A 256,786-nucleotide genomic window follows, 5' to 3' on the forward strand; every position below is an offset into this window, starting at 1 on the left:
TGCATCAGCAGGAACGCATGAGGCTCGAAGAGAAACCACGGCCGGCCCCTGGATAAGGTAAGTAACGCTACAGGACCGTAGCCGTCACCATGCCGCAGATATTGGCCTTCTGATTGGAGTTGGATATACCGCTCCAGCAGGGACCGGGATAACCCCCGCCGGTCCAAAGTGGGGATGGGGGGAGACCCGCAGCCATCGCCTCCAATGTGCCAGAAATCAGCAGACGGGAGAAAGATAAGGAGGCAGCCATCCACCTCACCCCTCGCTCTGCTAGGCCGCAAACCTCGAGTGGTTTCAAAGTTGACCGGAGCTTCAAAGCTTCTGCAGCTGGGTTATTTAGTGTTCCCAGCAGCATAGTGTACCTTAAGGCATAGCTTTTAGCGTCAAAGATGTATATTAATCGATTCATAAAGCCATAGACCTCAGGAGCACAGCAAACATGCTGCTTCTCGGCATGGCGGTCCGGCCCCGCCCCCACCTGCCATGGTATTTTAAATAAATATGTATTTTTATTACTAATATTAATTTGCCATTTCCACCTGGGGTAAACAATAGTGATTCTTTAGTAGTAGTGCTATCCCCTAAGCTACATACTTTAAGTGGGCCCGCTAAGCTTCTGGTCAGCCTGATGTGCATGTATGTTAGACAGACATGTGCTCATTTTGGGTGATACCTTTCCCTTTTTCGTGCAAGCTCACTATCACCAGTGGTATGCACAGAGTCACTCACTGGCACATTTCCAACTGTCTAGTACAGGGTAGTCAACCTTTTAATACCTACCGCCCACTTTTGTATTTTTGTTGATGGTAACATTTCCTTACCGCCCACCCTAGTGGGTAAAATTTTCTTTACTGCCCCAGTAACTAATTTTATAGCGCAAGAGCAATTTTAAACAAATGTCTTTTTTTTTTTTAAATGAGGGTTTTCTTTAAAATAAAACTTACATTTATCTCTTTTTCCCCCTTTTTTTATTCTCCTTTTTTTTTATATGTGTGTCTGTGAGGTGCTGTGTGCGTGAATGGTGCTGTGTGTGTGTGTGTGAGTTTATGTGTGAAGGGTGTAGTGTGTGTGTGAGAGAGGGGCCGTGTGTGAGTATGTGGGTGATGGGTGCAGTATGTGTGTGTGAAGGGTGCAGTGTGTGTGAAGGGTGCAGTGCATAGGCGTGCGCACGGGGTGTGCCGGGTGTGCCTGGGCACACCCTAATCCCCGCGGCACGCCTATGGATTGAGTCCTGCAGGAACGGAGTTCCTGCACTTTTTATGAGCAGGAACACCGTTCCTGCAGGCACTCGGCACCCCCAAATGTCCCCCTTCCTCCCCCCGGTCGGGCGCCTGTCTTCATCTCAGCCGCGGCGAGGGAGCTGTGTGCTCTCTGCTCCCTCTCGCCGCGCGCCGTTTGCTGATGCCGGAGCCGGAATATGACAGCCCGCGCGGTGAGAGGGAGCAGAGAGCACACAGCTCCCTCGCCGCGGCTGACATGAAGACAGGCGCCCGACCCACTGGACCCCAGGGACAAGTCCACGCCAGCACTCCAGGTAGGGAGGCTGGGTGGACATTTTTGAATTAAAACATAATAATTTGTGTGTATGTGTGTCTGTGAATGTGTGTGTCTGTGAATGTGTGTCTGTGAATGTGAATGTGTATGTGTGTATGTGTGTCTGTGAATGTATGAGTGTGTGTGTCTGAATGTATGAGTGTGTGTGTCTGAATGTGTGTGTCTGTGAGTGTATGTGTGTGTGTCTGAGTATGCGTGTCAGTGTGTGTGTGTGCACAAATATATATATATATATATATATATATACACACACACACACACACACATTGGAGTGTATATTGTTTTTTTTTTTGGGGGGGGGGGGGGAGAATCTTGGGAGAGTTCCCACACTTTATTCCCCAGGACTTTATTCTCCCCTGTCGGCTCATGCAGAACCGGCGCTATCTGAGTGCCGGCTCTGCTCTAAGCCTCCATGGGCCGGCGGGGAGATCAAAGATCTACCCTACCGGCCCACAGCAGCATGGAGGGAGGCAGGAGAGGACCCGGGGAACTCTAGACAGCAGCTCCGCCAGGTTCCTCTCGCGATATCTTAGCGTTGCCGTGGCAATGCTCAGATCTCGCGAGAGTTAACTCTCCACTGGACCACCAGGGATGGCACATGGCAGCAAGGATCCCCCCTCCCTACATAAGGTAAGAAGGGAGGGGGGATATTTACTAATCTGCCCCACCTCCACAATCCCTCCAAACATACAGAACACACACACATACAGCACCCACACACAAACAGCACCTACAGACACACACCACCCTCACACAAACAGCATACACACAGCACCCACACACATACAGTACACATACAGCACCCACACACACAGTACACTAACCACACTCTCACATACACACAACACCCTCACACACAGCACACTAACAGCACCCTCACAAATACACGACACCCACACACATCACACAAACAGCACCATCACACAAACAGCACCCTTACACACACAGCACACTAACAGGACCCTAACACACAAACAGCACCCTCACCCACATAGCACACTACCAGCATCCTCACACACACTTCACACTAACAGCACCCTCACACATACACACACACAGCAGCACCCTTACACACAGCACACTAACAGCACACACACACACACACAGCAGTGTATGTATGTGTGTGTATATATATATATATATATATACACATACACATGCGGCGTGTGTTTGTGCTTTAGGGTGCACACCCTAATGCAATAGGCTGCGCACGCCTATGGTGCAGTGTGTGTGTGAGACGCTGTGCGTGTGTGAGAGGAGCAGTACATGTGTGAAGGGGGCTGTGTGTGTGTGAGGGGGCACTGTGCGTGTGAGGGGGCAGTAAATGTGAGGGGTGGAGTGTGTGTGAGAAGAGTGTAGTGTGTGTGTGAGAGGGCAGACTGTGTGTGAGGGGGCAGTCTGTGTGAGGGGGCACTGTGCGTGTGAGGAGAGCAGTAAATGTGAGGAGGCAGTCTTTGTGTGTGAGTGAGGGGTGTAGTGTGTGTCTGAGAGGGCAGACTGCGTGTGAGGGGGACAGTCTCTGTGAAGGGGCAGTGTGTGTGAGGAGGACATTGTGTGTAAGGGGTGTGTGAAGGGGTAAGGGGTGTGTGTGAAGGGTGCATAAGGTCTATGCTTTGTGTGGGTGTGTAAGATGTAAAATATATATTAATGTCTCCTCCTCCCTTATTCTTACCTTTTACCAGGGAGGGAGGACATAATGCTGCAAGCCCTGGTGGTCTAGTGGTGGCATGTTCACTTTAGCCAGTCAAGCTTTATTACTTTATAAACGACAGTTCCCTTGGCCATATGCTACAATTCCCAGTTTAATAAATGTGACAGAAAACACTAAAAAATGATTCACAAATCCAGGAATTGGAGAACCAGAAGAACTGACTATGGAACTGGAAACATTTCCACTATATTTCCATCGTGGCTGTTTTAGGTTAAAAAGTGCAATCCTCTGATCATTTTTTGATAATGGTTTTAACATTTTAAGTCATAAAATGTTAAAAAGACTTTCCCTCCTCACATGTATTTACAAATGTGTTTTGAACGGTGGCAGAGGCCCTGCAGAACAGCAGTGAGTTGGAGTAATTTCTAAAGAGATGGCTCGTTAGCATCACTGTGTGGTCTGACATAAAAATCCTGCTGCAGTTAGGTATGAAAATAAACACAACGCAACCACGGAATGGCTAGCTGTCAGATTCCTTGGCAAAGTATAAGGCACAGAACCAAACAATATGAGCCAAGGTACCCAGCATATTTTCACATCTATCTGATATGTTTATAGCAAGGCTGACCATACTGTCTCTCTAAAGCAGCGGGCGTCACGTCTACCAGAAGGGATCTAATCACGGCATGGATTTTATTTAGAAGTAAGACAACTTTTTCATGAAAGGGGTTTATTCATTGTACTGGGAATCATAGAGAAATTCACAATGAAACTGCAAAGTTAAAGAGACACTCCACTGCTCAAATGTAAAAATTAAAAATAGAAATCACTATTTAGTACATGTACTCTTATATAAAAAAAATGCATCTATTAAACCATTAATTTTTTCAATGGGGGTATATCTAAACACAACTTGCAAAAACTGCAGTTATATTGCCTGCTGCCTTTACAAGCCCTCCCCTTCTTGCCCCGCCCAGACCTTCTGTGACTGTCCAATTACAGACGTCCCAATGTAACTCAATGAGAAGTCTTTGCAAGTCTTTTAGCCTCACTGAGCTAAACAGCTAGAAAGTAACAGGGCTGGTTGTCTGATGTAATAAGGTTAATTTATCAAAGTGCCAATTTCTATTAAAATCTGCACTTTTTGTAAAATGAAAAACAGGACACTCCACACATAAAGCACTTAAGCAAGGTCCTGTAGTTGTTTGGAGTGTTCCTTTAAGACTGTACAGCAGAGCTGGAAAGATTATACAGCTTTTACTAATTCCACTATTTTAGCTTACAATTTGCAATTTCCTTTTCAGTTCTTAGCAATTCTCAGTTTAAAGAACTTCCTTTGACAGTCTGATGACTACTGTTTTGGAAATCTGCCCTGAGTTACACTGGGAAATGTATTTATACGCAGCGGCGTACTAAGGGGGGGAGGGGCGGTCCGCCCAGGTCCCAATCAGTAGGGGGGTACCCGGGGCGCACTTAGACAGGTGCGGCTTTTTGCGCCCCTGTGTCTGAAGTAAGACACCTGTGCTGCCTATTTGTGGAACCCAGGAGTCTCTGTGTTCAATCTATATCAGCTGCTCCTCTCGCATCCCGGTTGCTATGGCAAAGACCCCCAGGGCGCAACGCATGGCGGAGCGTTGCCATAGCAGCAATGCTCTCACAGGATGCGAGAGGAGCTGCTGCTGATATCAATTGAACACGGAAACTCCTGGCAGGGCCCCTCTTCAGAATCGAGTCTGCTGTGCCACCGGACCACTAGGAAAATGTAATGTCGCCCCTTTCTGACCCTCAGGTAAGAAACATGGTGGGTGGATGGGTGGGATAAGTCACTTTTTAAAAACGGTTCATCAAACCTGGTTACCCCAACAACCCCCTGTCACCTTTCTACACCCTTTCTCCTCCATACCCTGCACCACATACAGTCACCCCCAAACCCTACCCCCTCCACACTGTTACCTTCCTGACCACCATACTGTCACCCCAAACCCTGCCCCCTCCACACTGTCACCTTCCCCTCCACACTGTCACCCCCAAACCCTGTCCCACCACACTGTCATCACCAAACCCTGCCCCTTCCACACTGTCACATTCCTGCCTCCCCACACTGTCACCCCCAAACCATGTCACCCCCAAACCCTGTCACCCCCAAACTCTGCCAGGATGCTCCCTGGTGGGCTGCCTGCCCCTGTCTGGGTCCACAGCGCTCGAGCCACCCTCCCACAGCTCCGGGCCGACCCTGAAGCCGCCCAAAAGTGGGGGCGCTGAGAGCATCCCTGTCACAGGGGGGGCAAGGAGGTGGCCATCTGGCCACCTAAGGTCACCCCCGAAGCTGTGCATTAGGTAAGGCCCCCCTGGGCCCTGCCCCTCCCAATTACACCTAACCTGCAATCACACTGACAGACATACTGACACATACACACACAGACACAAATATATACTGGCAGACATATTGACACACATTCAGACATACTGACACAAACAGAGACACACATACATACACACACAGACACATACGCTGACAGACGTATTAACACACACACAGTCATACTGACATACACATACACAGACATACTGACACACACACAGACATACTGACACACACACACAGACATACTGACACACACAGACATACTGACAGGCATACTGACATACACAGACACACAGATATACCGACATACACACACACACACACACACACAGACATACTGACACACACACACACATTTAGCCACCCTCCGGGTTCTTACCTTTTTCTGGAGGGTGGTTTCCCTGGAGTCCAGTGGCAGGAATGCATGTTTGTGTTCCTGACCCTATAGTGTTCCTTTAAGGCCTTAAATGTGGAATTCACTGTGATTTCACTATGAATTCTAACTTTAGCAGATAAACATGTTATTTCCCATGGGATTGTGGGATTTGTGAACCATCATTGTTGACATGTACATTACATGGTAGTCATCTTGAAAGCGAAGTAAGAAATCCACTGGCAATGTAAACATTACATATAAATATCGCTAGGAGAGTTGACCATGTCATATACATGCTTGCTTTGTGGGTAGCACATCTATTATGAAATCTGAATGATGATGACAAAAGAAACTCAGACATTGTAGTCAATAAATTCCTAGTAATAACTGTATTATTTTTATTATCATTAATAAAGAATTAATATCTTTCTTTTTTATTTAAGTTTGCTTATTGAGGTTTTTGTTTGTGTCTTTCAAATATGCAATTCTTCTTGGAAATGCAAAAGCATCCTGTTTCCTACAAGACAATGAATCATACATTAATATTTTTATTTGCAGTTATCATTGTTTTATTGTCTTGGTTTTAATAACTTTCTTATTGTTTTTTCCATTCCAGACAATGTTTCAAGATTGCCAGAAAGACAAATACCACTTTAGGTAACAAGATCGACACATGTCTGGCTGTACTGAGTAAAAGTTGCCCAACATATCCAAATATTCCAGAAAATCTTGTATTAATCTTGATGTAAATCTCATTAGTCTTGATAGAAATTCCATCTGGTAGAGTATTAAGCCACCCTGTGGAAATACTGTGTTATCCTATCCAGAAAAAAAATAAACCCTGACCAGTTAGCAGTTACATCCATAATTCTGCTTTATTGTCCCCAGGGAGGAAAAGCAGTTGTGTGTGGCTGAGTGGTTTATTAATCAAGCTATCCCTTCAATCCATGGTCGTTAGCGAGATCCAAAAACAGAATATGGAAAACCAAAAAGTGTTTTTTTGGAGCATATTCTTGAAAAACAACTTTGGATCCAGCGGATTTCTGCTCTTTTTACCATATATTTCTAGCTACATGTCTTCATTATTTCACCTGATAATATTTTATGTCAGAAGTTTAAGTATTGTAGAATCACACACAAAAGGAGTTTCTTGTCTATGCAATGAGTGGTGTCGAGTTAACTTGAGAGCAAAATTGGGTTACAAACTTTAGGTCAAAATTGTCAAGCTTGAAAAATGGTTAATTTGAGGAATGATTGACAACTGACCTACTTTATCCAAAACTGGCAACTAATAAGTCAGTTCTTTAGTTAACAGTCCTCTATGTTTTACTAACCATTGTTGTTGCTTGATGTGGGTATTCCTTGCATATGGTATTTAAAAACAATTATTGATCTTTCAGCCATGGACATTGATCTCCGGGCTCATCCGTTTGACCACCAGGAAGTTGCACACGCAATTCAGCACCTACCAAAAATAAAACACCGGGGCCGGACGGCTTCACAAATGCCTACTATCAGGTATATATCGTGACACAATCCTCAAGTTGTTTAACAACTGCTATTCCAAAGAAGCAGTACCCCCAGAAATGCTCATAGCCCACATTTCCATACTACCCAAACCTGGGAAACCCCCAGATACATGCAAAAAGTTCCGACCAATCTCTCTTTTAAACTGTGACACAAAATTATATGCTAAACTCATCGCCAATAGATTCTAAATAGACAATACAATCCTACCTAGGATCATTCACAATGACCAGTTAGGGTTAGTGCGCACAAAACAGGGATCAGATAACACAAGGAAAGTTCTTAACACGATGCACATATAGCAAAGTGTCCTATTATAAACTTAACCACAATAAAACTCAAGCACTGCCGATCCACTTGCCTGCCGCCACAGTACACCAACTGCAACAAATGCACAACTTTGATTGGAGAATGACAAATATTACTTACCTAAGGATTAAAATTGCACTCTCCTTCAATACTATACATAATTGCACACCACTGCTACAAATATGCAAACAAGATTTCCAGAAAACACTGTAAAAATGGTGACACTGCCGAAGATACTCTATGTATTAAGGATGTTACCTATCCAGATTCCATCTGCCCTTCGTAAACAATTGCAATCAGTAATTTCCGCTTTTGTCTGAGACGCACGTAGAGCTAGGCTCTCTCACTGCTTCAAAGATCCACAGCCAGAGGAGGGAAGACTAGGTCTTCCTAATATTCATACTTTCATACTTACCATAAAGCTGCCATTCTAGACACAGTGGTTAAACTACACACTACGAGAGGCAAGCTACAATGGGTAGACATGGAGAATGATCACATCCCATATGGGAACCTGCAAGAGCTGTTTTGGACCCCTATCACTTATAGAAATAAATACTTCACCCTTCCACCCACCACCACCCTGTCTCTAAAAATGTAGGACCAATTTCGGAAAAGATTAGGGATCACACAGACGTTTTACCCACTAACAACAATAACTGCGCTGAGGCACATGTCACCCTGGTTGTCCCTTCAGGACTGGGCCAAACGTGGTATCCATACCGTAGAGGACGCATGCCAGAACGGGACTTTGATGCCCTTTTCAGACCTACAAACTAAATATGGCCTGCCAAACTCGTATGTGTTTCAATATCTTCAAATTAAGAGTGTCATTACAAAGGTGGTATACAGTAGTCAGGATCTTGATATCCCCAAAGGAGGACCTCCCCACCTGGTGCTTGAAAGAAGCAGATCTGCCCCTGACAAACCTAAAACTATCGATGTGCTATAGAGCCTTAATCAACTTAGCCCCTTTACAAACCCCTTGGCTTTGAAAAACAGTGGGAGGAAGACGGAGGGGGAGGCATCCGTGAGAAGAAATGGGTTCTCATCCTAAATACACTGCAAAACGTGACAAAATGTTACTCCCATCTAGAAGCACACCAGAAAATAATATATCAGTGGTAATTCACACCCAGTAAGCTACACAAGGCATACTCCAATGTCTCGGCACAATTCTGGAGATGAGACAGCACGGAGGGCACCTTGACGCATGTGTGGTGAGAATTTCTGGAAATTAAGCCACTATGGGATAGAATAGGGGTGCTTCTTGAGAAGCTCCACATAATAAATGTACCCATCAATCACACAACCTGCTTATTCCTCAAATTTCCTATCACTATCCCTACGCCAGTGAAACAAAGAAAGACCTTGATCATTTTAGCGGCTAGAAAATCGGAAATTGCAGCACTGGAAACAAACTAAATGACCCTCTCTGCCACAGTTATATGAAAAAATCAACAATACTACAGATATGAAATACTGACTGCAAACACAGGGCAAGACAGATTCTCCCTAGTAGATAATGGGAAGCCATAGGCACTATACTTTAATAACTTCCTGAACACTACTAGCAATGCTGATAGCAAAGGTGATGAGGAGTAGAGTACTTTACAATGATACAACACTGGATGTGCACGGGCTTACCCCCCTTCGCCCTCTTTCTTCTCCCTTTAGCACCCTTGATATCACTTCACAGAATGGATATGGGAAAAAAAAATAATAATAATACTTTAAAAAAAAAATCTAGATATACACATCTTACTCGACATCCAAACAGAACACATTGAGATTTAAGACTTCATCCCCATAAAGGGTTCAGGTGGCTGGAGTCTTTCTTTCGACCCCTCGGAAAAGTTGGGAACATACCTGGGCATATAGGTAATGAAATACTGTAAAATGTGATATTTTTGTTATTTTTATCATACTGTATAAGACTGGAAACTTGATTGTGATGTCATTGTACTATATTGTGCAATCCTGTAAACCCTCATTACCCCCCTTCTTCTTTTCTGTACCCCATCTTACGTTATATGAAAACAATAAAATACGAATGATGGAAAAAAAAGTAACAAAATAAAATAAAAAATTAATTATTGGAACTTGCATTTTACAAAACCCAATTACAACCAACATATCTCTCAAGGGATGTAAAGGGGTTGGGCCAGTCAAACAATTGGCCATTGGCTCCACAACAAAGAGGTCCACCTAGAAAGTTATTGGATCTGCCTGAATTACTGGCAGGTCAGTCTGTCAATCGGGAGCACTGTTTCCTAATGCCCTGAAGATATTGCAAGTGCATCAAATGGTGTGCTTGCGCTATGCTTGTTGGGAGCTGTTCCCTGGGGTCCCCAAAAGCGGGACAGCAAGGAATTAAGTCGGGATGGCTGGAAAGGAACCAAAAATTGGAAATGTCATGACAAAATCGGAACAGTTAGGAGACCTGAATGAATTCTACAACACACAATGCTAGGTAACATGAAAATAATGTAGCCATTTTTTAAGTTGGAGTAGTGGCATTAATTTGGCTCTTGCAGTGATTCAAGGCCATAGCAATGTGTGGAGTAATAGCAGCCCTTGTGGTGTCTGCCACTCACACACAATAAGTGCCATTTCCCACCCATGAGTCTACCAGTAAAGGTATATTACAATGTAATATAGATTATAAATGTAGGATACACTGAGGTCATTGTGAGAGTATACCATTGCTAATTTAGGAGTGATAGTGACCCCTGGTGGAGTTGTAGCCATTGAAGTGCTGTGGGCTATTGAGGTGGTGGCATGGTGCAGAGAAAGAATAAGTTCCCACAAATCCATAGGCAGATTACTTGTTCTGGCCCCTTCATTTTTCACAGGGGAATAGTTAGTATGGAAAGCAAATACATGGTTCTGTCTAACTTCTGACCCTAGGTGGCTGCCTACGTCCTGCTTTGCATGTTAGGTAGAGAGGGAAGAAGATATGCCTATTAATGAGGTAGCAGGTTAGAAATTATGTTTGTTTTGCTGACGAAGATAATGACGTGGGGAATTGTTTATACCCCCAAAAATGCACCATCTATTAATCATTTGGGGATCTACATTTTGGACCTACTTGTATACAGTATATCTTGTCATGTGATGTAATTCCAGTAAAATACAAGTTTAGCAGGCTAAGATTGCCACAAGGCATATGTATGTATATGTGTTTGTAGTATCAGGTAGTTAATTACACGTAGCTAAGATACTGTCATCACTGTACTGACCAGGTGCAGGAATGTAAGAACTGGAATTACGCGTCCCTCTCCTTTGTATCAGATGAGCCACGTGGTTAGACCGGATGGATGAGTTTAGACTCTATTCATTAAATAGGTTAAGGGTATGTGTGGGTGTAGTTAATTGTGGGAGGAGCTACAGTGCTATATAAGGAATGTACTCTATGTATTCAGTACTCAGACTTTGCTGTATTTTGGTGACGCTAGTCCCTCTGAGTCCCGATCGGTGATCCAATAAAGAATCTCTTCCTTCCTGAAGAAACCTGTGTCCATCTCTCTGTGCTTGGCTTCCGTCAGTTTCTCCGGTATCATTTGGTGCATTGGCCGGGAAGCTCATCGTTCAACGGTAGCTGAGAGGCAGAGGCGTGAGACGGTCTATCTTTGCCCACGTTCTCTACGGCTGCACCCCTGAACTTCTGCGTGGACCTCCCTTCGTCTCGGCGCCACTGGTCTGTTGTCCAGGAGATCATCGGCCTCTATGTAAGAAGTGCTGGGGTGTCCCCGTCGATGAGTGTGAACTCAGGTTCAGGAACGAGGAGGTAAGATAACTGCTGTTTTAGACGGCAGGACCCGCTAGGGGTATACCGATTGTGCGGTAGGCCCAAAGGGGTTTTTGAATCTGTATCTGCCCCCTCTGTCGGAGGGAAGGAGCGAAGGCGCACCGCTCGATCGAACGCTCTTTAGTCAGACCGTTTGATTTGGTTAGTCAGGCGGGGTCCTGGTGTAAGATAGCCCTAGCCGGACACCGGTGTCTTGTCTAGACTAGCGTTCTAGGGTGTATATTACGTTCGCTAGGTCGGAGGGACCGGGAGACTAAGCGGCGCCTGTGTAAATTCGGTTCGCTAGTTCTCATCCTATCTGGGCTAAGTGGGAAGGCGTGTAAATTTGGAACCCACTAGACTTTTGATAGTGCGACTAAGAGGCGCCTGTGTAAATTCGGATCTCTAGCTCGCTATGTATATGTGGTGATTGGGCAGTGTGGCTAACCAAAACGGGTGTATATAGTTTTAGGTAGTCCATTCAAGGTACTGGCCAATAGTTTAGTTGGGAATTGTAAATGTGTTAACGATTGTTTTAGTAAAGTGTATATCTTGTTAGATAGCGCGAGCTCAGCCGTCTAGCGAGAGTGTTAATAGTGTGTTGCTGTATTATAGTGCACGGTACCATAACCCTGTATATTTACTGACATTATATAATAAGTACTAATCATTGTCGTCCATTGCATGTTTAACACCATAACCACTAATAATTGTATTGTGACCTTAACTTGTGCTTTGACCTATGCTAACCGTACTGTAACCGCTATTTGTAAAAGACGATGTTACTGGGGTGTGTTATAGACGGGTAATTCGTATATAGAGAATTATAGCGTGGGTGACTGTGTAGTTACGCCAAAGGGCATAATATTGATTATATAGTGACTGGTGTAGCAGCTGTGTGTGTACGGGAATTCCCTGAGTGTTTATTGTTATTGTGTACGTTTCACTTGGTAACCGTACCACGTGGTGCTGTTGCCAGAGGAAACGGGTGTGACTGTTGAATAGTACGCGTGTATAGTAATCGTTGTCGACGACGTTCCACTGTTAAATATGGGTGCGTCGCAGTCAACGATTCCGGATCCCTTAGGATGTATGGTTAAGAATTTTAAAAAGGGATTCAAAGTTTGTGATTTTGGGGTTAAGATGTCCCCTGTACGTTTGGTCACTTTGTGCACTAGGGAGTGGCCTACTTTGGTTGCGGCATGGCCGCCACGTGGCAGTTTGGATCCAACTCTGGTACAGCGCTTACACGTGGCTGTATCAGGTAGGCCTGAACTTTACGGCCAGTTTCCTTATATTGATTGTTGGAGACAGGCCGTAAATGACTCGCCAAAATGGCTCCGGACATGCCACGAGGAGCAGTGTCGCCTCATGGTAGCTAGGACTTGTTCGTCCACTAGGACTGGTGTTAGGCCCATTTTGGACACGCCCCCTGAGTCCGAGATCCCTTTGCCGCCCCCTTACTTTCCGTTAAGAAGAAGTGACGCAAACGCAGGAAGTCCTGTAACCCTTCCCTCACTACCCCCATCCACTTCCGCTTCCTCCTCCAGTGCAGGATCCCCCCCCCCTCGTACTAAATCCCCCCTTCCGGAACCAGATAGACCAACCTCCATTAAAAATGAATATCCTGATTTGGCGCCACTTCAGACTTCCGGTCAAGCTTCATCTAGCTCGGCCCGAAGTGTTCTATTCACTACCTTTTCCCAAAACCAACCTCCCACATCCCCATACCCTATCTCTCCCCGACCGGAACCCATGACTGACGCTTCCCTACGTAGCCCCATCCAAACCTGACAGTTGACTGGTGCCCAACAATTAAAGCACTATCAGATGCCTCTTCGCTTAAATCCCGGGTCAGCTTATATCGATGCCGCAGGTCAAATGGCACACGCTGACCCTGTCTTCGTATATGTCCCTTTCACCACTACCGACCTTTTAAACTGGAAGACCCATAATTCCTCGTATACTGAGAAACCACAAGCCATGACTGATCTGTTCACCTCAATAGTACAGACGCATAATCCGACATGGGCTGATTGCCAGCAGTTACTAATGACTTTATTTAACAATGAGGAAAGGACAAGAATAAATCAAGCAGCCATTAAAGCATTAGAAGATAGAGCCCGTGCTTTGAACCAAGCTAATCCAGCAGCATGGGCCGCAACACATTATCCCAACACTGATCCCGATTGGAACGTAAATGGTGCTGATATGGTTCAACTCAGAGCCTATAGAGACGCTATAATTGCTGGCATGAAAGCCGGAGGAAAGAAGGCTATTAATATGTCAAAGACAGTTGAGGTGATTCAGAAAAGCGATGAAGCGCCCAGTGTCTTTTATGACCGATTATTGGAGGCGTACCGCTTGTACACCCCCTTTAATCCGGAAGACGCAGACAATTCCCGAATGGTGAATTCCGCCTTTGTCAGCCAAGCTTACGGAGATATTAAGCGCAAGCTACAAAAGCTAGAAGGGTTTGCAGGTATGTCAATCACCCAACTAATGGAGGTAGCTAATAAGGTGTAAATGAATAGGGAAACAGAAAGCAAGAAAGAGGAGGAGCGCAAGATGCGTAAAAAGGCTGATATGCTAGCGGTAGCGATCGCAGGCGTAGATAAACGGGGCCCAGATAGAGGCAATAATAGATGGAGTAGGGAGCCTTTGAGTAGGGATCAGTGCGCGTATTGCAAGGAAGAAGGGCATTGGAGGAACGAATGTCCGCAAAGAGAGCAGTACGAGAGGGTCCTACCCAGGGCAGGCTACGGAAACTTTAGAGGCAGAGCGAGAGGTAGAGGAGGTCCCGGAGGGAGTAATGGTTATAGAGGGAGTAATGGGAACAGAGGAAGTGTTAGGGAAGACAGGTATATTCCAGCAGCGCAAAGGTCTCGCGATAGAGAAGGTAGGGACTTTGTAGGATTGGCTGACACGGTCATGGAGGACTATTGATACCGACCGGGCTCCATCCCCCTTGGTCGAGCGGAGCCTATGGTCGATGTATCAATAGGGGGGAAAAGGAGTGCGTTCATGATCGACACTGGTGCTGAACATTCAGTGGTGACTAATCTAGTTGCTCCTCCATCTGGAAGGACTATTACTGTGATAGGAGCAACTGGAAGAAGTGCTGAAAGACCGGTTCTTAAAAGTCGACTCTGTACATTGGGAGGCCACGTAGTAAAACACCAATTCCTTTATATGCCTGAATGTCCAGTCCAATTGCTGGGACGTGATATGCTATCCAAATTACAAGCGCAGATTACGTTCCTACCAGATGGAACAACATCTTTAAAGTTTAATGGACCTTCAGGTATTATGACTTTATCCGTACCAAAGGAAGAAGAGTGGCGACTTTATACAGTGTTGACTAGCCAAAACCCTAGGAGTGATGAGACATTGTTTAACATACCAGGAGTTTGGGCAGAGAACAACCCACCAGGACTGGCCCGCAATATTCCACCTATAAAAATTGAACTTAAACATGGGGTTTATCCAGTGAGCCTGAGACAATATCACATCCCGCAGAAGGCTAAGAAGAACATACAATCCTATCTGGATAAGTTCATACGGTATGGTATCCTAAAATTCTGTACTTCCCCCTGGAACACCCCATTGCTGCCTGTTCAAAAGCCCGGCACAGATGAGTATCGACCTGTGCAGGACTTAAGAGCAGTCAATGATGCGGTTGTTAGTATACATCCAGTTGTACCCAATCCATATAACCTGCTTGCTTTAATTCCGGGCGGGGCTACTTACTTCACAGTCTTAGATCTCAAAGATGCCTTCTTTTGCCTCCGAATTGCCGCAGAAAGTCAATGTATTTTCGCTTTCCAATGGGAGAACGCTGTAACGGGCTCAAAACGCCAAATGACTTGGACAAGACTGCCCCAAGGGTTTAAAAAATTCACCTACCCTATTTGGTTCAGCCCTAAGTCAAGATCTATTGGATTTCGAGTCCATCCCAGGAGAGTGTGTATTGTTACAATATGTAGATGACTTGTTGATAGCAGCAGTTACAAAAGAAATCTGTCAGCAAGCAACGCACGATCTACTACACATTCTCTGGAAGGCAGGATACAAGGTGTCTAGAAAGAAGGCTCAGTTGTGTTTGCCAACTGTCAAGTATCTAGGATTCCATATCTCTGAAGGTCAAAGAATTATGGGGCCAGAGAGAAAAGAAGCTGTCTGCCAAATACCAATACCCAAGAATAGAAGACAAGTGCGAGAATTCTTGGGGGCAGCAGGCTTCTGTAGGATATGGATTCCCAGTTATGCGATACTAGCAAAACCTCTGTACGCAGCTATCAAAGGTACAGAGCACGACCCCTTCCTATGGACCCAAGAACAGCAAACGGCATTTGAAGATGTGAAGAAGGCTTTGATGAGTGCCCCAGCATTAGGTCTACCTGATCACACACGACCATTCTACCTGTATGTACACGAGCAAAGAAGAATGGCTGTGGGAGTATTGACACAGTACTTGGGATCATGGCAAAGACCTGTTGCCTACATGTCTAAACAATTGGATGCAGTGGCCAGCGGACTTCCACCTTGTCTAAGAGCCGTAGCTGCAGCCGCCCTGCTAGTAGCTGAAGCCGATAAACTCACTCTGGGTCAAGAACTTTATGTACGAGTCCCACATGCAGTACAGACGTTGTTGGATTACAAAGGAAATCATTGGTTTAGTAATAGCCGTATGACCAAGTATCAAGCAATGTTGTGTGAAAACCCAAGAGTGCATTTAGAGACTGTAAACACCTTAAATCCAGCTACCCTTTTGCCACAACCTACTGAAAGTCAACATGATTGTTTGGAAGTAATGGATGAAGTATTCTCAAGTAGACCAGATCTTCGTGATTTTCCCATCCAGAACCCCGATGTTCAATATTACACCGACGGCAGTAGTTATGTGAAAGAAGGGATCCGCTATGCAGGATATGCAGTGACAACAATAGACAAGGTGATAGAAGCTCGGCCACTGGCGAAAGGAACATCAGCACAAAAGGCAGAATTAATAGCACTAACACGAGCGTTACAATTGGCTGAAGGTTTAAGAGTAAATATCTATACGGACTCTAAGTATGCGTTTTTAACCACTCATGCCCACGGAGCTTTGTATAAAGAAAGAGGACTACTGAATTCAGAAGGCAAAGAAATCAAGTACGCAGCTGAAATCCTACAACTATTGGAAGCAGTGTGGGAGCCGAAAGAAGTCGGTATTATTCATTGTCGAGCACATCTGAGAGGTGATGGTGATGTAACCAAGGGAAATCGGATGGCAGATAGTGCAGCTAAGCGTGCTGCTGAATCAGGAAGACAGGAGTATGTGGGGCATATAGCTGCTCTTATACCAACTCCACTGTCCCAATGGACTCCAGTTTATACAGCTCAAGAAGAGGAGTGGTTAAAGACTGAACCGGGAAAGTATCTGGAGAACAAGTGGTATCAGCTAGAAGATGGAAGAATAGTTATACCAGCATCGCTAGCGGTAGAAATTGTCCAAAATTATCACAACGGGACACATTCTGGGAGAGACAGTACTGAAGAATCTCTTAGAAAACATTTCTACATACCAAGATTGTCCAACTTGACTCAGGCCATTGTACGCAGATGTGTAACGTGTGCTAAGAATAATGCAAGACAAGGACCAGTAAAGCCACCAGGAGTTCAGTTTATGGGGGGACTCCCCATGTCCGATCTACAAATAGACTTTACAGTGATGCCTAAATCGGGTGGACATCGTTACCTGCTGGTAATTGTGTGCACCTATTCAGGCTGGGTAGAAGCATGTCCTACTCGTACAGAGAAAGCAGGAGAAGTTGTGAGATTCCTGCTACGAGAAATAATACCCCGATATGGACTACCCTGTTCTATAGGATCGGACAATGGTCCAGCTTTTGTTCACCAGTGCCTACAACAACTGACTCATATGCTTGGTATAAAGTGGAGGCTTCATACTGCATATAGACCCCAGAGTTCTGGTAAGGTAGAGAGAATGAATAGAACTATAAAGAACCAGTTGGCTAAAATGTGTCAGGAAACCCAACTTAAGTGGAACGTTCTCTTACCCATAGCTTTATTGCGAATCCGCAGTACCCCTACCAGAAGGATGGGCCTCTCTCCTTTTGAAATCATGTATGGGCGACCACCTCCCGTACTTGGTAACTTAAGGGGGGACTTGAGTCAGTTGGGAGAAGGAATTACTCGGCAGCAGGTTGTAGAGTTGGGTAAAACTATGGAGGAGGTACAGAAATGGGTACAAGATAGATTACCTGTGAATATTTATCCCCCTGTTCATAGTTACCATCCAGGAGACCAAGTGTGGATTAAAGAGTGGAATACTGTACCGTTAGGGCCCAAGTGGAGAGGTCCTTATGTTGTTCTTTTGTCTACCCCTACAGCAATAAAAGTAGCAGAAGTGACTCCGTGGATACATCACTCCAGGGTTAAACCAGCAGCAGTCGATTCTTGGCAAGTTACAGCAGATCCAGAGAATCCCTGCAAGATCCGGTTAAAACGCACTACTCAGTCGGAGTAACGAGGAATTATTGTGGATTACAAATTTTATTGTTACAGGTGTGAGTGAGAAGGCCATAATAAAGCCTGTCCGCTTACCATCACATAGTGTATAAGCCAGGAAAGTCTCGAAGGGACACCTGTGAAGACGAGCAGAACTCCATTCCCTGCAGCCCTCACATCCTGGAAGCTGAGGTTCCATCGCACGGACGAAGACTGAGGATGACGGCGAAAGATGTGCTTTTGATTGTGTTTATTTATATGTGTTTTTATATTCAGGAAGGTAGAGGTACCGACACTCCTAGCTGTGAGGTATGCATTAAGACTACGAGAACAGGTAACCATATTTCCCAAACCCTAATTTGGCATTCACAATACGAATGTAAAGGAGATGTATCGAGATGTAGATACTTAAATATAGATTATAGTGTGTGCCATTTAGGAGTAGGAGAACCTAAGTGCTTCAGTCCGGAGTATCAGCCTCGTACAATTTGGTTGACTCTCAGGAATGGAGATCCTCAGGGGACCCTAATTAATAAAACGGTGTTAGAATCCGTACATTCTTCGGGTGTTCTGCTATTTGATGCGTGTAAAGCGATATCGAGTGGTAGAAAGCCGTGGAATGTATGTGGGGATCTTAGATGGGAGAGGACGTATGGGTCTAACGATAAATATATTTGTCCCAGTAGCAAAAATAAATATGTAAGTCCTAGATGCCCAAATAGAGATTATAACTTTTGCCCATATTGGTCTTGTGTGGGGTGGGCGACTTGGGGACAGACAGTAGACAAAGACATGATTGTTACTAAGTTGCCTACCAATCCATACTGTAAGTCTATGGAATGCAATCCAGTCCATATTCTTATAAATAACCCCGACAAGTTCTTAGATAAATATGGTAATTTATTTGGGTTTCAAATATACGGGACGGGTTTAGACCCTGGGACAATATTATTTATAGGGATAGAGACTGATACGGTATCCTCCCAGACTCATCAAGTATACCATTCCTTTTACGAAGAGATGAGTATAGATAATAAGATCCCCCATAATGCTAAAAACCTGTTCATTGATCTAGCTGAAAGTATTGCCGGTAGTCTTAATGTTACCAACTGCTATGTGTGTGGAGGTACTAACATGGGAGACCAATGGCCTTAGGAAGCAAAGGAGGTAATGTCCGGTTCTGAGGCAGTTCAACAATTAATATCTTCACAAGCCGATTATCAGATGAATGTTAGAGGTAAATCTGAGTGGAGATTAAAGACCTCCATCATAGGTTATGTTTGCATAGCAAGGAAAGGAATGATGCATAATACTTCTGTAGGAGAATTAACTTGTCTAGGGCAAAAAGCTTATGATGATGATACAAAGAATACAACTTGGTGGTCGGCTTCAAATGTCTCAGAACCATCTAACCCGTTTGCTAGATATGCCAATTTAAAGGACGTGTGGTTTGATCTATCCATCACATCTACCTGGAGAGCCCCAGCAAATTTGTACTGGATCTGTGGTAAGAAAGCCTATTCGGAGTTGCCACAGGACTGGGAAGGGGCATGTGTGTTAGGTATGCTCAAACCATCCTTCTTCTTGTTACCGATTGAAACAGGTGAGACTTTAGGTGTTAAAGTGTATGATGTGAATCATAGGAAGAAAAGGGGACCCATAGAGATAGGCACCTGGGAAGATAATGAATGGCCTCCCCAGCGTATCATAGATTATTATGGGCCAGCCACGTGGGCTGAGGATGGTACCTTTGGTTATAGAACCCCTATTTATATGCTCAACCGTATTATAAGATTACAGGCGGTGGTTGAGATTATCACAAATGAGACATCACAAGCGCTCAATCTTCTAGCGAAGCATAACACCAGGATGAGGACAGCAGTCTACCAAAATAGATTAGCCTTGGATTACCTTTTGGCAGTAGAGGGAGGTGTATGTGGGAAGTTTAACCTAAGCAATTGCTGTCTTCAAATAGATGACGAAGGGCAAGCAATAGCTGAGCTTACTAGCCATATGGTTAAACTAGCGCATGTGCCTACTCAGGTATGGAAAGGGTATAATCCAAGTAGTTGGTTTGGTAGCTGGTATGAGTGGTTTGGAGGGCTTAAGGCAGTGGTAGGTGGAGTCCTACTAATTTTAATGTTGTGTCTACTCCTGCCGTGTCTTATACCCTTAGTAGTTAGGTCTGTGCAAAGCCTGATAGGAACTATAGCAGAGAGGAAGGCTGCTGCACAGATAATGGCCATATATAAGTATAAGGCTTTAGATCAGGGAGAAACTATGCAGGAAGATGAGTGTTGAAAAGATTCACATCATAAGAAAAGTCTGGTCTGGTTCATGGTAACCTGAGGTATATGCAAACCAAGGTTAAGTGATGCCTCAAGTAATTGTGAAATATCAGAGGCATCAAAGGGGGGAATGTGATGTAATTCCAGTAAAATACAAGTTTAGCAGGCTAAGATTGCCACAAGGCATATGTATGTATATGTGTTTGTAGTATCAGGTAGTTAATTACACGTAGCTAAGATACTGTCATCACTGTACTGACCAGGTGCAGGAATGTAAGAACTGGAATTACGCGTCCCTCTCCTTTGTATCAGATGAGCCACGTGGTTAGACCGGATGGATGAGTTTAGACTCTATTCATTAAATAGGTTAAGGGTATGTGTGGGTGTAGTTAATTGTGGGAGGAGCTACAGTGCTATATAAGGAATGTACTCTATGTATTCAGTACTCAGACTTTGCTGTATTTTGGTGACGCTAGTCCCTCTGAGTCCCGATCGGTGATCCAATAAAGAATCTCTTCCTTCCTGAAGAAACCTGTGTCCATCTCTCTGTGCTTGGCTTCCGTCAGTTTCTCCGGTATCAGTCACACATATATCATTTTGTAAAAAAAGAATGCATTGACATGATAGCAAGTTTCAGTAATTAATTTCATTGTAACTTGCTTGTATCCAGTACATAATAGTTATTGACTTCAATAAGTAATGTTGAGGATTATGTGTCACTTTTAATTCCACAAAGTGTCTCCTGGACCTGGGTCTTCAACACAGGTACTGGGGGATGGAATGGAGGAATCAAAAAGCAAGACTGAGACGGACAGAGAAGCTATGTGCATTGGCCTCAGCTCAGCATCGTGTCTCCAACAAGGCTGATTTATGAGCCCAGACATCAAAGCTATGCATTAGCAAACATCAGTACCAGAACTGCAAGCCAGGAGTTTGAAGTCGGGATGTTTACTGTCAGACATTTACACTCCTCTAATTCCTGCACTTCGATTGCAATAAAAAGAGATTATTTTCTAAGCCAGCCCTTCTCGCTTTAGCTTTCAGTTACAAGAGTTCCACTGGGAAGATGTGTTTCGATCTGATAAAGGATTCCTAAAAGTCAACACAAGGCAATGTCACATTAAATGCATAAAGATCTGTTCTCTAAAGATGGAGTCGTAGGGAGTTCTCGACCATGTATTACACAAGTTCAGCTAAAATACGGTAGGCAAAACGGTGAAAAATATCCACATTTACAATCCAGTAAATGCAGCTTAGCTGAAATTTCTCTGAAAATTCAAACGCAATTCCTAATGTCATCATGATGTGTGCTATGGTGCCATATGCATTTCTCATTTCATTTTTATTTTACAGAATCATCGATTTCAGGTGTTATTTAGACTTTTTTTGTGATAAGTATGAAAGTATGGCTCCTTCAGCAGAAGGAGCAGAGATGGCAGTAATTGACTGGAGTAAGTAAAACCAAAAAACTAAAACAAGGGTAGGTACAGGCACGGATAAGCCAAAGACAGGGTCAAAAGAAGCAATATGCTCAGTCTAGGCAGCACAGGTTCTTGAGCAATGTATGCAGTATGTATTCGAGAGGTCGCATAGTACTACAATTGGAGATATGAGTTTAGATATGCAGAACAGGCTGGGACCATAACGTTTTGGATGGACATGTCAATTTGAGATATTTTATGGATAACCAGAGCGGTTGGCCTTTGGTATAGGTAGAGACTAGATTTCGTTTAGGGTATGCATACTTTTTCCAGAAACGTTGCCTTTCTTGTGATCTGTTGTGAACTCATTTAAATCCTCCAGAAAGTAAATGCAAACGAGTTTAAATCCTCTAGAAAATAATTGCAAATGAGTGGTGACAATGGGACTGGAGTAAGTGTGGGCAAACAGGGGAAGTCAGCTACTTTAAAGTTGTGAGTGAATTCAGTGCTAGCAAATTTCCAATCTGATTGCAGATAAGTCTCGATAGATAGACATATAGATGATAGATAGATAGATTAGAGATATTAGAGATATATTAGAGAGATAGATTAGATGTAGATTAGAGAGTCAGACATATAGATGATAGATAGATAGGTAGATAGATAGATAGATAGCTCCTGAAGGAAATATTTTTTAGTGTAAAATGAAAAGAAAATTGTGGTATTATGCACATAAGGGAAAAAAATGTGCCAAATATCTGTTTGAGTTTTCTCTAAATATTTGGTAAGCTTTCAAATTATCCTGGATAGGCCGACCAAACTGAGAAGTATCACGTGTTGTGACAAGGTACAAGATATTTTTTTTCTAGTTTTACCTATTGATATAATATTTCATCTTATTTTGGTTGATAGCATCATATTGTTTTAGCCTATTTTTCTTTTCTTCTTGTGATCTATAAACATACCGTTAACGTGTCAATGGACCATATTTATGAAGTGAAACCTGGACAGATTCTGAGGCAAATTGCGAAATACAATGCAGTTAGCAGAAATATTTAAATCGTTTCTATGGTGATTGCACGTTATCAAGCTTCTTTTCCTTTTTAAAAATATTTCTTTGCTAGAGATTTTTAGACATATCAAAGTAGAGCTACAAAGGATTCTGGGATTTAAAAGAATACTTCATGTTCTTCATACTAACAAGGTAAGGTGACCTTTTTTGGAATATAAATCAGTATTATTTTAAGAAGTTGGATCTGTGTAATATAGCAGATGTTATGCCCTACAAACACATTTCATGCTTGCATGCTCATGAATTAAATGTGTCATATTGTTCAAATTTGACATTCCAAGGTCATCTTAAAAAACATAAATAAACTGGTGGATAGTTGTACTTATTGATAGCTTTTGATCAACCACTGCCACTTTAAAGCAATAAATATACCACTACGTCCGATACCTACTATCTTTTTTAACTGAATTACTAATCAGTATAAATAATGTGAACTTTCTTGTTGGTTATAGAATTTAATAGAAAAGATTTGAGGGGGAGGGGGGAAGTTTTTTTGTTTTTTTTTATCAGCAGACCTTCTAAAAGGGTCACCCTACCCTAAGGATGCCCCTTAAATTGTGTTATGGAAACAGAATACACAGAGAAAAAATAATATATTAAGATTATGTAGATTAATATAAACAAGGTTCCAAATGCATTAAAACTAAGGATTATTGAAGGCAGAGTATAGAAATATGGGAACAGATGTGGAATATAAGAGATAATACTCTCTAATGGAAATCAATGAGGGTGCCTGTGTACTATCTTGTGAAAACATAACTTCACTCTGATGTCATCAAATAAAAAGTGATGTCATAGCTGAAGTTGTATTTTTGTTGTCAAATATTGCATGTATCAGGCTCAGAATGCAGAGAGGCATTGATAAGAAAACGTATTGTACCTTAACCTATGCAATAAATATAGAATATCTGGTAATTGTTGTGTCCATTTTACGGAAAACAAAGTTTTATTGAGTAAAACATGCAGGTATAATTCAAGTCAAAATACGTCACAATATGAATGAGGCTCGCAGGTCTCGAAGCTAAATAACAGTAACGTGGCCGTGCAAGGCTCAACAAATATAATGTAGTGCAATATAGACGCGTTTGCATGACCGAGTAACAATGAGTGGGTATGAGCCGTTTGGTGATTCATATGAAGCGGAGGTATGTGGTACTTCGAAAGATGGTGGTAAGGGTGGGAGGAGAAAAGTGATAGAGGGACGGTGTCTTGTCCATTTAATTATTATTTCAGACTCATCTGATTTAAGACGGATTTGGTTTTACAGCTTGCAAAGGATGTGTCGAGGGGTAACACTGGCATTAGGAGGAGGTGAGGTCCTTAGAAGACATTGTAGGCTAAGAAGCAATTTGAAATGTTTATACGGTAGCACGACCTCTGCACATAAACAATATGTTATGTATATACAATAGATATGTGCAACCTCGGAAATTAAGAATACATATAATACAGTAAATGCAGCAATCTTTATTCATGCAGTAGGTGTTATATAATTAATCCTGTTAGTAAAAGTTCAACAAAATAATAAACATCCATGGTTTCTATACATCCACCGAGCAAGATTCAAATTAGAATATGTTTTGGCGTAGGTAGGTTTACGTCAAAATCTGTCTTTTTTTTATTATTGTAGAATGTTAAATCTACCAAAACAAAAGAAAGAAGCATTTTTATAAACAATTTCTCCTCGAAATCAGTTGAATTTTGTTCATGAATCGATAGTTTTTTGTCAGTTCTTGTTCTGGTTAAATTTCTCTCCACGCTTCATGACTTCCTCATGAGGTCTGCAAAGGCTGAAAATCATCTCTGCTTTTATTTTTCTTTTGTTCATAGATTTTTTGACTTGAGTTTATAGAAAGAGCAGGTCCTCACATCCATTGAGCTCTCCGACTCATTTAATACTCCATACAGCAGTCCTTTTGCCATCTGCTGCAACGGAGTCAAAGAAACCGGCTGACCTTATCTGTCAAATCTAGTATCATGTCTGCTGCTCTCTCCTTCCCAGGGCTGATAAGTAAAGATTATGAGGCAAAAAGGGCACATATTTAGGGACGTGGATTTAAAATATAAAAAGGCTCTCCTCGACAAAGTTAATGTATTTGCGGTTTCCATCGCCTTTATCATTACCAGCTTGGCGTACAAATGTGACCCTGAAAAGTGTTTTATGACCTCCCAGCTTGGCTTAAACACCCATATGTTCCATCATATCATATCACTATAGTAACACAGTCTTGCTCCTCAAATTAAACGAGCTGGGCAAAACAGTTTTGAGTTTTTAAAAAGATATATATTAAATATATATTTTTAATTAAAGGGCTACTCCAAGCACCATGACCACTTCAGTGATTTAAAGTAGTCATGGTGCCTGGAGTCTGCATAAGTATTCTTTCGCTGTAAACAGCTGTAAATACAGAGATTGACTGATCACTTAGATGTCATAGTTGTAACAAAATTACAATTCTGTGCAAAGTTTGCGATGGGCGCATCAAAGCCAATGCCGGCATCCCCCTTATCTATGCCGCCCGTGTCCTCTCCTCAGCCCATCCTCACAGACTTCCTCCCCCTCAGTTGACAGGGAGTGATGTAAGCAAAGGAAGATCAGGCTTCATGGAGACCTTGGACATGACGTTTCAGTGTTTCTGTATTTTGTTTTGGAGAGGACCACCTCAGAAAGTCCAACTTTTTATGAAACTGGTTGGAGTAACCCTCTAAGTAACTAGCATTGTGCTACCCTTTAAGTTACCAGCAGAGTGTTGAAGATAGAACATTTCACAGTGAAAACTCATGACTATCTCATTTAAATTTGTCCAGATTTTGGGAGATCGGCAGGTCGTCTGAATTCTGTAACTCGATGTGGACAAATCACAAACAAGTCAATCGAACAACGGACAAGCGGTTTAGTTTGTTCTTTTATTCAGAGTTCCATTTCTGGCAACAAGAAAAAAGATGATTCACCGGAAAAAGTATTAATGATGGTTAGAGGACAGCCATTATATTAATAAATACCATTACAGTGACATATAGAGGGGGAAAAAGGGGTAGCAATAAAAAAAAAAAACAACACTAAATCTAAATTCATATTGTATATTTAATAAATAAATTAAATATATAAATATGTTTTACTGCTCCTTCTTTTCCCTCTATTTGTCATTTCTTCTCATTTGAAAATGTACAGCAAAACATAGATAATATGTGGACAATTTTTACCTCCTTTTGGTTAGTCCGCATAGATTTCCAAATTATTTGCATGATGGATGAAAACCATCCGAGCCAAACTGCCACATGGCTGAATTTTAGACTAGCCATCTAATTATTTTTGGTAGAAAATTCGGCAAAACCAAATTTTTGCCTTTATTTTGCCTTTTAAAAGAAATAATATTAAATTGATTGAAAGCAGTTGTGGGACTAAAATCCACATTTTACAGTGCAGGTTATTGCCTACCTGACATGCTGAAATGACACGATTAACACATTAACTCAGACTGCTACCATTAGCAGAACCATCCAATGTAGGCAGGACTCGGAGAGATGGCAGAAACGTTTTCCTTCACTGAATTTGTTAAAGTGGCAGCAGTGTCTGGGTGCCATCTTACCACCGGATCCAAACAATTTAAACTTTGAACATTCTTAGAACACCATGGATAGTCAGAGATATCAAACCCACCTGGTTGAAATTTATGTCAGTAAAAGGAAAATATAATTTTAGATGATTATTTTTGTTAGTTTGCTAGGCTGGTTTTTTATAATGGTTTTAAAATGGGTAAAAAAAACAATCTGTTTTAGGATGCCCCTATAAAAGTTTTGTCAAACTATCATTTGATTTATGTTGGTTACTTTCAAAGGTGTACCTGATGTTTTGTGCGGCTTGTGGTGAGCATCTACAGAGACATCCCTTCTTGTGCAATAACACTCGGATACAAGGAAGTCACTTAGCAGATTTCAGGTGGTTAGCTCCGTTGATATATTCTTCTTGTACAAAGCCAATCATTGTTATCATGGCACTTGCACTGTCATGGGCCTTCAATGCTGAATATTTCCTGACAGAGAAAGAAGTTTTGATTTAGTTACTATGAGAGGCACTGCTTGCTAGAAAGATTACTAAACATGATGCTTGATCCTTTTAAGTAGATCTGTATATGGGCATGATGGCCATTGAAATTCATGTTTCTAAACTTGCACTAAGATTTTTCCAAGAATCTTGCATAATCAGTGCCAGAAATTCATGCACGTGCAAGATTTTGAAGCCAAAAAACGCGTGCCTCATTACTCACTCAATGTACGTGGTGACAGCTATGAATGCTGCGGCACCATTCTCAATGTGGCTGGAGGGTAGATGTTTAAAGTTCTGCTCCACAGACAACAATCATTTTGTCTTGAACGCAGAGAAAATACAAATATTTTGTACACAATACAGTCAGAACAATTAATTGTGTAGATAAAGCAACCCTGTTCCTTCTGACAAAACCCAGCAGTAGAGTTCAGAGCGCTTTGGCAAATAAAGAGTAAATGGAGTCATATTACCTTCCAAAGAAAGTGCATGCTGATACAGCCAGGAGATAAAATGATAAGATCTTTGTGCTCACAACATATGGTTTATGTATACAACAGCTGTGCACGTGATCGTTGTGTATTTGGGCTTGTACAAACACCTGAGGACGCAACGTTCATGATTATATAGAGGGCCCAAAATCATAATTTCAAGCCAGCCACTTCATTGGGTAGAAGTCCTCAAATGTGCAGTTTCTGATCAATTATCCTGATTGGCTCACAACATGCATAAAGCACAGTATTCATTTTAGATATGCATTTTATGTCCAGTCAGATGTTTCTTTTGCTTGTTGTAACAATAAATGCCTGTTCACCATTCTAAATCCTTATTCACAAAATAAACATGCTCAGTTAAAGTTCAACGCCACCCGCATGCACGGCGAGCGCATTAGGCCCTTCTAATGGGAAAGCATTGCTGCAATGCTTTCCTATGAAGATTTATCTGCCTTTGGATGTCCTCATGCAGATCGTGAGGGGTGGAAAAGGAAGAGGTGCTGGGAGAGGAGACACAGATGGGCTTGGAAGGAGGAAGAAGAGACACACAAAGGGGCTGAAAGACACAAACAAAGGAGTTGGGAGGAGTAAAAGACACACAAAGTGGGCAAGGAAAACAAGAGATACACCAGGCTTCCCAACTGTTCCAATTATAGAACAGTCACTAGTTTAGGGTTCTGTCCCGACTTTGTTCCCTGGTGCCCTGCTTTTGGGAATAGAGACATTTTCCTTTCACAATAGACACATTGGCACAGGAATTTTGGCTCTAGACTTTACCTACCTGCCTGTTCATTCAGACACAAAGCTGGAGTTCAATTTCCGAACAAGGACTTTGGCTGATCTTCAAGGATGGAATGCATTCTAAGTGAATAATCCTCTTTTTAATGAAAAGAAAACAATTGCAAATCATCAAACAGCTTCCAAATATTTCAGCACTTCTACATCTGTACGTCAGGTCGTGGGAGATATGCAGCATATCTCTCCACCTCATACTCGTACCCTAAACTAGTACAAGAACAGCACTCTGTATTGTTGTTCTAACTTATCCTTTCTTTTAGGCACGCTGAATTTCTCTGATAGTCTAACCATGTTCCCATGGACATATATCATCACTAGGATGACGGGCAAAGCATGAAAAGTGATGCCCTTAAGTATGTAGCATTTATATGAGGGAATCAGTTAATCAAGTTGTCGTCAGTCGTCACCATTACTAGGAGCGTAAGATGGAGACTCAAATAGGTCCCGGGATGACTCCTATGTTTAAGTTACTCTGTGTCCATTATAGGAGGTTGTGTGCAATGTACTTGTTTAGTGTTAAATGTTGTGTGTGCTCTCCTGTCCTGCTCTTCTGATCCACCAGGTTGATTTGGTTGTGAAGCCTGTACAGTGCCATCTGTTGGTTGTATGGATTCTGAAACTGCTATATGCATTAACTTAATAGCAAGGCTTGTTAATATACATATTCAGGTAGATTTGCACATTATGAATTCAGCAAGCAGGGGAGATGTTTCTTGTTAGTTGTTATCTTCCCAACACCTTTATTAATACGTTACTATGCTATTATAAGTTCCCCATATGATTTGGTTATTTGTTATATATTGACGTTGTCGCAGTAAGTTTATGGAATGCGTGTATGGACTATTCCTGAGAAAAAAATAAAGCTTTGTTAATTACTTTTGATACTGTGTGTCCTGGTTGGTTTATTTGCCCATCCTAGTACCAGAGTCTTCAGACCTGTTGGCTGGCTGCTTGGTTCCTGGATCCTGGGAAAAGTTAAAGGGTGTTAGGCCTAAGGGCCTTTGTAAAGGCAGTAGCTGGTCACAGCATAGGCAGAGGTGTTAATACCTGCCTGAGAAACAAGCTGAATAGCCAAAGGCACAGGGGACAATACCTGCCTGAAAGAAGAGAGCTGCAGCCTTGTCGGGTGGAAAAGTTCCTGAGAGAGAAAGGTTCAAGCTTCGGTGACTGTGGCTGAAACGTTCCAGGGTCCCAGAACATGTCTGGTAAGTGGACTGGGCAGAGGTACTCATTCAGAGTACGTTAGCTCTATCACACAAGCCTATTGGAATGAATCCCTTAATTAATCAATTAATTAAACTGATTTGATACTCTTGGCATCTAAATAATATATATCGCATGGCAGCATTTTGCCAGACCTGCACAGAAGCCTGAAGATGCTAGAATGTACGCTTTTTTGAGCTTACATTGATCCTCACAACTCTCTGCTCCTACACATCCAACTCGTCTTGTTGCAATTATTCGATTGTTAGTCTGCGTGTTATACAACATTGTGGAATGTGTGCACTTTACGAACAATATGCCACGCAATGTGTCAGGATCTCCCAACCAGGGCTGGTGTAAGGATTTTTGCCACCCCATTCGCTCCACCCATGGTGTGACATCATCATGCCCAACCCATATGATCCTCTCATGTCATCACATTACATAGAATTGTCAGGAATTCTCAATTAATTTTATATTTAAGTAAAAATAGCCAAACTGCAAACATAGCGGAGTTATATATTATAATATTTTATAATATTCTCCCACAAGTGCCACTAGAGTCATCCAGTCCACTTCATCTCAATGAAGTGTTCTTGATGTAGTTGTACTGTGGGTTAAAACATACAAGGTGAAACATTGCCGTTTTGCAGAAACGGCACTGTTTACCTTAAAGGCACCTTCGCTGCAATGCCATGTTTAACTATGAGAAGCATTGGATGTGCATAGCCCTTGCCACACATGCACATCAGGTGTCCATTGCTCTTTTATGAGGAACATTGGTTTGAACCAGCATTTCCCATTGGTGATATTGTAGAAGGTAGGGAGACAAGCAGTGCAAATGAAGTCTTGGTGCTTGAAAAATAAATAAAACCATCCTTGTTTTATTTTATTTATGTTTTTAAACCCTTTTTTTGTGGGAGGGACCTAGAATCTATGTACAGGTTTATATTCCTAACACTATAGTGTGCCTTTAAAATAACAGATTTTTTTAATTTTATTGATAAAACTGGCCTTTGCGGACAAATGCAATCACTGACACATACATATACACACATTCACTCACATTTAATGGTCCACAAACTCACAATCACTGCACACACAAACTCACAATCACCAATGCACACACAAACGCACTACACAAACTTACAATCACCAATGCACACACAAACGCACTGACTCATGCAGACTGACTAATCCAAGCAGACGGACACACACACACTGACCCATGCAGAATGACACACATGCACTGACTCATGCAAACGGACCCATGTGTTCTAAAAACCAACACTGATCCATTCAGACACACACACACTGACCCATGCAGACTGACACATACATACACAAACACACACAGACCCATGCAGATTGCCACACACACACAGATCTATGCAGATTGCCACACACACAGATCCATGCAAACTGCCACACACAAACCCATGCAGACTGACACTGACACACACACTGACCCATGCAGACTGACACTGACACACACATAGACCCATGCAGACTGACACTGACACACACATGCAGACAGACACATTCTCTGAAACACACACTTACCTTAATTTCATGTTTCAGTTTGCTGCCTGGCATCCTGTTACTCCCTGTTTCAGCCCCACTTCCTGCTGTGCAAGTAAAATGTGTACCCGGTGAAGGGCATCCAGGGATGGATACTCTCTGCCTCCCTGTCCCACTTCCTTTCTCTGACATGTCCCCACACACACGCTAGGGGGCAGGAGTGCACAGACGCTGCGCCCGCGCGAAGTGCAGCCAGGCGCCGGTCAGAAGGTAGTGGGGCACTGTGTGAGTAATGGCAGCTCTGCTGGTGTCTGGCTGCCATCCTGAATTTTTTCATGCGTTACTGGGTCTGCCTGAGCCGTCCAGTCGCCCGGACAGACCCAGACACAATTATAGCTGCAGGGTTGCCAGAGGCGCCCCCAGGGAACTGGCGTCCTAGGCCACTGCCTAGGTAACCTAATAGAAGCACTGGTCCTGCTCCCAACACTGGTCACAAATACATTGCCACACATTACCAATCCTATACATGTTCACACAGACAAAAATGATCTTGCAGAGATTGTTGGTGAGTTTATTCACTAAAATGGAATTGCCATTTTTGGACCTAACAGCTGAGCTCTAGAATGTTTGCAATTTTTTTGTTATGTACTCGTGTTGGCAATTCCCATGTCAATTTCATATAATAATTTGTTTTTGTGAATAAACCACAGACAGGGTTATTTATCATCAAGCACGTTGTTGGGGATACAAAGTGAATTATTATTTATTATTATTATTTATAAAGCACCAATAAATTCTGCAGCGCTGTACAATAGGTGGATTGACAGACATGTAAACGCACAGAAACAGAGGGTGTTGAGGGCCCTGCTCAAACAAGCTGAATGAACCATATACTTTCCTGCTTAGCATATTTGAAATTCACTTTGAAGGATATCATGGCATTTTATATTAATCTAAATGTTTTAGGAGTTGTGTGCAATATGTAAAAATACTGCATTTGCTAATCCTTAAGTTTAGGTAAAAAATAATTGTTCCAGTCTTGCCCTGTTGCTAGGCTTCAAGCAGAAAGGCTACACCTACAGATCCCTTACTGCATGGCTAATAGCAGAAGTGGTCATGGAGGTTGGAGTAACCCTTTAAGAAATGTATGTTTCAATATTTGGAATCTGGACACTATACAGGGAGTGCAGAATTATTAGGCAAATGAGTATTTTGACCACATCATCCTCTTTATGCATGTTGTCTTACTCCAAGCTGTATAGGCTTGAAAGCCTACTACCAATTAAGCATATTAGGCGATGTGCATCTCTGTAATGAGAAGGGGTGTGGTCTAATGACATCAACACCCTATATCAGGTGTGCATAATTATTAGGCAACTTCCTTTTCTTTGGCAAAATGGGTCAAAAGAAGGACTTGACAAGCTCAGAAAAGTCAAAAATAGTGAGATATCTTGCAGAGGGATGCAGCACTCTTAAAATTGCAAAGCTTCTGAAGCGTGATCATCGAACAATCAAGCGCTTCATTCAAAATAGTCAACAGGGTCGCAAGAAGCGTGTGGAGAAACCAAGGCGCAAAATAACTGCCCATGAACTGAGAAAAGTCAAGCGTGCAGCTACCAAGATGCCACTTGCCACCAGTTTGGCCATATTTCAGAGCTGCAACATCACTGGAGTGCCCAAAAGCACAAGGTGTGCAATACTCAGAGACATGGCCAAGGTAAGAAAGGCTGAAAGACGACCACCACTGAACAAGACACACAAGCTGAAACGTCAAGACTGGGCCAAGAAATATCTCAAGACTGATTTTTCTAAGGTTTTATGGACTGATGAAATGAGAGTGAGTCTTGATGGGCCAGATGGATGGGCCCGTGGCTGGATTGGTAAAGGGCAGAGAGCTCCAGTCCGACTCAGACGCCAGCAAGGTGGAGGTGGAGTACTGGTTTACGCTGGTATCATCAAAGATGAGCTTGTGGGGCCTTTTCGGGTTGAGGATGGAGTCAAGCTCAACTCCCAGTCCTACTGCCAGTTTCTGGAAGACACCTTCTTCAAGCAGTGGTACAGGAAGAAGTCTGCATCCTTCAAGAAAAACATGATTTTCATGCAGGACAATGCTCCATCACACGCGTCCAAGTACTCCACAGCGTGGCTGGCAAGAAAGGGTATAAAAGAAGAAAATCTAATGACATGGCCTCCTTGTTCACCTGATCTGAACCCCATTGAGAACCTGTGGTCCATCATCAAATGTGAGATTTACAAGGAGGGAAAACAGTACACCTCTCTGAACAGTGTCTGGGAGGCTGTGGTTGCTGCTGCACGCAATGTTGATGGTGAACAGATCAAAACACTGACAGAATCCATGGATGGCAGGCTTTTGAGTGTCCTTGCAAAGAAAGGTGGCTATATTGGTCACTGATTTGTTTTTGTTTTGTTTTTGAATGTCAGAAATGTATATTTGTGAATGTTGAGATGTTATATTGGTTTCACTGGTAAAAATAAATAATTGAAATGGGTATATATTTGTTTTTTGTTAAGTTGCCTAATAATTATGCACAGTAATAGTCACCTGCACACACAGATATCCCCCTAAAATAGCTATAACTAAAAACAAACTAAAAACTACTTCCAAAAATATTCAGCTTTGATATTAATGAGTTTTTGGGGTTCATTGAGAACATGGTTGTTGTTCAATAATAAAATTAATCCTCAAAAATACAACTTGCCTAATAATTCTGCACTCCCTGTAGTCACCAAAACAACTTTAGCTTAAAGGATCACTATAGTGTCAGGAACACAAACATGTATTCCTGACCCTATAGTGTTAAAACCACCATCTAGCCCCTTTGGGCCCCTCATGCCTCCATAAATATGTTACTGTATTGAAGCCTGAAGCTGTAGATCTGCATGCTGTTTGCCTCAGAAAAACAAGCTGTCTGCTGACATCATCACAAGTGGTGGCCTACTCCAATCACAATGCTTCTCCATAGGATTGGCTGAAACTGACAGAGGCAGATCAGGGGCAGAGCCAGCATGATTCAAACACAGCCGTGGCCAATCAACATCTCCTCATAGAGATGAATTGAATCAATGAATCTCTATGAGGAAAGTTAAGTGTCTGCATGCGGAGAGAGGAGATACTGAATGTTTGGATGCATTTTAGGCAGCCATGACCTAGGCTCTAATGTAAACACTGCATTTTCTCTGAAAAGACAGTGTTTACAGCAAAAAGCCTGAAGGTAATGATTCTACTCACTAGAATAAATTCAATACGCTGTAGTTGCTCTGATGACTATAGTGTCCCTTTAACCCCTTAAGGACACATGACATGTGTGACATGTCATGATTTCCTATTATTCCAGAAGTTTGGTCCTTAAGGGGTTAATAAGGCAGTATTTGTGTGTAGATCATGCCCCTACAGTCTCACAGCTCAATACCTGCCATTAAGGAGTTAAATTGCCTTTGTTTCTGTTTATGCAGCCCTAGCCACACCTCCCCTGGCTGTGACTGACACAGCCTGCATAGAAAAAAAAGTTTCATTTTCAATCATATGTTAGCTTACTTCAGAAGTTTTTTTTTTCCATCTCCTGTTCTGTAAATTGTCCTTTAAATCACACACAGTAGGCTCCTACAAGGTCTAGCAAGCTATTAACAGAGAAGGATTTAAGCAATTTTAAATTAAATGGAAATTGCAATAAAGGAAGTGTAAACATTAGATGACTCTTTACAGGAGGTGTTTAGGAAGGATGTGTAAGTCACATGCAGGGAGGTGTAACTGGGGTGCACAAGCAAAGTGATTTAAATCCTAAATGGCATAAAATTGAGCAGTGCAACTGCGGAGGCATGATCTATACACCAAAACTGCTTCATTAAGCTAAAGTTGTTTTGGTGACTATAGTGTCCCTTTAAGTACCCTGACACATCAATCCTAGTGCCCCTTCGAAAGTAACCATAGTAAAGCATAAAGCACTTCATGATGCACGGTGTACAATGTTCTCATGTGTAGTTTTCGAACTGTTGCAGAACTACAACTTCCATGATGCTTTGCCAGGCTGTCGTAAAGGCTATTTATACAGATTTTGCCTTTTCCTATGTATATAAGATTTCAAAGCAAGTTATCTTAGAATGATATACCGCTTTTTTTAAACATCATGCGATAACATGAGAGAATGGAGTTAACATATGAAAGCTTTCAGAAATTTTAATTTAACATTAAAAATAAAATAAAATAAAGTGAATCTACAATCCCTAAAAATGCAATTTCCTCCTGCACCCCTGCCAGGAGTCTGTGGAATGGAGTGTGCTGATGTTTACGTATAAATTATTCCCATGCCAGCGTCCCACAGAGGAACAAAGTCTGGAAATAGCTGAAGAGAATTCCTGAGTGCTCTGCAAACATACAACTCAGTGCGAGCTGTCAGAGAGCCCTTATAACACCGTGTCTGGAACCCTAGCAAGTTTGCAGCTGCAAAGGGTTCTGGGATGAAAGCTGCTGCCAACCAAGATCAAAAGAAAGTGGTTACCAAGTTACAGAGTCAAAAATAATCCAACATAATAATTATTAACACGAAAGAAATGAACACTGAAAGAAACCCCAACTTTTTCATATTAACATTGTTTTCCTTCACAAATGTTAATAGTTTTAAAATCATGCTTGAATACAGGTGACTCAGCGCAGCGGTAATATCTAAAAACTGACAAATCAGATTTCCATATAAATGGGAATCAGAACTATTTGTTACCATGGCTGATTAAATGTCCGCCCGCACCTCCCACACCTCCCCCTTCTGTCAGTCCCTACATTGGCTTCCTGTAAGATATAGGGCTCAATTTAAAATTCTGGTTCTTGCAAATCTCTACATAATGCTGCTCCCAGCTATCTATCCTCCCTAATACACAAGTATGTCCCATCTAGGCCCCTACGCTCTGCTGAAGACTTATGTCTATCTTCTGTCCGTACTCCCACCGCTGATGCTCGCCTTCAAGACTTCAAGGGCTGCACCATTCCTGTGGAACTCCCTTCCGTTCTCCATTAGATGCTCACCCAGTCTCCACTCCTTCAAAAATCATTAAAAAGTCACTTTTTTTTTGTGCAGATAGGTACATAACGTTTTCAATCGCCCCTTAAAAATCCACTTCTTCATAAAAGTGTATCAATTAAACTGTTAATAGCTCCAGACTGATTCCTCTCTTGCACCTGTCACTAGTCTAATACTATCCTTACCTTTTTGTTTCACTTTACCCCACTCCCTCTAACATGTAAGCTCATTGACCACTACCCTCAACCCCTCTGTTCCTGTGTGTCCAACTTGTCTGGTTACAACTACATGTTTATTCGTCCACCCATTGCACAGCTTTGCGGAATTTGTTGGCGCTATTTAAATAACATAACATAAATGCTACATTATTATTTAATTTATAATATTAGCATTAACATTGGTGTTGCTCTTCTAATGGGTTAATATTTTAAAAGGTTTACGGGCTCTCTTAATTAAAAGGTTCCCAGACATGAATACAGCACAAGGGGTCCAGATGTATAACAATGCACAGAAACTAGGTATGTGGTTATTAACCCCTTAAGGACCAAACTTCTGGAATAAAAGGGATTCATGACATGTCATACATGTCATGTGTCCTTAAGGGGTTAAAGTGCTTTTGGTTTGCTTTAAGATACAGAACAGCTACTGATAATACTCTATTTAATGCTGCAAAGAGTTATAGAGTTGTGGCTCCATCTGTTGGTAAGAGAAATCAATGCCGCATTTCTTTTATTCGTCAGCATAGATTTTTGCGAATTCACAAAGTACAATAAGATGTCCTTGGAATGTTATTGGTGAGTATTTGATTTGCTAAAGTAAGATAAGATCATGATTTTAATACCTTTAACGGTTTGTCCGTCCATCTGATATATTTACACAGACTCATCAGGTGCAGAGGGCGGTTATCTGTGCAGTTTATCTACCTTTTTGAAAAGGGTTTGAATGAAGTAAATTATATTATGTATAAAGAATAAAATTGTGGTTACCCCCCCCCCCCCCCCCCAAAGATTAGGAAAAAAAATGGTTTCTATCACCCACAAAAATGTGGCCACCTAAAATTTGCTACATCAGCCGCCATCTACAAGCAGGCTTGCAAATTCAACTGAAGTAAAAAAAATCTCTGGAGGCCTAGATTTCCCAGTCAGAATCATTAGGGAATTGGTAATTAAAGGAACACTATAGTATAGGGTCAGGAACACAACCATGACCCTAAAGTGCAAAACCCACCATTAAGGTGTCTCACCCCCCTAAAAGCATGAAAAACTCAACTTATTTCCAGCGCACTGGCCCCGCCCCTTGGTGACATAATCAGAATTGAATCAATGCATCTCAATTAGGAAAATTCTGCATTTCAATGCAGAGAGTAGGGACACTGAACGGCACCGCTGCCTACTGTGCAGCAATGAGCAAGGAAGCACCTTCAGTGACCATCTGAGACGTGGCCACTTGGAAGTGTCCCTAGGGGCAATGTAAACACTGCCTTATCACTGAAAAGGCAGTGTTTATATTTAAATATATAAAGAATAAGGGATGAAGGCGAAACCACCTCGTACCAAGACGGGTCGTTCCCCTTCAAACCACCCCAAAATAAACGTCTATAGAAAATAAATACATTTTATTAAGAGTAACAGTATAAAAAACCAAATAGCCTAAGGACTCATCAGGAAAATCTGGCCTATTATCTGCAGAGTGTATCGGTCAACAATAGATATTACAATATAGACTTAGGCGGAGTTAATGCCAAAAGTGGTAAAAGTAGTATAGACCACTATTAAGTGTGGCACTCTAAACTTAAATTAAGTAAAGCTAAATGCTAAGAATGATAGTTGTAATGTGGACTCGACTTTGCAGGAGGCCAGGGATTACAAGATTACTAGCCTAAAATAAAAGTCAAAAGAGGGGGGGGTGGGCGGGGGAGAGGTTATGGGTTTTGTATGAATCAATCACTTAAGACCTATGTAGAGTTACTGCTAGATGTGATAGTTATAATAACATATCGCTGTTTAGATGTAGCAGTTTAAATAAATAGATACTTCAGAGTGATGGTTACAGTACCGACCAAACCTTGTATGTGGTCAGAAAGTGCCAAATGGCTAACACATAATAGAAATCGAAAGGATAGAGGAGATTATGTAGTAGAAGAGGAAAATATAGGTTAGAAATAAATCCAAATACACAGGGACTAAATAAATCTACCTACTAATACCTCTATATCAAAAGCTCAACTATCCCAACGTAATGCCAAACACAGTTACCTCAAATCACCCCAAAAAGATCACCCCAAAAGAAAAAAAGGCTGTAATCAACTGGAGAGTTCTATAGTACTAATGGTAAAGTAAAATCAAGTCAAAGTATGAAGATTACATCGGGTAAGAAAGCCCGACGCGCGTTTTGGCGGACTGACCGCCTTTCTCAAGGGCTAGATGGGATGTATCAATTGGATCAGTCCCCCTCCCTCCATTTAAATACCTCTCGTGATTCCTATCAGCTGTAGCTGATTGCTGTCCGTAATTCGCGCATGTGCGCCAGCTGGAAATGACGTCCGTGCATGCGCGCGAACTTGGAGTGTAGAAATACTCCAACGGTGGAGTTCACGCATGCGTGTAGACTTGGCATCCGCACATGCGCACGGACTTAAGTATGGAGATCATCTCTCCATTACGCTTGTCTCATCGCCTTGTTCGCACATGCGCGCGGACTAGGAGTAACGTCTGCGCATGTGCGTGGACTTAGAATATCAGTGTTCCAAAAGACGCCGTATGTGCATGCGCACGGACTTTAAAATTTACAAAATTGCAAACTAGTCGTCCGCGCATGCGTACAGACTTTAAAGTGTATAAACACTTTACAATATGTGCGCGCATGTCGGGAGCAAGAGAGACAGCGCAAAAAAGTAAAGTGGTGCCGGACAGTGCATCGAGCGGCATAATATAGAGTGGCAAATATATAAAGGTACAGTGGCACAAAGCAGCACATAAAGTGGCATGGAGTAGTACATATAGTAAAAGATGCATTGGTACCATAGACTTTATACATATGGGTTGACAGTCCCCCCCCCCCCCTCAAATCCTTGGTATATCTGGTCAGAGGAGATCAGGGTGTCAAAGTGCCCTCGTATAACATGGATAGAAGAAGAAAGGAGGGGTAGAGAGAGGGGGAGAGGGAAAGTTGTTTTAGATTATATTTAAACCATATACATAACTAAAAAACAATAAAGTATATAAATTATAGACAAAACAAGAGTGGTAAATGGTAGAAACTTTTCAATGGTGCTGGTGATGACACACTATGTACAGTGAGAATGCTGAGGGAAAACCGAGATGTTATATTAATTTATATGTTGCTCAGTGCCATTGGTTGGTTATATGAAGGGGGCAAAAGAAAAGCCCTCGTTCAAACCCAGAGGTTGAAGCGTTTTGAGTTCATATATCCATCTCGATTCCCTCTGTCTGAGTGTTTTATCAAAGTCTCCACGTCTGGGAGTCCTTTTTACTAGTTCCAGTCCGCAAAACCTAAGGTTATTAGGGTCCGCCTGGTGAGATTCCCTCAGGTGTCTCGAGATAGGCGTCTCGAGACGATTCCTAGGGGATCTCACATGTTCCATGATCCTGTCTTTGAATGCCCTAAATGTTTTCCCCACATACTTCTGTCCGCATGTACACGAAAGCAGGTACACCAGGCCCTTTGTATTACAGTTGAAAAAACTTTTCACTTTAAAGGAGCCCAGTCCTTGGCTATCGCTGACAGTCTTAGAGTTTTTGAGGATAAACTTACAGGCAACACATTTGCCACAGCCATATGTGCCCGTCGGGGAAGTGCCCAACCAGGTGGCCCGTGGTTGTGGTTTGACAGAGAAATGGCTAGGTACCAGCAAGTCACGAATATTCTTTCCCCTCCCAGCTGTGATATCTACATGTGGGCTGAGAGCCCCCTTTAGATGTGTATCATTTAGTAGGATAGGCCAGAACCTCTCGAGTGACTTTCGTACTTCTGGCCACCCCAAATCGAATGTAGCGATCATCCGGATGTTTCCTGCGTTTCTAGTCACATAGTAGATCCCCCCTCTCAGTTTGTAGTGCCCTCTTATAGGCTCTTTTTAAACAACGGTTCAGATAACCCTTCTCCTTAAAATATATATGTATGCCTGAAGGGAGCTATTATATTTAAATGCCTGAAGGGAGCTATTATACTCACCAGAACAACTACATTAAGCTCTAGTTGTTCTGGTGACTATAGTGTCCCTTTAAGTGGAAAGTAGGCTGATGTGAACTCTGTTGGTAAGGGGAGCAAGTGTTGAGGTCAGATGGCTAGGACTGGAATGGATTAGTGTGCAGGTAATTTTGGCCTCCGTATAGAGGGTCACGGAGGGCACTAGTGATCTCAACAGTTTTCTGGATTTTCTGAAAAGTCATGATATAGCTGCCTGAGTAGGTCTGATGAAGGTTTTGTTTTAACCGGTAAGAGGCCAAGAGCCAGACTGAGTAAAATTGATAAGTATTAACTATAATATAAGGTTTGCTTGGTTAGGGAGTAGAATGAAGAGAGCAAGTGAGGTTCAAGATGTATTTGTATGCATGATACATTAATTTTAAACCAGAGAACTCATAGATTGTTAGCCAGTGGAGATTTATGCAGACCGAACAACTCAATCTGGAGTATACAAGTGCATCATTTTAGTTGTTTTAGTGACATAAAGGAGTATTAAGGAAGGCCAAGGAGGAGAAACTGCAGAAGTCTGTGAAAGATGGTAGAGTAGATAAGGAGCTTTAAAAAGGGTGATGAGAATTTTTTTTTTTTTATATATTTAAAAAATTACTTCTAGTTGTGACCTTTTGTGGTTGGTAACCGGTGAGGAATGGAAAAAAGTTGGAGATAAAATGATAACTAATAAAGAATGGTGATTGGGAGAAAAGTACTGCAATATTGAATGGGGCCAAAAGACAGGAGATATCACAGGTGAAGGAAGATCTAGATGTAATTTGCAAATTCATATGTATCGAAGCCAAAAGAGGTCAGTATAGAAGCAAAAAGACTGCACTGTGCACTCCAAACTGTGCAATTTTGCATTCTGAAAATTAAAGGCAACTGCATACAAGGAGACCGTGATAGAAATCTTCTTTGCACTATAATTTATATAATAACCATAAGTTTTCGTGGTGCTTCATGCGTCCCTTTAATTAGTGTATCCAAACGTCATCAGTACTTTTTATAATTGGATTATCATGTTTTAGCTGCAGGAACCAAAATTGGAACGAAGACAAACAACAAAAATATAGGTCAGTTCTACAAAATCTGTTCACACGGCCTGAACTGACCGCTTTCCTTTTAGAAGATTGTTAGTAATTAACGTTCTTGCCTCCAGGAAGGACAGATGAATTAGAGGTTGATGGAAGAAGGACGATTAAACGGTCCTACTTCTGGAAGAGAAACAAAAACCAGCAACATATTCCTTTTCCAAACACCAAGATGTTGGTGTCCTCACAGATAATACTAGGTATACACCAACATATCTGGATTTATCAAAATAGGACTTTTTTTCCATTATTAATTTGGATTAGTACAAAGATGGAATGGAACAGCCACTAGTGGTCCCCAGTTGCTGTATCAAGTCCAGGCTAGTTATAGTTCCTCCTACTGCACATATCCCTCCCCTTCACCCTTATCATGCCACTGAGCATACTTGTTGAAGGTTCCACAAGGTTAGTGTCAGGAATGTTCCTTTAATATAAAGCTTTACAGAGTTCTTAGTAATGTGGGTGGAAGGCCATCTTCTATAGTGGGATAAGGATGCGGTTTGTGACATCTACACTGTAGTGCCACAGCCCTGCACTTTTTTCCACAATGAATAATATTGGAATCAATAGTAAGGTACTTACAAGAGAAGTGATGAAATAGATGAAACATGATGCTGGAGCAAGGAATAATGAGATGGGGTGAAAGTAAATAATGTAATATAACAGAGAGAGGCAAGGCAAAGCAGAAGTGCTGGACTGAATTAAAGAGAGAGATGGCATGAAAGGCAATCACTGGGTAATTGAAGAGAAGGGGTGAAAGGAGCTAAATGAATCATTGGGGAGAAGGTGGTGCTGGAGTGTATAGGGTAGAAATGAAGGAGATAGTGGAAAGAAGATTGGAGAGATTTAGTGGAAGATGTTGGACTGTAGAAGGAAGAAATGGAGATGTTGGTGTGAAGAAAAAAAGAATGGGTGAAAGAGAGTGGTGAATGACGCTTGCTGGAATGAAGATGGGAAATGTGTTTGGGAGAGCTGAGATAATTAAATGAAATAGAGTAAAACAAAATGGAGGGAGACTATAGAGTGTGTCTAAGCGTAAATTGGGAAATATCAAGGCACACAAATGTGCTAATTTGGGGCAAACCGCTAAATAAGAGCAATAACTGTGGAAACCATTAGGTTGTCTCTCGACATTTAGCACTTTGCACCCAAAATATCCCCTTTTTTACCTTGAAAAATCTCCATAGTAATGAAAAATGAAGAGTAAGTAAATGAGGAGTCAGTGCTATTTCACCCTGAGACTTTTCCACTGTCTTAGGAACCCAGAGAATCAATCCACTGATCCTGAGTAAATGGGAACCATTTTGAGGACTCAAATTGAGCGAGTAGAGTCTCCATGTGAAAGGGCAAATTTTAAGGATACTTAAAGAAATAGAAACATTTTCTTGGTACTTTGATGTATTTGTACATTTTAAAGTTTGCTGGTGATTGACACTTCGATAAGACGCTGAAAGAGTTTTTAATAATACTCATGAAAACATCACAGAACATCCTAAAAAAGTTCACAATTTATTTAATATTCCAGTCAACGTATTTATTCTACATGGGCGTCATTAGCATATATTAGCATATCAGATCAAACACACAGCCTGATCAGTGTTTCCATACACAACATTGACAATATTCAGAGGTGGAAGTCATTATGCAGGGACAGCCGATCAGCAGTTTCTCTAATGTTACCTGGCAACATGAAATAAATAGAAACAGCCAGAGGTGGCTGTACAACATGTGCTTTTCTTGGTTAGACCCACGTGGAGTTATATGGGCCTGAGAGGTCTGTACAGCTGCAGGATGGGCCAGAGAGTTGACTAAGGAAGCATCACATAGCATGGGCAAGAGTATATTATCAAAGAAGCAGAGGCATTACCTGGAGGTTATGTACACACATTTAAAGAATACTAGAGTACAAAATCCAGAAAGCATCGCAGACAGCAGGTCATACCTTTTGGGAGCTACTGGAAAGGATTATGTCATATATAATAGAAAAACAGTTTTAAGCAAACATTGGCTGGATAACATGAAAGACATATTCAGCTCTCATTACTATATCTAAATTTAAAAGGGATATGATCCTTTTTTCGATTCCATGCCATAAAACAAATGTACAGCAATACAAATTAGTATTGTGAGAATAACAAGTTTGGATACATCCAATTTCATTATATTCTATATTATAGAACTGAACTGGTTTGAGTGCTGAACGTGGCAAGCTTTAAAACAGAGAAATTCTACACTAGTTAAAATGGGCTAGCTACAATAGACCATCGTTATTTTTTTTGTTAACAGTTATAAGATTAGCTCACTCACTAACTAGGTGGAAGATGAGGCTTGCCAGAAACATTTTGTTTTTTTTTGCTCATTATTATTACAATGCACTCATAAATCTAAGTGGCACTGTCATCAGATATTTTTGTTTGTACCATCAGAATAATACTGCCTAGACTGTGTCATTAAATTTAATAAAAATGGTGAATCAAATATTTATAGTGAAACTCTTCACTCTATTGATGATGATGCATGCCTACCATGCACAAAGGAAACAACAAACATTTCATTATTCTGCACAACTTGCCGTTCCTGATTGGATGATGCCATTTAAAAAAGTGTCAGATCTTTAAGAACGGTCTGGTTAGTTCAAAATGATAATGGTGCCTTTAAAGTGACCGTACAACCTGGAAATCCTTTGCCATCAATTTACTAAAATTTTGCAAATAGATGGATGTTTTCATCTTACCAATTTATTGTAATCTTAGATGGAACTACCATTTGTATTCATTTGTCACTATGGAGGTGGCCATCTTGGAATTGTATCACAGTTTTTAGACCTCCAAAGAGAGATATTGAAAGAAAAAAACGATTGCAGTGGAATGGGATTTGCAGATTAGATCTGAGCATTCCACTGAGTAGAACACTAAATTATTATTTTACCTCTTTGATGACACCATGTTAAAAACTCAAGGTTTAGATGGAAACGTTTTATTCTTTGTTAATAAAAACTGTTAAATAGATTTACAAATAATCAACACAAGGTATAGACAGTTTTTTAGATGCTATATGATGGTACAATGACTGGTTCTGACGACAGAGCCACTGGAAATTGACTTATATACAGATAGTGTTAGAGACACTTTGGGAGATGCCATTTTTTTCACAATAGCAAATACATGGGGTTATATAACCTATAACCATTGACAAAGTGCATTTGTTGGTCCCAACTATCTACTGAAATGGCTGTTACTATTAAGTGAAACACATAAAGCAGACACATATAGATACCATCATTTAGCTTAGTTGTAATAAACCATTTTGTTTCAATATTACATTAATGTTGTTAACAAAATTGGGCAACTTAAAAAAAATAGGAGCCATGGGATACTTATATAGGGTACAGTCAGTAATGCATCTATTATCTGAAGGACAGGAAAATACTGCAAGGTGGATTTAGAGCAAGGAAAATCCTTTGTTGTTGGCTCTTGAGAATGGAGATTGCAGTCTAGTGTTGGATAGCTATGGTTTGACACCCCTGATTTAGAAGGAGCTGTATCTAATGAACAATAATTTGTGCATTCAAGTGGTTACAGAGTGTATAATCATTAGTCAGTAGGTCATTTTAAGTAGTACAATGAAGTGCAAAAAATCACACGGCACACTTCATAGAGAAGAAAATTTAAATCTACACATTGTGAAATTGCTACCAACATTGCAATTGAATCTACCCATTTCTCACCAAGCCTTCACCTTATGCCACAATGGGTGAGAGCTAAATGATGAGTGTGGCATTCCATAATACAGGTGCACAATAAGCATTGGGACATACTGCAAGTATCAAGTGTGGGTTTATAGGTTTCCATTTTTACTTAAAATAATTACAATGGTCATCATGGAGGAGGCAGAATCAATCCTTAGATAGATCCAAGTACTTGAGGCCAATTTCATGTGAAATCCCTGATCCATATTTAATTTTTAATATATTCAGATTTTAAAATCAGAATCACCATACTCTAAACGTAAGGGGTTGCAGTCTAGGGCTGGGTTGAAGGCAGTCAATTGTTTTCATTAAGTTTTTGTTAATAATAAATACCATAGAACTCTATGGAGATTCGCATTGCATACATTTCTTTACCTGAAAATGACCCAAAATCATTATTATGTATGAACACAATACAATTTTGTGCTAGTGAGTGAATGTATAAAATGTATGTATTTATCTATACGTGTCTTATACATATATCTAAGCACCTTTTTTCATAGATTTTGTGCAAACACCGAATGTACAATATAGGTAAAACCCTGGTTTCTGATCATGGGTCATAACATATTCATGAATAAAAACATACAAATGGGAGATTCACAGTATCTGACCGTCTTTTGACGTGGACTGGATAACTGTAATCAGAGCTGATACTCCACAAACATGCGATGTGGACATGGACAGTATTCAACACAAGCAGCACAAACAACAATGCTTAACTCACTTTTTCTTCACTGGATTTGGAATTGGCATGTGCAAGTAAGGCCCTAATTCGATCGCCTGCCAAGAGCCCTATGTTGTATTAGTCCAATGACACTGTGCAGTCTAAGCTAGTAGCCAAAGAATTGGAGCACCAAGTCAGCCACCCACAGGTTTTATGGGACAGCATTGTGCTTTGGGGTGCAGATAGTAGCCCACTCATTAGAAGAACCCATAGGCTTCCTACAAGCCTTTACATTTTTGCATGAGCAATTTGTATTTATGTAGCTGAATCTGGATTAGAATGTTTGCGATGTAACCATGAAAGGATTCTTATTGAATTTGGTTGTGGTAATGTGCATCTAGAAGGTGAGATTGAGAAACTTTAACTAAATAATGCTTACAGTATAAATGTACACCATTAAAGGGATACTATACTGCCAGGAATACAAAGCTGTATTCCCGGCACTATCGCTCCCCCTGCCTCACCCCACCCTCATGCTCTCCCTCTGCATTAAATAAAGGGTTAAACGCCCTTTATTTACTTACCGTTTCACATCGCCAATGTCGCTTGGCTTTGGGTTAATGCGCCGCCCCCTCCAAAGTCCCACATTGAGCGGGCGCTAATGAGCATGGGCGGAAAATGCCGCGTGCGCATTAGATTTTACCAATAAATCAATGATTTCCTATGGGGAAAAACATCTTACGATGTCCTTGTGCAAGGTCCGCATGAACCGAATGGAAGCACCTCTAGGAGACCGCCACTAAAGGCAAACTTAGTGCTGCAATGTAAACATTGCAGTTTCTTTGGACTGACATTGCAGCACTAAGTGCAAAAGGGACACTGCACCCAGACCACTTCAATTAGCTGAAGTGGTCTGGGTGCCTATAGTGTTCCTTTAAAGAGTGAGTTGTAAGGAATTGAAAGTGAATTTTAAAATTTAGGTGAAAATAGTCAAATTAGAAAAAAACTCTCCAAGTCAATTCTGATTACAGTTTGGCAAAGTTGGCTTAACATTTGAAATTCACTTTGTATCCATTTTGAATTCCTGGCAATTCACACTTTAGTGAAATATAAGTATAAGAGTGGTGGCTTACTTTGACACTGCAGAGGTCCGTGACATACATTTCCTACATTGTGTAGCCAATCTTTGAGTATTGTAAGTCCACATTAGAAGGAAGAGGGGGTGAATAGTGTTGGGATTGTCTCTTTCGTGACATGACCATAGTGTTGGGATTGTCTCTTTCGTGACATGACCATATGGCCTAATAAACAGTTTCATTACTACAATAGAAAGCAAGTAATCGGGGGCGGAGCCTGGCCGGCGACCTAAGCAGACGCAGGGGACTCGAGCTCCTGCTTCCCGGGCAGGAAAACCGGCATAATCGAGGGCTGAATAGCCCAAGGACCCACCAGGGTGCGACAGCCAAGTCGGGGGTGCACCTCTGAGCACACCGAGACCCTTTCTGTGCCTGTGGGAGCCGGGAAACCGGAACGGCAAACGCGGCCTACAGAGACCGGAGCTGGGGAGAGGCGGCCGCTCTCTCCGACACCGGATCCCTTCAACGTCAAAGCAGAGCTCCAGCCCCCCCCCCCCTGGACCGGTGGGGGATATCCCGGTCCTACTAGCTGGACGGACCAGACAGGCTGCCCAGACTCGAGCACACACTACCTGGAGAAGCAAGCAGGAGTCAGGCGGAGCGTGTCCAAGATGGCCGCCCGCCATGATTCACAGAGGGGAGCCACGAGCAAAGGTGTGCAGCCCTCCTCCCTCGAGGCCCTCGACAGGCTCTGCTCGGCCTTCTACAAACTACACTGTAGCAGGGGCATGCCCAGTCTCCAAGCAGCGCGGGCAGTGGCCATGTGGATTCGACCGCTGACCCGCCGACGCTATTACGGTGCCCCACTACAAGCACTCCAAGCGGGCGTTCGCCCACACAAGCACAGACAAGCACCTAAAACAGCGACAGTTCACACCAACCTGGCATTCAAATGGCAGCATAAAGAAGCTAAACCCATGTCACCTCCACCTCAGATGAAAGGTGAGCGGAATCATGCGAAGCGGGAGGCAAGGGGGACACCCTTGGGCACACATACGCCTCACCAACCCACCCACGCACAATCTAACCCACCCGGGCAGCAGGCCATAGGGCGAAGAGCCCGCAAGCATCGTCCACATTGGCGGAGGAAGAAGCAACGCAAGCGTCAGACAACGACCTACTCTTCCGTCCCTCCCATAAGTGGAGTAAACCCGGACCCCAGCGGCAACCGAGTTTGTGGCAAGAAGATGCAGGCCTGCACACAAGCCTGGAGCTGGGGAACCACCCTCGCCACCCGCACCGCAGTGGGGCACAAACGCCCAGCAACAGATGCGCACCGCATACACACCTACAGAATGGCACCGAAAATCTGCAAGCCAAGAATCGGCACGGGCTGAGGAGGTCTGGTTTGCGGACACATGATATTCTTTATCTCTACCCCCCTTTTTTATTTTTGCTTTTTACCTTTTAGCTTGAAATCCTTGGTGTAGAGGACTGCCTGTATTTTTGCCCTGCAATGCTAGGACTCTCTCCAATTCACACTACTGTTATGCCATACATCTCTGATAATGAAGGGACTATATCAAGAAGCCTGTTACCTATTATGTAGCCCTACTTAATGGTAGATATAGTGCACTACACGCCACAGTTAGCTACCTAGACTAACTTAGGCTCAACTATATACATGTACCTATCTTAAATGTCTTAAAGGAATGCTTGCAGGTACCCGGCGAATACCACACGTTGTTTTTTTTTTTTTCTGCTGTGACCTAGCATTTAACTTATTTGCAGTGTACCTAAGTTTTGCATAGTTTTGCATCAATCTCCTATATTAGCACTCTATATCTGCCCTATAGCAACTGTTATGCTTCACCTGCCAAACTATCCATACTTATGTTTAGTCAAAGCTCTCAATTTCATGTTTTACGCTTGATTGTATAATATAGAGCGAGGCTGTTAACTATGAAAAATTTAAAAAACGAAGCATCGCTATCCTAGAAATGTAATAGTTTAAAGCTGATAATGTTTTAACCCACTACTGTATTCAAACTATACGTTTCCCTCCTTCTCTTCTGTACCCCATTAAAATGCTTCAATAAAAGAAAGATTGACAAAAAGAAAGCAAGTAATCTGGATACAGGAGAGCAGAGGAAAAATCATTCAATCAGCTTTTCCACTTGAGCTCTACAATTCCTTGGCAGTCTGTTAGCATAATGTAAACGCTGTGTTGGTGTGATTCACAGTCCTGTTTGAATCACTATTTCGATAACAGGTTCCCATAAATTCAGGTATACGTGAGTAGTATGTGAACACAATAAGTAGATAAAGGAATGTGTAGGTCCACTTTTAAGGAAGATTTAATACTCTTAAGTGGCCTTTACCGTTACTTTGAAGCTGGGCCAGGCACACTGACTGTTTCCATGCCAGATTCAGTGACTGATTACATAAAAGGGCACTTTAGGCACCACAACCTCTATCGCCTACCGTAGTGCTTATGGTGTCAGGAGTTCCCTTTATGCTGTCCCACTCAGAGTCAAATAGTTTTCGAACCCGTGTGCCCACAGTCCAAACTCTGCTCACAGATAACGCTAAAGCAAGACTTCTCCTTCAGCTTGAATTCTGTGTATCTTTGGGCAGTTTTCATGGACCAAGAGCATCTGCGGACACTCAGTCAACGGATGAAGAAATTGAAATATCTAATGCAGAAGGAGAACTTCCACTTTAGTGATATCGATGAAGGACAGACCACTGGCCCAGTGGATTCAGGAGAGTGTCAAACCATAACATGGTTTGACTTTTAACCTGGCCTGGTACTGTTAACAGTAAACTGCACCTTTAACATCCCCAAATAGTTGTGCTCAGTGGAAAATAAAATACTCTGCCTTGTACACACACCAAATGAACAGTAAAAGACACAGCCTGAAAAGCAGCAATATGACATGTAACAGCCACACAATAACACAAGCCAGACACGACACAATGCATAGTGTAACAATGTGACTAATGGGAGACATACCATAGCATTACAGAGTCCTCTACTGCAGACACTATGCAAAATGTAACAATGTGATCTACGGCAGAATAACAATGCACAATTTCAACAATGTGATCTGAGGCAGACACTTTGTTTAACTTGTAGTAACAGTTTGCAGGTTTTGGCAGACCATACAATACAAAGTATAACAATGTGATACATGACAAACATACACGGCTCAGTGTCACCTATACCAGACATACAATACACAGTTTAAAATATGTACATGTAACAGGCAGGTAACTCACAGTATAACGTGGCATTGTTTCTAGAACAATATATCTAGCAGAACTGCAGTACATGTACAGTGTGCCAGAGTCTCCAATGGCAAGCAGCGGAGACACAATGTGACATAAAGCATACATACAAAGCATGGGGTAAAAATGTGACAAACCACATACATACAAAGCATGGGGTATAAATGTGACAAACAGCATACATACAAAGCATGGGGTAAAAATGTGACAAACAGCATACATACAAAGCATGGGGTATAAATGTGACAAACAGCATACATACAGAGCATGGGGTATAAATGTGACAAACAGCATACATACAAAGCATGGGGTATAAATGTGACAAACAGCATACATACAGAGCATGGGGTATAAATGTGACAAACAGCATACATACAAAGCATGGGGTAAAAATGTGACAAACAGCATACACACAAAGCATGGGGTATAAATGTGACAAACAGCATACATACAAAGCATGGGGTATAAATGTGACAAACAGCATACACACAAAGCATGGGGTATAAATGTGACAAACAGCATACATACAAAGCATGGGGTATAAATGTGACAAACAGCATACATACAAAGCATGGGGTATAAATGTGACAAACAGCATACACACAAAGCATGGGGTATAAATGTGACAAACAGCATACATACAAAGCATGGGGTAAAAATGTGACAAACAGCATACATACAAAGCATGGGGTATAAATGTGACAAACAGCATACATACAAAGCATGGGGTAAAAATGTGACAAACAGCATACATACAAAGCATGGGGTAAAAATGTGACAAACAGCATACATACAAAGCATGGGGTATAAATGTGACAAACAGCATACATACAAAGCATGGGGTAAAAATGTGACAAACAGCATACACACAAAGCATGGGGTATAAATGTGACAAACAGCATACATACAAAGCATGGGGTATAAATGTGACAAACAGCATACATACAAAGCATGGGGTATAAATGTGACAAACAGCATACATACAGAGCATGGGGTATAAATGTGACAAACAGCATACATACAAAGCATGGGGTATAAATGTGACAAACAGCATACATACAAAGCATGGGGTATAAATGTGACAAACAGCATACATACAAAGCATGGGGTATAAATGTGACAAACAGCATACATACAAAGCATGGGGTAAAAATGTGACAAACAGCATACATACAAAGCATGGGGTAAAAATGTGACAAACAGCATACACACAAAGCATGGGGTATAAATGTGACAAACAGCATACATACAAAGCATGGGGTATAAATGTGACAAACAGCATACATACAAAGCATGGGGTATAAATGTGACAAACAGCATACATACAAAGCATGGGGTATAAATGTGACAAACAGCATACATACAAAGCATGGGGTATAAATGTGACAAACAGCATACATACAAAGCATGGGGTATAAATGTGACAAACAGCATACATACAAAGCATGGGGTAAAAATGTGACAAACAGCATACATACAAAGCATGGGGTAAAAATCTGACAAACAGCATACATACAGAGCATGGGGTAAAAATGTGACCTATTTCAGGCATATGATGTACATTATAACATTTTGACCTATAACAGACACACAATGCACAGAGTAACATTGTGACCAGCGGCAGACATACAAGGCACAGTACAGATGTTTGTCAAAACCTTGTGAGTGGGTCAAGGACACCTTACCTTTTTTTTCTGCTCCAGCTCTGCCTGTTTAGAAATCTCTGCCTGTACATTGATGTTTATAATTCAGCATATGTATGAGTGAGAAGTAATACAAATGATAATTTATAGCCTCTTTGTGTATTATTTTGAAATGAAAAATACAAGTAAATACTTATTTTCTTTGATTCTTCCTTATTCGACCAGAGAACCCATTCCATTTGATGGCAACTAAAATCATGAACATGCACTGCCTCTGGTTATTGCTCATTGGTTAGAAATGTTCTGCTTCTGACAAAGACTTAAAGATGGCTGCCCCCACAGAGCAAGAATAAGACAGGAATGACAATGAAAAGGCATGGGTATTTACTATGTATGTATTACAAAATCATACACACAGAGGCTCGATCACATGCACTCATTTTAAATTTCAAAAGTAATATAAAATGATTACAGTTTATTTCAAGGGAACGTCTATTTGCATTATTTTCATGTGTGTAATAATGGACTCTACTCAACAAAGAAGCCTTTGGGATTATTCTAGAATCTAGACCATGTGTAGCTATTTGTACAGTTCATCTTTGATGGAATATGAGAACATGTTCCTTTTAAACACCCCACATAATGGATTTATTTAGGGTATATTCAACTGTTACCACGGTGGCACATTAACTGCTCAGGCTCCTGTTACATTGTTGATGGACCACATAGTATAAAACCAATAAACATTGTAAAGACGACCCACTTGCCCAATAGCACAGCTTGTTTAGAAGGCTGAATACATAATCCCCACTGTTAATTCAGCTCATTCTCAGCTCCTTATTCACCACATCTTAGCCGGAAATGTAATTTATGTGCTTTAGCACTGTTTGGGCATGGTATCTTACATATATATATTCTTATTTTTATTCTCGTTTGGCTATCACAAATGTGCGATACTCCTAACATGTTTAAACGTAACCTAACACGCTGCCTGTAATAAGCAATACCACTGACATGTTAATATGTACCTTTAAGATGTATTTACGCCTGCCTTATTTGACTTGCCACTTTTATCACCCGCCTACGACCAAGCGAAGTCTAGCAACTTCCCAGTTAATCAAAACATATCCTGTCTAGCCTGTACTCTAACATGATATACAATTTAAAAATGTGCAACTTATGCGAATGCCATAATTCAGTCAAATACGTATTATGTTTCTGTTTGCTGCAGCTGTTGTGGCGCATCAAGCAATGTTATTCCTTTGCACGTTATAGATAAAGAATGATAAAAAAAAAAAAAAAAAACATTGTAAAGACAGTATATCATCAAGTATAGCTACTCACACTGAGCTGAATTTGTGACTAGAAGAATTTAAATCCCAGCCCATAAAGACACACACACAATATGCCTGTTACTTCAATGGGCAGATTGTGTTTTCCACAAGAACAGTACTGCATGATGATGTGGCACTGTGAAACACGGGGACCATCAATCTCACTGCAGCATTGGGACATAAATGTCATTGGCTGCCTAAGCATGACGGGACTCATACTCCTGCAAAAGCCAAGAATCACAGCTGTGTTCATTACTTTTGGCCCCATCCTGTGTGAATTAAAAAAGAAGCAACTATGTGTATATATGTATCTGTGTGAACAATCTCTGTCATTCTAGTGGTTGAGCAAAAACAATAAAACAAATAATAATCATGTAATATAAAATTGTTTAGTGTTTGTTAGAGGATAATAATGTCATATCAAGCTCTGGCTACACTTATGCGGTATCCAGAACCACTTCAATGCAGAGCAGGGTTAGCCATAAGGCAACCTTACACAGGTGACGTCAGATGGGACCTAGAGCCATGAATTTGTTTGGCCTTTTGTATATAAAGAATATAGATGGATCCCAAGCCATTAATCTGCTAGTGCCCTGTGATATCTTAATCCACTCTTATTTAATGGCATTATTTTCTCACATACACAATTCACAGTTACGGTTTTACACAAACACACACAATTCCATTCCAGTGACAGGGATGACAGTGCAAACACCCTTTTCAGAAGTTGAAATGTTATTTACATTATCCACTATGGGTTCAACTACTATATAACACACAAGTAACCGTGTATGCCCATATATATAATATATATATATATATATATATATACATACATACACACACACACAGGCTTCTGGTCTACACAGGGTTAACATGAATAATGCTGTACAAAATTACATATTCCCGTTGGAATGAGAAACAGAAAGCATCCCTCAGCCCTCCCTTGATATTGATACTCTGCTCAATGTTGTATTTATGGGCAAATACGTTAGAAACGTAAATATTTTTCTTGATGCAAGGTCTAGGGAAGTCACTTCACTATCACCCCTGGTTCAGCAGCTGCACACGACTAGCACAGAAGAACGAACTATACTTCTTTTCAAAAAAGACCTCTAGCCCTGCTCCATTCACTGGCATTCTTGATACTGCAGAGCTGTCTAGAAAGATTGCATGGGTATCAGTGACGGTCATCACCTCCGAATGTTCCATATAGGGAGACCCAGGTTTAGGTTCATTGACGGAAAATAAAAAATAAAAGTCAAAACCTGAAACATTGCACTAGATCTAGATTAATTGGTTCAGAGTCTCAGTGCACTTTAAGGCCAAATGAAGAGCAGACGTGATGTCTCCGAGATCACATGTTCCACAGCACAGTGATCCCACATGAGAAGTCTGCATAGAGTAGCAAGTTGTGAGATCACATATGCAACGGATGGACAGGATGGAGATCTCAAGAAATGTGTGAAAGAATTGTGAAGCCATAATGCCAAAAAAATAATTCTGGTGTAAGCAGTTTGCCTTTGAAGGAAACGTGGTATGAGAAGATTTCCCATATAAATACAATACGGCGGAGGGATGCATGCTAGATCTTTGTACATGCCAATGACTGGCGTGAGAACTTTGCCTACGTCAAGAACCTTTTAAGGGAATTTCTCAACGTTATACTCCATTTTAAGATGTTTGCATGTGGAATGGAATATTTGCCTTTGATGAGAACAGGTAAGTTTGCTTATTGAGATGAGAACATTTTAGATACAAGGATATCCAGTGTACTAGGCTTGTCACCAGGGAGAGCCAGTAAAGATGTCAGACTGTGAACATATCCAGTGAAACATTTTTACTTTAAGATCTAGTTTGAGATGTCAATCAGCAGGGAGATCTTTCTGGCAATGTGGTAATGTGTGATAAATAGGAAGTCTAACGATCAGATAACGTTTCAGAGAAAACCATTAAGCTGGAGCATACTTTCTCACCATAGAAGAGTCCAGCTTGCAATATCCCAATATATCACCTAATTGTAGTATGCTTTGCTAATGTGCAGCAACTCTGATATGTTTTCTATGATTTGCTGTAAGAGCTCAGTTTAAGAAGATCCAGTTGTCTATGGGTAGATCTGTCTATGGGTAGATCCAGTTTGAGATGTCTATCTACAGGTTTACAGGCAGATCAAGTGTGAGATGTTTCCTAGAAAAAGAAATCAGTTGTGACATTTTTTAGGAGATCTGATGTGACATATCGGGAAGAGATCTCTAGTTAAGACAAGATTAAGGGGACATTAACATTTATGGCACAGGCTCTTTAGTGTAAACACTGGAGGCTCTCCTAGTAAAAGGTTGGATCCTAAGTCAGCTTTCAGCTGCTGTGCATACACTATACTTGCACCATGATAAACTGAGAACTGGGCAAAGTGTGGAGTCTGAAGCAGTTACATGGTCCCTGACTTTTCTGAAGGGTTACTAGGGAACACTTTCTCAGTTGGAGTAAGTGCTGGGCTTCCTACACCAGAGCTGCTGCTACTACTAGATCTGTGCTGGACCATGGGTCTGGCTGGTCTTACAGGTGGTGGTCTTAGTTGAGCTCCTGCAAGACGAGCAGACAGGGCAGGTTTAAAGGTGGTCATCATCTCAGTGTTTGACGAATTACTTCTCCTCATGGCTGCATCAGGGTCCCGTATCATAATGGTGTGCAGAGGGCTGACTGGCTCAGAATTTGCTGACCCAAGAACAGGGTTCTTCATGGGCTCTAATGTATCCAGCACCACATCGGGGGCTTGCTTGGCCGTATTCTGTCTCTCAAGTTCTCGCAGTTCATTTAGGGCTGTGTTCATAGTCTTCTCAATATCCTGAACAATAAATAATATGTAACAATTAATTTCAGAGAACAGTAGAACTTTTGATTTAGGAAATCTTCTTGTTTACCTATGAAGATAAAAGATTAATTTCGGTTTGTTGTTGTCTACTTCATTCCTGATTTTTGATACTTTAGTTAGTAAAGTGGATATATAACGGAGTTTAGGGATTGATATATTAGTTCAGCACTACACATAAGACTGTACCAATACTCGCCCCTATAGTATTCTCGTAAGTAAGTTTTTATACTCTCTGAAAGTTTTATACTGATATGGGCATGACCTTACACAGCTTGCCTTCTTCAATGTGTCAACATCTTGAAATTGTAATTTATAGATTCAGAAAGCAAATACATTATAAAATCGGAACTAAATTATACATATCCTTTTATTTTTTTTAACACTAGGTACATACATAGACGTACATATTTTGAACACTTGGTGGTTAAGGCATATTGTTAGAGTACCTGATAATATATATATATATATATATATATATATATTATAAGCAACTGTATCTTGCACTCAGACTCCAATTTCCAAACCGGGTGCACTACCAGGGCTCCAAACATAAAAATGGTTGTAATAGAAGGCTGTACTCACGGATTCCATAAAATGTTTTTTTTAATCAGTCTTGTTTAAAAAAAATCAATCAACGTTTCAGTCCTACTTGAGGACTTTCATCAAGATAAATAAGTAGGACTGAAACGTTGATTGATTTTTTAAATAAGACTGATTAAAAGTTAAATTTTATGGAATCCGTGAGTGAAGCCTTCTATTACAACCATATGTATATATATTTTATAAACAATATTCTACAATCACATGTGGTAAGAGGATACCAGCAGTGAGGGAAAACAGATATGGTGTAAAGACTGTAACAACAAGATGGTGGCGGGAGGTGAGGGAGGTGTAGTGGGGAGTATGAACATGGAACTGTGACTTGAAATGGTGAGAAATATACAGTTAAAATAGGAAGGTATAGTAAGTCAATGGTACAACATATATGCCAGGTGGTAGTTTCAAAAACTTTGAATGCAAAATTTAGAAGATGGATCTTGAGTGTTTTTTTAAAGGGCTCTATATATCATGAGTTTTTTTTTTACCTTAATCTCTGTGTGAGCTATGTGTCCAACCATTCTGAAAGGAATTTTTAAAAAAACACTTGTAACAGTGGTGTGGTGGGGGTAATGTAAGCATGAAGAATTGTTTTTTCCTAGCAACTGGACAGAATTATAAGTAGTTTATCTATCACTTACAGATTGTTATACATGTTCCTCAACCAAAACAAAAATAAAATTTGAATTTAACAAAAGCAATGTATACAGTTTGTAATATTTTTGAGTTTGTTGTTTACAGTCGGGTCACTTTAGGACTTATATTTATTTCTGCTATTGCCATTAAGCATGGAGTGGTTTAGTGGAAATGTCATACCTCGGCCAAAGCTTCTGTTTCGAGAGATTTGTGGTCTCCCAGACTGCTATGCCTGGTGCCTCCAGTCACAGAACGCAGGGACATGCAATCATTAAGACCCTTCCTCTCTGGGTAATTGATGCTTCCTGCACTTCCAAACGTCGCCATCCTGCGCTTCTCAGGACTGTCCACCCGCCCTCTGCTCAAGGATAGCTTGTGAGGACTGCTGGGACAGGCAGCAGCCCGAGGAGGCGTATCAATGCAGGGACCTAAGGGTCGAGGTGGACTGTGGTTGTCCCCCCCACTCCTTCTGCGGGGAATAGCTGCTCCGTCGGATCTCAGTCTCACCCTAAATAAGAAAGGTCAATGAAATTAAGAAATGTAAACTTAGAGGATGATTGGTGTGGAACCCATAGACATTTAAAATCAAAGAGATAACTTGGACGGTAAAATGTAAATAAATAAAGTGATATTTTTCCATGGAGGTTTATGGTATTTCTGTTTTAAAACAATTGGCTCAGTCAATCTGATGGACCTAAATTCATCACTAATTAATTAATTCCTGAAACAACAGCCAGCAGAGGTCCTGGAATTGACCATCAGGAATAACAAAGGCTAGTAATTTTCAGGACCCCATCTATCATCTTGTCTTGTGGAATTTATTTTCTTATAATAAAAGTATACCTTGGTCTCTTTTGATAGTTTTACAGCTGACATGTCCCCTTTCTTGTAATGAAACAAGTTTGAAGTTTCCCAACTGAGCTTGGAAATAGCAGAGTGTCATCAGAACGTAATCAATATTCAGTGTAACTCAACATATGTATGTTTGGGAATAGACCCACAGCAGACAGTAATAAGATACAATTTGAACATGTTTTCAAAGTAGACAAAGAAATTAGAAATCTAATAACAACAACAACAAAAAAATCAAAAAGTTATTTTTCCAGAATGTAATATTTATATTTGAAAAAAATTAATTTACAAAATAAAAACAAATGCTGCATTAAACCTATAAACACAAACTTTTTTTTAAAAAAGCAAACAAGTAAATAATAAACAAACAAATACAAAAAAATAATTGAATAAAATAAAAATAAAGGTCTCACAAACAAACACTACATAAAGATTAGGATTACCCTCTATCTAGCATCACAATATTGCCTACAGACCTTTCTCAATATATCCTGTCTCTTTACCCATCACACCCATCTGTTACCTGCCCAGAACTCCAGAGAAACTGTACTCATGCAGGTGTTCTGTGGGGGACTGGATATCATTTTTGGAGGAGGCTTTATCATCCAGTAGAGGCCCACTACTAGCTTCACTGTCTGCCTTTTGGCTAAGGCTGTCTGAGAATGCATCATCCCTAAGGAAAAAGGCAAAAGGTCAGGGCCAAAAAAAGAGACCCTGTCAAACATAAAAGATATATAGCCACCAGATGGAATGATCATGTGATGAGAATGGATGGGTCAGGTGATCATGGAGATGGCATCACTTTGGTGTAAATGAGGAGATTAATGATGCCGGGACATGCGGTCATAATGTAGGGGCCACACGACCACAGCACACACTGATAAGAGTTTGAATGTCCAAATGACTCACAAATCCTGCACTACAATGTACTGATGTGGTATCAATCCATCTACTCCATTGTGGCGTCCTTCCCACCAGTCTTCAGATGCCCGGTGATATAAAAGTAGTGAAGCCCCTTTCTTAAAGGACAGCTCACGAGGTGTCCGTCCCATGTAATCAAACTTAGCAATGGCTTCAATCTGCTCCACCTCTATAAACAGGAGAAATGAAAACATCATAATTAACTGTTTGTGCAAACTGATGCAGCTATTAGCCAAAGTCCGAAGGATGACAGCGGCAGTGGAGTTCTTTGAACCATAACATATGCAAAAAAATGTTAAAGTTGTTTTTGTGCTTCAAAAGTCCACTGTCCTAGCACAGACAGATGGACTACTCAGTCTCTGGTTCTGAATGTGCTACTGTCTGTCTGCAAACTTCCAAAACACACACTTTTCTCTGTGGTATACATTAAAAAACAGATTAGACCATATTAAAAAGTTATATTTTCTATACTCACGACCTATTACCTGTTAATAACATTTTATTGACTTTGTAACAATACAATTTGTACGTAATTATTATAGGAATATTTACAATGTTCATCGTATTGCTTTGAATATAGGTTTTTTGTTTTTTAACCCATTTCCTTTCTGTACCCCTTATATCCCATTTAATACTGTTTATTATAAAATATCTTAAATTTTCCAATAGTAATTATATCAGAAAAAAATAAAAAAGAGCAACACAAGTTAAACATTATGGGATTATACAAACATATGGTGGCTATGCCCACTGTAATTACTAACCTTCATCACTCGTGTGAGGCTCAGTCCCATTGTCATGGTCAACTTCATCGATAGCGCCTGGTTCACTGTGAGGGCTATCACTATAATGAAAATAAAAGGACAAATTAGTGTCATAACCACTGCTTGCAAAACTGCTGCTTCCATATTGAAAAAAGGGTTTTCATTCAGCCCATTCATGAAAAAAGCAATCATTACATTTTCTATATTTAGTCACGGAAAGCTAAGCTTCAGCTGACGTGTGTCAGAACTACGTTTCCCATGATGCTGGGTCCCCGAATTTGTCATTGAACAGAAATGCAGGAATTGATTGTCTGAACCAGAGACTAATCTAATGTATATTCACTTAACAATGTATTATGGTGAACTGATACATGTAGGCTACATTTGTATATTATCTTATTATGCCAATTATATATTTTGACCTAGATATGGATTTTTTTTTTAACTAATCAATTTGACACAGGATTAGTAAAAACAATTAACAAACTAAAATTATTATGATTATAAGAGTAATAGGAGTCGTTTGCCAACGACTCTTATCCTTCGCCCACACTGGAGAACAAAGGTCTCAAACTCACCACCCTCATCTTACACTCCAGGGCCATCAGGACGTCGAGACACTGAGTAAGGCCGGCAAAACTTTTAATTATCAAAGCCAGGGGGAGCTATCCATTTGTGTACTGAATAATTTTATTTTGCTAACGATTTTTACTATCTACTATTAATATAATACATTTTGATTACCATCAATATATTTGGTTTCCTGTTTTTTTTTTCTTCTTCTTTCTTTTTTCTATGTGTCTGGTTTCACTGGAGAGCTTTTGAACAAAACAGCTACACACAGAGACCCCAGACTGACACTTCAGTACTGGACTTCTAAAAACTCCAAGAGCTACACACATATTAACTCTCAGCTGGGAAGTTAAAGACTTTGTGGATATTGATATCTGCTTTAGCAGATACTTCGTATTACACCTGTTTGGACTAACTCATTTTTGTCAATACTTTCTACCTTCATTGAAATATATTATTGTGTGTACCTCCTAGCACTATTAGATACTGGTCACTGACAACAATTCATTATATTTTTTAAAGTAGGGCACAAGGTGGATTGGTGGAGGGTAAAGCAATGATTGAGAAGGAGTCCACAGCAGACAGAGTGGTATCTACTACACTTAATTTTAGTTTTCACATTTTACAAATGCATATTTGTTAAATATAGGAGCAAATTAAATAATATTGAAAATCCTGGAAAGTTGCAATTCACATTTCCGATAGGAAACTTTCCCTTACAAGTCTATAAAATAAATGATAACACAGCCTTTTCGCAGAAGGAAATTCTATATATAAATATATTCATGCTTATCTCTGTTTCTTATTTGCTTTATAGGAAAGTATGAATGAAATGAATTTGAATGTACACAAATAGATGTTCTAAAAAAAAGAGAAACTGTAAAAAAACAAAAAAAAAACAAACAGACATATTGCTTTTGACATATGCTTTCAGAGCCAATGAGCACGGTAACGATAGTTTGCTTGGGGGTATAGTAATCACAATAGAATAAAAATGCACGACCAAAATAAATTAAGCAAAGGAAAGGACAATTGTTAGCTGTAATCGGAGAAATCAGAAACAAACAAAAAACATATAAATTAGCTGTTTCCTAGAGATTGCAGAAGGTTCCATTTATCATTCTGTTTTTTAGGTCAATCAGAAACTAGGAAGCCCAATACATTATAAATAGACACTGGAATATATTTAGAGGTGATACATCATTAAAGGAATTCCTATCAGATAAAGGGAAGATTTATTTGGCAAACGTTTCCAGTTTACATATTTATTAATCACACTTCAAAAATTGAGTACTTTGGTTAACCATTTAGTTTTAGATACATCTAGTTTTATATTTACCAGTACTCCTCGCCTCCAGTCATACACTTCTCGTAGACCGGACCATCCAGCTCACGATGTGTAGGGAAGATGGCTTCATGGTTCACGATGATACTCTTGATGACCTCGTTGACATGAGCCTGGCAGGACACGGGATCCTGTCCGTCTGGTATAGGCATCAACGTTGGACCAAAACATATAGCCAAATTGTAAGGATCCATCATGTTTTCATCACTATATTGGGACAAACTGCAACACACCATACTGAGTTAGTGTTCAATGACAAATATTAAAATTAACACTTAATATGAAGGACAAGCTTTGGTAAAAGTTTATTTCTTTTGTGCTTTTTGTGTAAAATAACATTTTACAAAACACATATGACTTGCATAATCTTATCAGTAAGTGGTAGATTGTATGAAACACTTAGGTTGCTAAAACAGACTCGACACCGACTATTTCCCATGATTCTTTTAAATGTTTTTATAAATGTATAAAAAGCCAAGCAACACATTTGTAGCCAAGAGGTTACAAGAGCCAAGAGGTATCATCTTAGACCACGAAATCACCTGGCTTAAATTAAAAAAATATTTTAGATTTAATCACAGTATATGATCATATATTGCATAAGACTACCACAACGCCAATGTACACCAATTTTGAAACTTGTGTTGTGGCAGACTTATGCAATGTATGACCGTACACTAACAAAATCACCATTATTTTTACTTAAATCAGCTGTTTTTCAAAACCATGTGGGCTATAACATTCATTTCAAATGAAGTGCAGTGAATTTTGTATGCTTTATCTACTATAAAAGCATGCTTGTCTAGGTGTGTGCTGCCTTTTATAGTGTGCAGACACATGTGCATACATCATTATAACCTTTATTTTTTAAAAGGGACACTGTAGACACAACACAATTTCCTCTTATTGAATTGGTTATAGTGCCTGGAGTCTTCTGGAACTGTCCCTTCATTCAGTGTGAAACAATGTTCAAGCAGGTTAGCACTAAATAATGGTCACTGGCCCCTACCGGAGGGATGGCTCAAGCAGATATTACACAATACCATCCAGCAATATCAATACATATCAGGAATAAGCACTGTGATAGGCTTAATTCAGTCAATTTGTCTACAGAAGAACCCTTTGCAACGTTTTGATTTATTTTCTTTTACATGGTTAATTAGTCTTTTTCACTAATTGGTGTTATTTCACTAACACGATCATTTAACAATCAGTTCAAGCCTATGCAATCGCTTGTTCCACTATGTTGTGATATCTGTGCTCTGAATTGTGCCTCTGTATTCTTGTTTTGCATGTTTGTTTTATTTGCTATCATGCGGTTTTCATACAGATCGTCTAAATACTGCACCTAGTGCAATGACTGCTACAGGTTTTCCTACGCTTTCTTAAAACGTGGAGTTACATCTTCTTGAGATTGTCGGTCTTTATTTCATTTCAAAGAGGCTTGAATACCCTTTAGCGCCCTTTTGTCACCTAGCATTAAACACATTTTATTATGTGTTAGCGAAGCTATTTTCAGTGAATATGTTGTGTTTATGTTTTACCATATTGCTTCTCTGCCACTATTACAAAAACAGTGTCTGTTATAAAAGTGCCTCAATAAAAATAGATTGACTAAAAAAATTTAAAAATTCATGATTCACCTGCAACTGCAGGATGAATAGTAAAATACACCAGCAGTAAAGACCATTTCCCTCGCTTGCAGCTGTGTAAATAGTGAGAATTCTAGGATGGAAAAAAATAATAAGGTGCAATTACTGCAGTTTTATTCCCCCCCCGGCTGGAAAAATAATTGGGAATAATAATTGGTTGGAAAGCAAAGATATACATGCAGGATTATTCACTTAAATGCGAATTGTAAGGCTTTCAGCATTGAATAAGCATAATAAAGTATAATCCTTACTGGAAATGATCATGCTGATTTGTAGTACTAATGCAGGGATTTTAATGACTACATATTGGTAAAAACAACAGTATGGATTATCACTAAATCAGCATAGAATGCGAAAGTTTTTTTTTTTTTAAAAATTTTTTATTGAGGCACAAAAGATAATACGTTTCAATAAGATCATGTATACAGCAGAACAATATGTCAGCCATAGCAAGTAACCCATAGCAAATTATACTGCATACAAATGGACACTGCCTAAATCATATTATGTAAACTGTCGAGTTAAATGTTTCAAAAGCAAGAGCCATGTGAGAATAAACTATTACTTCTGCGTAAACACACATGGTAATATATGAGATTCATAGAGGCACTACTCTAGTAGACATAGGCAGAATTTAGTAGGGTATTTAGTGAGAGCTGGATTACCAAACTATCAGGAGAAAATTGCCGTGGGTAGCAAGAGTAAATTACAGCATATATTCTATGTGAGCGTATTAATAAAAAAAAATATATATATATATATATATAATTAACTAATCAAACTAAGCATTGCTGTAGAGAGGGTTTATTTTCTTTTACATGGTTAATTAGTCTTTTTCACTAATTGGTGTTATTTCACTAACACGATCATTTAACAATCAGTTCAAGCCTATGCAATCGCTTGTTCCACTATGTTGTGATATCTGTGCTCTGAATTGTGCCTCTGTATTCTTGTTTTGCATGTTTGTTTTATTTGCTATCATGCGGTTTTCATACAGATCGTCTAAATACTGCACCTAGTGCAATGACTGCTACAGGTTTTCCTACGCTTTCTTAAAACGTGGAGTTACATCTTCTTGAGATTGTCGGTCTTTATTTCATTTCAAAGAGGCTTGAATACCCTTTAGCGCCCTTTTGTCACCTAGCATTAAACACATTTTATTATGTGTTAGCGAAGCTATTTTCAGTGAATATGTTGTGTTTATGTTTTACCATATTGCTTCTCTGCCACTATTACAAAAACAGTGTCTGTTATAAAAGTGCCTCAATAAAAATAGATTGACTAAAAAAATTTAAAAATTCATGATTCACCTGCAACTGCAGGATGAATAGTAAAATACACCAGCAGTAAAGACCATTTCCCTCGCTTGCAGCTGTGTAAATAGTGAGAATTCTAGGATGGAAAAAAATAATAAGGTGCAATTACTGCAGTTTTATTCCCCCCCCGGCTGGAAAAATAATTGGGAATAATAATTGGTTGGAAAGCAAAGATATACATGCAGGATTATTCACTTAAATGCGAATTGTAAGGCTTTCAGCATTGAATAAGCATAATAAAGTATAATCCTTACTGGAAATGATCATGCTGATTTGTAGTACTAATGCAGGGATTTTAATGACTACATATTGGTAAAAACAACAGTATGGATTATCACTAAATCAGCATAGAATGCGAAAGTTTTTTTTTTTTTTTAAATTTTTTATTGAGGCACAAAAGATAATACGTTTCAATAAGATCATGTATACAGCAGAACAATATGTCAGCCATAGCAAGTAACCCATAGCAAATTATACTGCATACAAATGGACACTGCCTAAATCATATTATGTAAACTGTCGAGTTAAATGTTTCAAAAGCAAGAGCCATGTGAGAATAAACTATTACTTCTGCGTAAACACACATGGTAATATATGAGATTCATAGAGGCACTACTCTAGTAGACATAGGCAGAATTTAGTAGGGTATTTAGTGAGAGCTGGATTACCAAACTATCAGGAGAAAATTGCCGTGGGTAGCAAGAGTAAATTACAGCATATATTCTATGTGAGCGTATTAATAAAAAAAAAAATATATATATATATATATATAATTAACTAATCAAACTAAGCATTGCTGTAGAGAGGGTTTATTTTCTTTTACATGGTTAATTAGTCTTTTTCACTAATTGGTGTTATTTCACTAACACGATCATTTAACAATCAGTTCAAGCCTATGCAATCGCTTGTTCCACTATGTTGTGATATCTGTGCTCTGAATTGTGCCTCTGTATTCTTGTTTTGCATGTTTGTTTTATTTGCTATCATGCGGTTTTCATACAGATCGTCTAAATACTGCACCTAGTGCAATGACTGCTACAGGTTTTCCTACGCTTTCTTAAAACGTGGAGTTACATCTTCTTGAGATTGTCGGTCTTTATTTCATTTCAAAGAGGCTTGAATACCCTTTAGCGCCCTTTTGTCACCTAGCATTAAACACATTTTATTATGTGTTAGCGAAGCTATTTTCAGTGAATATGTTGTGTTTATGTTTTACCATATTGCTTCTCTGCCACTATTACAAAAACAGTGTCTGTTATAAAAGTGCCTCAATAAAAATAGATTGACTAAAAAAATGTAAAAATTCATGATTCACCTGCAACTGCAGGATGAATAGTAAAATACACCAGCAGTAAAGACCATTTCCCTCGCTTGCAGCTGTGTAAATAGTGAGAATTCTAGGATGGAAAAAAATAATAAGGTGCAATTACTGCAGTTTTATTCCCCCCCCGGCTGGAAAAATAATTGGGAATAATAATTGGTTGGAAAGCAAAGATATACATGCAGGATTATTCACTTAAATGCGAATTGTAAGGCTTTCAGCATTGAATAAGCATAATAAAGTATAATCCTTACTGGAAATGATCATGCTGATTTGTAGTACTAATGCAGGGATTTTAATGACTACATATTGGTAAAAACAACAGTATGGATTATCACTAAATCAGCATAGAATGCGAAAGTTTTTTTTTTTTTAAAAATTTTTTATTGAGGCACAAAAGATAATACGTTTCAATAAGATCATGTATACAGCAGAACAATATGTCAGCCATAGCAAGTAACCCATAGCAAATTATACTGCATACAAATGGACACTGCCTAAATCATATTATGTAAACTGTCGAGTTAAATGTTTCAAAAGCAAGAGCCATGTGAGAATAAACTATTACTTCTGCGTAAACACACATGGTAATATATGAGATTCATAGAGGCACTACTCTAGTAGACATAGGCAGAATTTAGTAGGGTATTTAGTGAGAGCTGGATTACCAAACTATCAGGAGAAAATTGCCGTGGGTAGCAAGAGTAAATTACAGCATATATTCTATGTGAGCGTATTAATAAAAAAATATATATATATATATATATATATATAATTAACTAATCAAACTAAGCATTGCTGTAGAGAGGGTTTGTGGCCCACTGAGCCGATGCCTGCAGAGGGAGAGCCACTGCCACTAGAAAACTGGAGTACAGCCAATCTGAGGGAGTCGTGCTACTGGCCCCAAGATTTAATACAATCCAGCACAATGCTCCCTGGAATCCAATAGTGACCAGCGTCTGGACCTGGTACTTGAGATCCTCTTTTCTTATGCACCCAGCAATGCAGCGCTGGAACCCTCTGACTGGGATAGCTGTGCATGGGGATATGGCCCCAGTTCGTTTGCAGCTTGGCAAATTGAGGCAAGGCTTGAATCTGCACCTTTGGCGATTATGTGCAGGCTGTGCCGTCCACTTGCATCTCCTCCCTCGCACTGTACTGCGGAGGATGTATGGAAAAAATGCTGCCATGCGTCGTCGACCAGCAGACCGGATCTGAGAGACCTTGGCTCAGGATATGCGTGAAGTATTAATTACTCAAGATATTAACTTCGCCCATCTAGAGGAGTTGGCCTCAATTCTCCAAATTGCTTGTAATTGCAAAAGCCTCTTAGAGTAGGCCATAAGAGTTCACCAGTGTGGACCGAGATATCCCCGCCGGTCCAAACCAGGCAGAGGATCAGCCGTCTACCCTGTCTCAAGTATTTACTTAGTCCAAAGAGAAATCTAGCATGGGCAATGCCTGCTTGATCTCGTTTAATGCAGACCAAACACTTGACAGTGTGTTTCTCAGGAGAATTATAAGAGTTTTTCCCAAAAAATAAAATAGTTTTGTTCATTATTAGGCTTAGTGATAGGTTTTCTCCGGGGAGCTCAAGCCCTGCCCTCTTGAAAGAACTATTTTCATGATGTTTGAATTATGATTATCGTTCAAGAAGGTCCTCTCTCACTGTGTGTGTTCACAGTGGTTCACAAAAACAGTGAGAAGAAAGAAGTTCCTGGTTGGTAGCAGACTATGGATGCAAAATGTCACTTGCGTGCATAATTTTTACATTGTCTATGACCAAATTCTTAACTAATCAGGTTATCCATTTCGGTACTTATTGGCGATATCGTTTACATACATGGAAACATACACTAATGATATCACAATTGTGGCACTTTTCTCATGGAAACGCTTGTACAACTAACCCTAAAGAATAAAATAGTGGTGGCCAAAAGGTAGATCCACAGCTGTTGCAACACTACCGTTCCCATGATGCTTTGTCAGTCTTGAAGCAGCACCCTAGCCCAACATGATAACAAATAAATGACATTTAACACTTACTGGTTCAGAAATGCAAAGAGGTATCTCATGACAACCAGGACAGATCTGGGCAAGGTGATGAGGATCTGACGTAGCTGATGGACCCTCTCAGTAGAACTCTCTATCTCTGGAACAAAATGAACAGAGAAAAACGTTCACACTCATGTTGTTAACACCCTAAACCAGAACTGACCAACTTCTGTCTTCGGGGATCACAGACATGCTAGATACCCATAGTAACGATTCACTTACTTACAGAAACAAAAAAAAGTTTATTACCCTCCAAAAAAAAAAAAGAGTTGTGTAGGACAGATCTAGATATTCATTGGAATGCTGGGAAGTATACATACTACCCCTAGTAATACTCACTGATTGTAGAAATCAAGTCTAGAAACCTTTCCTTGGGAAAGAGTGGATTCTCCAGTCCTCGGAAATACAGTTTCAACACACCAGCCACGGAATTAATATCCCGCTCAGTATGATCCTCCACTAAGGGGTCCTCTCCTGATTTAATGACAGCAGGAAAGGGGGTTAGGAATACCGATCAGATAGACAGAAAAGGGAGAAAACATTTATTTGCAATTATTGATTTTTATTCTATATTTAATCTATGGGAAACACTCTATTCTGGATTGAAGCTTCCCCTTTAAATACGTTTCACTAAATGCTGAATCCACCCTGCTGTGCTCATCATTAAGATTAGGGTTATTAACAGCATTTCTAGAAACAAGTACCCACTTTGTTCTACAGTGTCTAAAAATGAAACACATTCATTACAAATCACTTGTTTGTCACAGGAGGCATATAGCTGTCTAATCAATCATTCAGCCTAATATTACCATACTTCATGTTAAGCTATTGCATGGTATAATTGATGGGATATTAGTCGAGATGGGAAAAACAAGCACGGTTATTCACTGAAGTAAGAATTCTGAGTGAATTCAACGAGAATTTCTAAGTTTAGGCCAAAGTAGCAGAACTGAAAGCAGAACTGACTTAGAGAACGTTTCCACTTCAGCTATTTTGGCCTTAAATCTACTTTGATATCACTTTGAATTCTCACTTTATGAATTACCCTTAGATGTAATGATATTTGAATGGAGGTTCATGCCATTTTGAAGTAAGCCTTGGAATGATGTACATTAGTGATGGCTAACTTTGGCACTACATATGTTTGAGAACTACATTTCCCACAATGCTCAACCTGCCTGAAGATTTGAAAGTCATGTTATAGAATCTTGCTCCAGACCAGAGGCTCTCAAAGTTGAGACAAATGTACCTCTTGTTTAATTAAATAGCTATTGTGCCATGAGTATCAGCAGGAGAACTTGTAATCAGTTACCAAACCAAAGTTCATCTTTGGTAACAGTATCCAATTGTTAGAAAGTTAAATCAGATGTCATTTACCTCGTTCAAAAGAATTCTTAATATCGTTGACTTCCACTTGGGAGCCTGGAACTCTAAATATCCCCTGTTGCTGTAGACCTGTAAACAGACAAAGAGGATCAGCATGCAGCAAAATGCTGTACAGAGGTACAGTGAGCTCACATTAAAAACAAATACCATTCTACCCTAGTGTCTGAATATATTGAGAGTCAGTCACAATTCCTCACAGCCCTGCCAATTTAACAAACTTTAATAATATAATAATAAAATACTGATAAATTATATGTGCATGATGTCATCCCTAGGATAAAAATCTTACATCTCCAAAAAAAAATATTTTTAAATTGATTATTCAACAAAATGGGAATTGTGGGAAATTAAGGGAACTTGAAAGATGAAGGGCAAGGCAAAATAGCCAGTGAACTATGGTAAAATAAAAAAATCGAACTGAAAAAGCTGCTAGACAGTAGCATGGAAAAGAAACTGAATTGAAGATTTTAAAAACATTTATTTTTTTTTCCAAATCACCTTTTTTGGCATAAATTGTGCAATCCACCACAATACACTGGGATATGATGGACCTTATTTGGTCAATTCTTTATTTTGTAACTTCCACAGATGAATAAAATAAGTACCTATTATAAATTAATGATAATTATGGTATACAGTATATATATTTACTTTTAAAGTCGGCTTTCTTTGTAATACTTAGAAACCCATGATTTTGCTTCAATGATACTGACAGCAAGGAACATGTTTGTGGTTAATGCATCCTGACAATGGCCCAGTTTCTGTTTTTGCAGTAGAATTTCTGTCATTGTCGTCCACTTGCAGAGCCATTTTTGGTTTTTTTATTTTCTTCTTTTCTCTCCTGATTTAAATAAGGCGTGACACCGTCCCAGCCGCAGGAGATGTAACTCAAATACGAAATGCATCAAATTGTGCAGGATTCAAATCAATCCTCATTTACTCAAAGGGATACTCTACTGCCCAAATACAATACAAATCCCTGTTTAGTAGATATACCCCTTACAAAAACACATGCATTTTATTGTCTAAAAACAACTTTAAAAAAACCTGCAGTTCTCTTGTCTGCTACCTTTGCAAACCCTTCCTTCTATCCCTGCCCAGACATTCTGTGGCTGTCCAATCACAGACTTCACAGAGCAGCACAATGAGACGTCTTTGCTAGACAGGTGCTCTGAACAATTGCTGCCTCTGGAATTTAGCTCCACTGAGCTCAACAACCAGGACGTAAGGGGACCTGTTCTCTGCTTGGAAGCAAGGGTGGATTTAACCAGGTTAATTTAGAAAAGTGTTAATTTCAATTGAAAGCTGCATTTTTTTATGAATCATAAAAGAAAACCTAAACCTTTTCATCAACCTATCCCAATTACCTTTGGATTTGGAGTGTCCCTTTAACAGTATGTTGGTGTGCATTGACTACAATGTTTCAACAAATTGCTTCCCCCCCCCCCCCCACATCAAAATATCTATTTAGTGCTAAATCTTTCCACTTAATTCAGTTTAATGGAAATACCCTATGACATTAAACCAGTCACTCACCATATAAGTTAATGTATCTGATGCAGCTCTCTACCACCAGTGGGATGGCCTGTCCGGAGTCCTGAAAGTTAAGATACATAATGATCAGGTCAGCTCCATCACTTTCCTGTTTATGACATGTTAGCTACTCAGTATGTTTTTGCTTTTTATTTGTGTTCATGTACAAATGTATTTAGTTTTATTTGTGTTTAAGTATTGTATAATTATTTGAACCTTTACATGTAGAAGCCCTGTCCTGATTTAACTACTTCTTTAAATCAAGTATTTACAAAAGATGTCATATATGTTGGCTATTAATAAAAGTAGTAAATTGTTAAATGATTATTTTATTTGAAGAGCATGGTCAATTTTTTTTTTTTTTTAAAGGTATGTAGAAGATGATAGCACTTAGAAAATAATGGCGTTGGGTATCTTATGATTCACCAAGTATTTTTAGCTCACAGCTAACATCTTCCACAGGCAGCCATAGCTCAAAAGTATTAATTTAACCACTACTAAACCAACGAAAGGAACTCTTCCACTATGGTTTTGTATGTGACGTCTATAAAAAGGGCTGTGATGGTCAACCTCTCGCACAGCAGCTGCTGTGACGGCATCTCCCATGAGATATTATGGGAAGTGAAGTCATGACAGCTACACTTCCACAGGTTCACCATCACCAAGTGTCGTGTCATGTAATGCAGAATGTTTGCAGTAACCGTGACATTCCAGAGAATGAGTGGTCCTTTACAGTAAATCAATTATCTCTGGGTGCGGTGCGGCCCCTGCTGTAGTGTGATGGTGTTCCCAAAGGGTGGATGTATTAATACCTGCATTCTGCTTCGTGCATTTCGTCTTCCTCTGATGTGAGCAACAAAACACACACATGCAGCAGCAGCAGCAGCACAGAGACATAGAGAGGAAAGGAAGCAAGAGTCAGCAGAGATTACCAAGCAACAGAGAGGGAGATAGTGGACAGCAGTACTGAGAGATCTCACCCATTAATGTGGGTAACTCTGCCATGGCTGGCCTTGTGTGGAGTAACAGGGTGTGACACAAGGGGTTGAACTGTACCTTCCAGGATGGTTAAACTGTCTACTAAGAGCACATCAATCAGAGAATAAAATCTGGCCTGTATCGGGTTATTTAAACAAGCCGGAACTCCAGCTACTACAACTCTTAAAAGTCTGGGTGAGCCAAAACACAGGCAAAATTCATGAACAGTTGATGTTTTTTTAATCTAAAAGAAAGTGTCCAGTTATAGTTCGGCTGCTTAAATATTGTAATAATGGTCATATTGAACTTACCGGTTTGTTGTGCGTATAATACACTACCCACCCCAGCATACACCTGATTGGCTGATAAACTTACATCTTTATAAATCTCAAACTTTAAAACGTATTTATGCACAGTTATTAAACAGGTAAAGTGTGCCTTTATGCCTTTGCTTTAAAAAAAAAAATATAAATAAAAAGGTTTATACACATGGACCCTTTTTATGCTTTTGATTATTGCAAAATGTTCTTCTGTGCTCAAGTGGTAAATCAACACGAAGTACCAGAGTAACAGTATATAATGTATGGGGAAATAGTAATTACAATACTAGATCTAGATTAGCTCTGGGAAGACAGGGACTATCTTTAGATTTGTCAGAAAGCGCTAGCTAGCCCGAGACCATCCAAACACCATCTGTACCGGTTAGGATAACCTATGGCACTCCATTTACTTAGATACTTATTTATTAAGAGCTTTAATATTCTGAGCACAAAGGCAGTCTGTTCTGTCCTGTAAAGTGGAGCACACTGGCAGGTGTTCAATAGAGTGTTACCCCCAAATGTTAAGGACTATGGCCTCAATTTAATATTGTTGGATAAGCTTTTCAAATGATTTTATATTTTTGAATAAACTTATTTTTTTCATCATATTACATTATCAAAAAATACATCATATTTAAAAAAAAATGTATAAAAAAATATATCAAAATGCTATTATTTTTTTTTTAATGTTACATTATTTTGAAAGTGTATCCTAAAAATATAAAATCATTTGAAAAGTCTATCCAACAATATTAATTTGAGGCCTAGGTTTGATATCGAATGAACAATTCAGGAAACTAGCCCCGTTTTATTTGGTGTGCTAAAAGTTCGCTTCATTTTGATGCTGCATAAAATATCAGTGAGGTTTTAAGTGCATTGCAAGCATTGTATGCATTAATGTTACTTTAACTTAAAAATACAGCGAGCCTCAAAGCAGTTTGTGGGACAATAAAAATTTAGAAAAATACACCTGCTTGTTTGCAGTCTAAAAGCAGATCTATAATTTTTGCATAAGAAAATCACCCAAATTCTGTCTACATGCTATGATGATGTGTGTAATTTACAACGTGTTAAATGTATGTATTAATTTATTTCATGGGCTTTCCTTTTTCGTGCCTATTAAGGCTTAAACACAGCAGCTAACTAACAATTTGATGTTATTGATTGCCGGAAGAGAAGCCAATGAGAAAAATCAATCATTAAGTTTACAAAAAATAACTTGCAAACACATATCAGACTAAGAAACAACATGGATAGAAGTGGAATGATCTTATTATGCAGAAAAATATGTCTCCGATCATCTTTGAGTATGTGGTTTTGCTTCTATTTAAAGCATTCCCATGACCCATTTTCAATAAGCAATGATCATATATTCTGTACTCTACTTACACGTCCTCTTTACAATTAGGTGGAAACCATTTCACAACTGGAGGAGCCAGTGTCAGAGTGCATAACATATACATGTATGTGAGGGTCTCTAGGACCCTACTCAAACTCCAGAAAAAAGAGAAAAAAAATGAAAGTGGCTTCTAGTAAAATAGCATAACTATATAGAAGGACAGGTACAACACAGATGCTCGGTGTGTTTTGTACCAACCGAAGGGCTTAATCATAATACAGCTCTTTAAAGTGGAAATGGTAAATGTACCTAACAGGTAGGTTTATAACATGTTCTCTACAATTGTGCTAGATAGCTTCATTTAAAAGCACATATTCAACGTTTTCTTATAACTAGCCCACATGGCTCTTACACTAAGAGTCTTGTTGGAGCTCTCAAGGTATGTGGCTCAGAATGTGAAGGGTGTAGGAAGAAGCAGGAAGTGAGTTTTGTGCACAGAGCCTGTAGTGAGAAGGAGCGGTGCAGAGAGAGTCTAGAGGCAGCATAGCAGACTCAGCCACCACACAGCACCCACTACTGGTACCTTGATAAACAGTTCCAAGTTCCCATTAAAGAGCTTATGATTATAGAGGGAGCGAGGTCGGGGTTTCCTCATTTTCTGGGGTTTAGGAGGAAGAGTCGGGGGCCTAAGGGAAATGGAATAATGTATCAAACAGACAGAAATGTAATGTAGAATGGCTGACGTCACAAAGGTAACACTGGTGTAAAGTGCCACTAGTGCCAGCTCCCAAATTGCTTGAGAAACATTTCCCATCCAGAACATAGCACAGCTGGGAAAATAGGTGCCAAGGAAGAATAAAAATATCTTTGGCCAAACCAGACTTCGATGCTAGTGAATGAAAATATTTACAATAGACAATAATGTTTAATGAAAGAGAAGATGTGCATGGCATTAATTAGACTGCATTACCCTGTGTGCCCTGTTATAAATATTCCAAATTCATTACCATAAATATTCCAAATTCATTACCCATTTACCCAATATGCACATTTATCAAAGTCAGCATAACTCTTCTGCCCTACAATAGGTTGGTACTATGGGCAGAGATCAGCATACGTTAAACACCAATGCTAAGTGATCGATGCCCTAGGCTTATACCCAGTAATACTCTGGCAACTTCGCTAACATGATAAATCTCACACTAACACGGGCTTACCTGGTGGTACCGTAGTCAGCTCTTTCACCTGGATGAGTTACAAAAAAGAAAGATTTTACAAACACAAGATGTAACAACTGGACAGCATAAAGACAATTCATTATTTATTCCTGGTGCCATATAGAAACATATTAATGTTAAAAGTACACACGACATGGAATACCGTAGGTAGCATGGTTATCTTCTTAGGTGACGCTAAATTAAATGCTTATGGTTACTTATGGAATCTTCAATAGGTCCCTATTTTGTACAATTAGTGAATATAGTGATATGGATCCTTGCACAATTAGTGAATATAGTGATATGGATCCTTGCACAATTAGTGAATATAGTGATATGGATCCTTGCACAATTAGTGAATATAGTGATATGGATCCTTGCACAATTAGTGAATATAGTGATATGGATCCTTGCACAATTAGTGAATATAGTGATATGGATCCTTGCACAATTAGTGAATATAGTGATATGGATCCTTGCACAATTAGTGAATATAGTGATATGGATCCTTGCACAATTAGTGAATATAGTGATATGGATCCTTGCAGGGGACACAAATAAGAATTGAAGATAAGGTTGAAAAGATAATTGCAACACCAAGATTCAGCTGAGTGGATCTACTTTTATATAAATATATCTTCCCCCTTTCTGTAGACACAACCATGTAAATAGACAAGTCTACTCAGGGCTCTTTACAAAAAATAGAAAGACACCAAAGGTGACAGTTCCACTTTATTAACACCCCTAATACAGAGTAACATAACAATATTAATGTCAGATGAAACATTATGTAATTGTATTTCTCTTTATATTCCAAATGTGTCAATGTCATTAAATGATATATAGATTCAGCTTGGCTAGCGTTCCATAAGTGCGCACCCATGTATATTTAAGTTATTTACTATTGGCAAGTCATGCCTACTGGGTTGGTTCCCTGGTTCTAGCAGACAGGGATTTGCATAGGAAACATGTATATGAACACACAGCTTTTGTTACGGACTGTTTAGGTTCATTTACCTATTAAACCTGTTTCACTGTGCAAAAAAAGGAATACTAAAATATTTTCTGACTGTCCAATATAAACAAGACAAAAAAAACAAAAACAACAGTTTGCTGCCTACCCATTTAACTATGCACTATAATAGATAAATAAAATCTTTCATTAAAATCCAGACACATCAAAAAAGGACATCTTAAAAAGGCAGTTTGCACACAACATATGTTGGAAAAGTGTGTAGATTTTAACCCATGTCCACAATTTCCATAAGACAACAACATTTTGACCTGGAAACATGAAAATATCCCTTGCATGGTCAAAAAGTTGGGGATCACTCAGGGATACTGAATAAAGGTATTCGATCTAGGAGTAGGAGTTGATCTAATCTACCTTTGAATCCTGGGCAAGCTAATTTGGGAACGGACAAAAATATCCAGAGAATAATTTGAACAAATGTAAATTACCTTCTCCGAGGGTTTGTTTGAGGAGATCATGTTTGGCCTGAAGTTTCGTAATGAGGTTACTTCCATTTAAATATTCCTTGAACTTCTAGAAATGCGGGAACAGAGAATGAATTGTTTAAGCTGTTTAACATAATTTTTAACAAGTATTTTTAAAGTGTAGTGCCAAAGGTAACTTATGCCATGTGGCCATTTTTATAGCCAAAAAGCGATATAGGTCCATCTATATTTATACGGGGCTCACAATTTCCACTAGTCACTGGACACTGTCAAGTAAAAATTCTACCCTGGCAAGTAGAAATTCACCCTTGATGAGGGGATGGCGAGTAATTCTTAGGACCTGGCTAGTCTGTGTGCTGTGATCCTTTTGCACCTACTGCTGCAAAGTAAAACATTGCAGTTCAAGGGAACTGCAATGTTTACATTGCAGCTCTAAGCCTGCCCTCTGTGGCTGTCTAACAGATGCTTTCCTATGTGGAGGTCTAATGCGCGCGGTCATTGCCGTGCATGCGCATTAGGTATCCCCCGCCGGCTGATGTCAGCGGGGGAGGAGTGTGGGTGGAGCCTGACCCAGCGATGAGGGACATCGGCGCTGGATTCAGGCAAGTGGCTGAAGGGGGGCACCTATTAACCCTCTAGTGCCAGAAAAACGGCGTTGTTTTCCCGGCACTATAGGATCCCTTTAACCCCTTAAGGACACATGACGTGCCTGACATGTCATGATTCCCTTTTATTCCAGAAGTTTGGTCCTTAAGGGGTTAAGACCTGATGTACGTATAGTTCAAATTACATGGCTTCTTTACCAACATAGGTTTTACAAAACAAGGAATTTTATTAACATTTAGAAATAAGAAAACGTTAACACATATTATAGATCGAAAAATATGAACAAATATTACATAAGCAAAGTTTAATTTTCATTTGCATGCTGCTTAATTTCTTGACAGTACAACATTTGTCTAATGCTTAAAGGGACACTATAACCACTCAGGCCACTTCATCTCATCAAAGTGGTCTGGGTGCAATATCACTGACTTCCCTTAGTCCTGCAATTGAAAATTGCAGTTTTTGAGAAAGTGCAATTTTTAAATTAAAGTACCAAGATAGCCTTTAGTGGCTGTCTACCAGGAGCTTACCGGACTCTGTGTCGCCTAAATTATACTGGACATCCTCACGCTCTGCATGAGGACGTTGAAAATCAGTAAAATCCACATAGGGAAGCATTGATTTAATGCTTTCCTATTGGGAGGGCCTAGTGCACTCGCCACACATGTGCATTAGGTCCCCTCATCAGATGATGTTGCAAGTGGCAGAGGCGCTGTTAACAGGTATGTAAATAAAGATTTTTTTTATTTTTTTTTCAATTCTTTATTTTTGCAGTGCATTCGATAACAGTAATGCAATTTGGCCAAGCAAAGGTAAACAGAAATAATTGTAAAGCATTAGGTTACAGGTGCTTGGCTTTTGCGAACAGCGCACTTTTTTTTTTTATAAAACAATCCTAACAGACATGTCAGTGGTGCGTGTTTGTGGGCATACATGTGAGGGTTGTAGGACTTGACATGTGGCTTGGAGTAATGTGCTTAGTGCAGCAGGAGGTTGGGGGGCCTGTGTGACCCGAATGTGTCAGGAGGGTTCGTGTCAGTCATTCCGGGTTCTTTATGACACCGGTTATTGTGGGCGTCGTGCCCGTCTAACATGGGTGTCTAAGCTTGCGCCGGGGCTTAATTTGTGTGCTAGTTACATGTGATATGTACAGATAGTGGGTACCCCTAACCAAGGGGGCTGCGGGGGGGGGAGGGGGGGGAGTGGACTCATGGCGTACCGTCACTCTGGTTTGCTGTTGTAGCTGTGTAAGAGCTGGTGTGCCATCTCCCAGGGGAGCTGCCTTCTGTTGGGCTTACCCATTAATGTGCCGCAATGTCTATGGGCATTTGTGCGCAGTGTTTAAAATTAGGAGGAGAAACTAGAACGATAACTTATTGGAGAGGAAAATAAAACATTTGTTGCATAGGACGAACTTGGTGTGGAAACAGTATTAGGGAACGTGAGAGCCTCTGTCAGCTGTTACAGTTCAGGTCACGTGAGAGTTCGAGGTGCCTGCTCTTGGGGTGAATGGTTTAACCGTCGCCGGGTCCCAAGTTGTCGTGCCAGTTGCGCCTGGTTGATCTGGTGTCTGCGATGTGAGGTCCATGGTTGTCAATATTGCAGGGATTTCTTCTTGGGATCGTATTACATGGTTCGTCCCGTTCCTGGTTATTTGCAGGGTGCCCAGGGGTCCCCATCTATAGGGTATTGCGGCAGTTCGTAGTTGAGTTGTAAGGGGAGTCATGGTCTTGCGCCACTGCAGTGTAGCTTTAGATAAATCTTGGTAAAACGAGAGGTGGGAGTTCTCAAATTGTACCGGAGCTTTTCCCAGCAGGGTTGACAGAATGCGGTTCCGGTCTCCGTATGATATGCATTTCACGATGACATCCCGTGGCGTCACATTGGTACTTTGTGGGCTGCTGGCAATTCGGTAGACCCCATCTAGAGTCATCTTCTTGGCGGTCCCGGGTGGCAGTATGGTTGCCAATAGCCTCCGGATATAATGGGGCAATTCCTCCGCGGTTATCTCTGCGGGTACTCCACGGACTTTAACGTGGGTGCGGCGGTGGCGGTCCTCCAGTGCTGTCAGTTGCATGAGCATAGAGTGCTGAGTACTTTGGAGCTGGTGGACCGTGTCTCTAAGCGTAGTGAACGCTGCTTGTACCTCAAGTATAGTGCCTTCTGTGGCCTGTACCCTGGTGGCGACTGACTGGATCTCCCTTTGTGCTGGGGCCCTGTCAGCTGCTATCATGCTGTGCAGGTCTGTTAATAAGGCCTTGAGGTCGTCCTTTGTGGCTGGTATTGATCCTCCTGTGAGCACCTGGGAAGGCTGTGTTATAGCCTCAGGTGTCTGGTTGGGCTTGGTTCCCTGGGCCTCCTGTGGTTGCTGGGATGAGGCTGCGTCTGGACTGCTTTGCCTTGTTGGGGTTTTTGGAGCATAGCTCCGATGTCCCTACCTTCAGGCTTTTGGGAACGTCGGCCCATAGTGTATTCTGAAGGTGGAGGAGGTGAGTTTGGGGTATTCCCGGGTGTTCTGTATGCTAGTGGGCTGCCCAGGAGTGTCTCCAGGGAGAAGAGTGGCGGCTGAAGGAAGGCCGCAGCCTTGCGTTTCGGCGTGGGTCACCCTGTGGGATACCGGAACGGCATCAATCGGTGCAGCGTTTCACCCTGGGTGGGATGGCGAGGTGCTCGTTATTGTGCGGCGTTGGTTTTGTACGGTATGTGCCGTTTAAGTTATTAGATGTCGGGAGCTGACAGATATGGCGTCCGTCTCGTCATAAAGATTTGTTTTTAACCTTTACATACTGGGGTAGGTGGGATGGCAACAATGGATGGGGGACCAGAATGCACTAAAGTGTTATAAATACAACTTTGTATTCTTAACACTATAGAATCCATTTAGACATCTGACAATGTAGCTATGGTTTCTCATTGCTGTAACATGAGAAACTATTGGTTTCACTCTCAGCCGATTACAGGAGAGCATACCTACAGAATTTAATAAAACATATCTTGCAGAGAATCATGTAATGCCTTACAAAAAGCTAATATTTTTCACATTTCCCTTGGTTATTTCATCCTTCTGGACATACACTGGGACAATGTAATAGTGCAGCCAGTCAGGATGTATTTTCTCATCCCAGTTTTACATGAAACCCAGCCTGTGAGAAGCACTGAATTCACAGTGTTGTTGAAATGAGAGGGCAGATATTAGCTACTGTAGCTCATTTTATTCTACAGAAACAGAAGAGGAAGAAAGCATTGAACATAATTGTGACTTCACCCACCTGCGCTGTTATCTGTTATATTCTGTTACACTAGTATTATGTGAAGAGAGCTGTATTGTATTACACCTGTCCATGCTGTGCTTTGTTTACTGTATTCCCTTACATTTGTCTGTATTGTATTATGTGTCCTATACTGTGTTACTCCAAGCAGTAACGCACTAGGGTTTGTGTATTGTGTTACATGTTCGTTTCACAGGAGTTTCAGATGAGGGCTCTAATTCATCAATCAGGGAACAACACCCTCAATACTTTTTTTTATTTTATTTTTTTTAACAAACACACGCACGCACACAAAACCCCTCACCCCAAAAAAACAACCCAAAGCAAGTTACACAATTAATTCTTTGTGGGCCAAAATCATTCTAAGTTGTCCATAGAATCTGGTCCTTGCACACCTAATGCATTAGGGAATGTCCTGCTTATTTAGCATCAGCTAAGGGTGTCAGAGTGGGGGCCTTTTTTGCCTCTGGTTCCTAAGGGGGCTAAATTAATCCTGATGTGGGCCATTATCAGTTTTTTAAAGAAACAGCATAAGGGATTATGTCATATAAAATGTCTCCTTGAAATGTGATTATTGCAAAGTACAGCATTCTCATTCCGTGATACAGGAGTAATCTATAACCTCCGAAGGTTTCTCTGACTGAGTAACAGATTGATGTATGTTATACATACACAGTCTCAGAACAAGTGATGTGCATGAGGTATCTCTAAGATGCTTTTCATAACCAACTAAATGATGTGTTTGTTATGACAGGAATCCTCTTACCGAGAAGTAAAAACTTTCAGTCTCTTGCTGGTTGGACCTCCTCTTGGAGATGTTGAGTTTGCTCATGTAGGTCTCCGAGGCAGCGGATTTTATGGACTCGGTAGAACGGCTGTGCTGGAAGGCATCAGACACATCGAAATCCTCGACTGTCAGCATGTCCTGCAATGTCTGCATGGTGGCATCCAAAGTCTTTCTCACCTATCCAATCAGTATAAACACTGTGTTAGCGAGAGCCATTCTGAGTGTTAACAGCAGCCACGCAAATAACATGATATACATTCTCTGTATCAGTAAAACATGATACAAAGAAAGTGTTCAGGTTAGGAAGCAGACCCACCTCTTCATTTTCTATTTTCAGAGTGGTGAGACGAGACTGCAGTTGGTGGTACCTCATAAGGAGCTCCATTTGCACTGGCTGCTGGGCACTTACTTGGCAAACCTATAATGGAGACATCAGACAGTGCCACATTATGGTAAAAGAAAAAGGAATTAGGCATTTATGTCAACCTGTGGAAACTACTGATAAGCTAGACCATATAATGCTATAAGGAACTCTAAGTGGAAACTGTGTGCTCTAATGTTCGTGTTCAACATTTATGCCACTCAATATAAATAACCCATTATTTCAATATACATCACTAAAGTATTTAAAAATATCTTACTAGGTTCAAATTGAGGTAGCGGGCTCTAAACCCATCTTTCATTTATAGAATGTGCTTTATATTTTTCTTCCACCGTAGGATTGTCAGAGATACAGCAGAGAAAACAAGTAAAGAGAACTCTTTCGGACATACCTCATCCCCCATGTGAGGCTGATAGTCAAATTTAAGTGGGGGGCAGAAGACCTGGTTGTATAGATCCATTATTTTGTGCTTGTCACTTCGAGCATCCAGGTTATCCACTGCATTCTCGATAATGTCCAGACCCTCGTGTCGTGATGTCTCCAAGTTGTACTCTGCCGACAGGTAGGTGCGGAAAGTGCGGGCAAGGCTGGCATGGAAGCCCAGGTCACAGCACTGCACAGAGGCAAAAGATCATTATGAGCTAGCCTTCTATTTACTTCTGGGTGTGCTCCCCCCAATAATTGACATGTGAAAACAAACATAATTGCAAACACTACACATGAACCCTTTAAATCCCAATGGGTGATGAGCCTGACAAAATCACTGTTTGAGTGCCAAAGGAGTGAGAGTGTCACCTTTCGTGTAGTTATATACAGCATACAAAATGGCATAGGTATTATCACTCACACTATAAAAGTGACCTACTTGACTAACCAGATGTTCAGCTTTATATATATATATACACACCTACATACAACAATTAGTCTTGGCACTCACCCTCGTTGATATATATAACAAAAAATCTTGCCTTGGTGCTCCCTTAGCGTGGAGATATATATCAATTAGAAGTAAGGAGCACTCAAAAGGTCTCCAAATTCTTCAAACTTTTTTATTTGTGTATCATGTCAAAATTTGTCACATCAACGTTTCGACCCAAAAAGGGTCTTTTTCAAGATCAAACTATACAGTGTAAAGTGCATATTTATACAAAATATTAAATATTACCTTACCAATGTGAAGTGAGAGACCGTCATCTAGCTGTCCGAACCCGGAGGTGCCTCGGAGGAAAACGTGACCCCATGTGATGTCGTCAAACCAACGTAAGCGTTACTTAGCAACGGTAGTATACAGTGAATCACATACTTCCCAAGCACGTTGGTTTGATGGCATCACGTGGGGTCATGTGTTCCTCCGAGGCACCTCCGGGTTCGGACGGCTAGGTGACGGTCTCTCACTTCACATTGGTAAGGTAATATTTGATATTTTGTATATATATGCACTTTTTATTTGTGTGTCATTTTGACACACAAATAAAAAAAGTTTGAAGAATTTGGAGACCTTTTGAGTGCCCCTTACTTCTAATTGAGATATATATATATATATACACATCGCCCACGTATGAATATTACGGCTGTCAGCCTATCCTGACAGCAGTGGAGTAGACAAAATGCCCTGTCAGGTTCACGTCTGCTGTGTTTTTTCTGATCTTGAACAATGGCCCTGTGGCGCTCAATAAGCAGCTATTGGGATCACATGGGAATAAGCTGAACACCTGGGGTCCCAGTCCTCACTGCTTATATTCTCAGTTTAAATTGTCAGAGAGTTGAGATAATTAGAGCATTCAAGGGCAGCAGAATGAGTCCTTGTCAGCAATCAGAATGTTGGCAAATTAAGCTTCACCCCGACAGGGAAGAAAGAGAATATAACACTGGGACAGAAGAGTAGGGCAATCCTTTAAAAGAGAAAATGTCACTTTTCCAATGAAAACATGCTACTAAAATAGTCAGTGAGAGGTGCGGCAATGACAAATATACACTTGCTTTTGCAGCACTGTCAAGAGACAAACGCAGCCATAATTTTCCCATGATTCCCTTTGTGCAATCACTGGCTATGCTCAATGAGTCATAGGAAAGCTAGAATTTGGGATATTAATTTTAATAGTCTCAATTAGAGTTAGGCAACAAATCGCAATATAGACGCTTGGCAGTAAGTCCGACTCCCACATTCAAAAAAAAGTTATGTTACTGTATGGATTCTTTAGTGAATAGGATTTAAAATCGTATTTTCTTACTGGATATACTCACATCTATGAGATCGGACACATCATGGATGTAATATTTGCTGATGCTCCCGTTAGTAGCAGCTAAGTTCAGTAGATATTCATTCCTTGCCTTCGTGCATTTCAGCTTGTTCTCCGAGTATTTGGCTTGTCTCTGAGACCAAAAAAAAAAGGTAGACGTGTTACCTATAAGAGGAGACACCCACTTGCACAGCCCCTGACCAACAATATACTAACATTTACAAATCATTCCAAGAGAAATGTAACAGTTTTAAGACATAGTGTTGCCAGATCCAATATGTTTTCCTGAACAAATATCACTTCGCCATCCTGATGGACAGCATGTAAAAAGTGTGGAAATGTAAAATTCATATGTAGCTGGAAGATAATCAATTAACAAAGAGGAAACCCAAAGACTTGGCCGTGCTCAGGTAAATTAATTCCTTCCTGCGCCATATGCTACAAATTATCAATGTGCTGCCCAAAAGCATGAAAAGTGATACATGCCCAAGAGAATGTGATGGATCCAACAACGGAAAAGTGACAACAATGTCCAAGCCAATCTCTTCTTTCAGCCATACTTTTAAAGTGAAAATATTTCTGTCCTACAACATGCTGCCTTACCTTTTCCTTCATTTTTTCAATTTTTTTGACAGAACTGCGTCTCTGCGATCTCTCCTCGTAGCGCAGAGCGTTGGAGCTGAGCTCCACAGATTTACTAAACTGTTTTTCTTCCTGCTTTTCGGCATCCTTAAGCTTGCTCTCAGCACTTATACTCTCTGCATGGTACATGTGATAGGTCTTCATCACCTGCGCGACAGTGAGTCAGTAAGCAAAGGGTTAATGCTGTGAATGACCGAACAGAACACCTTGTATTGTTCATCTGGATTTTAAATAAGTGGGATAAATGTCTAGCACAGGATATTGATAGAGTTATTAGGCTAGATTGTTAGTCAATGTCCATGGGGTTTTTTTTTTAACCAAAAAGCTCATCTGCGAAGCATGATCTGCATGTCAGAGAATTTTGGGAAATACATGCCAACAATATTAAATGGGCTGCAGTTATACATCCCTGATAAAAATTCTGTCATTTTGCATCCCATCTTGACTATGAGATTTATTCATTAAGTTTGCAATGTGAAACCAATTGAACTATTTGCGAAAGGCAAATTCGGGTATTTCAGCCACTTTTGCACTTCAGTTCAGATGATGATCGGATTTTAAAATCTGCTCAATCTCTATATGTTTACTAAATTGGTATTCACAAACAGTCTATTTGCGACAGAATTCCGCTCATTTAATTGATCCAGTTCCCATCACACAGATCAGAGGAACAGCAGTGTAACCCTAAACCTCTGAAGGTCTAACTGACTGTAACTCAGCATTCCGCTGCAGTTTGGTTACAATCGGGGTAAAATTTGACTTGATCTATTTTCAAACAAGCCTCACTTTTTCAGTAAAATTAAAATAACTGAGATGCTCTTGTTACATTTCAATTCAGTTAATAATGTATCTCAGAAGGATTTCTTAAGCCATACCAAAGAGAATTTAAGGAAATGGACAAAATTTGGTGATCTCCCCTTTTGTATTTACCAACTAATCATATTGCAGCTAGGCCTAGATGAACTTTCCAAAGGTGATGAGGATGCTCGGGGGGCAGATGAACTGTAAATGAAGTACTTACTGTATATAACTCATTAGTGACCTTTGCCAATTCCTCATGCATCTGCAGGCCAATTTCTTTACTCTGTCACCAATAAAGAAAAATAGGTTCAAAATTTTGTTTTCCACTTAACTGTTGGATGTGTAGAATTCCCAAAAGTGATTTCATATTTTAGATCAAAAACAGGGGGGGGGAAGGAACAAAACAATTTGGCCTAAGATTGCAATTTGAGAACTTAGTAAAGACCATCGCTAGGAATTGAAAGAAACGTTCTGTATTCCCTTGCTGTGAGTCAATAGAAATAAATCTTTAATCAAGCTACAACATGAAAGTATGGAAAGGAAATTGAATACTTGAAACTATGGTTTGTAGAAGGAGTACAGATACACATAACCTGAAATAATATAGCTGATAACCAATATTTATCTCTTTGGTTATGTCTCGCTTTGAGACTCTTTGTGTATCTTGGATACCTGGGAAGATTAAAGGGACACTCAGACCTCTAAAGCACTTCAGTGCTTTATGTGAGAAGAGTGTGTCCTCTTTATTGAAATTTGCACTTTTTTGTAAAACAAAAACAATAAATTAACCTTGTTACACTCCCTGGCTGTCAGACATCTGGTCCTGTTACTTCCTGGGGATTTTTCTTTTATTGCTCAGTGGATCTAAACTCAAGAGACAGCAATTGGCCAGAGCACCTGTCTTGTAAAGACCTCTCATTGAGCTGTATTGAGAAGTCTGTGATTGGACAGTCACATGAAGTCTGGATGGGGTTAGAAGGGGAGGGCTTGCAAAGACCGTAGACAAGAGATTGGTAGCTTTTGCATGATGTTTTAAGATATACCGTACCCTAATGAAAAAATGCATAATTAAGTGCATGCCTGTTTACATTGGGCGTATATGTACTACAGGGTAATTTATATTTATTTTATTTTTGGGCACTGGAGTTTCCCTTTGAGGCTGGCTTCATAACATGATAAATGTAGCTCTGAAACATCTTAATCTAATCTCATTAATCTACGTGCAAGGGTTGACCAGTAATCACACACACCTTCTTGAAGAGGCGAATCACATCCTCACTGATATGCGACAGCCTCACAATGACATTATTAAGGAAAAGGTCATTAAGTGTAGCATGGTCCTTGCTTTCACGTCTCGTCTGGGACAGAACCAGATACCAGCAATTCACTGGAGACAGGAGATGTTGATCCTTCCTGTGCAGCAACAACAAAAATGGAACCATTAATATTCACTACAGTCTGTAATTATCCAATACTTTTGAGCACCATGTATCAAAATTCTATATGGCAGCATTATTGTGTGTGCAGTGAATAACAGTAGGAATTTGAAGTGAGGGATTTTTAAAAGCAGATAGGGCAGCTACCGAAAGATGAGGTTGGTAGATTACAATAGATTAGCATGGAGAACTGGGGGTGGAGCACTTAGGACTAATTACATAAATGGGCAACTTTGTTTATTTTTCTCTATTTAGATAGGATCTATTTTGGACCACAGCATCATAAATCACCATTCAATAGCCCTTCATTTTTCCAAAATTAAAAGGTATTTAAATTTACAGGGAGTGCAGAATTATTAGGCAAGTTGTATTTTTGAGGATTAATTTTATTATTGAACAACAACCATGTTCTCAATGAACCCAAAAAACTCATTAATATCAAAGCTGAATATTTTTGGAAGTAGTTTTTAGTTTGTTTTTAGTTTTAGCTTTTTTAGGGGGATATCTGTGTGTGCAGGTGACTATTACTGTGCATAATTATTAGGCAACTTAACAAAAAACAAATATATACCCATTTCAATTATTTATTTTTACCAGTGAAACCAATATCACATCTCCACATTCACAAATATACATTTCTGACATTCAAAAACAAAACAAAAACAAATCAGTGACCAATATAGCCACCTTTCTTTGCAAGGACACTCAAAAGCCTGCCATCCATGGATTCTGTCAGTGTTTTGATCTGTTCACCATCAACATTGCATGCAGCAGCAACCACAGCCTCCCAGACACTGTTCAGAGAGGTGTACTGTTTTCCCTCCTTGTAAATCTCTAATCTAAATTTGATGATGGACCACAGGTTCTCAATGGAGTTCAGATCAGGTGAACAAGGAGGCCATGTCATTAGATTTTCTTCTTTTATACCCTTTCTTGCCAGCCACGCTGTGGAGTACTTGGACGCGTGTGATGGAGCATTGTCCTGCATGAAAATCATGTTTTTCTTGAAGGATGCAGACTTCTTCCTGTACCACTGCTTGAAGAAGGTGTCTTCCAGAAACTGGCAGTAGGACTGGGAGTTGAGCTTGACTCCATCCTCAACCTGAAAAGGCCCCACAAGCTCATCTTTGATGATACCAGCCCAAACCAGTACTCCACCTCCACCTTGCTGGCGTCTGAGTCGGACTGGAGCTCTCTGCCCTTTACCAATCCAGCCACGGGCCCATCCATCTGGCCCATCAAGACTCACTCTAATTTCATCAGTCCATAAAACCTTAGAAAAATCAGTCTTGAGATATTTCTTGGCCCAGTCTTGACGTTTCAGCTTGTGTGTCTTGTTCAGTGGTGGTCGTCTTTCAGCCTTTCTTACCTTGGCCATGTCTCTGAGTATTGCACACCTTGTGCTTTTGGGCACTCCAGTGATGTTGCAGCTCTGAAATATGGCCAAACTGGTGGCAAGTGGCATCTTGGCAGCTGCACGCTTGACTTTTCTCAGTTCATGGGCAGTTATTTTGCGCCTTGATCTTTCCACACGCTTCTTGAGACCCTGTTGACTATTTTGAATGAAACGCTTGATTGTTCGATGATCACGCTTCAGAAGCTTTGCAATTTTAAGAGTGCTGCATCCCTCTGCAAGATATCTCACTATTTTTGACTTTTCTGAGCCTGTCAAGTCATTCTTTTGACCCATTTTGCCAAAGGAAAGGAAGTTGCCTAATAATTATGCACACCTGATATAGGGTGTTGATGTCATTAGACCACACCCCTTCTCATTACAGAGATGCACATCACCTAATATGCTTAATTGGTAGTAGGCTTTCAAGCCTATACAGCTTGGAGTAAGACAACATGCATAAAGAGGATGATGTGGTCAAAATACTAATTTGCCTAATAATTCTGCACTCCCTGTATGTAGGGATTAGGGGGACAAGATAAATGTGTTCAGAACATTTTCTAAGTTTGAGCTACAGCCACGGAAGACTAACAAAAGGTCATTCACACAAAAAATTAGATACCTCAGTTGCCACTTATCAAGGACACAAACATATGTCTCTGTACAGGAAGACAGAGGGAAGGAGTGAATAGCCAAGGTGTTTAATTAGAGCAATGGGGCACTTATACAACAGTACTCTGGATAATGAGGACATTTTAACAGTCTGCCTGTACATATTAACTGTCACTTTCCAGAGTATGTCCATTTTCATACTGCATGACTCCCGGAGATAGAGTCTCTTACTTGAAGTGATGCTGCTCCCTTGTGCTGCGGACTTTAGAAGAGAACCTCTCAGCCAGTTTCTCCAGACTGCGGGAATATTCCAGTTCGATCTCTGCCTTCCTGCGGAAGAATTCCTGCAGATCCTGGAGCAGAGCCAGGCGGGACTCAGACTGCTGCTCTAGACATTTAAACTGTTCTACCAACTGCCCACGGATTTCTACAGACAAAACAGATATAGCAGATGCTATTATGGCACATTCTTGAATGAAAGTATTAAACATAGAAAGCAAAAATAAATAAGTAAAGCAAGAAAATATTAAGAAATAAAAAGTATGACATTTATTTACCACCCTAAATAGTTCTCATCTTACTTTTGAGAATAAATAAGAACATGCTTGTAACAAATTTCAAATGGCAAAGAGGAGGAAATAAATGATAAAGTAATGTACTAAAGTGTGAATTATCTGGAATTTGAAATGTTATGCCGAATCGGAAAAATTCTCTGTGTTTTCAGTTTGGCCATTTGTGGTCTGTAATTTGAAATACATTTTGAATTCCTGAAAATTCAAACTTTAGTGAATATCCCTCTAAGTATTGCAAGTTTCAACCAATTGTAGACCCAGTTTAAGAAGTGCTTATTTTTCTTTTAAGTCTTTTAAGGGCGCATCTCATTTTAACACCGCAGGAGAGGGTTAAAGTCCTTCTGAACGCATTATAGAGAGAATACATGGAAGATGCCAAAAAATAGACAATTTTCCTCAGCAAATTATAATCCTCTCATTGTTTTACCAAGTAACACTGTGCATATGATTGGGTATTAATATATGTGCAGCTGCTGCAGTCACCATATTTACAAAATATATCCTATCAAAAAATATACATCAGATCAAACAAATGTATATATATATAAAAAATATTAAAATAGGAAATATTAAAGGGACACTATAGTCACCAGAACAACTACAGCATATTGTATTTGTCCTGGCGAGTATAATCATTTCCTTCAAGCTTTTTGCAGTAAACGCTGTCTTTTTGAAGAAATCACAGTGTTTAGATTACAGCCTAAGGCTGCCCCCATTGGCCATTTCTCAGATGGCTAGTAGAAAGGCTTCCTGGGGCAGTGTTGACATTCAGTGTCTCCACCCTCTGCATACAGACACTGAATCAATGCATCTCTTTGAGGAGATGCTGATTGGCCGGGGCTGTGTTTGGCTTGTGCTGGCTCTGCCCCTGAAGAATCACTTCTGAAGATGTCAGCCAAGCAGGCAGATCAGCCAAGCAGCATCTGACAGGAACAAAAAGATTTTATTTAGGTGGACCAGAGGGGCTATATGATGGTTTTAACACTATAGAGTCAGGGATACATGTTTGTGTTCATGACCCTGTAGTGTTCCTTTAAATCACTTTGAAAACTTATCCAGAAATAAAATAAAAAAAGAGGGTCCATGGTTAGAAATTGGGCTAGAAAAAAAAAAGCTTTTTAGATTAAATGTAATATTCTATAAAATTCCATCCTGCATATATGCATTAATGATGCACTTTACGGGAAATCAATAATTGTTATGTTCTCCCCATTAAAGGTATATAATTGATGATACACTGTAAGCTGATATACAGGAGACAAAAGGTTCTGACAATAGTAAACATATGTAATCTAGAAAAAGTCATTGTCTGTCGTAGCAGTAAGCAGATTTCTTTTTTATTTGAGATATATGGTCATGAAGCTTCCATTAGTCGGATAAAAGCAGGTCTCAAGCTAGATGTATTTCTCTTAAAAATGACATTTTACAGCTAATTGTTAGACAACGTACTTGACGGTATAATATTCTTCCCTCCCTTGTCAGCTGTTAATTAATTGATTTGTTGCAAGAGACTGTAGAAATAGGTAATGTCTCTACACTACATACTGATATGCGAGTTGCACAAAATCAGACCATTATGATATGCAAAGAGTGTCACTCCACTTCATGTATATGGCGTCTGTATAGAGTATGCATACAGAGTTTAACCTCTCCTCTGCTGGAGGTGTAACTCGAGCTCGGGGAGCATCACTGGGCAGTTATCTGCCAGCGAACAATTAAGAGTTCCGGGCTGGCTGTTTTCATTGCAATGAATGTCAGTCATTGGCTGAAAGTGGTTAGATGATGCTCGTAGCCAATGAATGGCGATGGACACAGATTCCAGCTTATGCAATTCAGAGCCTGGTTATATTGTACAATTGTGTCTATTCAAAGAGCAAAATAGAGCATCCGGAAAATTACATTGATGAAGTCATACAAGTGGAAACAGGTCTGTTAAAATAAGTGACCCATTTACTAATTGCATTTGCCATTTAAAAATAAAACATTTACAGCAGTGCACTTTCAGGTCTTCATATAAGATAACACCAATACATTTATTTAGTTTAACAAAAAAAAAACAGTTCAGCCCTCTATAAATTTGATAAAGAGTGCTTGATAAAGATGCACAGAGTGGACCGATATGTACTTTTTGTAACATGTGAACTAAATAAATAGATTTTGTTGTTTGGTATGAAGATCTGAGAGTGCACTGACGTTTTTTGTTGATTTATCTATGAGAAGGCAATGGCAAGGATAAGACCAAATAGCTTTTGGATTAAAATGAGCAATTATATTGCTGTTATGGTGCCAGAAATACAATTGCACCCCACAATGTAAGTAGTGAAAAGAGATGCAAGGAGCAGCACCCTTTAGACCCCCGGTAAAAACTCAAACTAGTTTTCCTGGCACTATAGCTTCCCCCTCTGTCAAGGTACCTCCCCTGTAATTAATTAATAACAGGAGGCTCCTGCAGGGTTTAGCAATCTATTAACAGTGCAGGAGATAAGAAATTCTACTTAAACAGAATTTACAATAAAGGAAGTGAAGACATTAGATGACTGTGCAGGAAGTGTTTTGGAAGGCTGTGTAAGTCACATGGAGGGAGGTGTGACTAGAGCTATATAAACAAAGTGATTTAACTCCTAAATGGCAGTGAATTGAGCAATGAAACTGCATGGGCATGATCTATACACCAAAGCTGATTCATTAAACTAAAGTTCTTTTGGTGACTATAGTGTCCTTTTAACCCAATGACCTTGAGGAGTGAAATGACAAGTCCATAAGAAGTTGAACTAAATGTGGTGCAGCTAGTATACACAGCTGCACTGAAAGTGATCAGGAATCAGGCTGCCTTGTGGTACTGGCCAATTTTAAAAGCATAAGCAATTCCATATTTAATTCTCGTGAGGCACATTGTTGGTTCTAGACCATGCCAACTAGAGAGGCTAACATGACCTAAAATACATACTCCCAGACATATATGAACACAGACGCCTACTCCTAGACAAACATATCCCAAGACACAAAAAGGACACACACCTAAAGGCCTGCCATCTTGGATTATGGAAACTCTGCCACATTGGTAGGAAAAATGACTTTGATACAGATAACAGGCAGCTGTCACTTGTATTAGCATTATGTCATTTGTCTGTTAATTTATTCTGAAGTTATTGAAACGAGTAATGTGAGATGATATCTCTGAATTATTTTATGTAATTCAATATGATGATGTCACCCTATGAGTTACAGTGCTTACAATCTCCATCAGCAAGTGTCTGCTTTACTTGTTCCCCTCTGTTCAACCGTAGCTGTCTGCAGTTACAGAAATCTGACCACACGCAGAACACTACATAACTGCTAAGTGGATGGAAATGCTCCGTATTTCATTGGAAAGCACATTTAATGACATGCTCTAGTTGAGCTTCTTTAGAATTTTAGGGGTCCAAAAAGGGGAGAAAAAAACCCCAACAGGTATCAAAAGAGGGTTGGGTCTCTCCAGCTGGATCTAGAACTGCTGGGAAGTACGAATTACAGCAAGATCAATAATATATAGAAACATTGTAAATAAAAGATTTTGTCATTTGGGATACAATTACATTGTCTGCATATTTACCATGCTGAAGGAGCTTTTACCCTGTGTGAGCCAGCACATTGAGACTCATCATGACTCACTGTCATTTAAAGATTGTTCTATGTTACTATATGGTGAGTACGCGCCCTCCTGCCCTGTGTCACTGTCCCACATTTCTAATGCTTTCGGACATGTGTTCATTAACTGGATCTGCTGTCATTTCACATCTGGACTATTCCCCAATTCTAGCTGCTATCAGGACTTTGGACAGCTTCCCAATCTGCTCCTCAGGGCCCTCTCGCCTCTATCACAATCTGAGATAATTACCCCTCACAGGCACAATGTGAAGGCTAGATGGGTAGATTGGAGGCTGGATGGGTAGATTGGATCCTTTCTGCTGTCCGATCCTATGTTGCCACCAAGCTATAAAATCTACGTTGGGACATAAAATAGCTGTACAAAGTCTGATTAACCCCCTGTGGATCTAAAGTTGAGAGTAACAGAAAAAAATGTTCTATAATAACAGCCACCAAATCTTGAGAAATTTAATTTGCACAGCTCCACAGCTAAAATATCCACTGAAAATAAGCAGTACACAATATTGTGTGCCTTTATACTCTGTATTCACATGTCCTTTAATAAATATGATCTTGAGTGTTCTACGATTAACGCAAATTATTGCACAAAATGAATGGCTGCTAGGTAAAATTAGATTTCCCCTTCATATGAGGCTTATTTAAAGCAGCCCCATTAGTATACAATTTTCACAGCCTTCTCCATTTAAAGGAGAAGTTTGGTCATTCCAAGCTAGGTGGCAATATAACTTCATTTTTCCTTTGCTTGTTTTTGCCATGACACAATTCTCCCGAACAGGCAGTCACAGAAAAGGAATCTCATGCTAACTGCACGTTGCATTGAGTAGGAAGCAAACATTTACAAATTGGAATGCTCTGACATACAGACCCTTTCAATTTGACTTATAGTAATGCCCATTTTTTTTTTTTTTTTTTTAATCTTTGACTCATTAATTCAAGTTGTGGTTTGTATCATTTCATGCCTTCCCTTTAAAGAGGATGAAAACCATTAAGAAAGGAATCTTGATAACTATAATTTAACTTACTCCACATAAAATGTATATACTAAATGTTCCGTTGTAATTAACTATTACTAAGACACTAACTGCACTTTTCTATGGTTTATTTTTGTTCTCTAATCGTCACTCTATATGAGAGACGATTTGTATATACATACAGACTGTTTCGCTCTCAAACAACATGGCGACTATCGACTTATCCATATATGGACATGGGAAATGCGACCGCACTGTATGATGATAAAAGCGGAAGTGACGAAAGCGGAACACAGCCGCGATCAATCCTCAATCATGGAGATCCTCTCAGATACAAAAGGAGAGCGGGAACACAGGAACACACACCGACTGACAAAGCCCACTGGCGAAGCGCGTCTCGAACGTCCAGGAGGATTAAGGACTTACCTGAATTACTGTTTTTATACAGTAATTATATTTTGTATCAGTGTTTTTATATTTCTAATACATTTTATTTTTTCAACTCCTTCCTGTGGACGTAAGCATTGTTCCTGACATCCATCTATAGGGTCTTGTGCCCCCTTATTGGCACATACATCATTATACTCAGAGCCAGGTCTATAGGCTCTGAACCAGGTGAGCAGTTCTGTGTACTTCACCACTTAAATTGCAACTCATCTATATACTACACCATATTTGGTCTTCTTTATTTTTAAAGGAACAGCACGCTCTCACCAACTGTAGGTTTCATGTTACCCCTAAAAACACGCCTGCCCAAGCGATCTGAGCCTGTCCTGCTGAGGCTCATCACCATGTGAGTGGGTCCATATATTTTTATTACCACTCCACTGTTATTTAACGTATTACACGACTGTACTCTCTATCTCATGCCCACCTCTAGGTTATTACAAATAAATCCAAGAGAGGGGGGAGGTGAGTCATTTATTTGTAACTCTTGAGCGCTCCACCTATTGACTGGTGTTGGTCTTCCACCACACCGTCTATCACTACATAATTTAACTTACAACTCATACATAACATGAGTGCTGTATACATTGTAATGATTCATTTCTTAATGGTTTCAGTGCTGGATTGATGACACAAAATGCTGATGGGGAACGCAGAATCATTGCAAATGCTTTCTTTGATCTATGTAGAATTCCTATTGAAAAAATTGCAACTAAACGAACACTATAAAATGGATTGCAGTCAATGACTTCACTACAGTGGATCCCTAAAAATGTGGAATGCTGGAATGCCTAGGTCTGCATTTCTGTGTTCTCTGGAGTCAGACATGATTTAAGCTTTAGATTGTAAGCTCACCGGCTATCTAGCAAATTACTCTGTATTAGGGATGAATTAGAAATGAAAATTCTGGACCGAAACCGAAAATTCAGGATGCATTTGGCAAAAAAACGAAAATTACTTTTTTCCCCAAATGATTTTTAAAAAGTTGTTTTTTCCCTATGTATGTTATTAATATTAGACTTTTTAATAAATGTAATTAATCTAATATGACAAACTTCCCTTCTCTTTTAGTGGCCCCCACCCCGCTTAATGTTTCCCTCTCTCCCCTCTAGTGTTCCTCTCCCCTCCCTCTTTTTTAGTGTCCTTTTCTCCCCCCCCTCCCCTGTCCCATATTGTTCTTCCCCCATCCCCTGTCCCATATTGTTCTCCCCCCTCCCCTGTCCCATATTGTTCTCCCCCCCATCCCCTGTCCCATATTGTTCTCCCCCCATCCCCTGTCCCATATTGTTCTCCCCCCCATCCCCTGTCCCATATTGTTCTCCCCCCCATCCCCTGTCCCATATTGTTCTCCCCCCCATCCCCTGTCCCATATTGTTCTTCCCCCCATCCCCTGTCCCATATTGTTCTTCCCCCATCCCCTGTCCCATATTGTTCTTCCCCCCATCCCCTGTCCTATATTGTTCTTCCCCCCATCCGCTGTCCTATATTGTTCTTCCCCCCATCCCCTGTCCTATATTGTTCTTCCCCCCACCCCCTGTCCTATATTGTTCTTCCCCCCACCCCCTGTCCTATATTGTTCTTCCCCCCATCCCCTGTCCTATATTGTTCTTCCCCCCCACCCCCTGTCCCATATTGTTCGTCCCCCCCATCCCCTGTCCCATATTGTTCGTCCCCCCCTCTCCTGTCCCATATTGTTCGTCCCCCCCCCTCCTGTCCCATATTGTTCTTCCCCCCTCCCCCAGTCCCATATTGTTCTTCCCCCCTCCCCCAGTCCCTTATTGTTCTTCCCCCTTCCCCCAGTCCCATATTGTTCTCCCCCCCTCCCCTGTCCCATATTGTTCTCCCCCCCTCCCCTGTCCCATATTGTTCTCCCCCCCTCCCCTGTCCCATATTGTTCTCCCCCCCTCCCCTGTGCCATATTGTTCTCCCCCCCTCCCCTGTCCCATATTGTTCTCCCCCCTCCCCTGTCCCATATTGTTCTCCACCCCCTCCCCTGTCCCATATTGTTCTCCACCCCCTCCCCTGTCCCATATTGTTCTCCACCCCCTCCCCTGTCCCATATTGTTCTTCCCCCCTGTACTATAGTGTTCTTTCCCCCCCTCCTTCTCTGTCCCATGGTGTTCTTTTCCCCAAAAACAGGATAGGCCCATTTTTGGCTGAACATTTCGGCAGCCGAAATTTCGGTGCATCCCTACTCTGTATAAAAGATCTTCAGGGGCTACACTCCGCTCCCGGAGAAGCCCTCAATTTTTAGTATTGGTCTGTTTATATTGCACAGTCTTTTTTTCCCAATTGTACAGCACTACGGAATATGTTGGTGCTATACAAAAGCCAGTAATAAATAAAATAAATGTCAACCAGTGCTATTACTTCCAACACTATATAGTGTTATTTCATCATTTTGTCTGAAATAAATTATCATAAGCATTTAATATAAATATTTCACGTTTGCATCACAGGCACATACCACAAAAAGATACACCAAGTATGCCAGACCACGCCTACTACTGTTTTAAAAATATCAAAATAGTTTGTAAAAATTCTGAAACGGTTAATTCTGGATATACCGCACCATGCAATAACTGAAAACACTGGTTTAATTCACTGCACTTTGTCTCATGTTGTGGAACAAAAAAATACAAGGTTTATATTTGGAGAGTTGTATTTTTAGCATAATTGGTACCTTTACCACACACTCATAAGGTTTATTTTGTCCCCAGACAGATCAGGAAGAAGTTATCTACTGGATCAATAGGGAACAATAATTCAGAGCAAAGTGCAATGAGATGTGACACCTTGGGGAGTAGTTGATCCTTGTGTGTATTGGGGGGGGGGGGGGGGTGGAGTGAGAGGGGGATTCCTTGGCAAAGTGTTTGGGGTTTCTAGCTATATTGTGGACGTAAACAGACACTTTCGGCTGAGTCTCTGTGACACAAAACCCTCTGCTTCCGGGCCTGTATTTACAGACTGCTCCTTCTTAAATCTCTAATTAGCAGATCTGTGGGTAGGACCTAAAAGGAGAAGTGGTTTCAGAGTAAGGATGAGGTTAAGGGCAGATGAGGAGCAATTCCACATATCAGCTGACATGAAAAACCAAAATCAAGTCATCATGTGTTTTGGCTCTGGTCCAGTGAGTGGATTGTAAGCTCATGTAAGACCAGACATCAGTTTAAGTCTGCAACACTGAATATGATGTAAATGACAATATATTATTTAGCCATGATGGGGCCATATGGGGGGACCTATGGTTAATGTAGAACTGCAAGTCACATGATACTTTGTCAACCTGGCTATCCAAGAGCTAAAAAGTACTTCCAAATATAAATATATATGTACAGCATTAAAAACGGTGTAAAGACATATCGATTGTATGAATCATTGATTAAACACAGCTTAACCCTACCCAAAATTCTCCCCCTCAATATAAATCACTGTATTTTGAGTTATAATGTAACAAACAACTGCAAGTAACTGTCATGATTCCGGGAACCAAACACGCTAACACACACACAGAAAAGGTGCAGTACCGGACCTTAGAGTGGTCGGGCTAAGCACACAAAGAATAGACAGGAGACCAACCGAGTAACGGGAACCAGAAGACAGAATAACGAGAAACAAGCCGAGGTCAAAGGGTAGGAAAAAGTCACAAAGTCAGATAAACAAGCCAGAGTACGTAACCAGAGAGTAACACCAATTCAGTAGCAATACTAGCAAGCAGAGACCACAACAGGGCAGAGAGGAACAGGAAAGGTAAGTATTTAAATCCATAGGTTAATTCTGATTGGATAATTTCCAATCAGAATTAACAATCACACGTGGGAGATTTCTAGACCTCCCACTGTTATTGAGGCACTGTGCCTTTAACGCCGGGTCAGGTGGCTGACCCCGGCGTTTATTAAAATGGGCGGTCTCCCAGCGTGCAGCGTCATGCATGCTGCCGCTGGGGGACGTAGAGGAAGACGCGGGCGGCATCTGTGGCTGGGAGGATGCCGCCCGCCGAGCGCACGCCAGGAAGGGGACCACGGACGGCGAGTGCCGCGAGCGGACTGCAGCCTCCCCTGACAGTAACACAAAACCAATCGTTGAAAAAGCACAGAAATAAACATTTAAGAAGAAAAATAAAATATAAAAATTGGAGGTGAGAGCTGGGAAAAGGAGGGGAGGGGGGATATGTTACCCATAACTCACAGTCACGTAGTTTACAACACTACCTATGTATATATTGTCAAATTTAAAAAAACAAAATCATTTTCATGAATGCAGAGGGATTTAGATGTTGGTTCTACTGACATGGTTGGACCTAAAATTGAGCCTGCATTTACGAAGAAAGGAAGAGGTGAGAATTAAATTGAGTTAATTTTCTTGGCAGGATCGTGGGGTTAAAACCTAGCAACGCAGTTTCCGCATTGTGAGGCACTTTTGTGTGGGACTTCCTAGCCAATGCTTTTGACTGACATTTGGCCTTCCATATTAAAACAGCTGGACAGCACTAACCAAGTTGTTCTCATTGTCCCCCAATTTTTGTAATTTATTTTTTTAAATGTGCCACTCCGCAAAAGATTCAAACAGTCCCACAACTCATTCTAACTCATCTGGAAACAGAAGCTATTCAGTATCAGTTCCTTTGTTGGTCCATTGGATGAATCAGAAGAAAAATGTTAAAATTGTGGAAATTATTGTCCAAATTAACTTATCTAGTAGTTTTATTCATAAGGAAAATTTAAATCAGCAAAATAAATGTTCTGTGAGCAGTTATCACTTTTTCATGCTGGCTGTAACTATTATCTTGACTATCTCAAGATAAAATAGTTATATTATTGTGTAAAGCTCTGTACGTAGATGGATGTAAATGATGGCAACGAACAACAAAGGATAAACACATCTTTTAAAAACAAACAATGCAATAAATCAAAATGTCATGGCAACTACTCTGCTACTAAAGCAAAATGTTTACTTCCTATGTTGGTAAGATGGAGAAATACTTAAACAGGCAAAGCTATTTAACTAAAGTGAATTCCAAATGAATTTCAAATTTAAGGTGAAAATAGCCAACTTTTAGTTTGGGTAATCTGGTCTTAAATTTGAACTTCACCTGGGAGTGTTTTTTGTAACAAACTGTAATATGAATTTGGAATGTCTATTATAACATTTTATCAAACATTGCCTTTGTTTATTATTGCTCAACATATTACTCTATGAATGCCAACTGTATTTGTGATGATATCTGAAATTCCTAATAAAAAAAAAACGATGCTCCTCGGGAACCCCCCCCCCCCCCCTTGCCTCTTCCTATCTCGGTACCTTTCCCACCTTTTCTATCTATCTCTGTATATATGTAACAATAGTCTCCCAGAGGGAGCAGAGAGAGGTACACCCAAAACACGACCTAAAGCATAGGGGTGACTAATGGGGTATACACCAAGGCCCTCAAAGAAACATACCAGCTGCCGGCAGGGGGTAGAGCGCGCACAGCAGCCAGCAATGGGTGACTACACGGACCCTCAAGATACCGGTGGGTGGGCACTCCACAATAGAATCCTTAGCACACAAAACACTCTGATGCAAGTGCGCACTATCGGTTCAGAGGCATCCCGGCAGTTGGAGGGAGCCCTCCTACAACAACCATGTTACACAGGTTACTACAATTTTATTGCTTTGTTGTTCTTTTTATTTTTCCATTATATCTCAAAGATAAACCTGACAGTCTGTAGCTTGCCATGTCAGGGAGCATAGATGTAGATATAACACACGTTGCAGGGGGAAAAGGTGGTGGCTCTTAGCCAGTCAACCACTGTATGTCTATGCTGTGGACGAAATTATGTACCCTATATGCAATGTACATGTTAATTGCTGCGAATTACAAAATGCTCTCGTGCTGTGTATGCTATATCCGTCAACATAAATAAAGAATAAATAAAAAAAAAAGTTAAATGTCTGGAATTCGAAGATTTTACATTCCAGGCTATCATAGTCAAACCGGAAAGTCAATTTTGTTTTGATTTTTGTTTTAGGAGATATTAACAGGGGAAAAGTCTGCACCAGGAAGTTAGGTGATTTCAAGACCAGCTAATAAACAGTCATGTAGCTGAGAAGGCGACTTAGAATGAAAATATTTTATTTACATACAAAAATGTGATAATTCTCCAACTCTATGCTTTATTTAATCTACGTACATTTTGCAATTCACATTTAAAGTCACCACAGCTCTGTGATTAGTGATTAAACCCAGCCGCCCACAGTCCTGTTTTCAGTGGGACAGTCTCAATTAAGTACCATGGCGTCCCGCATCTGTGGAAACAAGGGAATGACCCCAAGCAGCACAACACACACACATCAGAGGCCATAGGCACGAAGAGCATGAAGAGAGAGTTTCATCAGCACTACCTGCATGGTCCTGTAGGGAAGGGACCTGCCAGACAGACCATCAGCCAGCCTTGTGTGCTTGATGCCAGGCTGATAGGCCCCTTTTCCTTTATTAGTATCACAGATGACGAGGCTCGTATCGCTGTCGATGCCTCCCTCCCCCTTTAGTGCCTGCCTCCTGTCCCAACTGCATACATCCAAATGTTGGGATCTATGATTATACCACACAAGATGTTACAATATAATTTAATCAAAAATAATCCAAATTTGGGTATCACTGGCTAATATGAGATAACTATTATGTTTATAGATTTTTTTTATTTTAGTTTGTAGTAATAATCCCCTGCTAGCACAAACACATATACTCCATTTCAAATGAGGGGGAGGTAGAGCACATAAATTGAGCCCAGTAAAAGAAGGAAAAACATAAGTGAAAGATGCACAACTATAAATAAACTTTTGCTCCATTAACTAATTAGCAGTAACATCGATCAATAACCAGTCGAAGTCCAGCGAGCCAATTGATCCTTGAAAGTTACTGACTGAGCAGAACACGCGATTTAAAGTGTGCTGAATCTGTTAAATCCAGACGCTGCTCAGACTCTACACTCACCCTTTGGCTGCCAGATAAGTCTATAACTCCAGAAGAGCAATGGGCTTGCTGTCCTGCATGTCAATTAAAAGGTAACGATATATACATGGTTATTTATTAGAGAGTAAATGGCTGGGAATTTTCTTTCAAGGCAGCCTAGGGAGCCTAGTTCTGGAAGCACCAATAAAGCTATTATCTACATCACTGGGATACCAGGAAATTTTCCCTAGGGCCGCTTTGTGCTGTGGCCCTCCTACAGGCCGTGGCCAATCGCGTGCTCCTGTGAACGGCCAGCGGGCGCTAAACATTCTTCCATGCCGGCCGCCAGATATGCGAATACAGCGTATTACAGTGCGCAGAGGGGCTGACTGCGTGCAGAACAGAGGAGCGTGTGGCCTGCTTGGTTCAGAGAGCTCAGAGTTGTTTGAAATCAAAGATGCAATCTGGCATCTCTGAGAACCTGATGGGAATATCTCTGCCTCACCTCAGTAAAAGAGAGGAAAAAGTTGACCCTCTGTTTTGTCATACACAAATAGAGAATTCATTGTCCTGTTATTTTCTTACAAATATTTGTCTTCTAGAATTCAAAACATCCTTCCTTCGCCTTTCAATGCCCTTGTCTCCCCTCCCTCCCCTCTGCATATGCACCCCTACAATTGTGAGTCACATGTCTTTTCCTTGGTGTCTGCTGAGAATGTTTAATATCACAGGCCATATTAAACATTCTCTGCAGTCATGCATGCACTGGTCGGAGCCAATCCTAGAGTTGCCAAGGTTACAGAGAAAGATCTGTGTTTAACAATCACGGCTATCCGGACTTCAACAAAACCTACGAGAGACTAAGCCTTTCCATCAGAAACTACAAGGGTTCCTAAATCTCAGTGCTCTCGTCCATGCACCAGAGGACTTTATGTCAGGCTACCAGACCACCACAGATGTTAAAGGTTATCCTAAGAGCTACATGATATTCAACATGAACCTTTTGTCAAGCACATTCTAGAAAATAATTTACAAAATAATGCAAAAGAAACAACACCAATTTCATCTTGTTTTGCAATTTTAAATATTGGGTCAAGCTGGAGCCACTCTGTCTTTGTTCTGTCACAAACATGACTGGGGAGTCACAGACAATAGTCTTCATGGCAACCATCCCCAGACAGTGGTCCAAGAATAAATGAGGAACTTAAGCAGCCTACTAAGCTGCTTATAAGATAAAATAAGCTCTGGGATGTGGTAGAATACTCTTTCAGAACATAGAACACAGAGTGTCACTGTCTTTCATGACTCTTTGACCTTCCGATGTATTGTGACTGCAACCTTGCCCATGTCCTGGCTCTCTTCCACAACAACTGATCTTAGTGATGATTCTATGCTTATCAACTGAACAACTGTCAACATCACATTTTTTTCTGTTGGACAGTTGGAAGTGTTGTATGCTTCGTAGTACAGATTAGTAAACACTCCTTATCCTAAAACTGGCTAATATCCATTTGCAGCCATGTTATCTAACATTAACAGACTAAAACCAGGCTGCAAATCCACTGGGGAAGCAATTTAAAATTTAAAATTTAAAATTCAGACAGTGTCCAGAAGTGAGAGTTAACCTTTTGAGAACCTAGGGAGGAAGACATTGCCTCTCTCCATCACTCGAGATAATATTCCTTTGGACAGAGAGGTTAACGTCGCTGCCTGCTCTCTTAGCTGCATGTTCACAGAAGAAGAGAGGTGGTAGGTTAGCAGTAGGCACAGATAATTATGCTTGATGAAGACAAAACTGGAGACCGCAGCGGGAAGACTAGGAAAAAGTGAGAGACAGGGAGAGAAGGAGTGGGAAAAGGAAGAGAACTAGAGAGATCATGGAGACTTGACACATGCCGAAATGGAATGAAGAAATGAAAATAGGAAAGAATCCATTAACAAGCAAATAATGCAGGCAAGCAGTTCTAGATAACATTGCCAAAAAAAAATTAAAAATAAATAAAAGATGGTCTTGTTAAGTGATCTACATGGGGCTGGACATGATGATATGCTGGAACACCCAGAGACAGCATTGGCTACATATGTGTCCTACCCTCTTTCAGGGTCAGGAACAGACTGCTAATCTAAAACATTAACTTGCAATTCAGAAATTTTCAGACAAAGGCAGATTGCTGGCTGCTGCGTCAACTGATTTGGGAGGGGCAGACAACGGCTAAATGTGGTAAAAACAAGCAGCACCTTGCTGACGGTTTGAGAGAAGAAGTATGGAGGGCGTTAAAGACGTTAAAGGGACACTCAGTGCTGTAATTAGGGTTGCTACCTGGACATGAATCTCAGTACTCTCATCACTTATACACTGAGTGTTTACATGTTTATATCTCTGAAACACGAGACACCAATAAAATGGATGTGTACTCTAATCTTGAACAATTTAGTTAAAAAAATAAAAGCTAAAAAAGTAAAAAAATGTGGGGATGCCAATCTGTCCCCCATTCCCTGTTTGTTTAATTAGCTACGCGGCTGTACACCATATAAATAATGTTGCCTAAATAGCCACATATTTATAGGGTTAGTAGGATAAAAAAAAAAAAAATTGTTTTCAGATAACATTTTAAGCAATCCACTAAACAGGGGACCTTTGAAGCCTACAATTTGTCATGCCCTTGTCAATTCTCAGTGTACAGAAGGACTTTTATATAAAAAAAAAAAAAAAATCAACAAAGTAACTAATCTTATTTTTTAACTTAACTAGCATTTATATATACCTATATTAAAACTTATACACACTACTACATATTATATTTATGCATGACGGAAAAATTTGGTTCATCTACAAAGTTTTACCCAGAATTTTTTTTTTTTAATCCAAAATAACCCAATGCTACTATTATAAATAAACAAACGAACCAGAAATGAAAAAATGCAATGAAAAAAGAAAAAACGCAACAGAAAAAAATTCACCTTCAGCTTGCGTGGGCGCCGTATGGACTGAGCTTTCAAAGACGGAAAAGGCCTTCCCACACGTTAAAATGTTAGTATGGGTGGCGAAGTTGGAACCGAAACCTTATGGCAAGCACATAAGGCCGTTCTTAGAGGCCAATTCATCAAGCATGCTAGCTATCAAAAGAAACAAAGGCTTTTAAAATACACCAACATACTTACCGAACTTCAAACTCTATCACACAAGAATAAACGAACCCCATCACACGACACCACCTCAAAGATCCTCCAATTGCAAGCACGACTTAACGACCTTGAGACCGCAAAAACCACATATTATCTCACAAAGATGAAACACAAATTCTTCAAGGAGGGCAATAGAGCGGGGAAGATTCTAGCTGCCCAACTCAAGACCAGAATGGCGGCTTCAAAAATAGCATACCTTCAAGCACCAGGCGGTCACAAAATCACAAATCCACAAAGTATAGTGGAAGAATTTAGCAACTATTATAGTAAACTATATAACCTAAAATCAGAAGATCCCTCCTCTCAACCGACAAAAGAAGACATTGATGACTTTCTACGAGGTGTCGACTTGCCGCAAATAACACGGGAAGAAGGCCTGACTCTAACTCGCCCTATAACTATAGATGAAACACTTCAGACTATTGCACAACTCCCACCACACAAATCCCCGGGACCGGATGGCTTCTCGAATATGTACTATCGCACCTTCAGTACCATTCTAGCCCCCTATATGACCGACCTGTATAACCACTGCTTTAGTAACGGCAAAATGCCATCAGATATGCTCCAGGCACACATCTCTACACTCCCGAAGCCAGGAAAACCCCCTACCCAATGCGCTAACTCCAGACCCATATCCTTGCTTAACTGCGATACAAAAATCTATGCCAAAATTATAGCAAATAGATTAGCACCGATACTCCCCAGAATAGTACACTCGGACCAGTCAGGGTTTATTAGGGGTAGACAAGGCTGCGACAACACAAGGAAAATTTTAAATATCTTATCACACATGGAGGAACATAACTCAGAAGGCCTTCTGTTGGCTTTAGATGCGGAGAAGGCCTTCGACCGCCTAAACTGGTCTTATATGACGACAGTGCTAGAACAATATAACTTCCCTACAGAATTCATACAGGGTATAATGGCGCTGTATGGTAAACCATCAGCACAAGTCTCCAATGGCGGTTTCATATCGGCCCCTTTTAACCTTACCAATGGCACAAGACAGGGGTGCCCGCTATCCCCCCTTCTATTTATTCTATCCCTAGAGCCCCTTGCTCATAAAATAAGAACCGACCCATTGATTACAGGCATTCAGATTCACTCACACGACTACCGCCTAGCTATGTTTGCAGATGACATACTTCTATCCCTCAGCAATCCAGAATCTTCACTGCCACGACTCATGAGCTTGCTCCATACATACGGGCTAGTATCCTTTTACAAATTGAATACGGCAAAAACCCAGGCTCTCTCAATAAATATACCTCAGCACCGACTACACATGTTGCAGACAAATTACCAATATGACTGGAGACGTGATTATGTCACATATTTGGGAATTAAGTTGAATCTACACAAACAGAAAATGATCTCATTAAACTACAAACCGTTAATCAACATATGTTACACACATTTCCAAAAATGGAAAGACGTCCGCATCTCTTGGCTGGGAAGAATACAAACCATCAAGATGATGATCTTGCCGAAATTTCTATATGTGTTTAGGATGCTGCCACTACAGGTCCCGGCGATGTGGTTACAGACCGCGCAACGAACACTAACTAAATTCGTCTGGGGTAAAGCAAACCCTCGTTTGCCTTTGTCCCTGCTGCAAGTGCCACCTAGATACGGAGGAATGGGCCTACCCAAACTTCTCACGTATTATAGGGCGTCCCTGCTGGAAGCAGCAGTCCGACTTCACGCGCCTACCAATACCTTCCAATGGGTGGATATGGAACGAGAAGCGTTACGCATAAACTCCTTAAGGAATGTCCTATGGACCCCAAAACAGCATAGACGCCTAGGAGCAACGCCTTACCCCACGACTGCCCTCACATTGAGAATATGGGACCGGCTCCATACAGACTCAACTAAGAACAAGTGTTTCGATTCTCGGGCTCCACTCTTGGCACTGGAAGCGATTTCCCCATGGATCTCATTCAAATCATGGACTGACTTGGGCATACATTACATCCAAGATCTATGTGGTAAAGATCACATCCTACCATTTCCTGACCTACAAAAGAAATACAACCTGCCGAACTCCCTAATATTCTCATATCTCCAATTGAAGAGCATTGTCAATACTAAAGTCACATTTCCACATAACAGCCGAGAACGCCAACAAATTTGCAGGGCGAACCTCATCAACCGATGTTTGTTGTCTCCATCGAAACCGAAAACCCTATCTCTTTGCTACCAAACGCTGCTGCCCAACAGCCCACCACAACACTTTAAATATACCTCGCAATGGGAAAAAGAGGGTATACCCAACTTAACGGCGGAACAATGGCTCACATCACTAGACGCCTTACGAGGAACCACGTCCTGTTTCTCCCATATAGAAGCACACAAGAAGATCGTATTCCGCTGGTATCTGACGCCACACCGCCTCCATCAAATTTACCCAGCAGTAGCACCCAATTGTTGGAGATGCCAAACCACTCCAGGACACATGACTCATATCTGGTGGGACTGCGAATCAATCAGACCACTGTGGTCTCATGTCAAAACCCTGATCACCCTAGGTACAGGGAGCTGCCCCACCCTTACTCCCAAAACTGGCCTCTTACTATTGTTCTCGGAAGATTGGACAAAGCGGTCTAAACAACTAGCTATCACAATTATTCTGGCTGCCAGAAATCTTCTAGCACTCAACTGGAAAACCACATACTGCCCAACAAACAAAGATCTAACAAGAAAAGTATACCAATATTACAGGTACGAATTGCTCTCCTCTGAGACACATAGCAGGGCAGAAAAATTAGCGTCCTTATGGAAGCCATGGCTGGAAGCCACACACTTAGCTGACTCCCACTAAGGAGTTATGTTCATAGGAGCAGAAGCCCTCCCTTGTAAAGACAACGAAGTCAATGGAGCACCCATTCAACTTTCACGCCTGCGATGCAACAAGAATCTGCATTCCTATCAACCAAATGTCACCTGACAATGAATCCAAGAAAATAGGCGAAGGGCTCTGAACAGCGGTCCTCCCCCTCCCCTTCTCCCTTTTCCCTTCCTTCCCCCTCCTCTCTCCTCCACCCTTGCAAGATAAGCCGATATAACTGAAAACAACCGACTAAGTTGTAACTTAATAATAATTGTATAATATAATTGATAGATTGCCGTATACCCTCCTGCATGTTACCTCCTTGCACAAGCAATTCTGAATGTAATGCATATTTTGAATATTGTGCTCAACACGGTTATCCCTCCCCTTTTTCCTTTCTGTATCCCCATCTCCCCTTTTTGATTTCTGAAAATAAAAATCATATATTCAAAAAAAAAAAAAATGTTAGTATGCAAGTCTAATTGGCTACATTACAATATTTCAAAATGTGCTGGTCCCCATCACTATTACTAGTGTGAGGGAGTAGGTAGAATTATTTTTCATTTGTTATTTTGGGGGAGGAAGAATAATTGCCCCAAACATTTGACTTTTGGGTGAGTACAATGGCATGTCCATGAGGTGTTGGGGTGAACAGTAGCATATCTCCCCCCAAGTCATTTATTCACCCCATCAGAAGCCCATGGGTGCGGGAGTGGACAGCAGCATTTGTTTTTTTTACCCCCTACGACAATGTTATGTTCCCCCATTACTATACATAATATAAAGTAATTGCATATCTCAACATTATTCTTTTATTAGCCCCTACCTGCCATCCATGAGTGGGGTTAAGGGGGACTTGCAAATCTTTTTTTTTTTTTTTTATAGAACCCACACCTACGGCCCACAGGTGGAAGAAGGGGTGGTAGACAGTATCCTGTCCAACCCTATTTAATTATAAGCCATCACATGATGGCCATGGGAGGGGACCTGTGCCAAAGCGTTCCCGCTCCCTCCCCCGAACCGGCATTTTGCAGGTTACTTCCCAGTACTATATTATATATTTATCAATATGCACAAATTAAATACTTTATAAACACAATATTATTATGGTATTTGTATATTCTGGCATTCACTCTACAATGTGACAATAATATTTTCTATTTTGTAAATTCCATATACAATACTATATCTTCCAAATTGGGCATATACTATCAAGTTTATTGGAGTATAGTTTTACTGAAGTAATATCAGGATTCTTCAGAAATGCACAGAGCGCCAGGCTGGCCGGCACATCCGATCAGTGCTCATTAACATGCACTAATTATTCACAATTATAATTAGCCATCATGGCTTCAAATTCATTTAGATTATTTTTTTCAAAAGCAATTACGGATGCAAAGGGAGATAAAACATCAAAGAAATGTGGTGGCTTCAAAACTTCCTGATTAAAATAAAGCATTTTATCGTTTTTTTTCAAGTTGCGGATTAAAACAGCAATTTACTATGAAAGGAATGAGATCCCGTCCCACGTGGGATAACTTGGGACAACATCAGCCTGACCGCCTTCATCCTACCTCCCCTGCACAGACGGGAAAGCGCTTATTTTTTTTGTTTGGTGAATAGGCTATCAGCTTGAATAAACAAACCTGCTGATAAATAAACACAAAAAATTGCAAATTAGTTGAGAAGCAATGCGCTTTCCCCAGTGAGACTGTATAGATGAACCAAGTCATCTCTAGGGCCTTATAAATGTATGCTTAGGATAAGTCATTGTTTAATTACCAGTGGCCCTGACCTAATTATACAAATTAACTGTTAAAAGCTATTTTGTTAATGAAGGGTCAGAATGTGTATCAGCCAATATTTAATGGAACACTATAGTCTCCTAAACAACTTTAGCTTTATGAAGCAGTTTTAGTGTATAGATCATGCCTCTCAGGTTTCACTGCGCAATTCAGTCACATTTAGGAGTTATATAACTTTGTTTCTGTTTATGCAGCCCTTGCCACACCTCCCCTGGCTCTAATTGACACAGCCTGCATGAAAAAAACTGGTTTAATTTTCAATCAGATGTAATTTACCTTAAACAATTGTATCTCTTGCTCTGTAAATTGAACTTTAATCACATACAGGAGACTCTTGCTGGGTCTAGCAAGCAATTAATATAGTAGGGGATAAGAAAATCTAAATGAAATAGAACTTGCAATAAGGGTAGGATAAACATTAGCTGACTCTTTACAGGAAGTGTTTAGGAAGGCTGTGCAAGTCACATGCAGGGAGGAGTGACTAGGGTTAATAAACAAAGTGATTTAACTCCTAAATGGCAGATAATTGAGCATTGAGACTGCAGCGGCATGATCTATACCCCAAAACGGTTTCATAAAGCTAAAGTTGTTTTGGTGACTATAGTGTCCCTTCAAAACAGAATCTATAAACATTGTATAAGCTGATTCGTTAAAGTGCGAATTGCCAGGAATTTATCATTTTAGAACAAAATAGCTAAACTTGGAACACAGCTTACTTTTCTGGCTTAAAAAGAAAAATTCTCATTTTAGTTCATAACTACGCTATATAGTATAATAACCATTGCTATATAGTACAATAATCATGTCTATATAGTATAATAACCATGCTATATAGTATACAGGCATACCCAGGGCCAGCACCACCGTTAGACAAACTATGCATTCGCCTAGGGCCCCCACCAGGATATTTCCTGGTGGGCTCCCCCTGTCTTGGGCCGCAGCACTGGGCGAGCGGCTCTATAGCCACCCCCCTCAGCGCCGGGCCGCTCCTCCAGGTGCCCAAAGGTGGGGGCGCCCAGAGGAGCCCTGTCACAGTATGGCAGCGCAGGCACCTTCTTACCTTCATGGCAGGTGCCTGCTCTGGCATCAAATTCCGGTGACTGGAGGAGAGGGGGGACGGAGAAGGCAGGCGGCGAGGGAGGCTCTTCTTGCAGCCTCTCATTCCTCCCTCGCGCGCCCGCTGTGATGCCGGGAGCCGGAATATGAACTAAACAGTGTGCTGGAGGAGTGAGGAGCTATTCCACACTGGACCCCAGGGAGGTGAGTGTTTGTCAGTGAGTGTCTGCCTGTGTGTGTCTGTCAGAGAGTGTATGTATGTCAGTGAGTGTATGTGTGTGTGTGTGAGTGTATGTCTGTCAGTGAATGTATGTGTGTGTGTGTCTGCTGTCAGTGAGTGTATGCCTGTGTGTGTCTGTCAGTGAGTGTGTGTGTGTCAGTGAGTGAGTATATCTCTGTCATTCAGTGTCTGTGTGTGTCTGTCAGTGAGTGTGTGTGTCTGTCAGTGAGTGTGTGTGTCTGTCAGTGAGTGAGTGTGTGTGTTAGTGTGTGTCTGTCAGTGAGTGTGTCTGTCAGTGCGTGAGTATATGTCTGTTAGTAAGTGTCTGTGTGTGTGTCTATTAGTGAGTATATGTCTGTCTGAGTTTCTGTGTGTGTGTGTGTGTCAGTAAGTGAGTGTATGTGGGTCAGCGTGTGTGTCTGTCAGTGAGTGTGTGACATGAAGTGGCGGCAAAATGGATCTTTGCCTAGGGCGCAGAAATCCTTGCACCGGCCCTGGGCATACTCCACTTTTAAGTACACAATGGGACCAGAGAATGTATGTAGAACGAAAATGTACTTAATTGAAGCAATACCTTTTTTCACTTCCCAGTGCATGTACTGCATTGCAATAGTAATTTACAGGCATAACTGGTACTGCAACTGCAGATTTCCAGTAATTTATTTAGTGAATTCCAGTGGGCTTTTATTCAGTTAAAACAAAGAGTAAAAAGAAAAATCTCATTCCAGATTGTACCATTTATCTTTAAATGTTTTACTCATCTGACAACCTTAAACCGGGAGGAAAAGTAAAATAAACCTGCCCACTGGGCCATTTTCTGTCAATACAGTGCCAATTTGTATTTGTGGCTAATGCAGCTAAGCTGCTAAGTCATAGCTATAGAAAATGGCAGGGTAAACCCTTTCACTGGATGGCAGCCGACTGCAGAATATGGACAATGTAGGGGCAGAAAAAAAAAATATATATGTTCAGCTAGGAGTAGACCTTATAAATTTGAGATGATTAACCTGTGCCATGTCAGAAAGTGTGAAAAATTCTTGCCCCAAAGACACTGAACTGAGCTGCTCCGACAAGAATAGAACCTTCCATTTCCTGTTCACTCGCAGACAGAAGAGGCGTGGGAATGTCTGTGACCTTATACATATAGTTTTGAATAAAATAGTCTGATAGTCTGGTAACCTACAAGTAAATACATATAACAGACATAGTGTAATCTGCATATATAATATAAGTGAGAAAAGATATATACATCCAACTCACAATTTGCAGAGCCTTTTTAAAAGTTGGCTCTATGCTTCATAAGTTTAGAGCCAACTTTTAAAAAGGCTCTGCAAATTGTGAGTTGGATGTTATATATGCAGATTACACTATGTCTGTTTTATGTATTTACTTGTAGGTTACCAGACTATCAGACTATTTGATTCAAAACTATATGTATAAGGTAACATCTATTCCTTTCTGTGAGCGCTAATTACCTCCCCCCCCTTTTCTTTTCAATCACATCTATAAGTGTAATAGGTGCCACTACACTTGGGTAATTTTTAGCTGCACCAGGTTTAAGGAATCTTAAGCGCCGTAGTCCTTTATTTTTTCTTTTATATTGTGGGAATGTCTGTACTCGCGAGTGTACTTTAAGGGACACTATAGTCGCCCAGACCAATGAAGTGGTCTGGGTGCCAGGTCCCTCAGGTTTTAACCCTGCAGATGCAAACATAGCAGTATCAGAGATACTGCTATCTTTACATTGCAGTGTTAAGACAGCCTCTAGTGGCTGTCTTCTGGACAGCCACTAGAGGCGCATCTGTGACGCTGGAGGGATATTTTGCCTCCATCACGCAGAGCGTCCATAGGAAAGCATTGAAAAATGGTTTCCTATTGACAGCTTGAATGCACGCGCCGCGCTTGCTGGCATACACAGCTCCGCTGACGTCGGCAGAGGGAGGAGAGGTAACTAGCGCCGAGGGAGCCTAGCACTGGAAAAAGGTAAGCCGCTGAAGGGGTTTTAACCTCTTCAGGGCCACGGGAGGGGGACCCTGAGGGTGGAGGCACCCTCAGGGCACTATAGTGTCAGGAAAACTTGTTAGTTTTCCTGACACGATGGTGATCATTTAAAGGGAGTGTATGTAAAGCAGGGCCTGTACTAACCATGTCTATATAGTATACTAACCATGTCTATATAGAATAATAACCATGCTAAATAGTATACTAAACATGCTATATAGTATAATAACCACGCTATATAGTATAATAATCATGCTATACAGTATACTAACCATTGCTGACTGACGGCTTGCAGCCCAAGCAGACCATGCACGGATTATTGCTATAGCAATCTGTGCACAGTCCCATGCTCACACACTGCACATCAGTGTATTCCCTTTATTTAATTAAAGCAGCTCTGTCCCTAATTATTTTATCTGAACATTTCATATAGATGCTTAGAATTTCATTGAAATTCTATGGTAAAGCTTCAAGTTTACAAAAGGCTGAGCTACCACTGTCAAGTTCTGTCAATTAACCCAGCAATCAGTAGCTCATTGCAAGACAATGGTCTATGGAGTCTCCCATGGTCTCAGATGATCCTCCAAAGACATCAATGTTGTACTCTTGCGCATGAGCCGTAGTACAGCACTGTTGTGGACTCCTGGAAGATGAAGTGCCAGGAGCTTTAGTTTGACGATGGCGACACCAACAGGACAGCATCAGATAAGTATAACGTAGCCCTGTTGCATCCCTCGGCCTTCTAACCCAGAGTGGCAAAGCCACCATCAGGAGTCCTCGCAAAGCATGCAAAGACACGCATGGTGACAGAGACACTTTAATAAGTCTGCACATGTTTTAGTAGATAGATTTGCATTAATCACTTGATGTTCATTAAGATGGTATATGTACTAAAAAAAAAACATGTCATTTGTTGTTTGGGCTAATGTGGAAGAATGACGGCTGCTATATATTGGTGGGTTATCAAACTTTCAAAATGTTAACATAGAACAACACTGTCAAAATGGGATATTTATCAAGACAAAAGCAGATGGTATTTCAAGACAAGTCAAGAAGTGCTAAGGGGCAATCGCCAAGTAAACCAATGTAATGTCTCTCAACATTGAGCAATCAAACTAACATTTGTGTTGATTGGATAAATCTCCTCTAAAAGTCTTAATGGGAAGGACAGATTCTGGCAATAGAGATAAAATTTTTGTCTTAACTGATCAAGGACCAATGATTTACGGGCTGGTGAGTTGCAAAGTTTATACACATTTTTAAAATGTTAGTTTGCACTGATCAGTTTTAAATGAGTCAATCTTTATTTCAAAGAAAATAGTTTGGTACAATTCCACAAGATTGAATAGAGAGAAAAGCACAGTGTATAATAGTCAGGATGTCACAGAGCATATTATGCAATCATCCATAACAGACCGGTACAGGAATTCAAAAAGAACTGACATTTTCATCCACTGTCTACATTCTGACACTCCATTATAAAATGGCATTAGAGGGGGTAAAGGGATCAACAGAAGAAAAAATAAAAGGGTTTTAATTTTCTCCAGTTTTGTTGATATGGTTAAATTTCGCAACTCTGTTGTCACAACACCAAAAATCAGTCTTCGTAAACAAACACTGGAATGGCAATCCAATTTAAAATCAGAGCCAAACTGAAAACTTAGGAAACAAACAATTTTCTATCATTGTGTCCAAGAACCTGACTTGTACTTCTGTCAACCCTATCGACAACTTTAAGCTCATTTGCAGCTTTAATTTACAGTGTATCGATTAAATTCTACAGGAGCACAGGATGGATATCGCTGTCAATACGCTAAGCTTTCCTGGAAGGGTGGTCAGTGCAGGGCCGATGCAAGAATTTGCAAGAAATATTTGCCGCCCCATTTGCTCCACCCACTCATGCAGACTGACATACACTGACCCAATCAGACTGGCACACACGCACTGACCCATGCAGACTGACACACACACACACACATTGACCCATGTAGGCAGAGACACACGTACTGACCCATTCAGACTGACGCGCACACACACACACACACACACTGACTCATGCAGACTGACGCGTGCACACACTGACCCATGCAGACACACACATACACATTGACTCATGCAGACACACTTACTTGCCCATGCAGGCACATACACTGACACACACTGACCCATACATACACACACTGACCCAAATAGACACACGCTGACATATACAGACACATGCTGACCCATACAGACACACACTATGAAACACAATTCTTTGAAACACACATTGTAATGTCCCATTGACCCACTCACCTTTCTTGCATATAGGACTGCTTTTTGTGTGTAACTTGCAGCTTCACTGCGCCTGGCTGCCTTCACTCCATCTCAGCCCCGCCCCTGTTATGCTCCTGCCCACTTGTCCCCACGTACAGGGCAAGGGGCAGAAGTAATAAATTGAAGCACCCTCGCGCTGCCGCAGAAATGGGAGTATGGGTGGGGGCCTGGCTGAGTGGGCTGTGGTGAATGCCGCCGGACAAGTGTTACACCAGGCGCTAGTCAGCAGTGATGTAAGTGCTCCCTGGCACCCAGTAACATGGCTGGCGGCACGATTTTGATAATTTTTCCAACATAAAGGAGCGGCCAAATGAGCGGAGCAGTGAAGCTCTTATGCAGCGCCCTAGGCGGCCACCTAATTGGTCTATAGGAAGCACCTGCCCCGGGTCAGTGGGCCCTCTACCAAACATTTGACCAATAACCTGGCTATTGGGGATGCTTAAAATTGTGTTGGTCACTTTACTGTCATCAACAGCTGGGGAGACACATTTCCTTTTAGTTCCATGTTATTAATATATATGTTTGTTTTTGGCACCAGCAGAAGTGAGGAAAAGGTCAGACATGATGGACTGGACAATGTTCAGCCTAAATTACTATGCTACCACTTCGTCTACATAATAATTAACTGTCCGTCATCATTTTAAATTGATTCTTTTGGCATGGATTTTCAAAATCAAAAAATAAAAGCAATGTAACATGTAGTGGTAGTTAAAGGGTTACTCCAAGCACCATGAACACTTTAGTGATTTTAAGTAGTAATGGTGCCTGAAGCCTGCACAAATAAAGATAAACGTCTCTCCTGCCAGAGGTGTACCTCCCTGAGTCACTGAGATGTCATAAGCCATCCTGAAACAAGAGAGGTCTGCTGAAACTTTAAGCCAATAAATGGCAGGCAAGTTTGTCATCTGGCCCTGTATCTCTGCACTAGCCAGATGCATTTCACAGGCACTCTTAAAGGAGACCAGGCACCCAACAGGACCAGGTAAAAGGTTTATCCTGTTTCTGGTTTGCAAAATGGTTTGTCCTATTACTCACATCCTAACTACTACAGTGGGCTGTATTGGTTATGATGCTTGGTGTAACCATTAACCTTGACAAAACAGATGTTGTTGGTGGACCACCATGGGATGGCTGCGCATTATGGGAAATGCAGTCCACAATCATCAGTTATGCCATGATTAGCCATCACTGCATTAAAGCACATAACTGTTAGGTAAATCCTTAAAAGAGTGGAAGGAGTAGCTTGCATTTTAAAAGCTTGTTGTCTCCACTAATGCTTACATACCGTGCACCAAAATGATGCTTACTGCAAAGAGTCAACAACAGAAAAATTGACCAGAAGATCCTCCAAGGACTACTAGATAATTATCTGAAAACAATATACCACTTCTACTTGCTGCTAAATGGCTTTATAACCGGATTGAAAGACACAGTTGAGTGTTCTTGCCAAATGTATGTCTACAAAGGAAACTATTTTTAGTGTATTATTCAGGCAAGTGCAAGATCATACTGGAGAATGGTCATAATCATGAAATGCTCTTTACAATATTTAAAAAAAAATGATTAGATTTTATTGCAAGGTTAGCGCATTATATAAAAATACTATAATAACACACACATACAAACACACACACGTTTGTGTCTAGGCAAGTAACAAAATTTCCGCTTGCCCACTATAAATTGGCAAGTGGAAATTCAGTCCTGGAGAGAGGTCATTCATCCCTGGCGTGTGTGCCATGGACCACCTGCTGCCAGTGAGGATCCTCAGTGTTTTATGAAAGCAGGTGTCTTTTAGCATTGGACGCATGGCTGATGTTGTGGCCATTAATAATAGCATAAAACAATAGAGCGGGCAAGCAGGCACTTTGAAAGCTCTTAGAGATTGTAAAAATCTCAGCCACCGGCGCTGAACTCAATTTAGGAACCAAGTAGGGATTACAGGCTCCACAAAAACAGCATATCCCCCAGACATGTGTATATATTTACAAGAGAGAGATAAATAACAAGTAAGTACCTCTCTCTGTTCTTCCAATATGTAGATATGAAAGGGCACTTTATTAACGCTATGTTTTTAATGGTTATCTTTTTAATGTATTGATTCCCTAGCATCACTGTGATTAATGTTTAAATCAGAGATGATGGTATTGGAGGACCACGGTGGTGCTGCTTTACTGTCAAACTACACCAATTACAGTTACAGATCCTAAAGGGTTAACAGGGCTACCACTCCTCACCCGAAATATTTAATTTTAATCAGAGGGTTTATTTTTTTTCCTCTCTAATATTTGTCAAAGGGTCCACCAAACCACCTGTCTGCATTAACGTCCCAAGGTGCCTTTGAGATGTTTAATTATCATGATGCCTCTTTTCTGATGTCCGCATTTAACGAAGAACATTAATTACATCACTTTAAACATATCTCGCATAATGGAAACATGTTTTGACAGGGTCTCTTTTGAAATCAGAATCTGGAACTACCACTGCATGCATTAACCAAAATAGTGTGTGGGTCCTAGTCAGCTATGCATTTCTAATGAGTGACCCACTTTTGGAGGGAACATATTTTCTTCAAGCCTTTTCAACTTATTTCGCTATATTTCTTCCATGTGTCATTATTATTAAGAGCTCTGAAGGTTTTGATATTTACGAGTCTACAACAGCGTTCCGAAGCAATTAAACTCACAGTAATTTAAAGGGACACTATAGTCACCAAAACAACTTTAGCTTAATGAAGCAGTTTTTGTGTGTAGATCACGACCCTGCAGTCTTATTGCTCAATTCTCTGTCATTTAGGAGTTAAATCACCGTTGTTTCTGTTTATGCAGCCCTAGCCACTCCTCCTATGCTGTGACTCACACAGCCCGCACAAGAAACATTGTTTCATTTTCATTTAGCTTACTTTAAAAGTTTTTATTTCCTGCTCTGTATATTGAACTCTAATCACTAACAGGAGACTCCTGCAAGGTCTAGCAAGCTATTGACAGTGCAGGAGATTAGACATTTTAAATTAAAAATGATTTTATTTTATTGCAAGGCTAGCGCATTATATAAAAGTACTATAATAACACACACATACAAACAGACACACATACAAACAAATACACACACACTGTAAGGTATTTAAACACCCCCATGTAGAGGGTGTTTTATCCGTCTCTGATGAAGTAGAGCTATTCTCTACGAAACGCGTTAGACAGCTAGAACAGCAAGAAGGAACATCCACACAAGCTCTATCCAGCCAGGGTACTTCTGCAGAATAACTCACCTGTCCCGGATCCCAGGCGCATTACTGACACCGCCGCGAGAGCAGTGCTGTTCCCCCGAAGTGAGGCTCGAGGTGGAACGCTCTGTGGAACGCACGCCGTCCTCACCGGCAACCAGGATCTGGGCAAGAGGATCCCATACAGCATCCGGATCCATCCATACTTTTCAACAAGGTGGTCTTGCATTTTTTACCCATAATAGACTGGCACTAATATTGTGGATGTGCTATTAACTTTATTTTTTGAATATTTGGATTTTTTATATTTTTAATAAATTATACTTTTATACATACAGTTGTCTTTAGCGATATATATCTATATTGCCTAATACAGAATAGTTTTATTATACTAAGCCTATTCACTCTAAGGAATCATTTGTTTAAATAGAAGATATTGGATACTTTGTGACACATTTTAACCATTTGGTTACTGTATCCTCTAAATAGATACCTATTCTTATTTTTCTCTATAACTAAGCATTGAAGTTACATTTTATCTTATTTTCTTTGTATACCTTCCCTACCCATCTGGGTCCCCCACAACTAGGTCTAATTATATAACTAAATCAGACGATTAAGGGTTAATCCACATTAAGTATATCAAAGTAACCTGCACTTTAGAACAATACTTTTCTCATTCTTCAGTTCAATTTGACTTATTCTATATTTATTTTTTTATTTATTTTATTTCACTCACACGACTAAGTAAGCTCCTGGATAATCGGTTACTATCTTGCACAGTAGCCATTATTTGTCTATATTCTCTCCCAGGTTTTTTGGTGAATATACCTTTCCAGTTTCAGAGCTTTTGTCTAACAGGCTGACTCCCTCTTTTCTATTTTCTATTACAGTTAGCAGTTGTGTTTCCAAATACACACACACGTTTGTGTCTAGGCAAGTAACAAAATTAAACAGACTGTGCAATAAAGTAAGTATAAACATTGGATCTCTCTTTACAGGAAGTGTCTACGAAGCTGTGCAAGTCACATGCAGGGAGGTGTGCCTAGGGCTGTATAAACAAAGCGATTTAACTCATAAATGACATAGACTTAAGTAGTGAGACTGCAGGGACATCATCTGCAAACCAAAATTGCTTTATTAAGCTAAAGTTGTTGTGGTGACTATAGCATTCCTTTAAGGAGTGTAAAACTGTACCACAGAGCCCCTCATCAATAAAACCCACAGTAATGTGTGAAGTATAAAAGTGTATCACAGTACTTCACAGCAACAAACCAGCAGTAATGTGTACTGTAGAGTGTATGACAGAGTTGCACAGCAATAAAACTGACAGCGATGTACAATGCACACAGATGTTTCACAGAGGTCAACAGAAATTACATTTGTAGCAATGTGCAGTGTGAATGGGTGTATCAGTCCTCCATAACAATATTGGAGGGGTTAAGAAGTGAGACATTTAAAGCGGCACTGTCATGCCGAATTCCGTTTTTTTTTAACCCCCTCCCGCCTCCACTACATCCAATCGACCCCCTAGTCACCCCCAAATGCCCCCAAGCCCCCCACATTACCTATTTTTTATTCTTTATCTTCTGCCCCGATCTTTATTCAGGGCGCTGCCATCTTTGTGTGGGTAGGTGAAGTCCCTGAGGGACACGTCATCTGCCCACACTATACAGACTGTGAGATTCCCGCACATGCCCAGTGAAACACCTGGACATGCGAACGGGAATTTCACCTATTCATTCATTCATCAGACAGACGAATGAATGAATAGAAAAAATCAAACGAACAAACTAATACCGAATATCAGTGTTCGTTTGTTTGTTCGGTTTATTACAAGAAGGGAGCTACCGGCATGCAGCTCCCTCCTTGTAATATGTAAAGACAGAAGCGGCAGGGAGCTGTGCTCCCCACCACTTCATTAGCCCCCCAGGTCCTCCCCTCACTCTATGGGGGTCAATATGACCCCCATAATAGCATAAGGGAGATTCAAATCTCCCCAATGCCCCTACTCGCTATACCGCGAGTAGGGGCATGTCTACTAAACAGTGAGCAGCCACTGTGGCTGCTCACTGTAAAAAAAAAAGGGTAATAAGGGGGGTGGGGGGAACCTACTGTCCTCCCCCGCCGGCCCCCACCCCTGGACGGCGGGTGGGGGCCATAATGGGAATGAGGGGGGACACCTACTGTCCTCCCCCCAGGCCCCCACCCCTGGGCGGCGGGTGGGGGCCATAATAGTAATAAGGGGGGGGGGCCTACTGTCCTCCACCCCCCGGCCCCCACCCCTGGGCGGCGTGTGGTGGCACTAAATAAATTCCCCCCCCCCCATCAAGGTGACTAGGGGTGCCCAAGCCCCTAGTCACCCACCCCCCACCCAAATAAAAATGCCCCTACCTACCCCCCTCACCCTAAAAAATAGTGAGGGGGGAATAAAATTGCTAACCTGTAAAGTAAAATTAAACTTACCATTCGACGTCTTCTTTTTTCTAAAATCTTCATTTTTCAGCCCCAAAAAAGGCCAAATAAAAAACCATCATAGCCGTCGAACTAAAAATAAAATAAAAAACCCGAGCGCAAAAAAAAACGGACGAAAAAGAAAAAACCCGAGTGCAACAAAAAAATCCATCTTCACCCATGGAGGGCTCCGCGCAGACTGAGCTCCGCAGGGCGGGGCAAGGCTTATAAAGCCTTGCCCCGCCCTGCAATTAGGCTAAGAACACTCTGATTGGTGGGTTTAAGCCAATCAGAGTGCTCTTTGTCATTTTACAAGCATGGGAAAATTCCAAAGAACTTTCCCACGCTTGTAAAATGACACAGAGCACTGTGATTGGATGGATTTCAAGCCATCCAATCACAGTGCTCTGTGTCATTTTACAAGCGTGGGAAAATCCCAAAGAACTTTTCGTCAGGTTTTTTTTTTTGCGCTCGGGTTTTTTATTTTATTTTTAGTTCGACGGCTATGATGGTTTTTTATTTGGCCTTTTTGTGGCTGAAAAATGAAGATTTTAGAAAAAAGAAGACGTCGAATGGCAAGTTTAATTTTACTTTACAGGTTAGCAATTTTATTCCCCCCTCACTATTTTTTAGGGTGAGGGGGGTAGGTAGGGGCATTTTTTATTTGGGTGGGGGGTGGCTGACTAGGGGCTTGGGGACCCCTAGTCACCTTGATGAGGGGGGGGGGGGAGAATTTACTTAGTGCCCCCACCCGCCGCCCAGGGGTCCCCCCCCTTATTACCATGATGGCCCCCACCCGCCGCCCAGGGGTGGGGGAGGACAGTAGGTCCCCCCCCCTCTTATTACCATTATGGCCCCCACCCGCCGGCCAGGGGTGGGGGCCGGGGGGGAGGACAGTAGGTCCCCCCCTTATTACTATTATGGCCCCCACTCGCCGCCCAGGGGTGGGGGCCGGGGGGTGGAGGACAGTAGGTCCCCCCCCCTTATTACTATTATGGCCCCCACCCGCCGCCCAGGGGTGGGGGCCGGGGGGGGGAGGACAGTAGGTCCCCCCCTTTATTACCATTATGGCCCCCACCCGCCGCCCAGGGGTGGGGGCCGGGGGGGAGGACAGTAGGTCCCCCCCCCTACTACTATTATGGCCCCCACCCGCCGCCCAGGGGTGGGGGCCGGGGGGGGAGGACAGTAGGTCCCCCCCCTCATTATCTTTATTGCCCCCACCCACCGCTCCGGGTGGGGGGGGGGACAATAGGTCTCCCTCCCTTATTTTACCCGTCGTTTAGGGGTGGGGGGCAATATTTTATTTTTTATTTTTTTTTACAGTGAGCAGCCACAGGCTGCTCACTGCTTACTAGACATGCCCCTACTCGCGTTATAGCGAGTAGGGGCATATTATTTACTAATACCAAGTCATTTTTACTTAGTGTTAGTAAATGTGGCTGAAAGACCAATTTAGGTCTTTCAGCCTTTTAGTAGATAGTTCCCTGATACCGTGGGAATTAGGGAGTTATCTACTAAGCGGCTGCAAGATGCAGCCGCGGCAATAAATAGGATCGGAGTTTCATTCATTAGAATGAAATTCCGATACGATCAAAGTACCGAATTGCATCCTAACACCAATGGAGAAACGGTGCTCATTCTGTTAGGATGCAATTCGGCAGTTTTGCCGGCGTTCTGTCTAAGTGACAGGACGTTCGGCAATACTGACAGGAAGCATTGTGGGAACTGGGAGGAAAGCTAGGGATCATGGGAAAATTGCTCTGACCAGCGGAAATGAAGCACACTTTGCTCCTCCGCTGGTCTGAGCTGGTCAAGCGGAGGAATCCTCCATAAGACAAAGAGTCCCTACTTTGTCTTATGATTTTAAAGAAAACTAAAGAAGACAGGAAGAAATGAATAACAGATCCTGAGAGAGGGGGAGAAGAGGAAGAGATTGAGGAAAGGTAAGTTCGGCATGACAGTGCCGCTTTAAGTGGGTTTTTAATGGAAGAAAAGTAAAGGGGGTAGGGAGAGAAGAGTTAACCCCTAAGCAGGAGTATGTGTAAAAAAAACAAAAAAAACACAAAAAGAAAGCGATTTATCATAATGCTCCTCCAACATTCTGTTTGGTCATCATGGGAACTACACTTTACAAAACACCTGGTGAAATCTGTAAAGATGTTTGTGAAGTACAGTTCCTACAACTCTCAGTTAGTCCCTAATGCTGAATATCGTGGGAACTGCAGACAGCACACATAGTACCAGATTTTGTCAGATGTCTGATAACTACCTATAATGTAACATGATGATCTTTAACCCTTAAAGCTGGTTGAACATCATGGAATTTGTATTTCTACTTCCCCAAGCACTGACACATGCACCGGATAGTACAGGTATTAGCCAAGCACACAACCACGCCACCTGTGAGACATATCACCCCCCGCAAATCTACTCTTCATGGAACCGCCCCACACCCATTGGGGATACCAGTGAGGGGAAGGGATAAGGGAGAGGGGAGGGGAAAGAGGACACAACGTACACCCCAGAGGGTACGTGGTATTACGGCTATAACAACTACCCCCCTGACCCCATCTAGTAGTGACCTGCATCTCTTGCAGCCATTCCTACTGAAATGGTAAAATGACGCCTACCCATCCACGGTCAGTAGGGCTACACACATGGCCTCACCTGAAATACCATCTCCGTTCTGCAGGATCCAAACCTCACCTCATGCCTAATTTCATTAGACCCCTGTATCAGGGTCGCTAAACTATTGCTCATGGACTATAGTAATCAACATGTCTCCTTATTTAGCGCAATGGAAACCATACTCACCTGCCTTACTTAATACTCCCTGCAAAACACAACTGGTACTGACAAACAATACATGGGGGAGGGGGGAGAGGGACGGGGGGGGGACAGATGGGGGAGGTGGGGGGGATGGGAGGGAGGGGGGGGAGGAAGAGCAGAGGTGGAGAAGGGTAGGAGAGTGGTAGAATAATGGCCACAGGGGAAAAGATACCTATGACATGCGGTGAACTGCGTGTCGCCATTCTCTGCGTGTTTGTGTAGCGATTCCAAATGCTATTGCCAATGTTATAAGTTGTCGGGACCTGCGTGTCCCAACCGAAGTTTACTCAAGGTTGAATAACAAAATGAACAACAAAAAACTTCAATAAACACATATTTACAAAAAAAAAGAATTTGTATTTCTACAGCATCTGACAAGGCGGTTCATATACATACAAGTATGCACACCAAATAGCAACATGCACATATACTGGCAATGCACACATAACAGGCATACTGACATACAGACAATGTCATTCCACGCTCACACAGGAGCACCAATATACAGACATACAGATAATGTACATGCAGGAACTCCAAAATAAATACACGTGCAAAGCACACACAGGAACATGAGACATACACACGTACTGACAATCTGCACATACAGAAACATGGATATCTTCTGCCAGTTCTGGCACAATCACTGATACATAATGACTGCACACATAATTACATTGCACAATTATATTGCATATGGAGAGACCTGCAAATTAATTTAAAGGCTCTACATAATAAAACCATTATGTACATCAATATTACATAAACCATACTTTATTTATTTTGTTTATTCAAAGCCCTTTATAACATCAGCTGTCGCAGTGGATCGTAAGGGAGTGTCTCTGTGAGAGACGGATTAATGCCGTAAATGACGTTTATAACTATTTACATTAAATGATAATAGTCAATAAAGATAAGCAGGCGGACACTGAGAGGACATCGCCCCTACATTTCACACAGGGTATCCGGAGTCCTACATCCAAAGATTTTACAGATGTATATGTTAACAGACACTTAGTCAGGTAGGTACTCCTTCATTTTGTCTTGATATGAATACTCATTGAGACACACACATCGCTTCACTTGTCACCAACAAACAGTGTATGGTAAAGGATTGTTGACAATCTCAACCCAAGTCTGTGTACATCCACTGTCTGTAAGATTTATGAGCCATGTCAGTGCGTACCCTTGTGTCCGCCTATAGGCCTCAAACAACTCAGTCTATATAGACAGTTGTCTGTGTTATCAGTCCCACGGCTGAGGGCTCAGCTGGTCCTTTTCTTATCCTGCCATAAATCTCATAGCTCAATGCCTGTATCTCCATCCATCTACTTGAGCTTACACTTCCCACATAAAGCACAATTCGCTAATTTCCTGGGTTCACTGACTGGATATTACTAAAATTCATTGGCTTAATTTCTTGAAGAAAATAGATCATACCCCTGACATCTGCACCTGATGTCAAATGGTTTAGGGAGGGAGAATTCATGAGGTGGGGAACCGAAAACATCCAATTAAATGAACAGCCGAGACATGTCTATGAACAGAATAGTGCATACAGATTATTCCGTAAAGAATGTATACATATGCAACCATATAGGTTTACTCATTAAACTGGGAATTGCAAATTTAAGGCTAAAATATGTCAAACTAAAACATAACCAAGTTGAAGATTTATCCCACTGATTATGAAGATTAAATACAGAAACAGATACATACTTTACACAAACAATCCAGGGTGATGTCTCACCCTATTTACCACATTATAATGGATTCAAAAAGTAAAAAAATCTTGCCTTTGCCATTTCCCTTGATTACTTAAAATCTCCAACTTGTACAGGAATCAGTCAATCCTGGTCCTTCAATAGTTCTTAGTAGAAGCATACCTCTGAACATTGAAGTATGAATTCTGGAAGAGGAGGAGAGCTACCCGTTACCTATGGCTGCAGGGATACCCAAAAAGCCAACCAGGACTGCTCTAGCACACACCGTGCATAATATATATTTTTTTTTTATTATTCTTTATTTGTTTTGTGCAAATGAAAAAACGAATAACATTTAATCTTGCAGTGCCACAACAGCGGCTGCAGGCTTGTTATGAACAGGAGATTGGCATGGCATGCGAATAGACGGCACAATTTTATATTATATTATATTATCGAGCTAGTCATTGAGAGATTATGTCCGTGTAATAAATGCAGCTTTAAGCAAAATAATCCAGCTGGTTCAAGAATATTCAGAGTACGCATTGGCATGAATAATTGCATATGTTGCAGAGGAGCAACAGGCTTATACGGGTAGCAGTGGTTTGTCAAGTGCCACAACAGTATCGGTCTACCCATGCGGGGTTATCTATGGCAAGAGTGTTTGCCCCTTATTAAATATTTCCAAGCTTAGTGGAACAAGCAGAAGAGCTTATTTGTAACACAGATTCACAAAACATGTACCGTATTTCTTTCAAGGTTCTATAGCTAATGGAATCCATTATCAATAGTGTTGTCCAACAGGCTGTACAGGGGCACACACCTCAGGCTATCCCCGACAGGAGGTGGCATTACTGCATTGGGGACTAGATGCAAGATTAAGTAGGTGAGGATGCTGCCCGCATCTATCCCCCCCATGCCGCAGATGGCCACGTGGGGAGGGGTAGTTCTGCGTTATGTTGCCTTAAAGGTGTTGCCTTAAAGGCAGGGGCGGACTGACCGGTCGGGCACTTCGGACATGGTCCGAGGGCCCGGCCGGGAGGGGGGCCCGCCATCAGGGGGCCCGGCCGCCCCTTTAAATGCTGCAGCCGCCTGAGCGCTCTCAGGCGGCTGCAGCTTCTCACCTCCCCTCCCCGTAGCGTGGCCGAGCAGGAAACAGAAACTCCTGTTCCGCGCGGAACAGGAGTTTCTGTTTCCTGTACAAGGCCGGACTGACAGGAAGGTGCACACTCAGTGTGTGTGCACCTTCCTATCACTCCGGCCGGCACCGCGGACGCAGAGCCTCTCGGCCACGCTACGGGGAGGGGGTAAAAAGAGAGAGAGAGGGAGGGGGGGAGTTAAAAGAGAGAGGGGGGGTTAAAAGAGAGAGGGGGGGGTTAAAAGAGAGAGGGAGGGGGGGGGGTTAAAAGAGAGAGGGAGGGGGGGCTTAAAAGAGAGAGGGAGGGGGGTTAAAAGAGGGGGGGGGTTAAAAGAGAGAGGGAGGGGAGGTTAAAAGAGAGAGGGGAGGTTAAAAGAGAGAGAGAGGGGGGGTTAAAAGAGAGAGGGAGGGGGGTAAAAAGAGAGGGAGGGGGGTAAAAAGAGAGAGGGGAGTAGGGGGGGTAAAAAGAGAGAGGGGAGTAGGGGAGGTAAAAAGAGAGAGGGAGGGGGTAAGAAGAGAGAGGGAGGGGGTAAGAATAGAGGGGGTAAGAAGAGGGAGGGGGGGTAAGAAGAGGGAGGGGGGGTAAGAAGAGAGAGAGGGGGTAAGAAGGGAAGGGGGTAAGAAGAGGGGGAGGGGGAGTAAAAGAGGAAGGGGGGAGTAAGAAGAGGGGGAGGGGAGAGTAAGAAGAGGGGGGAGGGGGTAAGAAGAGGGGAGATTAAGAAGAGAGGGGGGGAGTAAAGGGGGTAAGAAGAGGGGAGGGGGGAGTAAAAAGAGGAAGGGGGAGTAAGAAGAGGGGGGAGGGGGGTAAGAAGAGCGGGGAGGGGGTAAGAAGAGGGGGGAGTAAGAAGAGGGAGGAGTAAGAAGAGGTGGGAGTAAGAAGAGGGGGGGAGGAAGAAGATGGGGAGATTAAGAAGGGGGAGGGGGGAGTAAGAATGGGGGTAAGAAGAGAGTGGGAGTAAGAAGGGGGTAAGAAGAGGGGGAGGGGGGAGTAAGAGGAGGGCAATTGCCCCCTCCCTTGTCCGCAGGCACCGTGCGGGCAGCCGGCAGGGGAGGGAGGAAGAGAGGACCCGGGAGCTCAGCCTGCAGCTCCTCTGGGTCATTCTTGCGCGAGCACAGATCGTTGCCGCGGTTACCACGGCAACGTTACAGCTCTTGCAAGAGTAAACTCTAGCCCTGGAGCTACGGGCTAGAGTTCACTCTCAACACTGTGGCCACCAGGTATTCCTGGTGGTCGCAGTGGTGAGAGTGAACTTTAGCCCCATAAACACACTGCCCCCCCACCATACACATTCACACACTGCCCCCCATACACACACACTGCCCCCACACACACCATACACATTTACACACATTGCCTTACACACACACACATACACTGCCCACCCATACACACACAGCCCCCCATACTAACATTGCCACACACATACACAGCCCCCTCGTACACACATTGCCCCACACACCCTACACATTCACACACTACACCCCCTCACACACACTGAACCTTTCACACAGACTGCACCCCTTACACATTGCACCACTGCTCCTATACCCTACTACAGCCTCATATCCCAGCAGACCCCAGGTAAGTTGTCAAACTGTTCTTAAACGGTTTGACTACTTACTCTGGGAGGGGGGCCCGGCCCTCCTGGCACCATAACGACTACACAGAGTAGTAGTGGTTATTGTGCATGGATTATTTCTTTAAATAATCTACGAGTGCCCCAGTAGCCAGCAAGCCAGCCAACCCACAGGCCAGCCAGCCCACAGGCTGGCCAGTAGACAGCCAGCCAGCCTACAGGCCACCAGTTAGGCTTAAAGCCAGCAACCCCACAGCCTGCCAACCGCAGCCAGCAAGCCACAGCCTGCCAGCCAGCAAGCCACAGCCAGCAAGCCACAGCCTGCCAGCCACAGCCAGCAAGCCCACAGCCTGCCGGCAGTAGACAGTAAGCCCACAGCCTGCCAGCCGCAGCCAGTAAGCCCACAGCCTTCCAGCAAGCCCACAGCCTGCCGGCAGTAGCCAGCAAGCCCACAGCCTGCCAGCAAGCCCACAGCCTGCCAGCCGCAGCCAGTAAGCCCACAGCCTTCCAGCAAGCCCACAGACTGCCAGCCAGCAACAGTAATTAAGGTAAGAGGAGCCAACTTGGCCTAGGTATCAGCTATGTTGTGTTGCTATATTGTGAATAGGAACCAGAGTGTTGGAGAGACCCCCCCTCCAGGCCCCATTAGACTCCATTGTAGTCTCTAATGGGACCTGGAGGAAATTCTTTCTAACACACTCTCTAAAGGACACTGAGATAGCCTCTGCTAGAATGCTCCCCCCCTCCATGGCCCATTAGCCCTCAATTGTAGTCTCTACTGGGGCCTGGAGGCGACTGTTTCCAGCAGGGACACTGAGATGGCCTCTGTTAGAAAGACCCCCTTCCAAGCCTGTTAGACTCCATTGTAGTCTCTAATAGGGCCTGGAGGGGATTCTTTCTAACACACTCTCTAAAGGACACTGAGATAGCCTCTGCTAGAAAGACCCCCCTCCATGGCCCATTAGCCCTCAATTGTAGTCTCTACTGGGGCCTTGAAGGGATTATTGCACTTTTGTTCCTTGTGTCTAAAGATTGTGTAGGGTGTGGCTGGAGGCGGTGCATGGAGGCGGGACATGGGTGGCGCTTGCTGCGGAGTATGGGTGGGGCCTGTAAGGGGGCCCTTGATTTATTTTGCCCGGGGGCCCTGAGGGTTCTCAGTCCGCCCCTGCTTAAAGGTTAAAGAGAGTTAATATAAACTCTACATGTGGGAACAGAGACCTGTAAACCAACCGCCAAGATATAGTTAACCCCTTACTGATCAGCTTAGTCAGTGGGGGTTCTCTGCTCGGGGTACAGTGGGGATGATGTATCATTAATGCTGGGTATTACTAGTATAGTAAGCTAGGGTCTCTGCCTATCACTGCAGTATAGTTACCCCTTTAACTGGCTTGAGCATTGGTAAGACAACTAAACAATAAAATACAAGGCAACAGGCCAAAATCAAAATAAAACTTTCAGGCTCATTTGCATCTAGTGAGTGTAGGTTTAGCGATCTCCTCTTGTATGAATCCTTCTCTGTTAGATCCCCAAGAGTGGAGGTTGCCGAGGTGTGCTGACTGATCTGTGCTGTCCTCCCATCCGAGGCTCCCAGGGGTATGCCTGCAAACCGGTCCGCTCCTGCCTCCACACAGTGACCTTCAGCAGATTCATGCTGTGTGGTCTGGAAGCACCACGCCGCCAGCCCCCTGTACTTCAGGGAACCGCTACCTGCACCCTCCGTCCTGTCCCCTCATAACCAACAACGGAAGACCGTGCATAATATAAACTTCCTGCATTGAGGTCACACAACAAGGGGAAAGTTATAATGACAATCTCGAGTTGCAATTTTTAAGGTATTTTTCTCAGAATAGATTATAACCTGGAACAAAGAGACAGTGATCATAAATTTGCACTGCCCAGTTGGATTTTGAATTGTATTGGGGCATGCAATGGGACAGGATGCAGTGAGACCAACCTGGGGAATGTTGGCCACTCAATTTGCTAGCAAAAAAGGATATTTTTAAGCGGCTCTGTAATTTCTTCAGGGTCTAGCCCCAGCCACCCTATAGCCCCCCTGACCACACCACAAGCATTTCAGGCATCATGGCCAGTGCAACTTAACTTTTGCAATGTTTGTGTTCCTAAGGTGGCGGTGCCAGGAATTCCATGTTCAGCCCTTCCTTGGGCATGCACATGAGATGGATACCTATGTGAGAGTCAACAGAGTGACATGCCACTCCCGGCAATGAAGCAATGATGGAAGGAGGTGAATACAGTCAATGACCCAGCTGAGAAATGTTGCTTGATGAAATCTCAACCCTTTAACTTTTGTCAACCTTTTTATGTTTTACATGAGGAAAAGTTATTTCTACTTTTCCTAATGTATAACTTTGAAAAAAGCAGAATTTCGAGGAAAAATAACAAATTATTTATTTTTAAATGGGCAACTAAGGGGGTTGTTTGTGTGAATGTGCACCGAATTGGCAAGTTCCTCACAATTGCGCATTCTATAAAAACCATAACTTTGGTTCTCTCTTTGCCCACATAGAACAAACTAGGGCATTCCCAGACTCTCAATGGGACTTAGGAGTGCCACTACAATATGTGTTCACTGCAGTGTATTTCTGCTCATGCAAGAGCGCTTTCACAGTGATCTGTACATGGATAACCTCGGCTGACTGGCCAGGCAGCCTGTCTGTCAGCCTAGCAAAAATGGTCATGTATTTTGTGGCGTGATGTGCAGTGGGTCCCTGGCATACCTCGCTTCTGCTCTCCTCCCTCCCAATGTGGCCTACAGGAGATTGTCTCTCCAGGCTCATGGTTTGTCCAAGAATGTCTTATTGACCTAGTGGCGACCATAAGTCAAACTCTGTCAAATTTGGATTTGATGTTAAAAAAAAACAAAAAAAACAAAAAACACACATTTTTCTCTGTACTTTGCTCAGTCTCAGCTTGATGTAAAATGAGCAGTCAAAATGTTATTTTGCTGCACTAGTTGGAATTGATTGTGGGGATTGTACAAAAATGACATACACTCCTCCACCCGATGATCTCCTCCTCGTTCCGCATGAATCTACAGCCATCAGGCCTGAAGCCTTCGGCTCCTGCTGCTGCCATGATGGGGTGAAGCAAGCAGACCTTCTGGAGGAGATGCATCCCTTGTGATTGCAACAGTGCCAGGCATTTGCAAGCAGCCAGATGGGAACTCGCTAATGAGATAAATCAGTTTTGTCAGCTTCTAATTGGTTTTCCAGCAGCAGACTCCGAGATTATAACCAGTGAACAAGACAGCAAAAGGGTCAGTACTCAGAGAGAAACAACAGACTTGTAGGATGAGTAATTCGCTGATCAGAAGATCTTATGCAGTAGTGAAGGCTAATCTTGGCATCCAGATGTGTCTGGACAGCAATTCCCATGATGTTCAGCCAAAACAACCTGAAACTGGCAGAATTTGCCTTGCCACCTAGCCAAAAGACACAAAAAGAGAAGATAACATAAGGCTGGCTGGGCATCATGTGAAATGTAGTTGAGAAACATCTGGGGAGCCAAGGGCAGTTATCACAGGCTAAGCGGAAAGAAATAGACAGGACTAGTAAGAAAGAAAATACCTAAAGGTCTGACAATTACGCAAAAGGATCAACGCATATGTTTTTAAATTTTAAATTACCCTGACAAGACACCAAGGCTCAGATTTAATGGAGTTTTGCTTGTTGAAAAAGAAAACGCTTGACACGTAAATTATTGGGAGTTCGGCAATGTTATTCTACCCACTTAGACACATTAACCCCTTAAGGACCAAACTTCTGGAATAAAAGGGAATCATGACATGTCACACATGTCATGTGCCCTTAAGGGGTTAAACCTGCTTTAGAACACAAGTACACTGAGAAAAATAAAAACTAGAGAGACATTTATAGGAAAAGATTAAAATAAAAAATATATATATTGTGCACTGTGCTCAGGTGCAGCATGTGGGAAAAAAGGGCAATAAAAAAAATTAATCTGTCAGATAACACACACAAGCACATCATATTCCTAGCTTGCCTGTTAATATTCCCATTGTTATATGTTCAGTGGTAGCCCATGTTTTGCAATTTTTTTATATGCCATACGTACATCAAAAGTACTTCTGCCTCGCAGTTGTATTTGTTTAAAGGGGCACTATAATTACCAGAACAACTACAGCCCATTGTATTTGTTTTGATGAGTAGACTAATTTCCCTCTGTCTTTTTGCAGTGCAGTGTTTACATTACAGCCTAGGGATGACTCCACTGGCCAGTCATCAGATGGCTACTAGAGAGGTTCCATGCTGCAGTGCTGCACACTGTGCTGTACTGCCATTCAGTGTATCCACCCTCTGCATGCAGACACTGAACATTCCTCATAGAGATGCATTGATTCAATTAATCTCTATGAGGAGATGCTGATTGGCCAGGGCTGTATTTGACTTGTGCTGGCTCTGCTCATGATCTGCCTCCTTGAAAATCTCAGCCAATCCTATTGGAAAGTATTATGATTGGCTCACCAAATCCCTTATGATGATTTCAGGCATGTAGGCAGGTCAGAGGCAGAAGCTGCAGACTTGAATACAAGTAAGATTTTACTATAGTTAGGGAGGCAAGGGGGAGCCAGATGGTGGTTTTAACACTAAAGGGTCAGGAATACATGTTTGTGTTCCTGACTCTATAGTGTTCTTTTAAGAGTCTGATATTTCCATCATTGTATTAATAATTTAAAAAAAATTATTAAACTGTAAATATTATATACACATCTCTACAATGTGATCAGCGTACACTCTCATCCAATGAGCTGGCCCTGCATAGCAAGAATTTGCTCAGGAGAGCTTAAAAGGGACACTGTAGGCACCAGAACCACTACAGTATAATGTAGTGGTTTTGGACTATATAGCATATCCCTGCAGCCTGAGCAATGTAGACACTGCCTTTCCGTAGAAGTAGTGTTTATACTGCTGCCTTAAGCCACCTTAAGCAACTGTCACTCAGACAGCACCTAGAGGGACTTCCTATGCTCGGAGACACTAAACGCGCCATAGAGATACTGATTTACACAGTGCTGCTACTTGCCACGCATGCACATTGGGGAAACATTGGAGTGGCTGACATCAATAGGATTGAACTCATCCAGCATAGGCAGGGATTTGCATGGAGACTGGCATGCTTGGGGAAATAAGGAAAGTAAAACTTTTAAAAGATGTCATCTAGTAAATAGTTACTAGAACACTACAATGTTAGGAATAAAAGTTTGTTTACCTAATGCTACAGTGTTTCTTTAAGGAAGCCTCTCAATGGAGGAAGTTACCGGCACCCGGCTGACCCCAGTTAAAAAGTAAAACCATTATTAAAGGCCTTGACTACTTATGTTGGGAGGTGCCAGGGCACTCCTGGCGCCATTGCCACTTCAGTGCACTGTGAACCAGGCCCAAGTTAGAAACTGAGGAAGGCACAGTGGTCCTCCCCCAAACATTATCAAACAAAGGTGCATAGGAGTCCAGATTAATCAGGGGGCGATTTAACAATAAACGAGCCCTCTTCCACGGACCACTAGTGCCCTAGTGCACATATTAAAATATCTAGGGATGCCAACTCCCTTGTTCATCATAGGCCACAACCCTATTAACTGGATAGAAGGGTATATGCTGACTGGGCATCATGGGAAATGCACTTCACAAACATATGCCGTACAAAGGACAGCCATCATCACCCAAACAGTATTTATTGTTGCCAAGCAGGGTTCCAAGGTTCTGACCTAGGTACTGCACTAGAAATGCTGTCAATATCACTAATGAGAGTGGATGGTGACTGGGTGATTTATTACACTGCTCCTGCAAATAATATAAAAAGGGCCCTGCTTAACTACAGTATACTTTTATTGCCTATAAGAAATCAACGTATTATTTTTCTTGCTGTGCAAACCGTGATTTATGTGTTAAATAATTACCAGTGGAGTTAATACATCTCTGAAAATGTCTGCATGAGAAATCAAAATGGCAAGCTAATCCCTATAGTATTTATTTAATAAATGTTGTTGCCAAGGGTAGAGATTTCATTTATTTATTTTAAAGTTACATAATCCAACTTTATTGCTCCCCATAAAACCGTATGCTTTGTTACGATTGTAAAACTAAGAGAATTTTATTAAAGGTGTAGTTCATTAACAATCCAATTTTTAGTAGATACGGCAATGTTTTGATTGGAGGGCCAAACACACATCTAGTGGCTGCCTTCCTTGAGGATGCTTTCGCAGTGCAGGCCTTTGAGGCTCTGCAGGCCTGAGTTTAGGAGATCTACCAGGAGCTCTATTTTTTCACATCCACCTGCTCTACAACATATCGACTGGCATAAATTCCTTAGTGATAAAAACACTGAGGAAAAATAGAAACTATTCAAACAAATATTAGAAAGGTACATTTCACAGTATTTACCACTGGGTAATAAATATAAAAGAAACAAATTAAAATCAATGTGGCTTAGTAGAGAAGTAAAACAAGAGATTAAAAATAAGAAAAGGGCTTTTAAAGCATTTAAATCGGACAAATCAGAGGCATCCTATATAAGATATAAGGAAGCCAATAATACTTGCAAAAAGGCAATTAAAGGGGGGGCGGAGCCTGGCTTCCATGCTGAACAGACGTGCAGACACCAAGCTCCCGACCAAAACCGCCATATGGGTGAAATAAAACCCAAATATCGAGCAGGTCCATGATCTGGAGGAATACCAGCAAAGAGGGGACACCCGGGGGAACACTCTGATACCCGACTCAAGCTTGAAACTAACCGGGAACCCTGAAATCCTGCAGAGGCCTACCTGGGACCGAAACGGGGAGAGGCGGCCGCTCTCCTCGCTAGGGAACAGGCCTACAGACTGCTCTCACCTCGCAACTCATACCCCCCCCCCCCTTTGGACTGGCGGGGGACCTCCCGGTCCAAACAGGACACCTGGAACATAAGCTACGAAACTAGAGCCAAGAGGCCAGAACGGGAAAGCCTGGTGAGCCACGCGGCACCTCAAAATGGCCGCCGCGACACAAACCCAGTGCGACCCTGCAAGCCAGACAGACCGGAGCTGGACGGAGGCCTTTGAAGCCCGCTTTAATGCTATTTGCCAAGCCTTTTGGGACCGCATTGCCAAGCGTGAATCCCTGCCTACACCTCCCGAGACAGAACTCACCGGCCAAGCAGCAGCGGACTCCTGTCCATCTTCTGGGCTGGGAGCCCAACGGGAGAAACCTCCAGGCCGCAGTCCAACCACCCGCGGGGAAGACCACAAATCGGAAACCCCAGGGACCCACGATCCAACCTCACGTCGAAGGCGGATCCACGGACGAAGGGCGATAGCTCCCTTAACAGCCCGGAGCTGTAGGGACGGAGACCCGTTCTGCTGCACACAGCGTCTGTACCACGAGCCCGGCAACCCACACTCCCGCATACCGGAGAGAGGCATCGCTATAGCCGACCGGGAACCAGATTTTCCACGATGGCAGGCACAGGGCATTGGCTGAGGACGGCTAATTACATACTCAACGGCCCAACTACTGAAGCCCAACACCGGTCTTGACTCTGACAAACCTAATGTGGACACTGTTAATCTATGTAAAGTATGGCTTACACACACTCACCCACACTATAGACGGCGAGGATAACTTCCCACCATAACATTTTGCTTTATTATTATTGTTTAAGCTGTCACCCAAACCAGCGTGCTCCTTAAGCCTGAGAGGTCGTTGGACTGCCGTAATCCACCCAGATGCTACCTTGACGCGCAGGCCCCCATACGTTTAGCCCACAGCCCTCAAACACCAGAGCACACACACCATTGCAGTGCACCTGGGGTTGCTGAGAAGGAGAACTCGACCAGGTTATACCTTTAGGCAGTTCGATACCTCCTAGGGGACTTACCCTGCACAATGCCTGACTGAGTGATACTTTATATGCTCAGTAATTAATCTCAGTCTCCCCATGATAACCTAGTTTGCCTCAGCCTGACATCACTATACAGATATATGAGATACAGCTAAACACTTGTGAAAGTTTAAATATAGGCTAGCCTAAAGCATTACCTGTTACAATCTTGAAGCACTCCGCTTATTTGCATGTATCTGCAAACGCAGTATGCTCATCCATACACTGAGTTTGTATACATAAATGTATAACAACGTAACCGAATGACTATAATTTAGTCCCTCAATTGATCTGTGTGTAGCCTCGCCAGGTATCTCAACTGTAAACATAACTATGTTTATGACAATTCGCAAACATGCATGCCTAGAAGCACTCCGAGCGAATGGCTAACATATGGAAAAGTATATTGTTTGACATGCAGGTTGTTAATACACTAGTGATGCCTACTTCACCTAACTCACCCTTACCCATTACCACTCGTAAGCTGAACGTTGCTCAGCATGACTATACCTCTTGTTAACTAACTTGTTCCGTACTCTGTTCCATACTCTGTTACCTAAAACAAAACAATGTGCAAAGTTTCCAATGCCATATTACTGTTATGTTATGACTATACACCTGCTTGCACCAGCTGTTGCGGCAGTGCGCACGTATTTGTTCCAGTATACATAAATATAAAATTGTGCAAGTTTCACCATGTACCCATGTGTTACAACTGACTGAAATGCATTGAAGGAATGCCGTTGGGGTACCTTCATATGTGAATGTTATATGAGCATGCACAGCAAAAATAAAGAATTAAAAAAAAAAAAGGCAATTAAAGTGGCTAAACAAGAAAATGAGAAATTGATAGCCAAAGAATGCAAAAACAACCCCAAACATATTTTCAAGTACATTAATTCTAAAAAAACTGAAAATTAAAGTGTAGGTACACTGAAAACAGAGATGGGTCTGTTAGTCAATGAAGACCAGGAAAAGGCAGAAATGTTAAATAACTATTTTTCTTCAGTATATATTAATGAGGATCCTATGGGAAGAGATATGCAAATGATTGCTGCAACAAACTTGCAGATAACTTGTGATTGGATAACTCGAGACAAGGTGCTACAGCTATTAAAGAAAATTAATGTAAATAAAGCTCCGGGGTCTGACGGTATCCACCCACGAGTACTGAATGAACGAAGTGGGGAAATAAGTGAACCACTGTATTTAATTTTTCAAGATTCTTTTGTTTCAGGTATTGTACCGGAGGATTGGAGGAAGGCAGATGTTGTTCCTATATTTTAAAAAGGTTCAAAATCCTTGCCTGGAAATTATAGACCTGTGAGCTTAACTTCTGTGACTGGGAAATTATTTGAACGGCTATTAAGGGATAATATTCAGGAATTCATTGGGAAGAACTGTGTTATTAGCAATAATCAGCATGGTTTTATGAAACATAGGTCATGTCAAACTAACCTAATTGCATTCTACGAAGAAGTAAGTAGAAATATAGATCAGGGTGTTGCAGTGGATGTGATCTACTTGGATTTTGCCAAGGCATTTGATACGGTTCCTCACAATAGGTTAGTCTTCAAACTAAAAGAAATTGGTCTAGATGAATATTCTTGTTCTTGGGTAGAACATTGGCTTAAGGATAGAGTACAGCGAGTTGTCATAAATGGTAAATTTTCAAGCTGGACAAAAGTGGTAAGTGGTGTCCCTCAGGGTTCTGTTTTGGGACCGCTTCTATTTAACATATTTATAAATGATCTTGAAATGGGCATTGAAAGCCATGTATCAGTATTTGCAGATGACACAAAACTTTGTAAAGTAATAAAATATGAACAGGATATTGCCTTGCTGCAGAGGGATTTGGACAGATTGGGGGACTGGGCACTAAAATGGCAGATGAAATTTAACGTAGAAATGTGCAAAGTTATGCACTTCGGGGTTAAGAATGCACAAGCAATTTACACCCTAAATGGTAGTCAACTAGGGATAACCACACACGAGAAGGATTTGGGAATTGTTATAAACAACAAATTAGGTAGCAATATGCAATGTCAATCTGCCGTTGCTAAGGCCAGTAAGGTTTTGTCATGTATAAATAGGGGCATAAATTCTCGAGATGGAAATATAATTTTGCCTCTTTATAAATCGCAGGTAAGACCACACCTTGAATAGCTGTGCAATTTTGGGCACCTGTTCTAAAGAAAGATATCATGGCACTAGAAAAAGTGCAGAGACGAGCTACAAAATTGATAAAAGGAATGGAGCATTTTAGTTATGAAGAAAGGTTAAAGAATTGAAATCTCTTCAGTTTGGAAAAACGGCGCCTTAGAGGGAATATGATAACATTATACAAATATATTCGGGGCCAGTACAAACCATTTGTGGCGAAACCGACCTCGCCACGTGTCCTTGGAGGGGGCTGCTTGCCCGCCTCTTGCCTTTGGACTATGGACCAGACTTTATGGGAATGTGATACCCCAGATAGCCATACCATGGAGCCTATTCATATAATGAAAGACTATGGGAAAGACTTTAGCTCCATGGCAATTGTACTGTGTGAGTAGGATCTGCGCGCTATTCGGTAGTTTTGTGCGTGCAGATCCCAGCTATCTGGGGATAGGTGAAATGTCTGTGTGTTATGTGTAAATGTGACTTTATGTATTTTAAAGTGTTTTATGTTGTTTTGCAACCATGTGGTTAATGGAGTCTGCCTTTAGTCCTGGGTAATTGGATTACTTCTCCAATTAACTCCAGGGCAGAAGGGAGGAAACCAGGGTGCATTGTGGGGATGTTTTTCTGCCAGCCAGAAAGGAACGAAAGATACTTTTAGTAACTTTTGAACCCCTGGTCGGATTCATGCCATTTTTTAATATGTTGTTCCCCTGAATGGATTGATTGTGGATATGTATTTTTATGTGAATGTGATGTATGGTTTTAAAGTTATGAAAGTTGTGTAAAAGTATATTTTACACTGTATGCATAATGGGATTATGTGTCACACTAAGGGGAGGGGATGTGTGGGAGGTAACATCTATGTCATTGGTTCTTTTATGCCTCCCCCTGGGTGTGGCCTGTATGTGTGAGTGGAAATAAAAGCCAGGCTGGATGAGCCAGTCCAGAGTTCCTGTTTTACCCTCAAAGTGATGTGTCGTCTCATTATTGGGGGGAAGGATTTATTGCATTCTGTTCCAGTTGACTGCTAGGAGTACAAGCCTATTCGTATGGTTCCTATTCAATGGTCTACAGCATTCATATGCTTGGGAGAATTTAAAAGGTTTCTCGGATTCGGTGATTGTGGTGTCTGCCAGAGAGCTTGGAGTCCTCAGGAAGCACTAGGAGCATCCATTAACGGAGATACCCAGTCGGGGTGCCAGGCGATCCGTTACACCATTATCTGGAAATCTATTCATAAACAGGCCTATACATAGGACACAAGGTCACACATTTAGGCTTGAAGAAAGGAGATTTCATCTAAGGCAAAGAAAAGGGTTTTTTTTACAGTAAGAGCAATAAGGATATGGAATTCTTTGCCTGAAGAGGTGGTTTTGTCAGAGTCTATACAGATGTTTAAACTGCAATTGGATAAATACTTGCAAAAACATAACATACAGGGATATAATTTCTAATTAGTGGGGTAATAGCTGCTTGATCCAAGGAGAGATCTGACTGCTATTTTGGGGTCAAGAAGGAATTTTTCCCTAGTTTGTTGCAAAATTGGAAGCGCTTCAGACTGGGTTTTTTGCCTTCTTTTGGATCAACAGCAAAAGCATATGTGAGGAAGGTTGAACTTAATGGACGCAAGTCTCTTTTCAGCTATGTAACTATGTAACCCTGCAAAAGCCTCCTGTATGTGATTAAAGTTCAATTTAGAGATTGAGATACAATTATTTAAGGTAAATTACATCTGTTTGAAAGTGAAACCAGTTTTTTTTTCATGCACTCTCTGTCAATCATAGCCAGGGGAGGTGTGGCTAGGGCTGCATAAACAGAAACAAAGTAATTTAACTCCTAAATGACAGTGAATTGAGCAGTGAAATTGCAGGGGAATGATCTATACACTAAAACTGATTTATTTAGCTAAAGTAATTTAGGTGACTTTAGTGTTCCTTTAAAGAACTTTTTAAAAATTAAAAAAACGTGACAGCTGCTTACCCACCACTCTAATAAAATATGTTAGAAATAATAGTCACATGTTTATGACTTTTTTGTTTTTTTTTATAAATTGGTAATGACAAATTTTTTAACTATAAAAAGAAATAAAGATGGAATACAAAATATGACAAACTAATCTCAGTAAAAAATAATTTGGCACATGTAAAGACATAAACAGGCACAAATAGCAAAGGCTCAAGAAAAGCCAGGTTAAAATTGAACGCCTTTATACATAAATCTTTATTTCAAATAAAGAATGGTGTAGTTCTCCTTTATGTGATATGCTGACATCCTAGTTCAGAGCTAATTCTGTATTCTGAGCTGTTGACCAACTTCTGAATAGCATTAGAACAGAGTGTACTGATGTGGAAGACTGCAGGGTGTGGTGTATTGTGGTGACAACTTGGCATGATAAGTATGCACAGCAATCCTTTTCTCTATTCTACCAAACAAGCAAAACACAATGCAAGAGACACTTAAAGAGAAAGGACAACAACTTAATACCATGCCTAAAGACTCTGTTGTTTTGATCTTTTTTAGACAGAATTCGAGTTATATATATGGCATTAGCTTCATGACCCATTTTTCCAATTTTAAAATGTGCTCAGTGACCCATTCCTCAACTCTGTTATAATGCATTACACAATGGATTCGGCAAAGCACATTCATTAGACTATTTCCAGTGTCAGGGGTCTCCACTGGACCAGAGAGCTTATTGCTGCTATGTTAAACTACATACTGTGGCCGGGCCTAGACTGGCTATAGTGAACACCAGGGGCAGCCAACAGTGCTGCAGCCCTCGATTCTCTCTATCTTGGGGCAATGAGACACTGGAGTGTTGTGCTCGGTTTCAAAGCAGTGAAATGTCCCTCGGCCCTGAAATGAGTGTGAATGTGCATTCCTGTATCTGTGGTTTTCTGTATGTGTGTCACTGTACCTAGTTTTGTCATCAGTGAGAGTTTTTCAGTCTGTATCTGCATGTGTGCATTTGTGTGTCCACATCTCTTATCGACTCTCTGTGTTTGCCTGTGTACATATGTGAATGTAGCCCCATGTAGCTAGAGCGCAGCTAAGCGAAAAAAAGCCTTGATAGGGGTTAGGAGGCGCGCTTAGGAGGAAGTAAGCAAGGAGTGGAGTTATGGGTAAGTAGGTTTGGCTATTTAAATAGGCAGCCATTTTAGGCGAGTCATTTCTAATTTCCTACCTGGTTGAGTTTGTGTTCACTTCTGTGTTCACAGATTTGGCTTGGTAGGGATTTTTTTTCTTCTTTTATCTCCCTGCAGGGCCGATGGACGACGTGGAGCGACTGCTGGAGGGGATCCGGTCGGCGGCGAGACATCAGGGTGCAGACTGGCTGCGGGCCCAGCTGGGACCGGCCCTGGCAGAGGCGGCGGAACGGGACGGCGGCAGACCGGTCCGGACCAGGAGGCCCCCGAGGAGGCTAAGCTCGGGCATGGGGCCCGGTGAAGGCATCCCTTGAGGTCGTGGTGATTCCGGTGCGGGCGGCAGCAGGCCCGGTAGCCGCGTGGTTGAGGCCCCGCCTCCCCGCAAGCGGCCGGGGCCTCGGACCAGTGCCCGGCGGCGGATGGATGCACAGGACGGGGGCGTCGCGGCTCCCGGGTCGGAGGTGACCGGGCGGCCCCCTGGAAGGTCGGGGAGCATGGAGGTGCGGCCCAGGAGGGCTCCCACCCCGCCGGAGCTGGTGGACGACGGGGCCGGAACCGGGAGGACGCACGGCCAGCACCTGGGACAACAGGCATGTGCAGGGGGCTCCGGCCGGGGCACTCTTGGCGGGCAAAGTGCTGGGGGGGATTCAGCAAGGGGTGGGGGCCGGGGAGTGACAGCGGGGGAGCAGGCAGGCCCTCCTGGGATCTCTAGTGGGGGATGGGGGAGGACAAGGGCCACTGGTGGGGGGAGTGCCATAGGGGAGGTGGGGGCTGGGGGTGGTAAGGAGATAGTGGGCTCTTCTGGGATAGTGAGTGGGTCCTCCACGGGTTATGGGGGTAGGCCTGGTCAGTCTGGGTCGGGTAGGCCTGGTAAGGGGGATGGAGGGGCTAAGGCAGCCTGCAAGGTGAGGGGGGTTCAGGTAGCTGTTAGGCAGGGAGTCAGCTTAGGTGGGGGGTTGGGTTCTCCCCGGGAGTGTAGGCAGTTGGGGGCGCGTAGCCTTAGGGGGGGGTCTGGTTCGGGGTATAGTAGTGGTAGTCCTTCGCCAGTTAGAACCTCAGGGTCCGGGGGGGGTTGGTTAGGTCACGGCGGCACCTCTACACGTCAGGCAGCTCAGCGGAAGACAGGGCAATAATCCCCGGGCTTGGTCGGCGGGGACAGGAGGAGTCGTAGTCCCAGGGGCCCCCACGCGTACGGGGCACTCAGCGGGAGGCTTTGGTAATGGGCAGGCGCTCCCAGGGTCGTGGCGGGAGGGGAGCGAGCAGATGCTCAGTACACCCTACCCAGGACTTCTCCTCTTTCCAGGTCTTGGAGCCGTTCCCTCTCTTTACAGGCGAGGCACCGGGTTGGCGAGACACCAACGGAAGTCACTCTTCCTGGACGTCGGGCGCTCGACAACGCAGCCCCTGCCGCTCTGGTGTCGGGGGGCTTGGCCGGTGAGTCCTGCGGGTCACTACACTCCAGCGCTTTAATTAACACACTTCAAGCACTACTCCACTCATTGGGGGCAGGGGATGACACGGGGGGCGGCATTGGTCAGGTATGGGCTACGGGGGCTGGGGTCACAGGTTCTAGTGTGGGGAGTTCAGCGGGTCCTAGCTCGGGCGGGGACACTGGGGTGACGCCGGAGGCGGGGGACGGGGAGGTTACACAACCTGAAATCGGTTGCGGAATTCCCGGGTGTGGTGCGGGAGAAGCTGGGCAAGGAGGTCAGGCTGGGGCGGATGGCGGGCCTGTTCACGGTACCTCCGAGGGCCTACGGGTTTCCCCCCTCGGGGTAGTTCCGAAGAAGGAACCGGGGAAGTTCAGGCTCATTCACCATCTCTCCTAGCTGAAAGGGGAGTCAGTGAATGATGATATTAGTAAGGATTTGTGCTCGGTCTCGTATGCATCATTCGACCGGGCGGTCAAGCTGGTTAAGCGGGCCGGGCGTGGGGCGCTTATGGCTAAGGTGGATATTGAGGCCGCGTTTCGGCTGCTGCCGGTCCACCCGGACTGTCACCACCTGCTGGGATGTTTTTTCGAGGGAGCATATTTCGTGGACTTATGCCTCCTTATGGGTTGTTCCATTTCATGCTCCTATTTTGAGAAATGTAGTACTTTTCTCGAATGGGTGGTCCGGGTGGAGGTGGGGAGCCGTTCGGTGGTGCACTATTGGGATGATTTCCTTTGTGTGGGGCCGGCTGACTCCTCGGCGTGCCTGCACCTGCTTCGGACAATTGAATGGGTGGCGGGCCACTTCGGGGTTCCGCTGGCGGCGGATAAGACTCAGGGCCCGGCGACGTGCCTTAGTTTCCTGGGGTTGGAGATAGATTCGGTTCTGGGCGAATGCCGGGCAAAGCTGGAAGGGCTAAAAGGAGCAGTGGCTGCTGTGGCTATGGCGCGCAAGGTTACCCTGCGGCAACTACAGTCGTTGATCGGGATGCTAAATTTTGCATGCCGTGTGATACCTATGGTGAGGGTCTTCAGCCGCAGCCTATCGGCTGCTACGGCGGGGGTTCGATCCCCACGCCACTTCATTCATGAGGGACGACTTTGGCATATTGGATGCCTTCTTGCAGGATTTCAACGGGACGGTGTTCTTCCGGCAGGAGGGCATGTCGGCGGCGGAGCTGGAGCTATTCACGGATGCGTAGGGTAGCGTGGGCTTCGGGGCATACTTTGGCGGGAGATGGTGTGCGGAAAGGTGTCCGGAGGCATGGGGGTCGAGCCCACTCGTGCGCAACCTGGCTTTCCTGGAATTGTTTCCATTGGTCGTCGCGATGGCACTGTGGGGCGAGAGGCTGCGCGACTGAAAAGTGGTCTTTTTCTCAGACAACATGGCAGTGGTGCACGCAGTGAATAAATCAGTCTGCTGCCTCTAAGACAGTGGTTAGGTTGCTGTGGCATTTTGTGGTAATGTGCATGTCACAGAATGTTTTTCGCGCGCGCCATGTCCCTGGGTACTTGAACGAAGTGGCTGACGCTCTGTCTCGTTTTCAGTGGTCCCGATTTCAAACGGCGGCGCCGGGGGCATTGAAGGTGGGTCAGGCTTGCCCGGACAAGATATGGCAGCTGGGAGCATCCTGCTTGGGGGACTTGTGAAGGCTTCGCTGGCACCGGCCACATGGGCCTCCTACAGTAAGGTCTGGGATTCTTGGGAGCGGTCGCTTGACGGGCTGGATCAAGTATTAAGGGGGGAATCGCTACGGGATGCTTTTCTGTGGTACACTTGTCAATTGCTGGCAAAAGGGGCGTCCTCGGCGGTGGTTGACAGGTCCATGGCGGCGATGGCGTTCTGGTTTAGGCTGCGCGAGAGGGAGGATCTTACCAAGACCTTCGTCGTCAGGCAGGCGTTAAAGGGGTATCGAACGGGCCGCAGGCTGTCTGACTCTAGGCGCCCGGTGTTGGTGCGGGTGTTGGGGGATCTCGTGGGAATATTGCCTGAGGTTTGTTTCGACGGGTTTGAGGTGTCTCTGTTCAAAGCGGCTTTTCTCTTGGCATTTTTCGGGGCGTTCCGCATAGGGGAGTTGGTGAGCGCCAATAGGGTCGTGCCCGGGGATCTACAGGTTTCGGGGGTTCGTATTTTGGATGGGAAAGTGGTAGTGCACCCGGGTAAATCCAAAACGGATGTCCGCGGCGTGGGACTACCTGGGACTACCTGGCATGGAGGCCGGCGGTAAGGGGTTCCCTGTTGGTGCATGCGGATGGCTCTTCCCTTTCCCGGTTCCAATTTACCAAGGTTTTTCGGTTGGGACTAGGTAAGTTGGGGCTTCGGGCCGAGAGTTTTGGAACACACTCCTTTCGCATTGTGACGGCCACAGAGGCCGCACGGTTGGGGCTGGGGGATGAGGTTGTGAAGCGATTAGGGAGATGGGAGTCGGTGCGGTTCCGTTCATATGTGCGGTTGGGTTTATTGGATTAACAAAAAAAATAAAAAATAAATAAAAAGGGGCCAGGGTGGGGGTCTTCCTCTGACTTCCCTCACCGTTTGTTTTCTTCTCCTCCCCAGGACGAGTTGCATGGATTGTGGGCCATTCTTTTGTCTTCTGGGCCGAGAGGAGGGCCGCATCTCGAGCGCAGGGTCAGCAGCTGGGCTTTCAAAGGGACCAGTTGGCAGTCCGATGGTTTGGGTACCGGGGATTTTGCTGGGGGGAGATTTGTGGGGCAATGTTTAGGATGGTTGCAGGTGGGCAAACGCCTGACCTGCTGGTCCTCCACGCGGGGGGTAACGACTTGGGCCTCACGCTGCAACGCCGGCTGGTGAAGTGGATGAAGCAGGACATCAACAAATTGAGGGACCTGCTTCCTGGGGTTATGTTAGTTTGGTCGGAGATCGTCCCAAGGCGGCACGCGCGGGATCCGGTGGCTATCGATAAGTGCAGGAAAAAAGTGAACAGCTTGATGGCAAGCTTCGTTAGGAAGGTGGGGGGAGTGGTGGTGCGACACGGCGAGTTGAAAGGTGGGTTGCCAGGGTACTACCGCTCGGATGGTGTTCATCTCTCGGCGGTGGGTTGGGATCTGCTAAACTTGGGTTGGCAGGATGGTATGCAGAAGGCGCTATTTCTTCGGGGTGGTGGAGCACAGACAGCTTAAGGGATCAAGGTCTGAGCTTGTGTGCGGGATGGGGAGCTGAAGAAGAGGAGAAGAAAATAGGCTCCCCAGGATGAACGTGATGGAAAACAAACAAGTTGTGGTCATCGGTGGTTGATAGGTTTCGAGTCCTGTCGGTGGCTCAGAACCTGGTGGGGTAGGGGTATCCGGGTATACCCCTGCCGTGGTTAATGGATGGTTGGCACTTTAAGTTGGTGTATTGGAATAATGTTGGTGTATGTTATATATATATATATATATATATATATGTGTGTTATTTATATGGGGGTCATTGCCTTTTTTATGTTAACAGAAGGAATAGGATGTGAGGGCGGAGTATGGGGGGCAATGACCCATGTTTTACTTGTTAAGTTATTATTATTATTTGGTTAATAAAGCTGTGGACAAATTTTCCCATATTCCCTAGTGTCTGTGCGTTATTGGGTTAGGATATGGGGTGGTTGTCCTGGATTCCGACTGCCCAAATGGCGACTATACACCTGTCATGAATGACTATGTATGATCATATTTCAAAACAGAAACACACCTTGAATTTACTGTGGGTCTCTCTCTCTCTCTCTCTATAAATATAATGAATTAGCATGTATGATCCTATTTCAAAATAGAATGACCCACTGAATTAACTGTAGGCTATATATAAGTAGGGCATGCCATGCTGACACAATGATTTATTAACTAACCAAATTGCAGTGAACTGAAAACCAAATTTCAATATTAAAGGGAAACTATAGTCACCAGAACAACTACAGCTTATTGTATTTGTTCTGGTGAGTAAAATAATTCCCTTCAGGCTTTTTGCAGTAAACACTGTCTTTTCAGAGAAAATGCGGTGTTTACATTACAGCCAAGGGATACCTACACTGGCCACTCCTCAGATGGCTACTAGAGGTGCTTCCTGGGACACCCTCTGCATGTTGACACTAAACTTTCCTCATAGAAATGCATTCAATTCATCTCTATGAGGAGATGCTGATTGTCCAGAGCTGTGTTTGGCTTGTGCTGGCTCTGTCCCTGATCTGCTTTCTTGTCAGTCTCAGCCAATCCAATGCTTTCAAATGTGAAAGCATTGTGATTGGCTGAGAGAATCACTTCTGATGATGTCAGCCAAGCAGGGAGATCAGGGGCAGAGCCAGCAGCAGCAGCAGACTGCAATAAAGTTACGATTTTGTTATATTTAGGGGGCTAGATGGTGTTTTTAACACTATAGGGTCAGGAATACAGGTTTGTGTTCCTGACCCTATTGTGTTCCTTTAAGGCCAACATAGCTGAAAATGATCTAATGCATCTATATTCACGCCTTGGCTAGTTTAGCCTAAATTGTACAATTCAGTTTTCCATTCACTACAATTCGCAGTGTTATAAATAAGTTTCTTAGAATATGCTTTCTCTGTTTTCTCTGTTCTCTAAAATGTGGAATACCAGCTATATTAACAACTCATACATAGATATACTTTTTTACATGGCCTAAGATGACAAACAATAAAACAATTAACCCTTTAAAGACAATGGCAATAGTTCATGTCGCCATTACACTTCGGTCCCCAAAGACACGCAATGTTAGTCAGTAAAGTGAAAATTGTCAAGAATGTAATTTGAACTTTAAGGGTTATTCCAACTATTTTTAACAAACATAGCTTTCATTTATAATGTTATGGTGGGTATTATTCACTTGATCCCCCATCTCTTAAAGGCACACAGACCATTTCAGCTCATTTAAGTGGTCTGGGTGCAGCGTCTCTATCGAACTTCGTGCTGCAGTGTAAAACATTGCAGTTTTAGAGAAACTGCAATGTTTACATTGCAGCACTAAGACAGCCTCTCATAGCATACACCAGACAGCCACTAGAGACGCTTCCAGTATGGTACAGAACTTTTGGTCCACTAACTGGCGTAGGATGTCCACAGGCTTTGCATGAGGACATCCAGCATCAGATATTTCCCAATAGGAAACCCCATGCAGCAGTTGCCACGCATGCGCATTAGTGGCCCCTCGACCAGTGACATTGGAGGAGCTGGAGCTGCGACCCAGAGCCAAGGGACATCGGCGCTGGGATCAGGTAAGTAAATAAAGAGTTTTTAAGCCTTCACTGTGGTGGGTGCACGAGGGAGGGGGAAAGCAGAGGGACCTTTAGTGCCAGGAATACAAAGCTGTTCCTGGCACTACAGCTCCCTCTGCTTTCCCCCTCCCTCGAGCCCCCACCACAGTGAATAAAGGCTTAAAAAAGTATCTCTTTAATTTTAAATTAAAGCTGCAAAATAAAGCATTCACCACACTCACCTGAAATCCAGTACCGGAGAAAGCTCCCAGCATTGCTTACCACTGACATTACTCCTTCCCTCAAAGAGAAGCATTTCATGGCACAGTTTCACCTGCTCAGAGCACAAGTGTGCACTCTGAGCAGGGAGGAGAGGAAGGGTTTGAAAAAAGGAGGGGAATAAACTAAATAAAATAAACAGACAAGCATTAAGGACTAAATGGAGGTGGGAAGAGCACAAATGAATAAGGGAAGGGAGATATAGGCTTTCCCTGGCAGGCGTGCACCGTTTCCAAGGGATAAGCTCATTATGTCTGTTGCCAGGGTGCAGAGAGCACTGACTGACTTAATATTTGCACAGAATTAACATTAGGCAGCCTGGAGCAGTTCTGGACTGCCTAAATCATGTATGCCAGGGGGCAACTAGCTCCCCATCACAAAATCGCAGATTACTCTGTATGTGCAGTGTTTCACGCAGTAATGCTGCCAATACAAATTCCTACCACCACGGCCACTTCTAAAAGCAGAAGTGGTAATGGTGGTTGAAGTTACAGTTTTTTTTCCCAGTTTGACTATTTTGGCCTTCAATGTGAAACTCACTTTGAATTTCTGCCAATTCTCGCTTTAGTGAGTAACCCTCCCGATGCCATTATGGAATATCCAGCTTAATTAGCATTTGCAGATCTCTAGAGCTTTGTTACTATTAAATTAGGGGGACGTTATTGTAAAATCAAGAAAAAAATCTGAGGCACCCACTGTGATAAATTAAGCAGCTTTAATGGACACCGCAATGTCTCGGCCTGTACCCAGGTCTTTAGCTTGATAAAGACCCGGGTACAGATCGAGACGTTGCAGTCACAGTGAGTGCCTGAGATTTTTTCCTTGATACATGTTCTATGGGGTATGCTGACCCCATACTCAGTTAGCACCCTGTTTTTTGTTTTTTTTTATTAAGTGCAACCCTCTTTTTTGATTATTGTAAAATCGGTCTTGTTTGACAGAATTATTCTGTCATTGGTAGCTAAGAGGTTTTAAAAAAAAATCGTATAATATGGTATAACGAGAAAATGGAGCTACATATTGAAAAAAACATATTTTATGATCTAGTTCTGAGACAAGCACAAAAGCTTAGGTCAACCTTCTCCTGTTACACACTACTCAATATGGAAACTGCAGCGCAGGAGCGGAGTTAACCATTTGTGGGTTATGGTTAGAGTCAACACCAGGATTCTTAACCAGTACAATTTTCCCGCAAAGCTACGCCTTATAGAACTCCATATACTGTGTACATTTTAATGAAAAATTAATAAAGGTAAGTGCAGTGTCAATAATAATATTTTTCCTATAAATTTAGTTAGCTCTTGGGTTCTGCTAAAATGTAAGAAGTGCCAATTCATCTGTGGCTACTATTGGTGTTAAATATATTGTTTGCAACACACACTATTCTCAAACCCAGGTACCAGACTGTCAGAGTTATTACAATTGGGATCTTGTGATAAAAGTATTCTGTTGCACATTAAAAATAATTTTTATGAGTTCCTAGTGGATAAATGCAATACAAGACCTACGCGTTTGTATTTTATTTTGTTTACGTGATTTAAAACATATTTAAATATAATATGTTTTAATGCACAGGTGTCACACAAGTGGTGTATGTGATGTGAATGCCATATAGGCAGTTGACGGTTAGTGAATGCATTAGCTGCTGGAGTGCTGAAACATATAGGACAATTATAATCTTATATCTTAGATTTACCAATGTTGAGGCAATCACAATTCCCACAATTCCGATACTCTCAAGCAAAACTTTGCCCATTGTTGGTCATGATGTCTAAAAGGGACCAATAACTTATGTTGAACAATCACATTTTGGCCATCACAATCCTGCCACAAAAGGAATGATTAACACTTAAACCATAGGACCATCTGAACCGTAGGGAATTCAACATGCTATAAGAACGATAAATCATTTCAAAACCCTTTTTTTTATTATTATCAAGTAACCAATACCTAGAAATATTTCTATGTAATTCAGACATTGACTCGCTTCTTCAGCACTGGGTGTGCCCGGATTTACTGGTAGAAAAAAAATGGCAGAAAATGCATAATAGTATACAGTTGTGCCCAAATGTTTGCATACCCTGGCACAAATTGTGAAATTTTGGCATTGGTTTTGAAAATATGACTGATCATGGAAAAAAAAAAAATTATTGAAAGGATAGTGACCATATAAAGCCATTTATTATCACATGTTTGGCACCTTTTTAAATCATAATAACAGAAATCAACCTAATGGCCCTGATCAAAAGTTGACATACCCTTGAATGTTTGGCCTTGTTACAGACACACAAGGTGGCACACACATTGTAAAATGGCAATTAAAAAACAACCACATATCAAAAGCGCAGCGTTGAAACCGCTTACATTCTTTGAACACTGGTGTATATCAGAAAACTTGCCCCGGGGAACGATCACAATGCTGTATGCCCATCTTTGTGCTAAGACGAAAGAGTGGGGCCGACTAACTTACGCTGACCAATGGGAACAGGAGCTCGTCCTGGAGGGAACGGAGTGGCAAGAGATTTGGGAGGCCAACGCCACCGCCTCCGTATGCGTGACCCTCCAGGAGCAATCATTTAAGACATTGTTCCGGTGGTACACCACCCCCAGTAAAACTACTGCGGATGCGCAAAACTATAAACGACGAATGCTGGAGGGGTTGCGGACTAAAGGGGTCGTATCTCCACATGTGGTGGGAATGCCCCAGTATGGTCAGGTTCTGGAAGGGAGTCCAGACCCTCCTGAGCCGGGTTTTCTCCAGGACTTTAGAGCTGGATCCATGGGTCTATCTGCTCAACAGACATATAGAGGGCTGGACTAGGGCTGAGCAGAAACTCATACATAAAATTACATTAGCGGCCAGGAAGGCTGCAGCAGCCTCATGGTTAAAACCCTCCACCCCTACCGAGCCCGAAATAGTGGCCAGAATTAGAGAGATAAGGCTAATGGACGACCTAACAGCTAGACTCAGGGGGTCCACTAAAACTTTTCACAAGATATGGGACCTCTGGGATGACAGCGAATTTGGTTGAACCGCCTCCCCCATTCCCCCCCCCCCCACTCTTTGTTGACCTCCAGACAAGGATAGCCTGGCAGGGCCTCAGCACCACGTACATCCCCATCCCCCTCCTCCCTTAGCTCCTCCGCTCTCCTTCACGTTAGGACTACCTCTATAAATTGTCTCCCCCCTCATCCCCATATGAGCCCCAGGGGCGGCCCTAAACCAAGGGCATACAGGTAACACACAATCCACATCCTTGCTTGCGGACTTAAGATGTATTCTATCCCGCTCACTGGGGGAACTACCCTTTTACATCTACGCACTACCTATAAAATAGAGCCTTTGCAGTCACTATCACGTCATAGGCAACAACTCTTCTAGACTAGAACGAAGACACAGGGCGCCCGCGATGCCAAGCCAACTTCCATGAGCCCACCGTCCGAACCCTTACCTGGTTGGTAACCTCATGACGCGGGTATCACCCACACAGAGAAGGGAACTAGACAACCAAAACCGGGACACAGTATAGCGGTGGAGGACTGCAGCATAGTCCCTATCTCCCCTATCCCCCTCCCCCCCCCTCTTTTCTTTTTCACCTCTGTCCCCCGCTTCCTCTTACCTCCGGCCCCACTTCCCTCTCTTTCCCCTTGCTGTACAAGGGAACCTCACAATTACAAAAACCTTGCTGGAATTCAGGGATACAAACCACTGTTTATGCATATCCTAATATGTCACTCTTTCATTACTCTTCTTACTTATGTACTGTAATAACTGACACAGTTTTTATATGAAGTGGGCTTCTGCGTAAGCCTAAAAGTTGTTAATTGCACTCCCTTTCCTGCCGAGTGAAAAAATAAAGAATAAAAAAAAAAAATGGCAATTAAAGTGGCTTTTTAAATTGCAGCTAGTGTCTGTGTATAAATAGTCAATGAGTTTGTTAGCTCTCATGTGGATACACTGAGCAGCCTAGATACTGAGCCATGGGGAGCAGAAAAGAACTGTCAAAAGACTCACGTAACAAGGTAATGGAACTTTATAAAGATGGAAAATTATATAAAATGATATCCAAAGCCTGGAAAATGCCAGTCAGTACTGTTCAATCACTTATTAAGAAGTGGAACATTCAGGATCTCTTGATAGCAAGGCAAGGCCAGGTAAACCAAGAAAGATTTCAGCCACAACTGCCAGAAGAATTCTTCGGGATACAAAGAGAAACCCACAGGTAACCTCAGGAGAAATGCAGTGTGGAAAAAGACAGCTCTGGAAAAAGACCGTGTGGTTGTTTCAAGGAGCACAATACAACGATACTTGAACAAAAACGAGCTGCATGCCACAAAAAGTCCGGTTACAATATGCCCGACAACATCTTGACACACCTCCCAGCTTCTGGCACACTATAATTTGGAATGAGGAGACCAAAACAGAACTTTATGGTCACAACCATAAGTGCTATTTTTCGAGAAGGGTCAAAAAGGCCTATAGTGAAAAGAATACCATCCCCACTGTGAAGCATCCTGGTGGCTCACTGATGTTTTGGGGGCGGGGAGGTGAGATCTAAAGGCACGGGGAATCTTGTGAAAAAATTGATGGCAAGTTAAATGCAGCATGCTATCAGAAAATACTGGCAGGCAATTTGCATCCTTCTGCACGAAGGCTGTGCATAGGACGCTCTTGGACTTTCCAGCATGACAATGACCCCAGGCACAAGGCAAAGTTGACCCTCCAGGGGTTACAGCAGAAAAAGGTGAAGGTTCTGGAGTGGCCATTCTGTTATAACCTACATTTGAATTTAAATACTGTAAGAAATAAAAGAAACGTGTTTTGCCTGCTCACGGTTTTCTTTAAAAATGGTACGTATATTGCCAATTCTCCAAGGGTATGTAAACTTTTGAGCACAACTGTAGGTTTAAATAAAAAAGACAATTTGCAACCATATTACTCGTATCAACAAGTGGTTACCCTATATACAAGCTATAGCGTCATATTATATTAAAATACACAAATAACATACAGTCCCTTTTTAAAAAAAATATTCTCATAGAATCTGATTTAAAAAAAAAAAAAAATCACCAGATAAACAAAAGATCAGATATATTAAACTGGGAATTGTAGAACATTTCCAATTTGGCAATTTCAGCCTAAAATTTGCAATGCTGTAGTCAATTCCTGGTTTATAGACTATAGGCCTGTCTTTAAATGCCATTGTCATGACTCCATGTGCTGTCCTCGCCCACTATTATTTTGCCTTGTTATTCAATGCAGCTAATGTATATTACATAACCTTGTAATTCAATGTTGTATGAAAACATGAGCAAGTGTAACACACTAACCCACAGCTGGGCAGCATATGAAAGCTGTAGGCAGAGGTGGCAGGCATGAGCATTTAACAAAGTTTACTGGATGATGGGAAAAAGCAGAATTAGCAAGTGAGTAAGTCTAATGACAATTAGATGATATCAAAAAATACTTTCTTAAATATCATTGACAAATGGATTTGTGAACAACCACAGCTTAAAATTGTAAAGATATTCAAAATAATTTTAAAACACAGTATTATTATTATTATTACTGGTACAGTGGAACCTCAGAACTCGAACTTAAGCCGTTCCAGAAGGCTGTTCGAGAACCGAAACATTTCCCACAAGATTTAATGTAAAATTGATTAATCCGTTCCAGGCCCCCCAAATTACAGCATTTTACATTTATATGTATGCATTAAAAATAATTCTCAAATTATATGACATGCAATCTTCCTCTTGTTCTCCTCTGTCCTGCCCCCCTGCAGCTCTCCTCTCTGTTCTCCTCTGTCTTGCCCCCCTGCAGCTCTCCTCTCTGCTCCCCCTCAGACAGGGTCTCTGAGCCTGAACAGGAAGGTGATAAGGATGATGAATCGGAGGAGGTACCTGGGTCCATGTCCCGGGAAAGTTTATCTTCCATGGTGAGCTCACTGTCCGCTAGCCGCCGAGCACACTCAGGCAATCCCAATAAGAGCGTAGTTTGCACTCAAGGGCTCCCTGCTGGTTAGCTCCCACCCGGTGAAATTGGGGGAAATGTGGTGACAGCTGTCTGGAAGGGTCACATGGCCCCTGTGAGCGGCTCTTCGCGTACCAAGAAATTTTTTCTCAAAATTTGTGTCCGAATTGTTCGAGAACGGGACCGTTCGAGTTCCAAGGTTCCACTCTATTTATATAGCGCCAGGTTTTTTCGTAGCGCTTTACAATATTATCAAAGGGGGAGCTTTAACAATAAATGAGACAATTACAAAAACTTACAATAACAATAGGTTGAAGAGGGTCCTGCTTAACCCCTTAAATCCGGAGGACGTACTATTACGCCCTGCAGGAACCGGCTCTAAACGCCGGCGGGCGTAATAGTACGTCCTCGCCATAATGGCCGCCCACGTGGCCGGCGCTAATCGCCCGCTGCAGATCGCGGTCGGGGGGGATGCCTGGCCCCCCAGGCAACCCCCCCTGTGGCCGGTGACCGCGATCTGCAGTCTCTGATCGCAGTGACAGGCTGTCACTGCGACCAGTATTAAGCATGTGTCAGCCGATTTCAAATCGGCTGACACATGCGGCCGGCGGCTTTCCCCTTCTGCAGATCGCGGTCGGGGGACTTACCTGGCCCCCCAGGCAGTCCCCCTGGGGTCAGTGACCGCGATCTGCTAGGTCTGAGATCGCAGTGACAGGCTGTCACTGCGATCTCAGAGCGCTCTGATCGCAGTGACAGCCTGTCACTGCGATCAGTGTTACATGTGTCAGCCTATTGGCTGACACATGTAACTGGCACAGTGATCCCCCTGCAGATTGGAAGGGGGGAGTGCTTGTACCACCCAGGCACTCCCCCCTGTGGTCAATTACCCAATCTGCAGGAGGTGATCACAGTGACAGGCAGTCACTGTGATCACTGATCCTGTGTGTCAGCCAGTGATGTGACATCACTGGCTGACACTGTCTCTGCCCCCTGTCCTGTAAAAAAAATAAAATATTAGTTAAAAAAAGAAATAAAAAAAATGACAGTTACAAATAAAATATACTTAGATCATATATATTATATATATATGATCTAAGTATATATATATATATATACACATACACACACATTTACACATACACGACGTGTATTTAAATATTAATATATATATATATATATATATATATATATTAATATCAAATTACACGTAGACTGATACTGATTAAATATATATATAATTATTGTTATATATATATTTATAAATAATATAAAAAAAATAAATATGTAAATACGTAAAAAAATAAAATAAAATAAATAATTAAAAATAAAATATTAAAAAATATATAGATGTGTTTTATTTCGTTCTAACTGTATTGTGATATTAATATATATATATTTATATCAAAATACACGTAGAACGAAATAATATATATATCTATATACATAAATATATACGTATATATCACTATATATATACCTATATATAAATAAAAATATTAAAAAAATATATATATATATATACGTATATATACACATATGTATATATATACATATATTAATTCTACACATATATTTATGTAATAATTTTACATAATTAGGTATCCTAATTAATTACAATTAGCGGGACCTGCCTGACCACCCATGCCGAAAGTATAGGGAATTTAATTTGCTAGCACTATATTTAACCCTATAACTTTCCAAGACACCATAAAACCTGTACATGGGGGGTACTGTTTTACTCGGGAGACTTCGCTGAACACAAATATTAGTGTTTCAAAACAGTAAAATGTATTACAACCATGATATCGCCAGTAAAAGTGACGTTTTTTGCATTTTTAACGCACAAACAGCACTTACAGGGACGATATTATTGCTGCAATACTTTTTACTGTTTTGAAACACAAATATTTGTGTTCAGCGAAGTCTCCTGAGTACAACAGTACCCCTCATGTACAGGTTTTATGGTGTTTTCAAAAATTACAGCGTCAAATATAATGCTTGTGTTTAATTTTTTTCACATTAAAATTCGCCAGATTGCTTACGTTGCCTTTATGACCCTATGGTAGCCCAAGAATGAAAATTACCCCTATGATGGCATACCATTTGCAATAGTAGACAACCAAAGGTATTGCAAATGGGGTATGTCCAGTCTTTTTTAGTAGCCACTTAGTCACAAACACTGGCCAAAATTGGCGTTTTTTGCATTTTTCACACACAAACAAATACGAACGCTAACTTTGGCCAGTGTTTGTGACCAAATGGCTACTAAAAAAGACTGGACATCGCTTATTTGCAATACCTTGGGTCGTCTACTATTGCAAATGGTATGCCATTATGGGTGTAAATTTATTTCCTGGGCTACTATACAGTCTCAAAGGCAACGTAACCAATCTGGCGAATTTCAATTTCAAATGTAACACGCTATATTTGACCCTGTAACTTCCCAAAACACCATAAAACCTGTACATAGGGGGTACTGTTTTACACGTGAGACTTTGCTGAATACAAATATGTGTATTTTATTGCAGTAAAAGCAAACCGTATTATGACATTAACAGTTAAAATGTCATGTAGAACGAAAAAAATAAAAAAAAAACTTATTTTCTCCCATTTTTTTCATATTAAATTATGTTTCATAGCTAAATATTTGATATTAAATGAAAGCCCTGTTTCCCCTGAATAAAATGATATATAATAAGGGGGGGTGCATTTAATATGAAAGAGGTGAATTACGGTTGGACAGACATATAGCGCAAATGCCAGGTTTTGTTTACGTTTTGTTTCGTTCACAACATGTACATTTGGCTGCGGTGTTAAGGGGTTAAACAAGCTTACAGTCTATAGTACATTTCACATTTACAGCAATCTAGTTAAATATTTTAAAAATGCTATTTTGATAGGTTCATTATAACCAGCAGAATGTAAAAATGGCTCATCTATTAGTACCTGGCACTGCAGGGACTTGTGTTTCTCTTCAGTTTCTTTTTATTACGTTAATCAAGCTTTTTTTGATAACCACTGGCATTGCAGTTTAGTTGTTTTAGCCTGAGTATTGCATGCAATAGTAAGACCTACTCTACATGTCTTTTCTCTCTGCCCTTGCTCATTCAATCTTTAGCCTGACAAGCACACAGACAAGCTTGTAGATATCTAGTTACGTTTAGTACAATTTTGCTCATTTTCAGCACCCATGTCATTGTTTAGGCAATTTCTGTTGATTACACATTTAGCCTTACCATAGGCTCTAGATATGTTTGCAGTTTGAATGACTTATTTTACTATAATATGTGCAACACTTTGGAATGCCTAATAATTGTTTGCTCTTTCACCCACCTTGCAACCGCTGTTGGGGCATTGCAGGACGTTTGTTATAGCTTAGCACCACAAAAATTAAAGATTGACAAAAAAAAAAAAAAAAAAAATGTTTTTTCTCAATACTATGTACTGAAAAGGTTAAGCATACACTCAGGCAAGTGCTTTCTAAGGTTAATTTCTACGCTTTTAATTTCTTTGACACCCCAGATGTTTGATTGCTGGATAGGCATGATGGGAAAGGTAGTTCATAAAGATAAGCTTATCACTCTCTTAGAACATCCAGAATGAATTGATTTAATCTTACTGAAGCTATGCCCTAGGGGCAGAATACTATATATTCTCATGTGAAGTCCAGTGACTACAAAATGGGATAGTAAAAGGGAGACAAATCTGACTTTAATATCTTAATGACAGAAGCTCTAAAGAATGGAACTTCATGAATATTTCATCTTTCGGCACAGAGGGGAAAAAAAGCCTGCCCTTTATCTTTCCTCTGCAAGACCCGCAGCCATCTGCCTGACTTGCGGATATATTTAGAAACGGAAAGCTCAGCACATCTCACAGAATCAACGTGATTTTAACTTGTCACAACTCAAACATGTATCGCTCTGCAAATTAAAGCAGGCAGTATTCTCCAATCTTTATTTCATTCTCAGGCCTACTGAACATTGCCAAGAAATGCAATGATATTGTGACGACTCGGACCAGTGACCTTGAGAAGGCTAATTTGCAGCAACGTCCTGTAAACACTACAATAATTTAATGTAATGTGTTGCTAACATGTCTTGGTAACAACAGGGCGTCCTTTGTATTATATTTATGACTAATCAACGTTTATGGATATGAACACACAACATCATTTTACAAATGTTAAAGTTGCTCAAGGAAAACATGGTGAAGTACAAGTACTGCATATGGTGCCTTAACCAACAGTGGATGAATAGATAGATAAAATATAAATAATTAATATTACAGATATAGTGATAGAGCAGTACTCGTCTTAGACCAGGAAATGTATTTCAGTAGGTGAGTGCCTTACTTGCCGTTACTGATTGCAGTACCTCTCAACATCAGTCAATAATTTATCCTCTGATTCTTCTAAACTGCATCTAAAGCTTAACCTGCTGAAACTGTAATACAATAGTAAATGCACTTGCAATCTCAATATGAACAGTTTTATTTCCTTGTACACGCACTTTTCCAGTTTCCATCTGCTCACTCTGGTAAATGAAACATGTAGGTATCTATTGCATTAGTTTTTTAATCTTTGTGTTTCTCATAATTCTGCAGAGGCATTTATACATAAGTGTGTCCTTGTATAAAAAAATATTTAAAAAAAAAATACAAAGACCTGCACTATACACGCTGACGTCAATCAGATGTGATGCGTTCTTTTATTATGCCATATTTTTGCACACTTTTTTAAAAATATATTTTTTATTAATAATATGACTAGTATTTTTCCAACAATAAGATTTAACTGTGTCATACCTCCCAATTCCCGCTAATACAGGGAAACAGTTTCAATGAAGGACCCAGACCTACCACCGTTTTACATTTTTTTTTATTTACTGGTGTCTTTACTTTTAGGAACAAGTGGCTTGTCTCCAGAGTCCTCACCGGCATGTTCTCTTCCATCCTGATTTCATATTATCAATTAATGGCAGGCGGTATCCTGTCTCTTAATATCCAGAGTGCAGTCCTATGTGTGCCATCATGGTATGGACTATATTTAGAGTAGATCACCTCCTTGAACCAAAAACGCACTTAACATTTTCTCTTAAGGTATGTCTTAGTCACCACAATCTGTGCATCTTAAAGCAGATCTGTCATCTTTCAGTATTTCATATACACTTAATGAAATACTGATTAACACTGAAATACCAACACAATCCAAAGATACCATAAGACAAAATAGGAACATTTTATGGTAAAGCCTGAGGTCACAAAAGATGGAGGTCCGCTGTCAACGTTTGTCTAATCTCAGCAGCCATCACAAGTGACAACTGTGAGACAGGCATTGCAGAATCCTCCTTCGATTACAGTGTTTCGCATGTGCAGGAGTACAGAACTGTCGTGAGTCCAAGCAACCGACGTGCCAAAAGCTGAAAAGGATGTGCAAGACGAAGATGACGGCCGCAGCAAGGGACAGCTTGAGGTAAGTAAAAACTTACCTTCTCTTGCACTAGATCACTTATGATCTAATTTACTAAAATTTTTATATAAAATTTTTTTTTAAAAATGTGAGAATCTCATGAGAGTTTCACGGTTTGATTCAATGATGTAATTACCAGAGAAGTAGCAGTTCCACTTTTAAAATTAGAATTTTCATTGGGAGCATAATCTGCCCAAACATTTTGAAGGTATAAGACAGCAGATATGAGAAAAAAATGTTATGGGGTTATTCAATAGCCAAAAAATTGTGGAAAATTCACAGGTCACTATAGCGGATTTAAAAAAGTAAAGCGATTTGGAGAATGTTTACAATTTGGCTATGAACTTTTTCTTGTCAATTCTCAAGAATATATGGCTTAGTGAACATATCTTTTTCTCCAGGCATATACTGCACTAAACTATAAGGAATAGCCAGGGAGCCATTAAAATATGGACCAAATGTAATCTGTGATGTCCAATTTCCCACAAAATAATGCTACAATAACTAAGTATTGGGTGCTGGGTCGGTGTACCCTTTGGATGGCCAAGATGAAGTCAGCCATTAAAGTAACTTCTGACTTTCTTTTATTGTAATCATGTTGATGTTAATATTGTTTTAAATTTTAGTCTCCTTTCTCTTTCCCTGTGAAACATGGATTTCAATGTCTGGTGTACACACAAATCTGGTGAATATGTTGATAAAAAATAAGCCCCAATCACCAAAAATATTATTTGCTTAAGATTGGATCTTTCCATGCCTGAAATTTTTTTCCTCAGTCGCACTTGGTTTTGCTTTCAACCAGGTGAAATATCATTAAACAAAGCACAACACTTAAGTCATGGTCAATGGTATTGATTAGATGAATGGTTTTAATGCTTCTTGGGTCATTAAACGTGTAATGGATTGCCACAATAAGATGCTTAAACATATATCTATTTAGCTAGTAGCAATCAGGAATCACTTAAACCCAACTGGAAAAAGCAGGTAGACCTCTAGGAAATACGGTTATCTTCAAAAAAAGATCAAACCCCTCTAATAAATGGCCCACATTCATGAGCATCAAATGGATCCTGCCAAATAAAAATAAAATAAAAAAAAGACTCGTATTGAGGACAGAAAATACGGATCAATAAAATGTAGAGTAAGTCTAAAAGGCCTCAATGAGGGATTCTATGAATAAATACACACTATATGTCTAGACTTTAATGGTTTTAATCTTTCAGTTTTTGATTTATTACTACTATACGTTTAGTCAGTGTCATTGTAAATTTCACATCAAAAAGAATATCTCCCCGCCCCCTCTTCTTTTACCTTATGGTACTTATTACAGGTTTGTCAATTAGGTCCACAGCTGCAGCTATGCTCAAAAGTTGGTATACCCTTGGAGAATTGGTAATATATGTACTATTTTTAAAGAAAACATGAGTGAGCAGGTAAAACACATTTCTTTTAGTTCTAATGGGATTCCTATTTAACTGTAGGTTATAACAGAATGGCACAATCATAAAACAAAACATGGCAAAAAACAAACAAAAAAAAACACCTAAATGTCCCCTATTCAAAAGTCAGCATACCCTTAGTCAATATTGTGTATTGCCCCCTTTAGCATCGATGACAGTGTGCAGTCCTTTGTAATAGGTGTCTATGAGGCCTCTAATTCTTGCAGGTGGTACGGCTGCCCATTCATCTTGGGAAAATGCCTCCAGATTATGCAAAGTTTTGCATGAACCACACGTTTGAGATCTCCCCAGAGTGGCTCGATGATACTAATGTCAGAACACTGTGATGGCCACTCCAGAACCTTAAACTTTTCTACTGTAACCACTGGAGGGTCAACTTGGCCTTGTGCTTGGGGTAATTCCCATGCTGGAAAGTCCAAGAGCGTCCCATGCGCAGCCTTTGTGCAGAAGAATGCAAATTGTCTGCCAGTATTTCTTGATAACATGCTGCATTCCTCTTGATAACATGCTGCATTCATCACATTCATCACAAGATTCCCAGTGCCTTTAGAGCTTACACCCCCTCGTTTTTGTTCAAGTATCGTCGTTTTGTGCTCCTTGAAACAACCACGCTGCCTTTTCCCAGAGCAGCCTCTATTTCTCCTCAGGTTACCTGTGGGTTTTCCTTTGTATCTCAAACAATTCTTCTGGCAGTTATGGTTGAAATCTTTCTTGGTCTACCTGACCTTGGCTTGGTATCAAGAGATCCCTGAATTTTCCACTTCTTAAAGGACCACTATAGGCACCCAGACCACTTCAGCTTAATGAAGTGGTCTGGGTGCCAGGTCCATCTAGGATTAACCCTGCCTGCTGTAAACATAGCAGTTTCAGAGAAGCTGCTATGTTTACTTTAGGGTTAGTCCAGCCTCTAGTGGCTGTCTCATTGACAGCCACTAGAGGCGCTTCCGCGCTGCTCACTGTGATTTTCACAGTGAGAAGACGCCAGCGTCCATAGGAAAGCATTGAGAATGCTTTCCTATGGACTGACTGAATGTGCACGCGGCTCTTGCTGCGAATGCGCATTCAGCCGATGACCGAAAGAGGAGAGTCCCCAGCGCTGAGGGAGCCCGGCGCTGGAGAAAGGTAAGATTTTAACTCCTTCCTACCCCTTCAGCCGAGCGGGAGTGGGACCCTGAGGGTGGGGGCACCCTCAGGGCACTATAGTGCCAGGAAAATGAGTTTGTTTTCCTGGCACTATAGTGGTCCTTTAACAAGTGAGCGATAACACCAAATTTAACACACCTGCTCTCCTTCACACCTGAGACCTTCTAACACTAACGAGTCACATGACACCAATGGGTAATTGGGCCCGATTTGGACATTTCCACTTAGGGGTGTATTCACTTTTGTTGCCAATGGTTTAGACCATAATGGCTGAATGTTAAGTTATTTTGAAGGGACAGCAAATTTACACTGTTTTACAGGCTGCACACTTACTACTTAACATTGTAGCAGAGAGTCATTTCTTCAGTGTTGTGACATGAAAACATATAATAAAATATTTAAAAAAATGTGAGGGGTGTACTCACTTTGTGACATACTGTATATATTTAATGGAAAAAAGGGGAGAAAAGGCTGCGCCAAGAGATACAATAAAATAAGTCCCAATAAAAATATAAATAGGATATATATAAATATATATAAAAGTCAATATAAAAAGGAGGATAAATGTCTATGTTGCGCTGGTGTTCTCTCTTCTTATGATGCTTTGGATCCTCCCGTGATATGTAAAATATAAAAGGGAAAAGGACCAATGGTGCAGATTGTGGGGTACGTGGAAAATGAAGAATAAAGATGTAATAAACTCACATTTATATGAGCTATAACCAGCTCAGGTGGAATGGGCGTTCTGCAGTATAATCCCTGCTAGTAGGATATCAGGAAATTCTGATCCACTGGTGCTGTCCAATTCTCAGGAGAAGGGAGAAAAATATATAACAGATAGTGCTCTCTGAAGATAAGATGTGGTATATACAAAACAAAATAAATATACTCACAGTATACAGTGCAGATGACACTGCACTTGAGATATGGCGTGGGTGGTATAATCCCCACCTTAGGATATATAAAATGCCAGGAAAGGATAATATAAAATTGGAGTGATAAAAATATATATAATAAAAATATGAATGGCACAGAGATAAAGCCAAACGTAATTTATTATTAAAAGTATACAATAAAATCCACATGTTCAGTGTGAGAGCAACACCAGAGCAACAGCCAGAATAGAGCTTTGGACAGGCAATGTGAGAATGGAGAGACAGAACAGATATACCATGAAGCCAACATAAAGTGTTGGGGATTTTTTTTCCCTCCAATATCTTGTTTTTATTGAGATTTTCAGCAATAAAAGGGTTACGTTAAGGGATACAGAAAGGAAAAAGGGTGCGGGGAAACGATGCATCATCAATGTTCATTTGTGTGGATACATTTCAACATTTACAATTACATTCCATACCATAAACAGTGGACAGTTGGTAGATCGCAGTTGTCATGGTCACAATTATCTTGAACAGGGGGCATATGTCTCCTAACGGTCATTCATAGGGTCACAGGCGTCTAAGTGTCGGTACCTGGCCCTTGCTATAGCACATTACTCCAGTCTACATTCCGATGTCTCATAGGGTAGGCAATTTTGCCCAGCTATCCCATATTAGGGTGTGCTTACGTTCTTGCCCTTTCAGCCTATACGCCAAGTGTTCATATTCATGTATCGAGCATACCCAGTTTCCTACCTCCCGGAGGGAGGGGGGTGTTGGGGATTTTAAAGGAACGCTATCGAGTTAGGAATACACACAGCTACAGTTTTCACGTCCCTACTTTTATTCAAGTCCCACCCCCTCAAGTGCATTAAAAAAAATAAACTTTTACTTCAAAGTTTTACTTACCTCAGTACAGTTTACTGCTCCACCTCCTCATAAAGGAGCACTAGGGACCTAATATGCATCCGCTACACACGCATTCAAAATTTCATGTAGAAAACCATTTCCTATTGCGGGTTCATCAACACATGACCGAGTTTTACTGGCATACTGACAGCTGATAGAGGTGGACTTAACCCTACAATATACACATTGCAGTTTATGAATTGTTTTTTTTTTTTTAAAAGTGCAATGTTTTACACTGTTGAGTTAAGGAGAGGCCACTCCAACCAGACAACTTCATTGAGATTAGGTGTTCTGGGTAACTACAGTGTCCCTTTAAGCTGTTACAGGAAGCAAGTCTGTTCTTCCCAAACATGGGTATGCAAGAGAGGTGTGTTTTATAACAAATGTAACCCACACTGAAAACATGATTGATGCTCTCAGCAGGAGATAGGGGTCAAGGAAATAAATTAAAATATGAGAATTTAATATAAAAGGGAAGGAACACTTAATTGTTTAACTTAAGTCAAACCAGATGGTTAGAAAACTGCAAACTTATATCTGTCAGGACAGGTTCACTTTAAATGAGAAATTCACTTCGAATTGCCAAAAATTCTCACTTGTGTAAATAACCCTGTTTGTTTTTAGTCCTGATCTCGTCTGATTGCTTCTGTGTGGTTATATTGCTGTATCAATATAGACTAGTCTAATTACATTTTGGGCAAAGTACTACTGTTGCACACATTACCTTGAGTGATTCATATTTATACTAATTGCTTTAAAAATATCTTTGTTTAAAATAAAAATATTTGGTTTAAATGTTTGTGTTCCTTGGATTTAGGTTTTATTTCTTTATTTTTCAAAATCAGTCAGCTGCATGTTCCAGGAGGAGGCAGCAGGATTATTAAATACATTATTGATCTATGGGAATAGAGATTCCCTTCTCTGTTTATTAATGTAAATTGTTCTAAAAAAACATAATTAAAAGAGGCTTACACTGGGGGCGTGGCCGGGCGGCCATGCTAGCAGGCTACAAGTCACTATGGTTCCTGAGGAATTCAGCTAAAAATGGTGGAATAACCACCTCTCAGCTTGGAACACCCTGGAGGTTCGTGGTACATGGTCCCGGTGCAGTTGGAGCACCCGAAATCGGGTGAATCTGGGTCCTGGTGAGATGCTCCTGGGCTTGGGGACTGAGGCCTACCTGGGAAGGAAGTGGGGCGGACGGCCGCCGCCTCGCTTTCCGCCCCGGCTACTGAGTAACGCAGCTGGAGCCCTCCCGTTCACCTCCCCCCACCCCCGGGCCGGCGGGGGTTATCCCGGTCCCCACCAGGCAAATAAACATCCTTGCAGTGCTCCTGGGCGACACAACGCCGACAGCTAGCGGCCTCAACAAAATGGCCGACAGAGATGCACCTAACAGCTAACAGGCCGCTAGAGAGGAACCCCGCATGGCGCGCTGAAACAGAACATACACAACACACAGCCAGAGCCATGACCACTCCTGGAATACAAACGTAGTCAAGAAAGGAAGACGGCAGCCTGCAACTCTACAGATTACTTACATTGTAACGGCAATCCCGAGAAGCAGGCTCAGTGCCTACCTCACCTGAGCACACCCCACTGGAGCTCCCTATAATTCAGACCGCAAACTAACACTGAGGAAGTTCCCGGAAAGGTCATACCCACACAACGACACCATCACACCGCTACCCGCACCTGGACACTGAGGCCTGTAAAGCGCCAAATCCGCACTCACCTAACGACTGGGTAATTAGATCACGGCGACCTGCAGAGGGTCCTCGGGACTCAATGGACTCTGGGGTGCCCTGTGAGGATTCTTCCTATGCCGGAGAACAGGTTGCCTACGAACACCATCCCTGAAGCCACAGCCGACGGCCACCTCAGCTCTTCATGACGGAAGGCACATAAGGCGCACACCGCAGGACTTATCACCGACAGCCTTACCAGAAGACGCTCTGGCTACCACTAAACGGACATACCTGCTGCCAATATCACAGTCAATGTTACTGTAAATGTCGGTTTTAGTACCCTGATTATTGTAGACGAGAACTCAGTAAGCCATAACCTGTCTGGTGGTACATAACATTAATGTTTGGTATGTACTGGAGGTTACCATGACACTCAGTTTAAAACTGATTAGCATCTTCTCAAGTATTAACACATAACCTGCCAATTGCATGGTAATAACACCTTTAGTATACTAATATCTATTCTGACAGCCACCCAGGTAATCAGTGTGCATACCCTGCTTTGCTAATGCTTACGAGCTCTCCTCACTGAGATACCGATTGAACCTGTTAATTAAATTTCAAAATGTGCAGTGATACAGACATATGTTAAATTGTTCAAGTTATGCTCTCTCATGATCAATGTCTATGTACATCTGTGAGGCTTACACTTACCTGGGTGCCTTCAATCAGGTGTCTCCTGATATATATGAAGCAGGTGTTTCCACATAAATGTAAAACCATCAGAAAAGTGTTTCACTACTTTTCTTGGGACAAAGCCATGTGACACCTGACACCATAACCACCACAGTGAGCTGTAATGGTTATGGTGCGTAAACAGACCCTTTAAGAACCACTGTTCTTGGTAAAACCAATTTATGCTCAATTTTCAACTGAAATGTTAACATAAAAAAAACGAATAGCAACAACGGGCTTAAGAATATAGAAGAACAGAAATTGCACCTTTACTTATGCATACAATGAATATACATCATAAGAAGATTATACCATGTAAGTACCGTTTTTCTTCTTATTTTCATAAGTGTGTGGGTGGTAAACACTGCAAACAGAGAATATACGCTGTGTACGTAAATGTGCAATTCAGTTTATTTTATGCATATTTGTTTGTATTTTTTTTATTATTATATATTGACTCTTACTTGTCCAAAACCTCTACTATACCTCATGGTTCTTAAAGGGACACTACAGGCGCCAAGACCACTTTATTTCAATGAATGGTTCTGCGTTCCATGTCCCTGCAGTATTATCCCTACAATGGAAGACATTACCGTTCTGCAAGAGCGGAAATGTTTACAGTGCAAAGTTAAAATGCCTCTAGGAGATGTCACACTGACAATGACTCTTCTGCCGAAATAGCCAAACGAAATTCAGCTATTTCAATCAGATGATCTCATAGAGAACATCTCATTGGTGCAGCTCAGTGTTTTGGTGCGCCTTGCAATGATTTCCCTAGGGGTCACAGCAGAGAAAGCACCACAGTGAGGGAGAAAAGTTAAGAAAACTACCTTTTTTTTTTATGAACTCGGAGGATAGGATTAGTAAATTAACTGCTACAGCACGCTATATTGTTGGGAATACACATTTTAAATCCCAGTTCGATAAATAGGTTATTTTGATATTGATAAGCTATTGCCATATCTGTGAGATATCAAGATTTCCCTGAGCTATAACGCTCTTTCCAAGTCTCTGGGATAGAGTAAATATTCAGCAGGAGAGTGGAGTTTAGTTCATTAAACGCCCCCACCAATTCCCCCCTGCCAACCCAAATTCTCTTCAAAAGCTGCAATCTTCTCAGCTTGTGACAGTCTTGTCAACTTGGGTAGGCCTGCTACCAAGAGATGGAGGAGGTGGGTGGGACCTGACCAGCGTGTGGGAGGTATGACTATGATACAATTGCCATCACAGACAATGTGCTTTGCCAACACACGTCATCGTAGGACATGTGCTCTCCAGAACGACAGGTAGCCTGGCAAGGCTAAGCGTATGTGCTTAAGTGACCTGAATTTAAGCACAAATGCATTAGGAGTACATTTAAATATGTGCTTGTGCTACACTTTCGCTCTTTTCCCACTGTGGCAAAAATCAAGTGTCACAAGCTTGACGGTCTGTGTATTGTTACAACTTTAAAAGAACACTAGTCACCACAACAACTACAGCTTAATGTAGTTGTCCTTGTGTTTACTGCCTGTCCCTAAGGGCTTTTAATGTAAACACTGCGTTTTCAGAGAACGCTTAATGTTCCCCATAGATATGCACAAATTCAATGCATCTCTTTGAGGAGATGCTGATTGGCGCAGCATGGAGTTTTACCCGGCATGCGCAACAGCCTCACAATGCTTTCCCATGGGAAAGCATTGTATTGACTGAGATCATAAAGTGATGTACTCAGCCTAGGAGGCAGAGAGGGGGCTGAACAAGCCTTGCTCGAACACGTGCAGCGCTGTAAATGGTAGGTTTTATACCCTTTTTAACCAGAGCCAAAGGGGGCCGGAAACCTGGACAGCGGTTTCAAAACTATATTGTCAGGAATACAGCGTGTATTCCTATAAGGTTCCTTAAAGCAAATCTGAATTTTATCTTGCCACTAACATATATATTGTATAGTAGCCAACACATAGGCATTCAGAATTTGCAAAACTTGCTTAACCCCTTAAGGACCGAGGACGGTTCAGGACCGTCATCGGCATTTTTGCATTGCCGACCGAGGACGGTCCTGAACCGTCCTAACGGTCCAATGTACTTACCCGATCGCCGTCGTTCCCCCGGCGGCGATCGGCGGTGCTCCCGTTGTGGGGAGACTGCCTGCAGCCCAGACAGTCTCCCCATGGCGGATTAGGACCCCTGTGGCCATGTGATCGCCCAACAGGGCGACCACATGGTCACAATAGGTGTCCTAGTCTCTGCCTGCAGGGGGACTGTCTGTGCTGACAGGCAGTCTCCCTGCTTAGTGTAAAATCATAAAAAAAATAAAGTTTAAAGTTAATAAATAAAAATAATAATTATATATGTGTATATATATATATGATATATAGACGTATATTATATATATATAATATACGTCTAAATATCATATATATAATGTCATACTAAGTGTATTTTTATATTAATATGTACATATATTAATATAAAAATACACTTATAATTAAATTACACACGTGTATATATATAATATATATAATAACTATATATATTGTATATATATTATTATAAACTACAAATAATAAGTAATTTAAATTAAACTAAAAAAATTAAAAATAATAATAAAAATTTTAAAAAAAATTATATATCTATACGAAATTTTATTCTAACTGTATTTTGATATTAATATATATATATTTATTTCAAAATACACTTAGAATGAAATTGTATATATATCTATGTATATATAAATAAATAAAAAGAATACGAACTATTCATATGTCCAAATACAAAATGACATAAATAATTATATAAATATACACGTAGACTTCAAATATATAAATATGCATATATATTTAAATTCTACGTGCGTATTTATGTAATATTTTTACATAATTAAGTTATTTTATTGATTGCAATTTAAGGGACCTGCCTGCCAACCCAGGCAGAAAGTCCAGATAATTTAATTTGCTATCACTGTATTTTACCCTGTAACGTTCTACGACACCCTAAAACCTGTACATGGGGGGTACTGTTTTACTCGGGAGACTTCGCTGAACACAAATATTAGTGATTCAAAACAGTAAAACATATCACAGCGATGATATTGTCAGTGAAAGTGACTTTTTTTGCATTTTTCACACACAAACAGCACTTTTACTGATGATATAATTGTTGTGATACATTTTCCAGTTTTGAAACACTAATATTTGTGTTCAGCAAAGTCTCCTGGGTATAACAGTACCCCCCATGTACAGGTTTTATAGCGTTTTTTAAAGTTACAGGGTCAAATATATGGGTCATATTTTTACATTGAAAATGGCCAGGTTGGTTACGTTGCCTTTGAGAGCGTATGGTAGCCCAGGAATGAGAATTACCCCCATGATGGCATACCATTTGCAAAAGTAGACAACCCAAGGTATTGCAAATGGGGTATGTCCAGTCTTTTTTAGTAACCACTTAGTCACAAACACTGGCCAAAATTAGCGTTCAATTTAGTTTTTTACTTTTTTCACACACAAACAAATATGAACGCTAACTTTGGCCAGTGTTTGCGACTAAGTGGCTACTAAAAACGTCTGGACATACCCCATATTGAATACCCTGGGTTGTCTACTTTAAAAAAAATATGTACATGTGGGGTGTTATTTAGCGATTTATGACAGATAATAGTGTTACAATGTCACTATTAATACATTTTAAAAATATAGGTTTTGAAACCGCAATATCCTACTTGTACCTATAGCCCTATAACATGCAAAAAAATAGCAAAAAGCATGTAAACACTGGGTATTTTTAAACTCAGGACAAAATTTTTAATCTATTTAGCAGTTTTTTTCATTCGCTTTTGTAGATGAGTAAAAGATTTTTTACATAAAAGTAAAAAAACATGTATTTTTTTCAATTTTTCATCATATTTTTTCATTTTTTAAAAATTAAATTACATGAGATTATATAAATAATGGTATGTAAAGAAAGCCCCTTTTGTCGTGAAAAAAACAATATATAATTTGTATGGGAACAGTAAATGAGAGAGCGGAAAATTACAGCTAAACACAACCACCACAAAAGTGTCAAAAAGATGCCTGGTCGCAAATGTACAACATCGCAAAAAAAGTCCGGTCCTTAAGGGGTTAATCCTCAGTCACAATGCCACAGCTGCAACAGCAGGAGGACAACAACCTTTTGGCTCACCAATCAGCATTAGCCCATACTTTCCAAGTATCTCATGTTTATCAGGAAAGTCCCAATTTGGATTGATATGCCTATTCGTTTTGACTTTCATAATGCATATGCAGACTTTAGCTTTGGCTCTCATCACATGCAACTTTATGACAACTTGTAGCATCTCGCACTGTATATCCTGAGGGAATATATTAAATAGCATTCATTAAAAAAAAAAAAAAAAAAAAAAAAAAAAAAGAAACAAATGCATCACTCTTGCTGGACCCAAAACATCTGTTTGAAAAGAAAAAAAAAACTGAAAAATGTAAAAATTGAAAGTTGTACGAATTCAGATATAGGTTTAGATATATGTTCATTTTCAGAGTTCCTTCAAAATAATAAGGTAAATTAAAGGGAAACTCCACCCAGGCACATGGGTAGCAGAGTGAAAGCCTGTCGCCAGTATGTGCAACAGCCACAGTAAGAGTTTCTATACACAGGCAGAATTTTACAAAGTTGACAAAAGATATGTGCTATTTTTCTGAAAGCTGGGGAAGCTTTTTAGTGTCACACTTGATCTAGTGATAACTTCATTAGAGAGTGTGTTTTGGGTTTTTTTAAGCCAAAGCAAGACATTTACTGTGCAAAGCACAAATGCAGGATGCTAACAGGCGCGTGAGTGGGGTGCGGCCTGGGGCGGGGCATGGCTGGTCTGCGAATGTTTGGATGACTTAATGACATTTCATGCAACTAAACTGTAACTTGGAACAAGAACAATGTGTCTTATTTACACAGACTGATTTCTAAACATATTTATTATTGTATGAATACATGTTACGATGAATATTATTGCTGTGGAATTTGTAATACACTCAAATGCACCAAGATGTACAATAGGATAGAAAAGTGGGACAGAGGGATTTGGGATGGAAATAGGGACAATTTGGAGGTATGTTATGTCTGCTTGTACTTTAAGTAGTGTTTCCCTTTAAAATCTAACTACATTCGTGCTCATAGCAAAATCTGTTATCCTTGAACTCTGAGAAAACTGCTCAAATACTTGTGCCAAGATAAAATTCTGATTCCAGCTGCAAAGTTACTTCATAACAGGGACACTTTTCACTAGGAAAAACAATAAAAATGATTATCATTTAGTGGCTGGTGTTGTTCTGGAGATATTAAAACTGCACAGAGGAGCAGGGAGAGACCACCAGGAAATTTGTATCAGAAGCTAATTCACACTGTTACCAAGTCAACCAAAAGAACGTGTGGTCACCATAGTGACCTCATAATGAAGAGTCCAGGAACTCTCCGAAGATGTGTGGCACACAATGGAAAGCATTATGGAGCCTCCCTGGTTCCCCCTTAAACTGAGAGCTTTCTGTGTTTTTCAACACGCCTCAAATTTAATTATCAAATAGTATCAATAAATGGGCCTTAAAAAAAAAAAAATACTATACAACTTCTGTGAGGCAGAACGTGCTGGCAAGGTCAATCTTCCAACATTATACACCAACAGAATATGCAGGTGTGCATATTGTCCCTTTACCAACTAATTTATAACTCCTAGCTGATATTTTGGGATATCCAGGACTCTGAACACTAGTCCTGTCGTACAGATTATTTTCTTAGCTGTTTCGCCAATGTCATTTGAATAACTAACTCATGCCTCCCAACTGTCCTGGATATAGATAAACAGTCCTAATTTTGATCATTTGTGCCACAGACCAATTTTAATTTTCTGTAGCCCCCACTTTTGAGGAGCACTAAGGAACAGGCTATAAAATGTGCAGGGTGCCACTAAACAAACAAACAAAAAGTGTTAAACACCATTACCACTATAGCCCACTGTAGTTGGTGTGTTGCATGAGTGTCATTCCAGAATAAGAGTGAAACAATTTAAGAATGATGGGTAGCAGTCTCCCCAGCTGGTGGAAGCTTTGCTATTGAGCTACGCCTGGCCATGCAGGGCCTCTCACACTAACTGAGAGCTCTGATGTACAAGAGGCAGCAACAAGACACATGTATGTTACCAAACCATTCTTAAAATGATTTGACTACTTACTCTGGCAGAGTGCCAGGATTGTAGTTGTTATAGTGCTTGGAGTGTTCCTTTAAACTTGCTGCTTGAAGCCAATGCAGATCATTTGTAAGAGTGCAGCAGACCTCTGCAAAACAGAGTTGGTAAAAAAGCAGCAATTAATAATATTTCCAACTTGATTATTTAAGCCCAAATTTTGAAGCTCAGTAGTCATAATGATTCATAGGTATAATAAGCTAGACATTTTTTGCAAAAGTAACAAACCATATCAACATACTAATTCACAGTAGTGTTCTAGACTAGAGCATATATTTAGCATCCTATTTCATATAAATGTCTGCACCTGAGAATTAATTATTGGATTTATATTTCAACAAGAGGAGAAGGGCCAAGCTTGGACACCACTGATTCTAGTCCATTTAGCTTTAGGACAATTTTCCCAATTGATTCACATGATGAACCTGGCTAATTTACAACCATTATCCTCTCCATACCCTTTCATCTCCAACCGACCACTCCAGACACCTTTTTTGTAGCAGCCAGACCATGTCGCACAAAATTACATTATTACCTCCGCAGCTCTGTATTGATGCGGAGATGGCCATTCAAGCGATTATTTGGATAGGTTGCAGAAGGAAGACAAATATTGCTCTTGGTATAAGTTTTTAAAAATCCTTTTACATTCTGTTCCACATTTTATCTAATCCCTGAACACTGTGCAGATTGGAACATTGTGTCTGATAATTCTGTGCCTCACCAACTCAAGTTGAAAATAAGAATTAAAAATACCCCCCAAAAAACAACAGCCATCACCCACAAACACATCCAAAAAACACATAACTACTTTATGTAATTAAAGAGACAAATCTAAAGAAGATTGCATGCTACTATAGAACCCAAATTGGTGTAATGCACTCACTAATCCAGCAAATCTAGATAATTGTCCAAAACATCATTATTAAATGATCACTAAAGTCGATTTATCAGAGAAAAGGCTGTGTTTAAAGGGACACTATAGTCACCAAAACACCTTTAGCTTAAAGGAGCACTATAGAGTCAGAAACACAAACATGTATTCCTGATCCTATATGGTTAAAACCACTATCTAGCCGACCTGCCCCCCTCATGCCTCCCTAAATATAGAAAAATCGTACTTGTTTTCAAGTCTGGAGCTGTTTACTTTGTCCCTGTTCCTTTTGACCTGCCCACTGCCTGCTGACATCAGCAAAAGTGGTAGCCTGATCCAATCACAATGCTTCCCCATAGGATTGGCTGAGACTGTCACGGAGGCAGATCAGGGGCAGAGCCAGCACAATTCAAACACAGCCCTGGCCAATCAGCATCTCCTCATAGAGATGAATTGAATCAATGCATCTCTATGAGGAAAGTTCAGGGAGGAGACACTGAATGTTTGGATGCATTTTAGGCAGCCATGACCCAGGAAGGATCTCTAACAGCCACCTGAGGAGTGGTCAGTGAAGTTATCACTAGGCTGTAATGTAAGCACTGCTTTTTCTGTTTACAGCAAAAAGCCTGAAGGTAATAATTATACTCACCAGAACAAATTCAATAAGCTATAGTTGTTCTAGTGACTATAGTGTCCCTTTAATTAAGCAGTTTTGGTGTATAGAACATGCCGCTGCAGCCTCACTGCTCAATTCTCTGCCATTTAGGAGTTAGATCACCTTGTTTATGAACCCGTGTCACACCTCCCTGCATGTGACTTGCACAGCCTTCCTAAACACTTCCTGTAAAGAGTAATCTAAAGTTTATCCTTTCTTTATTGCAAGTTCCGTTTAATTTAGATTTCCTTATCCCCTGCTATGCAAATAGCTTGCTAGACCCTGCAAGAGCCTCCTGTATGTGATTACAGTTCAATTTACAGAGCAAGAGATACAATTGTTTAAGGTAAATTACATCTGATTGAAAGTGAAACCATTTTTTTCCCCATGCAGGCTGTGTTAATCACATTGACAGGGGAGGTGTGGCAAGGGCTGCATAAACAGAAACAAAGGTGATTTAACTCCTTTATGGCAGTAAATTGAGCAATAACACCTGAGAGGCATGATCTATACACTAAAACTGCTTCATTAAGCTGAAGTTGTGTAGGTGACTATAGTATTCCTTTAAATTACTGTCTAGTAACACCTAGTCACTTGATGGCCACTAGAGGTGCTTCCTAGTCCAGTGCTGCACAGTGAGCAGCACCTACGTTCAGTGTTTCCACGTTCTGTATGTAGGTGCTGAAAGTTTCTCATAGAGATGCACTGATTCAATTATTAGTTTTGCCACGTATGCTCAATAGCCTCCCAATGCTTTTCTATGGAGGCAGGACTGGCCATGGCAAGAACGGCACAGCGTGGCATAAAAGGTGATTCGGTGATTCAAAATTATTTATTCCAGCACTGACACTAGTGTTCCTTTAACCCCTTAAGGACCAAACTTCTGTAATAAAAGGGAATCATGACATGTCACACATGTCATGTGTCCTTAAGGGGTTAAGTAGATAAACTCCAAAGTAACATTCATGCATTTAATTATACATTGTTTCATTGCAGGTATATCTAATAACAGCTTGCAAATGCTGCAGATCTCATGTCTGAAGCCTTTGCAAGCCAACCCCTTTTCTACAGCCCAAAAGTTATGTGGCTGTCCAATGACAGACTTCCCAATGCAGCTCAATGAGGCAGGTGATCTGGGTAATTACCTTAGTAGAGGCAGGAAAACAGCCACAAAATAACAGGACTGGTTGTCTGATTGACAGCCAGGGGGTGTAACAAGGTTAATTTATGAAGGTGCCAATTTCTATGGAATTCTGCTCTTTTTAAAAAAAAAAAAAAAGAGAGCACACTCTTTACGCATAAAACACTTCAGAAAGTGCTTTAGGTGTTTGGAGTGTTCCTTTAAGAATTGTGGGTCAACACAGCAGGTTGAAAATATAAATATTTTTACAATTCAGCAAATCTGACCTACCTTTCGATACTGTTGATAGTTGTCAGTTGCAACCATATCTATAACCCACCCCTGTAACGAATGCAAAATAGGAAAAATGCCAAAAGCCTCTGCAGAATTTAACCAGTCCTGATTTAGGGCTATCTACATGTTCCATCTGCCTTATTTTAGAAAGGTGCAGATTTCAAATGAAATTGGAACTATTATAAATCCCCTAATAACACCTACAAAGATCCCTGCCTCTCTTTGTTTGAAATCAGAGTGTTTCTTTAACTTGGGGGAGGAAGTTCCCCTAGTACTCTGCACTTCTATTACTGTCTTAAAGCCACTTCCTTATTCCTTACTCTTAAAGTTATAGTTTCACCTGTTCACCTAATTAAAAAATCTATAATATAAAAAAATTAAAAATTAAAAATAAACAAACATATACAATCACGCCTTACCATGGAATCCAAAATTGATACAGAATTATTTACTAGAAAGTGTGATTTTTTTGAACTTTTTTTTTGTGAATTCAAAGCAAATTCCACATTAGGCCAAGATTTTTTTAAATTTGGCTCTGTGATATAAAATTTGAAATTCAATTTGCATTCCCATCCATTGAGACTTTATTGAATAACCCTGTTAGTCTCAATAATTATTGGCCCTCAACACATTTTTAGGTTTATGCATAGCATAACCACTACACCCTGCTTACAGCTGTCAGCCAATTGTTCCGGGCTGGCTAATGACACCCATGTGACATTGCGGGAGGTGAAGTTACACCTCTTGAAGTAAAGGGTTTAAACTCAGTTTGTGCACAAAACTATGCACATAGAGACTTCAGACACCATGACTACTTCCCTGAAGTGGCTATAGTACTTAAAGTAATCGTATAAGTGAGAGGATTTTTACCTTACAAAAAAAAACTTACTAATGCATTAAATAGTTATTAAAACATGCAGTGTTAATTTCTATATATGTAAATCTTGCAGGAAAAATGCAAGTTTAACCCCTTAAGGACCGAACTTCTGGAATAAAAGGGAATCATGACATGTCACACATGTCATGTGTCCTTAAGGGGTTAATTAATTTAAATTACTTTCAAATATTACTTAATTTTTACTCATTTTATTTAAAGCGCTTCTCGTTCTTTATGTAATTTTTTTACTTTTTCACAAGTGTAACTTTTTGGCCACCTGCAATGTACAAAGTTGAGATGTTAATTGGGTGATGCAATAGTGGCTCTGAAGTCTGCATCCGGAAGAATGGCAAATAAAATCAGCTCCAGACAGTATGACCATGAAAATTTGGCTGTCCACCCTCAGATAGAAGAAAAAAAGCAAACAAAAATAAAAAGCATTGAATTTCATTACCATGTTCCCAGGTATATATATCCCAGTATATTCATCCCATACAGATTGTTAGTTTAAAAAGAGACCAATAAACTAGCACAAACAGGCTCTGCTAGTATAGAGTTGCCACATAAAAGTTTACACAAGGATGAAAATAATCCCAATGCTTGCTATAAAGATTTGAGAGAAAACTTAATAAAACCATGCTTGGAATATTGAATGGAAGGGAATATCAAGTCATGTAAAAACTGCTTCCGGTACAGGACTGGCCATTAGGCAAACTGGGAAAATACCCAATGGGCCGCGATGCCCAGGGCTGAAGTCAGCAGGGTAGATGAAAGTATCTCCCCGGTCAGCTCTTGTAGGGCTGATGCTGCCTGAGCGCCGGCACAAAGAGGGAGCGCCACATCTGTCATGGAGATGATCAAAGATTAGCCCATATTAATGCAGGGGGTCGGGGGTGCTTGCGATCTTATTAATTGGTCCTGAAAATGTATTAGTGTTGACGCTGGTTACCGTAGCAATGCTCTGATACTAGAATTACTATGGGTTTAGTGTTCCTATAATCGGTCCGCACTTAACCAGTTAATCAAGGCTGCAATTGACCCAAACTCAGTTAGCTTTTTTTAATATACATTTTCACTGAATGATGGTTTACAGAAAAAAACAAAAAACCTCTTACCATCTGTCTAAAAGCTTGCATTTATAGTTATTTACTAAAGTGAGAATTCAATGAGAATTTCTAATTGAAGGGCAAACTAGTACGCTGGACAAGGAAGCATCCTAGATCTCTTGAGATTAAAGAAATCCTAAAAAAAAAAAGAAACATCTTAACAATTTTTTATACATACCTAAAAAATGGAGGGGAGTTAGACTCCAGCCAGTAATAACCTTTTAATATAATCTTAAAATCTCCATGTTATTTCCAACTTTGGGAAGTGTTAAAGGGTCACGTTCACTGAATAACCATGTCAGACTTTGTTAGTCAAACAAATGCTGCGCATAGAGAGCAACTTATAGTTTTTCCGTGTATGCGCACTAGCTATGGGGAATCATGGAGAAGCATTGGATTGGCTGAGATCAAGACTGATCATCTCAGCCAAGGATGACGAGAGGCAGGACGAAGACTTCATTTGGGGGAGCCCAAGAATCTATCTAGGTCCTAGGACACTATAGTGTTAGGAATACAGGTTTGTATTCCCAACGCTATAGTGTTCTTTTCAAACTTATTTTATGAGTGGTGTAATGTTAAAATAGCAAAGGAATTCTTGCTAACAGCCAAACTGCAGGTTTTGCATAGAGTACACTTTATATTATTATTAGATTATTTATATAGCGCCATCACATTCCGTAGCGCTGTACAATGGGTGAACTAACAGACATGTAATTGTAACCAGACAATTGGACGTACAGAAACAGAGAGGTGGAGGGCTCTGCTCAATGAGCTTACATTCTAGAGCAAACAAAAAAAAAGGTACTTACAGGGAACTTCTAATACCAAAAGGCCATTTGGTTAGGAAAATACAGTAAAAATGCATTCAGTCAGTAAGTGTTCCAGCTCTAAGTGGAAAGAAGAAAATGGATACTGCAAAGGGGCTTCCTCCATCACTTTTCTACACATAGATTTATATGGGATATTACGGCTTCCAGAATGGAATTACTGTCACAGAAAGGAAAAAGGTGTGATTTAGCTGTATGATGACCTTCTCCACATGATCAGAATTTATGATGAAATTAATAGCAGTTGGGGTTTACAGCATGTCCATGGTTCTTCACAAAATGAGGAATTGATGGGAATACATCATTTTAGGGCTACATTTTAGCTGAATTGAAGAAAATAAATAAATTGCTAAATAGAATTTATTTTATTGTCTCAGCTATTTTTGGCTTAAAATATGGAGTCCCTAGGTCAATTACAAAATATACCAGCATTGTACTGCAAGGACTGTATCTGTGTATTTTGTGTGGTATTTGAGTTGCTGTATTAGTCCCGTAATGCAGATGCTAAATAATGAAGCATTGCAGTTTCTTGTAATAACTTTTCATTGGACTAACAGAAATTTGTGACACAATTTGAGGGGTTCCTCCCTTTATCAAGTCTAAAGCATGTTTGCCCACAGTGAAACTAGCCAAGCAATTACTTATAGCAGATGTGTGAGCTCAATGTTTTTTTCTAATTAGCTACAATGGCTGTTATGGTAAAGTAGAATAGTGGCCAATTCCAACAATTCCTTGTCAGCCTTGGGAATCATTAAAGGGACACTGTAGTCACTATAACCATTTCATCTCTTTGAATTTATTATAGTGCCTGGAGTGCCCTGGCACTGTCCTTCCATTCAGTGTTGTACAATGTTTGTGCAGTATGCCACAAAATAATAGTCCCTGGCCACCCACAGTCCCGCCCCTTCTATATGTGTAGCTAAGGCAGAGATTACACTTCCTTGTTGTCATACCCATTCATAGTTGGAGCTCTGACAGGCTAAAACTCTCAGCCAATCACAGGTGCCCATTGCTGCTCAGGCTAATACTTCCTAATTAGCCAACGTAGCACAGAGGGGATGGACTGCCATTAACATTAAAAACTGTTATATGCTGAAAGAAATGATGGTACCAGGGGACTCCAGACACAATAACCAGTTTAATGAGATGAAGCAGATACAGTGCCAACGGTGTCCCTTTAAAAGGACACACAAGGCTTCATTTGAAATCCTGAATTAATAGGATAGAGAAACAAAGCAAGGTGCAAAAAACAAAAAATAAAAAGTTACTTAACTCTTGCTTGCTCTAAAACTCCATAGTCATCAAGAAACAGTTAGTGGCTAAGGATTCTCAGCAAATTGTCATCTTCTCAATGAGGGAAAGACAAACATACTCAGACACCTGCCTAGCAAGCATTTGTGGAATATGTACTACAACTTCGTTTATTTCAACAATTGACATGAAACGGTTGGTAAACTAAAAGAAGTAGAATCATTAATGTGTTCTTCATGAATATACAATAGGTAGTTAGAGCTATGGGTACAAGCTCTTTCATAAAAAGCTGCGAAAGTCAGTGGGAATGTTAATGGATACAATACCTTGTAGAGGAAAGCAACAGGATTATGTGGGGACTGGGCTAGTGACTGATGTGATTTGTGCAAATCACTGCTTATATAAGAAACAGAAAAACGAAAATGGTGTACAGCAGGCTTCCCCACACTCCGGCCCTCCAGATGTTGCTGAACTACAACGCCCATGATTCTCAGCCTATCTATTTCATTCATAGAATCATGGGAGTTGTAGTTCAGAAACATCTGGAGGCCGGAGTTTGGGGAAGCCTGGTGTACAGTGAGGTCTTTGTATGCCATGCCATGGTGGATAGCGTACATGGAGTGTCTCTTTATAAAATTCAGTTAACCTTAAAGGGACACTATAGTCATCCAGACCACTTCAGCTCAATGAAGTGGTCTGGGTGCCGGGTCTCCCAGGTTTTAACGCTTCAGATGTAAACATAGCAGTTTCAAAGAAACTGCTATGTTTACATTGCAGGGTTAATCCAACCTCTAGTGCAGGGGTCCAACAAACTACGGCCCGCGGGCCGGATGCGGCCTGCCAGGGTCCTGAACCCAGCCCGAGCACTCAGGGCCACCCGATGGGCCCTATATCTTCAGGGGCCCGGTCAGCGCTGCAGCCGTGCAATAGCGCGACCGGGCCACTTTTAAAAAAAAAATAATAATAATCACAGCCGCAAAGTACTGCTGGGAGGAAGTGACGGCCGGTGGTCACTTCCTCCCAGCTCCCTCCGCACGGAAGGGAAGAAAGACAGGCCGCGGGAGCCATGCCAACTCCCATCAGCCACAGCCACCCTCCTGCAAAAAAAGGTAATCAAATGTGTGTATGTCAGTATGTGTGTATGTATGTATGTCAGTATGTGTGTGTGTATGTATGTATGTATGTATGTATGTATTTCAGTATGTATGTATGTAGATGTATTTCAGTCTGTATGTATATGTATATATGTCAGTATGTATGTATGTCTGTATGTATGTCTGTATGTATGTAGGTCAGTATGTATGCCTGTGTGTATGTATGTCTGTGTATATGTATGTATGTATGTATATATATATATATATGTCTGTTTATATATGTATGTCAGTATGTGTGTGTGTGTATTTATGTCCTTATGTGTGTGTGCAGTGTGCAAAGGAATTTGTTAATATTTTTTATAGTCCGGCCCCCAACAGTGTCTGAGGAGCCGCGAACTGGTCCCCTGTTTAAAAAGTTTGAGGACCCCTGCTCGAGTGGCTGTTTTCCTGACAGCCGCTAGAGGCACTTCTGTGACGCTGGATGCGAAAATCCAGCGTGCATTACGTCCATAGAAATGCTTTCCTATGGACGGTTTGAATGCGCGTGCTGCTATTGCCACTCGGGAGCTGATGTCGGCAGAGGAGGAGAGGTCACCAGCGCCGAAGAAGCCCGGTGCTGGATTTAGGTAAGTAACTGAAGGGGTTTTAACCCCTTCAGCGCCAAGGGAGGGTCCTAAGGATGATATAGTGTCAGGAAAACGAGTTTGTTTTCCCGACACTATAGTGATCCTTTAATATTTTTTTTGTTGTCAGAAAGAAAAAAAGCAAATTAAAAAAAAAAAAAAACAGAGCTCAAAATGTACGTTACTAGACAGTACTAAAAGCAACTCGGAGCTGCAAGCCTGGAGAATCCATGACTCACTCAGAGTAATTTAGGCTACCTGTATTTGTTGTTTTGGAATATATTGTGCACTGTAAATGATAGGGATTTACTGCAGAGCCCCAGAGCCAGTCTTCTGTGACAGCGAGCGCGTGACTTGATTTGTAACCAAATATATGTATGCTTAAAATTAATACAACACTTATATGGAAATGCTCATCAAAAGAATCCAAACAGAACAACTGAAACATGTAATCGAGAGCAGCGGAACCAGAGACGGTAAAATTTACAGAGTTGCAAGCACGTAATCTTAATGGAACACTATAGGGTCAGGAACACAAACATGTATTCCTGATCATATAGTGTTAAAATCACCATCTAGCACCCCCCCTTACCCCCTAAATATAGTAAAATCTTACTTTTGTTTAAGTCTGCAACTGCTGGCTCTGCCCATGCCCTTACTGCTTGCCACCAGAAGTGTTGGAGAAAAGCCACTCACAATCCCTTCCCATAGGATTGGCTGAGACTGTCACGGAGGCAGATCAGCAGAGCCAACACAAGTCAACCACAGCCCTGGCTAATCAGCATCTCCTCATAGAGATAAAATCGAATCAATGCATCTCTATGAGGAATGATCACTGTCTGCATGGAGAGGATGGAGACACTGAATGGCAGTGCTGCTCCCTGTGCACCACTGCCCCAGGAAGCACCTAACAGCCATCGGAGGAGTGGCCAGTGAAGTTATCACTAGGCTGTAATGTAAACACTGAATTTTCTCTGAAAAGACAGTATTTACTGCAAAATGTCTGAAGGGACACAAGAATAAATACAATAAGCTGTAGTTGTTCTGATGACTCTAGTGTCTCAAGGAGTCCAGGACGTTCAGTTAGGCAGCCTATCAAGCCAGATAACAGCCTGAGCATCTTACATTGTGAGATATACACAGTGGGAGTGTGAGACACTTTGTTGGTGATAAATCTGACAAATTTTCAGTTACGCTGTTGTCCCGTGTTTTCTGCATTTTCTCTCTATGTATATACCAAACTGATAAATCATATGTGATGGAACACCACTCCTAAAAGGCTAAAATATCACAGTGTTTATAGTAAGGTTAACGCTCTCTCCCTTTGGCATGTATTGGAGAACTGACAAAGATGTTCATAGTATTGTGAGTGGGAATAAGCATTAAGCTACCTATTATATGTATTTTTCTTGCCAAGTTCTGTTGCAGTTGATATAATTGAATATTGACTTTTATAGACATTTGTTGTTTTTTCCGTGACTTGATTTGTTTACGTTGCACCATCGATAACAGTAAATATGATATACTTATAATATATACATACCGTATAACTGCTAATTTCATCTCTAGTTAATTAAATGGAAGTGCAGAAGTTTGAAAAATCTAATTGGTGTTATGAGTAACTTAACTCATTCTTCAACAAATGTTTATTCACTAAAATGGGAACATTTTAGAACAAAATAACAGAATTTGAAAAATTCTTTAATGAAACTTTTTTTTCAATTAATTTCTCAGTCCTCCAGAATTATTTGTTTAGTGAATAAACCACACTGTTTACTTCTGGGATCCTGATTAGCAGATGTCAAAAAGGGATACAGACTCATTCAATCAGTCTTTCACAAAGCAAACCCACACCCCATCAATGGGGGACATTTAATCCCTTTTCATTCTCCATAATATAGTTTGTTTCTTTGTTAGATCCTTTCTCACCCCTCTTGCAAAGCAGAGATATCCTACTTTCATTATTTTTCGTTTCTTTGCTTGCATCTCAGTCCAATACATGAATCAAGCCAATTACTGCTATCCCATCTGACCTGTGTGCTGCGTTAGATTAACTGTTTAGCACACATGGGAAAATTTTTATAATTTCTTAAAAATGCAATGCAGGTATTTAACATTTTAAATGAGTACTTCAACTTCTAAATGAACATTATGAGGTTTCCAACATATGGTTTAAATGTTTAATTTGCTCACTTTAAAGAAGCAATAAAGGGTCAGGAACACAAACATGTATTCTTGACCCTATAGTGTTAAAACCACCATCTAGCCTTCTGGCCTCCTCTTGCCTCCCTAAATATAGTACAATCTTACTTGTATTCAAGTCTGGAGCTCCTACCTCTGCCCCTGTCTGCCTGTGAACTGCCTCTGTCTGCTGACATCATCAGAAGTGGTGGTGTGAGCCAATCACAATGCTTCCCCATAGAATTGGCCGAGACTGTCGAAGAGACAGATCAGAGGCAGAGCCAGCACAAGTCAAACACAGCCCTGGCAAATCAGCATCTCCTCAATGAATTGAATTAATGCATCTCTATGAATAAAGTTCAGTATCTGCATGCAGAGGGTGGAGACACTGAATGGCAGTGCTGCTTACTCTGCAGCACTGCCTAAGGAAGCAGCTTAAAGGGACTCTCCAGTGCCAGGAAAATGGGCAGAAGTGGTCTGGGTGCCTGGAGTGTCCCTTTAGTAGTCATCTGAGGAGTGGCCAGTGGAGTTATCACTAGGCTGTAATGTACACACTGCATTTTCTAAAAAGACAGTGTTTACAGCAAAAGGCCTGAAGGTAATGATTCTCCTCACCAGAACAAATGCAATAAGCCGTAGTTGTTCTGGTGACTATAGTGTCCCTTTAAGTAAAAAAATCAGGCCCAGCAAGTAGGAATTCAGCCCTGGTGAGTGTGCCATGGACCCTCTAGCAAATAATCTTTTTGCCTGTCTGGTAGCCTAGGAGTAGGAATGCTGCCAACACCCTCAAATGCTATAAAGATTAATCATGCATTGACCTAAAGCAGGGGTGTCCATGCATTGAGCTAAAGCAGGGGTGTTGCATGCAGCCCAGGACCACTAGCAGTGCGGCCCGGTTGCAGTCTGGGTGGAAAGGGACTGGACTGGTCCACCCAGGCTGACAGCTCTAAAAATAAAAAAAAGCCATTGAAATAATTTTCCCCTCGGATTGTGACGGCCTGTGTCAGTCCCAGTGGATTAATGAATGGCATTCTGGGGGAGGGGGGTTCAGGTGGCCGGATGCTCATAAGCCACGACCCTGATACTAGCACCGTCCCCACAAGAGCAGGAAGAGGTAAAAAAATAGCTCCCACAGTCTTCAGTACCAGGTAAGCTTCAGCCAATTTGTCAGTGACTTTGTGTGTATGTGCTTGCTAGTGAGTTAGCTTGTATGTTTGTGTCTCAGTGAGCTTGACTGTACTGAAGATGTGTGTGTGTAAGTGAGCTTATCTGTAGTGAGTATGTGTAAGTGAGCATGTGTAAGTGAGCTTGTCTGTAGTGAGTATGTGTGTAAGTGAGCTTGTATGTAGTTAGCATGTGTGTGTCAGTGAGCTGGGATGTTTTGAGCTTGTATGTATGTATATATATATGTAGATAGATAGATATGATCCTGAAGAAAGTCCCTATGTGGGACTGAAATGTTGATCCAGTTTTTAATTACTATGGAATAAAAGTACATTTTTATTGAAAGACCTAGAGTGCAGCCGTCTATTTACAGATTGGATATTGGAGCCCTGGTAGTGCACCCGGCCACATTTTTTGCAGCCTGAGTGCAAGGTATTTCAGTATATATATATATATATATATATATATATATATATATATATATATATATATATATATATATATATATATATATATATACACACAGACACACACACACACACACCATGGCACAGTGATGTAATTTTTGTGCATGATTTGTCTGTGATTGTGTAAGTCATTGATTATGTGTGTGATTGTGTGTGTGTATGTTTGTTTTTGTATGCATAGGTCTGTAAGTATATGTGAGTTTTAGAAAAACTGCAATGTTTACATTGCAGGGTTAAGGCTGCCTCCAGATAGCCTCTAGAAGCACTCCCTGTCTTTTGACGCTTTGCATGAGGACGTCCAGCGTCCTAAAAGACCCCATAGGAAAGAACTGATTCAATGCCCCTCCCCTTCGCCATGACGCCCCTGGGGGCGGTGAGTGAGTCCAGCACAGAGGGACCTTGGTGCCGGATTTAGGTATGTTAATAAAAGGGTTTTTAAGCCCCTTTTTGAGTTAGTCGGGGGACAACTAGTATAGCTTTGTATTCCTAACGCTATAGTGTTCCTTTAAAGTAAACCCTGCTGTCATAGATATACTCAATGCTCAAAAGCTGAAAATTATTTAAAATACCTGGTACCACATCAGCAATCTACATAAGTGGGAAAATGATTAGTTTTAAATTTTAGGAAACCCATTTAAAATGGTTTGCACCAATGAAAAACTAAAGAAAAAAAAACCTGTTCTAAGGTGATGGCACACAGCTACTGATCGCTGCAAACTACATAAGTATTTTCTACCTACATCTTTCTCTGCCTTAGAGGATGTGAGGAAAGATAAATCCACTTAAATTAGACAGGTACATAATCCCATGTCAAGCACATATGAGAGGCCAGGAAACTAATCGTAGCCATATTGTGGCTGCTCACAGTTTGTACATAGCCCAGGTTACTGGGCTGTGGCTTAGTATTGGGAAGGTCTTGGCTTGGTTCTCTATTAGAGGAGTTAAGAGAGAGTCTTACCTCTTGTGCATTGGGGTGTGCACATGCCAAATGCACAATAGGGAGAAGAACTCAGGGTCTTCTAAACAACATGGACTTTGATGATATGCTGACAACTGATGGAAACCCTTTAAAATGACCACTCAGGACACCAAAAACGCTTCATGTCAATTAGGTGGTTAAGGGTCATGGTGCCTTTAGTCCATTGGTTTAACTGAAGTGGAGTCCCCTACGTGCCAGTCCGTCCTCTTTGCCTGTTCACAAAAGTGCCTATCACTGGCCGCTCATAGAAAATAATGCTTCATAAATAAATACTATTCATGGGGATTACTCCCTATCGGTGGCAAATCATAAGCAGAGACCATCAGCTGGCACCCTTTCAAAGCAGATTCTCCCTTTGTGAGCAGGCAGAAGAGAACAAGACAGATTTGTGCCTGAATATTCAGTGTTAAACCGTTCTAAAACAAGGTTTTTTAAAACTTAATATGCTGCAGTTATTTTTGGAATAGTAAAAGGTTAATCTCAGTTCACAAAGTGAAGGGAATCCCCCAAATATTTATGTGTATGTATATATTTATTTCTTGATTTATTGCATTAAAAAAAAGATTTGGAGCTGTACAATTGCTCAGTAACCAGATACACATTTTGATGTTAAACATTCTACAATGCGTGCATTCAAGTGGACTCTACACAAGGCGCACTCCTTACTTCATGGACTATTTATGTCAGCCATGACTCACATTCTCAGGAGTAAACAGTCCCAGGGATCTAAATGTTACTTGGTTATTCAGTGATCACATGTGACTGTATGAAGAAGACGGGTTACCTGTGACGATGTAATTAATGTCAGAAACAGTCAAGCTTTGAAGCTGCAAAAGGCAATTCCTGTAACGGCATCAGAGACAGCCTGAGCTAGCACAAACACTACAGTACATACACATCAACAGCTCAAAGCACCGCTTATCACCTCTCTGTAATACACACGGGATGTCTATCTTAATTTTAAGTTGAAAGCTGATCAATAAATAAAATTCACCATAATGCAGAATGCCATAGAGCTTACAGAGGCAGCCTACGGGTGTGGCAAGAAAATACTGTGTGTGTGTGTACTAATTTAAGCAGTCAGTGGTATTCATATACATGTATTCATACTATTCTTAAAACACACTGTATATTTATAAGAGATTAGATTAAGTACAAAAAAATATCACTCAAATTTCAGGCTGTTAAAGCGGCAAGACTCATGCAATACTACTCTTTCAGCATACATAAAAGGTAGGGGATTTTCAGGGTAAGGATTATGTTGAAATCAGCAGAGGGGCATGTCTGCTTTTAGATGTGTTGCATTTTTGCTAGAATAATATTCTATTTGGGGTTATATGGTGTGTATCAAGCAGGAGCTATTAAAGTATTTTAACAGGACCAGGTTTTACTTTATAGAGAACAAAGTACCAGCCACTATAGTATATGTCTACATTGATCTGAACATCTTGGGCTTCAACGCTATGTTGTCATCATCTCACCGGCTTAGCACTAATGGCTACTAACTTGGAAGTTGGGAGCGGCTGAATGTACAGCTGCCATGCTCTAAGTGAGGAAGTCAGGATCCCATAAATGGCAAAGAGACAGCACGTGCAGGTTCCACATCCTGTCCAGGAATACATACTGTGTGCTGACGAAGCAAATTTCAGGTAAGTAAATATTGTAATCTATACACTTTTTGGCAGGCTGAATATATGCCTACTTACTAGTGAACTTTCCGTCAACAGTTCACGTATTAGCCATTTGATTTATATACATACACATGTTCTGCTCAGAGGTACACATCACAGGCCCCTGTGCCTATAATAGCGTTTTCCCTCTGTCTATTTCATAGAAAAGTATCCAGTTATTCTTAAAGAGGTGTGAAATATAGACATACAGACATTGCATTTAAATCAAAACTAAAAAATAATGTATCACAGTCAAAGCAGCCAAAACGCAGGATTTCTCCAAGACAGTCTCTACATATGGCTGACTGGCAAGACAGAAAAGTGACAGGCTCCGTAACAATAGAAGGCACTGGGGGTTAGACACATGACATATCCCTGGGAGAATTCAAACACAACATAGATTCCTAACATGAGCAACCCAGCACAATTTAATAGAAGACAGTCTCTGACAGTGCGCAGGAAATTCACGAATGGATGGATCAAAACTGGCTCAAACTCAAACAGGGCTGAGGTCTCGATTTTAGGTCCTGGACACTGGCAGGTGTGAAGGAATGAATTGGTCCCTCTGTTTGGCCAACTCTCGTGTGCAGTCAAGTTGACTAGTACCCAAGTGCAGTTGAAGACCGTGTCCACATTTGGAAGCATCGGACTGAGAATATATTGTCCATGTCTTGACTCAATACACCCAAACTATAGGAAAGCCATTATGCAGACCTTTCTCACAGTGTGTGAAGTTGTGGAGTTGGAAGCAATTATAAGGTTACTGCAGTCAGAGCAGGTAAAAATGTGCTGTGTATGCCTCTGTATAAATCCATCACCAAATATTAGAGGTTTAATGTATGTTAAGGTCTATATTCGCTGGATAAGTCAACCACCAACGTAATGTGCTGCCATACGGTAAATTTGAATATGGAAAAATTTAACACAATACTGTATATATAATAAAAAGAATCGTCAGATTAAGCGGTACCATAAATTGAGGAGTTGGAGTAGACATTTGTTCTGTATCAACTCCACAGCCCTGCATTCTCAAAAACATTTGTGAAGAAACGTAAGCAGAACTCTGGACATTCCAACAATTGATCACGGCAACTCAAATATGAAGGCTTGTTAGCTACTTTGAGCTCATTACACACTTCTTTGTGATCTCATGGACTTCCATTTAATAAACAAATACTAGACAGTACTGATGGTGTATAAAGGAGGTATATGATTTGGGACATCATTATCTGGTAATCTCAAGAGTTACAAGGTGGCAAGACTTTTAGACTGCTAGGGATACCCTACGTTTTCTAGCCTAGATCTCTCCATCTCAGTCTGGGTGGACAGCCTCTTCATGTCTTTGAACCATCTATATATGAACGTCCTGACAGCCAATGCTCCTTCTTCAGGTTTTTTTTTGCATGACATACATTTTCTTTCTAATTAACAAATAGGCACACCACACTCTCCTGGATCCCAGGGTGCTACCGGGCCTGAGGTTGGCCAATCCTCACAATGTGATTTGCAAAAAAGTAAATGATGGTCCAGGCACTCAAGTTCAATCCAGTGGGCAGACTTATTGGAGCAAAATCGAAACAATGTTTTGGTCCACAACATGGCCTTATGTCAAGCTTGACAAAGGCCCTGTTGTGGGCCGAAACGTTGTGTCGATTGTGCTCCAATAAGTCTGCCCACCTTATTGAACTTCAGTGCCTGGACCATCATTACTTTTTTACATGACACACATTTTCTTTATGGCCATTCCCTAAGTTTTGTTTTACTGATGAGGGAGAGCAGGGAAAGCACAATTCACTGACAGACACAGACACACCCGTCATTGATCTCAGGAAGGAGATTATCATCAAGTGTCTGAAGGTTGTTAAGTATCAATCTCTGAACGAAAGTACCGGCTATTATTACTAGTGAGAGAAATACTTAACATTTCAAAGCTGTCCTCATGTCAATTGGCATTTTCATTCTTCACTTCTAAGGATTGGCTTAAAATGACTCTTTCCATAGCTCTGAGAATTCTATCATTGCATTATGCTGGCCAAATGACAAACAAATGTATCGATAAATGTTTTATGCCAAACAAAGTACAAAGATGGCATCCAAATATTAATGCAAGTAGCCCGTTTTTAGCAATTAAGTGCATGCTATGTATTGTGAGATATAGTCGGAGTAGGAACCAAATATTCTTAGCTACATTTAGGGTGCATACATTAAACCATGCGGTTTTCTAAAGACAAAATGATATTTTATCCTAGGAAGTCTATTAGTGTAATAGGAAAACCAAGTTTAGCCACCTCATATGATTTGAAAAGAAAAACCAGCTTTCCCCAGTGACATAGTTCCTATAATCATGTGTGATACCTCATGCCAGCCTATGCAGGTGGCTGTTGGTCTATAAACACACCTGTAATGAAACTTGTATATTAATAATTTTTAACCGTACTACCATATAACTAATCCCAAGAATGTGAATATTTATTATATAGGGTAAATTTTACCCATGAACGATTGTAAACTCAAAGACAAAGTCAAAGGCAAAGTCTGTATCTGCAGATGATGTGGTTTGGAAGCCAGCTTCCCTATACCAGAATTGTACAGCATTATGGTTTGTGTTTACTCATAATAAAATAGACAAACCATAAACCAGCAAAAAGAGAAGACAGAAAGAGCGGACTTTTTACATGGTTTTCACTAAATCTACCTAGCTTTCTACATAACAGTACCCACAGCCACACAGAGATATTTGCTATTGTACTTACACTTATAAGGAACTAGAGCAGTGGTCCCCACAAAGGTAGATCCCCCATATGTTTTTAAAACAACAACTCCCATGATGCTTTGTCATTCTAACGGCATTGCAAATCATCATGGGAGTTGTAGTTCTACAACATCTGGGACTCTACCTTTAGGGCACCCCTGACCTAGAGGAATGCAGGGATTCTATTGCACTTGAAGGGTTAACGGCATGTAATGCAGTACTTTAAATACTGTAGTGTGATAAAACTTGCAAAAACTCTACACTTTCTGATAAATTAAGAAATATAGCCAGTATGAAAGTTGTAAAGGTGAAAAAAAGGAGGTGTGGGTCTAGAGGGGGAAGGGTAACTTGATGTAGGGATAATTTTGTTTCTGGAACAGAGCCAAGTAAAAGAAAGGAAACATCCCTTGGGCAGAATTGATATTACACAGAAAGTGAGGGTTTCCTAGTGTGTTTATTCCATAGCTCACTATAGGCTTGTCTCCCAGTATATTGCTACAGTAACCATTTTGGAGCTACAGGGTTATACATTTACTTTATTACACATCCAACTGGACCTGAAATGCAAACTAACAGCTCACTCATACTCAACTGTGTCCTTGAATCACCATTTCCAGACAATACAGTCCATGCCCTTTAATAAGGGATTACTTTCCTATCAGAGTTATGGATGAATAAGCATCATGATTCTTGCTGCCCCCAAAAAATATGACACTCCTTATTTGCTGCAAAGCTGCATTGCAGCCCCATGTCTCTTAAATGCCTTGCATTTTGCACACTGACATGCAGAAAGGGACCCTGCAGTGGTCCAAGAAGGGCACACTAAATATCTGACACTAGGGAGACCACACTGCAAGGAGTAGTACAGTTATGTGGGGTGAAACAGATGTAGAAGATTCAAGGAGATGAATGCATTAACTGCACACAGATGCACAATGTGTTCAGGGAGCTGTGCTGAATTAGAAGGAGGTGCAAACACCGGCTGTTGGGAGAATCCCTTAACTGAAAAATACAAGCTGCATGCTAATGCGCAGGGAGTCACAGAGGCTGCATGAAAAATACAGACTGCAAGAGGAACACACTCTGCACAGGGGATAATCATATAACTGGAGGGATAATCACACAACTGCTCAACGAATACAGAGGCTATAGAGAGATACTCAATAGTGACTGCAGGGACATCCTCTTAGTGGCCACAGGGAGTCACACATTGGGTGCAGTCACCCAATGACTGCAGGGACAAGCTCATAGTGCAGGGGGTCACCCAGTGACTGCAGGGAGTCATCTCACCTTTGACTTGATTCTCATAGTCGGCGATGATCTCCTTGTCTTTCTTGTACCTGGACATGGTGCTGCTGCCCGCTGCTCTGCTCGGGGCTATTTCCTTTGATCACTTGACTCAGTCTCCGGAGAGATTCCCCTTCATTCAGCCAGGGGGAGATCACCTGCAGAGCAGCCCAGCCCTGAATAGCACAGCATGCACGGGGCGCTGCATGTCTCTCAGTGGATGCTCTGCATGGCTCTCAGTAGATGCTCTGCACGGGGCGCTGCATGGCTCTCAGTAGATGCTCTGCATGGGGATGTGCTCGGGTTGTTTTGCTTTCCTCCTTTCTTTTCTTGCTGCAGGCTTGAATTGAGGCTGCACGTCACCCGGACTCCTCCCAGCTCTTATTACAAGGGATATGTTGTAGCCTGCTGGACACCCTCACTCACTGCACACAGGGCACACATTGCATGTTCATCCTACATCCACATTACTGGGACCAGGACAGCACAGGGATCACTACACATTGAAACTCAGATATAGGAGCACCCTAACTGCACTCCATCCTCACTCACTGCAAATTATTGCACCCCATCCTCACTCACTGCAAATAACTGCATCCCATCCTCATTCTCTGCAAACTGCACCCCCTTCTCACTCTCTGCACACTGCACTCCATCCTCACTCCCTGCAAATAACTGCACCCCATCCTCACTCACTGCAAATAACTGCACCCCATCCTCACTCACTGCAAATAACTGCACCCCATCCTCACTCACTGCAAATAACTGCACTCCATCCTCACTCACTGCAAACTGCACTCCATCCTCACTCACTGCAAATAACTGCACCCCATTCTCACTCTCTGCAAACTGCACTCCATCCTCACTCACTGCAAACAACTGCACTCCTTCCTTACTGCATAAAAAAGCTGCATTTCATACCCATTTACACAAAGTAGACAAAATACTATCTTCAGTTAATGCAGGCGCAATAGCATTCAGTGCTAAGTTATTGCATGTAGGGCAACATCCCATCCTCAGTTACTGCAGGTAGGGCAACATTCCATTTTCTGTTACTGCAGGTAAGGCAGCATTCCGTTCTCTGTTCGTGCAGGTAGAGCAGCTTTCCATTCTCTGTTAGTGCAGGTAGGGCAACATTCCATTTTCTGTTACTGCAGGTATGGCAACATTCCATTTTCTGTTACTGCAGGTAGGGCAGCATTCCATTCTTTGTTCGTGCAGGTAGAGCAGCTTTCCATTTTCTGTTACTGCAGGTAGAGCAGCATTCCATTCTCTGTTATTGCAGGTAGGGCAGCATTCCATTCTCTGTTATTGCAGGTAGGGCAGCATTCCATTCTCTGTTATTGCAGGTAGGGCAGCATTCCATTCTCTGTTATTGCAGGTACGGCAGCATTCCATTCTCTGTTACTGCAGGTAGGGCAACATTCCATCTTTTGTTACTGCAGGTAGGACAGCATTCCATCCTCAGTTACTGCAGGTCGGACAACATTCCATCCTCTGTTACTGCAGGTAGGGCAGCATTGCATCCTCAGGTAGGGCAGCATTGCAACCTCAGTTACTGCAGGTAGGGCAACATTCCATCATCAGTAACTGCAGGTAGGGCAACATTCCATCATCAGTTACTGCAGGTAGGGCAGCATTGCATCCTCAGTTACTGCAGGTAGGGCAACATTCCATCATCAGTAACTGCAGGTAGGGCAACATTCCATCATCAGTTACTGCAGGTAGGGCAGCATTGCATCCTCAGTTACTGCAGGTAGGGCAACATTCCATCCTCCGTTACGACAGGCCCAGCAGCATTCCATCCTTAGTTACTGCAAGCAGGTACTGCAGGAAAGGCATAATTGGATCCACAGATACTACAGGAAGAGCAGCATTTAATACTCAGTTACTGCAGGCAGAGCAACATTTTATCCTCAGTTACTGAAAACGGGCAACATTGCATCCTCAGTTACTACAAGTATGCAATTTTCCTTTCAACTATTGTCATCAGGGTTGCATCCCATCCTCAGTTACTGAAAGAATGGTAGCATTAAATATTTATTTACAGAAGGCATAACAGCATTGTATCCTCAGTAACTGCAAGTAGGGCAATATTCCATTACAGAGAGGGACATACATCCCACAGGGCCCTAGGCATGATACCGGTTTGGGACCACCATTCATTCTTCATATAAAGATGGTAAATGAGGCTAAGAAAATTCATGATTCTGAGTCGCTAGGCCTAGGCAGTTATCTAAGGTTGCATTAAGGGTAATCCTGCTTTGATTCCATCTTCATTTACTGCACAAAGGGCAGCAATCCACCCTCAGTTAATGCTTCCTTATTTACTGCTGTCAGAGTAGTACTCCAAACTTTGCTAAGTACTTTGACCTCATTTACAGTAGGCAGAGCAGCGATCCATTCTCAGCTACAATAAAGGCAGCATTCCCATCATCAGTTACTGCAGACAGTAACTGGGGATGAAAATTAAATATTTAGTTCCCCAGTAAGGAACTGAAGATTTATTTTACAACAGACCACCTTAGGCCCACATTTTAAACTTGTAAGGGATAATTCACTAAACTGAGATTTATTGAAAAAGTTACAAAAATAGTTACAGATCTTAGGACACAATAGTTGAGATGGAAAAGAGTAGTTGGAAATTTGTTAATAATTTGACTATTTTGGATAAAATGCGCAGGTCCTTGTCGATTCTCCTTAATTCCCAGTTTAGCCAATAACCCCAGCAATCTATCAAAATGTGCTATTTACTAGACTAAAACCCACTAAGCACCACATTTAATCACTGTGCAAGTGAAACGGTTAAATCTCTAGAAGCAGCTCAAAGAAAATAATAATACTGAGGAATGCATAATAACCTGACCAGTGTCATATTACCTTCTGGTTTAAAAGGACCACTGGATGTCATTAACTGGGCTTGAGCTTCCATGTATCAAATAGCAGAGCAGTGGCTGGCAAAGCAAAGCAATAAAAATGTTTTCCACATTACGATACGAGTTGCACATTGCAGGACGGTTAGAGAGCGTGGAGCAAGGGAAAAAGCAGTGGCAGTGGCACTTTGTGGGCTTCCCTTTTTGTGGTCAGGCCGTGGCTTGCATGCAGTTTTTTCGGAATGCTGTCTACCTCAGCCAGCAGTGCTCCAACTTGCTTATTTTGGGATCTCAGACTATATCCAAACAGAATTCCACTGACCGTGAGCAAACGCCAAATGAATCTCTGAGCTCCCACTGGGCCTATGAACAAGTTGAGATCTAGCCAGGGATTCTGCAGATGTTTCCTGATGTTTGAAATTACTGACCTGAGCTCGCAGTTTAGGAAGAGAAAGTATGACATTTTCTTTGTAATCTGTTGGGTCCAAAACTCAGTCTTATTCACTAAAGGGTGAATTGTTCGAGATTCAAAGAGAAGAATTTAGCGGTGTAGCCGTGTTTTTAATTCAGCTATTTTGACCTGAAATGTGAAATTTATTTTGTCAGGTGTTTCTGCAGACTGCAGACAAGGAAAAACCAATATTTTTGAGTGTCACGCATAACATATAATTCCATTTTATGACGTGTAGAGTTTAACAGGGCGCCTTTAACTGTTTCACTACCAATGCAATTTTCAATACAGTAAATGGTATAACCCCTTAAGGCAACCCCAATACACTATAGTGATTTAATTGAAATGAAGTCTTTACCACCTTCTGATTGTTCCTTTAACATGAGAATTGCAAATCTAAAGCCAAAACAGCAGTACTAAAAAAATAACTGAGCTAAAGAATTTGGCTATTTGTAGTCTAAAATTTAAGAGCAAGAGATAGATATATAGATAGATAATGGCTTTTTAAAAATCCATCCCTGAAAAAAATAGAAAATTTTAGGTAAAATAGTATCCAGTAGATGCCCTGCTTAGTGGGACCCTTCTCTCATCAGGAAAAGACACTCGATCAGAAGTTTATGGGGTTATTTGTTCTCCTATAACAGTGATGGCGAACCTTTTTGAGCCAGAGTGCCCAAACCGCAATACATGCCAATTTTTTTTTCCTTAAGTGCCAACACGGCAATTAAACCTGAATATTGAGGTTTAAGTTTAGAAAAAACAACTGTTGTCCGAACTAATTAACAACTTGTTTTAAAAGAACACAACAACAGAGAGTTCAATGATACAAATTTTAAATAATGATATAAATAGATAAAATTAAGCTTATAGTTATTAGTATCTCCAACAAATGCAATACATACACACACAGACTGCTGAATACATACACACAGTCTGCTGAATACACACACACACAAGACTGCTGAATATAGAGACTGATGAATACACATACAGACAGTCTGCTGAGTACACACACAGACTGCTGAGTACACACACAGAGACTGCTGAATACATACACGCACTGCTGAGTACACACACAGAGACTGCTGAATACACACACACAGACTGCTGAATACACACACACACACACACAGACTGCTGAATACACACACACACACACAGACTGCTGAATACACACACACACAGACTGCTGAATACATGCACACACACACACAGACTGCTGAATACACGCACACACACAGACTGCTGAATACACACACATACTGCATTGAGGGGTTTAGTGTATGTGTTTGTGTGAGGGGTGCTGTGTGTGTGTGTGTGTGTGTGAGAGAGGGTTGCTGTGTGTTTAAAAAAAAAAGTATATTAAATTATTATCTCCCCCCCCCTTCTTACCTTTAATGAAGGAGGGTGGGGACACAGTCATCCCTGGTGGTCCGGTGGTGGGAAGTACTGCTTCCGGTTCGGGAGGCAGGAGGAGGCAGGGGAGGGATCTTTGAAGCAGCTCCCCTGTCCTCCCGCGCGATGCTGTGTGGAGCGTTGCCGCACACAGCTTGCTCGCGGGAGGAACTGCTTCAAAGATCCCTCCCCCTGCCTCCCGAACCGGAAGCAGAGTAGGCGCCTGCCGTTTCGGGCAGGCAGGTGCCTACTCTGCAGTAATGGCAAACCTATGGCCGCGTGCCCACAGAAAGGGCCCGGCGTGCCACCTGTGGCACGCGTGCCATTGGTTCGCCATCACTGTCCTATAAGCTCCGGCTGGATAAGTATTTCATCCCCCAGTTATACATATTACAATAGAGGCACAGAACTGTGCTGTAAACGTATAGCAGCCATACCATGGATGCTATCAGTTTTTTCATAGACTAGTTCACTATTTAGTGAAAGGACGAGAAAGTGCTCAGTTCAAGCTGGGCACGTAATGTTCACATACTGTAAGCACAGTTTTAACAAAATTGATTCAGCATTCAGGCCGCCTAACTGACAGCTCTAAGCTGGAGATCATTACAGGTTTAAGCCACTCTCGGAGTAAGTGCAGGATATGTATACAAAGTTGTGATGGTGCTTAGAGTGGCCCTTTACATATCTTGGAATTTCAGTTGACCAGTTAGCTTCCTTCAGCAAATTGCTTTAGAATGAACTACAACTCACAGAAATCATAGAGGAATGCTATAAGAAAAGCTCAACAGTCTAAAAGAAAAGTGAAGAACCACTCCCTTCACATAAAGCATGTCTGCTTTCTGAAGTCCTTCACTTCAGTATGTCTTATTTTTATCATGTTACAAAAAGTGCAGACCTCAACAGAAATTGGCACGTTTACAAATGAACCTTGTTACCAGGGGTGTATTTACCGCGAGGCTGACAACGCATTTGGCTTTCTTTGCCGCCCCCCCAAACACCCTGGCAAATGCCTTGACAGACTCTTGTCTGGGGGCCCCAAGAGCTGGCCGGGTGGTCACCTCATGGCCCCCCGAGGCTGGCAGCGGTGGCACTTGGCGGGCAGCGAGGGAGCACTGATCCTCCTGTTCAGCTCCCTTGCGTGCCGCGTAGTGATGCCGGGGCCGGAGTAATGTCGGAATATGACATTACTCCAGCCCCGGCATCACTACGCGGCACGCAAGGGAGCTGAACAGGAGGATCAGTGCTCCCTCGCCGACTGCAGTGACTGGCAGGCCGGCCTCCCAGCAGCCCCACTGGACACCAGGGAAAGCGAGAATCAACCCCAGCACTTCCAAAGGTAGGGCGCCTGGGGGGATTGAATTTAAAAAAAAAATGTGAATGTGTTTGTGTGTGTATGTGTCTGTTCGTGTGTGTCTGTGAGTGAGTGTGTTACTATGTGTGTGTCTGTTAGTGTGTATCTGTGTGTGTTAGTTTGTGTGTCTGTTAGGGAGTGTGTTACTATGTGTGTGTGTGTGTCTGTTAGTGTGTATCTGTGTGTGTTAGTTTGTGTGTCTGTTAGGGAGTGTGTATGCATGTCTGTTAGTGTGTATGCGTGTCTGTTAGTGAGTGTGTGTCTGTTAGTGACTGTGTGTGTCTGTTAGTGAGAGTGTGTATGTTGTCTGACACTGAGTGTATATGTGTCAGTCAGTGAGTGTGCATGTGTATTTAGAAGGTGGGGCAGTGCCTGAGATTTGTCATGCCTGGGCAGCACAAAACCAGGATACACCACTGCTTGTTACACCCCCCAGACTGTCAATCATACAACTGGTCCTGTTACTTCCTAGTTGTTGTTCTCCGTCAATCTAAACTCAAGAGGCAGAAATTGCCCAGAGCACCTGCCTTGCAAAGACTTCTAATTGAGCTGCATTGGGAAGTCTGTGACTGGACAGCCACAGAAAGTCTGGGAGAGGAAAGAAGGAGAGGAGCTTGCAAATGCTGCAGATAAGATATGTGCAGCTTATACAAGCTGTTTGTCTATATACACCAAATTTTAAAATGCATAATTAAATGCATGCATGTTTTCACTGGGGATATATCTACTAAGTAGTGATTTAAAATATATATTTTACTGGGCAATGGAGTGTCCCATAAAAATATCACCATGATTGGTTGACTCACTTACTGGTCTAGCCAAAGCTCACTCAACAACTTGGGGTTGTGTGGCAAATGTGTATTTTTTAACATACTGTTTTTTGCTTATATAAATTAATAATTTATTATATGTAAAATGCATTAAAAAAAATATTTTAAAAAAAAATGTGTCAACTCAAGCAGCAGTGACTCTAAAAAATGCATTGCAATCATGTTTTCAAAAGCCTTCATGCCTGCGCAAAGGCAATTTAGGTCATTTCATCCCATGCAATAGCATGTTTGTACAGTGCGCTGCACACCTGCAGGCAAAGCTAGATATGAAGAAACTCAGGACTCCTCACCTCACTCCTGCAGTGAGAGACCCTGAGGGGTGAACACAATCAAATGTCAGAGTTCATCAGTGTTTGGTAGGAAACTCAAGTGAAACATTATTCATAACACTGAGACTAGTTGAGAATTAAGATTTTAAGTCAGGCAGGCACAACTGGAAACATTCTCCAACTCCGTTATTGTTCCAGCACGGCTATTTTTACTTGTGAATGCCCACAGTTAATGGTGTGTGTGTGTGTTTTCATCCTCCTCACACATTACATTATTAGCTTGAAGAAAAAAAAAACTTTCTCTGACCCCTTGCAGCTTACTTTTAGGCATGAAGGCGAGTAAGACTCTTGGTAGACTGGTGTGTACCCGGCAAGTGTAAATCACTGTATATGCTCTTTCTGGTCCGCTACTCCTGAAAAAAATGATTCACTAAGTACAAGGATCATGAGGGAACAACGGCAATGTGCATATCACAAGCCTTTTCACTGTGACTGGGGGCGGAAGGAAAGTAAGGGAGATATTTTAGTGTCCCAACCTGCTCCTTGATACTGAGCTGCCTGGTTCACTCACCCCTAGAAATTAACCTGCTTGCACCCCAATCAGACCAGTGCCCAGGGACAACTGCCTCCTCGGTCCCTCCTAACAGCACCCCTGATTTCAGCTGCATCCTGCCAAATGTGACTTTTTAGTGGATCTGTATTTTAAAACTTCATTCTTGTTTGATGCAGACCATTTGATACTGGCTATGCTGACTAAATCTTCTCATGTGATCTGGTGTGAATCACTCAGCTGAAGGCGTGAACACAGAAATAAAATGTCAGGCATCTTAAAAAAAGTACATGTTCTTCCTTCAAAACTCCAGGGGCGAACAGATGCCTTTTTATTTTAAAGGTTATTGATGGTTTACGCTGCTATCATCATCCTCTGTGTGCGCCAACACTGTACATTAGATTAAAACTGCTTAAGTGAACCTTTGCTACAGGGATATAAGGTTAATATTGAGTATTTAGTACAAAAATGTACCCTTTTTGAGCTAGAAGGATGGTTAGTGCAGAGAAGTAAATTTAAATGTGCAGCTACAGAAGATCATCCCGGTAGGGGGTCTGATTCTGATCCAAAACATACAGTGGCCTTTTTATATAATACATTCTTATCGGTACCTCACTTTTCCTTATCTGCCTGCACCTGGTTGAATATTTGTGGGATATTTAAATCATTCAAAATAACTTAGCCCAGTGTTACTCTGTGATAGCAATTTCTGGCATTTTTCTAAAGAGATTTCGGACTTGAGGGTAGGAGTTGCTTTGCTAGGACAGGGATTGTCCATGTGCAAGGATCCAACACACTGGGATTAATTCTTCCATTTTGTCTGTGTAGTAGGCGGAGGTAACTATGGCCCCCACCAGGGCACATTATACAACTTCCAAAGAGCAGATGTAAGGCTGGGTATAAGGGATTATTTGACTGTCCTATGGTGTGTAATGACCATTGTACCACACACTGTGTAGCATAGCTCACATGGGGGTGTAATCCTTGTTTTGTGTATGCCCGTGCTTTGCTTAAAAGCTGCTCTTTTTTAAGTTTGCATCCCCTAAAAGTGCACCCCCACTCTGAAACGCTCATTTACTGAACAGTTGAACAGGGAAGAATTCAAAAATAAACAAATGTAGCTGGGGTTTGCTAATATTTGCAACTCTGTTATTTTGGCATACATTTAGCAAATGTAACAATTTTCAATATGCCCCTATCACTATTTAGTAATAAACCCAAGTTTAGACATAGATACTAAGGGGGAATTAGTAAGCTAAATCAGGTGCTGTCCTGGGGCAAAACACAACATGTTGAAAAACATGAACATAGTATAGTGAGTGCTACTAATTTATCACTTTGCCCCAGCTTATCAACTATTTTTGCCTTGATTGGAAAAGCAGGTCTGGTTCTATTCTGGATGTAAAGTGCTAAATGTGGATCCAGTACTACTTTGCCATCAGCTCTATTAAAATAATGTAATGCTACGATTGTATTTTGTATCTGTGTACCGTTAGAAATGTACCTGATCTTCTTAATGGGACTTGTATGCTTAATGTTTTGTTTTGGCTTTGCTTTTTTTTTTGCGTAAACCAGAAAAACAATTAATATTCTGGGCATGAGGTTTTTTTTCTACTTCCAGGGCTACAACCTCTGATATGTGGTTGATTTCCTTTTTTTTTTAACAAGGATAATTATATGTCAAAATTCTGCCTTTCACGTGGTTTCTAAACTAAACGTTCAGCCAAGAACCCAACTGTGAGTGAATTACGTAATGTGAAAGTTGGTCAGGGAAGCAGCATGGGGTGTGAAGCCAACTCTCTCTTTTGTTTCTCGACCTGCAAGGCTGCCCTCTCGCTCATTGCTGGGTTTCGATTCTCTATGTCTTTCATTAACTCAGAGGGGCCAGGCATGAATTCTTCTACAGGAGAGTGAAAAAATCATGGCTGTCCATTCTGGGTTAATGAAAGGTGAATCGAAAAAACTCCAGTAGTTCCATTTCATCGCTCTTTTCCTCTAGCAAATGGGTAAAAAGGTAGTTTTCTTGTAATGTATAAACAAAATAAGTAAGTATATACTTTTCTCTTTCTTTCCCACTGACAGTTGAATACTCCAAGAAAATCATATAAGTAAAAGTTTTAGATAAGCAAATATTCCAGCACCTCTGGAGTAAACTCTGTACAGCTAAGCACCAATGGCAGCAGAATTCTCTTCTGCAGTTCAAATATGTCTAATTCTGAGTGCTTGCTATGTAAAATCATATTTAAATAAGGTAAAGTCAATTACCTAGCCCAATGTGCGCTACCATTCGGCTGTCGTTACTTAACTTTTAAGTCAAATAGGTTGTAAGTAGTCAAACTGTTTTAGAATGGTTTGATTTTTTTTTATCTGGGGCCTGTCAGCCACCAGTACCCACCTCCACTACTTCAGACAGAGTCCTGGAAGCTATGTCTGATCTAGGCACAGTGGCGCAGGGCTCAGCTTATTGGCTGAGAGCAATCAGCTGACACTCTCGGGCAGTGAGCTCGCCCTGCTGTGCATGGCTTAGCTCAGGAGAGCCAACAGAAAGCCCTGTTTAGTTGAGGTAGAAGGGTGTTTAGGATTATCGAGTTTAGGGTTAGAATTGGGCTAAGTATATTATTGGGGTACTTTTTCAGGTTTAGAATTTGAGTCCTTTGATGTGGGACTAAGGAAAGGATTTGTTTAAGTTTGGGAGCTACAAATTTGAATTAAGATAAATGGTGGGTATGTGAAGTTTGAAGGGTTATTTGCAAACTACTCACCCTTCCATGTGTTCTGTAGTCCACGCGCACTCTTATTGATAGCAAAGTTGCAGCAGAGTGGTTATACAGTGTGTACCACTCAGTGCTGACCCTGCTCCTCCTGCAATGCATTTCCTGTGTGAGAGGCTGTCAGTGGGCAGATGGGAAATGATCCTTTCCACTTCCTGTCCAGCCTCACACTCAGACACTGGAGGAGCTGGGACAGCACTGAGTTTTACACTCTATATAACTGTTCCGGTAACTCTGCTATTAAGTTTGACTGGACTACAGAGGGCACTGACCAAGACTCCAGGTAATTATTTCTCCCCTACAGTCTGCCTGAGCTCCAAAAAGGCCCATTATAAGTGTTGCAAACATTGAGGATTGTGTGATATCCCTTCAGTTAGCATTTAGCAGCCATTTGTGTAGCCCTACTTCAAATGGATGACAAGCCTACAACAAGATTCATTTAAAAAAAAAAACCAGGGCATGGGACCCATTGAGACAGTCACACAGATTTTATTAATTCTGTAGAGAATACAGGAATTAAGGGAATTCTATAAACCGAATGGCATTTTACATGTTGGAGAAAATGTTTCAAAAACATGTTGACAATTCTCTCTAGACCTTCGCTCTATCAAAGCCAATCGACTGTTTGATCAGTAAAATTACTATGGTGACGAGACAAGCCTTGGCAGAGACATAGCGGCAACAGGATCCACTGCCCTGGTTTTTAGTGATTCACAAGATTAGAGACACTTGCTTGATGGATGAGTTCTTTCAAAAAGTGTGTGGTCATTGGGAAGGATTATGTAGGAGTGAGCAGGATTTCATGTCCATATGTCATTTGTTGTTGCTGGGATGCTGGACCTGGATAGGGAGTTTAAAAAAAAAAAAATTGTTTATAATGTAAAATGTAATGTAAAGTTTGGCAGGCTGTGGGCTTAGTGTTTTTTTCACACTTTTGCTTCTTTTATTTACTTTAATTTGTAAATAAAGTATGCCTTTATGAGAGAAAATTAGAAATATTTGTATTTTGTTTCTAATTTTACTATGTGTTTTGTATATTGTGAGTTACACACCTGCTATAAAAACATTGAATAACATGTTGTACATATTGTATGTAGAATATAAAAGCATCCTACCAGTGACTTTACTCAAAAACATTACAGTTAATGCTAGCAAACGTTTGGGCCAGGGCCTGACTGACAACCAAGCAAGATGATGGCTGACTGAGCTCTCTGGCCGTGATAGCAAAATTAGCATATATCTTGAGATTTATTGTTATAGCTAGTGACTAATCTCTAGATTTTGTCTAAACAGGCCACTGCTTGATTTTCACCATTTTTTAACGGATTTATCTGGTGTTCCCCTGACTGTAAACATTAAATTACTCTTTACAGGAAGTGTTTAGAAAGACTGCGTAAGTCACATGCAGGGAGGTGTGCCTAGGGCTGTATAAACAAGTGATATAACTCCTAAATGGCAAAGAATTGAGCAATGAGACTGCAGTGGCATGATCTATACACCAAAACTTCTTCATTAATCTAAAGTTGTTTTGGGGACAATAGTGTCCATTTAACTTTAAAAGAGCAGTTGTGGTTCCTATGTTTGTTTGCAAAACAGCAGCATAAAATGCAATCTTAAACGTAGCACTTTTATTTATTTTATGCATGTCTTGTTACGGTGACACATGTTTTATACCACTTTAGCATTGTAGCAAACTCACCCCTTTAACAGAGTTTGCCATGAGCTTTTGGAGGGGGCTGCTTGCCCGCCTCCTGCCCTGTGATTATGGTCCCTGGGAGATTTGGCCCTTCAAGTGCAACATTTGGGCATACTGTATTTTATTATACTGGCACTTTACGCAGCATATGGAATTCTATTGGACTGTGTATGTCCCTTTCAGACTATGGCCCTCTCATCAGCCCATGCTAAACTTAAACTCCTTGGCGTTTTGACTGTGTTTGTGGCATCTGAATATGGGGGTTCTGTTCAGTATGATAGGAGTTATGTATTTTTGTGTCTTTTTGTGTCTTTTGCTAACATGTGCTCAATGGAGTCTCCCGTCGATCCCTGGATATAATTGGATTACCTCTCCATTGTCTCCAGGATAGAGGACTCTTGTGAAACTGGTTTGGGCCGGAAAGCCATGCTGGCAGTGGGTTTTATTAATACTTTTGCTAACTTTTGAACCCCTGGTCTTATTTGTGACATTTTTTAATATGTTGTTCCCCTGAATGGATTGATTGTGAATATGTAATTTTTATGTGAATGTGATGTATAGTTTTAAAGTTATAGTATATTTGTAAAAACTGTATTTCTCTGCCTGTGATAATTAAATTTCCCATTGTGTAAGATAATTGTATCACAGGCAGAGGGAAGGACTTTACTGTGGGTTGTAACTGTTATTTTATTGGTTATTTTATACCTCCCTGTGGGCGGTCCTGTATGTGCAAGACCGTAATAAAAACCAGGCTGGGTGTGCCAGCACAGTCAGTTCTTCTTCACCCTCAATTTGAAGTGTCGTCTCTTATTGGGGGAATCTGCTACAAGGGATTGCTATGCTCTGCATATTCCCTTGCTGTAATCACTACTAAGCTCATGTAAGAGCTTGTTCCTGCTACACTATCATGGAGGAGAGGTTTACCCCCTGGAGCCTTGTTGTAGGTCCAGGGTGGGCAGGAGATGGCGAGACCCCAACCAAGCTGCGGCGGTTCGTGGGGTCTGCGGTGCTTATGGTGTCTGGTGGAGTGCTTGTAGCCCTCGGGAAGCACTAGGAGCATCCATCAACGGAGGTACTCAGTCGGGGTGCCCGTCGATCCGTTACAAGCATGCATTGGCTGTTATTCATAGGACTGTGTATTCTATTCTCAAACTGACAATGTCTTACTAGCCTGTAACTGCACAACAACAACAATAACAAAAAAAGGAAAAAAAGCCAGCAAAATATATATATATATATATATATATATATATATATATATTAATACAGAACATATAAAAAAATACCAGTATTACTGGGCCTTTCCTCTCTCTCGCCTTTAAATCATTATGCTCCCTGCCTGTAAAACTGCACCCCCTTGTCCTCTTCCGAATTTCCCATTTATATGCCTCTGGGCCACACAAAGGAGCCTGGGAACTGTGACTCTTCTGCAATGAGCACATGGCCTTTCTTTTGTCTGAATTGTTAAAATTATTCATGGTGAGGTTTGCACTCTCCCCCACATTAACACAGACCATTCAGACAAACTTAGAATTCTTTGGATAGGGAGCAAGCCTTCACCAACCATGGGATGTGGGGGAAGTCACGTTAAACACCAATCTTATATGGTCAACTGAGATCAGCTATAGTGAAGCAGCCCAATGCAATCTAATTATATAAAACGATTAAATTCTCACCCAAATATATGGTTCCTTTAAAGTTCATACAAACATTAAAAAAACACAACTTTATAGACAAAATGCCATCTATGTTTCTGCTATCCAAATGGCTGCAAAATGAGTAGTTAAAATTTGTTTTTGTATATAGGAAAGTTAAAGGTTTATTGTATGTATTTTTAAAGTATTGTATAGATAATGAATTTAAAAAAAAAATGCCAAAAAATTTAACGGTAAAAAAGTTTTTTAAAAAAGGCTTACCTGATAAATGTATCTGTGCACTGCTTAGTGGAAAAACCACTCCAATACCAGGATGAGATGCTCCAAACAATTTAGTATATAGTTTATAGTAAGCACTGGGAAGGAAGAGTCTTCCCTACAATGTTTGTGACCTGTACACACTGTATGGACAATAGGGACTGACTTGACACATGCAACCCAGAACTATATATTTTATACTCTGATTGACAGGCTTTCTAATAGCGACAGTGATTTTTACAAATCACTTCCACAATAACCCACTCTCAGACATGATAGTGTTCTTACGGTGCACTAACCAACATGAACTTTGCAGTATACAAATTGTTAATAGTGCTTAGACTGATCCTTTAAAAAGCATGAAGTATGTGTCCTTCAGTGGAAACTGGCACTGGACCCATGGTATACTTATTATCTAGGTCCCTTGAGGGCTGGATGAGGGCCGAACAAACCCTTTTACGTAAACGTACCCTGGACACTAGGAGAACTTTGGCCCAATTTTGGCTCAAACTCTAATGTCCCACAGTGGCTGCCATTAATGCTAAGATTAAGGATACATATCTCATCGACAAACTAACAGTCCAGATTAGAAGTACCATTAAGAAATTTGAGAAGATTTGGAACCCATGGGTATCTAGCGATGTGGGATATTAGCTCATAGGGTTTAGTGAGGGGCTTATTTTTCTTTATCTCCTCCCATGCTATCTCCCACCTCCCGCTCCTGTACTTCTGACCCTTTCAGGGAACTCTGTATATGACATAACCTTCTCTATGCTGGCCACCCCTCTCCTCCCCCTTCTTTCTCTTTTCACTATATTCTCCTTGATACTAACTGTTCTGGAATTGTGAACATGTCTAGTCTGCCATGGCTTACTCTCGATAATATAGGTCCACACTTGTACAATGGGCATGTCACTGGTAGAGGAAGGTAACAAGATATGCTCCGTGCCCGACACATGTATGGTACTTTCCTTCTTTGTCTTAGAATTTCTTTGATTTTCGTATAAATATAACAGTTGTGACAACTAAAGCTACAAATGCTGTACGAGATATGCCATGTATTGCCTTGCCTTTTGAATTTGTGCCTTCGTACAATTTATTTACATGCATTTGTAACAATATTATTATTTTTCTTTTAATATTTATATAGTGCCATCAGATTCCATAGCGCTGTGCAATGGGATATCACTATCTACAATATTTGTCACTCCAAAAATAAAAAAAATCTAAACATTTTTTTTTCTAAATCATGAACTATGTTATATTGTGGCAATCTTTATTTACAGCCACAGTATGGGTAACATTTTATTCTAAATTAGATTCCCCCTCCCCCCTTCTCTAGCCAGACCTTACCTCTATACTGGGGATGTAGAAGTAAAGATGACTTATAAGGTAGCCAGGGGCAGCTGTGATCAAGCTGCATCACATACAAATATTTTTAAACATTTTATTTTTTTAAAGTGGCATAGATTCTCACAATTCCTAGCAAAGCCAGATTACACATACAGTGGTTTATACAGCTGCCTAGGGCTCAGGCTTAGACAGGGGCTGTGGATGTGAGGGGCCCTCCCAGAGCCGGCAGGGAGATGAAAAGATTTTCCTGCTCGGTCCTGTGCCACCTAACCTGCTTAAGGGAGCGTTGTGTATTTTATTGAATAAATGTAGTGCGGGTGAGCGGCAAGGCAGCATTAACATTCTAGTCCTGGAGAAAAGTCTAAATTTCACTCCCATACTACTCTGCCACACTACCAAAGCCAAGACGGGGTGTGAAAGGAGGAAGGGAGGAGGAAATACTGAAGAAGGAGAATGTGGGCATTAAGAGAAATATATGGGAATTGTGAGTGTGGAAAGAGGGGATATGTGGATTGAGGAAAGAAGTAGAAAGGGGGCTATGGGTATTTTGAGAAAGTGACACAAGTCAGGAAAATTAGGTTTGAGGGACACAAGTCGGAGGGAAAGGAGGGTATAGACAGTGGGACACAAGTGGGGGAAGTTCTGCACAGGCCACGCAAATTGGCACTCCACACAAATACACCGCTGCAGAAACATAGCAACACTCTGCACAAATACACCCCTATATTCTTACACTGGCACTCCATAAAATATACCTCCATAATTACAGAAGCACTCAGTAAGAGCTATATAGTAAGTTAAATTATTTATAATATATTTTTTTTTAAGAAAAACTGTACACTTCAAATCCAGCGTTTAGTTTTTAATGTGGTATTATCTAAACAATGTCATCTGTGTGAAAATAAATAAATGGTTCAAACCATTCTGTTCTTTATCAAAAACTAAAAACGGGATTTGAAGACAAGTGCACCCTCTTTTTTTGTTTATGTTATATTTCCAACGCAGGTTTGCACCAACGCAAGATTATTTGCTTTAGGTTTTGGTGTGCCAAGCCTGTATTTGTGTGTGTGTACACATGCACACACGCACACACCCAACATTGTAATCAAATCATTTTGCATTCCCCCTTCTGAGATTGGGCTTTGGATCTGCCCCTTTGACGGACGGACAGACACCCCCCCTCCCCCCCCCCCCCACTGTAAGCAAATCTCTAGAGGAATAGGCAGAGGGGACAAGAATAGTCTATTTGGGTGCAGGAGTTCCGGAGAGACCCCACTCAAGCTTCGGTGACTGGGGCTGAAGCGTTCCAGGCTCCCTCCCCAACAACACATACATCTTACCAAAGATGACTATCAGCCTTATGTATGACATCACATTGTTAGTTTAAACTTGTATGTTGACAACAATATGTAAGTACACGACACACCAAATGTAAAAGCTTCACTCTCAAAATTATATGTACACAGGCACATTAGTGAGAAATTCATTATGGACCTCTCATTTTAAAAGCAATACTACAAGCACCATAACCACTGCAGAGCTATGTTGGGCTTATGTCACCAGATGTGCCTTGGGGCCTCCTATTGTAAGTAATCAAACAATTGTAGAATGGATTGACTTCTTACCTGGGGTCCAAGTTGCAATCTCCTGTTCCGCACCGTGCCTTCACTACTGCAGACAGAGGTAAGTCTGTATTGCAGAGCATAGCTCATTGGTTGAGAGCATTCAGCTGACAATCTCAGCAAATGAGCTAGCTTAGTTTTATTGTAGTATAGGATGCAGAAAGTGACAATTGATGGACCAGAGGTAAGAAGTTAAAATGGTGTGACTACAGTAGGGGGGGCATCAGGGCATTCATAGCACCATAACTACTACCGTTTGTTGTAGAGGGTTTAATGCTTGGAGTGTTCCTTTAAGTACAATATTTTGTCAGTGTCAGAGTGTGGGATTGCTTGGCCACTGTTACCAGATATATTGCATGCAGACCCAGCCAGGCTATCACAGACATGCCATCAGGCCCAAAACACATCCAAAGATTGTGCAAGAACATTGTCACCGGACTTCCATCCTGTTCAAGTTCCATGTGATTGTGGGCTGAAGAATGGATAGGTCAGGCCAGGTTATTAGATTGAGATGTCCTCTTCGCTTCTTTTTCCAGATAATTCTAGAACATTTCTTTGATACTCTTTATGTTTGCACATAGTAACATGTGTTTTCCATTTTCAAGTATTTAAAGAAAGTTATGCAAAGTAAAAACATTGTCAGTTATGAATCAAATCATCATTCCAGCAAATGTTCTCAAATGTTTTTCTCTCTCAGTTTTTACCTTGTGTGGATGACACATTTACAGATCATTCGACAGATGGAATTTAAAGTCTAACTCAAGATTAACATTACATGTTGTGACTTTAGTGAGAATACATTTGTATTTATAGATCCAAATTGCTTGCAAATGTACAGGTAAATAGACCAAAAGTTATACTTACTGTAAATGTATTTTTCCTTAAGGTTAGAGGCAATGCAACACTAGGGATTTCAGTGTTTCCTGCTGCAAAACAGGAAGGCAGCAATATGAAAAATATTAATAAGATTAAACCCCATCCTCTTCTTCCACCTCTTTGCCAAAAAAGACCCCAAAAGGCTTTAGAAACTACACAAGCCAAACTGATGCACAATATCTAATTTATAATTGTGGGAGAGAAATATAAGTGTATGACCACTAATCTTAGGAGAAAATAAATTTACGGTAAGTAAAAATTTTGACTACCCTCCCCTCCCCCCTCAAGATAAGAGGCAGTACTACACTAAGGATTACAAAGCAATCCTTTTGGAGAAGATAAACTTCAAATCCAAATCACAGCTGCTTGAAGCACCTTGCACCCAAAAACTGTGTCTGTATAGGCCTGTGTGTCTAACCTGTAATGTTTAGCAAATGTGAGGATAGAAAACTGTGCTTATCTGATCCGGAGTTTCAAAGGCATTTGATGCCCAAGAGGTTGGCATTACTATGGTGGCATGAGCTTTAATAGGAAGTGGAGGACATAAAGCCAGATGCTTTGTAAGCCAAAGATATAGCTTCCTCTATCCACCTGTAACGAGAATATACCCCTACACGCAGGATCCAGCTAAACAGAAGGCAGTACAGAGGTGAGATACGTCTACCGGACCTTAGAATGGCCGGACTCGACGTATATAGGAGAAGTACAGAGTCAGGAACAATCCGAGGTCAAGGGCACAAAGAGACAGCGTAAACGAGGACAAGCCGGGGTCTGGTACACAGGAAACAGCAAGCCGGCAAACAGAACAGACAAGGAGAAAGCGAAAACGAAGTCAGAATACAAAGCCAAGGTCGAATACGGAGGAACACAACAGAACACAACAAGCGCTAAAGGGAACTGAGACAGAAACCACAATAGGGCAAGGAACTAAGGGAAAAGGGTAAGTATAAATAGGCTCAAAACTAATGTGATTGGCTCCTGTCACTTCCACACCCCCAAAAGGTAAGTGTATGGGGTGTGTGGGATGACAGGGGCCAATGGGAGCCTTTTGGCAATTTAGGCTCCCACTGTCTCTTTAAGAGCGCGCCCGAGACTCGCGGCGCGCTCTTAGATTCAGGCGGGACATGTGACCGCATCTCGCGGTCACTGCCCGCCTTCCTGTCTGAAGCGTCGGATGAGCCGCAGGACCGCGTGCGGCTTGAAGAGAGGACCGCGGCCGGCCCCTGGGAAAGGTGAGTAACGCTACACCACCTGCCCGAGGATGCTTTGGTGCAATTATTTTTATTTAATCTTTATTTCTCTTGGCAGCTTCAAATACAGAAAACGCAACTTACAAATCAAATATAAATCCACGTATTCAACTAAATTAAGCTCATCAATCGCATTTCTAACATAAATGAAAAGAGAACAAAAAATGGAGATCAAACATTTTATATCACGGGTCGGAAGGGGAAGAAAAGGAAAAATACATAAAATTAAAAAATAAATAAAACAGTCTCCCTACTTTACTACTCTTCTCTCCCTACTACTAACTCAAAAAAAACTCACTCTCTCCCTACTCTGACCCCTACACATCCCTACCCTAACCCCCACTCTAACCCTAATCTATCCTATTCTGTCCCTCGTAAAGAGCATAGTGGGGATCGGTAGGAAAATTAAGAGTAGAGAGGGAGAAAGGAGAGAAAAAAAAAAAATATATATATATATATATATATATATATTTATAAACAAGGTCAGGAGGGCTGCACTCACCTAAACATGCATTTATTCACGGATTTATTACAGGGTGCTACTGGGACCAAAATACAAAATACACAAACCAGTGCACTCGCTTATTAACTAAACAGTGATTTCAAATCCTACATAGTACTATTTAAAAACACCTCACCTAGGTAACAAATAATGGGGGTTTGGTTACATTATATGATCATACATTGCCAAACCCCCATTATTTGTTACCTAGGTGAGGTGTTTTTAAATAGTACTATGTAGGATTTGAAATCACTGTTTAGTTAATAAGCGAGTGCACTGGTTTGTGTATTTTGTATTTTGGTCCCAGTAGCACCCTGTAATAAATCCGTGAATAAATGCATGTTTAGGTGAGTGCAGCCCTCCTGACCTTGTTTATAATTATAGGGGTCTAGGCCAACCCCTGGGTTTTGCACCCCTCCCTGCCACAGGTGTCTCATTCCAGGATCCTATTTAGCCTTGACTTGCAGAGAGTCCCAGTAAGGAAGCATTTCCCAAGTAAGTGGATTAATCTCATAAGAGCAAGCATTAGGCTGCTAGAGTAGGACCTGCCAAGAATGGGGTACTTTGATGCAGTTGGCAGGCTTATGCAATGTATGATCATATAATGTAACCAAACCCCCATTATTTGTTACCTAGGTGAGGTGTTTTTAAATACCGTATATACTCGAGTATAAGCCGACCCGAATATAAGCCGAGGCCCCTAATTTTATCCCAAAAAACTGGGAAAACTTATTGACTCGAGTATAAGACTAGGGTGGGAAATGCAGCAGCTACTGGTAAATTTCTAAATAAAATTAGATCCTAAAAAAAATATATTAATTGAATATTTATTTACAGTGTGTGTATAATGAATGCAGTGTGTGCGTATGTGTGTGTGTATGAGTGCAGCGTGTGTGTATGAGTGCAGCGTGTGTGTATGAGTGCAGCGTGTGTGTATGAGTGCAGCGTGTGTATGAGTGCAGTGTGTGTGTGTATGAGTGCAGTGTGTGTGTGCATGAGTGCAGTGTGTGTGTGCATGAATGCAGTGTGTGTGTGCATGAATGCAGTGTGTGAATGCAGTGTGTGCAGGGCCGGTGCAAGGATATTTGCCGCCGTAGGCAAAATAATTTTTGCCGCCCCCTCCCCCCCCATATGTCCTGACTTCCCCTCCTCCTCCCTCAGTGGTCCTTACCTCCCCACCCCCGTGTTCCTTCACTCCCCCCCCCAGTGGTCCTGACTCACCCCTCCCCTAGTGGTCCTTACCCTCCCCTCCCCTAGTGGTCCTTACTTCCCCCTCCCCTCCCATAGTGGTCCTTATCCCACCCCCTCCCTCCCATAGTGGTCCTTATACCCCCCTCCCTCCAATAGTGGTCCTTATCCCCCCCCCCTCCCTCCCATAGTGGTCCTTATCCCCCCCTCCCTCCCATAGTGGTCCTTATACCCCCCTCCCTCCCATAGTGGTCCTTATACCCCCCTCCCTCCCATAGTGGTCCTTATACCCCCCCTCCCTCCCATAGTGGTCCTTATACCCCCCCCTCCCTCCCATAGTGGTCCTTATACCCCCCTCCCTCCCATAGTGGTCCTTATACTCCCCTCCCTCCCATAGTGGTCCTTATCCCCCCCCCCTCCCTCCCATAGCGGTCCTTATACCCCCCCCCCTCCCTCCCATAGTGGTCCTTATACCCCCCCTCCCTCCCATAGCGGTCCTTATACCCCCCTCCCTCCCATAGTGGTCCTTATACCCCCCCCCCTCCCATAGTGGTCCTTATACCCCTTTTTTATTATTATTATTTTTTTTTTTATTATTTTATTTCTTATTATATTTATTTATTTTTTTTTCGTCCCCCCTCCCTGCTTGATATATGGCAGGGAGGGGGGCTCTCCTTCCCTGGTGGTCCAGTGGCAGTTCAGTGGGGGGGAGAGGGGGGCTGGCAGAGCTGTAACTTACCTGTTCTGCAGCTCCTGTCAGCTCTCTCCTCCTCCGCGCCGTCCGTTCTGCTCTTCTGTCAGCTCCCAGTGTAAATCTCGCGAGAGCCGCGGCTCTCGCGAGATTTACACTGGGAGCTGACCGAGGTGCTGACCGGACGACACAGAGGAGGAGAGAGCTGACAGGAGCTGCAGGAAAGGTAAGTACAGCTCTGCCAGCCCCCCTCTCCCCCGGTCTGTATTATGGCAATGCAAATTGCCATAATACAGACTCTGACTCGAGTATAAGCCGAGTTGGGGTTTTTCAGCCCAAAAAATGGGCTGAAAAACTCGGCTTATACTCGAGTATATACGGTAGTACTATGTAGGATTTGAAATCACTGTTTAGTTAATAAGCGAGTGCACTGGTTTGTGTATTTTATATATATATTTATATATAAGAAATTTAAACAATAATTTTAAAAAAGGAAAAAGAGAAAAAAAAAATATATATGGCTCTCTCTCCTCCCCTTCCAAAACCATCAAAACACAAAATCATTTTGTGAGTGCATTCTCATCTTCAATACATTTCTAAAGCTAAGGTATTTTAATCCTACACCATTTTATTTACAATCACACAATAACTTGAGAACGAAAGAAAGAGAAAAAAAAGGAAAAGAAAGAGAAGATAATACCCCGTTATCTAATAACTGTCCCTGCTCATGCTTATATTTAAGTTCAAAAATCATCTTCCATTTCCATCCCAACCTCTGCAGTATAGTCTATAAATTGATCCCATTGTGCCCATCTCTCTTTATTCGAAATTACAACAACAGGGTCCTGGTAAATCAGTTCCTCAATCTCCCTAAGATTATTTATCTGTCTAATCCAGTCTCTTATAGAGGGCCTCACTTTTTGCCTCCACTTACTAGTGATAGTTTCTTTTGCAACATTAAGTAGCCTAATTGTTAGTGGTTCTCTAAATAAGTCTATCGGTAGCTCTGTGTGATATAAAAAAAAAAAACTATTCTGGTGTCAGGGTAGTTTTCGTATCACCCATTTTACGGATGGTAGATTGTATATCCTTCCACAAAGGAGTGATCATGTTACATTCCCATAAAATTTACAATATGTTTCCCTAATCTTTTCCACATCCCCAACAACTCTTATTTAATGACTGACAACATCTATGAATACCCGTGGACACCCTCTACCATCTTGATAGTAATTTATATGAAAATTCCCGATATCTAACAGAATTTTTTTATAAGTTTAAAACATTTTCACCAATGGTCCAAATCCAGAGTAAAATTTAGATCTAGCTCCCACAGTCTGCAGAAATATGGTACTTCGGGGGCCCTCTATGGCCGTCAAGATTTTATATATTTTCGAAAGAGGCTATATACATTTTCCTTCTCTATGCACAGTTTTTGATAGTTTGTGTAACAAAGAGGGAGGTTCAACTGTGATCTAAATGAATTTACAAAACGATGCAATTGTGAGTAAAATGGGAATCCTACCATGTTATTTAGTTCTGGTTTAAGTACAACATTTCTATGTAACAATTTACCTGTAAATAGGTTAATGATGTTTCCCAGCCTAATGTTACCCAATTCTCTTATAGGAGTATTAAAAAACACAATATTCCTTACTCCTGGTTTAAAATCCATATTATTAGTAATGGGCAACATTGGCCCTGGTAATCTTGCTATGTCACTGGATCTACTCACCTTTGTCCAGATCCTCAGCATTGGGACTATAGTTGGATGAGTTTTCCAGGTCATTGTATTCAATTTATCATTCAGTTTATCAAACCAGGATCTTCTTCAATAAGATCTTCTTCTAATCTAATGCACGGTTTGGGGTAATAATGTGTCCACTCCATGACCCGAGTAAAATGTATAGCTCGATAATAATTGTAAATATGGGGCAGGCCTAATCTGCCCCTATCTCGAGGCCTAATGAGATATTTGTATGCCAGTCTGGCTGGTTTACCCTTCCAGACAAAGTTAACAAAAACTTTTCTCAGGCTAGAGAAAAAGGAACTCAGAATCTGTATTGGCATTGTCTGCATTACATATAATATTTTTGCCAGGATATTCATGGTTAACACACTGACTCTACCGAACCATGTAATGCTTAACGGAGACCATCGTAATAGGTCAGCTTTGATATTTTCCATTAAGGGTATAAAGTTTAAATTATACCAATCTTTTGAATCAGCGCTCAGATGAATACCTAAATATTTTAGTGAGATAGGTACTATTATGAGGTGGTTGGTTTTAAGTATCTTTACCTTTTCAAACTCTTGTAGATTTATAATTAATAGTTCACTTTTCACCATATTTACTTTGAAATAAAAAAAACAGACTGAATTCATCTAGTACTTGGATTATTTCACGTATAGACTCAAGGGGATTTGTAATGTATAATAAATAAATATAATCTGCATAAACTGCACATTTATACTCTCCTGCTCTAAATTTAAATCCTAGGATTTACTTGTTTAATCGAATTGCATTTAATAATGGTTCCACAAAGAGAACGAAAAGCAGGGGAGATAAAGCACAGCCTTGCCGTGTTCCATTAGTTAATTCCAGTCCCTTCAGATAAAATCCGATTCACTTTTATTTTGGCCATAGGTGTCTTGTACAAAGATTGTACCCAATTCAGGAAATTGGGTCCAACCTCAATTGCTTTAAGTACTTCGAACTTTGGTGCAATTTGACAAAAGTTAGACAAGATGATTTCTCAATCAATGTTGTTCATTGAGGCTACCTTAGCAAGAAATGAAGAGTGTCGTTTTAACACCACCTTATCCAGATGGAATCTGAGATAAGGGGGAGAGTAGATAGAGCTTGAAGTTCCCTCAGACTCTTAGCTGATATAATAGCAATCAGGAAGACTTTCTTCCATGTTAAAATCATAAACGGACACTTCTGAGATGGTTAAAACAAAAAAATCTACCATTCAGACACCATGGTGTGAGTTTGATGTTTTCAGTGTCTTCAGATCAATTAGGCTAGATTCTAACATGTCTTCTGACAAAGGAAGGTGCCAGAATGTTCATAAGAAGAGAAGACCAACTTCTCCTGTGCCTGAAAGGTATTATTGTGATTACTTTTGCCTTGCTGCGGATTATCTTTTGTACAACTCTTGGAATCAAGGGAATAGGAGGGAATACATATACCAGATAAAAAATCCCAAGGAATTGATAAGGCATCTGTGAAATTTTAATTGTCTGAGCCGTTGATTGAGAAAAAATTATTGACTTTTCTTATGATTCTTGAGGGCACAAGGTCTACTTTTGGTTTGCCAAATCGATAAACAACTTCCAGAAATGTCTAAAGTGTTAGTGACAAATCTTCCTGTTTCACTTGATTTCTGCTTAGCCAGTATATTGACCTTCCCTTGATATGGATTACCATCAAAGATTATATATGGAATTCCAACCACAGCATAATCTTTGCACAGATCTTCTCCAGAGAAGATGACCAGGTCCCTCCCTGCTTGTTGATCTAGGCCACCGTAGTGGCATTGCCTTAGTGAATCTGAACATGTTGATGGAAAATATATTGTTTGAAACTTAAGAGAGCAATCCCTACTGCTTTCAGTTCCTTTAAGTTTGAGGATCATGTTGAATCCCGAGTTGTCCACTGGCCTTTTGCAGACAGGTTTCTCATGTTTGCTCCCCAGTTGCCCGCTGAATCATCTGTATTAACAAGGACATTTTCTCTTAGCCTTAAAGAAAGGCCTTGTGAAATGAATCTTGAATGTTCCCACCAAGTGAAACTTTTCATCATACCTGGACAAACTTGTAAAAGTTGATCTATTGACAACCGAATTTTTGCTCCTTTTGCTTTCCCCCGAACATGTGTTTAAAGGACCACTATAGGCACCCAGACCACTTCAGCTCAATGAAGGGGTCTGGGTGCCAGGTCCATCTAGGATTAACCCTGCCTGCTGTAAGCATAGCCGTTTAAGAGAAACGGCTATGTTTACTTTAGGGTTAATCCAGCCTCTAGTGGCTGTCTGAAGACAGCCGCTAGAGGCGATTCCGTGCTTTTCACTGTGATTTTCACAGTGAGAAGACGCCAGCGTCCATAGGAAAGCATTGAGAATGCTTTCCTATGGACTGGCTGAATGTGCGCTGCTCTTGGCGCGCATGCGCATTCAGATGATGACATCGGCAGGAAGAGCAGAGTCCCCAGCGCCGAGGGAGCCCGGCGCTGGAGAAATCTGAGTGTTTAACCCCCTTCCGCCAACTTCAGCCCGGTGGGAGGTGGACCCTGAGGGTGGGGGCACCCTCAGGGGACTGTAGTGCCAGGAAAACTAGTTTTCTTAAAATAAAAGGCTGCCTTTGATAGTTGTGTGAACTGGTCTTGCTAAATAAATCTCTGTAGGATGATCTGTTTTTGAATCTGTTGTTCCAACGATGCTTATTTTTCTCTTTTAGAAGGCTTTTTCCCCTCCGCCATCTTTTTTAGAAGATCATCTAGTTGGGAACCAAACAGTCTCCCCTGAAGAGAAAGCTCATGATGACCCTGAAAACACCTTCAATTTGGACGTTAGTGTCAAAACTGGACCATGGTACAATGGAAGAAGGTTGCCTTGTCTAATGAATCACATTTTCTTTTAGATCAGGTGGATGACTAGGTGCGTGTGTGTCATTAACCTCGGAAAGAGGTGACAGCAGGATGCACTGTAGGAAGAAGGCTGGCCGGCAAAGGCAGTGTAATGCTTTGGTCAATGTTCTGCTGGGAAATGTTGGGCCCTGTCATTCATGTGAATGTTACTTTAGTACATACCACCTACCTAGAGATTTTTGCAGAACACATAAACTCCTTCATGGTAACGGTGTTACCTGATGGCAAAGGCCTCTGTCAGCAGGATATTGCTTCCTGCCACACTGCAAAAAAATGTAAGGGATGGTTTGAGAAACCAGAGTTTAAGGTGTTGCCTTGGCCTCCAAATTCCCCAGATCTCAATCTGATTGAACATCTATGTGATGTGCTGGAAAAAGAAATCCATTCCATGGAGGCCCCACATCGCAACTTGCAGGACTTAAATGATCTGCTGCTAATGTCTTGGTTCCAGATACCACATGGCATGTTCAGAGGTCTTGTGGAGTCCATGCCTTGACATATCAGTTGTTTTGTAGGGGGACCTACACGATTTTAGGCAGGTGGTTTTAATGTTGTGGTTAATCGATGTCAAAACTAAATAAAATAAATCAGGTCCAGACACTCAGGATTGGAACAAAAAGTGCAAAGTTTCGGCATTAAGGCTTTCTTATCAAGCTTGATAAAGGCCTCTGAGTAGGCCGAAACATTGCACTTTTTGTTCCAATAAACTGGCCTTCCTACAGCAATCCTGAGTGCCTGGACCTAATTTATTTTATCTACCAAATTGGGTTTTGCAAACCCTGGCCCTGATAAGCACCTGGATTCCTAAGTATGAGTGCGGTATCCTCCGTTTGTGAATTACTAAAACTATAATATACACTGGTTATCAACATCACTATGTTATGTACCAGATAGAAAACATTAGTAGCTTTTCATTCAGAATCAGAGGTTTTATAAAACTATTTTAAAATATATCTAGATAGACTTACGGGGTTATTTACGAAAGTAAGAATTCACAATTAGATGCCTTTCCAGTACGCCCAGCGACAAAATAAGCAGAGGCGCAAATCCGGGGACTACCAGTCACCGACGCCACGGGGCCTGGAGACGTTCCTCGATCGCATCCTCGAGGTACACAGCCCAAGCAAGCCAGAACAGCCAGAACCAACAGCACTATCGGGGTCCTCGAACATGAGACGCCGGACACAAAAACCCGACAGAGACATAGGGGCCATGCTCCAGAGGCCCACACCAACCAAAACGACACAAATGGAGACCTCACACGCAGAAGGGGCACCAACAAGAGAGCCAGCAAACGAACCCGACACTACACCCACCTCAAAATCTCAAAATCCTCCTTGCAGACCTACGCAAAATGATGGCAGCTGACCTGGTGCCCCTACGAACGGAGATCCAAACTAATACTACACGCATTAAAGCAATAGAAGACGACATGACAGATGCATGTCAGAACCACGATGCATCAACGGTGAGATCCCGCAACTCTACACCTATTACTACAACCTGTCCCAACGCCTGACTGCCCTGCAATAATATCAAGATCCGCGGCATTCCCGCCACAGTGGTGGCTGCGGAGCTGCCACACTACGTTCGGAGGCTGCTTACCTCCATCCTCTCACCCCCGGTGGCCAAGAAAATGACCCTGAACGGCACATTCCGGATCACAAGCATGGCTAAATCTCCTCCAACAGAGTCGAGAGACGTTATAGTTAAATGCACTTCAACGCAGGATAAAACCCACATAATGACAGCATTGCGGGGGAAAACCCCACTGAACTTTGAAGACTCCTCACTTAATTTTTTTCACGACCTATCCAGGGCAACACTACAATGGCGCAGAACCCTGGGCCCAGTCACTACCCACTTCCGATCCTCAGGGGTGACTTACTGATGGGGAAACCAGGGCACCCTACTAGCGAACCGCAACGGAGCTACATACGTACTCCGGTCACACACGGAAACACCAGCGTTCCTGGCGGCACTGGGCCTCTCCACACCCGATACCACTCCAGCGGCACAAGCACCTGCAGAGACGCTAAACCCGAATACCAACATCATATTTGTGCCAAGGGCTGCAACAAGCAATGCCCCAGGGACTTGAACACTCATAATAGACATAACAAGGCCCCGAGAATCCAGACGGCAAAGCATAAAAATGCAAGGCAAAGGACCACACCTGTTAGCCTGTTTTTATTGTTCACATAATGTTTAATAATAATGTTTTATTTTTTGTTTGTTTTTCTTAAACTGTAACTAGCCAGACACTGCATGGAATACCGACATCATATTTGTGCCAAGGGCTGCAACAAGCAATGCCCCAGGGACTTGAACACTCATAATAGACATAATAAGGCCCCGCAAATCCAGACGGCAAAGCATAAAAACGCAAGGCAAAGGACCACACCTGTTAGCCTGTTCTTATTGTTCCCATAATGTTTGATAATAATGTTTTATTTTTTGTTTATTTATTTATTTATTTTTTAAACTGTAACTAGCCAGACACTGCATGCTCCCTATATCCAACACCTCACGAAACGCCCACTACAGGCTCCTATGAGTAGCGCATGGGACATAGCACACACCAACCAGACCAGACACGACGGAGCGTGCCCGCACAGATGTTACACGAACACAACCCCCGCCCCCATGAGCCTTAGGCACTCCCTTTCTGACTACTCGACAACTTATTAAAAGCCTGCCCACCCACGTAAATACACTCACATAACCAACCACTATAAACAGGCCAGCCAAAGGCACACAAGCAACACGAACCACCACGACATACTAACACAGCACAGACGCGACACACTCACCGACACCTACAGAAACAAGCAACGCAAAACACTCATACAGACCAAGCTTGCCAGGCCATGTTATTAGCATGTAAACCTCACTATATTCATGAAAATTTTACCTTACAATATATGCTTGAAATATAAAAAAAAAAGTGGCTGCATCGCTTAGGAGTATTAATTGTTATATACTTGTCATGAATTCTGGGAACCTAACACGCTAACAGGTCACAGAGAGGAAAAGGTGCAGTACCGGTCCTTAGAATGGCCGGGTTAAGCACACCAAGAATAGTCAGGAGACAAGCCGAGTAAGGGGAGCCAGAAAACAGGAAAACGAGAAACAAGCCGAGGTCAAAGGGATGGAGAATACAGGAGAGTTGGAGAAACAAGCCAAATAATCGGTAACCAGAGAGAAACACAAGCAAACAGCAATACAGGTAGCCAAAGACCACAACAGGGCACAGAGAGACAGGAAAGGTAAGTATTTAAATCCTGTGCTTAATTCTGATTGGATAACTTCCAATCAGAATTAACAATCACACGTGGGGGATATCTATACCTCCCACCGTGATTATTGTGCTATAGCTTTAACGACGGGTCACGTGAGTGACCCCGGCGTTCAGATATTTGTGCCGGCTCCCAGGGTGCAGCGTTGTACATGCTGCCGCTGGGAGGAGGAGAGGAGGACGCGAGCGGCGTTTCAGGAAGAGAGGACGCCGCTCGCTGACAGGCCCGCGGAGCCCTGACAATACTGTTGTATGAACATGTTACTGCCTGACTTTACTCCTTACCCGATACTCTGTACATTGTAAATTATTTGCCACAGTAAAATAAAGAATAATAAAAAAAAAAAAAAAACGCAATAGGGAGTAAGGTATTCCCAGCAGATAGGCTCCTCCTCCTCTTTCAGAAGCGACATCGTAACAGAGAAAAGGTTCAATAACGTAACATAGAGAAAAAAGTTCATCAAATGACATCTGGAAGGCACAACGGTGAACGACCAGTAATATAATGATCCAACTGTAACCAACACCAATGGGTGAGCGTCCAACATTAGGCGGTCTTCATGGAGAGTATTCGTCCGGGTAGTTTGCCAAAGTAGCTCCCGAGACTCCAGAAACTGATGAAGTTAAACTGAAATGAGAGTGTGAAATGGATTAGATCCTGGTCTCGTACTGGTTGTTACAATGACAGTGACCCAGCAATGATATTGGCAACACATGCATAAGTAATGGAATCAATAGATAACAGGTACTGTCCCTGACCAATGAAGGAGAGCGTAGAGACAGATTGCGATAAGGATGATAGAGGAAAAAAACACTAAAATCTATAGTTCGAACGGTTCCATCTTCCCCGGGTGGGAAAATACTCGCCTCCTGTCATTATTAAAATTAAGATTATAGGTACACTGACGCTAGCATAATCTTGAATTTTATCACATGACAGGAGGCTTCCTATTTTGCATTTTTAACGCTGTAATAGGAGTGACATGGCCATGTTGGAGTGCGGACAAAAGTAAAAGGTGCGAAACGTGGATTCTCTCGACCAGTCTGCGGAACGTATGATATCCGACAATGAGGCTCCCGCTGTGAAAGCTAAGGAAGCTGCTGCTCCTCTTACTGAGTGGGCCCCGAAGGAATCGTCTATGCCTGCTAGTGAGAGTATCCAGCTAACCCATCTGGCGAGTGTGGTGGTATTGATGGGGACGTGTGGTCAAACATATGACACGAGGAGTTGTCCAGAAGGTGATGTCCGAATCGGAAGCGTAACTTCTACATAACATCGTATAGTGGCTACTACGCAGAGTTGTGGATCGGAGTTGAAGGGGTAGAAAACTGTTGAAGAATCTGATTTCGTGCGACGAGATATGTGGAATGTGACTCCCTCTGGGGAGACCGAGAATGCGTCTATGTCAAACGCCCGGACGTCCGATACTCTGCGGAAGGACACCAGGCAGAGCAGAACCGTTAGTTTTGCTGAGAGTTGTCAAAGTGAGAGTCTGTCGTTGGTCAGCCATTCCCTCAGGAAGCGTAGAACTATCTTGATATCCCAGAGTATTTAGGTTCAGGGGGTCGTTGCAGACGACATATCTTTACCTACTGGGATCCCTATAATAGGGACGTGGGCCGCTGAGTTATCAGAACGGACCACATTAATCGACCTGTATGATCGTCCTGTTGAAAACAGATGAGTAAGATAGTTTAAAATGGAAGGAATAGCGGCCGTAAATGGATCGAGATTCTGTTCCATGCACCAATCGGACCAGGAATTCCAAGCGGACAGGTAGGATCTTCTGGTTCCTGGAGCCCATGAGTCCCATAGGAGGTCCTTAGCAGCCTGCGATAGTTGGCTGACTTGCCAGGCACCCCGGAAAGAGTCCAAGCCACCAGATTGAATCGGTTGGCCAGGATCAGTGGATCCTTTCGGATCCCTGAGGGTATACTGGTGTGAAGGTAGTAGGAGGGGATCCGGGCAAGATAGGGCTAGGAGGTCTGGAAACCATGGTTGTCCTGTCCATAGGGGAGTGATGAGTAGAAGGGATACTCGTTGTCGTCTCAGGTAGTGTATGGTCCTGGCTATCATGGCGAATGGGGGAAAGGCGTATGCCCCCGTGGTCGGCCATGGTTGAAGAAATGCATCCGTTGCTTCGCTCTCCGGGTCCGGGAGCCAACTGAAATATGTCTGAGTTTGCCTGTTGTTGCGAGACGCAAATAGATCTAGGTGAAAGGGACCTCGATGCTGTGTTAGACATTGGAAGATTTGGGGATCCAGTTTCCAAACGCTGTTGTCCCTCCAGTGGCGTGAAAACCAGTCCGCCGTGAGGTTCGTTTCCACCGGGAGGTATTCCGCTTTGAGGGAGATGTTGCGGGGCAAGCAGAAATCGAAAATTTCCTTCGTTATTTCTGACAGGATCCAGGATCGTGCCCCGCCCAGGCGGTTGATGTAGCGGACCGCTGAGATGTTGTCCATCCTTAGAAGGATGCAGCAGTCCGTCTTTTCTTTTGCGAGGCTGCGGATGGCAAAAGACCCTGCCAGGAGTTCCAGGCAGTTTATGTGCATGCTGAGGTCTTGGGATGTCCAGGCTCCGCCTGTTGATGTACCGTTGCTTGTGGTGCCCCATCCCCAGAGGCTGGCGTCTAATTCTAGGACTATGTCGGGTGTGCTCCCAAAGATGGCCCGACCGTTCCATGCTTCCATGCTGTCTAGCCACCAGCTGAGTTCGTCCCTGACCTCCTCCGTTACTGGGATCGGTTGGTCGTAAGATGGGTTTTGTCTGAGGAAAGATGTTTTGAGGCGTTGCATCGCCCTGTAGTGAAGAGGGCCCGGGAAGATAGCTTGTATAGAAGCTGAGAGGAGTCCCACTATTCGGGCGAGGGCGCGGAGTGGAATGGTGTGGGCGCGAATGGTTTTGCGCAGTTCTTTGCGAATGTTTGAGATCTTTGACACCGGTAGCCGTAGGGTACTTGTGGTGGAGTCTATCTCGAACCCTAGGAATTGTACTGTTTGAGAGGGTGTCATGGCTGATTTGTGGAAGTTTACTACAAATCCTAGGCATGATAGGAGGTCCGTGGTATAGTTTGTGTGCTGTATCAGTCTGGACTTGTCGGAGCAGAACAGCAGGAGGTCGTCCAGGTATATAATGCACCGAATTCCTTGTGCTCGAAGATGAGTGACCACGGGCTTCAGTAATTTGCTGAAGCACCATGGGGCTGAGCTGAGGCCGAAGGGGAGGCACGTGAATTGCCAGGGGTGGTCCTGCCAGTGGAACCGTAGGAATTGTCAACAGGAGTGGTGGACGGGTACTGAGAAGTATGCGTCCTTCAGGTCCAGTCTTGTGAACCAATCTTTGTCCTGTAACAGGTCTCTCAGGAGGTGTATGCCTTCCATCTTGAAGTGCCTGTACGTAACGTATTCGTTGAGTCTTTTTAAGTTTATGACGGGGTGAAAATCCCCTGTTTTCTTCTTCACCAGGAATATGTTGCTGAAGAAGCCTTGTGGTCCGGAGGCAGGTTCGATTGTGCCTTTCGCTTGTAGTTCCTTGTGAATGAGTTCGGTGTCCTCTGTTGAGCATTTGACGGGGCCTGGAGCGACCGATTGTCGTGGACGGACCGTGAAGTCGATTATGTAGCCCTGCACAGGTTGCAGGAGCCAGCTGTCTGTGGAAATGGTTTGCCATTCCTGAAAGAAAAGGGAGATGCGACCTGCAATATGAAGGGGAAGGCAATGAATTAGGTGATTGCTTACCTGTGGAGAAACGTGCTCTGCCTCGGGTACGTGGTCCACATCCTCTGTCTGCTCCTCTGGTGTATGAGAAATGTTTACGGTATCCCACTTCAGGGTAAAAAGGTTGTGGCCTTGCATTGCGGGGGCCTGAAGGCCAGAATCGAATGGCAGCACGGCCCCTTTGGCGGCCAGCCCCATCCAAAAACACCCCTGGTGGGGTTATGTCTAAACACTCTCCTCATGGAAGATTGAGCCTTGTTTAGAGAAGTAAATATATTTACATGTTTATTTAAGTCTTTGAGGAATGGGTCCCCAAAAAGTTTGCCCTGTGCCAGCGGACCCAGTTCTTTGGTGCCCAATTTCACCAACTTTCCGTCGATGTGGAGTAAAGCTGCTTTGAGCCGCTCGAATGAAAGGGCGGCATTGGTATTACCCACAAAGCAAAAGCATCTTTGTGCCCACTCCCGTACATCGTGAGCCCATTCGCGAACCATGGTCGCGTCGAATTGGTCTGCTTTCGTGAGAGCATAATCTGCCAGGTACATGATCTGGAAAGTGGTCCCACTGAGTCCAGTAGTTTGTCCTGGACTGCTTTGAAACCTTTATCCACGCCTTTGTGTGGGTCACGGCCACCACGGGACATAAAGGTGGTCATCACCTGGTCAAACTCAGGTGTCTCTGCTACATGGTCTGGTAGAGAGGGTCTTGGGCATTCGGAACGTAGTCTGTTGCGAACCGTCTTATCCATGGATTTCCTAAGCCAGAGGTGCATACATTTTGCCAGGTGATCTGGGGGCGTCCAGTCCCCTGAGCGAGGGTGCCTTAGGTTTCTAGGGTCGAATAATCTCTGACCTGATGGGTCGAAGATGGCTTCCTTGTCTTCCTGCGGATTATCCGCAGTGTCATTCACTTGGGAGTCTCCCAGTAATGTATGTGGTAAGAGACCGGGTTGGGACTCGGAGTCGGAACCCCAAGCGTCTTCTTGTCCATCTGACTCGTCAGCTTGCCATTCATCTAAAATGGCCAAGGACTTGGTCTGCATGTCTTCCTCTTCTGAGGAGTAATTGAGTAGCGGGGTCGGGGTAGCGACCGTTGAGGGCTTACGTCTTTTAGCCGGGGGTTTTCCCTTAGACGGGTTCTGTTGACCTTTTTCCCCTTTCCAGTGGCGTTTGCCAGTGGAGGGTTCTTGGCTCTTATGCGGTTCTGAATCCTCGGAATCTGAGTCGTGTCGGGATTGGTGGGTTTTTGATGGTATCCTCTTCTCAGTATTAGAGGCCATCATTTTGGAGAGGGCTTTCTCCATGGAGGCTGCAATTGCCTTGTTTATCATATTTTGGAAGTCTACTGTATTCTGGGAGGCTTCCATTCTGATCAGTAGATATAATTGATATGGCACAGGGCATAAATTAAATAACTATAGAGGTCAGTGCAGCTGTACTTTATTCTCTATATGAGTAACACTTTGCTGACCCCAGCAGGGTGCAGTGGTGTACCAATAGATGTAGTCACAATAAAATATAATTATAACAATTATAATGTGATAATAACCCCAGCAGGGTCTGTGGTGTATTTGTATAGAAGGATCCCAGCAGGATCTAAAATAATGCCAGAAGTAATAATCCTATGACAGGGAATGAGCAGATATAACTATTTATATCAGTCACTGATAGTGTCAAGACAATAGCCCTAACAGGGCAGGCACCACAATATTGGGATTTTTTAGTATGCTGGGCTTCACCAAGGGTGACAGAGGTGGCCACAGGGTGACCTCCAAATAAAGCAGCAGATTATGTGGGGCAGCACCCCAGACAGGCACAGGATAATGGTCACTTAGTGCCTATGTACAGCTAGAAATATATATTGGAATGGACTGACCTCTAAAATCGATTTGCTAGCAATTCCGTTTGAGTGTGTGTCCCTCGCGGCACTGTTGGGAAAATCAAAATGGCGGCCGCAATCTCGGGAGATGCGAGATTGCAAATGGCCGCCGCACGTGTGAGGACATAGGACGGGGAGCCGTGAAAGGAAAAGACCGCACTGATGCGGCAGAGAAGGGCCGGGTAGGTGGGAGAAGGTGTCCGACGGAAGGGTAGCCGTCGGGAGAAAGGGAAACGGGTCTGCCCGCGGGCGGAAAGGGAAAATCGGCAAAACTGAGAATATAGAAAAATATAAGCTAGCAGAGAATAAATAACAACAGAAAGTATGAACGGAAAATATATAGCATTAGCCAAAATATATATATATATATATAGAAACTGTTGTAGTCTATATAAGAAAGGGGGAAAGATGTGAAAGAGCACAGTTAGGCAGATTCTGCTAGCTAGTAAGCTAGATCCCTAGAATAAGATACAGAGAAACTAGCATAAGGTTAAAATATAAATCCAATAAATCATAAAACAGTAATAATAATTGTATATAAAGGAAGAGCCCCCAAACTCTGACCTGTCTGCGATGGAGCAGTAAAGAAAGAGGAGGAGGAGCCTATCTGCTGGGAATACCTGCATTTTGATTGGTTAAACGTTTACTTTCTTTACTGCTGTGGAGTTTAGTAAAGAGAGATATGCAAAATAGGAAGCCTCCTGTCATGTGATAAAATTTCTTCACATAAGCTATATTTTCAATTTAACTATTTTGATCTAGAAATGTGCAATTCACTTAGAATTTCTGACATTTTGCACTTTAAGAAATAAACCTATAAATGTTCACAAATTTAGAATCCTTTCAAACTTTGAAAAAAAAACATGGTAATAGGTGATTCTACATTAGCTGCCTATTTTGAAGCTCGCCCCTATCTGCAATAATGGGTTAATCACAGCTTGCTTCGAGGGACACATGTCCCTGAGGCGAGAACACTTAGGAAGCTTTATTTAATATCACAAGATGAGTAATAAAGCAGCCTGCATCAAAACATAGTCTGTTTTGCTATTTTTCCTTGAAATGTAACCTTGCATTTGAAAAACATATTTCATAGAAAAAGAAAAATCCCCATCTCTATTTATCTCCATGAAACAAGCACAAACTAGCAAGAGATTTCACCTAAACACTGGAGAATATTATACCTATTAGAAGTACTGTTGTAAAAGGCAACCTAGCACACAGTAAAAGAAAGTCTCCCAATTAATATGTGAAAATTATGAAATTATAGCATTGGAGGTTCAGGGACTTCTAATAAAACTAAAATAGTCCCTGTGTGTTTGGTATAGGAGATGAAATAAAACAGTTGGAGATTAAATCTAATCACTTCTATGGGTGTCAAGGGGGGCACTGATCCACTGCAAATCACCTCAACATTCAGGGTGTGCAAGTCTGCCACAGCGCCTAGTGTGGCAATCCCAATTACAAGAGACATAACAGACATAACAGTGAGAGCCGCAATAATGAACCGCTCCAGGCCAATTGGGAACATACAGTTTGATGGCTGCACAGTGGCGATCTATGCGAACATTCCGTTTGTCGCCCTGGTGGAAAAGAGGAAATTGGCCCACAGTGGCCAAGAGACGGAGAGACAAGTTAAATACCGCTGGGGAGCCCTTCAAGCAGCACTGGGTTTCTTACCTTGACTTTGTGCGATGACCCAGATATATTTTTAAAGAAACTTGGCCACCAACCACTGATGGAGAACATGGACCCACCACAGACCCACCACAGAAACAGGGAAACGCCACAGACCCGTACACTTCAGTGCCGATGATTTTGACACAGGGAACAGCACATCGGTGGTGAACCAGACCCAGAAGACTCAGTCATCAGTTTCCTTCCAAGCTTACCCACACAACTGTGCATAAGCATCTTGTAACATGGCCAATAGTGCAGTACCTGGCCAGTTTATCTCTCCTTAATATGCCATACACACACATGTAATTGATAGAAGATGTTCTCCCTCTGTGTTTTTAGTTATTGCTATACATTTAAGCACATATTGCATATACCCCTGATCAGTAATTAGTTGATTTTACTGTTACTATTTTCTTTTCTTTATACTTATATATAATCGAACGATATATAACACGTGGATATACTTGAATAAAACACAAATTGGAAAAAAAGAAAAGAGAGACTGACACAATGCAGGTATCCAATCCCCTGTACTATGGGATAGGACTTAATGAATATATATTGTGTTCTAAGGTGTCTCAAGATCCCCAGGACAAACAAAGGAGCCCCCTCTATATAAATACACACACTGTCAGCAGGTTATGACCAATCTAATGGACATAAATTGTCCCCCTTCCTAAATGAATTAATAAATAATTAAACATTAATCCCTAAATGTCACAGCTACACTACCCAACTTACAAGTATAGGTCAGGAATATGAAGACAGAAAGGACGTATTACCGGACCTTAGAATGGCTGGGTTTAACATAAAGATCAGAGAAGGCATAAACGTAAAAATAGCCAAGATCACAATACCAGAAATACGATATAACTAGCTTGCACAGGATTACAGAGGTCAGAAGAGTCGGTAAATAAGCCAAAATTGAATAACCATAAAATCAGGGAACATACAATACACTATATGAGGAACAAAGAGGAAACCACGACAGGTGGACACTGATTGGTCCACGTCAACAGTGTGACCCCAAAAAGTGAGAGAACAGGGCCGCAGTGATGTAGTGGCACTGCCAGAACAGGAAATGACACTAAGCAGCATCCCTCTACTTATGCCAATGTGATGCAATTACATTGCGTGCCTGGACCAATATCTTTTTTCATATATCATAGTTTAGTGTTATCCTTGGATTCTTAACCCTATAACCATGCTGGATAAAATTGATATAGGCAGCAATGAAGAAAGGTTAAGAAATGTAAATATCTTTAGTTTAGAAAAGTGGCACCACAGAGGGGATATGGTAGCATTATACAAATATATCCGGGGCCAGCAAAAAAAAAAAAACATTGTCTGGAAATCTATTCATAAACAGGACTATACATGGGACACAAGGTCACACAGTTAGACTGAAAAAAATGAGATTTAATCTAAGGCAAAGAAAATAGGTTTTTTAAAATGTGGATGTGGAATTCACTGACAAAAGAGGTGTCTGTACAGAGTTCATAGTCTTTACAGATGTTTCAACAGCAACTGGATGAATACTTGCAAAAACATCATATTCAGGGATATAGACTTTAATTTGTGGTGTACTAGCTTCTTAAACCAGGGAGAGATCTCACTGCCATTTTGGGGTCGAGTAGGAATTTTTTCCCAGTTTGCAAAATTAGAAGCACTTCAAATTGGTGGGGTTTATTTTGTCTTCTTTTGGATCAACAGCAAAAACAGATGTGAGAAATGCTAAACTTGGTGGACGCATGACAGTTTTCAGCCATGTAACTATGATTTTCATAATGCAGAAATGTAAATGCTCCTGAATGTTTTGGTAAAGAAAAAGAATATGCTATAAACAAGCTCTTAGCACAATAACCACTACACAGCTGCAGTTTTCTTGATGCAACTGAACTGACATTGACAACAATGCAATTATGAGTACTATTTTACTATCCGTTACTGAACTGATCCATACGTTTTAGAAAAAAATCTCCACAATGGTTATATCTCACCCCAATATCTTGAATGGATCATTTGTGTGCTACGTGTTCACACTGTGTTTTTGTAACGGAGGCCTTGGATACAATCCAGCTGATAACATTTATTGGTAATTTACTTACAAAACTCTTCGAATAATTTTGAATCAATTGCTCTAAGGCAGCGTTTCCCAATTAGTGTTCCGCAGAACAAAATTGGGGTTCCGCGGCGATATGCCCGTTGGGTGACCCAAGCATTAAGGGCCGTCCGATGGGTATCACTAAACAGGGATCCGGGCAGGCGCCGTATGCGTCTAAGACCGCGACCGGACCCCGGTTGTATGGGATGCTGGGAGGAAGTGACAGCACTTTCTCCCAAAGAGCGCGCTGGCTGGAGGTAGAGGGAGCGCAGTGAGTAGCTACCGACCTGGCACACCATCCTCAGCCAGCAGCCAGCTAAAAAGGTAAGTTAAACATATGTGTCTGTGTCTGTGTGTATGTGTACCTGTGTCAGAGTGGTGTATCTGCCTATGTGTGTAGATCTGTGTGTGTATCTGCCAGTTTGTGTATCTGTGTGTCAAGGTGTGTGTATATATGTGTGTCAGTATGTGTATGTGCCAGTGCGTGCATGTGTGTTTGTATCTGAGTGTGTATCTGTGTCAGATACACACTGACACACAAATACACACTGGCTCATACAAACACAGATACACACACCGGCACATACAAACACAGATACACACACCTTGACACACAGATACATACACACAGATACACACTGTGTGTCAGTGTGTGTGTATCTGTGTGTCACATACAAACATAGATACACACACCTTGACACACACCGGCACATACAAACACAGATACACACACTTTGACACACGGATAAACACACTGTGACACCCAGATACATACACACAAACACAGATATACACTGTGTGTCAAGGTGTGTGTATCTGTGTGTCATGGTGTGTTTATCCGTGTGTCAAAGTGTGTGTATCTGTGTTTGTATGTGCCGGTGTGTGTATCTGTGTTTGTATGTGACTATGTGTGCGTAACTAGAAACCACAGGGCCCCGGTGTGAAAATTGCCCTGGGTTCCCCCATACTTCTCACATGCAGACACACACACACATACATGCACACATACATACAGACATGCATATATACAGAAACACACATACATACAAACAAACACACACACATACAGACATAAATATACATACAGCCAGACACATACATTCAAACACACACACATACATACAGACATACACATACATACAGACACAAACAAACATACAAACACACATACATACAGAACCATATACACAAACACACACTAATACTTTTAGGTGCAGGAGGGTGACTTCCCTGGTGTCCAGTGGTTCCAGCCAACGGGAGTCAAAGTTTCCACTCTGACTCCCTCCTCTCCTTCCTCCTCCCGCGCGGCTCCCAGTGATTCCTGGGAGGAAGTGACCTAGGCAGTTATTTCCTCCCAGCGCCTGACATCATCACTTGGGGCCCCCTGGAAATACTTTGCCATCGGGTGGTCCTAACAGCATGGGCCCCCACAATGCGGCCCCGGCGGTTGTACTGCGTGGGCCGGGGGCGCATTACACGGCGGGCACCCTGGTTGCAGGGATCCGCAGGGCGGCCGGGCCCGGTCACAGCTGCGACCCTGGTAATTCCGCCACTGTGTGTGTATATCTGTGTGTCAGATACATACACACACACACACACAGATACACACACCTTGACACACAGACACACACCAGCACACACAAAAAAAGGTTTATTCAATGGTGCAAAACATTTTTTTTGGGTGGAGGCGGGCAGAGGGGGGGGAGATCCACGATGTTGATACACTATGTCAAAGGATTCCACGGGAACAATTAATTGGGAACTCCTGCTCTAAGGCAATCAGTAGCTCCCAATTCATAAAAATGGCTTCTCAAGTGCCTGGAGTGTTCTTTTAGTAAACCGGGGGAAAGAGGGTGGGACTAGTGTGCCCCCAGCCCCAACCCATAGGTGGTGACTAATTTTAAGAAACCTGTGGGGACCTAATGTTAGGTTTAGACCATTTAAAAATTATAAATGTTCTTACGAAGCATATTCTTTAGACAATATTTCTTGAGCACCCGACCCATTTATTAATTTTGTTTGGCATTAAATACAGTTGAAAGTCAATAACTATATTGGCCAAAACAAGTCGATACGTTTCAGCTGATTTTACCAATAGAATGTAATTGAGGCCTGAGTCCCTTTAAGTAAATAATGGTGTGTTGGATTGCCCATGTGACTGCTGCACTTTGCACATTATGGAATTGTTTTGCAACAAGCCATTTGTCTTGCACAGGTAGCAGAAGCAATGAATATAAACTCCTCACATCTGTTCCCCACATGTTCCCTTCTGGCAGTTACATAGGGTAATTTAATCTCTGCTGAATCTATACACTAGCTGTAGTGCAATACGTAAATGTCTCGGAGGAATGCAGCCCATGTGAGTCCCGTCTATTAAAATGGTAACTGAAATACTTCTCCGATTTTACTGCTTTAACAGGTCAACCCCTTTACTGATGAAGACTTTGCCACCTACCTTATAGAAGAAAAAAAAGATAAAATGATTATCTATTTTTTTTAAATCAATGCTCTTTCCTTCTGCATTCAATTTACTTTCAACTCTACAGTTTGTCTATAAGTGAGTTTATTTTTCAGTCTTGGCCCTCTTTTCCTGCCACCTGACATGCAACCACTTCTGCTCACACCTTGCATAAACCCTTCCCTCCATTCTTTTTTTCAATCATAGCAACACCTTTTCTCTCCCTTTTGTGGCACCATTCCAACTTCCTCTAAGTATCCAATTACCTATCCCATCCTATAAAAACTCAACATTTGCTTTAAAGGAACATGCCTAGCAGTACCCTGGCACCGCCCCCCATGAAAGTCAAATTGGTTTTTGAACGGTTTGACTTCTTATCTGGGGTCTGTAAGAATCCGCTCCATGCCCTCACTAGCACCTACCATCGGCTGGAGAGCCGGGAGTTCCTAAGTAAAAACCTTCAGTGAGTTCTGCAGTCTAGGGATTAGCTCACTGGCTGAGAGTGATCAGCTACAGTGAGCTGTAGTGGTTATGGTGCTTGGAGTGTGCCTTTTATATTATTTTAGAATAAGATTAGCATAGATCAAATACTGCACCAGTTAAACAGATCTATGTAGCAACATATTAATGCTGAATGCCAATTGGTTATATTTCTGTTATTGTAAACGTGTTGTTTCGCTCATGCAAAATATTTGAGCCCTACAGGTCTCCACCTCAATTTTTATGTTTCTGGGATCCGTGTGTCCCGTTTACTTGCACATCACTTTTATCATCATCTCTCCTGTGACCCCAAGGTTCTGTTCTAGGTCGTCTTTGGTTTTCAGTTTTCACTCACCCAGTTGGCTTCTTTTGATTCCGATACATAGGGGGTGGTGCTCAGCTTATACCTCTCTTTTCCAATATTTCTCCTCCCATTTTGGATTGTCTCTTTCTTTTCCCCAATTGTTTATTTTTTTTGCAGATGTTATGTCACAGATCATCACAAACTTATACAAGTGAACATTTGATGTAGAGTGTTTATTATCTGTTTCACAAACCACTACATTTTATTATTTTATTCAAGAATCTGGGTTTTATACCCAAACTTTAAAATTAAAAAATAATAATAATAATAATAATAATTCCAAAGTGAAACAAGGGCTCACTGTGAAAGGGGAGGGAGTAGAGTGAATGCGTTAGATTGTCTCTTTTCCCATCTTTAACTGGATAAACAAATGCTCATTGAATAGAACTGCTCCATAACAGAGTTTATTTTCTATTTGTCTGAGAACACTCATCATAATTTGTCAGTCTCTTGACAAGTCAGTACTGCTCCATCAACCTTACCAACTCACATTTGCCACTTAGTAAGACATGATGTATCCAAAGTGCTTGTTCATGGTTTTATCATCTCGCATCTCAGTTACTGCAACTCACATAACTGGATTACCATTTTACAATCCAATTTGGCTGCTACTTTGTCCATCTTGACACTGGCTTTACGTATCATTTAGGATTGTATTTGATATTCTAATACTCCTCACCTCTCCACAATGCCCCGATTTGCAAATCTTTACTAATCATCAATACAACTTTCACTCATCTACCACTGGCTTTCGTTTCCATCTTTAACCTATTGGTCCTCTCTATGGCTGCCCCATACTTATGGAATGTCCTTCCTTGCAACATCAGACTTTCTGCTGTCCTTCGGTGCTTTACAAAATTCCTAACAGATAAAGGCCTAAATCACAATCCAGTGTTGGTAAAAAATCAAGACTTTCTGATTTTCAGCTGGTATCACACGACAATTATTAAAGCAATCACAATCCAAAATTCAGAAAACATATTTGTGCTGAGAACGCCGCCAATGCCACAAAATGTTAGTGTTTTTAAACTGGGCCTAAACTGTTATTTCATTGTTAATTTTACTATGTTGAGTTCAACAGGCTGATAATACAACCTTATGGAGGTTTCTACGAGATTGATGTACCGTACCATGGGTGAGATAATCTGGGTATGAGGTATGCCGATGCCAAAAGTCAACAGATGGTGGTTCGATAGAAGAAACCATCTTCTATCGAACCCTCGAAATTGACAGAATAGAATTTTACCTTTACTGAAATAAAACAAGCCCTTTGAATTCTGCCTGCTTTTCCTTTCTACGTTCAACCAAATAGCTGGCAATTATCAAAATGATTTATCTGATTTTAAAAGTAAGCCTTGTATTCAAGAAAATTGTGTAGATGTAGCAACAAAATAAAAAGTTAAAGTGCCATTTTGTGAGAAAATAATTGTTGGTGGTCATCATATAGAAAGTAGTATCCTACTGCATTATCTAACACTTGACAGTTGTAGCCTTGACTACCAGGCTGTGTCTACTATAAATCAAACCACAAGGCACAGACGTAGTGGGTAGAGAAGGCCGCAGCCATTTTTATTTATTAAAACAGTCATTGCCTCCAATTAACATTAAATATATATTGAACCTTATAACAACATTAGGCAATGACAATGTTTTTTAACACAGGGTTAACATAACCCTAAATAACTTCCAGACTGTAATTAGCATAATTAACCAGTAACAATTTAACCTTTCCAGCACCAGCTGGCTCCCAGGGATCATTGCCCGGGAACCGATCCAACCGCTGGGACTGAACCGTCTGCCCAGCCCCCCATTTAGGCTAAGAGCCCCTCTTCCGGCTCAAAACCTCTCACCAAGTCTCCATTAGGCTATCACCACATTCTCATTGTGAGGCCATAGACCATCCCCAGGAGCAAGCTACCGCCAAGGCTGCGACAACGATCTCCTTTAGCACTGCCGTCCTTGTGACCCGCCGTCTCTGAAAGAGAAAGAAAAAACAACAAAAAGTGGAAGTATCACCCCAACACCACAAGTCCCATAAACCACCACACTTGGGAGGGAGGGAGGGAGGGACAACAACATGAGGGGACAATTGCAAAACTAAAATGGCTGAAGTGTAACGGTTACACCAGCCTACACATGCCCTCTGCTCCCTATGCCCTTCCCTCCTTTCTATATCCATTAATTTATACAGCCTTGCTCAGCTCAACTGTCAAGGCCCTCCTCCACCTATTTGTCTCCATTGGGCTGCAATATTCTATGGATCGCTGGTATTTTGTTTTTTTGTGAAGTTGAACATATATATATATTTAGGGGGGAGGGGGCTTAAAATAATGCTCAAAAGGGATTTATTCAATGGGGAAAAATGGGTTGTAGAAACTCTTTAAACCTAACACAACATTCCATAGCAGCCCATCAAGCAAGTACTCAAGTTTGGCCTATGGTTAGAACTCTTGTTCTTGGCCGACATTTAACACTGGGTTCTAAGATTCTTACTTCTACATTTTTGTAGATCTTATTAGCACCTTCACATTAAACTATAGTCTAAGTGGTTGTGGATTATCTAAAAATGTACTTTAACTTTAAGCAACTCTATTTTTATCTTACATGAAATATGTGTATTTACCCATAATCTATATTTATTATTTTCCATTAAATCATCTATATATATATATATATATACAGTGATACCTCGGTTCACGAACTTAATTCGTGAACTGACTCTGGTCGCGAACCGAATTGGTCGTGAACCGAGGCACATTTTCCCATAGGGTTCAATGTAAATCCGGTTAATCCGTGCTGACTTTTTTGGGGGGGTTTTTGAAGCCCAAAAATATGAAACAAATGACAATACACATTAGTAAAGTACAGTATACTGTAGTTATTTATTAAGAGAGGACAGTAAGGTGGGAGGCAGTTATTGTTTGGGGGGAGAGTCCCCCTCCATAAGGACATCAGGGAGATCTTCTTCAGGGGTTTCCTCTCTCCTTTGTCTCCTAGCTGCAGGCTCAGTTTGTCTGAAAAATCTGTCCAATGTCACTTGTCTCTTTCTGCGCTGCATAACCCTCCGGAAATGAGAGACCACATTATCATTCATGAGATTTAACACTCTGTTTGTGACAGTAATGTTGGGGTGGTGCTTTTCAAAGAAATCATGGCACTCATTCCATTTTTGCATAATGGATTTTATGGCATCACTGCTAACCTCCTCCCTTTCTTCTTCCTCCTCATTGGAATGCTCCTCAAGAAGTGCCTTCTGCTGCTCACTGTGGAGTTCATAAAGTTCTTCCGTGGTCAGCTCCTCCCTATGTTCCTCAACAAGCTCTTCCACATCAGCACCATCAACGTCCAGACCCATATTCTTGCCCATGGACACAATTTCCTCCACTACCTCTGCATCAGACCCTTCTAAGTCATGTTCACGTTCAGCGACACATTCTGGCCACAGTTTCCTCCAGGCTGAATTTAGGGTTCGGGAAGTGACCTCTTCCCAGGCTTTGTCAATGAGGTTAATGCAGTGGACAACATTGAAATGTTTCTTCCAGAATTCTTTCAAAGTCAAGGATGTCTCTTTAGTGACATTAAAACACCTAGTGAAGAGCGCCTTTGTGTACAGCTTCTTAAAGTTGCAGATGACTTGCTGGTCCATGGGCTGCAGAAGTGGTGTTGTGTTGGGGGGGAGGAACTTTACCTTGATGAAGTCATACTCAGCATCCATATCATCCACCAAGGCTGGAGGGTGTGCTGGGGCATTGTCCATCAGAAGAAGGCACCTTTCAGGCAGCTGGTTATCAGAAAGATATTTTCTGACGGTGGGTGCAAACACCTCGTGCAGCCATTCCATAAACAATTGCCTTGTGACCCAAGCTTTGGCATTGGCTCTCCACATGACGGGCAGTCTGGCCTTGTTCACATTTTGTTCCCTAAATGCACGAGGGGTCTGAGAATGGTACACCAGTAGTGGTTTAATTTTCAGATCGGCGCTTGCGTTGGCACACAGCAAAAGGGTCAATCTGTCCTTCATGGGCTTGTGCCCTGGTAGGGCCTTTTCCTCCTGTGTGATATAGGTTCTGTTCGGCATTTTTTTCCAGAAGAGCCCTGTTTCATCACAGTTGAACACTTGTTGAGGGACGTATCCTTCTGTCTTCATGAATTCTGCAAATTCTAACTTGTAAGCTTCTGCTGCGGCCTTGTCAGAACTGGAAGCCTCACCATGTCTAATCACACTGTGGATGCCAGTTCTCCTGCGGAATTTTTCAAACCACCCTCTACTGGCTTTAAATTCGTCACTTGCTGCACTTGTAGAGGGGCTTCTTTGCTGTAAATCACTGTGCAATTTCCTGGCTTTCTCACAGATCATAGCTTCACTTACACTATCACCTGCCAGCTGTTTCTCATTCAACCACACCAACAAAAGTTTTTCCACCTCTTCCAGCACTTGTGTCCTCTGCTTGGTTAACATTGTTACTCCTTTTGCAACATCAGCTCCTTTGATGGCGGCTTTGTTTTTCAGAATAGTCGAAATTGTTGACTTTGCCATCTTGTACTCCGAAGCCAGATCAGTCACACGAATACCACGGTCATGCTTTTCTATAATTTCCTTCTTCAGCTCAATGGTTATTTTCTTCACAACCTTGCTGTCACCTTTACTACTGCTGTGCACTTTCTTTTTGCCACCATGCTTGCGCTGCACATTCTTGTCACTTGCATTTCCACTTTGCACATTGTCACCTGCATTTCCACTTCGCACATTGTCACTTGCATTTCCACTTTGCACATTGTCACTTGCATTTCCACTTTGCACATTGTCACTTGCATTTCCACTTTGCACATTGTCAACTGCATTTCCACTTTGCACATTGTCAACTGCATTTCCACTTTGCACATTGTCACTTGCATTTCCACTTTGCACATTGTCACTTGCATTTCCACTTTGCACATTGTCACCTGCATTGCTGTTCTTGTCACCTTTATTGCTGCTCCGCACTTTCTTCTTTCCACTATGCTTCTTGGGAGCCATATTGGGTGTCCAGTGAACTGTACAGTATGTACTGTATGGGATAAAATACAGTATAATCACTTATAATGCTTGCAGAGTACAGTACTTCTTTCTGTGTACTGTATGTACTGTATGTGATAAAATACAGTATAATCACTTACTGTACTGTATAATGCTTGCAGAGTACTTCTTTCTGTGTACAGTATGTACTGTATGTGATAAAATACAGTATAATCACTTATAATGCTTGCAGAGTACTTCTTTCTGTGTCTCTTATTCTTGCTTCTTCTCTCCACGGTCTTCCTACAGGAAGTCCCGACCATGTGACAGCCTGAAATTAGCATTAAAATGGCCGCGGCTTGCGTTCGTGAACCGAGGCGGAGTTCGTGAACCGGAGCATATTTTTACGAACTTTTCTGTTCGTGAACCGAGTTGTTCGTGAACAGAAGCGTTCGTGAACCGAGGTATCACTGTATATAAAAAACTTTTAAAACTACGTTTTAATCCAGTGCCAGACGAAGCTCCTGGCACTGGTTGGCAAGCTGCCTACTGATGTCACAGGAGCCGCATGAGGTCCGATCAAAGCTTCTGGTTGAAAATCCTTTGATTGGAGTTTACCATTCAATTGGCTCAGAGTTCATGTGCGTGCTCTGAGTCGGCAAGGGGAGGGAAGGAAATAAGGAAGAGGGAAAAAAGGAACAACAAAAAAAAAAAGGCTGCAATTAAATAGGTGCCCGTTACCAGTAATTCCTGTCTCTTCCGGATTGACGGAGTTTAGCCACACCCCCTCTCTGACGCGGTCTCATCACGCTACATAATGCGACCGCACAAGACGCTGGATTAATGAACGGCGTACCGCGGAACTTAACCAGCTGAAATTCTCTCTCTACTACTTACCTGTGTACCGAATCGAACTGAAACTCGTCTAACCGCCTTCTCCTCTCCTCGACCACGGCTTGTATCTGACTCCTCTCGTCCTGTCTCCCCAAAGAACCTCCCTGGAAGGGAACTCTGGAACCAAACTTCAACCTCAGGAAGCTAAGTTATTCGTTCCCTCTGTTATACGAACTTTTCCTCTCAAAGACTCCTGAGCACTCATCCTTAGGTCTGCTCTCAAGTCCTCCAATCAATTCTGCTGTAACCTGCCCACTAAACTTTCAGGCTCCAGCTGATAACGTATCCTGCTAGCTTAAAACCTTATTCAATTCACTGTTGTTTAAATCTTCATTATAGCTTCATTCAATTAACTTAGTTCTTGCAAAAGCAAATATACTTGATTGCACTAAGGAAGCCGCTTACCAATATTGAAGTATTTAAAGATACAGTACCTATATTCTCCTTCAACCGAAATAATTAAAGATACAGTAACCGTATTTCTTATATTGAATTGCCAGTTCCTATATTACTCTCTATAAATCTAATTCTACATCTAAATCCAAGAAATCTGCAGTTGAGCTCCATCTCAATCTATGTAAACGTGACAATAGGGAGGGGAGACGCAAGCTTTCCGTTGCATCACTGAACGTCTGTCGCCAGCGTGCAGTGCCTACTGGCAAAAATCTTAAAATATGCAAAGAATGGACATTAGGCAGTCTGGAGTTCTGTGCTACCTAAGTCACATGTGCCGGGGTCCAACCACCTCCCAGCACACCAATAACTCTCAATGTGCAGCGTTTCAAGCTGAAACACTGCACATCCAGATTCCTACCACCATGACCACTTCAGAGAGCAGAGGTGGTCATGGTGGTTGGAGTAACCCTTCAACTTTGAAGTAACTTACAATTGCCAGCCCTGCTGATGAGACTTGGCCCATTACTTGGGCTCTGTTACTTTCACATATTGAATTGAGAGCATAATATCCCCTGCCAATATAGAATCTCTGCTGAGGACTGCCATGCATTATGGGACAGTGGGACGCTGGTAATTTTAAAATATCATGATATATAGAAATTCACATGGAAATAATTAGGCAGATGTCATTGGCAGCTAAAGAGTTAGCTGACATTCCTTCCATGTTCTAGTTTTCTTTTCTCTGATGACTGTTTTAATCTTTGAGCTGAGGCAGCTGGAATAATGGTGGCATTGTGACATCAAAAGGTCGTCTACGTCTTATTACCACATTCCAATCGAGTGGGCAGCTCTCCGTCACTGTGATAGTAATGAAACACACACAGAACCACAAAAACCATGAGATGCATATGGTTACTAGTAATGCCAATTCATATCAGCTAGCCAAATCTGCCTTGCAAATGCCCTGTTGAGATCATCAGTCGCCTTGACCCATAATGATGGCCCAATCAAACAAAAAGTATGTCACACACTCAAACCCTTGCTAGTATTTAGTACTAAAGCACATCAGGGTATCTGTGACAGTACACAAACTTATTTAGGTAATAGAACACAAAAATAGATAGTCTACCCTATTCAGCGTAAATACTGTAATGCATCAGAAATAAACACTAGTACTACTGGAACTACAGTACAGGCCTTTACATAAGATTCTAAATCTGACTTTTGCCATAGAAATTTAAACAGAAATAATAGGGAGTGAGATCAGTGAAATTATTTACTGAAAAGTGAATGTCTACAGCAATGATTAAATTGTTTTCATGGGAACTGTTACGTACAGGGGTATTTCCTAAAGTGAGAATTCAAAATGTAAGGCCAAAGGAGCTAAAGTCTATGCAGATCTGAGGTGGACATTATTTTTATATTACAGGGACACTAAAGGCACCCAGACCACTTCACCTCATTGAAGTGGTCTGGGTGCAGTGTCCCAGATCTCTTAACCCTGCAAAGGTAATTATTGCAGTTTTTTATAAACTGCAATAATTAGCTTTGTGGGACACTCCACCTTTCGTGGCTGTCTACCAGACAGCCACTAGACGGACTTTCGGATCCTTAGGCAACTTTTGGTCGCCTAACGGATGCTAGACATCCTCGCGCTATGCATGAGGACATTCAGTGTCACCGGAATCCCCATAGGAAAGCATTGTATAATTCTTTCCAATGGGGAAATCCTAATACGAGCGCGGACATTGCTGTGCATGAACATTAGGTGTTCCTGAGCCAGCGCTGAGGGATACCAGCGCTGGACCCAGGTAAGTGACAGATGGGGAAAAAACGATTTTCTGGCACTATAATTTCCCTTTAAGTAGCTTTAAGGAGCATAGCATCAGTGGCACAACGGTTTCAGAGGTCAAAGCTGCAAACGGGCCCGTCGCTTCAGTAGGCCTTGCCACCCTCTGCGACTGGGCCAGCATAATTTCACGGTCAATGTATGGCCACAGCGCTGAGTGGACTGCGTTCTGACAGGAAGTGCTCACTGAAGTCAACAAGCACTTTCTGTCAGTCTGGGTACCGCGCTCCGCTCGGAGGTGAGCAAGAATGGGACGGGTAAGGAGGATAGACACATGGAGAAGCTGGGGAGGGATGAGACACGTGGAGGAGCTGGGGGAGAGAGAATGAGACACATGGGGGTGTGATATATGGGTAGGGAGGGGTGTGACACATGGAAGTGCTTAGGGGAGAATAAAACACATGGAAGGGCTGGGGAATGAGACACATGGGGGGCACCAAGACAATTTTCGCACCGGGGCCCGGTAGTTTCTAGTTACGCCCCTGGGTAGCATAAAAAGCTTGGTTTAATGGGATGAAGTGGGCAGAAGTTGCATGAAATAGCTGGATAGATAGGTGACACCAGTGTATACGTATAGGTAAATGTGTGTGTGAGCCACTGGGTGTGTATGTGTATGAATGGGCATCTTGGAGAGAAGCCAATTAAAAAATAACCACAAAGGTGTGAAAGAATTGCGCACTAATGTGTCATTGACCTTTTGCTCAGTCCTAACACCCTACACCCACATTCTTGAATGACTTCACCTTTGGGTCTAAAACATTTTTAAGTTTTTATTGTGTGTTTTGTGAATGCATATTTTGTGTGTTATACTGTAAAGCCTATTTGAGAGACATTACCATAATAATACAAAGAAATGACTTTCAATACATAAACACAGATGGCTAGTCTGACATACAGCCTCCAAAACATCACCTTTACTGCCATGATATCAGACTGCCCCCTGAATCAGAGCAGAGGGTACAATTTAAAAGACCCTTCGTCTTAGAGCTGCTCTACAGGTCCATGTAGACTTCTACTTACTTATCAGAGCACATAACCTCTCTGCATTAATGAATCATTAATGTATCATGTTTTATGGAAAACACTGTTGAAGTGCAAAGCTCATAGAGCAGCAGGGAGTTGCTCCAGCACTTTGTTGTCATGGTAATGTAAAAATGCTTCATACTATTACACACGTCTGTCAAATTTCACCTTTGAGAAACCTTTCTGTTTCCCAGCATGGCAGTTTCTTTATTTCTAACATCAATACATTCGGATACATTTCTATCTTTCTGTACACGTACCTAAACAAATATATATGTTTTGCATTGGCACTCTATAGGAGTATACTAGAAAGGGAAATCGGTTAGTATTATACCTCTCAAATATTCCTTGGGGACCTAAATCCCTCTGTCCCTCTTTCCTACCGCAAAATTCTGTTCTGTTTCTTGGAGCTCAGGACGTGTGTTATCTATGAATGGAGCTTCACAGCAATAAAAAACAATATGTGATGAGTATAACATAGTATGACACAGCTTTACATAAAATAAGATAAACAGCAAGTTGTGTTACATAAACTTCATGAATTGATTAAGAATGTTTAATAATGGTCTGCTCTCTTGTTCTAATAAAAACAAGCAAATACATTTAAATTAGGGCACTCTTTGGGCTAAAGAATTCATATTGCAAGCTTGTTTGAGCATGGTCCTCGTCAACCTCTTCTTCCTGTCAAAATTTATAATAGTTTGGCGGTGGAGTCTGACCACCGAGCTGTGCAGATGCCTCTGCCACGAGCTCCGACCCTGCGAGCGAAATCCTGGGTAAAAGCGATGGCTAACAAGCCCACAAACATCGGTGCTCCCCTGAGCACGATACCACCCCGGTACCTGTCGACGCCGGGAAAGCCAAGACTCAAATGCGGCCTACTGAGGCTGAAGCAGAGGGGAGTCGGCCGCTCTCCTCGGCGCAAAAGCCCACAAGCAACTACACAACAGACTATCCCTCCCCCCCTCTGGACCTGTGGGGGACATCCTGCTCCCCACTGCTCACACGGACCAGCATGGAGCAGAGGCTAGACATGACGGGGCAACGGATCCGCGATGTCCTGCCAAAATGGCCACCCAACCTGAGCTGAGCAAGCGGAGCACCCGCTCCAAGACACACATGACCCCTATGGCAATATTCAACCGGATTTGCGCTGGTCTCAGGGTAGTGCTACAAAACCGAGGAGCGACCTACCGCCAAGCTGTCCGGATGGTAGCCTCATGGATACAACTAGCAACACGGCGCAGGTACTACACACAGGTACCCCGAGCAACCATGATGGCCGTCAGGCAAAATAGACCCCGGAGGGCCTCTGGGCGGGATACGGCACCAGGCCTCTCGGACACACGCTCTCACCCGCGCATAAGCAAAGCCAGGACCCTAACTCCAGCATCGCACGCTACTAAAGCACCTGACCTTATTCCTGGCTGCCGGCACAGCACCAAGCGCCTCTCCCGACCCCAACCAATACTGCGGTACGAGTGACCGTGAAACGGCACACCAAAAAGAGACGCCGGGCCCCGCGACCACTATCAAGGTACTCATAACAACAGCCCAAGGGTCCTGCCAACGCTGGGCATAGACTGAAGAGCCTATCATACTGCTTCACAAGGGTGATTATACCCTGGTCCGTCCAGAGTACACAATCCAGCTAAATACCCTGACCCTGAAGCATACTACAAGCCCCGAACGGACTGTGCTCATACTTTCTCATGGACTGGCGGTAATAATATTAAAACTGATGAAACCCGCTCCTGGCGGTCCCTTGGACAGTTAAATGTGACGAAACAGTTAATGCGCATGCTTAGACTAAGTAATAATTAACCAACGAAGTATAATCTTAATGTTGGCGCTGCTTGTATGTTATGTCTTATATCTCCCAGCTACTCACACCTCAAAGCTAGCGTAAAAAGCGACTAATACATCACCGCATAGGCAGACAAAAGTAATGTAACACCACCACATCAAACAGCCTAGCAGGAACATATCAGAATAATCTTCTATGCACATTCTCTGCACAAGCCATGCTTACCTCTTTTATCTCTCCTCTACCTATTGCTCCATGACTTGTGCATTATGTTAACATAGTTAAAAACAAAAGTGAACCTAAACTACTGTACTAGAGATCATATTAATACTATAAAAATGTGCCTGTATACCGAATGCTATGACATGTAATACCGGTGTTTAACTATCCTACCGGATGTCGCTGTTGTGGCGTACACCGGCGATTTGTTCATTTTGTGCACATCCAAAATAAAGAATAAAAAAAAAAATTATAATAGTTTGCCTTATCTGTTTTTTAGTCCACCCCCCAACACAAACTTAATTTAGAATATTGTAAAGCGCTGCAGAATAAGTTATATAAATGATAATATCTATTGTCGTTATGAAAGATTCTACTGTTAAAGATCTTCTCAGATTAAGGTCTAGATTAACATTACTGAGTAGATGTCCAATACTGTCTGCTCCAGAGACAACCCTAGGTGGAATTGTGGAGAGTTGACAGGGCAAATGAATATAGTTTTGATGAAATAGCTTAGTTAGAGATTCCGCCCCCTCCCCAACACAATTATGACTTAAAATGATCTTTAATTACAATCCAATAGCATGATCCTCCTTAACAAGAGTTAACAATGTTTTTGTTATGAAACACCACTGGGGAGGTGGATCTACCAGTGAAGACAGTTACCGAGACCGGTCAAGCCAGCAACTACAGCAACCCCAGCTGGGATGGCCTCCGGAAGGGCTTGGTCTCCCAGGCAGGTATCAATCACTCTGCCAGCAACTCCATCACCCAGGCAAATATCAATTCTTCTGCAGACAACTCTGTCTCCCAGCCATGTATCGACCCCTTTACCTGTCCTGCTTTAAACTACCTCTACAAAGGCATTTGTGACTGTAACTGAGCTCTTTCTTGATTCGTCCCCTGGACCAGATAATAGAGCAGCAGGCAAGCATGTCTGTCCAACAAATCTGCTACTGGATTCCCTGAACAAACCAGACAGGACACACAGTTCCAAAATGGAACTAACACACAAGGCTTTATTTACACTCAATACTAGCCCCAACCTGCATGACATGAGACTTATGGTGGCACACTCAATCTAATCCAGTCTTAGTCTGGTAGAAACGCAAAAATGCTTCCACCATTTTACTTTACTGGTTGTTTTTCAGGAGAAAGTTTTTAAAGCACAAGAAACACGTTGTATAGCTAACTTAAAGGTGTAATATGCTTTAAAGTATGTTGCTAGGCCTGATTGCTTTGCCGCAGTTTGGGGAACACTGTAAAAAAATACTATTAATTAAATAGAAGATGAAACCCATGAGAAGTTACACAGATACACTAGACAGGGACAGACACTGCATAAAATAAGAGCAATACTAGACTAAACAGATCAATAATAAGCCATCTAGTCTGTGTCCCGTCACTGCCCCTCCACACGCACACGCACACACACCCCGTGACAATCACCCAAACCCAAAAGGATATTAAGAACATAGAAATCAGTTCCTCCCAATATTGGTTTCACAGACAGAAGGGATCCACAGCTCTTTTATCATAACAGAGAAGAGATTTGCTATTTTCTTTCTTTATTTTATTTTTTTTATTGAGGGATATTTTTCCCCCACCAACCGGATCTGCAGCTCTCTCTGTTTTATGAACAGTGTCTGACAATCTGCTTCCTGGAAATATTGACAGAACACAAATTATAGTCTTTCCAGCCAAGCAATTGCAGGAAAGCTTTTTAACTCTACATTTATTCTCATGCCAATTCGCTTGCGACAGATTTCAACACAAACAGAAGCAGCTCCAGAACAGCATTGTTTATTGCTCACAACAGAGTTCTCATTCCACTTGTCATCAATGCAGAGCTGGCTCGAGGAATGAAAAAGGGGCCATTGATTCACTCTAGCCTGGTCTGATTTAAATAAATAGGCCATAATAAGGAATTGTCTCTAGAATGTAAGCAGCAGCGAACAAGACTCTTTTAACTCTTTTGTGTTTGTGTGTTTACACTTCCTGTTTGCAATTCTGAGGCATATAGATGTTAATAAAATTTGAACTGAAACGGTTTCACTTGAACTTATTATCTAGTCTGTGCACGGAGTTGATGCAGACATGTTTTAGTAATACTGTTAGGTTAGTAATGAAAATTTGAAAATAATTTTTAATTCATTTTTAAAAATTGTTTCTTAAAGTAAAAGAATGAAAATAATATATGTACAGAAGATTTCTTAGGCATTGTTTGAATGAGGCTCCTTGTGTACCTGGGCTTTGGTACAGGAATACGTTCACACTGTCCTGATAGAGCTATCTCTATCTCATAACTACCAACTTCTCCCTTCCACCAATCTGGATGTGTGGGTGAAGTACTAAGGGGTCGTTGCCAGTGACACTAGAGAGTCCCACGATGGGCAGTTTTATCCAAAAAAAGAGGTGGAAGGGAGAAGTAAGTTGAAATAAGTTGCTAAAGCACTCATGGTCCTAGTTCCGGCTGCACTGCGAGTGCATCTAATGATGCGCTTCTGCTGTGCTGCCCAGGGACCTTTCCCTGGTGTCCCCATATTTGATATACCAGGGAACTAAAGCAGGACGACGGGACAGCACCCCAAAATCAGGACTGTCCTGTCGAAAGCAGGACAGTTAGGAAGCATGATATACATTTATTTTGGGGTCTGGCCCCGCTGTCCCAACTTTGTTACCTGGTGTTTCTGCATGCAGTACTGTACCTCAGACAACACAAGGCATCATTAGGTCAAGGCAAACAGAGCTTCAGCTGTGCTTTGTAAATGGTCCTTTATGGAAGGGGCAGCCAGGAAGCACTTGGTCAGTGTTACATACTTCAAGTCAACCAAAAACCAAACCCGAGTCCTGCGCATCCAGTATAGGTGTGCACACCCAGGTGCTACCACAATTTATTTGAGGACAAAGTTAAAACAGCAAACATTTTGAGCAGCAGCCCTTTCTCGATGCTAATGTACTTCAAGTCAGGTTGACATGGCCCTTTTGCAGGTGTACCCACTCAATATGGGCATTGCAAGTGATGTTTCCTCGAGTTTGGACGCATGCAACTGCCCCACAGACCACTGGTATGCAGTTTTTTTCAGATGCATTCTAACAATACTATTCTGTTGATTAAAAGCAACTGGTGGTGCGTTGGGATGTCTGTCGGCAGAGAACAGCAGGAGTCGGGTAGCAGGCAGGAATTGTGCAAGGGGCTGATGGCCTACAACCTCAATACTCTCCTGGAATGCAATATTTGAGGGCCAACTGGCTGCCAAACTATGATGAATATGTATGATGTGGATGCCTTTGGAAGTGGCGTTGGGGCAGAGAAGGATTAATACCTGATATGGCCATAGCCATGTTAGATGGTGAATGGGGCCTAGCATATCTATGATTCCAAGGCCCCTGTTTAAGCCCTGGGCCTAGGCGGCCACCTAATGTCACTATATGGTTGTCATGGGTGGGGGTCTGAAGACCAGGACCTCTGTGTGCCTGATGTACATGACATCTCAGCGTGGAAAAGGACTATCAGGGTCTGGTGCAGGGTAACCACACGCCCCTGGTGTTGTGCACCAGGGTTTGTGCGGCCATATACCAGGGCCCTGATGCAGCTTAAGTGGAAGCCAGGAACTGATATTAAGCAGATATTTATCCAGTACTAGGAGCAAGGTAAGACTAAAATAGGCACCAAACAAGATAGCAAGACAAGACTAGAAGAACCCAGAACCGGAGAAGAACAGAAAGCAGAACCCAGAACATGTACACAATACATGAGGGAAACATGAACAGGACATGGACAGGGCAGGGCAGGACAGGACAGGACTGTACATGAACTGGGAATACAAGACAAAATAAAACGTGACAAGAGATACAAGGCAAAACAAGAGGAGACATAACTAAAGCCTATATATGTAATAAACATTGAAGAGTTAGATATACATAAATGGCCAAGATGTATGCAGCCCACCACTGCGCCAAAGTACTCCAATTACGGTGGGTCCTAACTGCTTAGATATGCATGACTAAATAAACAACAATAAAACACAAGGAGCAGAGGAAATGAGACCACTGCTTGCAGGAACCGACTGAATCAAAAAGGATTTAATGGCAAAGGAAAGGGTATGGCAACAAAAAAAACAAACATTCAAAAGAATCCAGGAGACTGGAAATTCCAGGAACGGAATAAAGGAATGAACCTAGAAAATTAAAATAAAGAAAATCAGACATAGAATAGAAAACAAGAAAAACTAAACAAGAATTGTAAAAAGAGTACTGGATACCAGAAGCCAAGGCCAGACATCTGCGCAGAACAGAACAAGACGTGACAATGGTTAATCCTGCTCTGCTTTGGAGTGTGATGAGACATTGATATCAATTGAACGAAGGGAATCACAGTCTGCTTAAGCATGCACAGATTTTGTGACTGCTCCATCTTTTGCTCTACAAGTAATTCTAAAGGCAGTTGTAGGGATTACACTTTAGGACTGCCCCCACCTCTGCAGCCTCTGCAGCGTGAGCAGGACAATCCACACAGATCTTTGTGAGTTTACTGTACAAATGGGCCATTCTTCTTCACGTTTACCCCCACATGCCAAAAGTTGCAAGCCCTCCCCTGTAAGTTATTTTCCTTTATTTAATGGCAAGAGCCCAGACATCTGTGCATCGACAGGCATAGATCTTCCTTACTGCATTCCCTTGTTCCCTGTATCATATCCATGGCAGGGAGCTGGGATATTACTTCATATCCTAGTGTTCAGTCATCAGCAGTATGCAGGAGGACCACAAGGGGGCACAGCAAGGAGGATATTTATCTCTGCCTTTTATAACATCATAGAGGGTGTGTGTGTTCACTCTGATAGAATGATTGTACTCGTGAAGGGCTAAGCGAAAGGGATCATCATTTTTTGTATCCTAATTTTAAGTTAGCTAAACGTGCTTAGTATGACTGTAAAAGGAAGTATTTTTTTTTTATTTTGGTTATTAAGAGTAAGTGCAAATCTGTAACACAGGTTTCATAAAGAACACTCTTCTCCAGAAAATAGTTTTAAAATTAATTAGTAATCATCAAGATTAAAAAACAAAAAACAAAATACAAATATTATGCTCATAGTATCATTTGAGGACATTTTACATACAGCCATGACTGCTATAAGTATATCCTCCTTGTTTCAAGGAACGCTAGAATGTTTAGAAGAAGAGAGGGGTGGTTACTCTTGCCGTCCAGCACTCACCCAGCCCCATCCACCAGCCAACATCTCCCAGTAGGGCAAATACATGCCACCCTTCCACCCTCACACGGTGCCTCTGTTGGGTCCAGTGTCACAATGCTCGCTTATTGGTGATCTGTCTTAGTTCCCTCCAATGATGAGTTACAGTCCCTGCCACCCCAGATTTCCACATTGTCAGGATTTCAGTTTAGATATTTGTGGCTAGGTGATGTGACATGTAGTCATGCCATGGAGCCCAGGTTTGCTTACTCTGTTAGGTATGTCCCCATATACGGTAAGGGATTCTAAATCCTAAAATTTGTTTCACCTTTGACATCCACTGCTGGAGAGAGGGAAACAAAATTGTAAAAATAATCACTTCATTATGGCACTTGACACCATCTGGCAACACTTATACCAGCGCAGTTTCCAGCTCAACTGCGATAGCTGTGGCAGGTGGTGATACAGCGACCCATTACTCTCCCTCTGGGCCGAGAACCCAAGTGAGTGTCAACCCTGAAGGTGGGAAGGATGGTGAACACCGGGTGCACTGGTGATGATGTGATCTTGGTGACTCAGTATAAAACATGCAGGTTTTTCTGTAAGACCAAAACTGTGTCTCAACAATAAAATAACAATGTAACAATAAAACAACAAAATCAAATCAGTTTTCTGAGAAGTCGATTTTGTTTTTATGAGCCTGTTCCCATTGTATTCTCTGTATTTTGAACCTATCCCTCAATAAAAAAAAAGTAAATAAACAAAAGAAAATACTTGGAACAAGTACACAGTTACAAAAGGCACCTAATGCATAACATATCAGTTAGCTAAAAGTAATGCTCAATGAAAAAAGAAAGTGCTATATTCTATAAAATAAAAATAATACACTGTATATCGGTTCCCTAGTGCTAAGCTGAACAGGAGTGCTATTAGAGAGTTCCTAGACAATCTTTTTCATCTATAGTCACGGCTTTTTGTATAGTAATTTTACTGGAATGTAATTGTACTGCTTTTCTACTGCACATAAATAAATAAGTACAATTCTGAGATTCAACTGTAATATACACATTTATTTTTCTATAATAATATTTTATTAATTTTCAATAATACAATGATCTTCACATAACAGTACAATTGTCAAAAGGGTTAGTTCTCGTCACGCTGGAAAGAAACACTATGATGTTCTATGGTACATTCATAGTCAAATCGTAACAGTAACACAGTTAGGTATGTCGCTTATGTTGACAGTGCGATATGTCAAGATTACCCATCTGTGGTGTGACAATATTAATGCAAGAGACAATAGTGAGGTTATAAACAGGGAAAACTGGAGAAGGGAAGGATAGAAGTGAAGGTGTGTGTACCTGCAATGTATGTTTATCACAATATTCCATCAAAATGTCCTGTTTTAAGCTATTGCTTAAGACTACAGTATAGTTTTGGGGTTATTACTTTCCAGCCCATAATACACTAGACCAGGCATGGGCAACCTTTGGCACTCCAGATGTTTTGGACTACACCTTTCGATGATGCTTTGCCAGCATTATGGGTGTTAGAGCATTATGGGGGATGTAGTCCACAACATCTGGAGTGCCGAAGGTTGCCTATCCCTGCACTAGACATACTCCTGGCAGATAAATTAAAGCTATGCTAGAAGTTGATTGTCAAAGTAGGTGAATGGAAAGTGGAGGGCAAAAGAAAATGTTTACAGAGGTAAAAAAAAAAACAAAATCCAACAAGAGTGTGACACCAAAGAACTTTGTGTTAATAGTTCCGAACTACGACACCAACACCAATGAGATTGCCGGTAAGGTAGGTAAAGTAAGTGAAATGAGCTCAGAACACAAAATACTCTTGATATCTGTTACCAAACTAACCGAAGGAAATTATAGAGTATAATAAATGATCCAGTTGACCATACAAGCTAAATTAGTCCCTGGTATGCATTGGTCGGTATGAAGATACCTGGTGAGACTTGATGCACTGATATGCTTCTAGCGTATATTTTTAGTTTCTCTCCTCCCCCCCATTATTTACAAAAAGTGCAGACTTCAGTACACATTGACACCTCCATAAATCAACCTGACTAAACCACCCTGGCTTCAAGCATACAACAAGCCCTATCACCCGTTGCTCAGTCAGCCCATCGGAGTCAAACTCATGAGGCAGAACCTGCCCAGAAAACCAGCCTTGTAATGACTTCACATTGAACTGCACCTGAAAGTCTGTGATTAGACAGGCACAGAAAGCCCGGGCAGGGTTAGAAGGGGAGGGCACACAAAAGTCGCAGACAAGAAAACTGCATGTTTGGCAAGCTGTTTTTAGATCATACCCCAATGAAAAATTACATAAATAAATGACACTGCTGTTATAAATAATGTTATAATTTGAGGCATATCCACTAAGCAGTGATTTCCACTTATTTTGTCTTTGAACAGCGGCGTGTCCCTTCAAGTGCATATAGTATTAATATAGATTATGTAGGGTTGTATGCAGTAGGCAATACGAAATGACCCAGAGATAACCTAAAATACACACATTATTAAAAGTTGTTACTTGCCGAAAAGTAAAAAGTAACTTCGGCGAAACGTGAGAAAACAGGACATTAATGTGCCAGAATTAATAAAGGCCTAAATATGCAGGGATGGCTTTGTACGTAGTAAACATGCAATAAACAAATCCCAATAACCAAACACATATCAAACAGGCTGTTACATTGAAACAAAAATGCAGCACTTTTTTTTTTAAATAACCATATGTATAGGCCCAGGTTTGGGTCTGATATACATTTAGACAGTCTGTTGCAACACCTAGCCACCTAATTACTAAACAATGTAGGCGCAATGAGTGCCTGAATAGCCATTAAAATGTAGTGTGACTTACTGAATAGCATATGATAAAAGTCAATATAGCGTAGTGAGGGCAAATACAGTAAGCAAAATCCATGAACTGAATTGAGGTATCACTGTGATGCTATGTAAGATTTAAATATCCTGAATTAGCATTAATAATGAAATTCGCCATATCCAAATGGCCGAACAAACAAACTTACTTGCGGTTTTGTAGAATGAAAAACTTGCGAACAGCAACAGAAAAAGCCGTGGCTGGTCCAGGTACAGTGGGACCCCATGAGCGTTTAGGAAGGCGGCTGTTTACTAGTGTGAGGTAAAATTAATACTTGCGTCGGCCGCACTAGGATAAGACCAGCGTGTCTGGAATTTAGGCAGTTTGTTTTGATGACCTTTGAACTGGAAGTAAATGGATCTGTACTAAACAGAAAAATCTCAGCCCAGAGGAAGGGGCAGCATGTGTATTTTGCCATAATATTCCCTCCCACAACTACAGGCTCAGCCTTTCCATGTAATATAATAAATAGGAATATAGGCATCAATATACCATCCATTTATTATCCTCTGACCACACGTTACACTCAAATTTTTCACAATCTCCACGGATTGCATTTTAACGTAACAGGAATATGAGGGACATTTTGGTCAAAATTGATTATCCACAACGGTATATTGCTTAACAGATCACGTTATCTATGTAATATCTCATCCCTGCGTAAAGCACTACGTGGGGAAAACTGACCTAACTCTCTCCGGGACCGGATTCATGGACACAGATCAGGCATTAAGACTGCCTTTAGGGATGGTTAGACCAATAAACCGGTGGCCAAGCAATTTTTTTTTTTTTTTTTGAATTACAACAGATTCCCCACGCCTAAATTCATGGCTATAGACCAGAGGTGGGGATATATGTATACTACTAATACAACTAGAACCATATAGGATAAAAACATTAAATACTGTACACCTGAGAGGTCTTAATGTTTCTTTTAATGTGTTCTTAGATGTTCCATAAATTTCTTCCATTTTATAGTTCACTGATTCTTTTTATTTTTCATCACATGTAATTAAATAGTATTTTATTTGGTTCTTTAAAATGTGGATGTTATTTTGCCATATCTTTTTCTCTTGAATTTATATTCAATATATTGAATTTATATGATTACCAACTTTATGTTTAGATTTAATTGGTTTCTTGATTACTCACATAGATTTATAAAAAATATTCTCTGCTTAAAGAACCACTATAGTGCCAGGAAAACCTACTTGTTTTCCTGGTACCATAGGGTCTCTAGGTCCCCCCCCACCCGCCGGGCTTTAGGGGATGGAAGGAGTTAAATCTTACCTGTTTTCCCCGTCCGGGCTCACTCTGCGCAGGGAACTCTCCTTTTCGCCTTCATCGGCTGCATGTGCAGCAAGAGCCGTGCGCGCATTCAGCCAGAGCATAGGAAAGCATTCTCAATGCTTTCCTATGGACGCTGGCGTCTTCTCACTGTGAAAATCACAGTGAGAAGCGCGGAAGCGCCTCTAGCGGCTGTCAATGAAACTGGATTAACCCATAGGTAAACATAACAGTTTCTCTGAAACTGATATGTTTACAGCAAAAAGGGTTAAACGTAGATGGACCTGGTACCCAGACCACTTAATTAAGCTGAAGTGGTCTGGGTGCCTATAGTGGTCCTTTAACCTTTGATTTTGGTCTATTAATGTTTAATATGCTTTTGTATATTATATTAATTTGTTCTTACAAACTATATGTTGTTGCTCTTGATTTCCCCACTATTACTTTGTTTTGCACTCTATCACATTTCTTCGGACTTCACATCACTGTACGTGCACTATTTTTATTCACTCACCACATTTTTTCCCATCACACATTGTTTTACATTGTTTTTTTATTTATCTTACTTTGATCATTTTTGTGTGTATTTCTCTCATTTATTTCAGGTCTATTTTACTATTTACTTAGTAATTTACAGTCTTTGCATTACACCCTCTTACTATACATTATGCATCACTTGTCAATTTTCATTTGATTACATCTCTGCATCTTCATTTGATATTAGTCGGTCTTAATGTTTTATCTTTTTATTAGAGATTGTTTTTAATTTTTTATATATTTATACTTTGTCCTCCTATTAGATCTAGTGTTCTATAGATAAATAGGGAGCAAATGTCTTTATGCAATGAGGCCATTTTATCAATGTATTTTTTTCAGGATTATTTAATGCTTATCTCTAAACAAGAACGCAATCATTACAGAACGCCAGAGACCAGCATGCACTGCGAGAATTAATGAAGCCCGTGTCTGCTAAGACATGTCAAGGCTGGTTGCCTGTTTTAGCGCGGAGTTGTTTATATTGATTATTTGTGACAGCACACACAGTGTATGAACCAGCGATAGAGCTCTTACAGTTACACCAACTAGAGAGACTCCAGGCAACCCCTCCTTACAGAAAAATGTGAGAATAGTTTTTATCCTACATCATCCTGTTAGGATTTTCATGAAAATATGTCAAATAATCAGCATAGAAAGTTCCCCTTCTCAGGCTACACTTCTATGTAGCATTCCATTCGCTATCCATGATGCACCTTGTTAAGGATCGTCGTGCATGGTGCATCTTATCTTAGTATGTGCTCATACTAAGAAACTTTAAAAAGTATATATTTTTTAGTCATGCAATAAAAAAAATATATATATTGGTTGATTTGAATTTTTGATTTAATATTCATTGATGGTAATTATACTCGAAGACCTGCTACCTTATTCCACAATTTAAGGGATCTTTGCTCAAACTACTCCTGTCAGTAATCTAGTATTCACCCTATTTTGCCTGCCATCTCATTACTCCCCTCCTCCCCTTCCCCACTCATATTCTGATACTATTGCTTCCTTCTCTTCATTTTGCAAACAGAGGCTTGGCGGGGGATTTGTGTAGGTGGGAAGAGGTTTTCTACATATGGGATCTTGGGCCTAGGAGCCTTCTGATTGGGTACCTCTGTGGACCATCTTGGGGATGAGGTCCTTTGTACTTTTACCTTTAAGCTAGAACACATTGCTTCTGATGTTATGCTCTGTTTAAAACCAAGATATCGTGGTGGAACAGCTGGGTATTAGTCCTAGCTTAAAGGACCACTAAAGTGCCAGGAAAACAAACTAGTTTTCTTTGCACTATAGGGTTATTAGGTCCCCGCCACCCTCATGGCCCCCCTTCAGCCACTTAATCCAGCGCCGGCTCCCTCTCCTCCTCCTGCCGACGTTCGCGCCGAAAGCGCATTCAAATCGCCCATAGGAAAGCATGCTTTCCTATGGACGTCCAGCGTCTTCTCACCGATTTTCACAGAAGCGGCCTCTAGTGGCTGTCAGAGAAACTGCTATGTTTTTTAGCTGCAGGGTTAAAACTATGGGGACCTGGCCCCCAGACCACTTCATTGAGCTGAAGTGGTCTGGGTGCCTATAGTGGTTCTTTAAAGGCATGTTATATAGACAACAAAAATAAATATGGGAAAAGGCTAAATCTAAAAAGAACAAAAACAAATAGTGTAACACAGTTAAACGTGCGCAATCATTGAATGCACTCACAAGATAGAAATGTTGGTTGTGCTCAAGGGTGCCTCCCCCGATGATGTTGGTGGGCTTAAAATCCCACTCGAAATTAGGACTCCAGATGTAAGTTGGTAAAAAAGGACAGCAACTTTATTACAATATATATAAAAAAAAAAATATCTAGTGTCCATTAGTGCAAAGGTCCTTCTTGTCCCTGATAAGAGATTCTATTGGAAATTTTAATGCACAGGGAGCATAAGTGGCTTACTTAGACCAGTATATGTTTGTGAGGCGTACACTACTGGGGCAGGCGTATACTTTTGCAAACACGTTCCTAACAAGAGGCAGGAATGATTTCTTCGGTTTTCCCTTGCTTATGCAGTTTACCTTTAAAAACTTTTTTTTTCTTTTAATGCCATTTAAAGTCACTTACTTAAATGATGGCATCCAGCATTATAACTCCCTATACTGTGCCGTAGTGATTATGGTGTTACGCGAGTTCCTTTAAAATTTCCTGTTTGCTCTGGTCATTAAAGCAATACCATTTGTGAATAATGCATGTGCCCCATAACATGGTTTTTCCACATTGTGTGTATGTCCCCTAATTATGATTACCGGTTTTCTATAAAACAGAGGTTTTGTAACACATTGCTAAATTCTATTTCCAAACATGAGCCAATGCACAATAACATACAGGAGGAAGGGGAGCACTAGATGAATGGGGGAACACTGCTCTTTAGTCTGTTCTTCATGCTTCATTCTATTCCTCACATTACCTTAAT

General features: G+C 41.6%; 2 protein-coding genes across 3 annotated transcripts; both read right to left on the reverse strand.

Annotated features, from left to right (window-relative positions):
- Nucleotides 1-53,855: 53,855 nt before the first annotated feature.
- On the reverse strand, nucleotides 53,856-191,351 carry SRGAP3 (SLIT-ROBO Rho GTPase activating protein 3). 2 transcript variants are annotated; one of them, XM_063426686.1, is made up of 22 exons: nucleotides 191,027-191,351; nucleotides 88,548-88,743; nucleotides 86,126-86,288; nucleotides 85,096-85,158; nucleotides 84,036-84,221; nucleotides 83,437-83,565; nucleotides 81,584-81,805; nucleotides 81,127-81,228; nucleotides 80,790-80,987; nucleotides 76,152-76,236; nucleotides 74,691-74,718; nucleotides 71,649-71,679; nucleotides 70,840-70,900; nucleotides 69,295-69,372; nucleotides 68,257-68,391; nucleotides 67,909-68,014; nucleotides 61,568-61,795; nucleotides 59,656-59,735; nucleotides 58,880-59,060; nucleotides 58,494-58,643; nucleotides 57,299-57,626; nucleotides 53,856-55,858 (listed from the first exon to the last, which is right to left on the reverse strand). In XM_063426686.1, the coding sequence occupies exons 1-22, from the start codon at nucleotides 191,082-191,084 to the stop codon at nucleotides 55,442-55,444; spliced, it is 3,225 nt and encodes a 1,074-aa protein (XP_063282756.1). In that variant the 5' UTR covers nucleotides 191,085-191,351; the 3' UTR covers nucleotides 53,856-55,441. The 2 variants fall into 2 exon arrangements, with proteins under 2 accessions (XP_063282756.1, XP_063282755.1); XM_063426685.1 differs by lacking the exon at nucleotides 71,649-71,679 and adding an exon at nucleotides 74,057-74,159.
- Nucleotides 191,352-236,146: 44,795 nt separating this feature from the next.
- On the reverse strand, nucleotides 236,147-238,249 carry LOC134569227 (tigger transposable element-derived protein 1-like). The gene is made up of 2 exons (XM_063428142.1): nucleotides 238,177-238,249; nucleotides 236,147-237,960 (listed from the first exon to the last, which is right to left on the reverse strand). Exons 1-2 carry the CDS (start codon nucleotides 238,247-238,249, stop codon nucleotides 236,147-236,149), a joined length of 1,887 nt encoding a protein of 628 aa, XP_063284212.1.
- Between the last annotated feature and the right edge of the window lie 18,537 nt (nucleotides 238,250-256,786).

The sequence above is a fragment of the Pelobates fuscus genome, chromosome 7 (assembly GCF_036172605.1).
Source record: "Pelobates fuscus isolate aPelFus1 chromosome 7, aPelFus1.pri, whole genome shotgun sequence".
Lineage (NCBI taxonomy): Eukaryota > Metazoa > Chordata > Amphibia > Anura > Pelobatidae > Pelobates > Pelobates fuscus.

What these genes read in the sequence shown, in the direction of transcription:
- LOC134569227 (XM_063428142.1), bottom strand. Translation starts at nt 238,249, where the DNA reads ATGGCTCCCAAGAAGCATAGTGGAAAGAAGAAAGTGCGGAGCAGCAAT. An exon ending in TGACAAGAACAGCAATGCAG is followed by an intron (nt 237,961 to 238,176) that starts GTGACAATGTGC and finishes GTGGAAATGCAG; the next exon opens with GTGACAATGTGCAAAGTGGA.
- SRGAP3 (XM_063426685.1), bottom strand. Translation starts at nt 191,084, where the DNA reads ATGTCCAGGTACAAGAAAGACAAGGAGATCATCGCCGACTATGAGAAT. An exon ending in TCACTAATGAGTTATATACA is followed by an intron (nt 84,222 to 85,095) that starts GTAAGTACTTCA and finishes ACTGTCGCGCAG; the next exon opens with GTGATGAAGACCTATCACAT. An exon ending in AGACTTGATTTCTACAATCA is followed by an intron (nt 68,015 to 68,256) that starts GTGAGTATTACT and finishes ATTTTGTTCCAG; the next exon opens with AGATAGAGAGTTCTACTGAG.